This window comes from Betta splendens, chromosome 3 (genome assembly GCF_900634795.4).
Source record: "Betta splendens chromosome 3, fBetSpl5.4, whole genome shotgun sequence".
In the NCBI taxonomy this organism is placed as follows: domain Eukaryota; kingdom Metazoa; phylum Chordata; class Actinopteri; order Anabantiformes; family Osphronemidae; genus Betta; species Betta splendens.
This window is the reverse complement of record NC_040883.2, coordinates 6,573,844-6,859,051: the sequence shown is the minus strand read 5'-3', so window position 1 is coordinate 6,859,051 and position 285,208 is coordinate 6,573,844. Positions and strand designations below refer to the sequence as shown.

Genomic DNA, 285,208 nt, shown 5'->3' with positions numbered 1-285,208 from the left:
CACCGTTTTCCAAAGCGCGCGCTGCATGTTAAAATTAAATTTGTGTGACCCAAATGCCGTTCCCCTCTCTCTGATGACCGGCGTAATTGAAATCCCCTGTGCGCCTTTTTACGACAAGCTGTTAAAGTTGTAGCAAAAGCTGCGTGTCCCTCTGTGAGGATGATAGACGGCCTATTGAAACTCTTGCATATGTAGAGGATGATAATAGGTTCCTGTGGGACGTGTTGCTGTGGCCGTGCCCAAGATGGCTCTCGAGTCAAAAAAAGGAATACCAAATGATATGAAACAGTACGAGCCATTGTACAAACCGTGATGGCTGCTCCTCCATTAGGGACCCTCGCATGGGGGGGTGAGTAACAATTGTTTACTGATCCACGCATGCTAATTCATGATCTCTTTGATTTTTTTTTTTTAGTCTGCTAGTACTCAGTAAACTTTGGTACCCTTTTAATTTTCTGGTGTGATGATGAAATGAATGGACTGATCCAAATAGAATTTATTCCTCTCAGTTCTTCGTTTCACCCCCTGCTCCTGAATATACTTATAATTTACATGTTAGAACACAAAGACTCACTGTCCATGCACAAACTAGCCGAGTCCAATGCAAGTCGTCGACTCTTTGCGCGGCTTTCGGTGTCAGATGTGTTTTAGCCCCGTGTGTCCAAGTGCAGCTGTTTATTGCCTTTTACCGACGTACGCTGGACGTGTCTGATTGTCTTGAAATCTAATTTGTTCTATTTAATTATCGCGCATAAACCCGCGGCCCCTCCCTCGAATCCTGGCCCCGTATAAAGTGTACAGATGAATTGTGAAAAGAATGTGTGTTTTCACTCAGACACCCCGACCACCCCCCCCCCCCCCCCCCCCCCCCCCACCACCACCCCACCCCTCTATCTCATCAGCCACCGTGATTAAGGTTTGGCATTGGGGATTGTGCTGTCTTTTTGGAGAGATATTTCAGCTGCATTTCTGACACTCTGAAAGGAGAGGAAGATAAAGGAGGCGTCGGGGGGAAAAACTCCTTCCCGTTGTGTGAGTCCTAGAGAGGGCCTTGAACCCTGCCATTCACGCCTTTCTCTCCATCAGCTGAGTCTAATTGCCAGAGAGGACAGGAGACCCCGGACCCGATCGTTCCTTATCCTCTTTAGCGCTTTCAGGCGAGTGAAAGGCGAGCTTCTGCTTTTGATCTTTTCTCTGATTCGCTTTTTCTTCTCTGTCATCCCTACCATCCTCTCCTCAGGAGTGACACCAGCTCCTTTCAGCGCCTGCCCCCGTCTCCATCTGCCCAAAATAATGACCAAGGCCCAGGCATTATTAAACAGAGGTGGAGAAGGGAGGTCAGCGCTGGGAGAGGGAAAGGGAGGTCTGGACGGGGACTCCAAACCCGTCTAAGGAGGGGTGCCCCTATTCCAAATCTACTCCGTAGCCTCTCTGTGTTCCCCCAGATTCATCCCTTACAGTTTTCATGGCCTGAGCCTGGAGAAAGCCTTTTCTTCAACAGACCACAGACGTGAAGGCTCGTCCTTTCCCAGAGGGACTGCTACAATAAGACCTCAGGCTGCTTGAGACAATGGGGGCCTGTGTGATCTCTCAGTCAGGCTCAGGATGAGATGATGCCTTGCTTGCCAGTCCCATGGGAGGGTAGACCCAGTGGTCATTGTTGACAGCTAATGGACAGCAGCTTTCCACTGGCAGGCCCCCCTGCAGACTGTGTCACTTTAAGTTGCTTAATAACAACACTCAGGCGGCACCGGCACAGGAATTCTATCAAGAACAGCAGTTTGTTTGCGGATGAAAATCATTCCCCTCGCAAATCTCAAAAGCTAACACTGGGGGTGATCGAGTGAATGCAGCCTGTGAGCAGAGGCAGCATTATAACTGGCCGTATGTGTGAGACGAGCACAATCAAATACTTCATTCGGCCAAACAACAATTTGTTTTTGTTAAAATGGGACAGAATAATGATGCTGAAGCTCAAGGGTGAGGAAGAGAAGAACACACACACACACACACACACACACACACACACACACACACACACACACACACACACACAAAGGTGAGGATGCACATGTTGTGTCCTGAGTGGGTCCGAACAGTTTCAAAGATCCCAAGTCAATAAATAATTGCAGAACATATTTCATATTGATCATTATTCACACTGTATGAAGGATAATTGTAATGATAGTGAGGTCAGAGTGAGGTGCACAAACACCAGCAGACCCACGAATTGGGCCACTTGAACAGATGAGTGAAAAGGAGCAAGATGCTGCCTGTGATAAGGTCCCTCTCCAGATTTCCATACACCTCATGGCAACATACAGTAGTAGATAAATGCCTCCGCCAGTTAATCTGCTCAGATGCTCTGAATTCACCTTCAGGAAATGTCTCTGTGAAATGAGAGAGAGACCTGGGCTTATCTAAATTACAGCAAAGCCTGGCAGCGGTAAAGTGTTTATTCCATGGTGTATCTGATGGAGAGGAAAAACGCCGCATTTTCCTTTCTGTACGTTCTCTGCTTTCCCCCTCCTTTATTTTTTTATGTGTAGCAGTGAGTGGCTCAGGGCAGAGTGTGATGGATCCTGGAGTGCAGCAGAGGAGATGGAGGGTGGGAGGAAAAGGGCAGAGTGTTAGGTCAGGCTGATAGAGATGTCAGCATTGCTTCAGTAATCTTGTGACGCCTCGGAGAGCGGCGAAGGAGGAAAAAAAAGCATTTTAAAGGGAGGGAGGCGGGCGGAGAGGGGCGGGAGGCAGGACGGCTGAAAGACCAGCAGCTTGGTGACAGCAGCAGCGGAGAGCACCCCGACAGCAGCAGCGGGGGATGCTGGGAGGGGAGGGGAGGGGGGGGGGGGGCTGCTCCGTGTGGCAGAGGAGGAGGAGGAGGAGGAAGGGTGGAAGTGAGGAGTAGAGCCGGGAGGGAAAGATGATCTTCAGTTACACATTATAGCTGATAGTTAACCCTCCTCTTCTCAGCAGTGTGTGTGTGAGAGAGAGAGCGAGCGAGCGAGAGAGGGAGAGAGAGAGAGAGAGATGAGGCACTTGCCAACACAGCGGAGGACTTAGGCCCGGTCCACCTCATTTAACATCTCCAACAGGCCGGAGCGTTTTCCTGTTGTGCCAAATACAATGAAGCCTAATGATGAGCACCAGCACACACTGTCAGCAGCTCCGCGGGACCCTCCCCATAAATGAACCTACTACAGTAACACGCCGTTTGTTTCTAATAGCTCGGTTTTTCTAGAGATCACTTTAAAATGCGTGTATTAAACGACTGCATTGGCTCATGTCCACTCCAATAAACTCTGAAGCGAACCCTGCATGTTCTGTGGGCTGTTTGCAGTGTAGCATTGCATTTCACGGGTGACCCGGTAATGAAATGTGATTCAGGCGCAAGATTGGTATCTGCGGCGAAACGCCGCGCGCCGCCGCCCAGACGTCGCCGTCTGCGCGCTCCCGCGCCGAAGTGCGAGTCGCCGCCGCGCTCGGCCCTTTTTTGTCCGGGACAATTATGTTCACCATTAACACGCTCGCCTCTGTTGTTGCTCACGTCAATTAGAGGTGGCCGGTAATGTGAGCTGATGGCGGTGACGGCGCGGAGGGATCTAGTGGCGAGCGCGTGGGCGCGTGGGAGGCAGATTCGTGTCGCGGCCAAGTCCGGTTGTGATTGAAGCGTTTTGTGGCAACATGTGGTGTGAGGTAACTTTGCTCTTTATTTTATAGTTTGCACTTAATTGCCCTCGTGCCTCAAAAGCCGAGCATCTCTTGTGGTGATTTGTGAGAGCCGCGGAGGAGGCTGCTGGGTGCCCGTCGCCGGCACCGCCGGCACCGGGACGTACTGATGGGAGAGGCCGCTGATGGCGTGCGCCGCGTCTGCTGGCCGGACGCCGGCAGCGCTGCGTTGCCACCCAGGGCATCACTAATGCTATTACCTGGGGGCGCGCGCACGCCGCTCTGCTGTCCTGTCGTCTTACGTTACAGTCGCTACGGCTTAATCCTGCCGAGGCGCGAGGACGTCTCAGGGAATGTTTCCCTCACGAAAAACCAGCAGAGACGCAGCCGGTCGTTCATTGTTTTGCGTCTTTATCTGCGAGAAATATACATTTGAATTGAGACGAACGCTTGCGAACGCATCCCCCCACAGATCGAAATGAATACAACACGAAGCACGCGGGCCGGGCAGTGGAAACGTTCCACATGTTAACCAGCTGACGCCTCTTTACACCGAGATGAAAAACATTTTAAACTGGGCCAAAGAAATCTGTCGAATGGAGGGAGCTGGGGGAGAGTGGGGGAGGGGGGGGGGGTGTCCACATTCCCAGCGTGTCCAGATATGACAGGCCTTCGCCCAGGGCCGGGCGACGCAGCGACATTGTGCGCCTGTCATAGTTGCCCTTCAACGGCAGATGAAGCTGTCAGCGGGACGATGACTTTATTCTGACAGCCACTCCGCCCTCTCTCTTCGGCGCGTCGCGGATAAATATGTTGGGTTTCAAAGCTGCCAAGGCAGACGTTGGACAGTGGGTCACGGGGCCAAACGCGCAGCAAAAGCATTCCCTTCCCCTCGTAACCTGTTCTCAATGAGCCTGGTCACCTCGCCGGGGCACCCATTCAGCGTGAGCCATCCAAAGGGCCCCGGGGCCCCAGATCTCACACGCTGCCTCTCTCTCCCCGTGACAGCCATCACTCTCTCTCTCTCTCTCTCTCTCTCTCTGTGCTCTGTCTGTGTCGCACACGAGAGCCAAAAATACCCTGCGCGCAGACAAACTGCGATCCTACCAAAACGTTTAAGCCATTTATGACAGATTGTGATCGAGTCTGATGAGGATGAAATGACTTTTTCCCCCATCGCGTTTCCCTTGATGCCGAAATCAAATTTCACCACGCAGGTAACAGAGGAGCACTGTGGTTTTTTTTATTATTTTGCTGCGTGCATGGAGCTGACAGCCCGTCTGCAGTGCGAGCTCCTCTGAACTGTGCAATGCACACATCTTGACACTCTTTTCCGCTCAATTGATCTTAACTTTGTCAAATAATTAAACCTAATGTGAGAAAGCGACTGTGCTGCTGAACTGGGGGCTTTCATGTGACTAGTTTATACAAAGTTATTCCAGCAATAATCTGCAAAAAATAAAGCGTTAAACTCAGGATGTTTAATATGCAGATCATTGAAACCCTTGTCTGTGTGTGTGTCAGTATTGTTTTAAATAGGTTGTTTTAATAGTTAGAAAATTGATAGAAAACATACTGACAATTCCTATTATTGACACAAATCCTTTTTAAATAATACTGTACATAAAAACATCCACTAATATCTATCAAAACATGATTTTACCGAAATAAAGTCACACTGAATATCTTAGGACTTTTGTTCAACTAAAGCTGCTTTGTGACAAGCCGTTGCCATAGTAATTAACAAACTATTCATATTTACACAGAAGCCAAAATTCCCAATTGTCAGACTGGGTTCAGCTGAACTCCACGTTAAACAAGAGGCTTCAGCTGTCGCCACACGAGGTGCGTGTGTTCCGCAGTTACTGTCTCTGTAACAACGCTGTTTCCTAATTGATTTGGAAGCAGGTAAATTCAGAAAACGAGCTACAGTTTGAAACTGAATGGACGTGGGATCATTCTCTATGATAAGCACGAAGAGGAGAGACTAGTGATGTGGGAATAACTGATACCGTTAATGTACACATGGACATTAAATTACTGTTTAAAGGAACATAATAGATAGATTATCTGTCAACATTATATATGTCACATATACATATCATCATTGCAACACTTGATCAATTGACTTTATCCATCACTCACATGCTATGTCATATGCTATGTGTTTGTCAGTAGCATCAGTTGAATAGGCCTGTACACAGGACCACCACGAGAAACGGATGTCATAGAAAAAATCAGTCTCAGACAACAAGAGGGAAAAGAAAAACTTTGAAATTAGCTGCATACATCATAATGTTCACTTAATTCTGCATTATGACCCACTTGATTCAACATGGATGCAAAACAAAACAAACAAACAAACAAAAATCTGCATCATTTGCAGAGTTGACAACCATTTTGATGTGAGACCAATGTGCTTCATTACTTTCATTGGGTTCTGCAGTACGTGACCCATATCCCGAACCATCTGCTGCAGCTACAGACCAGAAGCCAAGAGAAACAGATTAATTTAACACAGCAGAAGAAATATAAAATGATTTACTTTTATTATTTTTTATTATATTACAGATGTCAAAAAGAAATATTCCTGTCGTGCTCCAGTTTAGGTACATTTCACTTACAGTACACTGTTATTATGTAACAGATGACAGCCTCCTATTATGTAACCCATCTAGATAGAGGGATTCTCCTTATATACAGGCAGCGGTTCTGGATTAAAGTCATTTTCCATTTATTCGACATCACATCATAGACTTAAACCAAAGACAAACCTACATTACACAGGATGATATTATGAACACATTTTTTAAACTGCCTGAACGATTGCAGTGCCTGTCGACTAATGGGGTCTGTGTACAATTCAGCAGCATGTTTAAATGCACACACACACACACGGACGTGCAAGGCACAGAGGGAAAGTAGGACTTTATAGCAAAAGTGTCCAAGTAAGAGACTGAAACCTGTTCTGTTTGCAAAGCAACGTCTTCATTTGCAATGTGCAAGTGCTCACTGAGTATTTTTTTACAAAAGTTTTTCATGTTGCCACAAGTTGCTCCTGATGTTAGATTTGTTCTTCAGTCCTTCGCGACCCAGTCGCAACACAGCCCATCCAGGCCGTAAAGCACACAAATGTTGAATTACAACAGGTTCCGTTTAAGGAATTCAGTCCACTTACTCATTCACTTTCATTCAATTTCCAGGCAGCTAACAAATAAGATTACAAACAAGCAGTAGTCGGAGAGATCAGGGGGTCAAAGGTCAAAGCACACAGACACTATTCCAGTGACCCATGAATGATCACCGATGATTAGCAAGTGCTGAGAAGTAAATCAAATCCGCTGCCTTTGTTGGGAACACCGTGACACTAAGCTACAGAAAACCCAGAGGAACACAACCCACAAACCCTCTTCTACAGATGTTCCTTCATGCGTTGCTGCCCACGCCTGAACCCTGTCCATGAGCCTCCGCTGCTCCCCACAGACGGCTAAAGGCTAACTGTGCAACTTTTACTCACCTCACAGAAAATCTGTTTTCAGTCCAATATAATAAAAAAGTTGCATGCATGAAAAAAATGCTTAGTGGAAATTCCGGTTCCCTTCGCACCTCACCTTTCGATGCGCACCAGACATTTCCATGAGATCAAACACTCAGCTCGCGTTGGTGTGACTTCACACTCGCAGCTGCTGGCTCATTAGATCAGATGAGATTAGACCTTCTGTAGCTCACACAGCAGCAACAACATTTTACTGAGATCATTTTGTGGATGTATCATATATTGAGGTGTTTTTATATTTTTAGTTGGTTCTCGCTGTTTTCCTAAAACATAAACAGAACATTATGTAAGATCAAATGCTGCGCTTAAATGTCTGTGCCCATAGTAAGCCATTTGTTTGGGCAGAAAGAAAAGACGGTGGAGCCACTGTAAGCCGTGACATACAGTACTGCTCTGTTTAATTCATTAGTACAGTAGCTGATATTGTGCATCAGCATTAATACGTTCACCTGTTTGTTTAGATGCAGTGAATACTGGCCTGCATGAGGAGACGCGTCATGATCAACAGGTGTCAGGACAATGTGTGAGACCTACTGTAACAGTGTGTGGCTGCAGACAGACCAGAGCTCTGAGCTCTGCCCCCCCCCCCCCACACACACACACATCTAGATCAGCTTAGATCAACAGACTTATAACATATTCTAAGAATGATAAATGCTTTGTTTAGAGACTGTTGTGAGACCTGCTGTAATGTTGTGATTAACTCTGTAGACCTCTGTAGTCTACAGACCAGACCGCACGCTGCAGCCTGGAGCTCTGAACAGTGAGCTAATAGGAGGACTGAACAAGAGCCCACTTCCAGTTTTCGTTTTCACGTTGACCTTGGAAACATTTGCATTATGAAAATGTGCTTCAGATAATGGCTGTGTTACATAACTAATGGTGTGTCCTGGAAGACGGAACGGAGAGCAAGGCAAAACTGTGAAGTTAGTGTTGCAGGGGCCTTTTCGAGATGCTTTTCCAAGGAATGTGGAGGCAGTTCAACATTCGGCCGTTTCCTTTAGATCTTTGATATCAACAGATCCCCAGTGAATCCACTGAAGTCAGTTTTTGTCTCTGCTCTCGTCCGACTCCGCCATACTGCCCCGTTTATTTATCGACCTCGTATGATTTTTTCCCCCCCTTTTGTTCCAGTTTCTCTTTCAGAGGAAAAACTACTTTCCCCCCCCAAAAAAAGAAGATTTGCATCTTAATAGATCTTAGCAACAGCAGAGGCCCTCTCAGCGCTGTGCTTTTCGGTGTCTGGGGTACGGCTGCAACACTGCATATTAAAAACAAACAAAAAAATACTATTCTGCGAGCACAGAAAAATCTATTGTGCCCTCTGCTAGATTAATACTGGTTCCAGGAAGCTTGTTTGGATTGTGGTGTAAAAACAGATCACTGATAGCAGTGTATTAGAGAGGGATTAACATGACTTTCGCCCTGCTTTCAGTGCACAATAAGCTTTAATCTAGGCTCTGACTGGGAGGCTGGACTGCAGAGGCTGGACCAATGGGGTGCTGCAGAGTCTGCAGCATATCCCCACCCATGCATGAGTGTGTCCTGTGCTGCTGGTGGTGGTGGTGGTGGTGGTGGTGGTGGTGGTGTGTCCAGGCCTGGCAGCAGACTGCAGTGACAGACGCACCCCTGGGATTCCACCTGTCAGCCGCAAACACGCTAATCGACAGGCCTCGTATAAGATGAACTCCCCGTCACCTCTCTGTCAAATCTTCATCTTCTCACTCGTCTGACAGATTCCCTCTGCACCCCCCCCCCCCCCCCCCCCCCCCCCCCCCCCCTCACCACCCTCCTGTCATCCAACCCAAACCCCGCCCAAGCGCCAGCCTGCACTCGGCGCACCAACATCGACGGCTGCACCCCGGCCGCGCTCATTCTCTCGCTTTTAAAACAGGGCCAAAGAAATCGGAATGGAAAAATGTATCTGCGCGGCTTCTTCCTGAAAGGAATCCCACCTCTTCACCACCTCTCTGCTTTTCAGCTTTAATGTGACAGAGGTGGGCTTTAATGTTCGGTAGTAATTGGGAGGAGACGGAGAGAGCGTTTGGGGAGAGGAGGAGGAGGAGGAGGAAGGGTCATGGTCAGGTTTCTCATGGAAGTTATTCTGCATCTGTCTCTTAGCAACGACAGTCCGCTCTTTGTACAGTCCTTGAGTTGATTGGTGCGTCTTCCCAAATGCCCCCCCCTCCCCTTCTCGGTTGCTGAAATGGTTTGCGAGGGGGCTCCTCGGCAGACAGTCTTCCTCTCATAGTCACTGCTTTTAAGATTTTGTTTCCAGATGGTCTCCTTGAGGCGTGGCGCAGTCGTCGGAGCCGCAGCGAGAGGAGAAAAAATAACAAACAAAAAACAATAAGACAAACAAAAGCCAAATTTAAAACAATGCTAAATATTGTCAGCGTGTATTTGAGTTGAATGCTCCCTTTAAAGACAGTCATTGTATAATTTATGACCTTTCAGTGCCATCAAACAGAGTTTGGTTTATTCATGTTACAGCTCATCATCCCAGAGCAACTCACCGATAACCAATCCCCCTTTTTGTGTGTCAGGAAAAGGTCAGCCCGGGGTCAAAGGTCACCTCGGGTAGCTGGGGGAACCTTCTCATTCACAACATCCACTTGAAGACATTAGATCACAGAAGCAGACGCAAAGCTGAGGACAATAATAAGCTAAAAAACAGACAGACAGACAGACAGACAGACAGACAGACAGACAGACAGACAGACAGACAGACAGACTTCATGATTTTTGAAGCTGTGCTCCTGAGTATGATCATTTTCAAACTGCTTCTTGCAGTTACATGGGCTGATGGTTTTTCCAGCGTTCCATTTGTCCCACATTTTCACTTTTGATCAGGTTTTCCTCACACAAAACGTGAAATTGCTTCTCACATGTATCCTGCTGCTGGTCTGTTTAAAGCCAGCCTCCGGACAAATGGAGCTTCATTTCAGCAGTAGATGTGCTTTTAATTCTCCGTAGCGCGCGGCAGCCTGCACATCGCGTTCAGATCCATCAAATCACACAGAGCCGCTATTACCGGACTGTGTTTAATGTGCTTGTTTTGGGTCACTCCTAGACTTTTGCTGTAGCTTCTCTCTGGTTTAAGGTACATCCGGGCGGAGAAATGAAGTTAAAACCGTGTACATTGCGTTGTATTGTAATTTACAACTGGTTCCTGGACGCCAACGTCCGCAGTAAAAGGGCAAAATAAAAAGAATGAAAAAAAGGATGTTATTTATATATAAGAACCAATAAACCACATATTACATTTTCCTACAGAAACGCTGCATTTAAAGCTGTGCAATTAATGAGTGGCTGATTTTGCTGTAACCTATTAATATCAGAAGGTTCGTAGATATAAATAGCTACGGTTTCCTCCGCGCTGACAGACTTTGAGCCACTGCAAAGACGTTAAAGTGGAACTTTTTTAATTAGTTTTATCGTATCTGAGACCAAAACTTCTTTCTGAAACCTTTTATAATTATTCAGCCTATTGATTTCATTTTAGATGATTTTTTTAATATATTGTTCGAGACATTGCTCTTCATAACACACGTTTAGACAATTTGAGAAGAACTTGCAGTCCATAAGAACATACAAAAACCTTGTTAGATTGATTGAAATTTAGACTCAGCAAAGTATTGAAAAACGCGGGGAAGAGAAATAAAACGGTATTTTAGGACGTTTATTAAAGCACGTTAAAAAACTTAAAATTTCTAAATAACACTATACAATGCATGCTAATAAATTGTCCTACAAATGTGCTGGCTCTGAGTTGACAATTTAATACATTTTAATACAACGAAATATTTCAATTGTTTATTGGAAAGCGTTTTCTTCTATTAATTATCAGTGCGGACGAATTATCAGGTTTCCCGTTAGATATACGTCGCACAGTAAGTCACACGAGACATGTGTTTTAAAGGCATAATGAAAAAAATATATATATTGGAAGAAAGAAAACGAGGACGTTGTTTTTAATATGGAGGCGTCACGTTACAAAGTAAAATAACAGCAACAACAAACGCCATTAGGACTTTTTAAATGTTTTTTCTTCCAAAGAATATTTTAATGACGAGCACAGTTGATTTCTTTGACTTAAACAATGACTCCAAAGTTGTTTCCACTGAAAATGCCCGAACTACAGATTTATTCCCACTACTATACCATTTATAAACACATCATAAGATATAAGCTTATGAGCAACATAAAGTGTTTAAATGAGACTTTGAGGAGGATTATGAATCAATTCTGCATCAATCCACATCTGAGAGTGATAATTACTGGTTTAACGAGGTCATTGAAGCGATTTCAAAAGCTCTAGTCAGCAGTTATTTCACACCACAAACTACTGTTGAGCAGCAGCGTCCCACTAACTAGACGGCATTTCATTTATTAAAATTAAATTATCATTTTAATAATTATACTAAATGGTTGATTTCAATCCACCACGCAACTGTAAATGCGAGAACAGAACAGAAAAAGACATTCAACGAGACTGTCTTATTTTCAGACAAGATGAATACGCATGCCCACAGTGAGATATCACCCAATAAAATAGAGCTACGGGGCGATATAACGTTCGTATTTTTGTGATTTTAATTATTTTTGAAAATACTTTTGTAAATTAGCTTTTTAAACACTCCTACCTGGTCAAAACGTTTGTTTATAAGTGTGGATTTACTTAAACACTAAAAAGGACATTTGAGTGGGGCGAATTTTAAAAATTCCGTGGCCTGAAGAGCTGATCCTCTCAGGACACGATAAATTTTTCAAAATTATAACATTTTAAATGAAAAAAAAAATATATATCGCAGCGCGATCTGATTGGCTACACGCTTTTACCCCTGAAAGCTGATTGGCTGAGACCGGAAGGGCTGCTCCGGCTCCGGCTCACAGACGGCACAGACGCGGCGCTCTCTTCCTAATGACTTGGACCAATCTTGGAGGAATGACGCAAGTGAAAACCTGCGAGAGCACCAGTTCAGATAGTTCACCTGAACGCAGGCGCCGACAGGAACAGATTTTCCACCACCAGAGCAGCTTAAACATTCCTTGGCATTTTCTTCTTTTGGACCTGTACGTGTGTGGGAAAATGCTGCATTGTTTTATGTTGGCCCTTTGGCCTGGAACACCCAGGGGCCGTCGAGCGCCCAGCTTCATCCTCCTCAGGGTAAACTATAGTGACAGAGCACTGAGGGGCCCCTCATTAGCTCTCTGTCCACTAAGACTCAAAGAAGCGGCTTTAGTCCTCTCTGTTCTCCTTAATCTGCCACCACAGACGCGATTATAACTCCATTTTCACCCTGCTCACTTCTCCTACGTCGTTTTCCACCTTAAATTAATAGAATCGCTAATAGCACACTGCTTGAAAACTGCTAAGAGGTGTTAAGTTATTGACTTTCATTAAATTATAGACTTATAAGGGACATTATTAAATTCTTCAGTATTATTATTATGTACAGCTCCTCTGTTTTGTATAAAGCACCCCAAGGATTAGCATTTTTTTAAAGCTAACGTGCATCATGCTAACATGGTCATTTGGTCTGCAAATTAGCTAAAAAATTATATGTCACAGTTTAAAGTTTCAGAATAAAACCAAAAAATAAACAGCAGAACGTGGAGAAATAAATACAATCTGCATGTAAGGTCAGCAGCTCTGTTTTGTTAAATGCTTCAGTTGGTTAACTGTCTGATCAAGCCCACCGTACAAGTACCACAGGAAAGTTAAATGTTTCGCTGCAGGAGGTCTTCAAACCAGGCCAGTTGAAATAAATACTGACGTACACACAAAGCCTGTCAATGGGAAGCAATTAGTTTGATTAAAATGACTGCTTAGAGACAATATTACTGTCAGAAACTGGCTCCAGAACAGCAGAAAGCTCTGCTCGGCTTTCATTTACTTACTCAGTTTCAATACGCGAACTCATGAACTCATGTGCTCACTCACCTACATGTAGGAACAGAGATACTTGGAGGGTGCCAGTCATAAAAAGCATTGAAGTGAAATGGTAAAATAAACCAAATACACTTTATTTATAAATCTTGAGTTATAATTTAATACGGTACCAATATGTTAACCAATATGCTTTCACAGTACATTAGAGTGGTTGTCAAAAAGAAGTAAACACAAATACACACTCATACATACAGTACATGTACACACCCACACACACACACACACACTCAGCATTACCCTGCAGCGGTCTCTTGTGCCATAAGCAGCCTGGGCTCATAAATGCATGATCATAATGAAACAGATTTGTTACCTGGGGGTTTATTCATCACATTAGGAAACTGCAGCTATACATCAGGCCCGGTGCTTTTCAAATCTCTCTGAGACAGCGTACAAAAACCGGAAATACAAATCAAATAGGAGTGCGGTGTAATGCATCTGTCATTAATCCGGAAAATCATCACTAGAATCTGTAACTTAAGAGCGTCAAAGAATTCGAAAAACTACGCAAACATCAGACTGATGTGAGCTGGTGGAGCTTCATCATCAATACAATTTCTAATTAGAAAGAATTATTGTCGTATTGACGTAATGAAACCACATAAACAGTGATTAACAACAAATGCATTACGACCTAAAACTGACAATCATATGTTCGACATGTTCCAAATGGTTTTTGCTCTATTTTGCAGTCTTTGTGTGACAATAATGCAAATACAAAAATATAACAGGGCAGTGATCTCACCTTTCTGTCAGTACACATTATCGCAAATCGGTCAGATGACATTGGGTTACACACACACACACACACACACACACACACACACACACACACACACACACACACACACACACACACACACACACACACACACCTACATACGCTTGTGTTAAATCTTTCTGAAATGTTGTTTAGTCCAAAGTGCCATGTCCAGAAAATATGAAAGAAACAAACTAAAGAAAGTAAAATGCAAAAACAGACCCACACCAGACAATCCCTGCAGTTGTCTCACTAGCTGGGGCAAAAATACATAGAACGTCTTAAAAACAGGAGCCAAAACATAATTTACAAGCACGATAAATATACACACAAGGTCCAATAAATATTGTTTGTTATTTCAAAACGATAGACCGGGAGTGTTTACCACACTGCAAAAAATGTCCGTCACAACCAGTCGACTCATCTGGTGAATATGGTTTTTCCTTGAACAATAAAAAAATTCCGCCAGTGGGTTCGACTCACGTCACCCACGAGAGCGTTGGAGCTTCTAGTCACACAGGAATGCAACTCAGAATGAGCGGAATCGTTCTGAAGATCAGGAAACTAAATATTGTTGAACTAAATTAACTGTAAATATTTTATCCCACTGGCAGTTTTTTTTGTCTTGTTCAAAGCATCGGAAAGTTTAAGCTGCAGCAGCTGAACTGATGTGAAGGGTGGGACTTTCCCTGACCTCAGTGGAACCACTGCAGCTTTCTCCACTATTGAATAGGCATGTAAGGCCAGTTGAAGCTGCTCCCAGACAGCAGCATGTCCCTTATCAGAGTCTCTATCGGCGTTTTCCCCACCAGACGGACGAAGAAAAGCTGCTCTATAACAGAAGAAGAGACAGTGCGAAGCGATGGCAAGCGCAGCAGCAGCTTCCCAAACCTGTTAGGCTGGTTGGGATACTGGCTCCTCACGTACTCCTCTAAAGCACACTGGGACTTCTCCTGCAGACCCTCCACGTGGGCCACGTCCGACAGCCCACAAGCATCTACGGACAGAGGGAGACGTGATCAGGACCCGTGGTTCTCAGCAAATTCACGAGTAGTTTAATATACAGGTAATTAATGAAGTTACGTCTAAATCATGCAGCATCAAAGGAACAATTAAATCAGTGAGTGAAAACAATCTGTGGAAGCAAACTGTCTGAAATTAGATATAAGGAAGCAGCATGGGTTTGTTACAGTCAGTGCTGTCAGTCTTTACTGTATGTGTAGTATCTTTAGGGAGGAGACCTCTGAGTTATACTGTAAAGCTGCAGGCTGGATGGTGGCTGGGGTTAAAGAGCGGTTACTGTGTCCCAGTTTAAGGACACGTGCTCAGATGTGCTCATGGGGACTAAAATAGATCCACACAGGAGACTTTTTTTTTTTCATTTTTTCACTCTGCACTTCCTCATCTTTTTGATCCTGATCCCAATTCAGCCATTAAACAGAGCGACTTCTGAGTACTACTACTGACTACTGAGACACTTTGAAATAACAGGAATAACTCTGCATCTAAAATGATACAACAAATACAAAATTTGTCCTGTATTTGTATAAGTAATGTTTACATCTGTTTAGAACAAGAGACAGAAAAAAGTAAATATTCCCTGTGATTTTATATTTAGCTATTTGAGAAATACATGAATGCAGAATGAAGAGCATAAAAATTTCAAACTAATCAAACTGATTGCTAATCAGGGTTTAAAATGAATTGTATATTAAATAGTCAGCTCTTTCTGCACTGAAACAATAGAATATTAAATGCATTGTGCTATTGTGTCAATTTAAATATTTTAAGTTCCATTTTAAAGGCTGTGAAATTCACCGTTTAAATGATACAGTACACACACGTTATTATTAAGAAATCAGGATTTGCCTCAAACAAACTTTTTTTCTTTATAAAAAAACAGGGAGATTTTTTTTTTTTAACCATAACTAACATCTCAAGTCAGACAAGCTCAGGCCCATATTGTTGATTTTAAGTATGGCGTTGGCATTTTACTTTTATTTGTTCACATTTAATAAAAATAGTGTTTATTACAATTTCTGGAAAACTGACTTTCATAATTTTAAAACCATGAAAATATTATTTATTTTCCTTTTATGCCAGGCCTCTACCACTGTTTGAATTAGCTTTTTGAAAATATCTTCCTCTGTTCTCTCCGTTTGGTCTCTGGTTTTAATGAAATATTTTTCATTTGCACTACACGCAGGCTACACGCCCGTCTACAGAGTGCGTTTCCGTCACGATGGACATGTTTTCTGGACATTTGCGCGTTTAAGGCGCTTGAAGGCTTGAGAGACGCTACCTGTGGTGAACAGTACGATGGCCTTGATGCAGCTGTATTCCGCCGAATCCACGTGCAGCACCTTGAGCTTCTCCACCTGCTCCTGGAAGACCCGGATGTGGTCCATGAAGGCCACCACCCGGTCCGCAGACATCGGGGAGGCGTGGAGTCCGGCGGCGGCGAGGAGCGGCGCGACGTGGACGGGCATGGAGCACTGAGCGGCGTTCAGAACGAACAGTTCGCTCCAGGTTAGGCGGAGCAGGGCCACCTGGTCCGGCACCTGCAGGTCCGGGAAGAAGGGGATGTTGCGGGCCCACTCCACGGCGCTGAAGAGCATCCGGGCCGCCAGCTCGCAGATGTTCTCTATGCCCATGATGTTGTTGTTCTGCAGGCACTGGGAGCCGAACCTGGAGGTCGGGTAGGGCTCGGCCCGCAGCAGCAGAGAGATGTATCCCGACAGGTAGGAGTGACACTGCAGGGGGTCCCCGTTAGTCAGGGCGAACTGGCCGTGGTACGACTGGGTCGGGATCCTGCCTCTTTGGACAGCTGCGACGAGAGACAGCACAAATGTCAAAGCAAAGCCCGGGGGCGAATGAAGCGACACATGTGGCATTTAAAATGAAAGCGAACGCGGCGTGCGTCTACATTAAACGCCCAATAAACGTTACGCACGCGCGTTTCCTTTGCACATCAGAGCCAGACGGACCCAATTAGCTGACTGCGCAGCCTCCCGGACGGGTGTCACCCGCAAAGGTGCTCTGAAATCCATTTCTAGGCCGCAACCTCTTTGCGTCATCGCGTGCTTGACATTTCGGTGCATCTGCGTTGCTTTAGAATTAAAAAGTGTATTTATTTCACGTTGTTTGACGTCAATACCCAAACTGTCAGGTTTACGCCTTTAACGTATTCCTCCACGAACTGCCACGATCTGGCGAGTAGCTTCGCGTGTACGCACTTTGACGGTAGCCTCGAACACTGCGCTTTGTATCTGCGCATTTTGTTGTGTTTTACTCACTCGCATTCATATTAAGCGGCTGTTTCGACCATTGGGCCTATAACTGTCACTCAGCTGCTCTCTAGGTGGTAATATTATGCTACTGCAGGCTACGGGCCTGGGGCGGCCAGCGAAATGACCAGGAGCACACACATAGTACACACACACACGCACACACAATTCGCATATAATCTACTAAAAGCACATTCTAAATATAAAATACATAAAGTAATAAATGCATGAATGGATGTAACTATACGCGTAAGTACAGTGCTGCTGTACACTTTTAATAAGTGGCATTCAAAGCGGCTTCGGACTGTTTGAGCAACACAATGGCCGACGTTAACCGACACATCTCCCAACACCAACACACTAAACATGCTGCAACATGCTAACTGGACCACACTAACCTCTAATACCACAAGCTACACAATGGGCTGCAGGTGGTGTAACTAGCACATACGGAACCACAACGGGGGGACTGCAATAGAAATATTCGCAGGCGGAGTAATAGTAACAGAATTAGACAAAGGCAACACGTGAATAATCAGGAGTCCAGTGTTTAAAATAAACGGTGCACTGTCTAGACTGCAGCCTGCAAACGTAGCATGCGCAGAACTGTTTCTGAATGTGCGACCAACAAGCATGGATAATATGAGTGGATAATACCGATAGCACCAACAGGGTGATTCCGGCCCGTACCTTCCCTCCTCATGCCCACTTTGAGGCATTTCTTGAGGCGACAGTACTGGCACTGGTTGCGGTGGTGCTGATCCACGGGGCAGTTCCGGTTGGCCCTGCAGGTGTAGGTCAGGTTCCTCCTGACGCTGCGCTTGAAGAAGCTCTTACATCCTTCGCACGTGAACTGTCCGTAGTGCTTCCCGCTGGATTTGTCCCCGCACACGATGCACTCGATGTGTTGGCTCTGCTGCTTGTCCATGGACGACGACGACGACGACGAGGACGTGTTGTTGATGCTGTTGGCGGTGGCGCCGGACGGGTTCGGCGGCTGGGGGCCCGGCGGTGCCGCCGCCGGGGGTGCTTCCAGGGAGGACGCGGGGTTCATGTGTCCCGAGAGCTCCCCGGGCAGCGACAGAGGCGCGACCTGGGACACCGGGGAGGAGAGGGTGCCCTGAGGGTCCCCGGCCCCCTCCGCGCTTCTCCACGCCACCATCGCCATATCGACCGTCTCCAAAACTTTGCGCGCCCAACTTTCCTATTTTACGCAAATAATTAACGCACACTAGCCGCTTGTCAGCGTGAACCGCTAATAGACATTCAGGCGAAACGTGGCATTGTTTGACGGACTGAAATGCAATATGCGCCTTAACATTTAAATAAAGCTCATAAGATGACGGAAATAAGATTATTACGCGCGACCTCACAAGTAAATAATGGGCAGTCACCCAGAAACAGCGTCGGCGCGGCGGAAATCCAAAAAGAAAGCTTCATTCAGACCGAGATAATGCACTATAACATCCACAGAGGAAAATATAAATACACACAACGTCGAGTCAAAATCCACAAGGGGAAGCAGCGTTATCCCAAAATATATAGAGAGAGTGTGCTCCTTTCAGTCCTGTGTGGGCAGCTTTAAAGAGATCTGATCCTTCATCAGAGATACAGTCGCCGGACCAGGCTTTCCAGACGCTCCCTGCTCTCCCGATCAGTCAGAAGTTACATTAAAAAGACAACGGAGGGGGAGCGAGAGAGGGAGAGAGAGATGGATGATGATTTTGATGATGCTTCGCTTCGGGACGGAGGAGGAGAGTGGTGCGTGCTCACGTCACGGGACCGTGGCTCCGTGACGTGTGTGCTTTGGGCGGAGTTAGCGTCAGGAAAAGCTGGTCTGGGAGCAGCGGCGCGTAGCTCCAGCTGGATTACCGCTGTTGGCTGTCGGTGCACCCCGCTGAGTGACGTGCGAGCTCGGACCTTCGCTCTCTCCCTCTGTCTCTCTCTCTCTCGCTCAGTCTGTCTGTCTCTCTGTGTTTGCGTGTGTGCTGCACCTGCCGTTTGACTAGAAGACTGAGGTCCGAGGCTGTAAGTGTGTGGGTCGTTTTTATTTTCAAACGTGACGACATAACGCACATTAACTCAGACCTCGTTAGTCTTGCATGCAGAGCGCCACAGACAGAAGTAGTAGATCCCAACTGCAGTAATTTGATGCCACCTAGTGTCATCAGTAAAATACAGAGTTACTTCACAGGACCATAGCTGACACTGGTTTACTCTAATTCTATTAAAAATAAATGTAAAAAATATAATGTTCATATAAATGTATTCTAATTTCATTATTTAATTGCATTTGCCTTGTGCACTTTTTTTACAGATGTAAATCCATATGTTCAATTCATGATGTTAATCCTCGCAATGAATATGAGCCACTGTGAAACCGCTTCTATTTGCTATAGATCTGAACAATCTTTTCAAGCCAGATTCACTATTTCCCAACGTCCTGTTCATATTTAGTGTCGTATTATGTTAATGAATACGAGGGCCCTCGATCACAAATCAGTGCCATGTGAAAATGTCTGCTTGGCCATTTCACTGTTGACTCATGCTTCATCACTCCTGAGGCCAAGCGTGCCGTCATGTTTGTCCAAATAGCCAGTGCTGCAGTCATCCAGTGACTGCTCACACACAAAAAACAAGCTAACAAAACACATGGCGGATGTCCAAGACCAATCAACAGTGGAAGGTCAATGCTAAAGTGTTTACAACATTGGATGGGGATGATGCATTCCTCCAGAGTGTAATTCACTGACCCACCCCCCCCCGCCCCCACCACCACCACCTCCCCACTCTCATCTTGTGACATGTCTAGTTAACAGATTTGGGTGTTTAAAGATAATAAATCTCACCCTGTCTTTAGTGAACTGCTGCCCTTTAAGAATTATCACCAGCCGGGAGCTGTAAGTGAGCTTATTGGGGGCAAAGTGAGAGAGAGTTTGGCCACGAGAAACCAGCTGTTTGTGCAGAACCACCAGGATGTGGTTGTTTACAGCTCAGTGGGAGGTGGTACCACCTTTCTGTTCGCAGATCTGCAGCATTCTTGTAGGCTTCAAGGTGGCTCTGGGAGGATATATTATTGAATTACAGTTCCTCACTAAGCTCTTTACCCCATCTAACAACCAGTGGCACCATATGGTTATCTGTTAATTCCACTCACTGTAAAAATATTGGGTCAAGTGGCGCATCAAGTCTGTATAAGGTGATAGAGGCTTTGTGCTAATTATCAATCCTGAAATTTCTAATAATGGTTTTAATTGACTGAGTTTAGGTAAGAATAACATCCAGATCATCTAATGTAACATTGTGATGGTAGGAATATATCACGGGGATCGTGGTTTAAGGTGTGCATACGTAGGACACGGGCTTCTAGGAATACGGGGTGCTATTCTTACAACTTCGATTGCATGGGTGTGGTGTAAGCTCATTGCGTTAATGAGATTAGCGGTTGTGATCTAAAACTGCACTGCCGCCTGTTGCTCATAGCTCCGTGGTGCTAGTATTTTGGCAGAGCCTCCGTGATCATGCAGACCCGAGAGTGTCACGAGTTGCTTGGAAGGCCATGACCGGTAAAATGTATGAAAGTTTGGGCCAAATGCACAAAAGGAGTGAAGTAGTAAAACTGGTTGTTCAGAAAGGAAATTAAAGGATTCTCGGAAGCTGAACAACATTTTACAGTATTTCTAAAGTTGTTTTCCAACTTTACAAATTATTGTAAAGCATAAAACACATGAGATGTTCATAGGTTCCCTCTCCATAGCATACTATAAAAAAAAATCTAATTTGATGAATAAGAACTCCATTAAGTAGTGTCCATATGTCCATGGCAATGAATGTTAGGCAGTAAACAGGTCTGGTAGGCTGTCTACTTGCTGGCAGCCATTGAAGCAAAGCTGGAATCTGTGAGACTCTAAGCAGGGTCAAATCTTGGCCAGAGAGCAGTAATAGTTTTCAGTTACTGTAGATTAGCGTAGTACAGCCTCTGCTTCACCTCTTAGCGCTGGTCCCTCAGTCACCTCTCGCTAACCCCAGAGCTCTGAGCTCGGACTCACACAGGCCACCTCTGCGTTTCTTATGGCACGCCATCCCAGTCTTCCCAGTTGTGAACATAGTCACACTGGTGAAATGTTAGGATCCTCATTAGGACTCACACAAAGTCCTACTTAACCTTTGACCTCATGCAGACTAGAACCTTATTATCTAGCACAAGATTAACCCACGTAGATCATTTAAGTTAATGATCAATTCCATATTAACTTGACTTATACCTGAGCTCACACCTTCATTTTAGATTTAACAGATTTGACTAATTATATTTATACTTTCTGAGACAAATCACCATCAGCATTTTGCTTGTTTTTCGTTCAGTGACAGATCAGAACCCCGGCCTGCCGGAGGCGCCGTGGGTTCTGTTCCAGTTTGGTCTTCTTTGTACTTGTGATGTCACTTCCTGTCTGTGTCTGGTCCAATCACTGTCATTCCTCACACCTGTTACAGGTTGGTTGGTTTGATCAGTTTCATCACATCTCTGTTACCCAGTCTGTGGCTCCGTGTCCCTCCATGTTGCCTGTTGCCATCTAACTTCTGGTTACTGGTTGGTAAGTGACTTTGTCTGTGTCCTGCTCTCCTGTACTTACAGTGCTACACCCTGGTTTGTTAGCCCCTGCTCCTGACTGTGATTTTGTTTATCCCAGTCCAGATTTTTTGGATTTGTTAGTCCCTGCACGTCCAGTCAGAGTCTGTGAACATCCGTTTGCTTTGTGTTCAGTACTCATTAAAGGCATCATTAATATCAGCCAGACTTGTGGGTCGTGCATGTGCGCTCTCCCCCTCCTGTCTGTCTGTCTGGCCTCTGCTTCTATTTATAGTACGCCTGGTAAGTTGGACTATATTTTCCTGGTATGGGGATTCTGTTGTTCTGGTCCGGCCTTAAGTAGAGCGGCTCTAGTAACTGTATTATTTCCCTGGGGGGAATCTGCTGGTCTGCTGACCTTTAGCAGCCATTTTTCAGTCTTATCCTGCTTGCAACGCTTTCATCATCTGCATTTGGTTTATGTGTTATACACCGTCTATGTGTATAAGTCATGTGGCTGAGATAGAGAGACAGGTCAATGTACAGTACATTGTGGCCATTTTTACTACCAGCTGTCAGTACAGGTTGAATGGATCTGATTCAAATATTGATTGTGGTGAGCTGAGGCATAAACCTTTATCTCAGGTACAGTGGAACATACTGTATATCATGATCAGTTCCACATCTAACACAGTTTTGCCTCCCGGGCTCTGGTGATCGTCAGTGACATACTCAAAGTAGTGTGACTGTGAGGAAGGTTGGATTCAGTCAGTCAAGGGCGAGTTGGTTCCTTGTCCTTGATCTGTGACCACTGCAGGGAAGAGCTGCTAGGATGTCATCGTGTACCGTGTCTAACATTAGTTCAGACGGCTTTGTGAAGGCCAGGAGGGACACGGGACAGTTGGACGCGTCGCAAAAAAACACTTCCCTGATGCTTTTCAAGGTCAGGTGGCCAGAAAAGACTGTAATTCAGAGAGAGCGCCGTCGTGGATCTGTGCGCATTCAGGAAAAAATGTTACGGCTTCATCCCAAGGACTGGAGACAGGTTGTGCATGAAGTCCTGTAAAACTGGAGACAGCGTGAGGGTTTTAATTTGGCATTTAAATGATGAGCTTTTCTCTGCACCGCCCACTTACCACCGACTCGCATCTACATTTCCACAGCACAAACACAACAAAGACACAAACCCTGCCTCCCTCTCTTCCACCAGAGGACCAAATGTCATTCAAAGCAAACACGCTTCCTTTGTCCTTCACAGCAGCACTTTTCCTCAGGCCGAGAACGCTGTCCGGTGTTTTGATTGATCACGTATTTGTATCTATTCATAGACGCCAGATTCATCATTCCAATTTGTCAAGTTGCAGCGAGTTAATTATGTGCAGGAGAGCCAGAAAGGAGGACAGCCTCCTATTTAGGCTCATCCGAGGTTCTCCCTACCTCAACTCGGCTCCAAACGAGCAGCCGCCGCTTCACCGGGCTCCAGGAGCAGCTTGGCACCATGGGTAATTAGTGTGATGAATGCTTTAGTGGAACAAACAGTGGCAGTCGGCTGTCTTGCTCATCGCGTGGCGGTGCTGTCATAGCTTAGGGGGCTGTGGGCTCATCAGGGTAATGGATGATTCTGCAACAGGGCCGTTCCTCAACCAGCAGTGTCACTGCTAAGCAGGAAATTCAAGAGTTTTACTGGGTTTGAGGTGATGCTTATGGATTATATAAAGGTTAGTGACAGCCAATAACAGTTTAGACTGAGAAAATACTATCGGGAAATAATTTGAAAGGCGTCGTCGATGCACAGGAAGTAGGCGCGACATTAATGTAAACATGTTTTTGTGATCACACAGCCACTCAGGTCTACATATGGATATGCAAGCATCTCAATACTAATCCTCTGTGGGATTCTTCTCCATGTTGGGGGTGTAGAGCTGTTGCTGCTGAAATGATGGATCACATTATTAGATCAGAGGAGAGCAAGGACAGCCTGCAACTGGATTTGCAATTCACATCCTCTTTTGCACATGGACCTTTTCTGCATGAAAGGGATAATTGGCCCGTTGTCACAGGCTCAGAGATTGTTTTTTAACAATGCGGGGATTCTCGCTATGAATCAGGTCAGCTGCCAGAGCCACGTCACAAGACGAGGCATTAGTCAAATACACAGAATAATGTTTGTGCATACGACATAAATAGGAATATGTCGTCATTTATGTCGTGTTGTGAGTCCAAATCTTGTAATTTTCCCAGCAAATGAAGGGCATATGGTGATTTTGTTTCCTGGATTGACCCGGGGGCAGAGGCAGCCTTGAAGCCGTTTGTGCTGTCATTTCACTACCAGCTAATGGCCTGTTTTTACGCCGTGCCTTGACTTTTCAACCCGGCGTGACAGTGAATAATGTGATGCACATAAGGCTGATTTCTCAGCCATGTCATCCATGTAGCGGAAGCTGAATCGGCCGCCGCAGACAGGTAACCCATAGCTATATCAGGATTCGTTTGTGTCAGTGAATTGTTTCGATAGCAGCCAGACCCTGGGCTAACAGAGCGTGAGAGACAGACGAGGTCGTGGAAAGGTTATAAGTGGGTTCAGGAGGTGAGACTTTGGGGATGTGGACACGTCAGTCCAAAAGAGTCCTCGGGTCAATGTGAAGACAAGTGGAAGACACATTTCTCTGTCAGCACGCAGAAAGCCCGCGCGGGTTCAGGCTTTTGTCGTGAAGTCCCAAGTCATTGAGTCAATAGCCAAGGAACATGACACAACCTCTCACAGTCACTCGGCATCAAGCGGAACAGGGAATGGCATGCTTTCCATTTCACTGCTCCGTGGCCCCGGCGAGACCCCGTCTGCACTCGAGAAACCGGAGAGCGCCCGGCCCCACCTCATGCATAGAAACAACGCCGTGACCTGGCCCCCAAAAAGCGTACGCCGCCCCCTCACGGCGGCGGCACAAGGTGATTCACCGGTCAATCCATAACCCCGGCTATTATCTCCGCTGGCTCTTGTAGCTCGGCGGGGAGGCTTGTGGATAACCAGAGGCCTGGGATGACAGGAAATTAGATCATGGCAGAGCACAAGCACATTTCGATTAAACTGATGTCAGGATTTATCTTATCTGTCAGTGCATTTAGATGGGGCCAAAGAATGTGACCCTGTCACCTTATCTGGACAAGCTCTTTACTACGTTCATGGCTCTACTGTACATGTCACTGAGCTTAATATGTCAAAATGCATGTGTAGGAAGAAATATATAATAAAAAAAGTAGGTATCTTGTGGTCACGAGGCAAAACCTGGAGGAGAAATAAACTTTCTTTTACAGAACTAAAGAAAAAGCTTAGAACTTACAAACCACCAACATATTCAGTTGTTTCCAGCCAACTACTAATAATTTGAATGTGTGCATTGTTGGTCTGTCGGTGAGTTTTTAGTCTAGACTGAAATGTAATGTAATGCCATGAATTTGAAGGACCAAAAACAACCATCAGCATAAAGAGGTCAGTCCATCCATGTAAATGATACATCGCCAATATCTTTTTCATAATTATCTACATCTGTGAAGATAAATGCTGTAAAAAAATGTAGTGATACCTAATAGAAGTGCTCCTGTAAGATGATTTACTGTAGGATTGACAGGAATGTTTTTTCACTGATAAGTAGGAAGAGGAGGTCATATTAAAAACAAAAAGGTATTTAATGTATTTACAGTAACCGTACAATCATAGAAGATCAAAATCTTTCGAGGACTATACATAACATAAAGCTTTTAAATAAAAATATTTGAATTAAATTAAAAGAAAAATAAACCCAAAGAAGCAATAGAGCATATCTAAAAATATTTAGTGATGCTTTGAAAATATAGGTGATATTATTTATGATTTCAGTGCCCTTTCTTTAAAAGGTCCCCTGCAAAGAGCCATGAAATTTACATATTGAATACACACCACTCTAAACCTGTCACTAACATAGTTAGCACATGGTTTCAGGGTAATTAAAGGCAACATGCAAGCAAAAGGCTCAAACCAAGACATTTCCTATTCGCATACGAAGAGTTTGCTTCCAAAACACCATGCGTCATCTACAAAGAGCGATAACCTGGGAAAAAAAACAACTATCAAACTAAGTGGGTAAAAAAAATATTTACAGCTTAACTCTCCCTCGCGAACGTTTTTTTTTTTTTAAACCACAAATGATGCATTTTGGCAGTAAACTCTTCATATGTCAGTACATCAGCCATTAAACACCCACTGTAAAGGTCAACCTGCCGTCACTGCAAGGCAAGATCAACGCATGAGAAGAGAGACACAAATGGATAAAAAAAAATAAAACAACCAAAAAGAAGTGTCTGTTCTAAAAGGTGTAATTTTTTTTTTTTTTAATCGCAAGGCAAAATATCACAAGGCAAAAACAGTCCCATTGCCACGGGCGGGCACAAGGTCAAGCAAGTGCTGCTCCACCTGCCAGCGCTTTAGTCAGACCTGGAACACGTGGCTTCCTCTTGCTCAGGAACTGGACTGCTTTAGCTGATCGAGTGACCAGTGTCAGGCTGGAGCTCAACGCGTGCGCCGTTGTTTTTATTCGAACCGAAGCAGCAAACACCTTTTCAACTAATGGAAAGACAGATTAATCTAAATTAGACAATATCTTCACTAGAAGGTTCTACGTATTAACAGAGCCTAAATAATGCTGTTTTTCTGTTCCAATATACAATATTTAGTAGGTAATGTGTTTCTGGGACACTCGCGTATGATGTGATATGGTGAAAGTAAGTGAAGGGATGTCACAGAAAGGCTACATACAGCTGGAAGAGCTCCGAGCTCCAGCTCATTGAGACAAAGTCATCTGCAGGATGTTACAGAACACTTCTATGGCACTTGAATGGCACAGTTATTTACAGAGAAGTCAGCGCACTGACACATCGGATTAAATGTTGAGCTATGGAAAACAGCACCTCTGTCACTGCTGTCCTAATAATTAGTATTTATACTCTTCATACTGTGCTAGTCTCTACTCGTTTGGCATGGCTCTATATTAAATGTACAGTAGGTCCATCGATCTCAAGCATTCTCTACAATGGTCTTCTCCATTTGATAAACACCTTCTTTATTATTTATGATGCTTAAACAGCATCGGCATACAGTTGGGTTCAACGAGCTGCTCAATACTGAGTCGAAGGAACAGTTTGTGGGGGACACACTAAGTAGCATTTTTACCAAGAGACAAGAAAATGATGTTTATGTGTTCAGTAAACATGAAGCTACAGGCAAGAGCTGGTTTATCATAATTATCACAAAGACAAAACCGTGGACCAGGAAACCCACTATGAGCACATCTAAAGCCAAACCTAACAATACATGAAGCTTATTAGTTTAACTCATACAAAGACCAACATTTATGGAGGGTGACGAGCGAGGCTACTACTTAGAGGCTCCTCCTGCACAGAGACGCTGCAGCGCTCTCTCTAAATTCTCAAAGGGATGAACATAAAGGAAGTGAAATCTATTGCGGTGGAGAGTAGCTGGACAAAGGTCCATGTTTTTGATACAAAACATATTGAATACTTACAAAGTAAGCCAGAAAGAAAACTCAATGTACATGTACTCTATGTAAACTGGTGCGAGAAATTAGAATCCCATCGAATTCCTTAACAAAAACGTAACTGTATAATAGCCGTAAAAGTATAATAACTGTAAAATAGGTCCAGATTAAGACAATCACTGCAGTGTGAGTGATTAGGAGTCATCCGTTTACAATGCAGTATGCATTATAGAGCGTTTTCATCAACAAATATAGAAGTAGAAGGCCATCTAGGTTAATGTATTTAACTATTGCCATGGCCCCCACAGCGACACACGGAGTTATTCTTAGTTTTATCTCTGCATGCACTATCAATAAGCTTTTAAATGGACTAATTCTGCCTGGACACCGTGCGTCATGCTATGCTGTGTCTGCTGACAGCTTGCCCACCGCAGTCATCACGTCTCTGCGTTGACTTCTGCCAGAAACGCGTTCGACACACACACACACACACACACACACACCTGAGCTTCGCCGTTGCCCCCCCCCCCCACCGTCTCCGCCGACGCTGCGCGTACTGTACTACATACGTGTACCCTGGAGAGTCATATCTGCAATGCGCTCTGCTTGTTATTTATCATGTTGCTACGTTTTCCATGCATTACAGCTGCAGGCTGCATCCCCGGCAGCAGATTTACACCATCAAGTCAGCCTGTATTTTTTTCTGGATTTGTCTCCATTTGCCCAGGATATGAGTGTTTTCTGGCAGAATCGTAACGGCGCTACGGTCAAATCAGGGGTTGGAGAGAGAGGCCTGCGACTGAAAGGTCACAGGTTCAGCTACTCACTCCACTCGTGTATCTGTGAGCAGATTGTTTGAAGTAACCCCTCCATCCATCCTCCCTCATGTTTGTTTTCTGGTAAATTGTGTTTGAATGGTTGCACTGAAAAAATGTTTTTATAATTATGTGAAAACTAATGGCTCTAAAACATAAAACTAGTAGCAGAACCTCAAACACTGTAATTTACTATTTGATTTAACGATCTTCAGCAAATATTTAAAAATACCATACAGAACAGGAGGAGACTAATTATTACAGTCAATATGAAAAGCCCCAATTATTTTGCAACATCTACACGAATTATTTGACTTTTGACTCAACTCTAATTTATTGAGTTTATACATGATTATTTTTATTAACTCTATCTGGGTTATTCAAAAGGATGAAACTAAAAAAACTTGACAGCTTTGGATGTTAAGCTTTAACATAAGGGGTTATTAGCGTTAATGACTAGTTACTAGCAAGCAAATGTGTTAATTAGACTTTTTTAGGGTTGCCAAGTAGTGTCACATTGTCCAAAAAGTTCCAATTAACTGAAGTGGTATGTTCTCCATTAAGGAGATGCAAATAAAACGTTATCTTACAGCAAACAACCATGGTAAATAGAAATCTTTCTATCTGACATCAGACCTGAGAATCACTTCCTTCTCACAACAACAAGCAAATTGATAAAGTTGAGTCCTGCTTTTTTTTTTTTTTTTACACAGCTGTGTTTCAAGTATACGTAAAGCTAATACTGTTTGTCCTAATGAAAACCAAAGCAGTGCGCATATGGAGCTTTTTGGGTAACGTTTGTTATTAATTTCATGTTCGACGTTTCGAATGAGGACGTTCTCCCGTACTGTTGCAACAACAAGCTACTTCAGATTTGAACCGCTACCGCGTGCAGTGTCAGTGCAGACCTTTATAAAACAGACTCCATGTTGTCACACATCTCCTGGTCCTCGAGGTTGTATATGAACTTTGTCCTGTTGGCTGGGTTTTGCGTGATCTCCTTGCCCAGATTGTCCAGAGTCACATTGGAGGCGAAGAGTTCAGTGGGCGTGAGGTAGCCCTCGCCGTTCTTGATGTATTTCTTGTAGTTCTTTCTCAGACACTGCCATGTGGTGGTGTACAAGACGAAGGCTGACGACTTGAGGACGATGGCGATGCTGACATACAGATGCCTGTAGGCCACGTTGTCGTACAGCATGCAGGCGCCCTTCTCGCCGCAGACCGAGCTCCAGAAGAGACAGGTGGAGTCGATGCCCGTGCCGAAGATCAGGGGGGGAGGGATGAAGCCTGGAGCGCGAGGGGATCGCGGACAAGACAGCGGGTCAGAGGGTCAAAAAGCCTACCGGCTTGAGTGGAGCTTTACTTTCCATGCACGCGGACAAACCGGTGAAGTTCATTTCAACATTTCAAGCCGAGGTGAGAAATTGCCGCGACGCTTAAGTCGCGGCACAAAACTGCCGGGCGACAGCGGCGGCGGCGGCGGCGGCGGCGGCGGCTCGCACCCACACGGCAACAAGGCGAGGAGTGTGAACGAGTAGAGAAGGGCAGACTAGTACCTGCTGTGAATTAAACTAATCAAATAGGTGGGTTTACGGTCTTACCAATCAGCCTCAGGAGCAGGAAGAGGACGCCCAGGGCGTAGGATTTAAGCTCGGGGCTCACGGTCCTGAAGCAGAAAATCACAATCAGTAAAGTAAAAGTAAAAAAAAAAAAAGATTTCACCACACGTCGGTTTTAGAATCTATTAGTTTTTATCACTGAAGTAGCTTCTAACAACTGGAAGGAGCCATTCGTTTAATCTTTACTAAACCTTACTCTTTAATTAGTTTGAAGCAGTAATTGAAATGGTAACTAATCGTACTGGTACCACACACCTTTACATCTTTTCTATCCTGTGTGTATAAAACATATCCTCATAATGCTATTGTCGCTGTGTGACATTAGATTCCCCTATGTTCCATAGGACAAATGGGAAATGCCAAGAGCTCCCTCCGGTGGAGCGTATGTGTAACAGCAGGTCTTGTGATAAGGTAGAATATAAATTTGTTTTTAAATAGACAAAAGTGTTCCTTAACTTGAAAATATTTGCACATTATCTGCAAAATGAGTTGTTTGTTCTAATGGCATGCTGGGATTGTGTATCGTTTACCAATTTAGGTCAACTGGTCATGCATCCTTTAGATACAGAGTTTCTGCATGAACCCAATTTTTTTATACTGTATTGGATATTTTTGTTGTATTATTTTAATATATTGCGCTTCATATTTTTCTCATACCTGATCAGGATGATAACGGAGGGGGTCTGGGCCATGGCTCCAATCATGCTGCACAAACAGATGACACACAGGAAGGTGAGGAAGGCCTGCTGACAGCCCGGCGTGGGACACTTTCCTGGTAAAGCCACTGCGTCCTCGCTGCTGCTGGACACGCACGAGCAGCCGGTCAGGTTCTGGTGCAAAGACAAGGAGCGGAGCAGAGTTGGGTCACTGCCGCGCCTCCGCTCAGTGGCCAGCCTGCAATGCGCTCTCCACCCACTCACTGGTGTGGTGCAGCCGGCGAAGCAGGCCGAGAGGTAGGTGACTCCGTTGGAACCGCAGACGGGGCTCACGGATGCCGTGTAGCAGTTGCAGTTGCTGATGCACGGCGACTCCGGCTGCCGCCACGACTGCAGCGTCCTGCGGGGCAGATTGACAATAATATGCCGCTTCTATGATGAGATGTCCAAATAGAATATTCAGTGGGTAAATATCTAATGCATATTATGGTAAATGTGCTCTTCATAGCTGCGTAGACCTGTTTGTTTTTACAAAGCTGGTTACATTGGTCGTTATAAATAATATATGCTCTCAGTTCCTTATTGAACATTTAACGGTAATGCCTCTGTCACATGACAGTGTTAAAACCAAGGTAGAAGTCACGTTTAAGCCACATTCCTCTCTCGCCACGTTGAGCCATTCTGTTTGAGTTACCGGCTTTTTTGGCTTCAGCACAGGGTTGAGTTCAGCTGTGCGGTAAATCTTAGCTTTTTCTTTTACAGAGGAAGGACCACCCACTCCAGCAGAGTCTCATCCCTGCAGCCACAGGAGTGACCCGGACAATCACTGGAGACAACCCATGTATGTTGTTCGGGTTCCACACGCTGGACCTTCTGTTTGGTTTGGACCCTGCTGCCGGTCCTCCCTCCGCCTGCCCAGTCTGGACTCACACTGGTGATTGCTGGGGACCGTCTGCATCCTGACTGAGTCTCTCCCCTCACCTGGGCCTTTGTACTTATACCCTACTTCATATCCTACTTCAAGACCCTGTGGTCATTGAATTCTTACTTGAATCCTTTTTTTTTGTTTTGTCCTTTCCATTCAGTGTGTTAACTGTGATCTGTGGTGGCTCAGTTAGTAGAGCGTTGTCTTAGGGAGTGGAAGGTGCCTGGTCCCTGAGTGGAAGGTCCACCAGAGCACTTGAGTAAGACACTGCACACGGGCGCCGCACTGTGGCTGCCCACTGCTCCCCTCAGTGGACGGGTAAAAATAAAAGAGAGTAAAAAGAGTCATTGTGGAATCAATAAAGTTCTATTATTATTATTATTTTTTATTATTATTAGCCACAAAAGCCACGTTAGAGAGAGTCATGTTAGAGGATTAGACAGTGCTAAAGTCATCTTCGAGCCATTAAGCCATGCTCTTTGAATAACCTTGTGTTTGTGAAGTCATGTTATGTGGGTCTTGAGTTGTAAATCTGTGACTTTTTTCATGTAGAGAAGTTCTTACTGTAATTTAATCTGGGTTTTTTGTTAGCGTGTATTAAAGTATTGTGTTTCCCCTCTACAACGTGGTTTTCCCTGGGTCCAAAAGAACTCTTAGAAACTAAGGTGTCATTTTATGAACTACAATCCTACATGACTTTTTTGACAACACACTATCCTGAGGAGTGTTTTTTGAGATCGTCCGTAGTTTACTTTTTTTTAACCACATACACAGTTGTTTTGGATTACGCACCCTGCTACATGACATTTTTGACAATATACTATAAGACATGGTTTAAAAACATACTATATTATGACACTTTTTTCAACACATACTACACTAAGTCATGTTTTAGATGAAACCCTATACTACAGGACAATTTTACTATAATACTGTACTAAGGTGTTTTTAACAACATTCATGACACATACTACTGTATATATACTAAGTACTTTTATAATAAAAAACATATACTAAGGCATTGTTTTAATGACACACTGTACTATTAAGTACTATATAGATATTTTTAGATATTTTTGTGTTTTGTGGAGTGTTATAAGTTAAATTACTATTATGACTTTTTTCCCTGACATATTATACTAAGAAATGTTTTTACCACATACTGCACTAACACACGTTTTTCACAGCATAATATACTATGACACTATTTTGACTACAAACTATACAAAGACATGTTTTTAACGACATACTAAACTATGACACTATTTTCATCACATACTCTACTATGAATCTTTTTTAACCACTTACAATCACATCAAAGGATATACTGTATATCGGACAGAGCCAAGATAGAGACATGTGTTGTGGCTCCATGGTGCCGGCTACTGAACTAGGAACTGACAGCCCTGGGATCAACTACTGGTTTGTGCATCTTTTATACAGTCATGTGTTTTAATGTAACACAACATATGAGGTTTGTTCAGATACAGGGACGCTGGAGAATGCTCCTGTTGCTCAATTGTGAGGCTACTGAAAAAGAAGCAACAGCCCTGGGTCCAAATCCTGGCTTGGCCATTTTTTTCTAAAGAATAATATATTTTATTATGACAGAAAAAATAGGTTTGATAGAGAATGATACTGTTGTTCAATGGTTAATCTAAGCTAAGAATCGAGAGCCTCAGGTTTGAACCCTGACTTCTGCATGTTTTTATACAATGACATGTTCTATTATCACAGAGAGTATTTCATCAAAAATATGCCTCAGGAACTGACAGCTCTAAAAAATGTCCAAGTACAGTATGTAACAAAAAAACATGCCTTAGCAAGATGTGTGATGAAAATAGTGCCATACTATACTACATTGGAAAAAACATGCCTTAGTATAGTATGTGATAAAAAGCCCCATAGTCTGTATGAGATAAAAAATCATGTCTTAGTACAGTTCAACATGTGATCAAAATAGTGTCATAGTACAATGCGATTCAACAAACTTTCAATAAAGTTTTTCTATTTTATCAAATTGGTTTCTCAAATAGAAACGACTCCTTGTCCTGAGGATATGACACTCACTCGTTGGTGTAGGCCACAGTAATCCCAGCGACAGGCCCGTTGTCACAGCCCAAGAAGAGAAAGGAGACGTAGCAGGCAGTGGAGACCAGGTTGACCAGCATGGCCATGCGGACTGCTCCCAGTGCAGACAGGTTCAGCTTCTTCACCAGCAGCCCCCCGAGGAAGATCCCCAGACAGGCGCAGGGTATAGCGGTCATACCTGGGTGGGGATGCACGAGCACGTTCACATTTCACAAGGATTTTACCTGCATTTTCTATGTAATGCTTGTTTAGTGCAAACTGGTTCTTCTGCTATCTCACAGTATTTCAAAGAATAAAACTCCATCAGTGTAAAACGCCAAAGAAAAAAAAGCCATAGAGACATAAAGCAGAGGTTATTGACCCGCCCACCTAGCAGCTGATTGGCCGAGGACGTGGTGAGGTTGAACTGCTGCTCCAGGTATTTTCCTAGAAAGGCAGCGAAACCAGCAACCACAGCGATCTCCATGCAGGCGGCCAGCGTGATGCAGCTAAATACCGGATTGGAGAGTAGGTGCCTGGTTACCCGAGGGATTACTGGGTGGAAAGAAAGGACAACACGGTAAATAGGTAGCTTGACTTCTCCACACTCCCGGACGCTCCCAGCACCCCTATTGCCCCTCACCTCTCAGATGCTCGCAGACCGAAAGTCCGCTGTTCATGTCAAAGCCGTGAACGGCGCCGTTGGCTTTAGTGTCCTGAAGGTCCAGGCTCAGGGAGGAAGGCAGCATGGACTGCTCACTCTCCGCCCCGCCGTCCATGTCCTGCTCGTCCAGGGCCTGGGGGAAGCCGAACATGAACAGGGCCGACAGGAAGAGTAAGGCACTGCAGAGGAGGAACCCGGCCCACCACGCCCCAATCCAGCGGGGGTCATCTGGGGTGATGTCCAGTTTACCTGACGACGGAGGGGAAGTCACACCTGTGAGCGTGTGGACACTGCAGAGTCCGTCAAAACACGGGGAACATACTCACTGGTGTCGATGAAAACAGCATCAACGTAGACTTTGGTACAGATAGAACCTAGGATGAAGCCACAGGCTGGGCCAAACACAAGTGTGGAAAATAAAATGCCTGCAAGACAAGGAGAAACACAACACAAGGTAATTCATCATGGCTGCAATATGTCAGTGTTAGCGGCATTTATTTGAAAGAGTTTAAAGGTTTTGCTGAGATGCTGCAGAATAAGATACACACGCACTGTATGTGGAGTATGTGCATTTCGCTGTATCTGCCACCAGAGGGCAGCAGAGTATAAGACTAAAGTGTGTAAAAATGAATACACATGAAGCTTTCTACCTCAGAATAGTCTGGTGTTTAAGTATGCAACTGATTTTATCAGATCGCTTACAGCAGTCAAAAATAATCAAGCAGCAGATAAACTCCTAAAGTAAGAACAGATAAAGCAGGAGTCACTGACAGCATCCCTGGTTGCCTTTCTGGCCAATGCCTGGTTTTTCCAATAGGCAGCAGACTGTTTGTTGTAGGAACGTCAGCCTTCCTTCACTGCTAAATAAAGCTGCTCCCTCCTGACAGGACAAAATGATTAGGGCCGTGATCATCACAACTAATTAATCTGACATTTGAATGATGCATTAATGTTTCATGTTGTGTCATGAATTATTCACATATAAAAATAATTAGAAACACAGAATTTTTTCTGACAATTTTAAACAAATTGGTTTTGTTTTAGTTAGTTTTCTTCAGGTAAACTGCAAGAAATAGGAGACTTTTTAGGCAAGAAAGCGTTTAATGAATTTAAACTGAAATTTCTTCTGTATGTTTTTTTTTAATGAGGCTATACTTAGTTAGTAGAAAGCTGCTTTTACCACACTATTAAAAATAAAGGAAGGGGAATTGGTACCACTTTGCAACAATGTGTAGCGAGGCTGGATGCATTATAATCATTTGGGCACAGTCACTGATCCCATTAAGGTTGAAGTCAGGTGACAAACAACTGAGCCATCACCAACAAAAAACACCTTCTGTTTCCTGCTCTGACTCCAATAAGGGTCAAATCACAGACAAACACAGAACAAGACAACTAATCTATAATGCATGTTGCACTGGCTGGCACGCGCGCACGCGCGCACACGCGCACGCACACACGCACACACGCACACACGCACACACACACACACACACACACACACACACACACACACACACACACACACACACACACACACACACACACGGCAGTGAACCTGCATAAAACACTGGGTTCCGGCCAAACCCATCTGCACTACACCGCAGCTCCACATTCTCTAAAGTTAGCTGTGCTCACTAAACACTAGAATGACAGAGTGGGGTGGCCTTCGCAGGGAAACAGCTGACGACAACAGCAGCAATAAGCAGTGAGGGAGGAGAAAACCTATAACAAAAAACAACATATACTATATACATAGCATATTTGTCTTCTGTTTTCTGAGAATAATCTAAAAATTAAGTTAATAGTTAATATTTAGTTTTGCAAATAGTGCAAATATCGTTATTGTAATTAAATGTATTTATTTGAACAGATGTAGTGTTAGACACTGTGGATAACTAGTAGGCAAGTGATTATTTTGACTGTATCATCACTTTATCCATAATTTCCAAATCCAAGCTGTGTAAATTTAAATGCTTATTGAACTTAATGCATATCAGGTGACGTGTATTGATTCTTTTCCTGTACAAAAAAGAGATTTCACTGACACTGAAAAGTCAGAAATTGTTTCACAGGGATTTCACAACGCGTGATCACAAAAACATCAAACGTTTTGTAGCAAATAGTCAACAGGGTCGCAAGAAACGTCCCGAGAAGCAAATTAACCGCCAAAGATCTGAGAAGAATCAAACATGAAGCTACAAGGAACCCATTATCCTCCATATTCCACAGCTGCAACCGACCGGAGTGTCAAGAAGCACGAGGTGTTCACTTCTGAGACGTGGCCAAGGTCATGAAGGCTGAAACCCTTTTTTACCTTCACTGTTTACCCTGAACAGTGTCTGGGAGGCTGTGGTTGCATAAAAGGTTGATTCTGACCCGATCATAATAATAATAATAATTCTGCACACTAATAGTTGCCTACTTGTAGATATTCCCCTAGAGTGTTCAGGTTTGAGGGTTTGTTAACAGTTTGGATTGACCAAGAGCACTCTAGAATAACCAAACCTAATGATTGTACACACAGTGTTTATATTTGCAGACTAATACAATATTAATAACAGGATACAAAAAAATATAATTCATCATTTCACGTTTTTTGTCATTTAAACGTTCTAACACAATTCTTTCTCATCTTCGGGGGTTTTTATGATGGTTTTCAGTCAGATAAGAAAAAAAAAGAATTTATTCGCAACAATACAACAGCAAAAAAACGATTCCAACGTATATTAAAGCAAAGGCGTGACAAACGTTATCTAAGGCCAACAAGTACACAGCTCAACTACAACAAATTACCGATAATTACAGAGCTCTGAAGTTGTTGTTTTTACATGTTCTTTCCTTCATTCCTTTCACACATTTTCACATCTGTCACATAAACTCTGGGTGCCAGACAACTGAGACATTGTCATGGGACGCAGACATGTGGAAGCAGAAAGCTCCATTCAGAGCTTGTGGATGATTTGATTTGTATCTAAAATTAACATGAAATGCATTAAAACCAGTATTAGCCATTATTAAGAATAAAAAAGCATTGATTATATTATAAATGCAGTACTACTGTACATGAATATGATTATAATGAAAATCAGATATAAATTTTGTCTCAAAATATATGATGTTACAATCAAACGCTCAGGCCCAAATAAAGACGCGTTCCCGTTGTCTGCAAGCAGCAATAATGAATGCGACAAAGCCAAGGTCATACGAGGCACCGCTCTCCTACCTGGCCACAGTGCCTGGATGTGAATAATGTCTCACTCAGCCTCACATTATAGCACGCTTTAATCACTGGCAGTGCATCCGTAGCCAAGACGCTCCTGAAAGGTGCACATATAAAACAACCTGGCCGGGTCTGAATGGACAGCGTGTGCTGAGTCAGTGTCCGTTCCTTCCTCCGCTGCCCAACGGCGGAAGAGTAATAACTCCGCTGGAGTAAAAACATTTTGGTGCAGTGGACTGCTGACTTTCAGCCTCACAGAGCTTCATTACACGCATGATAGTGATGAATAGAGGCGGCGATATAATGCGGGGAGGGAGACGCGTATCCAGTGGCAGCAGAGCTGGACCCCTGCGGCTCCAGAGGCTGCTCTTTTGCTGTTGCACTGTAGGTTCCTGTGCTGCCTGTGCAGCCCAACCATAGCGGGCCGCTCTTCCACCTTCCGCACCACCTTTTGCATGGGTGGATGCCTGGGTTGCCGCACCATAAGGGTCACAGAGGTGCTGGAGCCAATGGCAGCTGTCACTGACCCTGGACACGTCACCGCTCCATCATACAGAGAATCATACACAGCAGCCAAAGCACTCAGATACATGTAATACCAATTCAGGTCACGCTATCCATGAGCTACAGCTGCTTCCTGTACTGCACGAAGTCTAATCACGCTTTAAGGTATTGTTCCAGCGTTTCTAATAAAATAAGCCAATAATTATTGCATCCAACAATCCAGTGCCTAGATACAATTGTATCAAACGTTTATGGTCCTCAGATGATGAACCTTGAACTTCAAGGTCACGACTTCCCACTTATCCACGTACAGTACACTGTAGTATAAAGCGCAGACATGGTTCATATGAGATAAAACATGATTACTAAAGGTTAGTGATCGCACAACGTTTCATCTTCAATCACCAGGCGGCCAGAGGTGCCGGAGTGCGAACGCTGCGCACACACACACACACACACACACACACACACACACACACACACACACACACACACACACACACACACACACACACACACACACACACACACACACACACACACACGTATCTGTTAAAAGCAGCGTGTGTTGCAGCCCTTAGCTCAAAGCACAGCTGTGCCTGAGTACAGCCTCACAGAGCTGCTAAAGACCAGCCCCGAACACTCGGGGCCCGTTTCATCCTGCAGATCCCACACTTTACTGCTGGTGCTGCACTGCTGCATCACTGCAATTTCTGTTCCATTATCGTAGCTGTCATCAGACACAAGCGAGGATCAGAGGGACAGGTAGCGGTAAAAAGCCTTCGTTAATTGTGTCAGTCTGCAGTCTGACGTGTTGCTCAGAGTGAATGAGCGCATGCATACGCCCCCACACGCATCCTAGAAAGCCTATATGCTCCTATACTCTAGAAAGAACAGGACAGGACAGATGCATGCTGGGAGATGGTCATGACAACGTAAGTGTTTGTTCCCGAGTATCACCGGATTTTCAGCCTCTTATTCAGGCAGTGTTGATGTGGGGGGGGGGGGGCGATGGCTACAGTATAACACCTGCCTGTCCTTCTATCATGTGGTTTGTGAATGCATAAGGGCTCTTTGAATATTTAATCGTCCAGTTTGATCTTTGCAGAAACAACTGTGCACCGCCTGTTTGTCACGTTGCATTATTGAAGAGTTTTCGTCCAAATGCCATTGTTTATTCAGAGGTCGGCCTCATCAAACAACGTCAAGGAGAAAAAGGGAGGCGCAGCGGAGACGCTGCAGGCGCCACATAACATGTATGTTTAGTATTAAAAGAGAAAAAAAAAAAAAAAAAAAAAAAACGGGCTCCATTCAATTACCAAGCTACAACAGATGACCCAGCAGTAACACTGGAGGAGGTAACCATGGCGATCGACATTGAGCAAAAACAGAAAACAGAGAGGGGGCTGGGGAAGCGATTACCAGACTATGAAGAGGCACGGGCGAGGGTTGGAAAGAAACACGTAATGGACCAGAAGTAGGAATTCAGTCTAAAACACAGTACGACGCTAAAACAGCACCAAGCGAAAAAAAACAAATGACTCATTGTTGGAAAAATTCTGCTTTCCTCTTCTTCAAGGAATGTATTTAAGATGCAGTATGTCCTTGGTTGACTGACTAGACTGTCAGATCTCGTCCATCACTGGACTAACACAAACAGACAAACACAATCACAGTCATACTTACAGGCAAAAGTCTAAAATCACAGCTATTATAACTCTGGCAATCTGTTGGCTTAAAGTCAACCCCAACGCCAGGTCCACGTCTGTAGGTCTGAAGGAAACCTCTCAATAACTTAAAGTTCCCCATTCACAATGTTTACGTAGAAACTAGCACATCCCACAACGTCAGCCTGCTAGACAGTCAGTGTGAACCTGATAAACATGTTTCTCAAAAAAGTGTTTCTCAACACTTGTTGAGAAAATGACATGTTATACTGTATTTGAACCTTTGTGTGTATTTTCTTAAAATAGGGGAGAATATGTACATTTTCAAGGTAATCAAAAAGCAAATTCCACGTTCCAAGTATTCAAACTCAGGAAGAAGCAAAATTGTTTAAAAAATAATTTTATACCTTGTACTTTTACATACAGTACCTATAACAAAATATATTGTATAGGGTAACGTAAAGATAAATATATATGAAATTGCTATATCCAATTAGGCAAAATAAATAAACACTAAGTTAAGATAGAAATATCACTGACAGCAGTTGGTGTCTAGTGGAGCATGCGGTAGGGTGGGCTCCTGTTTGCAGAATTAGCCTCGTTTGTCCTCCTTTCTCTCCTCCATCCTCTGTCCATCTCTCCTCTCCTCCGCTCAGAGAGCTGCTAGCACACACTGTACAGATCAAAGCGTGTACAGAACAAACCGCAGGCCCTCTCACCATGCAAGAGGTCTGCACCGAAGCGCCAGCTCGGACGAGGACGGCCAGCCACACGCAGAGCGGGAGGCTCCGAGGAGGAGTGAGTGGAAAAAGGAGAAGAACGGAGGAGAAGCGTCTTTCAATCTCAACAAGCTGCACGTGTCTCCTGCATCCAGATAAACTGTAGCGCTGTTTAATGTAATTATGATCATCTCTTATTATGGTTCTGATCTGATGAAGAACTGTTACTAGCAGGTTGCTGATGAGACAAGCAGGAGTCTCCTGCATCCAATACTGTAGCAATGTAGATCATCTCTTATTATGGTTCTGATCTGATGAAGAACTGTTACTAGCAGGTTGCTGATGAGACAAGCAGGACAACACAACCATGAGTAAAGTCATAGGCATTTGAGTAATATCTGTTTCTGCCAGGCATAAATGAGCCACTGGACAGCGTGCAGTGTGAAAGGCAGTAGAGACCATTTATTGATTGAAATCTACTGTACATCCCATCACACACGACTAACATGCTTGACAGGCAGAGATGTTTCCATCCACTGTCCAAAACTCATTATCTGGTCGAGACAGGTCAATACTGTGCATCCCCCGGAAATATGGAATGGAAACACGCTGGAAGAGCTTTTACGGCGCAGGAGCGTTTGCCATCTTTGCTTCCAATCATAGTGTAAAACTGTCCTTCTACAGTCCTTCTACAGCAATAGAACGAAAAATGACGATTCATCATATATGTTGTTTGATGTGTAACTCAGTGACACCAGGATTTATTTAAACATTTTTATTCTATCTATTAAGGCAGCAACAATTTGACCACAACACACACGCACGCACACGCACACACTTTGACCAGGTCTGTGAATGAGATTCTTTACATAATCGCATGTTTTGCATTTGAAGCTATGCAGCGGCTGCGGTGGATAATGGCTCATCATCAGAAAGGCCATTTATAGTAAATCTACAAAGACATCTCATTCCCAGACTTGCTGACTAACGGCTGATTTCTGTGGAAGCACTTAGCTAACAGAAGGCAGACTTTTAAATTATAAATTACTCCGTATTGACTTGTTGTTCCACCTTTATGCTTTTCCAATTAGATCCATTCCTGCTGCATCCGAGCAACCTGCCGCAGCTTCCCGTCATCTCCCTGCACCTGCATCACGAGCATCGATGACCCTCCGTCCAACTAGTCACGACTAATTATGATTGGATGAAGATTATCTCCGTAATAAAGTTTCGTCTAATATAATACTGTATTCCTCGCTCGTTAGGGACAGATGATCATTTCCTGTAGCACACATGAAAGATTAATGTCACTGTCATGCTTCAATTATGGTTACATAATTGTCTCATTTTCTTTGATGGATATTGTAAGTGCCCAGGTTTTACTGTGCGCTCGACCTTTGTTTCTTATTACTTCCAGCTCGCTGCAATTACAAGTCCGTTAAATAATCAAACTGTGGCTGGTTTAGTTCAAGGACTCGTTTGTTGTTGGGACGGATTCAAGTGGTCGCAGCACTAAGGCGACGGTGCTGTTAGTCCTCAGTCCGGTCGATGACGCCGCTTCTTCTGCTGCTTCCTTCGTCCGTAATGTCAATAATTTAATAGCAAACCTCATTCATCACTAGATGAGTGGCGTGTGGCTTTTTGCGGCCTATTAACAAGCTTTTAACCCACGGGGAGCGTCCCGTGGGCCACGGCGGCGCGGCCAGCGGGGCTTTTGGCGGCAGTAAAACGCGCCCGGACGCCCGGCTGCTCCGGGGGACTTACCTATGTACAAGGAGGAGTCCTTTTTGTGGACATGGTCATCGATGTAGGACACGCCGAGAGGCTGCACAGGCGTGGCTCCGATGCCCAGAAGAACCTGGGCCCCGATCAGCAGAAGGTACATCATGTTGGTGTTGGCTCGGTTGCCACATTTAAACCCAGAGTCTAGCGTTTCTGACCTGGAGTTGTTGGAGCAGACATCCCTGACCTCGTCAGCGTGCCACGCCTCCCCCGCCTCATACTCGTACTGATGGGTCAGGAACTCCGGCAGCGCCGACAGCAGCGCCCCCAGCGCCATCACAATGCCGCCGAAGCCGATGAGGCGCGGCCTGTGCGCCCTGGCGCCGAAGTAGCTGACGAACAGGATGAGCGCCAGGTTGCCGATTTCGAAGCTGCTGGCGATGACGCCGACGTCGGCGCTCTGGAGGTTGAAGCGTCGCTCCAGCGTGGTCAGAACGCTCACCTGCGGGGGCAGAGACAGGGCCGCCGTCACCGGGGGCGCCGCAGGCTTCATCCAACGCCCCCCCCCCCCTCCTCCCAAAGCAGTGTGCGACGGGCACCTGAGGGAAACGCGACGTGTGCGCGGCTTCGGGCGAGAACGCTGCAGCTGCCGCTCGAATTGCTACGAAGAGCTACGAACCGGCCGGAGGATTAATAATAACCTTCATTAATTCTAACTCATCGGACGATTTAACCTTGAATATGGGCCTCATTCAAGGTTTGTTCGGGATTTGGCTCTGCTCTTGTAAATGACAATCATCAGCGTCCTGCTGTCGTGTTTATCACCAAACAAATGAATTGCTATGATTCTACAGTATTTCCTGTCCACTGCTCATCTAGAATTATTACAGCGCTTTAATTCATACAGTGTCTTGCTTTGTGGGTGCAGACGTGTGTCACCACATCCACAGTAGACGAGCCTGAGGATTTACAGTATAGATGGGCTTTAACTTCAGCCATTTTATACCACATTTACATTTTTGTATCCAACCTACTCCAGTAAAAGACAAATAAAATAATACAATCTACAAACAATAACTAATGTTATTGTAGAGTTTCAGGTAACAAGTGACCTTTAGCGTATCAGTGCTGAGCACAGACCAATTCAGGGTTCAGACGTCTCAGACGTCCGGTTACAAACGGTTTCATTTTAATGTGATGTTGTTGTGCGAATACTGTATCAGTGGCTGTGAACGAGAACCGAGACTAAAAGGATGAGGACAGAAAATGGACAACGCTAGAAAAGTGGATGTTAGAACTTTTTGTTTTGCAGTAGATTCTTATTTATATGTTAACGGCGATTAGTCCACGTCTAGTGTCAGATCATAAATAAAATATCAGCTGCTGTGGATAAAGGGCTCGGTCTCTGTACACAATCACTCCCTCCTCCCTACTTTAAGCTGATTCAACTCCCCACTGGGCTCAATGGGAGCGTTTCGTTTCTGTTGTGGTGATGGCGTCATTCTCCACCGGGCCCGTGTCCTCCGGTGTCAAAGGCCTCCTCCGTTACCGGCACAGAGCAGTCGTCTCCGTGATGGACGCGCATCCTGCTCTGCGGCCGACTATCAATACGTGCAACTGCGCGGCCCCAACAACACGTGGAGCTTCCGACCGCTGTGACGCGCGTCGTGTCACGCCGATGGTGCAAAGGCCCTAATGGGTGATACGCAGCGACTCATCGATCAGGGAGTGCACCGCGTCCACCGCGGTTACCGGAGGACGCGATTATCGCCGTTCGATCGGAGCCCATCGACCATGAGCCGCAGCGGCGCGGACGCCGCATTTGCCGGCGCTGCGCTAACGCGACGCGACCTGCGGTCTGTTTACCGACGTGCGGCGGTCAACGCGGTGCGCGTGCGCGGCGCGTGTGCGCGGAGACTCACCAGATAGGCGCCCACGGTGCCCTGTGCCAACATGAGCGCGCATTCCGACACCAGGAAGATCTTGATGTTGGAGAAGCACGACGTCTTCTTCTGGCTGTCGTCCTGCTCCTGCTCGTCGGCGCTGCTCGCCTCGGTGCAGATCTGGTTTTTAACCTGCATCCTTCGGCTCAGGCTCCGGTCGGCATGAAACTGAACGGGTTCGGCCCGGCGCGGAGCATCTGGTGACGGTGGGCGAGCTGCACTGCGGAGCGCGCGCGGGGCCCTGCGAGGCGACGGGCGGCCGGCGTTGCGATGTGCGGCGCGCGAGAGCTACCGCCGTCCACTCAGCGTTACGCACGGTCCGTCAGCGACCTCTCATCATCGCGTGTCCGGCCAGCGCGTATCAGCGACATCGCATTTAAATACGTAGGCTACGCACGTGCGATAGTGACGTTACCGGCGGACGAACTACGGCACGCCGTCCCTACGCATCCGCCGTGACGAGACACCGGTGCCGACTGGTTGCGGATCCTCAGCCCGGTTTCAGTCCGCAGCTCCGCGCCTGACGGACGGCGCTGCGTTTTACGCTCCTCCCATCACAAACGTGTCTTTTCTGCTTCTCTATTATTCCCCTTCTGTTTCGTCTGTGTAACTTACAGCTCGACTGGTGTCTATAGTTCAATAGACACACAATAACCTCTCGATTATTCCTAAATATTTTTATAAACAATAAAATAATACCTGTGTGTGAATGGAACATGTACGGAACCGAATCACGGTGGAGCAACGAGGCTGCTGAAAACAGACACTCACTGTGTTTTGAGTATGAGTCAGACTTGGCTAAGGAGCGTATTTCACAGTGAAAGGATGGTGTGATGCATTGTGTGGCTTTATTATCATGCCTTTAATGACTGGTTGGTAATAGCAGTATATACAGGTTCCTTTATTTTATTTTTTGCTGCAGCGTCTTGTCTTAGGTTTCTAATTTGTGACCGTCTCAAAACAGGTCCAAAACATGTTATTAATAATTCCTAATGTGCACTTCAGGCCTTTAACTGGGACTGGATGTCGAAGTGGCTCGTTCACAGTTTAGGCTTACACAGATATTTAGCACAGTGATGTTTTCTCAAATCCCAAGTCAAATCGTGGTGCAGTGCAAACGCTGCCTTGCTTCTCGTAAATGCAACCAATTCCCCATTGTGCTATTTAAAGTTGATGCCTCCTGGGACGCCAGTATGGAGGCGATGATTGAATTAGAGCACCAGGCGATTCAAAAGGGCACCGGTGTATGATGGCCCTCATTAGCTGCACTATAATCTTTGGTTTAACGTTATTAAAATTACCCGTAGCGACGACAAAAAAACATCAGAATCGGCAGTTTGGCTTGAGTCAGGGATCTGTTCATCCAGTCTGAGACCCACAGCATGAAAGGTGAGACAAAGCGCCGTGGAGACGGCAGTAAAAACACAAGGCAGGTCCCTCCGTCATCACTATAAAGAAAAGCCCACGGAGATCCAAGGTCGCGTAACACTAGGCCAGCGGCTCTTGGCTCACGGCCTCCCTCAGGCTCCCCGCTTGCTCCGGCCGATCCCATAGCATCCGAAGCAGCTCGATCCATCAGAAAAACTGTCAAGTCAGCGCGAGGGGCGAGCATTCTTCACGGCATCACTGCGAGCAGCCCAGGTGATTTAGCATCCGCCGCGGTGCCTGCCCATGCGCCGCCAGCCAGCTGCGGGAATGATTTGCCTCTTAATCACAGGTCCCACGGAATGAGTGAAGCTTTTATGATTTTAATCTCTACCAAACAAATAAATCAGACGAAATGCAGGATTTACCCGGACACCAAAAACCTTTGGGAATGGAAATGCCTGTTGAAAAGGAGACACATACAAAAAAGAAAAAACACAGAGCTTAAGAGAATCAAGTTTACTTTCCCTCTTGCTTCATGGATTTTACATTAACAACTTTAACGCAATCTGAACTCAAATAAAGGTCCAGCTCCCACTTATGACAAACTGTAGTGAAACAATAGTAAAACTTCCACATGCAACATTGTCTTTCAGGTTCTCTTCTTCTTTCCCTTCTTTTAGAACAGCGTGGCCCACAAGCCACAATCCCCCTTTTATGTTATAAAAACCCATCAAGTAGAGCTTAAAAACATGAGCGTTTTTTTTAAAAGACGTTTAGCCTCCAGCTGTTCATAGATTAGAATCATCTGGACTGATCTTCGGCTGCTAATTTTAGTATTAGTGTCACATGTAGAGGGAACTAAAATACCTGGTATCGGGTTATTTCAGGTTCCCCTTAACTCTTTCGCCATCAGTTACTGAAGTCATGAACTAAATGGAGCTCGCTGTCTAAAGTCTGTCTAATGAATGAACCATGTTCCATGTTCATCCATTTACTCCCAGAGGTTTCACGAGTATTAGCGCGAACATGCAAATCTATGCGAGCGCTCACTGCTCGAGACAGGAGCTGTGACAGCTGATACCCTTCCTCCCAGTGTGCACCGCTCCAGGGAAGGACTGGGAGCAGTAACAGTCTGTCAGGGCGCCGTCCAAAGAGCCCAAGCTTTTCCCCGCTCTCCAGCGAAACAGGTGCTCAGGCCCTATAGCCCGGTGGGGGTGTGATGTGAGCGGGTGGGTGAAGCGCAGGGCAGCCTCTCTGTGCTCGTTCCATCTGTTTTCGTGTCCCTCGCCTCGGCCGCCTGCCCGCCTGCAGGCTCCACGGGGCCGATGGTAAAGCCCTCCCCACACACAAAGCCCGAAAGCGTAAACTGGCGTTGGTGAGCGGCGTTCGGGACAGGTTGGGACCAGGCGTGCAGCAACAGAACTCCCACAGTCCCAGTGAGTCACATGCATGGACGGGAGCGCCGTGCAGGGAATTAATGGATATAGCGAAGTAATTAGCAGGTTCCTTCCGTCCTTACTGCAGCATCTCTGGAGCCAATCAACAGCTCGGAGGATGTTCAGTAGTCTCTGCTGGTCACTGATGTCAGTGTTAGGAAATATCTTAGTAAGAGGACAAACACAGAAAGGACAAACTCAAAATGGCACTTTGGTCAAAGTAGAATGTATTATGTAGTACTAATAGATTTGGACACGAGGCATCAGATGGTGCTTTATTTTTTAAGAACCTCTGGGCTTTATTCATACTACAGGGAAATATTCTGGTTAAACGTACTACAGAACCTACAGTATCATCAACAGTAAGTTAGACATGCAAACCAATTTAAAAATAAATTAATTAATTAATTAATGATGGCCGACTCCAAGGCTCCATGGACTGTGGCTCCAGAATGGCTGTTATGGATGTCAGGTGTTTGCACATTGCACCATCTGCTGGTCAGCAAACATCAAAGCTCACCCACACATCAAATGCAAATCTCTGTATCTGAGCCTTCTTCTGTATTGTCTTATTACTTGATCTGAAGTCTTAAAATAAAGCCTAAAATAATCTTTTCGCTGGATGCAATGGAGAAAACCCCTATGAGCAAGGCATTTTGCTTAACTGGTGTTTGACTGCTACAAACACATAATAAAAAGCTCTTAGAATTAGAACCAAGGGTTCTAACTCACAAAGCCATAGAGCAGCTGAGCATGTGTCCGAACCCGTCAACTCACTGCTCATCACTTCACATTCCGCGGTCTTCTCTCCGGGAATCAGGGACCTCTTTGCTGTGTTGACCACTACGACGCAATGATTTCAGCAGCAAATGACTTTGGAATATAAACAAGTCACATCAGAATTGTACTATTTTGAGTACTTTGTCTGAGGAATCTTGGATACAACAATGATACAGACTTTAAGCACTTTAAGGATCCATAAAACAGAAATGTGTCTACTTTTCTTGTCAGTGATAGAAATAGCAAGCTGTTTTTCTGGAATCCGTCGTCAAATTCACTTACAACTCACTTAAGACGACGACTCTGAACACAATCACGTTTTCACTGCAGAGTGCATCCAGCGTTTCCTAGTGTGAGATATTAAAAGATCCCAGTGAATGCGCTAAATGCCACTTTGACGTGACAGATCCAGTTACTAAGGATTGCAGATGCCGGTCTGGATAATGTGCCCTTTCATTTATCTCTGCACTTTATCTGCACCAGCGTTAGGCAGAGAAAATCACATTAGCCTGAAAAGTGGTTGGACTGCAGTGGAAACAACCAGCGACTCTTTATTAGCAGGAAGGATGTTGACCTTTAAAGCAAAAAAGATTTTCATCTCGGAGAGAAGGCGGCACCTTGGCTGGCACATGTCCGAAAAAAACGCAATTTCATCTTTTGTTTTGCTGCATTGGATTATATTAATCTGTACAGGTGTATAAATAAAGCATCCCGTGTCCTGTATGTGATAACGGTAGCGATATATAACTAGACCTTCAGAAAGTGAGCTTCATCTACAGTCCACCTATGTTTTGTGATTATAGCCCCGCCTTCTGGTAATAATCTGTCATTACATTATTGAGGCTTAAACGTTTGTTTACGCCCCCTGTCGGGCGACCGGAGAAGGAGGCAGCGGACGTCTATTGTTCACCACTGGCTGTAAACTGGCCGTTAACAACACTTCTGACACCACAGCATAGAAGCATAGAAAAGCACGGACATACCAACACTTTACTGTAGGTAGAAATGAAATAATCCCCGGCCTCCGTCTCACGCTGAGCCCAGATTATAATTTATGAGGAGAAACGAACTCCTCTGCCTGATTGCTTAAACATCAGCCCCGCGGCCAACAGAACTTGCTGATGTCAGCAAATGTTGTGTGAGCGACTCCCACAGACTCATCATGCGCCCTAGACGACCTAAAGTGAGGGAGGCGGACGGGCCTCGACCACGAAGCGGCGCGATGCAGCATAAGCCACGGTTCATACGCAGTCTGCGACACTGCACTTCCCTCATACGGTCGCACACTGCACGGCACACGCAGTTTGAGACTGGACCTGCACGAAGCTCAGTGTCCAATGTATCCAATACCGGTGACATGAATCCTGGCTTGTTGTCTCGTCTCTGGTTACAGCGGCAGCTTCAGGGTGTCTGCAGGATTCAGTGGGACCAATGGGTGACGATAAGATCAATTCAAAATGTTCTTGGGACATTATCATCCTGCTCGTGAACAGACCGTTACGTCTGAGCTTGTCTGAAAAGGAAACGTCCAGTTCAACAACAAACCTGCCGCGCACAGACATTTCCACGGCTTTAAGTTAAATAACTAGGTTTTCCAGACATCATGTTGTCCTCATCGTGATTTGATTCATGACCGTCTCGCTACTGTGGCTCAGGTTCATGGCACATTTAACAGCATTGAATCACAGGGAGTCACCTGAAGACAAGACACCAGTTAAAGTGATTGCATTGATTTGTGTCAATCAAAATAATAATTTCCAACTCCATAACCCATATTCTACTCGTATGTGGAGATTCAATCCCTGCGTGATAATAACCATCCTCTTGATGTTTTCGTTTTGGCTGAGACTTTTCAGTTTTAATTTGTAGCATGAGATGGTAAACCATTTAGGAAGTAGTGGTAGAATTACTATTAGCAAACATTTAGTGGCATTTTACAGAACAAACAATTAATTTTTACATAATTCTGTTAATATGCATGGGTTTGGAGAGTAAATGTGAAAGGAAATGTAGCATCTTTATGAAGGAAATTTCATTAGGAAGCACTAAAAACACTAAAACATTATATTTGTTAAATCATTTTTTTAATTAACAAATTAAACTTTTTGTTCTAAATATTCTGAAGTGGGGTTTATTTCTGAGACCGCTCCAAAGAGTTTGCCCCGAATACGTCGTAACCGAACGCGCCTCCATTCGCGTCGCGTGATCCCCGAGAGTGGCGCGCGCCTCTCGCGACCTAAACGGTGGCGCGCTCACGTGTCACAGTCTGAAAAGCGCAGGTGCACTTAATTGGCTGGTGTCACGCGCGGTTGGCGGATCACAGGCGTCCTCTGAATGTGACATCTGCCGCTTTCATGGCAACACGTTCGGTACCGTCGGCCGCTGACGTCACACGTCTGTCGGCGCGGTCGCTCGACCTGTTGACGTCACGCAGCTGAGACGCTGAGATTTCAGAGATTTTGACTATTTGTGGACTGGGACAAAGTTATGCAACAACAAAACCTTCACCCAAATATGTTTTACTGTGTCAACAATAATCATATACAACCCTGACGTAGGATTAACCAGCCTAGAAGCAGGACGCAATAAATACAAAGACCTTTCTATAAAACTCACATTACTTTACAAGTGTATAAGTGAATATCAACAAATACATATTTATGTTAGTTGTTATGAAATACATATATAAAAGTACAAGCCTGAAAAAAGTCACACATAAATGTTATTATATTGTGTTATCCTCAGCGCTGACGCACACATTCAAACCTCTTGTGAGTGGACTCTCCGTCCTTTCCACCGGCACTCGCACCGCGTGCTTCAGGGACGCCGTCGCGGCCGCGCTGGTCTCCCTGTCCGACAGGCGCGCGTCTCGGCGGCGGCGGCGGCCCTTCAGCCGCTCGCAGGAGCGCACGGTGAACAGGCCGTAGATGATGGGGTCCAGGCAGGCGTTGAAGAGCCCGAAGATGAAGAGGATGTGGGTGAGGGAGTGGGAGACTTTGCCCTCCAGGTGCTCCGGGAAGAACCAGTACCACAGGCCCAGCAGGTAGTAGGGGGTCCAGCAGAGCACGAAGCAGATCACTATCACGATGCTCATCTTCAGGGCTCTCATCCGCGCTTTGGGGATGTTGTTCTTTGAGCAGCGGAGACGTAGCTCATTGGACGACACTAGAAGATACAGAGAGAGAGAGAGAGAGAGAGAGAGAGCGTCGATCGGCCGAGGTGCAGGTATAAAAGGTGATGATGTCACAGTGTTCGAGCGCTGAACTCACAGCTCGTCCTCGTCATCTGCCTGGAGATCTGGATGAAGATCCTGGTGTAGCAGACGAGCATAATGACCAGCGGCAGCAGGAAGAGGCAGGAGAAGGTGAACATGTTGTAGGCCGTCTCCTGCCAGCGGGAGCCGAAGCTGCCCCTCGTGGTGCACTGGGTGAAGTTTGAGGGGTGGGTGATGGTGACGTTGTGGAAAATGAACATCTGCAGATGTGAAGGTCAAACAGAGGTCATGAATCCACATCCGAAACTGCCTGATACAGAGACTCATAGTCTGTGAGGCTGAGACAGAGGCCTTCCCTGACCTTTGACCCCACCTCCCTCTCTCAAGTCCTTACCTGAGGGACAGACAACAAGGCACTCATGGTCCAGGCCACCGTCAGCATGGCCTTGTTCCTCCTCGGGGCCATGCCGACGGCCAGAGGGCGGAGGACGGCCGACTGTCTGTCCAGACTGATCACCACGGTCACGAAGGCGCAGGAGTACATGGCCTGCAGCTTGAGGAACATCAGGACCCGGCAGGCCAGGTCCCCGGCCCGCCACTGGACCGTGATGTTCCACGCCGCGTCCACGGGCATCACGATGAAGGTGACCAGGAGATCGGCGGCGGTCAGGTTGACCATCAGCACCCGCACGCGGGACCGGGACCGGGACCGGGACCGGCGCCTGCGGCCGCTGGCGGCCCGCAGCACGGCCAGGTTGCACACGGCGGAGACGCCGCACAGGACCAGGGTGGCGATGACGCGGACTTTGGCCGCCGTGGAGAAGGTGGGCAGCTCCAGCTCCGGCGTCCGGCTGCCGTTGAGCTCGGAGCCGGAGCGTTGCCGGTACGCGATGAGCGCGCGCTCGCAGCACGAGGTCGCGTTCATCGTCGGAGCCGCAGGGAGACAAGATGCAGTGAATACGCGAGCGTGATGCGTGAAGACGGCGTAAAAGATGAATCTGCATGCGTTCACAAGACTAAACAGTGGTCCAGTGCGTGAAAAAGGGGCTGAAGGAGAGCGAGCGCTGAAGTGATGCTCAGCGGGTCGGAAAAGACACCAAGGTCATGTGCAACCAACAGAAACACCTGATCAACAAGATGAATTACACCTCAGTGACGGAGGAAAACAAATAATAATAAAAAAATAACCACGAGCTAAAATAAAATCTTCTAATACTACAAACATTAAATTTAAGATTTCAAACTCTATCTAATCTAAACAGCACCAAAAGCAGCTAAACTAAAATTATTTCATATTACACATTACTGTCAAATTAATGGGGGCTGTTAAAAGCATCAGCGCCGAACAGAAATAGAGCCCAGCGGCTTGTGGACTTACTCCTTCCGTCTGCGCTCCTCGGGTCACACAGTGATGGAAGGTGAAACCGTCCCTGCTCCGCGGCAGTGCTCCGTCGCTCCATCAGGACGGAGCCCGCTCTGTCAGTGCTCAGGAGGTCGGTGTGAGGAGCGTCCCGTCCCGCAGCAGCGTTCAGGCGCAGCGGGTGCCCCCCTCCCCCCTCCCCGGACTGTGCGCGCGTCCCAGGAGCGTCACTCTCGCTGATCCCTTCACTCCGACGGTTTCTAATTTCGTCTCAGGGTAAACGTCGCGAGACGCGCCGCAGCCCCCTATTTGCATAATTTAATCAAGAGCCTGCTCAAACCTGCTCTAATTAAGCGTGTTAATTACATCTGGGCGATGGTAATTTACAATTGAATGGACACAAAAATATACCTGTGAAAAATGTATTCATGTTGTTTCAGACTGTGCAGTCTATGCCTGCCTGATAATATTCCACCAGCAGACTGCATTATACTGTAAGTGTCTCCGGTGATTGACCTTTACATACAAGCACACACAGCACATGGTCAGATCCCCAGATGTGCTTGTTCACCTGCTCGTTTACCAGTAACTGATTCCAGACACAGGTCCTTGAAACCAGTTCCCTGCACCCAGGTTACCTCCGATTAAAGAGCTTAACTGTGTCTAGGCTGCACCTGTGAGACTTTAGGTGACTAAGTAGGCAATCGCTAGGCAACCGATGGCAAATCAAATCAAGCATGATTCAAGATGTAAAAATGGATGAGGAGGAAACTTCAAAGAGGGTGAATGTTTTTTACTGTAGATTGTGCTGTGTGATGGCTTTTCTGTTTAAAAAATTCAGATGCATCTGTCTTATTATTATTGGGATGATAATTTGCTATTGGATCTCTCCATCAAAGCAAATTAAATTGCTTCAGATGTTGTAATAAGCTTATGCATGAGTCCAGCTGGACCTTTGTATCAGAAGTGGTGAAATTTCATCCAACTGTTCACATATGGACTTTAATAAAAGTGGGACAGTTCACGTGACCTTTTTGCACCACGAGTGGGAGTTTGTTTCGCTTGGGGATCGGGAGGATGCACAGAGAACAACGTCCTGTACGGCTGAGCTGTCGCTGTGCACTTCACTTACAGGGCGGCACTTTTAACAACAAGCCATTTTAGCAGAAGAGCCAAAAGCATCAGTCCGTCCCCCTCTGACCGGGAAGTAGCACCTGAGCTCCATAACACAGGATAGAGTGGTGATGATGGAGGGGAGACCTACTTCAGCTGGAGTCTGTATTGACGTCTGCGTGAGCCCCGAGAGAGGAAACCGAGGAGAACGACATTTTAAACCGTGGGGTTTTAAAAGGAAGCAGGCGCGTTGCTGCTGATCGGCCTGAAGGCCTGAACTCATCAGCTGTGCACGGCGACGGAGCAGCTGATTGGAGGGAGCGTCTGCTTCGTGCAGATGCCAGACTCCGGGCTGCGGTCCAAACAGGCCACGACTTTGAGCCCAACAGACGTCCGGCTGCTTTTCATGTCAGTCCACAGTAATTGAGGTTGTTTCTCCACTCAATTCCTTTCCAACGCCAGGAAATATGACTGCAGCAGGATTATTATGTTCTGTTCCGTCAGAATAAACTGGTGCTTTTACAAGTCCTGAGGATAATAAAAGAAAGGTTGCATTTGGCAGATGAAATAACTGGAACAACAACAGAAATCCCAAAAACCTTTATATAAAATGACCAGCACTTCAGTCCATATTATAAATTGATGGAGGGATTTGTACACAGGAAGCTTGACATGTGTTTTCTTTGTATTTTGTTTTCATTTGGGGTGTAATATCGTGACAACTGTCAGAGTGAGGTTGCTATAGTAAAACCTTTACTAAAAGATAAAGTATTCTAAATCCATATATTTTAGCAAAGAGCAGGCCATAATCCAATCTGCCCTTTATCTCAAATCAAAATCAATCAATATTCACTGCAATGCAATTAGGAGTGTAACCTGTATGAAGATGTCCAGTCAGCATCTCACTGCTGCATTTGACGCAGCATTTCATTAGAGACTAGAAAATTAATTTAGCATTAAATAATCAGCACACAGTGTAACGTACAGGCTGAAATGGTAAAGAACACCAGACTGTTGGTTTGACAGCTAAGTTAATATAAATAAGCCTGGGTTGTAATGACCTTTACAAAGGCCAGATGGGACTTACTGTATGAGGCCGGAGGATGCTGCAGAGACGTCGGCCAATAACCTGAAACCTGATGCTGGATGTGCACAGGACATAAAGATGCTCAACAGACCAGCATGCACTTACTGTATGTGATATTAACAAAATAGGATTCTGCATACAGACGTCACCAAGTTGAATGAAATGTAAGTGTAGCATTGTTACTGTACCGTAGCTTGAAGACAGGCTTCCTCAAACCGGCATCAGGTGTCAGATCCACACAATCTGACTACTAAAACGGAACCACGTTCTGGTCAAACAGACAAAAGCGGTGAAGCTTTCTTTGTTAGTAGATGGGAGGATGCTGCCTTCAACCCAGCTGGAGCAGAGCTAACCTTGACAGGAATAGCTGACGCGCCACACTGAGAGCACGCTCAGCATAATACTGAGGATTTGCTGGCGATGGCAGGGTAATCACATTTAGGGCGATGAGTGGTCAGATCAAGGACACGTTTGTTGCCCCTTTTTTGTGGATGATAAGAGACATGTAGTTCCATGACCAGTTTTACCGTTTCAAAAACACCCACAGGTCAAATGTTTCCCTTGTGCTCTCTGACCCATCTGGGAAATCTGGGAATTTACCAACAATAAATGCTATCGGACGGTTTGAGAGGATGAGGACTTAAAATAAACACACAGGAATAAGATATAAAGTAAAACTTTATCGTGACATACAAGTTTAAAGCCCTGAGAACCATGTCTTTATATTACTAATATGAACAAAACTGAATGTGTGAAAACCACTTTGGAAAAGTGCTCCACTTAAATACAATCAGCACAAACCAGTTTTAACAAGCATTCATGTGTTTTGTCCCATTTTTAGTTTATCAAAGAAAAACTTATATTATCAGTAATATCATTATTATCATGTCTATAATAATAACAAACGACAACAACAGTACAAAAATATGCACAAACCCCACAGAATTAATATACGGAGCGTTGTACAGGCCAGAAAAAAAAAAACAAAAAAAACAAAACATAAAATTGATAAATGAGGTATTCAATAGCCACTTGCATATGCGCCTGTATTTACATAGTACAGGTTAGTTTTTTTTTTATTTCAAACTGAATTAAGTCCAAGATCATCTGAGAGACAAAAGGTTCTACAGACTTCCAGCTTCACAGCTTCCTGAGTGAGAAAACCTTATTTGCGGCTACTGACAATAAAAAAAAATAAAATAAAATCCAACAACGCAACACCAAGTCAAAGTAGCAAGCAGCAAAGTGACGGCACGGTCTCTCGATGATTCAGCATTACGCTCACTGCCCTGAGGTATTGTAGTATGATGAGACGGGATGAAGAAGGGTTCTGTGATACACACACACGCCACATGATATATGGCCTTTCACACTGCATGTCAGACACAGGTGTAGCCTGGAGGTTAGTGGAGTGACAGGACACAGACACAACACTCAGCAATTCCTATTATCACGGAAGCTCATGCTGTGGAGGACTCCTCCCACAGTGTACATGTACAGGTTGATGAATGTGACACTGCAGCGGCGCCACCTGCAGCATCCCCAATGTTATTACAACGGTGTACACACACACACACACACACACACACACACACACACACACACACACACACACACACACACACACACACACACACACACACACACACACACACACACACACACACACACAGGCAATGGAGCGAGCTGCCAAGGCCGAACAGATGAAACATGAGAAAGGGTTTTAGTAGCACAGCCTAAAGTTATCATCAACTGTCACTAAAACAAGGCCCACTAGGAAAATCAACACAAATAAATAGCAAAACTTTCTGTTGACAACTCATGTCTAACATCTGATTAAACTACCCCCCCCAAAAAAACTGATTGCTCTCCAATAGATTAAGCTCAAATAATAATTTTCCCAGTCAGCTGAGCAGGAAGCCTCCACTGACAGGATCTCACCAGCAACTACTTTAAGGCAGCATCTACAGTTCTCACCTTCATAAAGTACAGTTGTGTCATAAAGGGTTGTGAGGGGCTGAGAGCAGCAACCTGTGATCTCTACTGGCAAAGTCTGACACGTAATGGCTGTAATACAGTCCTGTAAAAGCGAGGAGGCCGCCCACTTCAGATCGCACTGGGCTTAGAGGATTCTAACGGTTCAAATGACCAACATTCAGCACAGATACACCTCATATTCATCCTTTATGATAGTTCACACTGCGAAATATTTAAAAGCAGAATAATACCATACAACCGTACGTGTACACTGTTCCGCGCATTCGTTAGGAGATTTGTGAGCCAGTTCAGACTGGCTGATAAGTACAATGTCCCAGTAGGGCTTAAAAAACACAGTGAGGGTTAAAAGACTGAATCGGAGTCACGGCCGAAGAAAGCGTCAGCTACTTATCTACTTATCTGTGTCTGCTTATATTCTAAAAAACATGTGTTGCTTGAGATTTGTTTCAAAATGTATGTATTGTAATTTGTAATGTAATTTTTCAATAAGCAAACCATGCCGTGAACTTCAAAAGCAGGGACTACACCTCAAATCAGCTTAAAAACATTTTACTTAATTTAGGGGGAAAACTCAAAAATCAGAATAAGTGAGATAAGATGCAACGTTTTTGCAATTAAAAAAAAAAAAAAAAAAAAAAACAAACAAACCGACGAACTACCAAAGCGTGCACTAGAACGGGTGTGAACAGGATTGTACAAGAGGAGAGCCCGGGGCAGTCTTTGGTGTCTAGCTGTGCAATAACCAGAGGTTTAGGGGTAGAAAGCCCCTGGTCACATGATTGTACACATGCATATCATTTTGCCACTGTGGTGGATAAAGACGTCAGCTGTGATTTAGGGGTTCCACAGCCAAAAAGGAGGTTAAATGTGGTCTTTTTTAATATTTCCTGGCCCCTGAAACCTGTTAACAAGCCTATAAATCTACACGCGTCAGCAAGAAACGTTTCCTCTTCCCTGATAAAAATCGGATATATTATTCTCAGATAAGAACTTTAGAAAGCCAAAAAGAAAGAAAATAGAAGCAAGCATAAAACTAGTTCTTGGAAGAGAGAGACAGCAAGCCCATCGCACATCTGCGTTTCCCTGAAAACCACCAGCAGTGTATCAGTCGCGTTTCAGGAGGGTTCCCATCACGGCTTCAAGGGGGCGTCAAGTCTTGATGGCTCTGCAGCCTTATGAGGTATGTAGTGTAGCTCTCCTTTTCCAGAGAGTCCGATGAGGTATTCTTGAGACAGTCATGTAGACTTGTGCATTCTTCACGTACAGTCCTTTGTTTAAACTAACGGTGACTTCTTGCAGTCGTCACACTGCTTCCTGAGAGAGTCGCCCTCCAGAGCAGAGGGGCAGGCGTGGGGCTGAGAGAGGTACGGGCCGACAAGGACGCCGTCAGCGTGAAATTCAGGTCCGCGGCGGCTGCAGCTCAAAGAAGCGCGAGCGAAGCCAGAGACAGACAGAGGAAGGCTGAGCACTGCCACTCACACACGGACAGGAGCGAGGAGGACAGATGAGCTCAGGGTCTCCTGCACGCGAGCAGGAGCAGATGCTCCCCCCCAACGGTGCGCGCCAATAGTTTTAAAGACAGCTTCTGCAAGAGATTCAGTTTAAAGTGTGAAGTTTCAAGCTATTTAAATGAACTTCCTTTGATCTAAACTAAGGCCAGAGTTATGAAAAAGAGGTATTTAATGTGCTGATCTACAGCATCTGATCATTCACCAGTATTAGTCCAGCGAGAGGCTACAGCGTGTTAGAAAAAGAAACCTGAGCGTCACTGTCAGGCTGGTGCTCTGTACACAAAGTTACCCGACATCCCCTGATTGCAAACAGAATTGTCAAAAAGAATACAAAAATAAAGTTGATTCAGGTTAAATATACTACAGCTCCTGAGGTAAAGACATCACTGCAGGTTACTTGATTTGAGGTATGTAAAAAGAGAGAGAGAGAGAGAGAAAAAGAAAATCAAAAACCCAACAAAATGGCAACAAACAAACAAAATATCCTAAAGATAAAACTTTTCAAGTTCAGTTGTGACTACACCTGTCAGTGGGTTTTGGCTGAGCTGATTGTGTTAGCATGTACACTATGATTAACAAGTGTATATGTGTGTGTATTTGAATGTATGATTGTGTGCGTTTGCAGTGTGTCTGTGTGTTAAGTTCTGAAAAAAAAAATGCATAGCTGTGCGTTTGGGCACGAGTTGTCAGGTAATATTCTCAGACTCTGCGTTCGTGATTAGACAGCCAAGAGGTCGACAGGGTTGATGAGGTATTTGTTGTGCAACAGTTCGTTATTCTTATTGGTTTCTCATTGTACTGTATATTCATGCTGGGGCCTCCCTGAAAGAGAGGCCTGGTACAAAGGGCCGGAGTTAGGGCGACCCGTTGGGAGCCGGCTCAGCTGAGCTGGGACCCTTGGAAGAGGTGGAGGAGGAGGAGGAGGACGCGGGGCTGAGGGTCTGGGCTTGTGGTGCAGAGAAGCCATAGCTAGAACTGGTTCCGGCGGGGGAGGCCGACGCAGCAGCAGCTGAAGCAGCAGACTTCTGGGCGAACAAGGTTCCTGCGAGAACATGGGAAACGTGATTACTGCTCTGAGATCAGATTGATTGACAGCGAAAGTTTCACCACACCAGCGCTCCCATGCGCACCTGAGTAAACTGTGCCATTGACCTCGACTGAGACGGTGATGCTGGCATTTCCATTGGTTGAGATGCTCAGAGACATGTCCTGCTGCTTCTCATCTAAGAAAAAAAAAAAAGACAATATTCCAGTTCATTTAATCGAAATATCACTCCATCGCTCTCCAGTTGCAAACTCGGTGGCACTGACCTCTGGTGGTGATAGGGGGCGCTCCTATGCGCAGGTTCATGGGCATCTGGGAAGCCATAGCCAGCAGGTTGTGCTGGAAGGCCTGCTGCATCAGGCGCTGCTGCTCTTCTGCCAAGCGTGCGATCTTTCTTTCAGGTCCCTCTCCTCCGCCGCTCGTTTCCAGCTTTTCCCTCAACTGTTCCAGCGTCGCAGCTCTGGCCAAACCAGCAACCTGCTGCTGACCTAGGGTCAGCGCCATGGAAGGTCTTGCTGCCATGATGGGTGGGGTGAGGTCATCTAGAATATTTAAAACTCCCAGTTAATTATTCAGACTACATAAAATCCTTTAAGTTTAACCTTCCTTTGGATAAAACAGTAACATCTAACAATATATTCTAATTTGTTCAGCTATGGGATACTTGCATAACAGTAAATCAAATGACTGTTACGTGTGAGTCAGAATTTAAAGTAACTGAAATACGAAAAACAAACAACAAAGAGCAAACTAAATTATGCTTAGACTTTTCATTTAGTCTTAATTATACTAAAAAATAAATATTTTTTTAGCCGTTAAACCCCCTGTGAAAGTCCTTTAAACAGCCAAATTAGTTTCTATGCTAGGCAAACACATAAAGCTAATGACGGTTGAAGTATAGGGTATTACACTAGTCAAACAGTTGATACTGTCAGGTCCCAGCGCATTCCAGTCCAGCCAAAGTCACTTGAAGGCAGTATAATGACAGTTATCAGCGCTACGCTGCTGATGCAGACGGAAAGCTTCAAAGTTCATGTGTCCCAACAGGGTGGGAGCCATGTTATTAATGAGTAATAAAGGTGGGGGCTCGCGGCAGCCTGAGGCAAAACCGGCTCACACATGAACTATTAAACACCTGGACGCAGCAGACACACACTCAGAGACTCTATGGTGTCATAGAGGGGAGGGCTGAGAGGTGAGTCATTGTGAGAAGGAATTACACACGTTCATGTTTATTGCTCCACCATCTAAGTTTATCTGTAATGTCTTTCAAAGGCATCAGTAATTCATTTAAACCACAACTTAATTTTTAACCAGATATTTTCCTGCTATGGACTGATGTAATATTTCAACCTTGCAGCAGAGGGCAGTCTTTCTCTGTGAATACTCTAAAGCCTGTCATAGGAAAGCTACATTCATCATGGCACTATTGACTTTAAAGCAAATGTTTGCCTATTTTTCTATAACCATCCATCCAGAAATGGGCTTCTGAGCAGACTAGACTGTTAAACACCCTTCATAGTTACACACACATTTATCCGAGCGCTGTTTGCTCGCTGCAGGCATGTTTTCGAGGCCAAACCCCACAAACTGACAGCCTATTTTTCCACATTTCTTACAGCTGGATACACAGAGGTTATCTCAAACCCTCAGAAGTCCCTGAAGGTCAGTGCCTGCCATGACATAAAGGCGCCTACCTTTCTTCAGAGAGGGTCCGGGCGAGGCCTGTAGGCCGTTGAGAGAAGCCGAGGCCCCGGCCCCCAGAGCTGAAAAGGGCCTCTTGGGAGGCGAGAGGATGTGGGGAGCCGTGCTGGGTGAGGGGGAGAATCTGAAGAGGCTGCTGCTGTAGCTGGGACGACGACCCTCGCGCCGGTTGCTGTCAATGGCAGCCTGAAGCTCACCGGGGGAGCTCAGGCCTTTCCTCTCGCACTCATACGGGTAAAGGTATTTCATGTACCTGTTAGGGGAAACACACGGATGATTTAAAGAATCACATTTAACTCCACAGCAAAACTGGAGGTTTATAGTAAAGGCAGACAACCGTGAAATGTGTTTACACGCACATTACCACAGAGAGTATGCAAACACATTTTCATATGTAAAGTTATTTCTGAAGTTTGGAATTGTTTTTTTTGGTTCTTGGCAGTTTCAGCTTTTCCGTGTTAGAATCCACAGTCACACAGAGCAGCTTGTTATTTTATCCGTGGCAATGCTGCCACAGTGACTATACTGTCCAAAGTCCCTCATGTTCATTCACACATGTAGAAGCTGGGCTTGACACTTGAAACCGTAGATACATACATAACACATGGCCAAACAACCTACGTCTAAAAAGACATTTAGCCACAAGAACTGTGTTTCCTCACTGAAACCAATTGCCTTGTTCACACTACATCTACACAATCAGTTTATTCCAGGCTGAGTTAGCTCAAGGAATTGCGCAAAACTCGTCAGTGCTGAGTATAATTGGATAAGCAGCTCTTCAAATATGTCCAGTCATGGCTCTGGATTGTTTTTCATCCCATAAGAACAGGCTATAACCCGAACATGCAATGTTATGTATGCTGACCGCATTGTGATGGAATAGCAGCACTGAGGATCAATACGAGGCTAAGAGCAAGCAGCGTCCATTAGAAAGAGCTAGTGGAGCAACACCTCACAACAGCCCACTAACATTAAAAATACATAAAGATTCAGTAAGGAGAAGTACTAGTGGACAGGATAGAGAGGAGTTACGTACACTTAATAGAGTTTCCATTGAGACAGCAAGAGAGTTTTAGTCAAGGGTTGGATGCAAGATGTCAGTCAAAGCCCACTTTAGTCATCGTGAACTCTGACCCAGATCACATCAATAAATCTATGAGAATCAATGGGGTCTGTGTGATGTAATTGACAGAAGGACTGAATGTGAGGAGGAAAGATGAGGAAAGATGGCCTGGGACAGGAAACCAACTGGCACATACATATATAAACACACAGGCACTGGTTAATATTGACTAATACCAACACACACACACGTGTGTGTGTGTGTGTGTGTGTGTGTGTGTGTGTGTGTGTGTGTGTGTGTGTGTGTGTGTGTGGTGCATTTCTGTGAGAAGGAGGGTGGTGCTTATTTTAACTCAGGAATCACAGTTTCTTTATTTAGTTCCAGCAAATTGAATTAAGGTGCTCGACACAGAACTGGGGGTAAACAGTCAAATTATAGCTGCTACAGTCAGTGAAATGTATTTTCGCTGGCTGTTACTTACTGTGTGCGCAGAGTGAAAGCAGCACTGGTGATAGAGGTAGGCAGGTTCAGTCCCTTCGTGATTTCTCTCCAGATCTTTTTGTTGATAACTTCCACCAGGCCGCCCTTCTCCGTCACCAGCTTGTACAGCATGTATAGATCCAGGACCTGCTTGGCCATGATGGGGATGCGATTGACTGGGGTTCCTGGGGACGACAGAAAAACCATAAACTGAATCAATACAGTTAAAATTATAGGTCTGAATAGGAAGCGCTTTAGTGATGCTTCAACGATTCATCACTGTGGGTGATATTATATCAAAAGCACATTTGTGTAAGCATTGTTGCTCAAGTGTGCATTTCTTCTAGAGACGTATTGGCAGAGAGAATACATTGATATCTACAGAAATGACAAAGGATAAATGCTACTTATCAGTATTTAAACACTGAATATGCTGTTCTGGTGGAACAAGACAAGGGTGGTAGGTCTGGTGCCTGCACGCCGGTTAAATTTGCCTTGAAAACATATTAGCCTAGTTAAAGCAGGCTGGCTTGACCTGGAAAAGGGGATTTGCAAACGACACAAAGCAAAGTGGCTCCGGCCTTTTGATACAGATACATTAATCTTGTCAGCGAGATTCAACTGCAGTGAAGCTTGCAGGAAGTGTGTGAAGAGGGAAGGGCAAGGCGGGAGGGAGCGGGGGGGGGGTGGGGCGACGTATACAACAGAATCAAAACAGTTCAATGTGCCAAAGTGTAAGGACACAGGGTGGGAGGAGGGGACGGGCGATTGTGAGGACCTGCTGATCCATGAGCAGTGGTGGGTGGAGAGTTTCTGAACAGGTCCGTATAATGAAGCTAATTTAAAGGATTGTATGAAGTAAATCCACACCCTTCTGATGTTTGCGCTGCCGGGCCCGTCTAAGGAGAGTCATACAGATTTGCACTCACAGTTAATGCCAGTCAATCCTTTAGCCCCTTCACAGGTGGCACTTAACCTCAAACTGGACTCATTAATGACCGTGTAGAATGGTAGCGTGATCAGGCCATGAAGATTAGCTCAGACTGATTTTCTTAAGTTAGCAACATGTCTTTAAGCCATTTGGAAGAGGCCTACATGAACACATGGACCTACGCAGCTGTGGGGATCAAGGGTGGAAGCATTGTAGGGACAACACAGGTCTGGAAGTTTACTGCACAACTTCAATATTGCTTGCCTTGGGCCTCTGCTTTCCTGTTAGGTGACAACCCTTCTTTATGATTTTAGTTAGGACTTGGTTCTTTTCACAAAGACAAACATGGGACCTGTGTTTGTGTAGGGTGGGAGAGAGTAAAAGCTTATAACCTGTTTACACGCTGCTATAGAGCAATGGCTGTCCAGGTGGGGGTTGGGAAACCAGCGAGGCTGAAACTTTAACAGTCATTGTTTAACACCACCGTTTCCTTATTCTGTGTGTTAACAATGTAACAGGGGGATGTGAATTAAGATTTATGGGTTGCAGACAGGAACCTGCACTAGACAAAATAGTTACATACACAATTTAGAGGAAAACAAGTTGACAAACCTAATTTAAATCAGTATTATGGTTACAATGTGTGCCAATAAATAAATTTAGTGTAAATCACAAATGTTTAAAGTAAGGTAGAAAAATCAAGAAAATACATTACAATTAAAAGTGTGTGAGGTGAAATAACAGTATGTACTAGTGTATGTGATTAATATTGTGTAGCTTGTTGAACCTGCAGAAAATGCTGTACTGGGAAAACAGCCATCTTAACTCCAGAGCCAATTAACAATTAGCAAAACAAAACCCAACTTCCGTTACAGGCAATTTGGATTAGCAGTGTAGAGAGTGAGAGGAGAAGAGTAACGGTTTAGTATTTATTGTCTGTTAAATATCAGGTTGTGGCGGTTTAATTAACCATAATCCAATCATTATGTTTTTCCACCAAGTGTAAGCGTCGCCCAATTTACAAACGAAGCACCAGAAATGCTGTGGAGCTAGTGCCCCATTAGTTGTTCGATGCAGCACTGGACATCAATCGTGCATCAAACAATTAGTACGACTAAAGGGGTCAGAGATCAGCCAGGAGTTGTTGATGTGTGAATTAAACTGCAGGTCAGCAGGAAGCCATGTTTTCATACTGGCTCTGCTAAGAACAATGAGAGCACAACAAATGAGAGCGAGCAGAACAGGCCCCACAGCGACAGGACAGCACTTTGTTTGGCTTTAATTCATGACGAGGCTTTTATTCAGCCCTTTATCAGCTCCAGCTGTCAAATCAAAGTCAAATTTATTTATTTATTCCCATGAGGCTCAGAGCAAAATGAACACAGAAACCCAAACTACATACAGTATGTGAACTTTATATATCTCAAACAAACCAGAGGTGTTTATGTATTATATAAAACAAAGACTTCATTTTGTGTGACATCAGTCAGGTTTGACATTTCAACTTTCAACAAGTGAAAGCGCCTTTGAGAACGATGTAACTAAAATCACATTAGTGACACTTGGTCAGGTACGCACAGTGTTCCTCAGTTTGAGGGAATCAATGTGCCGCCTGCCTTTGGTGTCCAACATCTGCTCCGTTTCAAACCCTGGAGACATTTAGCTCCAACAGGCTTAATTATCCCAATCCAAACATCTCTTTTGATCACAGCAGTGTAAGTCCTCAGCCTCACATTATATTATACACAATATGTGCTGCTTTAACGGTTTCCATTTCAACCTTGTTGATTACTTTTTATTTACAGAAGACTAGAGATAACATGAGATCCCTCTGGCACTGAGACACGCGGGACTGAAATAGGTAATATAATATTAATTCACATCTCTATGAAGCCTGATTTGTCTACACTGCTGCTCTGCGCCAATCTGTAATTGGCTGCAGGCTTCACCTCCCATCATCCTTTGCCCCAAACTGATTTTCCCCCAGAGACACGACCATCAGGAGCCTAGTGATTAATGGCACCAGGGGTCAGAGGTCATTCTGGTGGGAAGTGCTGTGGCTGAGGGCCTCCGAACCACTCCCTAAGCCCTTCCTCCGACTTCCACTGCACACAAAAATCAAACTGCTAGCTTTCAGTGATAAGAAATAAAGATAGCGGCCAGACAGAGGTGGAGAAAGGGTAACAAGTACAACTGAAAAAGGACAGTCCAAATCAACTGAAAGACACACTGACACAACGAGACAATGACACGAGGGATGGGAACAGCTGGGTGATACAGTTTTAGTTCCTGCGGAAAGGCAACTCATTATTATGTAATAAATTCCTGTATTTCTAAAAATGGTTACAATCAAATAAATTTAAATAAAATAAATACATTTTCGTAAAATAATACAATTTCTCTCAAAATAAATAAAACTTGAAGCAAACTGAATTCTGTGTGATCAAAAAACACATTTACTATTTCTAATCATTGATACCTGACTTGTGTCGAGCAAAGCAGAGATCGGATTTAAACATTTAGATTTTCTCCCCTCACATTACGATCCCAGCTTTATTTTATCTGCCCCCTGACCCGTTTTTAGCAGGAAACAGCTGTTCACATTAAAAGGGCCTTTATAATAAATCAATTAGGTGTTTCTGACGTCAGCAGTGGTAAATTAAAAATCACTGACCTCGCATGATAAGTATTTAAAAAAAAAAACAACCTAACCTAAAATACACAAGTAGGAGAGTGACAGCCTTCTAGTGTCTAAGACACAGGAAATGAATTTTTTACTGAATGAGCATTGGCTGGTGTGAGGTTTCACGGCCATCTACAGAGGGCGATAACGGCAACAGTGCATCATCCTATGGTGTTAGTTTGCTTTAAATCTGCCGATCAGCTTGTGGATCGGTTAGTTACGCTAGTTTATGGATTTGTGCCGTAGATGCAGAGGCAGCGCAAGATAAAAGCGAAGGCATGGCAGAAGCGTTTCGCTGCCTGTAGGAAGGAAGGACAGAAAAGGGGAAGGGGGGGGGGGGTGCAGTAGCCAGCCAGCTGGAGAAAGACTGGATTACTGCTGTAAGAAAGGTGTCAGCCAACAAAAACAGCCCCTGGCCTCCTGGCAGTGTCCTTTCAGAGCACCCACACCCCAGCTCGCACCTTTTTCTGCCTCCCTGTCCTCATTTCCGCAATCACCACATCCACACTCCAGCTCAAACCAAACCAGCAGCACGTCTCACTTACTGACCCCTCTGACTCCTTCCTCAGATGCATTCATTTCGCTTACTTAAATTACTGTTAGCGTGAAACACAAATCCCAAAGCAATATATAACTTGGCCACTGTCGACAACACCTCTTAGAAAATTCATAATTTTAAAGATACTCCGTTGAGAATTACTTCTGTTATTTCACTCTGGCTAATGTTCTGCAACTTGGAATTTATGTATATGCAACATGAGAAAGTGTTAAATATGTTGTTGCGTGTGTTTACACGTCTGACCTTTTCTTCTACTCTTGCTTGTTTTTTCAGAAGGAGCAAGAACAAATCCCGGAGTAATGAGCTTACCACCCCGCTCCCATTGTTATGAAATATTTAGCTTTTTCTTTTTGAGAATATCAACACAGAACAGCTCCAACTCTTCATCGGAAAGAAAGACACTGACAGGAGATACGAGTGTCTGGGCTTCACACGCCTGGAGTTTACATTATGCCGGGCGGGCCCTGGCCATTTAGTTTATACGTTCATACGTTGGGGCAGCGTGTTGTCAGGACCCTGCCATACGCCGGGGCATGTTTGCTTTATTTTTAATGCATGGCCAGGGACATAAAAGGTAAAAACCCTTGAGTGTATGGAACTTGCTATCTTTAGTCCAGACAGAGCCACCACTTGCATGACGGACCAATTCATATCGAGTGTTAAGATATGTTCCCTCCTCGTGAGGGACATTAAATGTAATGTTACACTATAGATACATTGCTATTCTAAGCATGAAGCTAAAAGCACAGCTGGTACGCACAGGGAGACAGAGAGGGAGGAACGGCCACCCAATAAAGTGTATTTGTCAGACATTGAGCTCCATAACACTGAGTCATGCTATATTAATGAAATGCAAATCAAATGAACTGACAAACAATAAAAAAAGGCAATAAAAGAAACAAATGAAGGAAGGTAAGCTTAACGACTTACATCTGCCTATCTTTACCTTCAACTAGAAATAAAAACAAAGTAAACTACTCTGTGGCCCTTATCTGCAATACAGCGATAAAATAACTGTACAATGACAAATCAGCTTTAAATTGTTACATTTCACATAGAAGGACCTAATCGCTTTATTGATTAGATAGCAAAAGTCCAGGTTAATGCCTTAATATTAAACTCCTCTGTTTTGGAGGGCTACCTGTGTTTGAATACAGACACATGGCAGACATTTTTCAGGTTGTTATTTTAAGTGGGTCAAATCTAACCAGATCCTTATGTCTACCTCTGTAGACATTAACCTATAAAACAGTAAAAAAATATTTATTTATATTAGAGCGCTCAACTAGGCAGTGGCCCTTTGCTGTATTCTATATTTAAGGCAGTTCAGTTAGTTAGGCAAAGGATAGGTCAGAAAACGTCATTGGGTCCTGCTCACATGATGAAGTGACCGAAACAATAGTAGGTTTATCAAAAGCGATACAGACATGAATCACTCCACTGACAACGAAGCAGAGTTCATCATTTCACCCTGTATTCAGAGTTTGACCGTCTCAGCAGTGACGCACCTCTGAACTGAATTACAGAAAAGAGCAGAAAGATAGAGAGAGAAACATGACTCCGGTTCCATGGGTCATGAAGATGGGTCACCTGGCAAAATAGAGGGGGAGGGGGATTGAAAAGGTTGGATGGCGCGAAAAGTGAGATGGCCTCTCCAACTGTAACCCAAGTCCCCTTGATCCCCAGAGACTCAGCAGATCAACTGACTAGACCCCAATCAACACGAGCTGATACAGAGCCGACAGAGATGGATGAAAAGATAGAAAGATAGTTATAGTGTCATATTTTACAAAGTGGTTCGGGACAACGGGTCATTCGAGCAGCTCAGAGTAGGGAAAAAATTAGAACTGATCTAAGAGTTGTCTATCAGACAGCAAATATACTGGGCCTGGATGGGTATTTTACAAATAGTCTGATTGGATGATTAAAGAGAAAGAAGATCTTCTGCATTCTTCTTCCCATGGACTTCATACAAGTAAAAACAGACCGCTCAGATTTCTGATTTACGTGCCTACACTGAATGTGTATTAATGCATCAAGCCAGTGGCGCCTCAGGCAGCCTTTGCTTGTCACAAAGCTGGTCAAGTTACTCCACCCAGCAGTCTTATTTGAGGGAAACCGACCATCAAGTCTGTTGTGCGTTAACACAAGTTGGTCAGGTAAATGGTGCAGGTGGCTGGTGAATTTGCATGCAGTTGAGTGTGTTATTGCAAGGCCAGGATACTCTGCATTTATTCTAGGATTAAGCATCAGATAATAAAATATACTGCACTGCAGAAACCAGCTGCAAGGCTTAAATTTTTTTTTTTTAAATAACTGTCTTCAGCGCTGCAGCTGGAAGTCACAATGAAACTACAGAGACCACTAACAGGTTTCACTGCTCATGAATGCGTATGTATTTACTGTGTGAACACTTCTCCACCCTTATTGCACAGTCTGGTGAATGAGTTTCTTAAACTTACTCTGCTGAATGTAATACATACATTACATACATACAATACATATTCCAATATAAACATATAAAGGCTACTTATATACATTATCTTGATCATACATCATTGAACAACTAAGTTGTGATTGGGCTTGATATATTTTAATTCATAACCAAGATAAAGAACAAGTGCAAACAGTGAATGACAGCAAATAGATTTACAGAGTGTAGCTGTTCGGAGAGGGTGAGGTAAAAGCCATTGTTGACATGGAGCACTTGAACACACAGGAAACAGGAAAAGGTCACTGAAATCGTGTGTTCACAATGTTCGCTATAGAATGAGCTAGTAGAAAACTGGTATACAATAAAATCTATTTTAACATGTACTACGAACATACATTTTTGTATTTAAGCAGCAGGGTGTGAACACATAACTAAAAAGAGCTATGACCCTTGTGAACCTTAGCCTCAAAAACATTCTGAGACAATATAATAGTTTGTGTGTGGTCAAATATAGTGGATGATGGATTATCTGCTCTATATTTACATCTGACTGGAGGATGAAATGAGAAAAGTAACCTGATAGCTTGGCCTTGTAAAAAGCCATCTCTGATCTTTGCAGGAATCTAAAGAATGCATGTGTCATAGCAACATGACAATGGTATGTTACGGACATAATGGAAGGGGGGGGGGGGGAGGGGGGGGGCATCCAGTCTATATGATTAAGCTTCAGAGGTTAGTGATGAAGTAATTGTAATGTGTAGCTGTACAAAAAAAGCTCCTGCAATTCTTAGAATGAATAAAAACGAAGGGGGTTAAAAGAGGAGAGAAGCTGAGGAAATAAAACTTAAATAGTAAGCTAACCGTCTAAACAAGTTAGATCATTTGTTGCCATGTATTCTCAGCCTCCTGGTCAAACTGGGTACTGCATGTTTAAAGGGTAAGTAGGTGACAGAGATGTCTTCACTGCCAGGTGCAGCATTGAGGGGCCTCCCTCTCCCTTCTAGTGGCCTTTATAACACAATCAATGGGCACCCAGATTGACAGATAAAGCCATCAGCCAACAGGCCCATTTGGGGCCCAGCACATTGATCTATAGTGGAGACATCAGCTGCTATAAAGAGGGATATACATGAGCTGAGGAGGAGATTGTGGGTGGTTGTGCACTCATCCAGATAATTTTAAGGCAGATCAATGCTAATTACTTTTAGCTTTTGGAATCTATGACAGTGGGATATACATTTCCCTTTCTGGGATTTCACTGATGTCCCTAATGCAAGGGGACTTAAAAATGAGGCCAACAGCAGAAGTCATATACCATAATAATATTAATTCTTTGAAAAAAAGAGAAGTAATTCCCACATAGGTTGCAAAGCTCACACGCACAGAAATGAAACCTATAGATCAGCACAATGCAAAGTCTAAGTCACGCCTGGTGGGTGACGATTTAGATACATGAACAATAACATCCCATTAATTCTCAACTGACCATTTCCATTATCTAACAGGCTTCCTGGAAAACAAACCACAGCAAAGAAGTGATAGTGTCGATGTATGTCACATCCCTTGTCTTAAATCACGCATCTTGCAGTTCTTTGTGCCCCTTTGCTCTCAGTTCTCAGTTTCTGCGTCTCATGCAACACCGGTGCAGAGCGGTTGTGGAAGTGAGCTCAGGGCTATTGTACTGGTGTAGGGCTCCTGTGGGGGCTGTAATATATTTCATACCATCCATCAGAGGGGTGTGGAAGACAGGAAACATTACTTTAAGAGCACACACAGGACGCAGATGGAGAAGCAAGACATAGATATGCAGAGATAGCAAGAGTTTAGGAAATTTGTTGTCCACACGAGAGTTTCATGTAACTGCTGCCAGAGTAGAAGAAAACTTTAAATATCTATAACGTGTAAAAATAAACACCCAGTCAATCAAATATAAGCATATTCAACAACATTATACCCTCATATCAGTGAAAATTACGTTGTATTTTGTAATTTCAAATAATTTCCAAACTATTCAAACTGAATATTGTGATTTAGTTCAGTGGGGTTGGTGAAACTACACAAATACCGCTGTAAAATGAGGTACAATTAAGCAGTACCACAGCCATTAATAATAAATGTTAGCCTATTATCAGAGCATTTGTTTGTGGGCTTGAATGCCTTTAGCCACATTTCATCTTTGAAATTCCAATACCCTCAACAGCTAATGCTTAAAGCTAATTACATCTGATGCACCCTGATTGTGTCTTGAAGTGTCATTCTCCTCTTGGATGATCTTTTCCAGTAAATGGATCCGATCGCCCGATTTGTTTTGCTCAGAATTTGCCGATGCACGGATGAGCTGAGCAGCCAGTTTTATTTTTACCCTCCGAGGCGACCTCTCTGCGAAGCACAAATCTTTCTGAGGCCTGCACTTGTCCTTGTCCCTGCTCAGTTACGTACAGGCATGGTGATTAAGAGTCTCCCAGCTCTGCAGCTTAGAGATTCAAATCCCAGTACAGTATGGTCGAGATTAAAGATGAACAAGTCGATGGCAATGGTGGACTTTGAGACAGCTAAATGAGAGAGAAAATAAAAGGAAGTGGTGCAGACGGGCACTTGAGATAAAAGGAGAGCAGAGGGAAGACACAAAGAAAAGCTAAAAAGCAAAACTAAATCGTGATAATAAAATTACTTAAATAGTTTAAATTGTACTTTAAAATAAAGAACCCCAAGATAACCGATGAAGAAATGTATAAGAAAAAAAACCACTCCCTGTTGTGTTAAAAGGTCCTTTTTTGTTCACTCCCCAAAACCTAAGCTGTAATTTGCCACCAGACGGGTGGAGTTTACCAAACGAAAGATTATCTCAGCCCTCAAATATATCAATATGGCAACCACAGCATCTTAGATTTTAGATGCTGAGGGGAAAAGTGTCCAATAAGAACAGAGAGTCAGACTTGGGGCAATGATTAGAAAGCAGTGGTTAGATTCTGTGTATCATTTGGGTTCCCACCCTTTCCTGACTGTAGGGGCCCCTCTTCTACCAACAAGAGTTTTCTTACAGTATGTTTGCCGATAATCTTTCCGGCTGGCTGGTCAGCTCAGTCTGCTTCAGCCCAATGACAAAGTGTTTTCAAAGGGAAATGAAAGAGCGTGGCCTTGTTACTGCACATGCTGGCCAACATCTCCCTTAGCCTCCCTTCAGTCACTCTGGCACCCGCCTGCCCTTGTCTCCTACTGTGGTTTCCATGTCTGCCCTTTTCATCCTTTATCCTCTTTTTTTTCCTCCCTTTTCACACATGCAGACACGCGACGGTCACTCCCTTGTCTTCTGTCTATCAGCACTGCCCTATCAAAAAGGTTGGCCCCCACTTATTTGGAGATCATTAATCATCCCATGTAGGACAGGAGGCCCCTTAATCCAACCCCTCCTCTCCTTGGTCTCACCAAGAAAGCCATGGCACAGACCTCCACCCCTATCCCCCACGGCCTTATCAAGTTTCAGTGGTTGTAACTGTAGCACAATAAATAGAGGGGGGAGGAGAGTAGGGTGGGTGCAGGGGGAGAAGGAGGACGGGAACACAACTGAAAGAAAAGCAAGAGGACAAAATGTATTTACGTATTCATCCTATGTAAATGTAAAACCTACCTGATGCATTTGTTATGAGTCAGGTTATAGAAATATGGCAAGTAGTTCGATAAAGTAATGGTTTGCCAATGTAACAGGTCAAAAGGTCAAACTCGCATGCAAATAATTTTACTCGCTATCCAACACTTCATAAAATGGACAAGTATGCTCACAATATGCAGTGTTACTGCTGTTCCACCAGCCAGGTGCTGCCACTTTCCAGAAGCTGTGGGGTGTTAACTAAAGAAAAATGGGGCCATATCAAAGAGTCAGAGAATGTTCCTATTGTAGTGCGGTGTTTGTACAGAGGGCCCGCCTGTTAAGAGGGCTGGTGTGAGGTTGGTCGGGGGAGTAATATAATGCATACATGGATCCCCTAGAGCCCATTCATGGTGTAATTGGTGTGGACAGAGATCTTGGTCTCAGGGTTACAGTTAGAGAACTTCCTCTCATGTCCTGCTGGGAGGCCACTTTTCCCACACCATAAAAGCAGTAAAAAAAAAAACACTTCTTGGTTTTCTTAATGTGGAAAAACTGGCAGATCCTAAATTGTTTTTTATGCAAATCGTTTTTGCGTGCGTGCTTTACCTTTTCATCTTGCCCTAACAAACTGAAAACTATAAGCATTGAAGGGCTAACAGAAGACTAAATTTAATTATAGCACTAGAAGAAGCAGTCAGACAACAAAAAGGCCTCATTAAAACCACTATAACCGAGGAGCACAGACAAGCCTATACAGGGATTTTGTTTTCACTAAAATAACTAATGCTGTGACACCATGTGGTTCCTCTTAGGCTGGACCCACCATTCCCATTAAAAATCTATCCTTTCCTGACCACAACGTGTGAGGTTTTCTGGCCCAAGCAGAAGGAGCTAAAACACTTGTCTTTACCCCCTACTACTCCCCCCCAATCCCCACTGGTAATTTCACTGAACAGGAGCCTCTCTCTCCCTTGCTCTCTGTCCATCACAGCCTCTGGCCATTAATCATCTCAAGTGGACAGCGCTGACAGGCAGTTGGCTGCATCACTCTTAAATTTTAAAGTTTATCTCACACCCGGAGCTCCCACAACTACACTTACTGCTCCACCATCAATTACCTCTTCACAAGCCCACCTCCTGCCCCAAACCCCTTCATCCCAAATGAAAAGTGTCTGGGTGTCAAGCCAAAACAGTCACCAAACAACCTAATTTAAACCTTTGAGGTGGTTAATAGCATCAAGCCAGTGTCGAAGCATTTCTTTGGATTCCCAGTGGGGGTTATACAACCAAACCTGTGGGCTGGAGGATGCAGCTTTGTTTTGTCAATGATGTGAAAATACAATAGTCATACATGACATCCAGTTATTTATATTGGGATACATTGCAATGTATCATACAAAAATTGGTAACTTTATCATCAAAAAAAAAAAAAGAATAGTATCACAACAAGAAACTGAAACATTGTATTTGTTTTTACCTCTACTAATGCGAGTGTTGAACAGCACTAATGAGGCAATAGACACAAATATCCAACACACTCACTCTTCAAACGTGAGCAGGACATTTACATTAAATTTACATATCCAACTGAAAAAAGGCTTAGCTCCTCATCTAAAATTACAAACAAGTTGTATAAAGGCTGGTGATGAAAGGCCCAATGATGCAGGGGAGAAATATTACAATGACCTTAAAAAGGTCTTATATGACAGACAAGTAGCCATAAGAGTTAAGGAGGTGAGGGTAAAGAGCGTATGTTTGTGTATCCTCTGCCATGTCTGTGATGCACAACCCATGAATGGGCCCCTTTACACAAACAGGATTTAGGACAGCTGCTAAAATTCCTCAACCATTAACGACGCCCGCGCGCGCACACACACACACACACACACGCACGTCTGTTTTTGAGCACAGAGGCAGGAAATGGGAATCCCTTGTAAGTTTTCCTTCTGCTGTTGCTTTCCTCTCAAGGCCTGGAGGCCCCACTATGAGGTGGCAAAACACTGCACCATTTGCCTAAAGACTTTCACAATATCAGGTAATATTTGTAAGGCTTGCATTTGTAATCCCAGTCACTGGCATTTTATCGTATCAGCAGGTTTTAGGCCCCTTTTTATAGCCAACATAATGACACTGGGGGAAACAAAGTCTAATCGTTCATTCAACAAAAGCAGTGCAATGTTCTACTTTTGTAGCTATGCAGTGAAGTAGAGCAAGGAGTAATTGGTCAATAATTAGAGGGTACCATCACAGAGAGCTTAGGTAGACTTGCTCTTTATCTCATAGACCCTTGGCACTAAAAGCGAAAAAAAGAGAATACAACCAAGCAATTTGTTCCCTGTGATTAAGACAGCAGAGGTCAGCCAAGTGTCTCCTGTCTTAGGGGAGGAGTGAAGAATCTACTGAAATAATATTTTACCCTCCTGTCCGGTAGCATCAACTCCCTGACATTAGCAGTGACATTCCTGTCAAATCCTGCATGTACATTTCACATGCCACACACTCATGTTGCTGGTCAGTTTAATATTCTTTTTTTCTGGAGCAATTTACTTGTCTTAAATGACAGCAGCAGAATACAGACCACTGTTGATTGCATTACTTACCATACACCTGTCCTTTGTCTTAGTCGTGTCTATTATAGATGAGCACTCTGGGGACACAGTAATATTTGTTACAACTGTTGTCAGGCACTGACCCTTGCACTTCCTTGCTGCTGGTCACTTGTACTGACGACGATACAGTAACTTGACCCATGCAAGTTGATTCCAGCTGCACTGTAATTCACTCTACAAATGTAATTCAGCCCCACAGGTTAAGCATAATGTAAATGACAACAGTGCTCTTACTAATTCAAATTCTTAAACTCAGTTCATGTTTTAGGGCAGGAAATTTATCCTAGCTACAACCTAATGCGTATTAGTTTCTAATGAGGTTTCACCTGATCTAAAAATAAATGTTACGTTAGATGTATTAAATTAAACCTATTTTTCCATGCCTTAAACAAGTGAAATTGTAGTGGCTGGCACAGCACAATGAGCTAATTACCGGCTGTCCAGTGGCCTTTTAGTCATGATGGATTTCTTCATCTGACCAGTGTGAGTAAAGGGTCAGCCCATCACTCCCAGCACTGGCCACTGCAAAGAGATGCTAACAGGGCCCTGACAGATCCTGTCCCTCCCTCTCTTAGACTCTGCTTAATTCATCACTCTCCAAACAAGGCCTTTGGATGCTACGACCAGACACTCGGAAGCTCCCGCTCTTGTGAGCTCACAACTGGAGTAAAAGTACACATGCACAATGATGCGCACAAAGCTAAGTACACAAATGTACACAACGTGTACATCATCTGTCACAGGCTGACAAAAGACACTATGCATGACCTTCACACGAACACTGTTTAACCCATCATAGTCTCTGAGAAAATACAACCAGGTATCAACCGCACGCACACTTGCAGGCGACTGTCACACATCAGGGCCCGCCAAAACATAATGTAAAGTATGCATCGCTGTAACAACTTAGTGATTCACCTTGGAAAGAGTAGCTCAAGCCACACAACTTGCTTGGCAACAGATTTGTATGATAAAAGCCTAAGTGCATTAGCCGCCCGTGTAAGTAAGGAGGGGTCAGTGTCAGAGCAGCACACAGTCAGCTGAGCCTCCCCGGCTGTTGGCAAACTAAATACGTTAGGTCACTTCCAGATCCTCTTGGCTCTGATAGTGCAGGACCACAGGATTAAAGGAAGCAGACCTCACCTGCTGACCCCTTAAGGCCTTTACTCTGGGGAAGGGAATTAGTAAGGGATTTCTTAGCCAGTGAGAGTTGCACCATGTTTTTGAGTTGATCAGTGACATTGTACACATGACACATTTACCAACATCTTTGAAAGACCACAGACGACGAGAACATAAATGTTATATTAGTATCTTTATTCTTATCCTAACCATTTTTAACTAAACCATGTGTGCTGCAGAACACTAATCAACTATAGTGAAATTCCAGATGCCTTGTAAAAAATAGCAACCGGAGAAGTGGAAGGTGTTTGGTACCCCCCCATCTCACATCTGTGCCCATTATAAACTAAATGCTTTTCACAGGATGCTTGATACGCTAAATAGCTTGTAATTACAAAAAGGATAGGGGGGAATCCATATAAATAATATAAACTGAACTCTAAAATGTATCAAAGAACCTTTCAAGAACCTAATACCACTATTAAATGTAATATCAAAGCTGCTGGACCTTGCATTAGTCAAAGCATGATATGGAGAATGTTAGTAATGGTGGGTTATAGGTTTACATAACTTGGTACTGGAGAATATGCTTACCTCTCTTCTGCATGAAGGTGAAGAGATCATCCAAAAACTCTTTCCTTTTGGGGTCATTATCCAGCTCATACAACTGAAAGAAAAAAAACAGGTTTATAACCTCCAGCAAGTTCAAGTTCATGGGCTGCCTTACTGTCCGCCTGGTCTGCAGCATGTGTCCACAGGGGAGTTCTGTCAGTTCTGTCTCCCTTCATGTTCACTCACACATTGGCCAAAACTCAGACTTGTAGGGTGTGTGTAAATAATATCATATGATTCTACCAGAGTCTCGTGGGCAGGTGTTGGCTAGATGTTCTTGGCCAAAACATATTGTATATTTGAATGCATTTGGCATACAATTGAATTGATGCATGTCTGGTTTATGCCTGCCAGACATGCATCAGTGGCTACAAAGTCTGAAACTATTAATAATTTACAAGTTTTTAAACTTTTGTAAGAATGTAATTAATAATTGAATTAGCGGCCTGGTGCAAAGGCTTCTACTTTAAGATTCTTCATAACTGAAATCTCACCTTGGCAAAGTCTCTGGAGGCTTCTCCTCTTCCTCTGCTACTGTCAGCATCATCTGCCCAGCCGGCAGTTCCATTCTATGACAAAGGAGACAAAACAGTAATAAAAAACAAAAAAAACAGCAAGTAGTTACAAATATGTAAACAATAATATGTCTGAGTCTCTGTGATAGGATATTATATACATATATATTTTTTTCAATTAAGAAATATGGAAAGAGAAAGAGGAGCAACATGTGGCTGTTTACTATTCTACTAATATAAAGATTTCAGTATGTAGTATTTATGTATGTTGACCTTAGTTATGTTTTATCAGCAAAAATGCCATCAGATAAACACTGACTCTAGGTCAGTGAGTTCACACAGTACCAGAAACACAAAGATAGTTACCATGACATCCTGCAATCTAAACAAACAGGATACAATATACAACTATAACACATTATTCCAGGGGTTGGAAAAGTAACCTCTAGAGTTATCGTGCCCCTGAGGTTCTTTGTCCCCCTCCCCCTTCATCCTCAAACATCTCCATTTGACCTAAACCATCTGCATCTGGGCCTGCCCTGCCCCCACTCCTGTCTTCCGACCCAGCTGGATACAAGGGCCCCCCATCCTTCAATCTTAACGCAGCTGTGACGGGTGGCCAAGTTCATGGAGTGTAACTGGCTGTCAGGAGGGGCCAGGGGAAGGTGGGCTGGTCAGTGGACCTAGAGCGCGCACACACATGTGCGAAGGCTATGTTTGTGAGTGCAGGTAGTGAAGGGGGGGGGGGGGGGGGGGGTAATGGCCCCACAAGAAGGGAAGGAAGGAAAATAGGGGCAGAGAGGGGTGCACGGTATGTGCCAAACAGGAATGTCTCCTAAAGACAAAACCTATAAAAGCATCAGGAATCAAAACAAGATCTGTTTTGGAGGGGAACGTTAATAGCTGCAGCCTAGGGTCTAGTTTCAACCAGGAGCCCATTGGTCAGTGGCAATTACGGGGCCTGAAACAAGAGCTGGGAGGGCAAAGGTTGTCAAGGCCCCTGAAAGCAAGCCAATTCTCCATCTCCACGGCTGCATGTGTGACGGTTGTCAACATTCAAGCTACCTAAACAAATACTCATCAGCCATCAACGCAAACAGTGTCTTTCAGGGTAGCGTTGAAAGAAAAAAAAAAACTTCTATAATTACCATACATTCGAGACTCTTTTGAATTATAAGAATTAATACGCACAAGAGTTTGATGTAATAAAAAAAGCCTCTGCGGGAATAAAAAATCTGTCATATCACGAGGGCAAAGTTACAGTTTAGCATATTTGTAGGCAGTCAAGCACAATTCAGACTATAGACACAGATAATATCTGTACGAGTAAGTGTGTTAGTTACTAATCCCACTAGTTATTATACTGTAGGATATACTGTAATTTCAAAACACAGGCAATCGCTTCTGGGTTTTTGTTCTTTATGGAGGACACACTAAAGACAAACTGCACTTAAAGCTCCCTACCTTCAGCTTACCCATCACCACTGCATGCCTGGACCCAGATAAACCCAATGGCAACCATCACCCTAAAAACCCACTGAAAAGGCAAGAGGAGCCATCATGCTGTCACTATGATTTCATTTGTCTACATTTTGTCTAAACCCACTCTCATTGTATGTAAGCACTGGGGTCAGGGTGTTAGTCAGTTCAACTGAAAACAAAAGTCCAAAGGTGCAGTCCCATTGCTTAAATGCAAACAGTTACTACTTTTGGACATTTTTAAAGGTAAGTATTAATTGATTCTTGCTCGTCTGTGTTGACTTTACGTTGACACTGTGTTTTCTCATGTGTCCTGCAACAATCTGTCGCATTCTACACTTCTACATGACAAAAATAAAAAATACACCATACACACGTGATTGATGCGTAACATTGCTTAAACTGAACTGCAGACAGTTTTCTAGACCTGAACACGAGAGCTGTTTCCTCTAAATGCAATGGCGGACAATAGGTTCAGAGGCGACAAATGTCACAAAATGCCCAGTAAACTACTGCTGTTATGCAAGCAGTAGAGTAGGAAACAGGGATGTGTTGTAGAAGTGAACATAAACTGTTTTAACAATCTTAACCATTTGCAAAATCCAAACAGGTGTCTGCACCACATGGCTGAGGACTAATGTCAATGATTTCCTGTGACCTGGATTTAAGCATATACGTTCACATGTCACGACACAAATAGGCTGAGCTGCATCTTTGCAAACCCTGCTGCTTCACTAACTGGTTAAAAGACGGCAGTAATGAGAACTTGGAAGTCGTTAACCATGAGTAGACATGTTGGCTCTTGAATTGGGACCTTGGTCAACTGAGGAATGTTAACACTATGTTCCTTTTTGTCAAGTTAAAGTGGATACTGATGTTGTGGGACTACTACTTATGATCAGTTACCTCAGGCCCTTCATCACGTATAGCACTCCGCCCAGTGAAGACTACTTAAAAAAGAAAAACATTCCCACAACCCGCCTACATTCAGGGCTGTGCAGGTCTTAGCTTTCATCATTGAATTTATAACTACTTAATAAATTAAAATTATGTATCATTGTTTATAAATTTTGGATTGATCACATTTTAACCACCATTCAGGAATCACAGAATAAACTACAACAATGCAAACTATTCAATAGGGTGAACTCAAAAAGCATGTTAAATCTGTGCTGATACCAATGTGTTTTGTGGGTAATTTCACCATGGCCACAGCTACAAACTGTAGCTCCCTTGAGTGAGTCGGAGATTCATCACCACCAACCTGACCCAGACCTTGTATTATCACATAATTTAAGAACAGCAAACATTAATTACCATGTTATTCGTGCAATTCTTTCTTAAATCACCCTAAAGACCTGCATAAAGGCTTTTCTAAAAATGGACCAACACTTCCTTCATTATATGCAAACACATACCAGCTCTCTGGAATCTGTGCTTTTGTATTGTGTATTGCTGCATTTCTGCCATACATAATGGCTCAACAACCCTCTTACTGGAACAGGCTGACATTCTTTGCATAACCTTATAGTGGACAAACTTTGCAATACACTCCCACTTGTGTGTCAATGTATAGCTTTGGGGGAATTCTACGCAGCCATTATAGAAAGATGCCTCTAGCTGAGCCACCATTTTATTGAGACCATGGAGGGAGCCCAGGAAAAAGAAGGGTTAATGGCTGCTGCTTAGGGAGTGGGGGGTGGATAGCATTGATTGTTCAGGATGTTGACAGCAGTTTCCCAATTTGATAGTGCTGGTCCTATTAGAACATAGAGGCTTGTTAATAAAGTAGTTACATGATTTACAACTAATCTGAAACCAAAAGTAGATCTGTAGTGAAAACGGAAACATTATTTTGCTGCCTGCTAGTGTGCGTTTATGGAGAATAAATAAAACTTAATGAAGAGTGGCATGCCTGTCTGCCATATTAGAGCTCATTTAGCCCTGAGTCATGCTCTAAAACCTTTTCCTTTTCCAGGTTACTGTCATTGCTCTCCGTGTCCTCGGCTGCACAGGTCCACGCTGCAGAAGTCCCCTGGGCTACGGTGGTTGAACAGGAGGTCCAAGTCAATAGCCCTGGATGTGCAAACACAGGGAAGTCCCCAGCCCCCATCCAACACAATCTTAAAGCGCACGTCGATAATCATCATCCTCAGTCATCTACTGCTGCACCAGGAAAACTGAGACGAGGGTAGAATCACAGCTCCCAGGGCGACCTAACCACTTCATCTCCAATAAGACGTACTGACTTTGGCTAACACGGGCAGGTTACCATTGGAGACCACGGCGCTTATTTATGAATGGTGTGAACAGCCACACCTAGGCTCAGAGTAAACAAAATACATGCACATACAAGCAAAATCCCTATAGCAGCCCCCAGGCAGTCAGTGGAGAATAGTGGAAATGTCACAATAGTTTGCAAGCTCAGCCAGAGGAGACACAGGAGGGAGGGTGACTTTAGTAAAATCCAACATTCCGCGCACCAGTAACAGGACCTCACAAAAACAGGAGAGCCCCTCTCATCCCACAGGTACTCTTAACATCTCATTCCCGGGCTAATCTCTTTTTTAGCCAAACTGCTGCCTGTCAAAACAGTTCAGTATAGAAAACCTTTTAACCAGACACAGCAGCAGTAATTTAATCAAAATTAAGGCCTGCAGCAGAAATCTGGATCACAGCCAAAAATAGTGATTAATGCCAAGTAGATTTGTTTAGTAGTTGAACTACTGCTTATTTTGTACATTTAAATTAATATTTTAATAAAAGTACTGAATGGGGTACAGGTTTCGCAAGTGATGATAGAGATAGAGAGACACATTTTACAGGACACCCTGGATCTTATTCACAGACTTTGCCAGAAGATCTGGATCAGTGATTACATTGTAAAGCTTGTCTTCATCTCCTCAAATAAAAAGAGCCATGATGCCTTTAGCTTAAGCCCATCTGCAAAGTTGTCTCCCCAAAGAAAGAGAATCCGCTTCCTCTCAGCATGCTTAAAATAACGACCGTAGTGGGGGAGCAGCAATCTCCAACACAAATCAAATAATTGGGTCTTAGTCCCTCTGCGGGACTCCAAGAATCATTTATATTTGCCAAGAGGAGAGGGTGATGGGTGAGGGGAGGGTGCATTAGCAGATAATATGGGGGGGTGCTGAGTGGATGGCATCCTTTATCTGCCAACTACAGTACAGAATCCCACGAACTGGCCACAATCTGCAGCCAACAAATGCTCTGGCTAATTGAGATTCCATGTGTGTCAAGAGAGGAATAAATCTGACTGCCACTTGGGAACACATGGTAAAGTTCATATTTAACAAACTGATCCCTTTCTTATTCTCTGTTCTCATTAAAAATTATTACAGGGCACCAAAAAGGTCACATATCAAATGAGAGCAGTCCGGCAGCGCAAAACAGGACCCAGGGGCATGCCTGTCTTTGAATGTCCGGTCATGTTTTGAGCTTGAAAAGATTTCTAGCTTTTGGTGGAACAGACAAAGTGGCGGAGACGAGGGGCTAAACGCCCAGGGGCTAAACGTGTTGCTACCTGCTCCAGCGCCTCTACACAGGGCTGAAAAACAGGGCTCCAGGCAAGACCACCTCTCCCTCCATTAATCACTCCGATTACAAAGCTGAAAAAGAGATGTAGAGAAAAAAAACAAGCGGGGTCACGATAGGAAAATGGCAGACTGACTTCTTTACCTCATGCCATATTACACCTAGAGATAGAGAGAGACAGAAGGACCACATAACGAACAGGAAAGACTTATGTCTCTAAGAAAGGGGTGGATCGGCATGTTTAGCTCCTAAGCAAACAATCCGTTGGTGACCAGCAAGTCTGGTTTGCCAAATAAACTGAATGCATTTGTTCAATTCCTGCTCTTTCACTAAGACACCACATTCCACAGGCAGAGGTCCCATCCCCCACTACACTAGTTGGCCCCTTTCGCTGCCTCACACAAATGCAATGTTTATAGGCTGGTGTGGCCAGAAGTTCACACTCATTGGTTCAAAGGCCCTTTTACAGGCAGAGCAAACATTTTAGTGAATCACATCTGTGCCAGCAAATACAGTATTCCATGTGTTAACCCGTTCCTGCAACGTTGTGGATCCTTAAGAACCTACAAGTCCCAACCAGGTATGAGTATGTTTACCAACGGGAATAAAAAGCAACGCTCCTACTTAGTAATCAACACTGCTTGAAAGGTCAAAGAAGCTATAATGCTTCATTCAGGTCAAAGAAGATACCAGGTTCTTCTGGGTTAAAAGCTTTTGCCTAAAAATACCTTGCATATCTCACATCTTTCAAAGAGCAAACAACCGCTACACCCCCATGCTAATGACAGCTGGAGACATCACACAGACCTGATAGGCCTTTATATACGTTGCCATTATACTGGCAGTCCTGGAAACTCGATACATTCACAACCAACCAAAAAAAAACCTTTACTGCCAGTAGGCTGCACCACAACTAATTACATATGAAATGACAAAGGTCATTATGCCTGCAGTCAGATGGGTAAATGGTGTCTTTATCTAGCATATGGCAGTGGGTCAGAGAAATATGAGGAAAGTAGACCCAGTCCCATTCCTCTTAGGGTTTCATTCATCAGTGAAACGAGTGTTATGATCATCTCTTGGAATCTGCAGTATCAAATATTCAAACCATAAGTGCAGTTCACAGCTTTCTGCCGAGTCTAATCGATAGGGCGCATTTCTTTCTGTTTAGAGCCAGAGGTATCTGTTTCTTTGCAGCCAGCGTCAAGTGTGCAGGGGCATTCCACTTCTGACAGGCCAGTGCCCCCCAGGGAACTGGGCTGGGATGGTGCGGCCCGTTACGCATCTGGAGCTCATCTCAGGGGGCCAACGCAGCACTACATCTCTACTGGATGCTTAAAAGACAGCAGCAACTCACAACGTAAACTTGAACACTCCATTTAGAGTGTCACTATGCAAATAGTATTAGTCAGCTGGCAACAGGTTCACAGATTTCCATTGCTAGATACGATATGCAATATTACCACGGAGCATTAGCTTCTGTTCTTTTTGTTCCTTTAGAGTTTGACTTAGTTTTTAGTAAATTTCAGATTAGTTGCGATACACAAATCGTGTTAAATACTGCGTGAGCCACCTTTTTAAATTACCTGGCTTAAGGAGGAATTACATTTGCTAGGCAAATCACGATGCTTAGCCAAACTAGAAATTTACATTGTTGTTCGGGTCCAACTACAAAACTCAATTAAAAGCTACTTTATAAACAGAGTTACAGTCGAAAGCTCCACCCCCCATGTACTGATTCCTACAGTATGCATGAGTAGATTAGAGGAGTTGTTGGAGCTGTAGGGAAGGTGACAGAGAATGAAGCAAACAGGCTGAAGGCAAAACAATAGTAGCAAAACTTTGAAATGCACACGTGACGTGTCAATAAGTGAGCAGACACTAACACTGCACATTTATCCTACAGTAGGTGCTAAAACTTGAGATTATAAAAAAGTTACTTAATAGTTCCTCATTTCCAGATATATTTATTTATACTCATTTTAAATTATTTATTTGAACTGGGTTTTCAAAAAAACAGACATACTGACCCCCAGATGCATTAGCTTTTGTTCCATGTGTTATCAGTCATTTATTCACTGTTGGCGCCACCTTTTTTCAACACCATTATCTAACCAACCATCAAGCCCTGTGCTGAAAGCATGGAGCTTCCTCAGGTTTTCTAATCACATTTATTCCGAGCAGGAAAACCCAAGATATCTTTGTTTGACCAGATGGCTGGCTAATCATGGCCGGCTCCACTGGGGGTTGGGGCTTCCCAAATCTGCCACAAACATTACTGAACAATGTACCACATATATAGTGGTGTCGGTTGGAAAATAGCATTATGATCTCACATATACAGGTTTAAACATTAAGAATGGCAATAAATACCTGCTTAAGACAAACACTGGCGATTGATGTCGTCAAATGAGCAAAGCACAAATTTTTGATGGTATTTACGAGTTTTACAAACCTCCATTTGCTGCATACTGCTGCTAACAATTTAAAGTTCCGTGACACTTTTTAATCATTTACTTATGTGACTTTTGAAATTACTGACAGCAGCTGACATTGCTCTAGTACTATTCAAGCTGTAATTGTCTATTAACTCAATCAGCTACGACTCAAATGCTTTTTATTTCAAATAATGTGATTAAGGTGATTCGACACAAATCTAGTTTAATAAAAGTTGTGAATTCAACAATATAAACATTAACTGCAAATATGATTGTGAAGGCAGATGATCCTGTTATATTTTTGTCAATGTTGTACTTTTATAAAGCTGAAGACAAACCATCATATCTGGAATGTATCAATATTTTACACAACATACTTATTCTGTCAAATAACCTGTGTAAATGAATCACCATTACAAACAGGACTTTGCTCCGGCCAGTGGGAATTCGTGTTTGCCCCCTATATATGTGCCTGTGTGAGCGCTCTAGCACAATATTCAGGATTACTAGAAAACGGCTTTGACACCACTACTTCTGGTTTCCTATGATGACGGTGATTCAGGAAGTGAGCAGCTTAGGGGTGTACAACCCCAAACGTAGAGTGTAAATGTTGGAAGCTGAGAACACAGCTTTCAGTGTAACGTGACGTTTCCTGGGCAGCAGCCAAGAGCTTTCGTTTTTTTTCATCCTTCCTCCACTGCTGTTGGCCTGCTCCTACAATCACATGATTAAGCTCAGCTTGTGGTTAAAGACTTGGCAGACAAATAGCCTAGCCACATGCTACTGTAAATTACAAGGGATTTTGGCAGGTTGTGAAATGATTGTGCTGACTGAAAAGCAGGAAGGTTTGTGCAGAAGAGAAAAAAAAAATCCCTGTGCACCTCTTTTTCCTGTGCATGGCTTCGTGCCAGGTCCCAGCCAGCTGCTGTGTTTACCCAAGGGCCTTGACACAGTGGCCCAGTTACACCTACAAGCCCCTGACACCGGCCTGGCACACATCCAAAGCAGTGGCAGAAGGTAGCCAAGAAAGCCACTAACAATAGATATGTTCCACGCGTTGTACAAAGAGCAACGCGGAGGCCACAACCTAAAAAGACCAGAGCTTCTCTGTGCAACAGTTGCAGGGGGTTGCAGCACGGGTTGCATAAGGTGGTGGCTGCAACAAATGCTTAGAAATGTTACGCGACAGTGGATCATGTTACCTCATAGCAAATCAACCTTCTAGTTTTAAAATATCTAGCCAAATATTAGCCCTATGACCACATTACTGACAAATCTAAAAATACTGCCCACAGGTTAAGAAATTTTTTAAGTTTACCCAATGTCATAGGACCTGACACTACTGGTCTGCAGCTGACAAGTGTTGGTGGATGTGTTTGTTTAATTTGGCTATTCCTTCTATTTTGCTTTCATTTGAGAGCAGGTGTTGAGATACGCTGACTGGGAGCAGTTATAAAAGACAAATGGAGCCAGCAATAGTGTGGGGAGGAGGGCTTGTGGTTTCACTACTACAGTAACTGATCAGATTACAGCAGGCATCAGTAGCTCCGTTTCCATTAGAATCAAGGAGTTAAACCTCCAGGGTCGATTTGGGGAAAAAAAGTGTGACAACTCTAATGGTCAAGTTCCATTTGCATTTAAATGCGGTAATGCCTCTCAATTAAATAGAAAAAAAGGGCATTTGCACGACGATAATGCAAGAGCAATTACTTCAGCTGTAAGGTTGTGTTCAGACAGACTTTCACTGCATGGAAGGAAAAAAAAACAACACATTTGCACAGTCGGAAGTGTGGGAATCTAAATGAGGTGAGAGGGTGGGGGGGATCGTCAGAAACGACAGCCTCATATGGCAAAAATTGCAGACTGTAGTTCAACACATTATAAAATTCGAGGAGGTGGTCTCGGCCAATAACGTTGACGCAAACGCATATTCCTGGTGGGTTACTTTCTGATGCGATTGTTGGTTTCTGCCGTTTACAAGGCAGGAACACTTGTGGCACTAAAGTCGTGTCTGTAAGAATTAGAAATAATGACTTCTTAAAACACAACCATCTATTCCTTCAACTGGACTATTTAGATCGTATTTCATTGTCTCGCCAGTACATGAAACGACTCGCCCCGCCTATGAAGCCCTTTGTGCTGTTTTTAATCCAGGGCAAATGTCTGTGTGAATACAGCCTAGGGCTGACACCTTTCATACAAAAGGCAAAAAAACCTTGTGCTCTGAACAGATACACGTAGCAAAGAAAAAGCAGGGAGGAGTACCACACAGTACTCGAGTAGCAATGAAGACAATGCAGTTTTTCAAGGAACTAGAAGACGAAAAGGGGAATCTGAAACAGAGCTTGGGGCAAGACAAATAGATTGACAGGTACTGATAATAAAACCCTATGCTTCAATATCTTTATATAAAAAGGTACAGTAGAGTGAGAAATGGCAAAAGCCCAAATCTATGTTAGAATTTCATCCGTGTTCTAAAAATGAGGGAACGTTTTAATCTGATGTCTAGAAGATATTACATTAAAAAGATCTATTTAAAATTAGAAGATCTTTTAAACTGTATTTAGTTGAAATGACAATGGTCTTTTGTGATTTTGTGAAGAAATTCTTCAAGTATAATGTTTCTGTGGTTTATATTTCACAAACATCGATGATGTGGGGTGAAAATGTAAACCATTCCTCACTTTGATGAGGAACACCACAGCATCCCCTCAGGGAGGTAGCCCCACACATCTAGTAGTGAAGAACACAACACAATCCGAATCCTGTAGTTTCTGTGCCCACAATCATCATGACAGACCAGAGAATGTAACTTAGTACTGTTTGTCCTGGCCACGATGTGAAGGGAGCAGATACACTTCAAGAAGCCCCCTCCTGACAACAGATGTCCCATTTGGGACCTAGACAAATAAAAAGAGTGTCTCTGCCTGCACCAGTGAGAACTCCTGTTTAGCTCCTCCCCTTCATGCACTTAGGCTTTTTTCTTTTACAGCCCCTGCAATATAGGGTGAAATGAAAGATCACCAATCAGGGTCCCCACCATAACATGGACACGCACCCATCTACACCCATCACTGCCCCCCCCCTCCCCTCCGTCTCTTGTTGGGAGCCCCAGTGGGAATGTTCACGTTTGAAGAGTTAACTCTTTAATTCCGTCTGGAATGTTTCCTCTGGGTGGGGCAATGTACTGTGTTGAGCCAGACCACTAACCCCTATTCCACACCATCCACCCCGCCTCCCCCCTTCATCTCTCTACTAAATTCAATACCTCTATTTCTGGGTAAGGGGAATCTTCCACACTTGGCTGTTAAAGGCAGGTCAGCACAAAATGAACCCTGCAGTATTACAGGATGAATACATCTTAAAAAATGATCCAATGAAATGCTAAACTTTAATTTTGATGATAAATATTTCCTTTATACAGTAGATTTTGTTTTATTAAAAAAAACCCTGAAAAGCACTGGTAAAATCCCAGTTTAACATGATTAGGCTGCCTGAGCCAAAAGGTTTATATTAGCCTGTTGCTGAAAATATCAGCTTAGTGGAGATGGAAAGTAGCAAAAATGTGCAAGTTTTAAAATGAATATCTCAGTGTGGTGTTCACATTATGAGCTTGGCAGCCTAGAGGAATATTGTGATGATGAATTTGACAGCCTGAAGATGTTTGACTTAACTTTCCACTAACACTTGATGTAATGTAACGTAAATACATTGAATCTTTCCTATATTGACACTAATATAAACGAGAACAGCAAAATGTAATTATGACTAATTGTGACGTTATACATCCATACAATTATATTAGGCATAGAGTAACAAATGTACTTTGCTTTAATAGCACTGCTTGGCTTAACTTTAGCTATGAGCCTTTTGAAATGCAAAGATTCAAAGATAAAGCTAAACACTCCATAAATGAAGAGTTAAACATTACATCTCACCTTGTTAAAAACATGAACTACATTTAAAAATGCTTTACAGTCAATAGGAACAACTAAAAACTAAATCGTACAAACCTCTTATTATACAACAACAAAGTGCTTTTGTCTCCTCATGACATTTTAATTTGCATAACAACACATCACATTCACTAAGATATTGTTCTGCTTGTGTGCAACAGAAAAAGGGGAACAGAGAAAGAAAAGGCAGGTCAAATGTTAAGTCAGATTTGCACCTTATTTGGTCATTGAGCCATAGAGACATTTATATAAAGGAATTGATGGGAAACATCGAAAAGCCCAATATTTTTTGTAAGTAATCAAGGAATTCAAAGAATTTATATTGATCCATTTAGATTATAATTGATCACTTCTTGGCCACATTTATGATGACTAGATTAAAATCAAATCAGAACATTTTAAAAAAAAATCCATGAATACTTAGAAAAAGCTGAATAGGCGAGTAAAACAAAAGAAATAATTTAATTAACACGCACCGATGCTGTCTGGATGTCCCACTCATCCTTTGCTGTAGCGTGTTTCAATATACTGTAATGACTTAACCAATGTATTTATACAGCTGTTATAGGAATGCACTGTTGTCTGTGGCAAGAGCTACAGTTACTGTTAAGAGCTTCGATTCCCTGCGCAACAAACCTCTGCTTCCTTCATTTTTCCTCATTGAATGAGCTCCATTTGTCGCACTAATAGGGGTCAGACTGTAATTCCAGTCTAATTACATCAACGTAACAGGAAGTCCAGCAAATAGAATAAGACAAGTACGCCATTTAAAATCAACTGACTTGTGGCAAGTGAGGCACTAATGTAACATCCGAAAGCAGAAACCAGGTCACAGTGGGGTTCGCAGCATGTGCACCACGCACTGCATCAGAGCGGGGAGATACGGCGATACTGTAGTACACTTCACACGTCCAGTGGCCTTCCCAACAGCAGGGTAGCGGTGGGCTGATGTTACAGGGTGCATTTGTTTCACTGTCAAGCTAAAGAATGCGAGTCCATCTGCTAAAGCCAATATCCTCTTCATTTATCATAAATGAACAATAAACGAGGCCGAGCGTTCCTGCCTCTAAAAGCTCACACGCGGCCTATCGATCTCGGTGCTGTAACCGTGCAGCTCCTCGCTTCCTGGCTGATGTGTTGCTGGGATGACAGCTAAATTATGCAACAGCGGTGGCTCAACGCACATGCTTCAGCCCACTGCTGCCTGAGCAAAACAAGCGGGCGCAACGGTGGCAAGTGAAGACAGGCATCAACTCCAAGAGCTGCTCAATTAGCTGAAAGCTAGATGTAAACCAGTGTCTTGTAGTGGCCACCAACTTTTCTGTACCTGCTGTAGCGGTTGGCAAAGAACACTTCTGCCTCCTTTTTTACCTTCTTACTGTGCTGAGTTAATTGTGCACCTCAGTTGCAATATATCAAAATGCCACCAGGACCTGATAGAAATGCCTGGTCAGCACCGTGAAGTACTTTCTGTTCTGAAGGTCTGCCATCACTCACACCCTTCCACAGCAATAATGTACACATGCTCCGCTCACAGCCTCCATTTTGTTTTATTTGTCAAAGGGCCGAGCGGCGCAGGAACAAAAACTATGTCCACATATGGACTTTTGAACAAGAGCCACAACGGTCACACATTACTAGTAAACCCCAGAACATCCCTCAGCGGCAGCGGCCAGCTGACCGAAGCAATATCATGTGATTCAATCATCTGCATGCAAGATTAAAACTGGATTCAAGGTGGAGGACGTCTTTTATGTCTGATACGTGTGTGTGTGTGTGTGTGTGTGTGTGTGTCCAGTGGGAGATGGGAGGGTAGTAAATACAGGGGTCACGCAGCTCCTTTCCTACAGAATGCTTGAGCAGGCTAGTTGCCCACCCCAGCTCTTCATCAGCGCCAGTGACGGCGTTGTCCATCGTCTTGTTTGACAATCATTTACCCTGCTGTTTAAGACAGAGCTGAGGTCACTACACATACTTCAGCAACATAAAAACACAAGCCAGCCATGTCTGTCCGCCCCACTCTGACCTGCAGACCCTCACCACTTATATTGCCTTATCATTACAGGACACAACCTAGACAAATGGCTGCTGAAGGTGACAGAGTGCACTCAGGGTATATACTGTATGTTCCACCCACTCTCTATGAGGGATGAATCATCACTTTTAGTTGTTTAACAAGTTGGTGGGCATTATTATCATGGTTGTGTCACGGTTGGCTGCTCTACATGAGATCGAAGCTTACACCTTCCATTACGAAATCAACAGCATTGCTGTCCCTTTGCCCCAGTAGCCGCAGCATATACACACTGGGTAAAAGTCTTCAACCACTATGACTAGCTACATGAAATGTAAATGTTAATGTAAATGGCCTTCTGTACACTTCAGCGAGTGGTGGCACCTCCCCTTTGTCAAAGCTTTTAGGACACAATAAACATGCTTCCCCCATTATTAGAGTGGGTCAGTATTTGCAGCATCTGCCAGACTCGACTCTGGCCTCTGGAAGACAATGACATAAAAAAAAAAAAAAATGTTCCTTTGGCTCCACTGTCCCCCTCCCCCTACAGTGGTGCAACCTGAAACTGCCTGAAGAGATGAGCCGTCATTAAATACTGCAGAGCTGACATAATGACAGGAAAGATAAAAGGGAGGAAACAAAAAAGGCCAGACCAATTCTTGTCCCATAATGCCTCCCCCAACCCCCAGACTCAGCCCACCTCTCCTCATAAAAGACACCAGGCCTGACCGGCACTGGTCAGCTACAACTGTGCTACTGGGATCCACACACTATAACCTTAGTACATGTAGAAACTCATAATAGTCAACTGACCAAAACAGAACAGAATATTATAATACATAATAAAAAACAACACGTGCTTTAAGTGTAATAGAATGCGCTGCAGTTTCCTGTAGTACTGTGTTGTGTTACTAGGTGGTCACTGTTTAAAGAGATGGAGTTACATGTGTTTGCTGACCTTTTGTAAGAAGCTCACCGATAATAAAACAAAAGCATCTCTGAGTCACCCAAGGAGGAATTAAGTGTCACGGTGACAGCTGTGGCGGTGAACATTGCGGCATACAGTTGTTGTCTGGCAACTGTCCAGTTTAACTCGCAATTTGAGCCTCGGCTAACGCCGGCCAGGAGCTAAGTGAGCTGCGGCCCAGAGGGCCACGGTAGCTGCGGCGCTCACACTGGGGATGAGCAGTAATCCGTTTAAATGCGTTCTGAAAACAAGCAAAACGGAAAAAAAAAGGTCACGCACACCTGCTTCAAATTAACCGATGCTTTTAATATTTAGTTTAAGAGTTATTTATATTTTCTCATACTGACAGTTACACTGAGTGTAACTATCTTTAGTTTAAAAAGTCCACAGACAAATGCGTCTTGTGCCGCTGCACTTATTTTAGTTTCACTGAACACACAAGTCCCTCCTACCAAAGATAAGATATGCAGAATCTTATATAAAACCAGTAAAACAAGTGTCCAAAGTGGGGGAACTGGGGGAACCTGTTTCAATCATCATTTACCGTTGAACACTACAGCTCGTCTGATAAAGGAAAACATGTTCAGAGCTTATTGTAATGCTTAGACACGTCCAGAATGCTGGTCTGAGCTAATGTATATACTCCAAGCCTGCCTGAAGGCTGCGTAGTGGTGTCTGCTGCGTTTAGGGTCAGACTAGTTTGAATTTCAAAAGAACTCTAAATGATTCTGATTACGAAAATCTGTGATCATGTAATATGTTTTTTTCAAAATCAGTAACTCTTAAATACAGTAATTTTTATTTTGTAACAAACATAGATGCTGCCAATACTTAACAGTACGGTAGTTCATAAGTTAACCAGTAACAGGTTATTGATCATCATTGTAGATTGATACTGTGAAAGAAAACCACTTAAAACTAAATCCAAGCCTCATATCTGTGGGTCGGCTCCCTGTTGGAGCACAATCTCTATGATAAAACCACATCTGCAGCTGCTCCTGGTCCCACATTTTTAACACTGCTCCCTCCACAGTACACGTCCACGCTCCACTACCAAGTTTGGAAGTGTGGTCAGCGGAAGCACCGCGCCGGCCGTGAATGAAGCGCCGCGGCCCGTCCTCATCAGGCACAGATACGTCCTCTCGACGCTGCCCGCTCTTGTGCAAGACGAGCTTTTTATATCACCCACAGCACACGCCGCTGAGCCGCCCTTAACCTGCCATGTCCCAAGATATGATGCTAACCCACACGCAGGTCGGCTGGGATCCCGCTTGGCATTCCAGCCGCCTGTCAGGGTGCGCTGAGGCAATATTTACGCTCAACAGAAAGTGCACTTGGCACACGGCCGAAGCTCCGGCAGCGCGGGTCGGGCGGGGAGCGCCTGCTCGCTACTGTGCGCTGCGTCCACCCCTTCCCGCCCATCCAAAGTCTTTGCGGTGACCCGGTCAACCACCCGCGGCTTCGCAGCACCGGCAGCAGCCGAGCCTCCGCTACCTGGACCGGAGCCAAACCAGAGCCGACGCAAAGTGCCAAGAGGGACACGGGAGGAGAGAGAAAGAGGAACACACACACACACACAAACACACACACACACACACACACACACACACACACACACACACACACACACACACACACACACACACCAAGAGCTTGAGGGGGTTGGGGGGGGTGCAGTGAGAGTTAACACACTGCGCCTTAGCCTGGCTCTCTGCCAGGAGTCAAGTAGGACAATTTTTAGCCACAAAAGCCAATTGGCGGTCAGCCCTCCACAGAGATTTTAAGCGTCTCATGAAGACTCTGCCGGCGTTGTTTGTCCTACAGTGACGATTAGGCAAGGGGCTGGACTGTGAAACCAAAACAGTGAAATGGAGAGCAATGACCAGTCTGTACAGCTCTTTAATAAACTCACAAAATGATCGGGAAGATGAAGCGAAACGTATTAGTAAAGGCTGCAAAAGCATCGCAGATGAAGAAATCCTAGTTCGGTGGCAACGGACTCAAGATGGCGTTTTGAAGAATTCTCTGGGGTGAAAGTGATGCATTTGAGGCACTAACCTGTCTGAAGTGATCGTCGAAGCCCCACTCGGCCTGTCCGTTGGGAGAGGTCGCCGAGTGAGGCCCCGCCGGGGACAGGCCCTCGTCGGACTCCTGCTTCACCCTGATCGGCGGCGACGCGGCGCTCTGGGGGGCCGAGGCGGCGTAGCTGACGAAGGGGCGGGCCTGGATGTGGGGGGCGCCGTGCTGCAGGGCGAACGTCTGCTTGCGCAGGTACTCCAGCCCGCTGGCGCTGCCCTCGTCGTCGTCGCTGCCCTCGTCCCCCTCCATCATCTCGTTGTCGTCCTCCTCGTCCCCGGAGTCCCGGCCCCGGTCGTTGTCGTCCTCCCGCTCCGAGTCCACGCTGCTCTGGTTGGAGACGCGGGGGGGCAGCGCGCCGCCGGGCATGCCCCCGGCCAGGCCCTTCCCCATGAAGCTGGCGCCGGAGGCCCGGGCGGCCGCTAGGATGGCCTGCTGTGCGGCCACCTGCTGGGCGTACAGGATGTGGGCCTCCCTCAGCTTCCGCTCCTTGCGCTCCATCTCCAGTCGGGCCTGCTGCTGGCGCTGGAGCTGCTCCATCACCGCCTCCAGCTTCATCCCCCCCGTGGAGGTGCTCTGAGGAAAGGCCACACCGGGCTCTTGAGACATGCTGGGCTGTAGGAGGAAGAGGAGTCAGGATGAAATCCCACCTTATCTCAATGTGTGGGACTGATTTACACACGCGCGCGCGCGCGCGCGCGCACGCGCACACACACACACACACACACACACACACACACACACACACACTAATTTGTAAGCTAATATGTGAAGGAGCCCTGCTACTGATTGAAAAAAATTAATATATCGATTAATAAATAGAAGAAAATTGTTGAAAATACTAATAATGTGTGGGAGTACAAACAATGCAGCAGCTTGTAGGTATTGCAACAAGGCTAATTACAAAACAGCCTGCCAACGTCATGCACTACGACGAGAAAACGTTTTACAAGCGTAGTCAACAAATCAGGGGCTGAATTCAGCAGCGTCGCGTTCGGCTCCAGCGGAAAACTCAGCGCCGGCGCCGTGAACTCACCTCCGCCGTCAGCGGCCGAGCGACGACGTCAGTTGCGCTCGGGCACTAAATGAAAAGCACCGTATCCTCCGAGGCGCCGTCAAGCACGCGAACACCCGCACCGGCAACAACTTACTGTGGCTTTCATATTCACGCAATGCGGTTTTTTTTCCCCCAGAGACGAAAGGCGGTAAAGCTCCGGGCACGAAAAAAAAGTAGCTACGCTTAAATATGTTCTCCTTTACTTCCCGAGAAATCAAACGTCAAACCGCTTCACTCTTCCCAGCGAGGCGCACGCGGACGAGCGGCGCCTCTTTTAGCTCGTTGACGCGCGAGGCAGGAGGGCAGGAGCACAACTCACCATTTGTGCCTTACTGCTGCCTGAGTTGTCCACCATCCCTGCTTCCTCGGCTTTATCCTGCTCCTATGCTCGTTTCTGGCACCCGTTCAAACACTTGTAAACACACACGCGCGCGCGCGCGCGCATGGAGCGAGCGGAGGGGGGGGGGGGGGTGAAATACCGTGCGTGCACCTCAGATTGCGACTGATCCGTGGAGCGAAGGGCGCTACGAGCTGCAGGCTTCTGGGCGACCTCTCCGAACGTGACCGCGGCTCTTCCTTCCGTTGCCCGGTGATTTGCCGTTGATTTTCGCGTTCAATACAAAAGGACGCCGACTGGAAAATGGCCAGATCTCATATCTCGGAAAGCGCTGAGGTAACTCCCTGCACTCGGGTTTTTTTTTCCTCCCCTTCAATTGACACCCCCTGCGTGGCGCACGACTGCACTAGTCCCGCCCCGCGACAGCAACAAGTCTCACGGCCTTTTCGGCTTCGTGACTCTCTTATCTAGTAGTTTTACACGAAGTGTATTCATTATTTGTATATGTATATGTTTATTTATCCGTGTATTAGCTCATTAAAAACTCTTAAATGTCTTAATCGTTTACGCCCGTTTATGTAATTACGCGGACGTCATTTGGTCCTGATTTACAAAAGCCAATGCGTATTTATTAAATGGCATTAAATACATTTATCAGTGCATTTTTGAATCTCTGCTTATGCACAGAAACGCAAAGCTAAATGTTTCTAAGCAAAATTGCCTCGATTGTCCCTTTCGTCTGGACTCACTACATGACGCCTTCAGAGCCACCTATGCTAACACATGCAACACATTTGTTTCTCATGGGCGGTATATGTTCAAGAATATGAGCTGTGATGGTGACATAAAGAAAACAAATGCAAAAGTGCAAATATGTGCGTCAGTGTCAACGCAACTGCTCGTAAGTGGCCTGCTGCAAAATGACCAATGACCAGTTTACAGTCACATTTTATAAAGGAACCCTAACATGAAAGCGTCATATAACATTTTATTAATACACATTTATTGATATGTGTAAACGATCCTAATTAAAAAAAAAATCTTTGCATTCTACAATAACAATCTTACTTTAATTCATCACAGCTCCACACCGCCCCCTTGTGGCCACAACTAAACTGTTCAGAATGCTATGGGGTTTGTACCTCTGCTCCAAGCATTCCAGAAAAAAACGACTTGCGATAATAACACAACATAAAATAAAATTTAATTATGTTAAATAATTATTACAATAAAATAAAAACAGACAGCATTCGCCATCACAAAATAATGTCAGTTCTGCATGTTTATTTAGAATGCAATAACACTATATTGTCACAATGTTGTATAACAAGCAGATTGTCCCAATAGTTGCATAGTACAGGTGAGTAAAGTGTGCTTGCTACTGACCACGGGTGTTAAGTGCAATATTTATGTACATACATCATTGTGCAGTGACAATGCCAGGGTCGATACACTTTAAATTCAGCTGTCATAGGTCCCACTTGCATTAAGCAACTCACACGTAGTCTAACAGGAGAATCAGCTTTTATTCCTAAATCACCTTCAATACAACCATAGAGTGCTGGGAGGAGATAGTGTACATGCTCTTTTCACTGCAAAGTGTTAAATAAAAAACACTTTGGGAGTTTGTAATTGGATGCAAAAGTTCTAATCATGGTTTCCTTTCCTGCACAAAATCTCTCATCGGTCCTTATCTGCTTCATGGTGCTAAGGATGTACATTGAGATGTAACAGTGAGGACTGCAGGTGGGTAAAACAGCAGATATCCAAACTTGAATCCTGTCCAGTTGGGTAAGTTGACAAATATGTAAAAAAAAAACCACATGCTCAAGAAGTGATCAATATGACTTTCTCCGGCAATGAACATCTTTTGTTAAAATGTAAAAATGAACTACAACCAGGCAAACAACTTGAACAGTGAGTAAACAGAAAATTAAAGCTATTTTCAGCACATCAGAGTGTCCACTGTGTAAAAAACACAATCAGAAATTAAACACAGAAAAATATTAATATTTGAAATGTTTAAATATGCTTCTACGGCTCACAACTCTACTAAACAATCATCGATCTAAACATCTCAATTTTAACGTGAATTTGGTTTACTGTTTTTTCCATCCTACTGGAAAATGTTTAGTGTTCCCAGCAAATGTATACAAATTAAATTAATAAAACTCCATTTGCTGTCAACACACATATCAAAAGGTAGCGTGCACTTTTAAATACTTATACCATATAGCTAGATAAGCTCATAATCCAAAAGGCTACAAATGGCAAAACATTTATAAATACGTATTGAATTGTTATATTTTGTTGTTTAAAGAATTCAAATAAAAAATGCAATCTCCACATACTGTAAATAGGTGCCTTAAGATGAGAAAACTACATATGTTCGTTTGTAATGTAGGTCGCTTTTACAATTAGATTGTAAAATCCAGTCTTATCAAATGTTGCTGGTTCTATTAAAGAAGTACTCCAGTAACACTTCTACATATATTCTGTCATAGTTATGTAACATTTCACGTAGGTAACTGTAGGTCTGAGTAGTAACAGTGGATCAGTAACTGAAGATTTTTCATTCTGCTAAGGACAAGTGAGTCCCAAAGTGTTTTGTTTTGTTCCAACTATTTCTTTTAAGTTCTAATTAATGTCAGAGCTGATATTTCTGTTGAAATGTGCAGCATATACCTTAAGTTGTGGCCCTGTCATACTGTATTGAGAAGAAAAAATGGAGAATAAAACAAAAACAGACACTAATGTGATGAAGAGTGACTGGGGAATGTAAATCATCAAGTTAGGTTCCTTTGTGTAGAATTCAGTTAATTATTGGGAATATTAAATTGTCAAACATGAGTACACAATACACCATACCTGGTTCCATGTCATGCTTACTGGGCCGCTGACCTAGAGGTGAAAAACAGCAACCAGTTTTGAACCAGCAAGATTTTGAATGATGGGTTACTTTCTCATTCTACTTAAAGCCGTAGTGTAGTAGCATTTTGTTTTGTTCTATAAAAAGAAAAGTTACAAAAATAGGTCAAGCTTTGGGGTCACAGTGGATAAGGCTTGTTCTTACGTCTATCTGTATGTCCTTGCATGTGGAACAATCCCAGTACACGCCGTACTGGAACAAACTGGGGTTCCGCTTCAGAAAGTCCTCAGGCCGCACAGCTGTGCAGCTGGGTTATAAAGAAGGCGTCTGACACCACTGACTTGAGTCAGTGATGGGATCTGAGCCTATATGCAGTTTGAGTGAAAGCACTGGTATCATTGCAAGGAGCAGGATGGACCCTCAAAGCAGCAGCACACAGAGGAGCCCATGGCTTTGGGCGGAATCAGGTCCAGGTCCTCATCATCAGGGACCTCATCCAGACGGTAGCCATCCTGCAGCAGCTGCCTGCTCAGATCTGGATGGACCTGGAGAGAGACCCACACCACAGAGTAATGTAGTTAAACCTGGTAAACCTCTCAGGAAGCGAGGGAGGGGTTCCAAAAACTTGCCTGCTTAGTTATTCTGCGAGTACAATCTGACGGTCCAATTATGCTACAACCAAACCCTGAATCTTTAGTAAAAAGACGTACAAGCTAAACCACTGCATTGCAGCCCACTGCTCCAATTGGTTAATTGATTGGTTAAATGCAGAGGACCAATTTCGTTGTGACACTGGAACAAAAATATGATAACGACAAATAAAAGCTGTCTTCTTTCTTCTAAAGGGCTCAAAAAAGCAATCACAATTAATAGTACAAGTAACACAGAAAAAACATACAAAAACCTAAAAAAAAATATAAAGAACCTTAAAAAAGTGCTCAAGAGTACTGTTCATTTTGAAAGGATCCTTCTTACAAGTTTAATGTGTAAAGCATTTGCATAGTATTGAATATGAATGTTTGCACACCAAGTTCAGTAAGGTCATATTCTGCAAAGCTAGCTCACCTCCGCTGAAGAGTATCCAGAAGAATAATGTTCAAAATCGATCTCTTCATCACTGGAAATACAAGCAGGACACATTCAGTTAATCTGTTGTCAACACCATCAACCTGTCACTAGGAATTGTGTTCAGTGACACACAGGAAAACTGTAGAAGTCCACCAAGATTCTCAGATACATATTTATATGATGAAGTTATCTGGACACATACGCTTCTGAAAATTACACAATTAAAATGACCTATTAAAGACAGACCTGACCTGGTGTAAACTGACCTGTCTGAGTCCAGTGCAACTAAAGTGTCCTCAGCGTGCTGACTCAAAGCAGCATAGCCCTTGTTATACTTCACTGTCCTAAAAGGAAAACCACAAACAAATTTTCCTTCTTCTTAATGCTGACATCTCAAAAAGTAGCTTCCTCCTTCATTGTCATGTTTCCTCTCTTTACCTCTTAGCTCCTTGTTTGGGCTGATGCATCACTGGAGGTCCTGGTGAGAGCGCCTTCTTCTTCAGTGCTTTCCTCGCCATCTCCCTGTGCTTCTCTGCAAACAATGAGACATTATTTGAACCTGAGATAATAACATAATGGAATATTCATTCATGCTGACAGCTAATGCATTTTTTAGATTATTGAAATCTGCAAAGCTGAGGTATTTTTACGACCCATCTCATTTATTCATTTATAAAAAGACCTTAGCTTTGCAGATATCTATCTATCTATCTATCTATCTATCTATCTATCTATCTATCTATCTATCTATCTATCTATCTATCTATCTATCTATCTATCTATCTATCTATCTATCTATGCCCAATTATCCTCTGCCTAACCAAATATGCATATTTCAAATATTTACATTGTTTAGAAATCACACTAAAAAATTGTGCTCTACATATCTAGATCATACAGTTACTTCTACCACACATTTTCTCATTTACCTCCTAAATGGCAACATCCTCATATAAGGACATCACAGCTTGCACTCACATAAAATGAACTGTTAACTTTTAAGTAAAATGTTAACTCTGTTTGCAAGACAAAACCAACTAAGTGTAGGCTTCATAGTTTTGAGTGCATGTTTGAAATCTAAAGCAATTAAAAGTCAGTGAAACCAAGTCTGTGAAATAAGTCATGTTTTACCACCAAACTCAAACAACATGAAGCCTTGGAAGGATAGGGTAAATGAAAATTGAAAAGCTGTAAAGCTTTTCGTGAACAGCCTCATTCACACTACGGGCATTTGGTCTCAGTGACATGTGATTCAGGCTCTGCTTCCATTAAGTCATTTAGTGTTGTTAAGCTGAACTCACAAAAACAACATTTACGAGAGGCCCTACATGTACTGTAGTAACAACAACAATAACAACCTGTTTTTGGTCAATAGTTTTAATGCTTACGTAGTTTGAGGTGGATGGCCGGAGCTCTGGACATGATGTAAGGTCCTCTTTTCTCCACCGGCCTGATGCCCCCATCTCCCGTCTTAGGTCTTGTGCCACTACTGGGTCCCTGTTAATGTAGGGATGGAAGACATCTGTACCATCTGTTATGCTTACATGACAGCCGAGGAAAAGACGACAATATAACAACGTTTCTATGTCTGTCATAAAGATTCTCTAAATTAACTTCCTTGTGTTTCTTTCACAATCGTAACGACACAAATCGGTGTCAACAGTTTTGAAAATCGAAAACTTCTCCAAATGTCCCCAATTGTCTCTGGTTTACTGATAGAAAGCTAAACAATGTACGATGTCTCGCTTCATTCCATTTACAGTCAAACTCAATAAACACACACACACACAAAGCGACCAACCCTATATCAATAAATTTCCAAGAATGTGTCATTTAACAACTGACCAAACCTCAGGCTAAGCTAACTAGCCTCCCAGTTTCTATTTACAAACTAGCCTTAGCCGGACTAGCTTTATCTGAAATTACCGAAAAAACTTGTGACTCCGTTTGCGTTTCCAGCAGCGTGTCTTTCTCCGGCTCCTCTATGATATCGTTCATCATCTTGGCGATAGTTGTCACAAATTATTCCACATCATAGCCATGATGACAACCCTTCCACCCGTGAGGGATTTGGCTGTATTATTCGCCAGCTGGTAGGTACTTTTGTTAGCCAGCTATGCTATCAGTAAGTGACAGGTTTACTTCCGGGCAAAGATTTCAAAATAAAGCCCCGCGTCACTTGTATAAACCAACCTATTTTTAAACTACGTTTATCACATATAGTTCGTGTAAAAATTAAAATGACATTTTAAAAAATCCTCTATTATATAATGACTGAAAATGATAATTTCATTGTCAAAAATGGCAATGCAAATTGTATCATACCACAATAGACTTTTTTTATATTTGTTAACAGACAAGCTTATGAAATTTTAGATTTAGTCTTGATAAGAGTTGGATAATGCAATATAACGTTTTGCATCAGTTTTAAAAGAAACATACACATTGTTCAAATATTGATTTATTTATTAAGTCCACCATTTTGTACACACCAGGACAGCATGGATTTAATCAACAATATAGACATTTCTGACAGCAGAGAATCAGGAGAGCTCATGTTGTTTTACATCAACTGACCTGAGGACAAAGAGAATATTTTAAGAGATATTTTAAACTGCATGTAGGTAGTATAACATGTGAAACATGATCTACTCTACATTAAAAAAGCAGACCAACAAAAAAACACAAATAACCATCACCTATAGTGATGATATATCAGTTTCACCTTGATTGTCTATAACTTGTCAAGGCCCAGCTCTTCTGGTGTTGGGATGCCAAGTTCTGACAAGGTGGGCGTCAGTTCTTGAATCACGTAGGGATAGATTTCTTTATAGGGGCCTGCTTTTTCCTGCAGAATAGAAAAATGTCACGTAAGAGCATTTTTGCCCAGATGGCAATATGTAAAATAATTAAGGAATAGTTTGTGATTACACTTCACTTATTGTTTGGTAATTCGCTTTAAATGCAGGTTCCGAATCTGCTAAAAGTTTAACCTTACATTACATGCTAATAGACATATAAAAGGGTTCAGACCCACCTTGACAGCCTCAAGAATGCGAATGGCACTCGCCAGGTCATTCAGTCTGCGACATGCTCGAAGTGCTGAATCTACGACCTTGGGCTCAGGTACCAGGTCATACTCCATTAGAGTGTTCATTCCTTTGAATCAAATTTATAGTCAGAATCCCATTACATTCCATCAAAAATAATTAACTGTAATCAATTGAAAATACAATCACCCTTTCTCAGCTCCCAGGCATCAATGTCAGGCCTGCTGAAGTACGTAACCCAACGGGCATCAAACTCCTCATCTGTCTCCACCTTTCCATGAGAGTAGCATCTGGAGGCCAATGGAGCTAAAAACACAATATATTATATCAAAATATTTATACAACACACTTTGTTTAAATTATTTATATTGCCTTATTTGTTCTGATGTTTACCGTATTTAATTTTTAATATGAATTTCACTTTAATCATTACTGTAGTACATGAATTTCCAACCATTTGTGATCAGTAAATTGCTACTTTACTACACGGTTTAAACTGGTAAAGTGATTCGTTTAAAAAAAAAGAAGAAGAACTATAATCGACAACAATAACTTTGATAATTACAGTCCAGTCAACATGTAAAACAATACAAACATTGTATGCCTGTTTAAGAAAATGGAAATGAGGTGGTTTAACAGGGCTTTATTTAGTTACCATAGTGCCATTTAAAAACACCAGTCTATATGGAATAATTCCTCATTCCATGATCAGACAAAATGAGACAACGCCTGTATCAAATACAGAACAAGTGCATCTCTGTGAGCACAAAGTGAAACAAAAACGTAACTAATCAGGTCGAGCAACAACGCTAAAGGTCATACGTGTTCTTTATCTAACTGATTGTCTCAAGCTGCCAGTTTTAAATGTGTCTTTTTATTTCAATAATTCCTGGGGGAAATTGCTTTTTGATTTTACAATCATTTTCAAATCCCAAGTAAATGGGGAAAAAACTAATTGGAAAGTAAAACAACTTTGCCATTCATTTAAAAGCATACATGTATCACAAGTCTATGAACGTGATTTAATGAGTCCGATTTCATTTTTATTAAGCTCGTTAAGTGATTAAAAGTCAAAGCATTTAAATAATACCAAAAATCTGAAATAACACAGTACCCTAATGCAAATAGTAATGGGACTAACAAAATAGATAAGTTAATCTCTTTATTAAATGTAATTCGAAATAAATTGTTGTTGGTGTAATTTGTTAAATACTATATTTTTAAAATGACAACACCAGGATCCTGGAGCCTGTGCTGCACAGACACCCACATGCATAACAAGCGACTCCACAATCAAAGCAATTCCGGACTGTATGAACGCAAGGAAACAGGTCACACAAAAAGCAATTACTTAAAAAACAATAGCAGCTTGTATGACGTCTACAATTATGATATTGATTAATTTTAGACATAACTGTCGAAATCAGCTGCGTCTAAACTGCGGCGAATGACTCTCTCCAACTAAGGACGGTCATCACAAGGTCGTGACTTTTACGTAAAAATGTATTTCGCGCCTCACAATTTAAATACGCTACAACGTGTGCAGACGAAGAAAATGTTTATTTACGCCAATAAAGACACGTAACGTTGCTCATAGAAACAATTCAGTCACCCTACATTATGCTAGCTATAACAGCAGTAGTTAAGCTAAGCTAAGCAGCTCGCCGGGTTAGCTTATTGTAGCCCCTCGCTGTCACACAGGATGTGAAAGTGACGGTACGTGTAAAGACAGGCCAACCTGAGTAGCAGGGTCGGGACAGAGCAACACTCCTGGCTCCTATGGATGACAGTCGGAACACGGCTCGGAACATGGTACCGCTGAGGTGCTAGGTTAACCGTCCTGTACTAAAGAGGGAGCCTGGACGGACACGAGCGTACGCGATGTGCGTCACGTGACTGACGGAGACAGCCGAACGTTTACGTTGAACGCGTGCTATTTATTTAATATGTCTGGATACTTTTTCTTGATCAACTACCGGAAAACAAATGAATACAGTTATGAGTGATGTTCTACTGAACATCTATGCAGTTGGTGGATGGCGTTTGCATAGTTCGAAACGATTGGGTCTGTTTGCATACATTTCAGAAATTACCTGCCGACATTATTATTGTCGTTATTATTAAAACTCAATTCCCACCCATTAAATTTGATCCCAGGCTGTATATTGTTCCTTGTAATGAGTGGAGAAAATCTCTTGTGAAATTGGTGGTGTGAAAATAGAACCACATTGAACACCAACAGAGGGAGCTGTTGATTAAAATATTAAGCCTTCAGCGAGCAGGTTGCTTTGATTCACTGGTAAATAAATACATTTCTATAAGGAACTACAGGTGAGGACCAGAGAAACTCACACATCTATTCCAAAGCACTGCATTGTCATTTCAGGAGGACATTTCGTATGTTACACAGAATAAATAACCACACACTTATTTAAATAATGGTATTAAAACCAACGGTAATACTAACATTCTTTATTTTATTCTGTGTAACTATATCCAACTGTGGCAGTAGCAATGTACTGTAATGGATGTGATACGGTACGGAGGATTAGCCTGTTGTGTGTATCTGTTGTTGATTCAAGAGTGTGTGTTCTTAGTGACGTGATAAACTCTAATCCGCCCAAAGCCCAGGGCACCACAGTAGATGTCCATTAGTGTAATGTGCTGCTGCACTTCTTCCCTCCTCTGCCTCTCAATGTTTGTTTCTTTTGAGGCCTGCCTTGTATGTTCTTCCATGCCTGACACACTTGGTGATTTAGCCCCAGGTTCTGAAGGCCTTAGCTAGGATAAGCTTTCTTACCTCTGTTCACCCCGAAGAACAGCAAATTGGATAAATGTGGTAGAACTTTGCACACGTTAAATATAGCTACTGTAATTTTAACATGCATTTTTTATAACGCGAAGTCTGTCTGTGTGGAGAATGAAGATATGATTTCTTGGAACGTTATTTGTCTGTATAGTCGTACTCATTTGATTCATATATTACCATGTATAAGTGAAAATAATTTATTCATTACCAGAACACATATAATGTTTCTAATGTCACAAATGCAGTTGTTACATCATACTGGAAATAAAACTTGTCAGGTCCCTCCCAATTTTGTTGCTTTTTGAGCTAACTCTATTTTAGAGTTATTAATAAGGATACTCAATACTAGCAACAAAGGAATAATATGTAAGTTCACAGCGCTCAAAATAACAATTGACTTAAATCAAAATTGCATCACACTGGATGATGCCGTGGTTATCACTGCATCACTGTTACCCAAACAGAGAGGGAACACAGTTTGGTCCTACAGTCATGTTGGTTTTATTGGCATTTTCCAATATATTATATTACAGTAATGGTCACAGTCTGGAAAGGTATGGAGACATGAAACAAAAAGAGTGGCACTATTGCAGGTAAAACGAGCCTTTCCTCTGCATATGGCATACAGAGGCTGCATGCAGTTGCCATGTTAGAATATTTTTTGCCTAGAGAAATGAAATATACAGTGTCTTCTAGCAGCAGATGGACATGCATAACACACACAATGCGCCACTTGGTATTGCTAGGGTTGAATCATGGGTAAAGCAGTGTGGCCTATATACGAAGAGGTTGTTGGCCGCTCTGTAACTCTGCCTCTGAGCAGGGCAGGTCATTGCTGTGACTCCACCTCCTTTCTTAATCACAATATGAGCTAATAGAGTCAACTAATAAGACATTTGTCCGATGGTTTAACAAGAGCTCCGCCGTAAATGCTGCTCAGACCACAGACAAATGCAAATTTTGACACACACATTTAGCTATATGTTACAAGTATGAATCAGGTTTTTATGAATTACAATTCAAATTTTTAACACTTGTCACTGAATGGTTGGATTTGGCTCCCTGAGGAAGACGTGTGCACTATACAATCCATGGCGTTCAACTGTTTCAATCCTGCTCCGTCAGTAAAGTTGGTGAAATACTGGCGCACCAGCAGCCGTGTGCCCAAAGCTCATAGTTTTAGCCAAACGACCCAGGCGCTGACATAGGCTTAACCGGGTATTCAAAAATTAATAAGACATGAGCAGGCAACAAAGTTGACGTTGAGAAGCACTGTGTTTAAACAGTAGCCTTAGTTTACAAGCAGTGAGGGCTTTATGTTCACTAGACTCACGGCAAATCACTGTGTAAGCATCACAACATCTTTACTCATGACTACACGCGGTGTTTCCTACATGGACAACAGCAGAGTTCTGTTAAGGGGAGAGGAGATCTTGAAACATCATGTGCATACAGTTTATATTACACAGACCTTTTAAAAAAAAAGAGCGATCGAGGGAAAAAGGACGCGTAATCTAAACCAATGCCATTTGAGAAACACTATGTACAGAGTGGAGAGTGGATGATGTGTACCGACCTATTAGTTCTTAACAAAAACAAATAGAGACAACACTGAACAACATAGACGATAAGGGGAGGAGAGGGGAGGTGGAAGTGATGGGGGGGGGGGCTCTCAGAGGAAAGTATGATATGTGCATGTGTGCAAACGTCGACACGTATCACAATAAAAGCATGAGTTTGCGGTGGCTGCTGTTGAGCAAAGGAAGCGGGTTCCGGGCCGGGTTTAGTTGGAGCTGTTATTTGCCGGGGTGCCTGGGGTTTCGCGGGGGATGAAAGCACTTCCTGCTGCAGTTTAGCCACTGCCCAACATCTTTGTGGCGCGCTGGTTGGCCTCGTCGATCCTGGTCTTGTTGGAATCAGCCTGTAAGAGAAAGGCGCAGACGGTAGATAGCAGGCGGCCGCTGCTCAGGAAACGTGGCATCCGGCCGCATTCAAGGCAGACCAGGCAAACGGCACAGTGTGAAAGCAGGACTTTAGCAAATAGATCATTTTTAATTCAGATTTATCATTTCGACCCAGGCGTAATGCTTCTTTCCTGTACAAACTCCCATGTCTTCATTTGCCAACCACCAGCTTCTTTTTTGTGGCGCTGTGCGTTAACTTCTGATATCTTGATTATCTGACAGATTTTGAATCTCTGTATAGTTGAATTCTGCCTCAGGGCCATTCCACTGTGAAGTATCTGTTTCTACTCAGACTGTATTTTCTCTGGTTTTCGAAGAATTCAGAGAGGCTGTTGCCTAGTAACAACTGGAGCCACCCTGATTCCATCACTCACTCACACATTTTCAGGCACTTTATTCTCATAAGAGTGGTTGGTACGCTGGAGCCTATCCTGTCATTTTGGTGAATGGTGGGCGACACCCTGGACATTTACCAGCCCAGCACAGGGCCACATACTCTCACACTCACACCTATGGGCAATATAGAGTCTCCAATTAACCCGAATGTGTGTTTTTGAGTGGATTCTATAATAAGTATGGATTCAGGATAAACAATGCAGTCCCAGGCACCTATTCAAACACTCGTCGTGACAGCAGTGATTGTACAGTACCTTCTCCATGATCCTGTCGATCTGGCGGTTCTGCGTGTCGATCTCCTGGCCCATGTCTAGGGCCATGTGACGCAGATTTCCAATGATGCTGCCCACCTGCTCCAGGTTCTCGTCCATCTCGTTCTCCCGAGCATCGTTTGTTACCCTGGAGCACACGGGAGCCCCATTATTACCCAAACCTTACGTGCGAGACGCAAAACTTTAACACACAGACGTTTACCTGCGGATGAAGCCCCCGCTGATGGCCATCTGTTCACGCTCGTCCACGACTCGAGCACCGGGCTGGCTGTTAACCACTCCGTCCTGGTTCCCTCCCCAGGCCTGGCCCCCGCCCTTAATCCTACCGCACACACATTTCAGTTAGGGCTTCTGCAACATTTTCTACTGGCTTACTTTGAAAATGTTTTGCATCATATCGTTTTAGGCCAATTCGCTAACTAATAGCAACATTATAGCCACGTATGATAACACTACAAACAGTACATGCATTTGCAGCCTGTTAGTGAGCAATTGATCCAACAAGCAGATCAATTGAATCAGAGGACAGTAAGCTCACATGTAGCTTGTGTTAGAAGATACTTAATAGTCAGAAAACTTCTCCCACAAGCACAAACAGAGAAGACACTGACCAGACATCGAACAGAGGAGACATGAACACACACACATACATGTAAACATGCAGAGTGAGAGAACTTGCAAGGTGGAAACACATTTGACGTGGGAAGGGAAACATGTAGGTGAAATAAGATCAGATACATGTAGCTAATAAAAGAAAGCCAGACAGTTTCATTGTGAAAACCCCAAAATAAAAAAACCCAAAAAGAAAAAGAAACAACCCAACAAAAACAACATGAATGGTGATCATTCTGCATGCCAAGCTTTCATTTCCTAGTGTGATCTGTGATCAGCCCTTCATTTCATGTGGATGGGTATATCTGTAGGATGATAGATCTGTGTACAGTCCAACCAGCAAATGTAACTCATTGCGTTTGCTTGGAGTATGTTACAGTTAGAGTAACATAGCATCGATGCTATTCCAGACAGACTCCAGACAGTTTAACAACAAGCAAGAATTATGTTTGTATGCTATTTGACCCAGAGCTGTCATGGAAACAGTCCAGATTAGATGATACACTCAACATAACACGGGATTACATAGTTGGAGGTTTATGACTGGGGGGAACAAAGAGCTATAGAATAGACAAGATCTGACCCCAAGAGGATCACATATGGAAACAGAGCCAAAATGGACCAAATAGAGTAAACATCTTTATACAGAAAACAAAAGGTTTACCCTAAAAATGCTACTATAACATGCTACTAGCACTGAAGTGAAGTGTCAACAAATAATTTACAATATTTTAAATTATAATAAAATTTTAAATAAATAACTTTTAACAACACAAAGTAAAAGTTCAAACTTTTCTAAGCAAAACCAAAGCTCATCCTGTACCAATGCATAATTTATGTCTGTGCTGTATTTGCTAATAATCAAGGCTTCACTTAAGTCATTCTCAGAGAATTACAATAAAAATAGATTAAAAACCAACACATGTGTCTTCAACTGTTAACCACTTGTGTTTTCTATAGCTCTGAGATAGACGCGTGTAGACTACATGTACAGGTCCCAGAGTATAGTATGCACAGACATGACTCAGTGGCCATAGTTTGGCTGTGGAAGAACATCACACAGGAGTTTGGCAAATGGGCTTTAGAAAGGCAAATATTAGATCAAACCTCACAAAGTACAAATATAGCACGTAGACGTTTCAGCATGTTAAAAGGTTTTTTATTCCGTGCAAAGTGTGGCCAAGGAAGAAATTTGCCTAACTCATGCATGATATTTATTTAGGACAGCCCTGAGGGAGGAGAGGGAAGAGCCAGCTGAGGCATCCTTAGTCACAATGTGACGTCATAGCTTCATGTGTCACAGTAGCTGTATATTTAAGTAACTCTCATTTCTTTAAATGCTTTCTTACTGTGTGTTTACAGGACCGGTCTGTTAATTGCACCTTGCTTCACCTTCACTACTATACAGAGAACAATGTAAAGTCTTCATGTATAATGTCTGGAAAAAGTTAAATAAAGTGCACAATGCATCCAAGTATAAAAGACCCAATCCATACGAAATACAAAACAAAGAAAATTTATATTATTATTATATTATTATTTATAGTTAGTTAGTTTAGCTGTGTTTAGCATAAGGACAGGAAACAGGGGAGGGGGGGGGGGCATCCAGCTCTGTTCAAAGGTAACAAAATGTACCAGTCTCTCAAGTTGACAGTAAACTATGAATTAGCTGGTTAGATGGGTTTTGTTTCTATGGAACAGAGCCACATGGAACCTACAGAGTCACACTGTATGTACTGTAAATCAGACCCCTCTCTGTGGAAGCAGGACCTTTACCAAGGTTCTGAATGGAAACAAAAATGTAAAACCAAGCTGATTTGGTTGCATTACACGCAGCATGGTGCATCATGCTGCAGGGTGTCGGGGGGGGGGGGGGGGTGTTGGAATGGGTTTAAAGGGGATGCTGGGCGGCTGGGGCCCCACATCTCAGCTGATGCTGCTACCTGCTGGAAAAGAAGCTCTCATCCAATGTGGAATGAAGGGCTCTAGATGACAGCGACAGCAGCGGCTTCGGCCTCGCTGTGTCCGCGTGCAGTCGCACACTCGCTCGGGCCTAACTTTAAGCACACACACATCCGCGCCGCATGCAGTGCGCGCGCCCCGGCTCGGAGTGTGTGATGGCGGCTACGGGCCGCACTGCTCACACCACAGTTCACCATGCTCTATACACCAGAAGCAGGCGGATGGAGAGAGAGAGAGGCAGGCAGGCACTGAAACACATGCAGTCAGGCGACACAGGCAGCACCTACTTGTTACAGGGACATGAACATAGACCACAGAACTGTCCTAGATTGTTCAAATTCTTTTCTGCATCCTTCATGTCCTTATTGATTTGGTCCATCCCCTCCTCGATGCGCTCCAGTTGCTCTGATTACCAACACATTGTCATTTTTCCCAGCAAAAGAACGAAAGCACATGAGAAGAGAAGAAAGGAGGAAGGGGTCGCGGGTGGGAGGAAGTGGAGGTGGGGAATGGGGGGGGGACAAAGGAGAAAGACAAAAAAGACATTGACTGTGACAAGAGAGACATCAGACATCACCACCATCACCAGCACTGGACAGGCAAGAGCACGGGGCTCCTGGCCGGTACCTACTTTTTAATACATGGGCATATCAGACCACAGCATTGTCCTAAATCTTTTAAATCTTTCTCGGCCTCCTTCAGGTCTGCGTTGACCTTGTTCATGCCCTCCTCCACACGATCAAGTTGCTCTGGTGAGGACAAAGGCATGAGAGCAGTGAAATAAAACTGAGTGGTTTTGGTTTTCTGGGGGCTGGCGCTCTACGCTACAGCACGAGAGCCGCAGAGGGCAAAGCAGGCAACAGACATCGGATTGAAATAGGGGTTTCTGCTTTTGCTGTCAATTTAAATTGGAACCACGGATGTTAGATTGTTTTAACAGTTTTATTTTACTACCTTCATCCAGAGGAACATTTCACCCGAGTGGCAGTACCTGTACCTGTAGCGTCTGCAGATGAGGACGCGAAGGCTGAACGCGGCTGCACGGCCGCACAGACAAGTGAAACGAAAGCCGGTCCACGTGAGATTTTAGAGGGACAACTCACACACAGGTCGACGCGAATCAGAAGCTAGCGCCGAGGGAAGCGAAGCGGGGGAGAGGCAGAAGACAGAGAATTACAGCACGTGGCTCAAAATGTGGCAGGCGGTGCAAAAGCAAGCGAATAATCAATGAAGTGATCATGTAATGAATGGGATGAAAAGCCCCATTTGGGCACGTGAAGTCGTGCATGCTGCCTCCGTCAGATGGGGAAAAGGACGCAGAGCCGCAAAAATCAAAGCTCTGATTCAAGGTCAGGTCCTCTCTGGTTAAAGGCTACTGGAGCAAACAGCAGCCGCTTCCATCAGAGGGGACATTTTGTCCACCAGGAAGAACGCTGAAGGCTTGATTGGTCACATTGTATATTTCAGAAGCCACTGATGCCCTGAACTCAGGTTGTGGGTCTATAGAAAAGTCCTTTCATATTTTCCCTTGATGTTTTTAATAAACCATAGTTTCTGCCATTTTATTCAGACACAAAGCCAAAAGGAAACTAGTGCAAAACACCAGAAAAACAACATGTTTCTTGCGAGAATTATTTTCCCTGCGATACTTCATTGTCAACTTAAGTCAATTAAGTAAAGTAATATGTCTTCTATGTCCATAACCAACATCCTAATCCTAACAAACCTTTCATCAACCGCATGTTCGTAACAAAGTCTCTGTATAAATACGAACTCTGCTCGCGGTTCACCAACACACGACACAGCACAACTAAGCGGCCTTCCGCCGTCATCCCACGCCCAATAAGGGGTTTAGTGGAGGAAGGAACGTGAGACCTGTAATCTTCCTTCTGAGGATTAATGTGTAGCCTCCGTTCCACTTTCTTGGATTCACAGGTTCCACTGGCTAGAAAGCAAAGGGAGGAGCGGTTACACCGCGAGGAGGTCGCTCATATTCACATGAGCATTGTTTTAGAGAGATTTTGATCTTCCTCCATCAGCCCTGGATGAGGCGTAAACTAGGTCAACATCCACATATGTAACAAGCAGTGAGACCTCCAGCTTATGTAATACATCACTGCAAGAAATGACAAATTCTCCCCTACTGACCTCTGTGTGTAAAGGGCAACATGCTGTAAGAACCGCAGACATGGAAACCTATGAAACATGTAAGAAAACGGCAGACAGACAGGACACAGAGCGCTTTTGCGAACAATGTGATCTCCGGGCGAAGGTATAGAAGAGGAGGAAAAATGGAGGATCACTAAAAAAAAACAGGAGCCGGCAGAATAAGAGAAAGCGCAGGAACCCGAGGACGACGCGGGAGGCGAGGGGGAAGACAGAAATGGAGAGAGACAGATGGGAGATCAGGTACAGAGGACATGGGCTGAAAGGCGGAGGTAATTTAAACCTGTGAATTGATTGGCGCCCGGCGCTAACGGCGGCGAGCTGTGCACCGCGGCGACCCGTCCTCTGGGGGGACGACAGGGCGAGAGCGATGGGGGAGGAGGGGGGGTGGGGGGCGCGAATCTGTTCCTCTGACAGGCCAATTAGGCCGTCCTTTCACGCATGGAGCCTTCGGTTAACACACATATGCACATCCCCCGCTGGGCCGTGAGCAGCGCTGCTCTGACTACAGTACGTGGACCTGCATGTAGCCGTGTGTGTGCATTTAGCGGGGCCTCGTGGAGCCGCGACCCGAGAGCGTGGTTTAGGGCTCGCGGAGGTGCTGGAGCCGATCACAGCTGTCACTGGCTCAGAAGCAGGGTTCTGGACAGGTCGCCGGCCCATCACAGGCCTGACGGACAGACACATTCACACCAGCATCACCAGCATCACCGCCCTGTTACTAAAATATTACATATAATTATTAATGATGTCAGTACCTCTGTTGCTAGGAGATATCTGTAGCTGAGTTCAATGAAACGTAAGTAATCACAGGCAGCTAACCAAGCTGTAGGATTTAATGAATCCACTAACGATATGCAAATTCTAATGACGACATTACTTAATCTGTAACAATGCACAAAGTAAAAAGGTGCTTTTAATTTTGTCTGTTACTCTTAAATACCTGTTATTGTAACAGGTTTTATTACTTTAGCACTTGTGTTGTACTGTATGTAATGAGCTTGTGTAGCTGAGCTCTAACAGTCGTCAGTTATTCTATCACAAGCTAAAAATGAAGGGTTTGTTGTTTATTTCCTCCTCAGAGGTCAAAGGCTGTAAATGTTGGCGACCACTAATTAAAAAAATGCCACTGGGTCCTTTTGTCTGATGTTAAAGATCTCCCTCAGTCTCATTATGTATTTATCTGAACAGTGTAGTGACAGGATGGCAAAAAGGGGGTTAGCTGAGTGGCTACATCCAGTATAATCATGCCAACCACAGCAGCTCCAGCAGTGGTTACTTGGCAGAAACTCTTAATTATAAACCATAGAGGTCGAGACACAGCTGACTGTGGCTCGACAGTGTTACACTGGATGCACTGACAGCGACTCGAGAGAGCGGCCGGAAGAAATGAAACGCCAAAGGGAAGCAGTGCTTCGTTTCGTGACCTCTCTCTGGGAACTTACCTCCCTGCTCATCCAACATGACCAGAGTCCTGATGCCGGCATCTTTGCTCTAACAGACAGAAGGAGAGAGGAGAAGAAGGAAGGAGGAACAGGGGAAACAATCGACAGATCAGTGGCGTTTAGCAGAGCAGAAAACAGAGGTTTCTGTGAAATCACCTTTTCAGCTGAGCAGAAGGAACACTTTAAAACTGCTGTAGTGAGTGTTCGCCTTCTGTCACACAGTGCATTCCTGCACAGACGTTACCTGTTAATGTGAGTGTTAGAACGCTGGTAGGTGAGACAACGCCCGGCTAAAGGTTCCAGAATCCATGCCCCGCTTAAGACTAGTCTGCTCTAGTACAATATTCAGAGTGTGTGCATTACAGACAAAAATGTGTTATGTGTCGCATTTGACCTCATTATATAACAAGAAACTTTGAAACAACACAAAGATAAAACCTAAGATGAAGTAAAACAACTGCACAAAACACTACAAACTCCTAAAACCTTTTGAATTAATAAGCTCATGTTTAAAGCAAATACCAAACTACCACACGATTATTCACTCCTCAATCTGCAAAGATCCTTGCGATAAACTCGTCCACCAAATGGCATTTGCTATATTTGTTCTGTTCACTGGACTCGTACCAGATATTTGTTGACAAAGCTCCGGTAATGTAGCATTGTGATCTGGCACAGAGTTGGCACACACACACACACGCACACACACGCACACACACACACACACACGCACGCACACGCACACACACGCTTTTTTTCATCTCATAATAACACACTTCAGTGGGCACACAATAACCACATTAACCACTATGCGTACACGCACACAGCAAAACAACAGCTTTGCGCTCTCCATGAGCCAGAGGCCTGCTCTGACAGATATTAAAGTCCAAAGGCCGTTCAGCGCACGCATCAGCTCCTTCAGATCAAACTGCGCTCTGATCCACTTGAATCAGTGACACGGAGAAACCGGCGCTGGAAGCCAGTTAGACACGCCGCTGATATTAGCGTTAATCAAACGGACTGTAAGAGAGACCGGCCCGCGGCCGCGGATCTGCGTCCGTGGGAGGGGGACGAGCTTTTTTTATGCCACAAGCATTAGCATATACACAGTTACACGTTTGCATATGTGCCTGATGCCAGCGAGGTAACTGCTTGTTCGCCCCCTATGAATGATGGGAAAGCGAGCAACCGGTCGGCGCCTGCGACCGACGGACAGGATGTCTGACCAGGCCAACTGGCGTACGCGGATGTGGTGACATCACTGCTTCCTGTGGGCTCCACAGGCACACGACACCATCATCTTTTTCACACTTCGCTGCGGCACACTGCGTCACAAAGTCTCAAATAAAGATCGGATCGGATGATGCTAGCGGTTTCTCCTCGAGTCGTACACTGCATAACAATGTAGGACCAATAAAGATTAGTATTTTAAATTACTTCACTTACATCATTAGAATGAATCACGATCATCGTGAGTTCATTCTAAGTATGTGACTTCGAAAAAGCTAAAAACAATGAAGACAAGAAATAGAATGTAAATTAAGTAACACAGACTCAGACAAAGAACAAAAACAAACGTCCGGCTGTAACACGGATCCTCGGCTATTGATTTTCCATTGAGGCATCTACTCTTGTCTCCTGTCTCCTGGAGTCTGTCGTGAAGATGCGTGACCAACATGTCGACCTGCTGCCGTGCTATTAGTCACCCAGAGGGGAGGTGACATCGCACACAAACACATAATATACTAAATCTAATCCAACACAGCCTGATTGATTAGAGGTTTCAACGTAATTGAATGAGGTCCGGGTAAAACACAGCTTCGTATGTGAAAATAGTTCCCGGCATCTTGAGCAACGTGTTGAGTAAATGCTAGATCAGAATCAGAATCAGAATCAGAATCAGAAAAGCTCAGCCTGAAGACTGTAAACATAAGAACGGATCAGTCCTGTGAAGGTCAGCGCGACCTTCAGAATAACATTTATCTCTTTTGGTCCAGATCCGTACTCGGCTGTGGTCCACACGTCCTCGTAGTTTGACAGCTGTCATCCTCCAGGAGCCAAACAGAAGCTGGTCCTCCTCTAATCATGACTGAATGCTAATTACAACGAGGCTGCTTGTATATTGCCATAATATAATGTGGGACTGAGAAAGCAGGGTCTTGCTATTATTTGTAAAGGTCAACAACTGAGCCGCCGTCGGTGGAGCTGCTCGTCTGTTGGGCCGGTGACCGATTCGTTTGGGCCTCAGGTCTCACCCTGTCGCTCACACAGTCACACTCATTAGAACACGGTGACCGGTCCCCGGGGATGAGGACGAGGCCACGTCTCTGAGGCCGGTGGGACAAACAGGAACTGGAGGCGCGCTAAACATCTTACTTAAAGCCAACGTAATGCTAACGTTTCCTGGCATCTGCACAGCGTCTCGCCTGAGACGACACCGGAGGCTGAAACGGGCCGCGGTTCAGCAGTAGCAGCTCTGGGAGCTGCTCATTAAGGACGAACCTAAGACGCCTGGTCCCTGAACCCACCGCTACACTGCAGGTGGTCACCTTGTTAACACCAAGGGCTCCTCTCACACAATTCAATAATTAGCATCTATAAAGGGAAAATCAAAGATCAAAGGGATGTGAAAGGTCTTCATGACTTATCTCATCTTGTGGGTTTCTTATGGGTTATTATTATTGCTTCCAGGGCTATTCATGCTACTGATGTGGGGTATGTGCTCCACTCACCTCCTCCACCAGCGCCAGCATGCGCCGAGTGCTCTCCAGAGACTGCGAGGAGACAGAAGGACACAAGTGATGAGCAGCGAACCAACAAGAGACAAATGCAAACACACAGTTAATTAATGTTGAGCATGTTTAATCTAACACAGTGTGAGGTGAAAGGTGAACCCGACTACGTGTACTGTAGTCCAAGATGCGCAGACAGAGGGAGAGATTCATCATACGTTCACTTGACTATTTTTCTAATCTGATTTTTGCGTTGTGTTTATTAAATTCCTCTGGATCTCATCCATTTCTCCAAAAAACGCCTTTTCATCCCTCACCCTTTATTCACAGTAATCTGCTCATCTCCTTCCATTCCCGCCTCCCTTCTTTCCGCCGCCCTTCCCTCCGCGCCGCATTCACGGAGGCTCTCGGCCTTGCGTTATCTCCTCATGAATGTTTAATAAGGCCATTCGAGCTCCGCCATTATTCTGCTGCGCAGAATTATCCGCGCTTCCTGAGCTCCTCTCAGCTCATTAAAAAGGGCAAAGTTCCCTCACTATCCAAAAAAAGCACGGTCTTGATGAAAGAGACATGTTAAAACAAGCGGAGGGTCACCGCAGAGCAGCTGTGTCTGCAGGCCCGGAGGCTTTACGGATAAATGTGTGCCTCCGTGAGAACAGGTCATTTGAAAATGCCAAACTATAATTATACTGTCGTGGAGCGAAAATCGCTTAGGACTAAAACCAGTGTGACTCGACTTTTACCTCCAAGTGCCTCTGAGTCACCTGTTTATTTTTATCTTCTCTGATGAATGAAGGCACAACAAGGTAATGTAACAAGGTGTTGTGCAAAACCTGAGTTAGAGTCTACACTCTCACATGCACATGATGATTTAAGATGCGCCTGACAAATAGTGTAATATAAGTAGATATCAGCAGTGCTTTATGTACATGAGTACTGTCGTACCTCATCAGCTATCTGATCTGCACGTGTCTGCAGGTCAGCCAGCTCATTACGCATGTCTGCTTCATCTGCCATGATGACTGCTGAACGTCCACTTCAGGCAAGACGGACTGAGGAGAGAGAGAGAGAGAGAGAGAGAGAGAAAGAGAGAGAGAAAGAGAGAGAGAGAGAGAGAGAGAGAGAGAGAGGTCAGTTCCAAGCATTTAAAGTAAAGTACGCGAAGTTTGGTTATCTGAAAAACAAAACAAAGAAAAACACACACACACACACTTTTCCTGGGGTTTCCAAAGAAAGCAGTTTAAGCAATGAGTCAGAACATAAAAGCACCATCAACACAGGAAGTCAAAGTGCAGGAGCATCAACGCTGTTGAACGCCATCACTGACCAGCTTCAGCTTTGCTTCACGCTCCCACCGACACCTACGATCACTTTGACCCACTGAGAGGGAAAAAAAAAACGCTTCCTCACTGTAACTGTAAAAAAAAACCCACTCGGGTCTATTTCTGGTCCTGTGATGCGCTGACAGGCAGCGTTTCACCCGGCGGGGCCAGAAGCGTGGCCCATGAAAAATGCATGCGGCTGTTAGTCTTCAGACTGAGGGAGCGGAGCGCTGCTGCGCCGTCGAAGGTGATGAGCGGTAAAGCTCAGCCTCCCTGGTTCCGTCACGCCTTTTTCACCTCCCCAGTAACTCGTCGGTGACGCTGCTGAAGCAGTGGTATTCTGAGCTGAGATGTGAAAAACCGTCCGAGGCGAACGGACGCAAGGTCGCCGAGCATCACAGCTCTGCCCTCTGCCAGTCTGTCTCCATCTGTCTCTGTCTCCATCGAGGCCGTTAATAATTAAACATGTGCCGGGAACGGAGACGGAGCGGGAGAAAGCGGCCTTTTCGGGGATCTGTGTGTTTTGTCTGCTGTGCTTGGTGCTCAAGTGCTTTCGAATCCGCGGCATGTTGACATTTAAGCTGCTTGGCTGACAGTGTAATCCAGGGCTGCATGCAGTTAGAGCGGAATCAATCCATAGATCAGCGACAGCACAGGTGAACTACACACCAAACAAGGCTTCTGTCCCGTTCTGCCGTTGGATTAACTAAAATGACTATAAATACACTCATGTGAGAGGCTCCAGAAAACAAAGGAGAAAAGAAGCCTTCACAAGGAGGTGAATGAGATGAACGTGAACCTGGTGAACTGGGGACTCGAATAAAACACAGACATCAAAGCTCAAAGACTATAGGTTTTTATTCAATTGTGAATGAGAAGAGCTCAATAAAAAATAAAGGAATAACTCAGAATGTAAATAAATAAATAAAAAAAAAAACAGGCACTAGAAACTGCAGGTTAACTCAAAGGACAGAGCCCAGAACTTGGAGATGACGGAGCTCTTTAAACTGCGCACCTCTGCTGACACACATGACACGAACTGCAGACTTTAATTATGTTCACACCCAACTTCAGCTAATCTGCTGATTGGACCTTGATTTTATCTCTCTGCTTGATTTGCGGCTCTTAAGTAGATCAGACCAAAACCGAAACCCGTCACATCCACGTCTGCGCTCACTTCTCGCCCACTTGTTGATGCCGTTGCTGTGGTGGTGATGTCATTAGCAGCGTCAATGCACGGCTCATTAAAATAAAAACAGCTCTTTAAAAACTGAATTAAACACGTCTCAGCTGCGTTGGCATCCTCTGCTTCTCTGCGTTCTTCATTTCATTGCAGCATCTGCTCTGGGTGACATCAACTCTTCACATTGCATTCACTATTTAGTGTACGGAAGCTGTGCGCTCGCACTGCTCATCTCTGTATCAGTCCATCGATCCCTCTGATTGGAGCATAATCGGGCACTTAACACACGTTGACCATCGACACAGAGAGTATTGGCTCCGTCTGTCGGCTCCGTCCTCATTTGAAACAGTAAAACACACTGGCAGTGAAAGGACAGCATCACTAATTTACCACTGCCCTAAGATCTGTCTATGTTCCTCCTCCTCCTCGTCTGTCTGTCTGTCTGTCTGTCTGTCTGTCTGTCTGTCTGTCTGTCTGTCTGTCTGTCTGTCTGTCTGTCTGTCTGTCCGTCCATCCTAATCTGGCATTCTGAAAGTCACTTCCTCTTTAACATACCTCACGTGTTGCTCACACACACACACACACACACACACACACACACACACACACACACACACACACACACACACACACACACACACACACACACACACACACACACTACAATGGACCTATGAGATGACACAAGGCCCAGCCGTCCCCCATCCCCCACTTGTGGCCCGGCTGCCTGTCACTTGTCTTACAGCGGTTGCTGTAAGGCCTGAACTGTCAGGCTCAGCCCATGGAGAGATTAAAGTCAGCGGGGAAAGAGGATTTACTCTCCTCTCCCTCCCCAACACACACTCACACTATGACACTCACTCCATCTACTCTTGCTTGGATTCTTATTTCACTTTATCTACTTCCTGTGTCCTCACTGCTCATCAATAAGTCGAGGAAACAGAAGGAGACATCCTGTATTAACATGATCATGTACTGTATCAACATGATAGGAGAATTATTACTAGAGTAATTTAAAAAAGTTTTATGAAAAAAAGGTTAGTGAAAAAGTTGTTATAGCTAAACTCTGGGAATCTGCTGAGTCGTGGAAACAGCAACAATAACTGATAGATGGAGAGGCAGAATAAAAACACCACAGCAATGGCTTAAGTGCAGCTGCTAAAAGGAAACTGATAAATAATTGATCAAAATATTATTAGCATTAATCCTGGGAAGCAGAATGAGGGAGGTGGAGAGCGAGGATGGGTTTAGGTTCTGGGGCAGGTTCTGGGGCAGGTTCTGGAGCAGGTTCTGGGGCAGGTTCTGGGGCAGGTTCTGGAGCGTTTTCACGTCACTGGGACAAAACGATGATGAAAACGTGCTGTTCTGTTCTCTGAGTGGACGACATCCCAGCCTGCGATGGGACGCTTCCCACACGGACCCTGCGTCTGTCTCTTCTGCTGGTTGCATTTCATGAACGTTGACCTGCTCCTGTCCGTCGCGTCCATCATCGCACCTTTTCTCAGCGCCTCCTGTCGCGAATCGAGCGCGACGGCCCGTCGTGCGCGTGCGAAGATGGCGCTGGAGCTTGGCGCGGGGGACTGGATTAGCTCCGTCACGGGCTCAGACGAGTTGCACACACTTCCACAGCCCCACTCGTGAAAAAGAAGCTAATGGAGAGCTATTTCAGGCGGCAAAAAGAAATCCTGTCAAAGCGTACGAACGTAAAGTGCCGCCGTGAGAACGGCAGCATCTTTTATATAAAACATCTGATCACAGGAAGGCGGTTTGAACTAATTCTGTCTTCAGTGTGACTGAGCCATTGCTAAAGATCAAACAGCGCTCAGACAGGAACATCGGCGTGACTACAGCCTCAGCAGCAGCAAGAGAAGAGGCCCAACTGTTTATTAGCGCCTCTGTGCATGCAGCGCGCGCCACATATAACATTACCTGCAGACAGACACGAAGCAGCAGATAAAGGGAATGAGCACATGCCCAATTCAGGGCAGGATTAAACATCTAAATAGACGCACATTTAGCATCCTCCTCTGTCGTGACAGTCTGCCTCCACTCCGAACCCACCAGTCTGCCGTCAATCAGGCGTCGTGCTCAGATAAACACGCGCAGGAAATGGGACATCGGGACACTGTGGCTGCACAAACCTCCCAGTCAGGGAAACCAGGTCAACGCGTCAGTTGTATGTTTCTCACGGGTTTACAGCGGCGCTAATCCAAATCTGGGGCATTTTCAGGATCGCTGATGCGTTTGTGCCGCGTCTGAGCAGGAAACGAGCGGGCGGGAAAATGCTCAGCTGAGAATCGGGGTTGTTGTTTCTCTATTTCGACGGGTGAGAAACACAGAGGTGAGACCTTCTGGGGGAGAGGTCAATCGGCCGTGCAGGAAGAAGACGCGTGAAGGAGCGGCAACGGAACTCACACTCAGACGCCCAAAGACGCACCATATCAATGAGTTTGACTTCATTCTGGACGGTAATGTCTTTAAGTGGCATTCAGCATATTCTCATTCAGGCATTTATGCTAACGGAGTCTGTGTATGTGTGAAGCCCCACAATGCCTTGCTGAGCTCCACCTCCTTCCACATCCACCTCCATGCCCAGGCTTACTGGCTATCTTTAACTGGGAGGAAACTGGCTCAAACTGGTCAGGTCGGCGTAACTAATGCATCTCTACCAGCATCTGAAGTCTTAATACAGCTGTCGGTATTTAGCTCCCAGCTCAACCTGGGACCAAGGGTAAATATTATAGCCTTTATTTTGGTCCAGTAACACATGGGTGTTTACATGTGCTGGGCTTTAAGCTTGGCTCCTCGCAGTCACTTTACTTTAGCACGCACCGCTACACATGCAGATCTTCCTCCTGCCCTAGAAAAACACTCGTCCCAGTGTCAGCAAGGCTCTCGTTAAAGCGGAGGGGCTGATACCCTTCAGTTACTCACACACAAATGCACGTAAACACACACGCTCAGATGCTCACATATTCACTGATGCCTCGTCCGCTGACGCTAACGTGCCTGGTCAGGACCAAGCGGAGCAATACATAGAATCAGAGTTGTTCTACAAACTCAGGGGGGAAAAATAACCACTGCCACTTCACATACAGCGTCACGCGTCCTCCGCCTCAGACAGCCTTCACATTACATCAAATACGTCAGCGCTACAGTGAAGGTCGACGCCTGAATCCTGTCATATAGCAAACATACCATACAATATATATTACTTTAAGGCAAACGTGAGCATTCTTTTACTGCGCAGGCTCAAACGAGACTACGGAACCACGACCCATCTTTAAACCGTGTAGAAATATTCATGAAACGGGCCGTTTGTTATTGGTCTACCGACAGAAAAGCACCTCCACAACCTAAAAGCTACGAACACATCCGCCAAGACGCGGCCGGGCCAGAGAGCATGCTGGGAGCCGGGGGGCTGAGCTATTCAGACAGTTCACGTACCACCGCATGGCTGACTGCTCATATACTGTGCCAATGGCCACACATACGTACACGCAGGCATGGACTTACACATACACTCCAGTCACACTTGGACACACAACTTGGATGTCCTGATGTTACTAATAGTAAACCAAGTCATTTTAATGTTATTGTTTTGATCACCAATGAAATAAATAAATATCACAGTATTCACATAACAACTTCATCTCTATATATTATAACTCTCTTGTGTTTTATATTATATTATCATTGCTCATTAATTCAGACTGACCTCATCTAGTGTCACGATCAAAACTCACCAAAAAGCTGGAAACAGAAACAAAGCTGGTCAAACAGACGTCAGATGCTTCATAATTGAGTCGCCTGATTTGTCTCCAGGTTGAACAAGGTGGAAAACTGCACACAGAGCTGATTTTTTCTTTTGCCCTCAGCAGCGCCTGCTGTGACAATATGGCCTCGCCGAATTAAAACACTCCCTATGGAGAGACAGGAGGGACACATAGGGAGAAATCTGCTGTGGAAAATCACTAAGGAAATCTGGGGGGATAAATGGCCGAGCGTCTGATTTGTGCTGCTTTCCCACAGTGGTTATTTGGCTTATTATCCTTTCTATTTGGACCATGACAATGCTCTTCTTTTATTTTTTTGTACGCTTTACAGGGAGATGTCTGGCTACAACCTAGACGCCACAGGAGAACAGCACGGAACTGCCACTCAGTGCCTGCGCAGGAGGTCGCGACCTGGCAGCGAGAGCAAAAACAAAGCATTTAAGACGCCCGCTCTGATTTTAGCACCTTCTCCGTGACAGAGGATTACGAGGCCCTGAAACACAACAGAGGGGGCAGGTTCCCAGCATCGGGCCACGCCGGCCCCGGCTGAGCAGGGATGATGGAGCAGATTGCGTTTCTGACGTTTACGCGTTATGTAATCAGAGGCAGGACGGACAGAATGGCAAGCGGGTCGAGACAGGAAGATTAACTAGAAAATGTAGGGACAGGGGGACGGGTGTGCAGAGGGGGTCAGTCAGAAAGGAGGAACACAGTGCACATTTAAACAGCTTTCTAAACCAGGTTGTTCTGGATCTGGAGGGTAATTACAGTAAATCCACCCCAAATTGCCACCTACAGACATCTCGAGCTTCGGGATCTGTCAGCATTAATTGTTGATCATAAATTAGGCAGACAGTGACGTGCGGGCAGACAGATCTGCAGGCAGGGCAACATGGTCGAGTGGGACATCCATGAGATCCAAAGCAATCATCTGTGGCCTGCAGGGATAATCACTGCAAAGCACCACTGTCCCATTCACTGAAGATAAAACCCACTGGATTAATCTGCAGGCCCACAGAAAGCACACACACACACGCACACACAGGAGCTCACGACACTTACATAACAAATGGACCACTCGCCCTCTCGCTGTCTTTTACTTTCCCTCCCTCATACATGCCTTCCCTTTCTTTTATTCGGGCATTCACAGCCTCCCTCCAAATCTAGAGTGCTCTCTCTCTCTCTCTCTCTCTCTCCCCCTCACTTCACCATCCCATGCTTTCCTCAGGTTTTCCTCCACGCACTCGCATTGAAACGGACACCTGTCAACAAGCTGCTCCGTCCGTGCTGTTCATTTATCCACGCTCACGTACTCTTTAACACAGCGATGACAGGAACATATAGTACAGTACACGCAGAAACACATACAGGTACAAATATACACATTCTGCAGATTGACATCTGAATCCATTTCATTTAATACATGAGTTACTATTAATTACTTATTTGTAGCCAGGCCTTTCTGAGAATTATTAAAAATAAAACCTAATCTCTTCTTAAGACAAACAAAGTGCACAGACTGGATGAGCATGGGCACAGTGTGTAGCTACAGGAACGGAGTCAGCGCAGATGCACCATGTCATCCTGATTAATGAGAGAGGAACAAGTGGCAATTTAGAAGTGAAATGATCTGTTCAGACAGCGTCAAAAACACAGACGGAGCCATGTTCAGGAGAAGCTATGTTTAGTCTAAATGACGGTTCACTACTCGGTTTTACACGTTGTCATGCAAATAAATGTGAATCATTCATTTCCTGCTTCATAAAACATTTGATCCTTTTAAAATATTTTAATTTTACATTCAAATTAAATTTTAGACTTACACTCTTGCTATTATTACCTGTCTGGTCTTTATTTTGTATTAAATCCTAATACTGTACAGAGAAGCTACTTTATGTGTGTAACTTCCTCTCCAGCTATATTCTGACTGACTCCTGCTTTTTAATTAAAACGTCCTAATCTTCAAGCCTTCTTCAAGTCACCGGTGTCACTTTAAAGTCTCTTGTGTGTCTGTCAGGTGCACAGATTTTTACGGTGAGACATGGGGTTTATTCTTTTAGACATCTGCATCTGACAGAAAAGACAAACGTGCTGTTTTGACAGAATGACGTGTCCTGGACACTGAACCTGGCCCCAGTGCATCCTGGGTAGGTGGAGCATCAGTCAGTCACCTGCGGGCAGACCCTGTTCTGAACAAAAGACCTGGCTCACATCACCTAACAATAGTTTACACTGTGTAAACAAAATGTAAGTTTGCTTTCATAGGATGGATGTGTAATATAGTCTACTAGTCAACTAGGCACTGAAAGTGAGCTCAGCACAAAAAGGAACAGCGCAACGTAAACGAAGGGAGTGCGTTAGTCTCGTCTTTATCAGATGCAGCTGGTGGTAATTTCTCACCTCTTGTGGCGAGCGATGGAGTGGTGGATGATGAGTGCTGTGAGGGGGAAGGAGGAGGAAGTGGAAGCCGAGCTCTGTCAGTCAGACAGGAACCATTTTCTCACCACCAACCTGATTATTTTTGCACCCTGGGCTCGGCGTTCTCCTGCTACTTCAGCTCCAGACAAGCGAACAATCAGCACTTTAACGTCAGCCTGCAACCTGAAATTGCTATTTCACTTGCTAAATTGTGACGACAGAGCACCTTTGCAGTGTTTACTTATATCTAAGTACATACAGTCCTCTGTCTTAGAATGAAACCAACCAAAAAAACAAACCCACGGCGCAAATGGCCAGTTCTGGAGCAGTGGATTAAAACAGCCAGAAACATAAAATGCAAGAGAAGTTACAACCTCCCAGGTCGCTAAGACAATGCTCCTCTCGCTCCCCGTCAAGACGACACGTGTGAACATATGCTGATCTGCTTAAGAAGTGGCCTGAGCTCTTTGTCCTTGCTGACATCAAATCAGGATGAGAAGCAGCGAGCGACAACGGTTTGCATAACCCTTCATTTCCTGGAGAAGCAATTGCACTGCTCACAAAATACCAATAATCGCAAGCCACCACAGTAAATGTCGCACAATATACTTGACTAATACTGTTTTAAAATGCCATTTTCCATCTAAAACCTGATTCTGTGGATGTAAAACCTGCTGATAGGTTAGTTTAGAGGTCCAATCGTCCAGCATCAATGTTTACTCAGTTTTATGAGCTTTAGCTGTAAAGAACTCTCTTTTTTTCGACGAAGAACGACCCGACCTGCCTCATTCCGCCTTGTTTCACAAACAGATGAAACTTCGGAGAAACTGAGAAGTGATTCTCCCACGCCAGATTTATCTGTAAAAGACGCAGCAGCGGCAGCATCCGTGCGGGCGGAAGGAGCCGGAGCTGTCCGCGGTGCTGAACACCAATCAACTCACCAACGGGCTTCCAACTCCGTTCAAAACCCCGCCGTTGTACGCGGTTTTACAACGTAAACAGATGCCACAAGCTGCGTTAGCTTTCAATTAATCAATTAATCCTAACAGCTACTTAAGACGGAAGCTCTTGTTTTAGGATAAAGAGAAAAAAACACTAATAAATCGAATAAATCCGAAATACTAAGCACCGTCACAGAAACATTAACGAGACGAGACCTTGAGCTTCTAACGGTTTAACTTTAAAACCACGCTTTATTCATTAGTCAACTTTAACTGATGTTGTTCGTCTCTGTTTAGTTGAGAGTCCGTCGGAGACGCGCGTCTGACCGAACGAACGCGTCCAACCTACCTCGTAAAGTTTTTGCGGCGCTTTGTCTTCTTTTTTATTTTACCGTGTTTCGATACGGGGTGAAAATGTCCGCGCTGTCGCTCCGGTAAACGGGACCGTCCCCGGTGGAAACACACCGCCCTCCCCCTCTCACGCGCGCGTAAAGCCCAGTGCTTTTACAGAGGGCGGACTTCCTGTGGCAGGATTCCACAATAAAACTTACAAATGGAGACAGACGATCGCTCACTCGCCCACGGACAATTTGAAGTCCCCAATGAACCGGACTGTATGGGCTTTGAACTGTTGGGGGACACTGGAGAACCCGGAGAAACCCAAGCAGACACAAAGAGAAGACGCAAACTCCACACAGAACAGCACCTGGCTGAGCCCTGGGATTTGAACCCAGGACCTTATTGCTGAGAGGTTCATTACGCCTCATGAAAGGTGGTATCTGACATTTGATGACAGGCTTCATGTGCAGATTTTAAGTTCTTACCCAAAATGTAACAAACGTGCACAATAAAATATTTTCTCTAGAGTTCAACAACAATAAAAAATAACAAATGTAGTTAAGAATAGATGTGTAATCATAATTTAATACAATGGTTTAGTTTAGCTTCTGATCGCTTTAAACTTGACGGATATGTAAACTCACTTCCTGCCTGATTGCCGTTAACTTTGAACGTGCTCACAAAATGGCCGCGCCCTCTGACGTCAGGGGCCGCGGATAAAAACTAGGCAGCTCTGCCCTCGTTAAAGCCATGTTGACGACCGGGCGGACTGCTGGTCCCCGGTAAGAGCTGCGGGATGAACTGTGTCAAACTGCACATCAGAGTACTGCCTATAAACTTCAACCCACTGCATCTGACTGAAGGAGTACAGATAAAGAATGACCTCAAGTTTTTATGAAAAAATAAAAAGCAGCTCTAAATGTGTCATTTCACTAAACAGATTCTGATGTTACGCAGAGACAGAGACAGAGCAAGACATAGATTGTTTTTTTGTCTTCACACATCCAACCTGTAATAATAATAATAAAAATAACCTGTTGGTACCTCATGCGTTGTCTTCACCACTGCACAGGAAAACAGCAACATCCTCCAAACAGTAAAGACTCACATGAGTGTGATACCATCTCACTGCACTGATTTCTCTTTTTTTTCAGACAATTTCTCGGTTCACCTAGCGGTTAAGCACTCGAGGATGATGAATCTGCAGCAGATGAACTTTGAAACAGGTGCAGCAATAAGGTATAAGTGATAAGTCTTCCTCACTACATCTGTTGTTTTTAGAGCCTCTTTTAACACACTGTGCTCGCTGAGGACAGACATGCAAATGTGGAATTCGCCTGTTCTTGGTGAAAACTGCGCTGCATGTATTATCAGACATCAAAGTGGTATAAATGTTCACACGCGTTAGAATTTGTCAGAGAGCGGAGCTCCAGGCCAGGAGACGGGAACGGACCATTAAAAACTGAAAGCAGAGACATTTTGTATTCATGAGGTGACATTTGTGCGTTATCTACACTGGGCTCAACAACACTCAAGTCAGTTAGTGCTTGGTCTATTAATCCTCCACTCCACCCATCTTCACACTCCACCTTGTCTGACTCACCACAGGAAATTACTTTGGTGTTTGCAGGATCCATCTAAATGCCAAACAGCCCCTCACATTATCAGCTCAACACAGTTCAACTGACATTTTAACAAAAAAATATTTAATATTTTATTAATTCAAATGAAAACAATCATTTCCCAGGAAGGGGTTAGTGTTACTACTGCTACTACTGTGTTAACTTGTAAGAAATACATAAAAAGCTAAATTGTCCTAAAATCAAAATGTGCTTATGTCCTTTTTTTCCTGCCCAAGGTTTCATATTAACACATAATATGAAGTATGAATGCGTTCTTCCATATATGCAGTCAGCAGATGTTTGATAGTCCCAGTGGGACGACAGAAAGCTGAAGCACCAGCAGGAGAAGATCATGGTCCTGCATTTGCCTGTACACTCCATCGATCCTGAGTAATGGAGCCGCTGAGCTTTCTGCTCCGACGTCCTCATCCCTGTATTGTAACACATCATACAGTATTTACTGCAGGCTTCAAGATGGCATTCATTTCCAAGGCACTATGAGAAAAACAGGATGGTGCATACAGACTCCATTTAACACGGGTTTTCTGTTAAATAGGAAGCTTGGGTGTCTCCATGACAGAAATTTGACTATGACTGGTCTTCCTACCGTAACAGTGTAAGTGCATCGTCGCACATACATGTAGGAGAAAACCTAGAACATTTAGAAAACAGATCCCGTAGGACAATGTACTTCAGCAGATGATTAGTAACGCAGTGTAAGAGACAGAAAAGAAGAAGGTTACACACAGCTATGACCGATGAAGACTGACTCAGGAGGGAAGCTCCCTGCCAACCTGACCCAGGGCTTTTTGACACAGCACGTTCCTGTTGCCAAGACGTTTCTATTCATTTGCCACATCACAGAAGACAAAGAACTTGACAACCTGACCGACTTCTGCTTTGAGTTGTAACAGTGACTGCAGTCACTGCTGCAGTAAAAGCAGTTCAAGTATACAGAAGGCGCTAATGCCGGTAATTGTAAGCTGCTGTTATCTGTGTATGGGTCACAGCGGATTTTTACCAGCTGTTGCATTTACACTTCAACATGCGTCCAAAGCAAACTCAGAGAAAATTAAACATCAGTAAACCTTTACTGCAACACAAACAAAGCTAATTATAAATTACAACTGTACAACACAGTAATAGAAACCTTTGTTTGAACTGATGCGTCTGTGGATGTTAAAGTATGTATGTGTTTCCTAATTGTGGTTTCCATTTCAAGCATCTGCTGCATGTGATTCTTTATGGAGACATGAAGGACATCCTCAAAGACATTATATCACAGAAAGCAGTTATAAATTGTACTGTATGTTCTTCAGTAATATGGGTAAAACCAAATGTTCATATTGTAAGATAAATCCATCATTATTGTAATGTGAGAAACATAAATGAAGATACACTAGTTTTACAAAACTCCACCATGCAGGTTTTGGTCTGTCTCTGTGTTCAAATGTTGCTTTGGAGCCACCTGTACATGTCCCATCACAAATCAGGTCAGCCCTGGAGGTTAAAGCTCCGGAGGCAGTGACTTGAGCAGCAATAAGCTACAAAACTCACAGTTGACCTAAGAAGAGAGGAAACAAGTTGGGAAGAATTACTATATAGTATATGCACAGAAATGTTTGAAAACAAATGCACCTTTCTCTAACCTGCGGTGCACTCCTGCCAATGCAGTGTCACGGAGTGGGAAGAGTTTGGGGTAGATGATGGTGAACATGGCTTGGCTGCAGCGGTGACAATGTCCCAGAGGGAACTGAAGCAGATCCAGTAAGCTTTTTGGGAGGGTGATGGGAGGCAGCAGGTTGAGATCTAAATACACAAAAGCATAGGAAATACTTGTAAAATTAGTTATTAAGTAGTTATTAAAGTTATTAAATAGTTTTCCCAGTTGGAAAAGAAGCCTCCATTAAGGTACAGTTCATACAATTAGGGTAAAGTCTCACCCGTTGGACAGTTGTGGTAAATGCGGTGTAAGGCCCTCATGGCGAGCTCCTCCAGGGGAACCACATTATCCTTCTCTGAGCCAACAGCCTTGACTTCAGCTGGAAGCCCAACCAGAGCCTCACTAAGCACCTCCCCAAGATCACCCTCAAGTACGTTAGATGACATGCCACATCTGTACAAGTAAGAATAAGAATAAGAAAAAACCTGCAATTGTCCCACAGTGGGGAAATTGTTTCACACAACAGCACAGAGTGGAGTAGAGAAATACAGCGACAGAATAAAAAGACAAGTTGTGTTGGCACAGTACAACAAATAAAACTCAAACAAAGTTTTCAGCAAAAGGAATAATAGATAAATAAATACATAATTTTACATCAGTCTCAGTTTTCCCAATACGGCCACTTAATACCCCATAATGACATTTACAAATATATATATATATATATATATATATATATATATATATATATATATATATATATATATATATATATATATATATATATATATATATATATATATATATATATATATATATTTATGAGTTTGGTTTTGAGATCCCAGACGCTGAAGCAGAGAAGCTGATGACTCCTGAGGAGATTGTACAGTACTTATATATATAAGTACTGTACAATATATATATATATATATATATATATATATATATATATATATATATATATATATATATATATATATATATATATATATATATATACATGTGAATATTAGCTGTCTGGGAAGCTGTTACCCGCTACAACCGATGACCTTGTTGTACAAATAGGAGGGGAGGCCTTTTAGATCCACGTTGTTGTCCACAAACACAAACTGCAGCTCCCGTGATCTGCCCAGATCTGAAACATACAGCATGCACAGACGCTCTTACCGCATTGCTCGAAACATCTACATCGCGATGGCAACACATAGATAAGAGGACATACTGACCAAGGGGCAAAAAGGTCAGTCTATTAGCAGCCATGGAGAGCTGGTTGAGGCGGTGAAGCCAGCACATCTGGCGAGGTACAAGGCTGAGCAGGTTGTGGTCCACTGTCAGGTTCTGAAGTGACAGACAGCGGTGCAGCCGATCAGGTAGAGACATCAACTGGTTCATAGACACGTCAAGAGTCTCCAGTTCCTGCAGGTCTCCAATCTCTAAAAGGCATAGTACAAACATTAGCTTTTACACATGATATTTCTATTATTTGAAAAAGACTTTTTGATTTAGCTATTTTTCCATTTAATTAGTCACAAAATTATTACAAAAAATTGGCTGTAAATTAATATATGATGCCAGCTAGGCTGAATATTTTTAGCTTTAGCTGTAACATAGATCCAGATCCAGAGTCTCAATGTCCATTTCTATTTAACGCTGTCTGTGCCCTCTGCTGGCAAACACAATAATTACAGCAAAAACATCTTGCTTTCTGTAAGACAAACAACCACGGCTACAGCTGAAGAGGTTCAGTTTTACCAGGAGGAAGGCATTTCAGGTGGTTGTTAGACAGTCGCAGGTGGCGTAGGGACCTCAATCGCCCAATCTCAGGACACAGGAGCTGGAGTGCATTATTGCTCAAGTCCAGAGACTGCAGCCTGGCCAGGTTTCCAATAGCTGAGGAACAAACAACAGTTAGGAGTATCACTGTAGGTCCTGCTAATGCTTCAGCTTTGCTAATGAGGAGTGACATTTTATTTCCTGCTGATGCTTCCAGTTTTGCTTATTTATTTTAATACCATGAAAAACGTATGATTTGTGATTTTGAGAGTTTTGCTAAACTTACCAGACACTAGCAAATTATGATGACAAAATAGAGAGCTTACCTTCTGGAATAATTACTATGTTGTTTGAGTGCAAATACCTTAAAAGGAAAAAATAGATCAGCATTTTGGAGACTTACTAGTCAAAACAGTAATGTTCTTTTGTTGGGTGACTAGTACCCTCCAATATATTGAATTGGCTAATTAGCCTTTAAATCTTTCCTCCATAAATGCTAAGATGTTCACAGAGAATAGTTTCATTTAATTATTTGATTTGCAAACATATGGTTTAGATGTATTACTTACAGCTCAATTAAATTCGGGAGCTTCTGAGCCAGATTGTCAGGCTGATGGAGAAAAAAGGAGAGTAAATAATTGGTGAGTCTAGCAGTAAATATAATATATTTTGTGAAAATGTCCTGGTTATGTTTTTTATACAAGACAACAATGAGAAGTTGCAGTTTTCTATTAATCATGTGATTAGGTTCAGAGTGGGTACCAGCGTAGTCAGTGAGTTCCTCTTCATGTACAGTCTCTCCAAAAACTGCAGGCCTTCGTCTTTTAACAGCTCCACAGGAAAAATATTCAGGTTTTTGTAGTTGAGAAACAGATTCTTGTGGCGCTCCTGCTTGGCCATGAATATGGTTTCATGGAGTTCTGTTGCCATTTCTGATGCGAACCTTCCTCCCCGGTGGAGGGAAATGTCTATTTGCTTTATGGCATTTCAGTTTCCTGGAAGAAAACAGTTGAATAAAAGCATTTCGAGAGATCAAGGGAGAGGTGGAACAGCAGGCAATGTAAATATTTTAATAATCATGTGGAACTGTTATTATGCATCTGCACTGGGTAATGTGCAGCTGATAGGTGACAGGAGGTAATAGCAAATATCTAAATAAGAAAATATGCTATCCGGTCAATAGCAGTGCAACGCGAAAACACTGTGCAGCCTGTAGTTGTAGTTGTGTTGCTGAAGTCTGACATGGTGTCGCTAATGTGGTCTCTCATTTCAGTGTTCTTGTGTTATTGTTAGCAATGTTAGCATGCTAACCAAAGCTGCTACTAGCATGAATGATATGCAACAGAGAGCAATTATTTACCTCAATTGCGCAGGACTATTTCATTCAACTGTAATTCCTCCATTCGCCCGTAAGTGTTTCTAACCGTTAGACGGAAAAAATCCCACCAAGTACCTAGTGGGCTGTTCAACGGGAGCAGGCATCTGTCGTAAACAGCGTATGACGTCAGTGCCGTCGTCAGTCCCCGCCCAGCTTCTTCTTCGGCTATTGACCTGACACGACCAGACACCAGCGGCGCTTTGCTTCCACCTGCTGTTAAGTTGCTAAACTGCATAACATATAACGCAATTGATATTTATTACAGTGGCAAAGAGGGGTGAACATACTGTACCAAGGAAATTAAGATGAGAAATGTTGAGGAAAGCAAGTTACTATTTTATTACCAAGGGGCTGAGTATGAATAAAGATAACTTTGAAAGATATTTTGGGTAGTTGGGTATTTTATCATATTAAAATTCTAACAGTACAAATTTGATTAAAACAAAATGTATAAATGATTTTACATATACCTGAATTGAAAACCTTGCATAAATTACAGTATATAAAGACAAGCAGCGAGAGAGTTTGCATACATTTTTATTCATCTTAAATCTTGTGTAGAAAAAAAAAGAATCAGAAAACACATTCTATTTTCCTTAAGCCAATCAGTTTCGCCAGTAGTCAGAATATATTGATAAGAAAAAAAAATCTTACAACAGCATGTACAAAAGAAAGCCAAATGAAACCTCAGTCTAGAAGATCATTCCAATAGAAACGCAGGAGCTGGAAGGCTATGAATAATTTATACACTCTGTAAAAAAAACTCTAACAAATTGACCACCAATGTAACAAAAAGAGAAAAACAACTGGTTTGATTTTATGTCCGCTCTGTGAGGTGTTACAGTGGGGGAAAAAAATGAGGCAAACATCAAACCACAAACACGGAAATAACCATCCTGACCTCATTACATCAGTACAAAGGGATTAGTTTGCTGTAGGAAGAGGACTTTGAACCAGAAGATCACCAAGGAAAAAATACTCAAAGGATGCTATTTACTGGGATTATGATCACCATGGCACCAAAGTCTTGTAACGGCAGTGAAGAACCTCAATATTCTGTCATGCACCACATCAAGAGGAAATAATATATATAAACACATTACTTCAGTTACTAGAGGTGTTTCCATAGCAACTAGACCAGGTCATTAGTTAGCTCTCGGGTCCCAATTAAAGTGCCTGAATGAAACCAGATGTTGTCTACATGTGAATGGCTTCCTTTCTACCTGGTACATTAGGAAGGGAACCGCTTCAGGCGAATGTAACAAACCATGAGAGTGCGTAAGGAACGCCTATTAGCCTGCCAGGTAACCGGACAAGTTATTAACAGCGCAGCAACGGTTTTGAATCTTAATTCTTGCTAGAACACAGCAGCTGTACTCTGGTTGACAGATGTACACTAGACACACAAAAACATCTTTGTTTGAACTTTCCATTTACAGACAGCTTGATCCCACCAATTATCCTCTTATAACATCACCTTTACACAGGTAGCGCTTTTCTCATATTGTATTCTAGACACAAAGCTAAGGATCCACTCCAACCACTTGGAAGTCGAGGGAACATCTTGGTGGCAGGATATGTAGAAGGGCTTTTAATGTGTTTCTGTGACTGAAATGTAATGCATCACACAAGAGGCACAAACTGGGGCTGTCGAATAGAGAAGGGAAAGGTGTGGAGGTCAGGAGGTTTAACAAGAGAGAAACACATCACCGGCCTGTCACAGCATGACTCTACTTCCTTCCTTTTATCCATGGTCATACAAGCTCCTCACACACCAGCTAAGAAATAAACCACACAACAGCCGCCTGAATGACTTGTTATTGAACTCACTACTGAGCCCCATGAACTCCCCTCCCCACACAGGATGGTTTGGTTTGTGGTTTGAGTTCGACCATATTAAAAGCAGTCAGCAAGACCATCAAAACAGCGGGACAACTGAGATGACAATTTTTGTTTATCGGTACACATATACAGATTTTAAAAAACAAAAAAAAAACAACAAAAAAAAAACTAAAACTAAACAAAAAAAAAAACAAAAACAAAAAAAACAGTGAGGTAGATGGATGGATTAGAGAAATAAAATCTCCCCTAAAATAGCAAAGCGACATCAAAATGTCGGGGGGGGTGGGGGTTGTGGGGAATTTGTACAGTGATATACACTTCACAAAAAATTATATAAATAACCAGGAAACATCTGGGATCCAAATGCAACACTTTGAGGTGAATGAGCCTATAAGATCTAATGGTCCTCTGATCATATTCATAGTTTGTTGGGTTTATTCTGGGTGCAGTAGAGAAGTCTCGCAAAGAACATATTCAGGAGAAGACATGGGGTTGCATGGTCATATTTCTTAAAGCATTAAAATCATACCTTAGTGCTTTAGGATGTCGCTCCATTTGTTTCAACAGAACTTCCTTTCAGGGATCTTACATGATATGTAGGGTGGTAGGGGTGGATCACTTCAAAAGCTTACACAAAAAACCCTTTTGATTAAAGAAAGACATAAGCAGAAAGTGAAATTCTCCTAAGTGGGTTTTGCATCTTCCCATTGCTAGGACCTGCTGCTACATTAAATCAATTCTACTTTGCATTTGCCTTGTACCTTAAACCCAGTGTTTTTACACACAACATATGGAGCCATGAAATTGACAAAATGTAATAAACGGTTTTTAGACAAGTCAAAAAAATATACACAATGCATCAAAAAAACTTAATACTAATAATTCCTACAACATATTTTATTTAAACCTATTTCTTTAATCCTCATTTTTCCTTTTTAAATGTTTTGCCTTTACTCACATCTTTCATGTCAACACAGCACAGGCAGCTATGTTAGTCAGTAGCCATGTCTAGTTGCAGCAATTTAGAGCCTGATGCAAAAGTATGCAGCACAGATTACAAATAATATAACATGAATGGTTGAGAAATATAGCCTTAGCTAGATAGCCAGCTAAAATACCAAACATAAAATATTAAAAATAATAACTTAATATAATTTAATGCAATATTACAATATTAAATTAAATTATTATTCCATCAATTTCATCATGACCTTTGTAATATTTTTGAATTGACTTAACCAGCCAACTACATTTTGTCAGTGATGAGCCTCCACAGAAAAGTGCAAGATCCCAATAAAACCTGTTAAACCCCATTCCGGTTTCAGACTGGTGTAATGTAAAGGCTAAAGGAAGCGCAATACCAGAGTTAGAGAAGGACATGGTGTGAGCCACACTGAAAAGATGCCTCTTTGCACAAAAAAGGAAAGTAGAAAAGGATTTAACTTTCTCTTTGACCTGAGATTGAGTTGGGACTCCACAGTGACACTGGGCCTCACCCTAGAGTGACAGAAGTTGAATTTGAACATCAATGGTCACTGGCGCCATCATAGTCGTGTAGTCAGATGGGAGGGAAATGCAAAGCATACTGTTTTACCCTTAATGAAGAAAACCAGCTCACATACATTTTACACTATTACAAGCATTAAAAATGGACTATAGTGGAAACATTTTAGAGCCAACCTGAAGCATTTCTTCTCTTTTTATATATAGATATTACCTATATTACAACCACAAAAGAAATAAAGAATAGCAGCTTCTTTCTGTACATAATGAATGTCTCCAACAGTATAAAAGTTAGAAAAGTGGCATAAACAACTGGTGTGTACATAAATGCTCTGCCCACATACAGATGTTGGAAACACTGGAGACTAATGACTAGTCTAAAAAAAATACTTGTTTGTTCAAAACAAACCTTTCGTGATAGAGAGCCAGTTGTCATATTCGCTTCTTTATGCTCCTCCCTCCGCTCCCTCCCTTTGAAGTTGACCTTTTAACAGTTAACCCGTCACAGAACAGCACACTGTGACTAGATGTAGCTCATGTACACATAGAGCCACATAAGCAAGATCTACAATGTTAGTAAAATAGCTGTCGAGATCAAAAAAGCAGTAGGAGCGTGGTTCTGGACTATGGAGGGAAATTAAAATCCCTTCGATCAGGTTTAAAGAACTCCACTAACTGGTCAAAGGGCTGTTTTTGGTTGCATTTTCATTGTGATGTGTTTTATTAACAGGAAGGAACTGTAGAAAACAAAACTGAAAAGGTAATATTTTGGCAACAAATTTGGCAGATTTGATCTTTTTCCCTCTGGCTGTTTATTTTAGCAGACGGGCCGTTGAACCGATATAATGCTGACTCCCAGTCTGCAGCCAATGGAGACGCTGACTCCTCCGAAGTGCTTTTTCTTTCCCATTAGCTATGCTCGACAGTTACACCATAATGCCCCCCAAAAACGCCTCATCTGAAAACATGAACGAACATGAACAAACAATTTATAAAGTAAGCCCAGCCATAAAGAAGGAGAAAGATCTCCCGCAAATGATATTCAATTTCCTTTATGTTTTGTTTTTGGTCTTCCTACTTAGCTTACCTAACAGCAAAGGCAGAGTGACGTCTGACAGCCAGCTGGTATAAACCATAAAGTAGTAAAATACCAGTAGAATAATGAAAAAAAAAGTGTGAGGACTTACAGCAGAACATGGACCAACAGACATGTTCATTTGACAGTCTCCTTTCTGAAGAGCCACATCCCGGTGGGTGGACATAGTTTCACTGTGTTTCATTAATAACAATAAAAAAAAAAAAGAAAGAGATCCCACTAATTGTGACATCAGGTTCTGCAGAGCAGCAGGTGGCAGGGTTTGCAGTCCAGTCTAGTGGGTGTCGCTGTGCCATCAGCAGGCAGAGGACTGTGGGAGGGGCATGGCACGTTCGTTTTTGCGTCCTCCGTTCATGTGCGCATACGGCGGTAATTCCTCCAGAGACGACCGCACTGTGGCACCCGTGCCTGTCCCCATACCTGAACCTGCCACGGGACCTGGCCCCGACAGCCCGTTGGCGGCCTGGTGGCCGGACGGCTGCTTGTCCACACCAGCTGTCGAAGTACAGGGAGAGGACGGGGAGCTGGGGGCTAGCGACGGGGCAGGTGGAGTGTCTGAGGAGGGGGAGGGAGGGTTCTGTAGGGGGACTGGGTTTTGCTGGGTCTGTGTGGATGAAGGGGGATCCAGGGGAACGCCATCGATGTTGTCCATCTTGTCCAGGTGGAGCTGCGGCACATCGGCGGGCTTGTTATCAGCACTGTAGAAAAAACTGACCTCTTTGAAAGACGCGTCCAGCTCATCCTTTATGCTGCTGATGATCTCCACGAAGGATGGACGTATTTTAGGATTGTACTGCCAACACATTCGCATCAGCTCGAACCTGCACACACAACAGATGGGTCCACAACATCAACATGTCCTCTTACCAGTAAATCAATTCTTACTTTGCCTAATGTTTGCTTTCTGAAACTAAAACAGTAAAGAAATGGCTCCCTTGGCCTGAGCTGTACTTCAAACAAGATGTTTATGAAGCACAAGCCAAGGCAGCAATTAAGTAACTAATGCTGCTTTCATCAAGGTCCACCAGCTGGAACACGGTACGTTCCCTCAGACTGAAATTAAAATCAGTTACTTTGGAAAGGTGCTGATGAGTTGAATTGTCAGTACATTTTGTGCAATATGCAAAGCTTAAAGTACAGTATGTTGCAGGAGATTCAAAGAAAGTGTATCACTGTGTCCTCATTGGAAAGTTGAGCTGATAAAACAAAATCTGATAAAAACTTTACAGTTTTGAAACTGTTCTGTAATTTATACTCTCTGTTTTCCGGAATTCTGAACATTTAAAGCTATGTGTAAATGTTTTGCTGTGCTCAGTGACTGCTCAGCAACTACAGTAGGAGAAAATATGCTGTACCTGCAGCTATCAGAACTCTGTCAAGTTATTATAATGTTTACATCCATAAAGATGATGTACACTTAACAACACATACATAGTGAAGAACAGAAGAGCTCAGAGAGAAACACGCGGGTTGTCAATGTAATTAGCACGGCGGTGTAGAATTCCCAGTGAAGCAGGCAGCACTTTAGTCAGCAAAGCAGGAGAAAATAAGGTAAACAGACGGACAACAGGGCGAGAGCTTGTCGTTGCTGGATGGTAGATAGTTCTGCAGGAGAGGATGGTTGCGTTTGTCTCTTACAGCATGTCGGGACAGTTCTGCGGTTTCTCCAGCAGGCCTCCTTCCATGACGAAGCGCAGCACCTGCTCATTGGAGAGACCCTGGTACGGCTGCTCGGCCAGAGTAGCAATCTCCCACAACACAACCCCGAAGGACCTACGCAGAAGGACAGGGAAGGGCCTCAGGATGTCTGCCTTTCATCAACTGTAGAACCAGACATTTAGCACAGAACGAAGCCAAAAGGTGCTTTTATTTGTGGGTTCCAGCTCACCAGACATCAGAGTTTGTGGTGAAGACTCCGTCCTTCAGTGACTCGGGTGACATCCAGCGGACTGGCAGCAAACCCTTCCCACCTTTGCGGTAGTAATCGGTCTCATAGATGTCTCTGGTCATGCCAAAATCTACCAACACACAAAACAACACAGCGCTCTGAAAAGGTAATATTTAAAAGCTGAAAGCAACACAAAAGCAAACTTATATAAGGGTAACTATAGGTGTCAGAACAGCACTAATAATAAACGGTTCAGTTTGCACTTTTACACCAGAGAGGATCAGCAACTTTAAACACCCAGTTACACTCCTGTTCTAAAAGGGGTCTGTTTACAGAGACCGCTGCTTCTTGTGGACTTCCACATTTTTAGCTGGTTCACAGAATGTGTGGCTGCCTCATGAAGTAAGCATTTTGCAGCTGCACCAGCTTCAAGCAGATCCTTCCTGATGATTAGCTTAACGGTGCAAACCGGAATCCATATTCACTTCTTTCCAAAATACACAAACAATAACTTGTCCAACCAACAACTCAGAAGATCATTAAAAGCCACTATAAGCCGGTATGCATGGTGTTCACAAGACAGCAACTGTAAGTATATCACAGAAACTGTCTGAGCATAATGAAACGTCTGAACTCCCTCCCATCTCTGCTCCGTAGCTGATGACAATCTCTTCTGCTTTACCTCCTATCTTAACAGTGAAGTCCTCAGCCACCATGCAGTTCCTGGCTGCCAGATCTCTGTGGACGAACTTGTTGGAGTTGAGGTAAGCCATGCCGTCGGCGATCTGTCCAGCCATCTGTAGCATCTTTTTCAGAGGCGGGAGAGACAGACTCGACCACTGCTGCTGGAAACGGAAAGAGCAAAGACACGTGAATAAGGGGACTAAAAACCACAAACGTTTAGAAGAAGACAGCAACTCACTGCACCAGAGCATTTCTGACATTCAGTACAGACACAGGACAATACCTCTTTCGGGCGGAGGGAGCGCAAGTAACTCTTCAGGTCTCCCCGCGTCATCAGCTCCATGATGACTAAAGTGGGCTGGCCCTGCGAGACCACTCCCAGAAGTCGAACCTAAAAGAACATTTCAACAGTTTGACTCCAAGCGGTTTAGTCTTTCAGGCAAGACCGTGACAAATATACTTAGGATAAAAAAAAGACACGCGTGTGTTTGTGTTCATGTACCACATGGTGACAGTTAAACTCCTTCATGACGGAAGCTTCATTCAGGAACTCTATTCTCTCCCTCATGCTGGCCGACTCATTGACAGTCTTGATGGCAACACGAGTCTCTGGTTCATCTTTGACCACGCCCTTCGCCAGGCCTTCATAAACCATGCCGAACGAGCCCTGGCCAAGCTCGCGGTTCAAGGCGATCTTCTCCCGTGCCACCTCCCATTCATCTGGAACATACACTGCACAACGAATACAGTATATGTATTAATGCAGATCTTTACACGGTGGATGTTGAACTGTGCACCGAATAACTCACTTTCCGCGGCGCTGAAGTACTCTGGGTTGACTGAGGCATAAAGGACGCCATTTCCAAGCCGGTCACTGTTCCTGACGAAAGCAGAAACAAAAACGTGTTTACACGAACGCCACATGAATGCAGATGTCTGAATTCTCAAGGACTTTACAATGGAAAGGCACGACCTTCCTGAATACGACAATACTATTATATAACATTAAGAACAACAACTCACAATCACACAAGTTTAGAAAAATAAAAAGGACTGAACTGCATCAAGTGCAGGTGTCTGACGCACATTTACATGGAGGTCAATGCTTCTCATTTACTTGATTTTTCTTGTTAGTTAGGCTGTTTCATTATTCTGCTGCATGAAATTCTGTATCTTGACTTATATTTTGTATGTTTTTATTGTTTATGGTCTCTATATAATTGCATATATTCAAACCTTTTTGACTACAGCACCCTGAATCTTACCTTTTCTTGTTAAGGATCACCAGCAGTGCAATAAAAAAGCAGATGAGGAGGACAATGCAGACCGGAATAAAGATCATGGCGTAGAGGGCGTTTTCATATCCTGTTGAGTCACAGTAATTGCAGTGTTTGTTAAGTGTGCAGTGTAAATAAAATTGCAAATGCACTTAGATCATGCGGCAGGTTGAGTGTCTTACGCTCAGGCACATAAAGATCCAAACTCTGTGTCCATGAGCCGTTGCCAGCCAGTGACGTGGCTCTCACTCTGACCGAGTAGTTTCCTGGACTGAGGTTGGACAGACGAACACCACGCAGGGAGTGGTACGTCTGACCAGAGACACACTCGTGCTTCTCAGTCTGACAATGAGATAGAGGAAAGGTGTAATAAAAAGTTATATTGGGCAGAATTTCATAGGTCAAGATCCCTTTGTAGTTGCTGTCAAAATCAGTGAGTTGCTAGCAGCTGGAGCTGCAGATGTTGTCTTACCTCAGCAGCCTGTTTAAATTTGATCTCGTACATCAGGATGAGACCGTTCGGGTGCTGTGGCTCTAGCCAGCGCAGAAACACCCAGTCCTCGTGACCCTCCCAGGTCACTGAGCCTGGTATGTCGTCAGCCTTTTCTGATGAGGCACAGGGAGACGGGGTTACCATGGTGACAACATAGAGTCAGACGTTTAAATAGCGACAACAAACATCAACAGCAAACACCTGCATCCTAGAAATAGTGATTCAACAAACTGTGACAACGCTAAAGCCTCTATGATGACCGTTGCTCCTCTAACCTGCTGGCTTGGTTCTGGAGAAGACAAACTCCGCAGCGCTGCAGCGTTGGACCTGACGATTGCAGGCATGGATGTCGATCCGGTAAACCGTGAACGGCTGCAGGTTGGAGATCTGCAGCTCGCGCTCCGTCACCGATTGCTCCACAAACTCAAACTCTCTGACCACAGGCTCCAGGCCAGCCGCGCCGCTGCTGCTGTTGTTGTTGTTGTTGTTGTTGCCAGCCGCTTGGAGAGGGGGCACAGTGCTGCTGTTTGTGCGCAGCCGATTGCGCCGGGAGTGAGTGGAATTGGCAACCCCAAACAGATCCCTACGGCGACGATCTGGTGGCCTGGAAAGGATGGAAAAAGAAAACGTGTTTGTGAGTTTACAGACAGTCTTTTGACAATTATACTTGTATTTTTATAGTATATAAAATAAGAGGTTGTTCACACAGTTAATGTACATCAACACATTTTAACGCTGTTTGAAAAGGGAATGAAGGAAGGTTTGTGTGTAGATGTGGGTAAAGCACAAAAGGTCTGTTTTTAAATCCTGGGTCTGAGTTTTGTCATTTGATGATGCGGCCATATTGATGCCAGAGCTGCTGGAAATCCTTCCTCTTCTAACCTTGAGTCTATGACTGATTTGCTTGTTTTCACCGACATGTGGTTTTCATTTTACCTGCTGGAATGAAGCATATTCTAAACAAAATTACCGAACAGTTGACTTGTTGCGATTGAACATTTGAGGGCAAAGTACTGTATGTTACAAAGTGAATTTTTGAGCGTCCTCACCTGCTTTTAATTTTATGACGAGAGAGGAGAAGAGCTATGGTTGTATTGTACCTCAGTATCACAAAGGTTTTCTATGTATAAAGATTCATTCTTTCAAGGGCTTTAGAATTTAAGCTTCAGCTATTTTCACCAATCAGGGCACATAAATGTTTTCCATCCCTGGTTGATGACAGTTCCACCAAATGTGGAAAAGTCTCTGCTGTGCATGTTACGAATGTTACAAATCACATCAGTATAGCCTCTGAAAGTGACATGCATGGATAATACACAGTTGTGGCCTGAGTTGTTGCAAGCCAAACGAAAAATGCACAAAATCTGATGACAAATGTTGTTTATCTCTGAAACTAAGCACGTTTATTCATTTCCTTCTGCATCTGCCAAACATCCTGAGAAGCAATAACCAAATGCACTGAGATGTGTGCATGTATACGTGTGCGTGCGTGCGTGTGTGTGTGTGTCAGAGTGTAAAGACACAGAGAGATAATGTGATGCAGCTGTCTAAAGCAAAAGGAAGCAGTCTTGGTCTTCAAATCAGACTGAAGCAGAAATGTAATTTTGTGACAAATTAGATAAAAAGAACTGTAACCTCCCATTACCTCCTTCCTGGAATATTTAAGAAAATATATATACAAACCATAAATGAACTGTGGTTATAAACTTAGGACTATAAACTGTAGACAGCTAATGATCTGAACTCAGCCTACCTCGGTGTAAATATTGAGTTGTGCAGGAAGTTTTCAAAGACTTTTCGGTAGGAGGCATCTGCAGCCTCAGCTTCCAGATCCTCCACTGACTTGGGGCATGGGCAACAAGGGCCTTTATCTGCCCCCTCAGGGTCTGGCTTCGTGGGTTTGGTGTCCTCTTCCTGGTCTCCCACACCTATGGCAGCTATCCTTATGGGAATCTTCAGCTCTGCAGGAGGGAGAAAAGGATGTGTAGTCAACAACTAGGAGGTGAGTTGTGTGGAGTTTGCACTTGTGTATGTATGTACCCTTTGAGCAGTAGTTGTGCTGGTACAGCTCCCTGTCTTCTGCTTGTTGCTGCCATCTGACCAAGTAGTAAGTCTGATTTCCATTTGGTGAGACAGGAGGTGACCAACGCACCACCAACTGTGTAGACGAGTTGGAGTACGCTCGCACATCTTGAGGCATGGATGGAGCTGAGAGAAGGAGACACACACACACACACAAAAGATTATCCTTATCCGAGATGCCGATCACCATGTGCTGCTTCGTAAACCTTGATTTCTAAGAACTTTTGGGGAAACGTCTCTCCTCCGGGCTGCGTTGCAGAGTCAGTGCAGATGTGATTCACTGACCTCCTGCTATGTCTTTACAGTGCAGCTGGATTTGTTTAAAGCCATCTTTCATTACATCTAATTGTATTATAGCTTTTGTAAATCAGTTTTGATCCAGCTTTTGAGCTGCAGCTGTGTTTATTTCCTCTCCATTTCCTCACGGTATATTTGGATTAAAACCAGAAATGTCTTCACACTGTCATCATAAAACAGTCAATCATTCATCTGAAATGAGCACAAATGTGAACTGAACATTGGCCGTCAGTAAGCGTGTTCTGGTGAGAGCGCATGTCACAGAGATGAAAGCGTAGTTCAGTTTTCAGCTTCTAGCTTTGACACAACCACTGACTGATGCTGTGGACACTACTATTCACTGTGGCCTGATTCAGCAACGTGCTCACTCTCACACTAGCAGCCTCCCAAGGCTCACAGAAATGTTCATTTTTCACCAATGCCAGTGAATAGATACCGCATATTAACATCTGAAATGTTTACCTGAAGGGGTTGTGCGGATGTAGACCACCTTGCTCTTAGCACTGGGCATATGTCTGTCCTCCACCATGAGTGTTATAGCTTTGACAAAGATGGCGTACTGTGTCCAGGGCTTCAGGCCAGACAGGAGAACTCCGGGGTCTGAGTCCTTGTCCGGCCTCAACTCCACATCCACCATATTCCAGCTGTTGGAGCCACAACCGTCCTGCCCCTCAAACTCTGTGATGTTTTGAAATGGCCTGGAAGAAGAAGTTGCAGCTTAGTAGCAAGTATTTTAGTAGTACCCTTAAGTATTAAGTTTAGTGATCACAGCTATAACTTCACAAACTCAAATCTGCATTAGTAAACCAGTGTATTTCTACACATTTCATGCTTTAGGACGTCACCCCCTCCTTTAAACTAATATATTTCATTAAGCTTTCTACCTGCCTTTGCCATTACTTTGATATAAAGCATTTCTCACTGTGCTTATCTTAAAATATGTTGCACTAAATATGAATAAAACTTGTCATTCGTTAGATTTCTTTGCTGCTCAGTGGATTTACTGTCCTGCTAATCAACCTGATTGTAGGGTTTGGTGAATCACTGACTCTTGAATCAATCTAAAAGGCTGAATAGAGTTGAATTCATTATCAGCGCTGCAATCAAGCTTGGGAGAGGAAGCAGCTAATGACTAGGAATAGTGAAAAGACATACGCCTCCTTGTAGTAGACAATAAAGCTGATAAGGTCTCTGTAGTCTGGGGGTCGGTAGCGTTGCCAGATCAGTTTGATCCTTGTACTGCTGGTGGTATTGGACTTGAACTCCAGGATGGTGCTTTCACCTAGGACAGAGTCGGAGCGGAGGGGTAATATTTAAGTGCTTCAGCATGTTTCTGTTAAAATGCGGAACAATTAGTCTTACTGACAGAGCAACGCAGTAAACACTGTCACATGATTCACAACACCAGGCTCACAGGCGGTGTTTGCAAACTGCTAGTGAACTAGAGTAAGTGCAGCACATGTAGTAGAGGTAGCAATTAAAATTTTTGTGGTTTTCAGCCCAAAGCTTATTTGACCCTTACAGCTGGCTCTGTCGCCGTTATTTCGGAAATCGCTCTCATCAAAGTGGCCCTGGATGCCCGTCTTGTCCCACATTTTGCGGATCTCGGACGTGCAGAGCTTCGGGTTGGCTCTGAAAAACAGCTTTCCTGTTTTGATAGTGAGGTTGTGCTGCTTCCAGTCCCAAAGATACTGGAGTTGCTGGTTGTCGAATGCAGAGAAGGCGTACGTGCTACAGGACAGAAAAAGGAGGGATGAATAAAAACTGGAAAGTCCAAAAGAGTGTGTGAAAGAAAGTTTAATTAAAGATGAAAACTGCAATACACATTTTTTCCTTTTCCATAACAGAAAGCTTAACCGAAGAAAAGGTAGCAGCAGATTTAATACTCTGTCACATGCAAGTGTGAAAGTAGAGGCAAATCACTAACACAGATTGAACCTTTTTTTTTTATATATATATTTTCGGAAACAAGTTTAAGAGTCACTGAGTAACACCCAGACATTCAGGAATGATTGCAATGTGGGCCTTCGGACAGTGAGAGTGAACTCAAGGAGAAACAGATGAAGTGAAGGCTTTTCCATGACCCTGAGGGAACCTTTCCTTGGACTGTTAGCAGTTATGCTGCCTTCAAGGTCTTAGGAGAAAACGCTAGGGCTCTGCTGTTTGCTTTATTTACTTTTTTTCCACATTTCCAGTTAAAACCAAATGAGTTTTTAAAACTTAGGAATTGGCATTACTGTAAACCAGCCCAATACAAGGAAGCCTGGTGTACATAAAAAAAAAACTTTCCAATCTGCCTGGACACAGTCAAAACATTGTTTGCTTTTCTTTTCCTGCTGTCAACATTTCAGTGATGACCCTGACTAAACCCACAACACTACATGTCTACGCTTCACATTTTACACATTTACCGCTACTTATGTTTACGTACTACAAAAGCTGCATGTGTGTGTGTGTGTGTGTGTGTGTGTGTGTGTGTGTGTGTGTGTGTGCGAGGGGTCCTACTCGTCCAGCAGTTCTTCTCCATCGATGTATCTGAGGCTGCGGAGGAAGGCCAGGGAGCTCAGCGTGTGGGAGTGCCTGATTCGCACATAACCAGTGACCCTCTGGATCAGACCTGTGAAACTCTCCAGCTCGGCCACCATGTTGTCTGAACACAAACAAACATCATCTGTATATATCCACCGTTCACTAGAAGAAACAGAGTCTTTTACAAAATGCACATTTCCATCTACGCTGGAATATTCAACACTATTATCCATCAGTGTCATTACTTGCAGTTGGCTTTTGTGAATCCCGTTGGATGAAGCAAAAATCTGCATTAACTATACAGAATTATGCAAAAACAGAGACAGAGTACTTACATCCTCTGCGGATGTTGATGTGCAGGTTGCCTCTGATAACAGTGCAGCCTTTCAGAGACTGAGCGGCGTCCATTGAGTCAATCACTTTCTCCTCACATACTTTATCACACAGACCATCACAGGCTGTACAGAACATACTGAAGACAGAGATTTAGAGAGAGATTATAGTAAAGGCCCAGCATGTCTCAAAAACACTCTAAAATCTGAGAGTAAAATAAAAGCTGATGGGAGAATATAATGTACTGAACGTAAATGCAAATCTGTGTGTAATTTAACAAATGCACTTTGTTATGGTCAGAGTTTGTGCAGACTTCCTTTGAACACAATGGAAGCATCACTCCATGACATCTAGGAGACACTCCTGGATCTAATCAGAACCTAAACCGCCCCCCGTGGCGACCGCGGCTCACCTGTTTGGCGCAGTGCGCGTGTACCCCGACGGGCACTCGGGCATGCACTCCCCACCGTGGATGACGAAGCTGTCGAACTCGGGAAGGTGGACTCTGGAGCAAAGCTCGGCACTGATGCAGCGCCAGCCCTCAAACTTGTAGGTGCCAGGAGGACAGACGGCCACACACCGCCCTTGGTGGTAGTAATGCACACACGCGGCGCATGCTGTGTCACTGTCAGGGACTGTGCAGCTACCCAGACACTGAGGGTGGCAGCACTCGCCATCAGCTGTACACGCTCGGCGCACACACTTCTCAGGGCATTCTGGTAGGGAGACGCATAGAGAGAGGGGAACATTACGGACATCTATTCTATTTTCTACTTTTTCATCCACCCCCGCAAAGACATAATCAAGTCATCAGTAAAATCAGACCCAAAGCTCATCTAGAAATCAACAAACAATGTTCTCTTTCGTTAAAAGAAGTGTTCCTATTTTGGCAAATATGAGAACGTAACGCCTTAGATTAGGCAGACTAGAACTCTGAACAAATTATTCTTGTACAGCATTTTACAGATGTTGCGTTTCCTCTATCAGCAGTCCAATTAGTCCAATCAGCATGTTTTAAAGAGCTACAGAAGTCAAAATCATAAATGTTCATGTTTTTCTGTGCGCACCACACTTACTTAAATGTTCTTTTTTGTGTTCTCCACTCTCAAAATATTGGTTTCTATAGCATGTTAGTCTTTATGGTCTTTTTTTCTTGAAGTAACCTAATGCATTTGAGGCCTTTACAAATATCTTTTCACCTTAACTTTGAGGTTTACATTTCCCCTATTTTGGGCTGTTTGTCTGATTTCCATTGCTCCTCCAGGTGCAGTGTGTCTCAGATATCTTAAACTTAGCACCTATGATTTACTATGTGTTTTTCTACTGACAAGATTGATGTAAACCTTGTGATTCTCTCATACTCAAGCGTCCAGGCTGTGCATCTCTCTTCACTTCCTTAAAGCTCTTTGCACTGGACCGTTAGACATCCTATGAACTCCCTCTCTCTATCTCTCTCTGACCATTTGTACCTTATTCAAGATGTTCTGGATCTGTATCTTAGTCCTCCAAATGGCAAAACCTCCTCCTGCTCTTTCTCTCTCTTTCATGTTCATGTTATCCTTCTTACTCTTTTTTTTTGAATATTTACTTCTGGGAAGGTAAATTATGTAATTGGGGTTTGGGTTTTGGGCTTTTCTGTGTTGTCCGTTGACCTAAAATGGCTTCACACTGGTTTTTCAACTGCTGTTCTGTACAGTACACATGCAACCGCATCGGCTCCGTGAGGTTGCCTCTGTTTTCGTCATTCATACATTTTTTGGATTTCTATCATATGTTTCTACATATCCAGAAGGGAATAATGGGCTATAAAAAATAAGCTGTGTTATATTTAGCACATAACTTACATACAGTAACTAACTACAAAAGGGAAAAACTTCTTCACACTTTAACATCCACCCTGAACCCAACCATGGCAGAAGCTGCTCCACAGGGAGAAACATTCTGGACCTTCAAAGCACTTACAATGTCGGCCTCATAAACAAACACCAGTTGCTATGGAAACTGCATGAAATGATTTGTGTCTGTTAGTCACTGTGTGTTCTGCAAAGCGTAAACAAATGGGCAAAGATAAAACAAGCAGATGAACAGAAAAACTGTAATTTGGATTATGTCATCCACCTAGGTTAGCCAGGGGCTGTGTGTAAACAAACTAAACAAAGGGAACGTTATGGGAAACTCGGTCCTGTTTATAGGATGCTGAGTGATGAAACACTGGAACACGTTTCAATACGTTGCCTCCATTTGCTCTGTCAAACACGCTGAAGAAAGGAGGTCAGAAGAGTCGCCCTTCTGCTAATCTCTTCTATTTATACTACAGTAGATTTCGGTGATTTACCTAGAATGACACCGGAGTCAATATCGCACTCGCCAGCTTGTACTTGTTTTATCACTGTTTAAAATAAGCAAAACAAAAGGACCTGAACCAGACGAGAAGATTTAAAACAAACCAAAACAATCAAAAAACAAAAACAGATGTTCAATTGAAGGAAGTAATTTTCACAGGACCTAAAATGCACCACAAGGATTCCAGTCTGTCAACTGCACAAGTTTAAGTCTATTACAGTAGTTTAAGCTTAAATCTTGAGAAGTTAAATTAACAGATGAAAACAATGCTGAAATATAAATATTATAAATTAGAAACATTCTAACCCTTAAAAAGGAAAAAGTTATGTTAACCAAAACTTAATACTGTATCTGGACTGAGGAAAAAGAATCCAATGCTTCCCATAGAAAAGCAATTAACCAGTGACCATGAGATGACCTTCAAACCTGCCTCCTGACTGACACAAAGGCCAATCAGAACCTTCAGACTGTGTGGTCCCACCAGCCATTCAGCAGGCTGTTTGTGCTCAGCAGGAGGAAAAACACTTCTCTGGCACACAGTGTTCCCTCTCTGCTGAGCCCCCGCTACCCTTTGACTCAATCCTGTCCTCTGACCTCTGCAATGCTGTGATGGAAGCTGTACAGGAAAGGTGTAATTTTGCAAGGTGAAAATGTACAGCCTTTAACATGTACACAGCCAAAGGGGAGAGGAAGGAGATAATAGCTGCCTGAAGTTTAGCCCAGGCTGCAGCTGCTAGTCTGCAGCCTCCTAAACGCTCGCATAGAGACTGATTGGTATAGACTGGACAGAGGTGGAAGGGTTCATAGTGCATAACAGCATTCCACTGGACAGCTGCAGCATAATAGATCCCAGCTTTTATCCCCGTCTCCTCCTTACCGCATTTACAGAGGCAGGCTCATGCAGAACTGCAGCACAAGGGGAGGAGGTCACAGAGTAGGTAGTGGGGGTTGAAGAATGACGAGTGTAGCGGATGGATGAGGAAACCACAGAGTAAGCAGAGAGGAAGAAAGCAACATCTAAACTATCATGACTGAAAGAAGGCGCACACACTTAAACAGACATACTAGCTGTAAAGGCTGCCAGCTGGGGGAGCCAGACAACATAACTAACACAGACAGAAACAGGTGACCGACAGGAAAGTGGACCATTTCAAGACAAGCCAAACTGAATCTCAGACTCATATGTACATGATCTTATTCAGGAGCATAAAAAGAGATTAATCAATTGATTACATTAGATTAACATTTTCTAGCTAGAGTCATTTTAAGCTTTTACATAGTTTTCTTTTAAATCAACCATATAACAAATGTATTGCTACATGATATATATTTTTTCTTTCAGTTACTGTAGCTTGATGGCCTAAAAATAAATAAATAAATAAAAAAATCCAGCAGCTACTTCTATATGTTACAAACACATGTACACTCAAACCTAACATCGGTCAGTGCAGAGAAGCTGTAGGTGTTTAATCAGCTGATTCATTCAAAATTAAAAGCCCTTTTCATTGCTAATCCTTGTTTTCAACCCCCTTGCAGGGGTGACAGCAACAGGATATCCAACACAGACACGCATACCACTACACTCAGGGCTCAAAAACTCTTCTGAGTCATAAATAAAACTGCAAACATAAAATATAGCTTAGTTTCTCAGCCTGAGCTCAATGATTAGTTTGGGCCTCGCCTAGCTGTAATTTCTTTTTTTAACCTCTCTTTTCTATTCCCGAACTTGTCACAGAATCATCATATTACCAGCTGAGCAGGTGCACTCTCTTTTATTAACTTTCATGGGCCCCTAAAGTGTCCTGAAGTGACAGATGTTTCCACAGTCATGTTTTCCCCCTTGTCTGAAAGTTAAAGTTGTGTTTGAACGTCTGTGTCAATTGAGAGTGTGGAAGTAAAGCAGCCCCATTTCCAGCCTGCACACACTCCATGCCTTCCAGTGTATGCCCTACTACTTATGTCTAATTTAGAAAATAAAAAGAACCAGCAGAGTTCCCTCAGGCAACAACTGGATAATGGACAGAAAACAACAATATTCCGGTTCAGTTTCGTACAAAGCGTGTTGTCACAGAGCACACAGTCTGTCACTGTTTAGGTTTGAACAGTGAATCAGTCAGTGAGTCGAGTGTGTCGGGTCCACGGGCAGATTTACATCAGAAGAACAAGGATATCAATTCATTCAGTCCATTCACACACTGGCCATAAAGTCCATTCAGACGACAGCTGGGTTTGGACTGCCTAAAGTCTGTGAATAATCACTCACAACATTCTAACTAAATAAACAGGATAGAGTTTTGGAGTAATCACTGGCATTATTTCAGCTTTGCAATCAAAAAATTTCATAGGCCAACAGAAGTTTCACATTGTACTTTGGTGGATGTTTTAATAATTTGCCTAAATCCTTCAGCGTTGGATGGAAAAATTTACTAGAAACAAGACAGAGCTGTTCTATTTTATGGGCTGCTGCAGAGTAAGATTCTTTGAAGCAAATTAGATGACTCAGGCACCCTTTCATAATTTGCTGAATTGTGAAAGGTTTAATTTCATGTGGAATGAGACACATCTTTGTAAATTTTAGGAAGAAATGGGGTTGACAGTATTCATGGTTCGTGATACAGGTGAAGATTTCTTATAAAACTCTTCCACCGCCTCTATTGCTCCTCCCATTGTGAATGTGTGTCCTAAAGAAGATTTGTGGTCTGAAGCTTCCTGCTAATAATTACAGTGTTCCCAAAGAGGCAAAACTAAGCAATGCAGTGCTCCAAGAACATGATCGGTGTTGGTAATGAAAAGTTGGACAGGTTTCTTTTCTGACTTATTCCTGAGGGAACCAGTACTTGGTCCTTAAACAGTTGCTTGGGGATATGTGAAAAGAGTTAGAGTTAATAAACTGATGACGACTGGATTTAAAACCTAAATCCACATATTGAATATTAGGCCCTCACACACACCATCAGACACCATCAGTAGAGAAGGATCAGCTGATCATCTCTTTCTGGGGCAGTAACATAAAATTGACCACAGAAAAAACTGAGGAGTGTCACAGAGTGGCGGCATCTGCATGTAAAACCCTCTTTGAGCTGTCGTCATCATCATCATCATCATCATCATCAAAGGAAACGTTAGGTAGGATGAAAAAAGTTTGTAGGAAAAAAAAAGGACGAGTGTTGATACAGTTGTTGCTGCAAATTAATTTTCTAATTACGTTATAATGGGAAAGGAATATGTTACAACATAAGAAAAAGGATCCTATTCAAGCTAGTCTAAGCAGAGGCAACAGTTAACCTTGTGAACAAGCATCTGTCAGATCAGCTGACACTATAAGATAACTACAGACAAAAGGAATTCCTGGCATCCCCCTGCTGACTGACCTGGAAAAGACAAGACAAATCAAATACTGTGGTCCCCAGAGGCTCCAGAGGCCAGACAATAACAGGCCGGACGGGGGTTTACGAGGAGGCATCGCATTAGCAGCTTCCCGTTACCTGCTGTTGAGATTAGAGCAGATAGTCCCAAATTGAGTCAGAAAGGTTATGTGCATGTCAAGCAACAGTCGGTGAAATCCTAGCCCACAACCTACATGCCACACACATGACCAATAACAAAAATACACAACCTCTGAGTCATTCTTTACTGTCAACGTTCTCAGCAGATGCACACAGGGCTTATTTTTAAAGCAGGAATACAAGTCATCAACACAAGACAGTGTTGTAGTAGCTCACTCAGTATGGGTTGAACTGCTTAAACTTTGTTCTGCAACTGTCAAAATTACTTTCAAATCAGTCTAATTTGTTTGCATGAAACGAGAGATTCAAAATCTCTTATCTTGCTAGTAAACGTCTTGACTCCACACACACACACACACACACACACACACACACACACACACACACACACACACACACACACACACACACACACACACACACACACACACACACACACACACACACACACACACACACACACACACACACACACACACACACACACACACACACACACAGGGAAGGGATTATCTACATTCCTTAGTCTTTGTGTTTGTGTTTACTTGACACACAAAGCCAAAAATATTCCTGGAATTTCAGGGAAAGGATGAAGGCGGCAAAGCATAAGATTCCCTTTCACCTTGTGGCAGCCATGGCCTGTTGGCTGTCATGATGACTATCTGTCAGCCTTGGAAGGTGGTGTGCAACTTATCATGGCCAGGATTCAAGGCCTGGATGTTTTTCCACATTCACTTAGCTTCCTTTGATAAGCAGGAATCCTTAAACTATGCTGTCCTGATAATAGTGGCAATGTCCTTCAGACCAAACTAAACCACAATTTACAGTATGACCAGAGGGCAACAGCCTGAAAGTCCATAAATCAATACTTTTGTTTGAAATACTTCTAAATGGTCTTAATTACAAATTACAGTAGCCAAATCCTTGAGACAATTTGGCCTAGTCCATGCCCCTTCTCTCTATCGCCAAAAAAAATGAAAATAAATTTGTAAAGAAATTTTTCTAAAAACTGCAGAAGTTTTAATATATAAAGCTTGTTCTTTCCCTGAAAGATAAAAAAATGCAGTCTATTGTCAAATCTATTGCATGTAAACAAACCACAGACACAAAACTCAAACTCCACGGGCTAAAGCATTCCAGAATTTACACTTTTATTTTCATTGCTTCTTCTTCTCTTTTGTGATCACACTGGAGCAACATCATGAAACATGAACTTTAATACCAAAACATCAATTTCAGAACTAATCCAAGCCGCCTCAAATCCACAAGCAACGGGCTAATCTCAGTGCCCGGTCACAGTTCATCCCAATCCAACGGTGTTAACGGAGCACAATTAAAGGCCACATAATTACAGTAGGCACTTTAACACAGCCAAACCAGTAATGTTCTCTTCCAGGAATACCAGGGATGGGTGTGACTGTTCACTAAAAGTAGTCAGAGATGTGCCTGGTTTACAAAACAATCCCTATAATTACCAGTCCTGACAGCCTTCGGGTTCTTGGTCAGGGTAAGGGGTGCACGGCTAGCTGTGCATCATTATGGACTGTCATTTTAGATGCGATGATCAATTCTGCTTTTAGATTGGATGATATAAATAAACACTATAAAGTGGTTTTTACGATCACTAAGTAACAAATCCATAATTTATAATTATGACATTTAACCGAACAGTTTGTCTGAATACAGCTCCACACAGCTCATTATATGATGATTTTATTTTAACTTTTACCGGAGATCATAGTTGCTCTAAAGTCAGATCTCTATAACTCAATTGGAATTTTTATGGAAATCTAATTTGCTTAAAGTAAGTTGTGGCCTCACCGTTTCCAATCATCCTAGAAGTTTACTTTTAATTGTCTTGCAATGCATGTTTAGATCCATAGGATCTTCTGGTTAGAAAAATATAACATGTAACATATATTTTATCATAGATTTATATATTCAATGTCATGCAAGCATGAAACCAAACCAAACCATCATTGAAAAACAATTGCTTCTAGTGTACCAAAATTAATACATTGGCTACACAGGTGAACAATATGTCCATTGTTAGATCAAATTATAGTGCAGGTAATTTTTTTTATGTTTGCCTCATCATCATCAACTATCACCATTATTGGTTGATGAGGATTGAATGAAAGCAATGAAAGATTGACATACAGCCAGTCTGAGAACTCTTACGTTATAACTTCTGGGTCCAACAAATGCATTCAAAGATCTTTAAGCACATCTTTTAGATAGCTTTAAAAAAATCTGGCTTGAGAACAGAATCTGGGGGAGTGAAGCTGTGAAGCCCCCCCGACACGCACACGGTTTCCCTTATCTCAAGATGAACCAACCTTATGTACCTTTGCCCTCTCCCAGATGCTCAAGAGTCTCACATTTACTGTTATGTTGTTTCACATTTGAAAGACTCCTCTCACTAACATATGGGCAGCCAACGGACTAGATTAAACACAATAAACTACACGCCAACACGTTTAATGTGAATGAATGTATTTTAAAAAAAGGCTCATGTCCATTGTTTTAATACTTGTCAGTGTTTTTTCTCTTTTTTTAATTGGTATCAAACAACCAGTGACACAATGCCCATAGGCTTTGCCAGCAAATTAGGCATCTTGAATCTCTGAAGCATGTAGCAGTCTGGCTGCAGGGAGGTTTACACTTTTAGGGAGCTGCTTAAAATGCATTAACGTACTTGACTAAAACTCAAAACACGAGCGCCGGATTTATAACAAAACACAAATTAGACAATTGAATGCAACATAGTTATCGTTTTACCCTTTTATCCCATAACCACTGCAGTGAAATGCACTTTAACTTGATTCCGCAAACCATGAAAGACGTTTTGCGTCACTAACACGATAGTAGCATACACGGGAGCTGTTCAGAAGAAAAACACAATTTATATTTACTTCAATCAACAGGCATTGACACTGTCCGAGGAAGGCTTCACCAAACCCCAGAATAGCAGCTGCATCAAGTAAGTGGGTGTCCTTACCCGCTACATGTTGTGAAGCTAATCATAGAAGAGATTAAATAGAGATCAGCCGGAGGAACTAGTAGTCACCAAGATTCCCTAAGCCCTAAGCATCGGGTCACACAAGTCAGACAAGACAATCAACAAAACCTTTGCTCAAGCAGAGCTTCTCTCACTTCACTTACTCTAATCAAACGTTTTTCAGACTCTGAAATGACTACATTAAAAATTTAAATCGTTGTCTAAAAGAAAATTAGCCACCTCAACTCCTAGAACAACACCTTGCACTGTTTTGTTCCTAGGAGGCTCTTGTCACCGAAGCAATGCACTTGCATATCACCTGTAGCAGGTTTCTTATTATTATGGTTAGTCATTATAGACTCAGTGTTGTATTTTGTTACTCATCCAGTACATTTTCTGTTTTCTGCCCGAGTTGAGAGTTGCAAGTTAAATCAAAGAATCAACAGAACATCTCGAAGAACTGCAGCAAACTAAGCAAAACTAAACATTTTATAGCATAAATCAGCACCTTGAAACAGGCCATGCTTACCCAAGATACCTCAACTAGAACACAGAGAGGGCAAAATCTTTCAAGGTCAAGTGAAGCAGAGATGGTTCACTGCTGAAGACAACAGGAATACTGAAACTCTTAAAAAGCCCATCAATTCTTTAAAATGTCCTCACAAACAACTTCTATATTCAAAACCAACGGGAAAACAGGACTGGAGGAGGAAATAAGACACAACACACACAACACTCTCCTCTTTCTGCCTCGCTCACACACAAGAATGTGTTTTCCACAACTGATGCGTTTCCTGCTAACCCACAGTTTCACAGACGCTGCAGCAGTATACTCAGCATTTACATTAGCATGTTACCGTGAAGCCATCCAAACAGAAAATCATGTGACATCTATAGTTATGTATATAAAACACACATGCACAATACACAGAACATATTTACACTAATAATACTACTGCATGAGGTTCACTGACTCATCTGGAACATGTTAAGGAAATAACCAAACATCGGCACGTCAAGTATAGTAAATGACTTTGTAGTGGGCTGAACAACCACCTTTCAGGCAACCTTAGTTTAATGTGTAACCCCTTCAACCAGGGGTTAACAAAAGACAAAAATCCTTCCAGTAAATCCCAAAAGACCTACTTTGTACTTTAATGATGTGCTTTCATCTCTTCAGACCATACAAAGCACCGGAAAAACATCCCCCATGCTGTTCAATGTGTGAGCTTGTGTGCAGGTTTGTGTTTGGAAGAGAGAGGGAGCACAAAAATGTGTGTGTCTGTGTGTGGGTGTTTGTTTCCCAGCATGTATAGACATGGCTCTTCTTTAGAGGAAGCTTATGAGTTATGAACAGGACAAAACACCCAAACCAGATTCCAAAAAACAAATGAGGGAAGTAAACATGGGAGAATGCAGCCCCCACCACTGTGACTAAAAACACTCCACTTTCCCAAAGAAGAAAACAAGCTTTGAGCCCTTTTTCCCCTGTAACCGTTTTATGAATGAATACAGACTAAAAGTCTGTATTTTCTATTAACTCAACATAAACAGGGCTAGCACTTTTCCCTTCCATCATTTACTGATTTGATGAATGATTGGGTCAGAAAATAATACCTTCTACCAAAAATACCTCACCTTTGCATACAAAGTTGTCACTGACAGTGCAGCATAAGGGTTGTGAGCAAAGCACACACTCAAATAATAGAGCCCAGATACAATTACTGAAGCTTTATACAGGGCGTTATCAGTAGGGACAAATGATAATCCTCATAATATGCTCCTCTATGGTCGCAGTGTTTCCTGCCGCTTGTACAAAAATAAGTAAAGAGACAAGCAGCCTAATATAGCATGAGCAGCTTTGTGTTATTCTTTTTATTGCTACACGTGACTAACACAGAGGATTGCATATCGAACATATAGACCTCTTCTGAAGTGCAGGTACTACAGCTGGCAGAATTGAGGGAAAAGTCCAAGTACTCCAGCTATCAGTCTTTCCCGCTGTAATGATGCCCAGCTTTACTACCACCAGACCTCTCCAATGAAGTACTTAATAAATAGCACAACAATGCAGCCTCTGCAGAGAGAGCAGCAGAGCTCATGTTGTTAGAGATCAATTCTGTTTTAAGGCAGCAGCACAGCGGCAACTGATGGGCCATTTGCCCTGGCTGGCACACTCCCTCTGGAGCCTGGTAGACTGCTTATGCATCTTCACGGGGTCATCCTCCGTTTCATCTAAATTTAGTCTAAACCTAAACTGTCTCAACAACAAAAAAACAAACAAACAAAAGAAACGTCAATGTCTCACGTACAAAACACAAACACACTGATCATTACTGAAAGTGTCCCAGGTATCTAGTTACCGGTAGTCATGTTCTGAAAACGGCAACTGACGCTTCAGGGCAAACATTATTAATAAAAAAGGTCTAGACCCAAATATTTAAATTTTTATTTTGAGTTCCCATTTAAATCTGTGTGTTTCTTTTGTAATATAAACCAGTGCAGTACATAACTGCACTGGCATCAGTTAGTCAATAATATTTTAGCAATAAGAGAAGTAGTAAACTTTAGTAAAACTAAAAAAAAAAGCATTCAACATTATGTTATTAGCTATTTTAAAATAATATTTAAATCTTCTTCCCGTCCTTCATGCTCTGCAATCTCTAGAAAAAGAATGTTATTTTTAGAGTCCACAAGGTGGAAACAAACAAATGACCTTATATTGAGATGTTGTACTGACTTTTACATGGGCCCTCCACCTTCACTTCCTCATGTAAGCATCAATCAAAAAAACAACAGGCTCACGCAATAAAAAAATAAGCTAGCGATAAACTTTAGCTCCAAGTTCTAGTACAGTTGAATTATTCACACACAGACGCACAAACACCAGCTGCCAGTTGTCAGTTTCTGGTGTGTCAGAAGAGAAGATGGGTGGCCTTCCTTTATGTGAAGACAAAACTTTAGATTTCATGGGCACTAGGGTACGATCGGACTGCTGACTGGTCGCGTAGTTAGGTGATCTAGGCTGATACCGTGTCCTTTTCAGTGAACCCTTGGCTTTTTTTCCCTCCAAGTCTAATGTAAACACAGACAAGGACAAGAGGAGAGGTCTAGACTTTATTGTGGGCTGTCTATGGAAGAGAAAAATTACAAATTCAACAGCTCCTTCACCTCCATCAATCCTATATATTCTACCTCCTGAGTTATTTTCCAGCATATCCACACTCCAAACACCCACGAGGCAGGCTGAGTGCATGTGTGTGTGTGCCGCCATCTCTGCCTGTGTGTGTGTGTGCTCCAAGTGTATTTGATGCTGCTGACTCCTGCAACAGTTTCATGTCACAAGACTGAAAACATCAACATGCTGAGTCTGCAGCGAGGCGCCAGTCACCAGAGAAAGAATTCAGCCGCGCACACACACACACACACACACACACACACACACACACACACACACACACACACACACACACACACACACACACACACACACACACACACACACACACACACACACACACACACACACACACACACACACACACACACACACACACACACACACACACACACACACACTAAAGCGCAAAGGCAAAACAGCAACACAATATTAAAAGGTGAGTTCACATTAATCGTGCTTAAAGTAGCTCAATTAAACTCTGGAACCTTTACGTTGTTTGTTTGGGCAGCTGAGATCATTTAATTTACCACTAGGCACCTGAATAAATGACCTTCTGCCTCGTCGAGACACAGACTAAATCGTTCCAACAGGTAACCACCCAAAAACAGAAGGCCGTGCTGTATATACGTAACACAGATTTTGACATTTGACAGCCAGTAGTTGCTTGTCTTGAGAAAACCAAAATTGCAAACTAAACTCGTAATTATCTTTTTTTAAATAAATGTTGCTCACTGGACTAAACACCTGAGATATATTCCAGTAAAGATTTGCACAAAGTTCAATCATGCATACCAACACCCCACTGCTTCCCCCCCTTTCCTGCAACCAAAACACAGCAGTTAAAGTAACAAGTGGCAGGCCACAGCTGTAGGTGCAGGGTTGTTCATTTCACTCCCAAATCTAAATCTACACAAATCAGGCCAAAGGCTCAACTGTCTGCACAATCTATTTGCAAGTTAAATCCCCAACGAGCCATCATGCGTGACCGTCAACTCACCTTTCTGACAGTGATTGGAGTTCCAGCAGCGGTAGTTGTAGTTGTTCTCGAATATGGTCTTCCTGCACTGAGGGCTTTTCTCCATGATGCCTGGACAAACATCGCTGCACTCCTTGGACTGCTTGTTCCCCGCTATGTAGTTGTTGAACTCAGCATCCATGATGAGGGACCAGTCGATCGAGTCCAGGTAGCAGAGCTCAGGGTTCTTCTCAATGCGAATCGCGCCACGAGTGATGTTCCTCAGGTTGTACAGGCCGATGTCTTTCAGGCTGGTCATCTCAAAGATCACCAAGGCGTAGTTGTAGAGCAGGTTACGTCCGCGGATGACAGTGAGGTTGGGGAAGAGTGTGCTCAGGCTGTCCAAGCCGGACACCCGGAACAGCAGCAGGTAATCCGTGATCATGGTCAGTTTAGGGAAACTGAGAGAGCGGAAGATTTCCTGGTTAGCGTTATTATTGTTTTTGTCATTAATGAGAAGGATCTGCAAGTAGCCCTCCACCACTGTGCAGTTCTCCAGTTGCCTAAATTCACTGATATCATTGCCAATGTCAATGCTGGGGCCACAGACTGTAGAGAAAAAGAGAAACAAGAGACAGTGAGAAGAGGTACCGACATTGAACTGTTGTGTTACTGACATGTTCATATTTTAGTGTGAACTTTAAACAATGTAAATAATACAAACAGGTTCTGTTCCGGCTATGGTTAACAGGGCAATAAAGTTTAGACTGCTGTGCCTTCGGGCTATTTTTGTATTAAGATACACAACTACAACAAGTTTGTTGTTTCACTGTCTCCTTTTATAAAGCTTTCATAACACGATCACATCAAAAGACCCAGAAGCTGTTCTTATATAAAATACAGACTATAAAACATGGACAGACCATAATAACCAAAAAATATATATATCTCCTATAGAACTAGAACTACAGACGTAGCACTACATCACATCATGCTTCATTAAAAAACACATCACATAGCAGTTTGGTGTTTAATGCCATATTAAACTTGCAATGATGTTTCTAATGTACTGGTGGAACAAATGGCACCAAGTCAAAGAATTGCCCCAGTCAAGTCCTTACTGTTAAAGCACAAGGCCCATCTTGTTTCTATATTGTTGTATTATTTTATAAGAAATCCTGAAGTTAAACCAACACCTTATTTCCTGTAATCACAGTGTCGTCAGTGAATTCGTAACCCGGTACAGATTATTTGTCTGTGCCAAAGAGCGTTGTTGTTGTTAAACTATTAAAAACTGTGAGTCACACTTCTGTGCTAAGTGTCATGTTTCCTTCACACAAAGAAACGAGGAGTCCATCTTTCATTTCGACCAAATTCCAAAGCCAAAGAACAACAAGCGTTATTTAGTTTCCAACGTAAGAATGGTGCGTTTTATATGGCAACCCCGCCTCGTTGCTGAGAAGGCGGCGTCCTCGCTGTTTTACACAGGTGTCAGCATCTGGGTTTTAACAGCATGACGTGTAAAGTACAAGTCTGATACACATCACTTTCAGAACATTACTTGTGGCTGAACTCTGATGTGCTTCTGATTGGTTTGCACATTTAGGTCATGATTTGGACTCAATTGACACACATTAGTTAAAACTAGGTTTCATTTATTATAAGCACATTAAATTACGTTCTTGTATTATGGTCAATCATTTTACGACGTAAATGTAATTTTTCAACCACATTTGCTTTGTTCATTTGCTGTGCTAACTACTTCTAGGACAAACCAATGTTTTTAGACAAAAACTCAACGATTCATTCTTAGGAAGAAACATGTCATCTAGTAGAACATAGTTTTAGCAACATATGTGGTTTTTTTTTTTCCCCACAGATGAACAAGTTTAAACCCACAGATGTTACAGTGAGTAGGTGATAGACAAAGGTTCTGAAACTTAAAAAAAAACTGTTAGGAATCATCTGCTCTTATCCTTTAACATGAAAAGAAAACGTATGACATAGGGAATTGAAGAAGTATGTATTGTATGGTAAAAATTAAATGTCTGGGCTTTGGATCAAAGGACAGACAACAAAGAATCATCCATTACCCTCTGATGTGTACAAATTCTAACATACACACATTGCACAGTTTTATGTTGAGCATAAAACAGATTTGTTGACATGTGTCCTGTTTTAACCTCTCTAACTAACACTATTATTCACAGACATGCAACAAACTCAAATGCTACTTCAACAAAGAAACCAAAACAAGTTGAGGGACAAGCTCCGAACAATGCAGGTACTCGGGATTCCGTGGGGCCTTTGAATAATCTAAATCTCCTTCATGAAAAGTTTGGTAAACCATGCTGGTGATGATAGGTGGAGTGTTTGCCTTTCTAACTTCTCCTCCCACCCATGTGCTACACTCTAAACAATACTTAGCCCAGAGCCACAGCAGCACCCACAGAAACATGGAGACCATTATCACACATCACTGTGAGGAGGACTTAGGCTTCAAAAGCTGGAGGGCAGTGAGTCATGGAAAACTCACACCAACCACCTAACAGGTTGTCACACTGCTACTTTAATGCCGGCCTATAAAGTTTTACTGTATGTATGTGACGCAGAAAGGTTTGGGCAAGACTGCGCTTTCTCAGCAAGCAATAAATTGTTCTCTATTTACAGCACTTTATAAATAAAAAGTCACTGTGGTGTTGCAGAATTGATAAGTACATGCAGGCACAGTACATTTCCTGTGAAGCTGTGTAATTAAGCGGGGTAATAGTGTCATATGCGTTCAAATAGTTCTCCTTAATGTTTTTAACATACTACACTAAAGGTGGTGAAATAATAATCATAATCACTTAGTCTGATACTTTCTAAAAAAAAAGTAGAAAGGCAAGTTGACTTACTGTCCAAACTGATGTTTAATGCAAATATGCAGAATTGCTCAAACTCTTTAAGCTAAACTAAATTAAATCCGTAACACACTTTACTGCCGATAGCAAAAACCACATATATCTCCAGAACATGGTATTCTTCACAAACTATAAATAATGATTCATTTCAAAAAGAACACCATGAACTTTCTTTGCTCTCACTGGATTAAACTAAAGTTCGGCTCAGGCAAAGTTGACGACGGCTGGTAACGTTCCCAAACCCGTTTCATATCTACGCACCAAACCAGCATGGTTTGAAACGGTGTGTTAAATTTCCTGATGCGACAGCAATCTTACAGCTCTAAGCAAAAAGGTAACGCGCCAACATCCTCCGCGGCTGTGAACATGACTGTGCCCTGTGCAAATAAGTCTCCTTTAACACGTTACTCCACCAAGCGCCACGCACGGAGCCACATTTTGATTTTTTTGGTTCACCAGTTCAAGACTTAGTAAATCTACCTGTCACTGCACATTATCTGGGGAAGTCAACAAGCTGCAGACCTGTTACTGCACACCCAACACTACGGCATGCAAAAGGATGCACTGTCACCACAGTCTATAGCCTCACTGCGAAGTCAAAACTGTCAATTTTCACAAGCTCGTGTCCTGACCACTAAGAATCCGAACCAAGATTTCCTGACTTGTGCTGCAGTGTGCAATGGAAATAGCGATAGCAGGTGTAGGAGCTTAATAACTCCCCCTTCCTCTCCTCCCACACAGACACGTTTTGAATAGCTGAATACACAAGCCTATCTCTGCAGCTTTGATGAGCCTCCTGGTCACATATTTACTTCCGATAACCTTTTCCGATCTGGCCGAAGCACCAAGACTGTCCACACACAATCAGCGGAAGCCCAATAGAAGCACTTGACGCCCCGTAAGACATGAAATAGGAAGGACTACACCCTCTAAGCCTTTGCGTTACATGCTACACCTAAACTGCAGCAAGTCTGTTTACTACTCCTTTCCATCCTGTTGGTGACACATTGCCTGAGGGGGAACATATTCAGAAGTACTTTTCCACATGAAAGGGAAGGTGAGAAGAAATGTGCACAGAAGCATTAACAAAAGATTGCTCTTGACAGATAAAACCTGTTTGGCTGATCTGAAAAGCTATGTCCACAGCCGCAGAGCTGAAACTTGGTTAACCCAAAGCCGTCATCTTCCCCCCAGTCCTAACTGAGACAGTAAACCAGCAAGAATGCTAAGAGCCTAGCCACACAAGGAACCTTAAGACGGCTCCACAGCAGAGCGAGAATAAATGTAGGATTCCGATGGGAGAACCTCTCTGCTGCTCCTGGGTTTGTCCTGTAACCACTGGGGCTAACAGTAAACCCCATAACACACAGTTCACAAGCTCCTCACTCTTTCCAATCAACAGAACTTAGTCTGTTTTGCTTGCGAATGTGCTTTGGCTTGTTCTATTTTAAAACCCAGACCCTGGTTCAACCCTCTAACCCTGCCCTCCCCAACCATGTCACGATGAATCGGATGAATCAGGACGCCTAGTTTACAGTTTAGCTGGAAACATGGAAAATTTTCCACATGGCAACACATAAAAATAGAAGTTAAAATTTAATTCAAGTTACTTATGAGCAGACAGAAGCTGTGAACGTGTTGGCAAAGTTTGTCCCTAGAAATTCCCTAGTCATCTGCGTGGTATTGGACGATTGAAAGTTCAAAAGCTCCACTGAAGAATAGTCATTTTAATGGCTGGACTACAGTTTATAGTCTTAAGCCATGTGGTTCCCATTGTTTGCCTGAAAGGAGGATGTTGCTGCGCGGCAGCCTGGTATTCATTTAAGTATTTCCAAGGTCAAGGTATGTCCAGGTTTGTTTACCCAAAAGGACAATAAATCGCTGTGTACATAAAAACAGCACTTGGACAAACTGTGAGTCCAGTCATTGCTGTTGATGTTGAGGGGGTTTTAAAAAAATGCTGGGCCTTTCGTACAGAACATCTACACAAACATCAAGAGTCCATTTGAACTTAGTAGTCTGGAAAACTTTTCACATGCACGTATGCTGCCGATGCCATGTGAACCTAAATGAGACGTTTGCTCGCACGGACTGTTTACAGCGGTTCCCTCTCTCCGGTATGAAAACAATACACAGGAAATCACATTTCTGGACGTAGGGGAGGACAATCCCAACCACCTTTTCATCTCTCCAATCCTAGTTCCGCTTTGCGTAGCTTTGATCACAGATATGGTTTATTTGTTTCCACCCCATTGTGACTCACAGTTGCGGACTGTATATTTAGCTTGAGTTTCTCCATCAGCTGGGACGTGATAATGTATTTCACACACTTAAACAATGTGGTATTTTTCCTTGATCCTGATTACAACCAGACGCAGTACATTTTACCATCAAAGCCATAGTAAAACCACGTTTTTAACATAAAAACAAGCTTTTCTAATAACTATACAGTGGACTTTTAATATGTCAATCTGACCTTAAAAAAGCAGGATCTAGTAGCTAAACTGACAATAAACTAATATTGTTTCTGTTATCGCACTGCTGTATTGTGCGCATGGTGCCGAGAGATCAACACTGTAACGACTCCCTGCCCCGGTTCTCACACTTGAGCAGTAGTGAAGCGTGACAACAAACCGTTCCCCGCGTGTAGTGGCGTGGAGCGGCGTTAGCGTTACTTACTCTCTGCGGTGGCGGGCCGGAGGCAGGACGACAGACCCAGCATCAGCCCCCAAAACAAGGTCAAGCGGCTGCTTCCCGCTCGAGACTTCATTCCTGGAGACGTGGATCCTGCCCAAAACCCTGCAAATAAATACGTTGCGGGGGGAGAAGGTCGGCGGAGCCCGGTTTGAATTGTCACAACGCTTTTTAATCTCCAGCCAGTAAACGCAGCCTCGTAGCCGTTAGCCGGCTAATGGAGCTAATAGCTACCGCAAACAGGCTAGCGGGGTAGCTCTCGCTCACGTTTGCTAATGAGCCCCCCCGAAAAAAATCACCGATTTACTCCTCTGGCCAGATAACGCGCATTCATAGTTCTGTTTATTCCTGCCAAAAACGGCCGCGCGTGGACGTGTGTGGCGAGAGCAATGCGGCAACACTGGCGGCGGGGATTCCTCTGTAATCCACATCTTCACGCTCCATAACTGGAGGAAAAACGCTCAACGTCCCGCTGCCGAAGGATCCTCGGGAGGCGGACGACGCGTCCAACCCGCTCACAACTGAGATGGAAAGAGGCGGCGGGAAACGCACAGAGGCATGTTAGCGTGATACACAACCGCCGCGTGTGGAGGACGCGAGGTGTGTTTCGAAATTTCAGGATAAAATCTGGCTTTAGACTGCAGCCTCCTTCTCCTCCTCCTCCTCCACCTCAGCCGCTCATCATGCACACGCACACACCGCGTTGTTGTGGTGGCCGTAATTCACCTTCCATCAACGGAAAAAAGCAGACTATGCGCCTTCTACTGGTCCGGTTCGGGTCAATTCCACTTGTAGCCTAATGCCTTCCGTCGATGATGGTCGTTCAGGTAGCGATAGCGTGGGCAGACAGATTAATGTGCAGGTACACACACATACAGTCTCCCTCGCGCAGTCTGCCGCGTTCGCTGTAAACACGGCGCCGTGTACAGAGATCGTCTCTATTTAAAAAGATGAACCACTCGGGCTTCTGTCCCGCCTTTCAGTCTGTGGAGGTGGGCGTCGCTCTTACGCAGCCCAGGCGCCACAAAAGAGTAGTTACCATAGTGACTAGTCTGGCACTAATCATAAAAGAGTAGATTTTATCTTTGCATGGTTATAACATTGTGAACCGAGTAACCCTTAAGCGATATTTACAGCAGCACACTGCTTCTGCCGCCGATGGCAACAGAGCAAGTCTCCACTGACTCATCCCTTTTCTACACTCACGTCAGTGGGGTTATTGTGGTGAGCGGCCACTGATCCAACTAAAGTCCGTGTACAATATTTTGACATTTGCAATAGTTTATGCTATTGTTTGTAGATGTTTAAATGATGGCCACAAGAAATCGAATTTGTAGAGAGAGTGAGACCTCTGTCTAGTTTATGCTCTTTGATCACCGTAGCGACTGCGTTCACGAAGCGGTGTGATGGAAATCCGGGATGTTGATCCAGGATCAGGGTTGTTTTGCTGCTCAGACGTACACAGCGGAGGGTTGTCTGTCTGCAGCACCTGTAATTACTCTAAAATAAATGGACGCAGTCACAGACGTTTCTTCTGTGTATATGTCGTTGCAGGCCTGTTTTACACAATGCAAATATTGTTAATATCACCCTGGTCATGTATTGGCTTATATCAATAAACACTGTCGTCTGTGTCATGTCTGTCTTGTCATCGACATAAAATAACGTGACAGTAGTCGCGTCTGAATTATATTATAAATCTAGTAGTAATTCTATTGAATGCATTAAGAGATTTCCACCGGTAGAGAAGCAAATACATGGAACCAAACAAATTTTTTCACATTGGCCATTCTGGTCAAAATTACCTGCTGAAATAAATTCCATGTATAAATCCTGTCGTGTGGAGCTTGGTAACAACTCAGGTAACCCTGGAGCCTGGGTTTCCCCTAAAAACACACAGAAATGCTGCCATCCTGAGGTGATGGAAATCAACTGCATAGTTCCAATCCGCAGTCAAATAAATAACAGTGGGGTTACACTAACTGTTAAAGAAATGTAAATTATACAGACCTTTAAATGGTTAACAGGTTAAAGGTTTAATTAAATATTTACACAGACACAGACAGGTAAAGTTCACGATCTTTTGGGTCCTAAGGGCCGAGCTTTGGAAAGTGGAGGGACAGCAGCCTGTGGTGGTATGAAAAGCAGAGAGTAAACAAAACTGCCCATAAAGAGCCCCTGACAATTTTGATTATTCCTGTAATTACAGGCTGCTTTCCTCACTTCACATCACAGAACACAGATGCATTATTGGAACACCACACATTACCTCAGCTCTGGCAAGCAGCACTCAGCATCCGTCACAATCCAACAATTACCAATGAGAGGAAAAATATACACATTAAAAAAATGAAGTGAATATCAGTGGCCACCCAAGAGTCCAAATACAGTGAGTCACCCACTAACAAGTACACACTGTACCAACATGACCCCCCCATGCCAGAGAATGTTGTGCCTGTCCACTTGCATTTGTTAAGTCCCTATTCAAGTCCCCATGAAGGCAGCCGGCGGGCCCACCTACCTCGACTGTCCCGGTGGAGTCCATTCTCGTACTGCACTCATGTGGAAATAAGCCTGTTTACCACCAACGGGTCACACATGCTAATGAGCGTCTGTTTGTTTTCCACTGTGCTCATGCAGGAGGAAGGGAATTTAGCGAGGAAATAATGGATGATATGCAGACAACGGTCCGGGTGGCATTGCCACACTAATGATGAGACATTTATAACAGAGAACCAATGGACATGAAATCAGAACAGGAAATGTGGTCAAAAAAAAAATTGTCTGGCCTTGTTTGAATATTGTAGTGTAGTTATGGATCAAGGATCCACAGACAGTCATACAGTAAGGCAACAGTAACTCCAATGTTACCCTACAGGTTAAATATGATAACGAATAAAAAATATATTTGGCACTACTCCATTGAAACGTTTCAGTTTGTCAATAAAAACAAATATTTTGGGCACATTCATCATTCCTGACTGTTTTCCTCATAACCATTATCTCTGCAGGTGCCCTTGAACAAAGAACTGAACCTTCAGTTGCAGAGAAGCAGCTCAGAACAGCACATTCCTGATAAAGATCACCCATGTTTATCCTTCATAACTCACTCACTCCTTAGTAGGTGTATGTTAAAAATGCTGTGTCATTCTATGACTGCTGTACATTCATCACAATCACAAAGCCTCAAAAACTGTGTAGGAGGTAAAACTTACTAAACTAAAACTTTCATGGATTTCATTCCAAGCATTCGTATTTGAATAAACCAGATGAAGAGCAAGATGCCACTCTGCTTCTCTGCCCATCTCTAGTTGTGTTAGATTAGACTCTAGCTCTTTTATGAACTGTTTCTTTTATTTAATTAACATTTTATATCTATTTATATAACTTTAGCCAATTTAATTAAAAATTATAATCAGGCAGAATAATTTTCTAATATAATAGAATGTTAAAATCCTGCATTGGTTTCTTTGGCAAACACACTATATTTCTATACAGTAGTATTTCTTTCTGATTTTTGAGACCTTGCGTTATTGCATTGCATAATCTTTCTTTTCATCAGAGTTTTCAATTTAGTCAGCATCTACAGTAGATCACAAAGAGAGTTGCAGCTGATGTGACATAGCTTTTTCATGGCAGCATCGCGCAGTTGACAAAGATACAAAGAGGTCACTAATTATGGGCCGCCTCAGTTGCTGGTGCTTCATTCACAAAGATGGCAAAGTTATGTAATCATGGCAGTTAAAATGTATCAGAAATTTTGAAGACACTTGGAAAACAGAATGTTCACAACACAAATAAAATCTAAATACATCGCAAAATTGCTACGCCACAGTTCATATTTCATTCCAGACACTGAATTATGTAAAATTAATTTTGGTAATCATTACTGACAGCATAAACACAGCACAATTTCTTTATGTATCATAGCTGCTGTTTTTATGAATATTTTTAAACCAAAGCACATAATTCATTCAGACCAGTTAGGTCGTGGATATCTATTAAATTAAATCTATTAAAAAACGCGACACGGGAGGTTTTTGCTACATTTTTACCAAGCTATACTTCGGCGGAACATAATATGTGACGGTTGTTAGACGTCGGATGCTTAATATAGTGACCCAACCGGATGCAGTCAAGAAAGTCTTCCGGCAGGCCGTCTAAGCCCAACAGCTGTTGTCATTTCAATATTATTCTGTTTTTCGTTTCGTCGTTTGAATAACTTCAAGGAATAGCAATGATTAAAGCAATTTTAATATTCAACAACCACGGGAAACCGCGGCTTATCAGGTTCTACCAGTATTTTGTAAGTGTTGCCTCTCCAAATGTTTTCATTCCTGTAGTGATGCCTTCTTCACTATCTGAACCCAAAATGTGATGTTCTGTTGATGTGGATGATGATAAACGTCGCTTAGATGGTAAAACATTTACCACAGCTCATGATGTCGCTTCTGAAAACGTTGGACACGTTCGTGCTGTTTGGAGCTTAGCTTCTTGCTCGTCGCAGTTCTAATTTGTCCTACTACTATTTGCTACTAATTTGTCAGCTTTCTAAACATATTACTCTCACTAGTTACGTTGACACCTGTTTACAAAAACATTGCGATAACAAATATTACTAATTTTCTATGTAAACATACCCATTTTTTGTCTGTGGGTAATTCTGAATGTACTGTATTGTTCCCTTTTTTGCTGCTGCTGAGTACTTGTGGAATTTTTACTACCTTATCAGCCAACTAGAGGTTAAAGTAAAACGATGTTTCAGCACTGGTGGATTTCCTGACCAGAAGGATAGATGGATTAGCACTTGTGGAGATGCTGTAACGTGTATTTTCTTGCAGGCCGAGGACATGCAGCAGCAGATAATTCGAGAGACTTTCCATTTGGTTTCTAAGAGAGATGACAATGTCTGCAACTTCCTGGAGGGTGGAAGGCAAGTACCCGTTTCTACACTGATTCTGAAATATTACATTTTGACACATAAAGCTCAAAGCTGGAATTTGTATTGCATGTAAATGCACCACTTAAATCTAGATGAAAAGTTTTGCTGCCAAATAATGGAAGGCAAACCAGCCTAATTTAAGTTATATTGTGTTTTATCATCCTAGTATATTTAGTTACTTCTATAAATTATTTTTCTTTTTTGATATTGCCACATTAGATCGAAAAGATTATCCAGCAGATGCAGTAACCCAACTTTAACCCATAGGTGGAGGCAAATGCACAAAACTAACTGACCTCAGTCACTCGTACAACTAGTTGTCATAGTTTGCAATTTTTATAACACATCATCTGAAGTTTTAATTCTTTACAGTCTCATTGGTGGCTCTGACTACAAGCTGATTTATCGGCATTATGCGACCCTCTACTTTGTCTTCTGTGTGGACTCGTCTGAAAGTGAGCTTGGCATTCTGGATCTGATCCAGGTCAGCTGTTTTTTGAATTGCATATTATTTAATTTTTGAACAGTTTAAAAACTGTGAGGTCGATCAAAATATGTCTTTTTCCACCACCAGTTATAAAAAAGATCCCCTGGGTTTCTCTGAGGATTGTGAGATCTTATACCAAATCAAAAAACAGGACTCGATTGTGACTTTTTACCTTCTATCTTTGTAATGTAGGAATTCATGCATTCATTGTTCTTGTCAGGGATGTTTTCACCAGTAACAATGTAAATAAAAATTCTGTTTGTGTTACATTCAGTTACATGCTGTCCACAAACAACACTGTATAACATTTAGAGATGAATAGATACCAGGGCTTTGCACTGACATCAAACAAAAGGTCATCATTATGCCACATGCACTGAAATTGTGAGGAAACAATAATATGACAAATGCAGTTTGTGCAACTGCTTGTTGAAAGAGAGGTCTTCAATCCAAGAGCAGGAAAGTGGTCTGATTAAAGGAAAGCTGGAATCATCATTATTAATAATCGTAATAAGAACAATCATTATCATTTACTGTTAAGCTGTCAATAATAGCTGAAATTTATCTTTACATCTTTACTATGCATGTCACATTGCAAATGTATGTCTATAATAAATTGACTTATTTAATGTACATGTACTTCATGAAGTACAGTACAGTATTATAAACCACATTGTTTATGTTTAATTCTCTTCATTGTAGGTGTTTGTGGAAACACTGGATAAATGCTTTGAAAACGTTTGTGAACTGGATCTTATATTCCACATGGACAAGGTGAGTGGCGAGTATGGGAATGTTTTTTTTGGTGGCCTTCTCTAAGTGTTTCGTCAGCAGTAGTTTTTTCTAATTGGGTTATTTAACTTCACTGACTACTTTTAGCCTCTCGGTAGGATTTTCTGCTCTCCTTTTGTCTGTGTGACAAACAACAACCATTGGTCGACAAAGACCATCAGGTGGTTATTCACCACTAGTTATTACTTACAAAAAGCCATGAATCAGAAATGAAAACTCGTTGTCACCCTTGTTTTGTGCGTGAGCCACAAGTTGAGCTCAGAAGCCTTGAAATAGCTTTGACATGGGTGTAATTAAGCAGCAAACAGCACCCTGGTAAGTACCCTTTGCAGTGTCAGAACAACCTGCACTGTTGTTACTCATATGGACGCCAACTCTCCACAATATGCATGTTAAGTTACTGTGACCCATTAAAAACACATGAGCTCGTTCACCGCTTCATATTTGCATGCACCCGATGTTGCAAATTTTTGCTCATAAAAACACTTAGCAGGATTCTGATGAAAACAGCCTCATATTTTCTCCATTATGTCTCCGGTGCCAACTCCAAAATGGAACAGATTATTATAAATGTTTTGTTTTTCATATGCAGTAAAAGGTTAAAATGAGGGGAAAGTAATGAAGGATCTGTGAAGAGGCCTGACCTTGAGATAACGTGCAGTGCACTCATGTGTCTCTGTTATGCTGCCAGATGCTTTTCAGGGCCCAGTGCATTGCATTAATTGGTCCACTTGTCTTTGGTGTGTGGGCCAAGAATTTCTACCAACACTGTATATTAAACTGGAGTCCTGACAATAAGTACATCTTGAAAAAGTCATTTTCAGCTCAGAAATTCTTTATACCCCTGACTTTTTCACATCTGAACCAAGATTTGGCTGCAGTTTGTTTTAATGCAAGAAAAAACATTGGTCAAGGTTTAATTTATCTGTGTGCCGATGCCTCTGCTCAGACTACTATAAGGCCTCTTTTCTTTTCCTGAATCTGAACTACAAGTGTTATTGAAGGCTAATCAGACACACTTCAGCCATCTTGTTTGAATTTTCCCAGCAGGAAATTGATGTCATGTGGTGCAACGGGGTTTGGCCAGAGGAATGTTCCCAAGATGAAACCTGGAAATGTTTCTACTAGGGAGAAAACTTTGACGCACAGCATCAACCTGTGTGGCGAGAAATACAGTAATTTAAACGCAGGCATGGGTTTAAAACAGGCTGAATATCACTGTTTCGCCACGCACATATGCAGATTTAGACCATTTCACAAGAGCTGTATTATGGATGACTGTCTTTCTTCCCTCAAATTATCTTTAACCTCAAAAAGCGTTTGCCATGGAAGACTGTCATGTCTTTTGAACTCCTCCTGCCCACAGGAATTCCCAAATCTAAATGCAAGAGTGAAATAAAAACCATCTTCCAATGAGCTATGAGCTTGAGCCCTTTTCCAGAGTGACCTCTCCCAGCATTGTTCGTCTCTCATCCTTTCATTTAACAGAATGGGTTGCTAAACAAGACAGGATTGTAAATTGTTGAGCTCCACAAAATTTCAAGCAGTTACATCTGGCTGCCATTACCAGCAGTCAGTCTGTGTTTTCAGAATCCAGTTTTTCTTATTGAATTTTCCACATGACATAATTCACAATTTCCTGTTGCATTTGTGGTTTCTTCTGTGAATTGCTGAAGCTGGCGAAATGAGCTGTTTGAATGGCTGTCATTTAATTGACGCGCATATTTGCTGCCTTGTTTGTCTGTCTGCAGGTCCATTATATCTTGCAGGAGGTGGTGATGGGAGGCATGGTGCTCGAGACCAACATGAATGAGATCGTGGCTCAAGTGGAGGTGCAGAACCGCATGGAGAAGTCAGAGGTCAGCCTGTCAGTCACAGTGAAGCGCCGTCGCACTATTAGTTTTTGAGTGTTTAGTCCATAAAGGGCACATGTTTTCATTTGTGGTGACTATTTTCCAAAGGAATGTGTTTCTTTTCCTTCCCTTGGCAGCCATGCCAGTTACCATTCATTTCAATAATAACTTGACTCTAACAGCCCTTGTTTGCCTTGTCCCGGACTGAGAGTTTTAGCCCTCATCTCAAATGTGCTCATCAATCAGCCACATGTGTTAAAGAAACAACTGTACAACCGTGCTGAGGTTACCAAGCTAGCAAGCCGCCCTTCCACACTGAAGGGAAGGCAAAGATTTAAGACTTTTTCTTCCTTATCAAATGAAACCCAGGCTACTACCTCCAGATAGAGGGGAGATGATCATTTTGAAATCAATATTTCAGTAAATTAAACTTTGCTGTCGACTTCAAATGACGACCGATGCACTACATTAAGACAGGTGTCAGTCACCGGTGAGTTACTTTGGGCAACTAAGCTTCCTCCACATATACACAGATGGGAAGTCAGACTGAATAAAGTGACAGAAATGACAGTTTGGTATTAATCTATGTCAGTTTTGCTTTAATGTAAAAACAATCTCTATTGGGACTATTAGATTAGTTATGCGGCCTGGTATTCTTTTGAAGGCAACCAAGTAAATGAAAGAATTATGAGCTACTTCTTCTTCCTGTTCCTGACTTATATTGAAGCTATAGATTTTTTATTGTAGTTCCTTATAGTAATTAATGTGGTGGCACCAATCTTCTGACTTATCTTTAAATGTCAAACTGTTAAAATCCTCCTTTTGTCTCACATCCCTAAATTTGGTATTTTTTGTCATACTACTGTAACAGTGTGATAGTATGAGTGCACTCGAACTGGCTCTAACTCCTCATGTACTCCCTCTGTTCTCTTTGAGCAGGGAGGTCTGTCAGCGGCCCCTGCCCGCGCCGTCTCCGCTGTCAAGAACATGAACCTGCCAGAGATCCCCCGCAACATCAACATCGGAGACATCAATATCAAAGTGCCGAGCCTCTCCCCGTTCTGAGCAGCCTCCCAGCTGAGCTCCGCAGGGCCGACGAGCTACTGATACCTCCATGTCCTCGTAGTCCTCCTCTGCCCAGCCCTGTTTTATAATCGAGAGAAAACATTTTAGATGTGCGCTACAGAACCACAGCAGCTTCCACTCAGCTCAGTGCTCGTCGCTCTGCTTATTCCTACTGAGTTCTTCTGTGCATAAACTACGGATGATTTCAAAGAAACTAATTGCACAATAATGTAAAGTTTGATATGCGTTTGCCCCGACACAAACCACGATACACAGCTCATCCAAATCTCTGCTCAACGGTGGTCCTTCCTGTCCAGGGAGAGTGCTTGGACTGAACACATTCATCAGAATATGATCCTTCAGTGTCAGATTGTAATATTTACTATTTTTTTCCTACTGACCAAGGTTATTGTATTGTATCAGCTTGACTCTTGTCAAGCTGTTGTCTCTTTGGCATTATGTATTGTAAATGACTGTAGTTCTTCCCCTGGGTACAAAATTCTGCAATGCAGTACAGCAAATAGGAATAAAGAGCTGTATTTGTAGCCAGGTTTTAATGGGCTGTCATAGGATCTTGCCAACATCTGTTGAGAAAGTCAACAGATGAATGTTGTTGTTTTTTTTTTCTTTTTGGTTTTGGTTTGTACAGTTGTTGTTTGTAAAGCTTGTTTTTGTCTCATTGTCTGCATTTAGTGGTCTGATGGGATCCTTCTGTTACATTGGTAGAGTTCTTCAGTGACGTCCTGTCGAGCTTCTCCAGGAAGGAAATGCGTGTCTTTGTCTTGAGGTTTCTCACCATGAAATAAAATAACTACACATACCTGCTGCTGTGTTGTTGTTGTGTGCGGTATGTACAAAACTCACTCAGCGCCGACCTGTCGGTAATCTGAGTCACCGTGGCTGTGATCAGCTGTCACCAGAAGCCAGCGTTGCAGCGGTCAGGGCAGCAAACCTCACATCAGACGTTCCTGTCAAACCATTTTTTTTTCTGCTCAGCCACAATATTTGCAGACATGCTGATAGAGCTGCATTCTTTCAGCCTGCCATCCCATTCATTTGTTTCTTTTTTTGTGTTGGGGAACTAGAGGAGTTCTTCCCCACCTACATCCCCAGAAAACAAAAAAAAAAAGAAAAATTGGTAGCTCTCACCACCTCCTTCCTCCACCCTCACAGATGCAGACAGAGTGTTTTACGAGCCAGGATCATTCCAGCTCAACTTCTGTGTCAGACCTGAGTGAGGGCTTTCTGTGAGTGGACACCCAGCTACACAGGCTCTGGTAGGTGCTGTTTTCCCAACCTTGACTTGTTCATTTGTCTCGCGTGCTGCGTGCCAAGTCAGTTTTCTTCCGTCTGCTTTTTGTTTGTGTGTTTCTCTGTGTGTATACTGTACAGCTGTGGGAATCTGGTGCATTGCAACGCTGCTTCCTGTACTGCGAAGAAGTGTTTCTCAGAACTGCTCCGTGACAGGAAAGGGGTGCATGTACAGACACTGGATATATAGAATGAGAAATCCAGTTTGTGAAGCCGTTAAGCCACAAGTCTGTCTCGCTCACACACACATTCCTGCTGTAGTCATCTCTATTCATTAAGTCTCATCTCTTAAAGTTCACTGTTTTTATTCAAAACAAAAAGTTGACTTACAGTAAGTTGATTTAAACCGTAGGAAGACTGTCTCAGTGCTATGCAATCTGTAGATGGGTGAGATTTGGGAGATATTTATTGCTTTAAATGGGGAATGATTTATCTGCTGCTGCTGAAGTTCTACAGGATTTACAGGCTGCCTGTTAACACTCAGCGTAGGCTGTGGACCTTAACTCTGGGGCCCCTATAGCTGGAGCTGGTGTGGAGCTGAGAGCAGCTGATTAGTTCAGGTCACAAGTTCTGCATGTGTGTGTGTGAGTGAGAGAGAGATAAAGAATAATTTATTGATCTCAAACAGAAATTGGTGAAAAGCCAGCGTGAGAGACGAAAACACAAACACAGCTGGTGATGATGATGATGCTGCTCAGATTATCAGTATAAGGAAAGACCAGTCCTCCACAGATGTCTCCGGTCCTGCGGACAAAACATGACACGGTTTCACACTGCTTGCAGGGAGGGAAGGAGGGAGAATCACACCATGAAACAGGTGGTCGCATCTTTGCTGTCAGTTCTTACTGTACGAAGCAGGACAAACATTACATAAGAACACAAGACTGTCCTGCTGTCTGCTGGCGTGGCGGCGGTGCGAAGGATTTGTTTGGATTATGTTATTTCTTGGCGTGCATTGATCTAACGTCACATTGACTGATTTGATGTTAGACTGTTGTGTTAATTAATACTTAACACAAAGTGATTATGGGTCGCTCTGAAAGGAAATCATTTGATTTACCACCAACACCTTAGACAATATGAGGATCTAATATTCTAGACGTACCCAGTACATTAAAGCATATTATACACACACCTATATTATACATTCATACGCACATATTATACACACATATTATACACATATAGGTCTCCTGCCTGTTGTTGTCTGCTTGGTGCTTGTTGCTGTGTTTGTTACTCAGACTTACGATCCTCTGGTTTCCATCACCGCTGTTCCTGTCTTTTATTGTTTTGTTTAGGTCTCAGGTTGTTTCAGTACAAAGGACTTAGATTTCTGTTTTAGTGATTAGGAATGTCTGTTAATGGTTTTTCTCTTCAGTTTTGTTAGTTATCTTCATTACTCTGTTTGGGTTCCCTATTTGTGTCTCATTGCCTTTCATTTCATTTAATAACTTATTTGTGTTTGGGTTTTCCATTTTGTCAGTCAGGTTGGCCACTGGCTCAGAGTTGAGCAGGCCCAGTACTCTTTCTTGTTAATTCCTAGTAAAGCATTCCAGTCAGTCTGTCGGCCATTAACAGCCGCCCTTCTTTGTAATTTGTAACATGTGTGGGCTGTGCACTCGAAGCCCTCTCTCCACCAGCTCAGATGGTTTAGTTCTCTTCATGCAAAGCAAATCTGTTGTAAGTCCAGTCAATATTCAAGATTCAAGATTCAGAAGATTCTAAAATCTTTCTGTGGAGCACTTAATACTGATCAGCCTCTGGTTGAAGGTGCTCCTCTGTCCAGCCAGCACACTGTGCAGGGGTGGGACTTGTCTGGGATATCGAGGAATCAACACAATTTTTTAAAATCATTTGAAGTTTTGTTATGACTCACACAGAGAAATAAGGCCCACATATGTTGGTAAATCAGTGAATATGCTGACACTGCTGTAGTTAATGACTAGATGGTGACAGCTGAAAAGGAAACATCTGCCCATGAGGTCATAGAAAGGAAAAGAAGGATTAATAAAAAATCATCTTCCAATGTTATCTTCGTTGACGTTATCCCTCAGCTGCTGCATTGACTTTCTATTACAACTGTCAGCTTCTCTACAGCTTCATTAGCATTTATGGTCTGAGGGCTACAGTAAATAAGGTACAGTAGTACTACTACTGCCAGACTACCCGGAGCGTCAAGGGCGTCTTATCGATTCCTTATCATTGAAACAGTCCACCGCTACCTGGTTTATGTGGCAACTCTTGATCTTTGTTCTGATGAAACAGTTCTGATTGTGATGAACTGATCTCCTGCACAGTTGCAGTTGTGAAGTCCCACAAACAGCCGAGTACCTGGGTAAAACACAGTAGGTTTTAGGGAGAGATGAAAAATAAAATATTGCTACCGCAAGACATCAGTAAACCACAGTAATAACCCTCATATTGGAACAGTGTCCAGTTTGTTGATGTTTATGTACTTTGCAGCTGTTTAGGCTTTCCATATTTCCACTTACTGTCAGGTTTCATGTAAATGTCTCCTTTGCCATGTTAATAGCTCAACTATTAGGAGGGGGAGGCACCTGCTGTCGTGGACACAGACTGGGATCACTCTCACGCTGAGCTCCTGAATCAAGCATGGGGAAAGTCTACTACATCAGCAAAAACGTCGGCTTCGGGCTGCTGGTTCTGGCCGGCATCGCTCTGGTTACGATCATAGCGCTGTCCATCGCCTACGATAAGGAGAAGGCCAAGAACCAGGGCAGTGGTGGAGACGAGGGCGCGGACGGCACGGGCACGCCCTCGCCCACCACCACTCCGCTGACCCCGGAGCAGCCTTGGGACCGCTACAGGCTCCCGGGCTCCCTCGCCCCCGTCTTCTACGACGTGACCCTGTGGCCCCGGCTGACGCCCGACGCAAACGGCCTGTACGTCTTCACGGGGAACTCGACGGTGGTCTTCAGATGTGTGAAGGAGACAGACCTCATCATCATTCACTCCAGGCAGCTGAACCTCACCACCTTCGGCGGGCACCACGCTAGGCTGAGAGGCCGGGGCCGGGCCCCGGCTCCTTCTATACAGAGGTCCTGGTTTGTGGCAAAGACCGAGTACCTGGTTCTTCAGCTGAGCAGCAGCCTCGCTGGAGGAGCCACGTATGAGCTCTACACGGAATTCCGGGGCGAGCTGGCAGACGACCTGGAAGGCTTCTACCGGAGTGAATACAGTGAGGATGGTGTGACGAAGTAAGTCCTGACATTCAGCTCAGTGTCCTGCTGCTCCAAGGCCCGTGTCGTGTTGCTGTTATGACCATTTGCTCGCCTGATTTTAATCAAGTGCTAATGTCCAATTGAAACATTTTACAGAGTTGTTGCTACCTCACAGATGCAAGCGACGTACGCCAGGAAAACCTTCCCCTGCTTTGACGAGCCGGCCATGAAGGCTGTCTTCAATGTCATCCTCATCCACAGTCGAGACACGGTGGCTTTGTCCAACGGGATGGAAATCGGTTCGTTTAACAATGGCAGAGGATGTTATTGTTATGTACTCATCTGTGTTAATGTGTGATGCTGTTTCATGGTAAATTATTTATAGTTTTGGTAAGAAAAAAGAAAATCAGCAACTAGATGTTGATTCTAAAACCGTGCCAAGGTTCAGCTCCGTCTCCGTCTGCACAGACTCTGCAGACGCTGTCATCGAAGGCGCCCTCGTCAGAGTAACTACGTTTGAGCCCACGAAGAGGATGTCCACGTATCTGCTGGCATTTATAGTCAGCTACTTCGTCAGCATTCAGTCAAACCACAACAACCTGTTGGTGAGTGCACAAAAGGACAGAGGTCACGGAGGTCACTAACTAACCTTAGGACAGATGTTCACATGGAGCTTTGCAAAATTCTTGGCAGATCAGGATCTGGGCCAGGAAAAAGGCCATAGACGACAGACAGGGAGACTACGCCCTCAACGTCACAGGACCCATCCTTCAGTTCTTCGAGCGCTACTACAACGCAGCGTACCCGCTCTCCAAGTCAGGTTGGATCCATCCCTCCATCGAGATCAGGCTGTCTGATGACGGTGATGTTCAACGTCCTGCTGTCCTCCTTCCTGCAGATCAGGTCGCTTTGCCCGACTTCGACGCCGGGGCCATGGAGAACTGGGGTCTGGTCACGTACAGGGAGACGGCCCTGCTCTACGACCCCATCTTATCCTCCACTGGAAACAAAGAGAGGGTTATAACCGTCATCTCCCACGAACTTGCACACATGGTAGGCCGCCTTTAAAGCGATGCTTCACTGCTGAAAAGCAAGTTGTGTTATAAATATTTTACATTTTATCAGCAAAAAAGTGCAACAACATTTAACAGGAAAAACAGAAGTAATGTGTGTTGTGGCTGAAAATGGTCATAAGACCCAGAATGCATTGCGCTCTGACAAATCAGCTGAGCTGCAGTGATTGGACTTACCTGTCGTTTAGCCCCGCCCCTTCTCAGCTCAACCATACAGATACAGAAAAATAACAGGAAGCCCGAGTTATAGTCTGTGAGCACATGGCAAACAATCCCATGAGATGTCTCAGAGGAATAAATTATTATTTGTCTGCATAGAAAATAAGGAGGAATCAGAGTGTCCCTTCTTTCTTAAATACTACCTGCCATCGTTTGGGTCAACCCCCATTGAAAATTGGCGAAGTTTTCCTTTAATATGTCCATTCAGTCCAAGAGAAGAAGCTGGGGTAACGGAGAATTGGAAGTCAGACATCTGTGACGTCTTCCCCCCAAACAACCTCCGCCTCTCTCTGCAGGACGGGATGGCAGATCATCAATTAGGGACAAGTCAACCTCTCTGCTGTTTGAATATATATATATATATATATATATATATATATATATATATATATATATATATATATATATATATAGGATCTGCCTTTACAGCGTGTGTGCATGTTGATCTCAGAGTCAGACACCATGTTTTCGCACAAAGAAAAGTTCCCTGGGAATGTGCTGAAACGACTGCGGTCACCGCGGCAGCGCTCTTCATCTCTCTCCCATGTGTGCGCTGTGCTTTTTAGTGGTTTGGCAACCTGGTGACCCTGCGGTGGTGGAACGACCTGTGGCTCAACGAGGGCTTCGCGTCGTACGTGGAGTACCTCGGCGTGGACCACGGGGAGCCCGGCTGGAACATGGCATGTGTGACACTCTCTCTCTCTCTCTCTCTCTCTCTCTCTCTCTCTCTCTCTCGCTCGCCCGCTCGCTCGCTCGCTCTGAGCGCCCTAGTGACGCCCTCCGCTCTCTGCTCGGCCGCAGGGGGACCGGTTCATTCTGTACGAGGTGCAGAAGGTGTTCGCCGTGGACGCCCTGGCCTCATCCCACCCGCTGAGCTGCCGGGAGGAGGAGGTCAACACGCCGGCCGAGATCAGCGAGATGTTCAGCACCATCTCCTACAGCAAGGTCTGCTCCTCCCAGATCACCTGGAGATTATGTCCGGATTCATTACTTCTCTCGGTTCTTTAAAGATCAGGGCAACACCAGCACAAAGCTGCTGTGCTTTGTTGTTTTCAGGGAGCGGCGGTGATCAAGATGCTGTCAGAATTCCTCACCGAGCCTGTTTTCGCCAGAGGACTCAGTGTGAGTATCCACTCTGTCAGTCACTGTGACTGTGTTGGAGCAGAGGTGGGTGTGATGAATAAAGCCAACTTTGGCTTCTGTTCCTGTGACTGGGGTGTAAATCAACCAAGTTGCTCCACATACAATTTTTTTTTATTCCTCATTTTGTGTTGTCGTTTTCCTTTCCTGTCTCTGCAGTCGTACCTGAACACCTTCGCCTTTAACAACACAGTGTACACGGACCTGTGGGACCATCTCCAACAGGTCTGTCCACTCCCAAAGCTTCACACTCATATGTGGTTTCACATTTTTGATTCCTTCTACCTGCCGCTTCCTGTCAGGCGGTTGAAAACACACCAGGTATGAATATTCCAGACACCGTCCACAACATCATGAACCGCTGGACTCTCCAGATGGGCTTCCCGGTCGTCACCCTCGACACCAGAACAGGAACCCTCACCCAACAGCACTTCCTGTTGGACCCAGAATCCGTGGTGGATCGAGCATCTCAGTTCAAGTACAGTATGAATCCGTTTTGCCTTAAACTGGGTTCATGTTAGGCAGGTGTTCTGTTACCAAGGCCTCACTTCCTCCACGTTTCTGTCCAGCTACACGTGGTTTGTGCCCATCAAATGGGTAAAGACAGGCGTGGAGCAGCAGCAGCACTGGCTCCTTCACAAGTCAGGTACAGTCACAGCGACACACACACACACACACACACACACACACACACACACACACACACACACACACACACACACACACACACACACACAAACACACACACACACACACACACACACACACACACGCTGCTTTTCCTGGATGATTTGCAGCCTTGACTTCTCTTCATATTCTTGCTTGAGCAGACACCAACGTTCTGATGAAAGCCACAGCAGCTGAGTGGGTGGTGCTCAACACAAACATGTCTGGATACTTCAGGGTGAACTACGACCCCAGCAACTGGAATCGACTCCTTAGGGTGCTAAGCACCAACCATAAGGCGAGTGGCGTGCTGGTTTAGGTGTCACACATCCTTCAAGTTGAGACTTATTGCATATTCTACCCTCCGTTTGTCATAAGGGGAAAGTCTGGAGAAAAGGAACTAGTTCTCCTTGTTAACTTGTTTAAGTTTCACTCTCTTACAATTATTTATCACCTCATTTACGTTTGTGCACAGTTACTGACTCATCAGAAACATGCCGATACTTGGACTTTTCATTTTTGACCTTCAGGCACCACCGCTTTTTTATTTATTAATTTTTTTTGCTTTTCACATAAACTGCAGCTGTTCTGACTTTCCCTTCCAGGCTATATCAGTGATCAACAGGGCACAGATCATAGACGACGCATTCAACTTAGCCAGGTACAAAAAGTGTCCGAATGAACTGAACGCTTTGGGAAATGCATGTAAAGCATTTGTTCCTCTCGTGCAGAGCTAAGATCATAAGGTCATCAACACTGGCGCTGAGAACCACTAAATATCTGTCCAATGAGAGAGAATACACTCCGTGGGAGGCCGCGATCAGGAACCTCGACTACTACATCCTCATGTTCGACCGCACTGAGGTCTACGGAGCTTTACAGGTTGGTGTTCACCATGAATACCGACACGCCAGTGGCACTCGCATAAACAGGATGCTGTATTTTTATTCTAGGCTTACCTCAAAAAGCAAATACAGCCCCTTTTTGAGCACTTCAAGAATATTACAGACAACTGGTCAAAAATACCTCCGGGACACACTGATCAGTAAGAGTTCCCAAAACAGCCGACGCATTTCAGAGCATCCAGACGACACAACGCGGTGTCTTTATCCACGTCTCCCAACCGTCTTCGCCTTCAGGTATAATCAGATAAATGCTATCGGGTTGGCCTGCAACGTGGGTGTGGAGGGCTGCATGGATCTGATCAAACGCTGGTACCGGCAGTGGATGGAAAATCCAGCCCATAACCCGTGAGTACGGAGCGCTTTACATTTTACGTGGGTTTGATGTTCTGTATTCTCTAACCCGCTTCATTGTTCTTTGTGTTTAAACCAGGATCGCACCCAACTTAAAGAGCACCGTTTACTGCAGGGCCATAGCGTTTGGTGGCGTGGAGGAGTGGGAGTTCGCCTGGAGGATGTTTAAATACTCCACTCTGGCTTCGGAGGCCTCCCGGCTCAGGGAGGCCATGGCCTGCACCAAAATACCCTGGCTCCTGAACAGGTGCGTACAGAGGGTCCTGGGGTCTGCGGTCTGCATGAGGCGGCTCTCAGGGCTCCGCGTGCAGGACAGGAGCTGCACTCTGTTCTCACGAGCACAACACGCACTCATGTGATCGCAACTTGGCTACATTTTAACAGGGCAAATACCAAGTACAGAATAACAACCAAGTTACTCAACAATGTCAGTTCCACAGCAAGATCTGTCCAACATTCAACAACACACTAATAGTGCCAAGTAAAGCCTGTGTTTATTCATTTTTGGTTGAAGTGACTAAGGCGGATGCGGCTGTGGGTCAGCAGTGGATACTGTGAGCCTTGCTTCCCACCGATCCTTCATGTTTTTACCTCTATACAGCTGATGCCCTAGCGTTTCGTCTGTCCCTGTCACGGACGCAGGTATCTGGAGTACACCCTGGACCCGACCAAGATCCGCAAGCAGGACGCGACCTCCACCATCCAGAGTGTGGCGCTGAACGTGGTGGGGATGCCGCTGGCGTGGAACTTCGTCAGGGCGAGATGGAGTTACATTTTCCAGCAGTAAGAGCCTCGCTTCCCGCAGGAAGTGATGTTTAGGAAATTGTCAAATAAGCATTTTATTCACACTATGCTCATTACTCTTCTGCTCTACAGTGACCTTCTTTGTGTTCCAGGTATGGAACGGGCTCATTCTCCATTTCTAGTCTAGTCACCGGGGTCGCGAAGCGACTGTCCACAGAGTTCGAGTTGCAGGAGGTTCGCAAAAAAAACACAACCACACTGAAACACATGCTTCATTTCCCTGAAGGCGCTCCGAGGAAAAAATGAAACACAACAAATGTAGAAATGTATTTTATTTCTTTGCGCTGTTTTTATTTGTCTTTCTTTCGTTCCAGTTGAAGAAATTCAAGGAAGACAATGTGCACGTTGGCTTTGGCTCCGCCACGTTAGCGCTGGAGCAGGCCATCGAGAAGACCAGAGCCAACATCAAATGGGTGGCGGAGAACAAGGCCCTGGTGCTGCAGTGGTTGACCGACGAGTCCACGTGAGAGCGCGGAGGAAGCCCACGACATCTGGGCTTCTTCCAGTCTGCAGTCAGCGATGACCGATCGGTTACAATCACCACAATCATAACAAGCGCTTGTGCATTGCATCAGTTGAGCGGAGATTGATGTGATTGTTTGAGGATTGTGACTGATTGCAATAAAAACAATGTGACTTCCATAAGGCTTCTTTTGGTTTGAACATGCGCTCACGCCTTTTGCGCCTCCACCCTGACAGTGCAGTTCAAGCAGCAGCGATGCTGATTCTATGCTGTGCTTCCCACAGAATATGATTTTATAGTTCAGGCCTATAAACATATGCAGCTTTATCCTCAACCTGAATCGATCTTCTAAATATGTTTTTTTCTAACAAATGACTTTTCCACTTCACTTTCATCTTTTATGTCAAAATGAATCTCTTCTACACGTTAACGTGCAGTGGTGCCACTCGCATCAAATCAAAGTTTAGAGGCACCGCTCTTCACGTGTAATAGTCTGAGCTCAGAACAGTTATGCAATAAAAATTGCCTTTCGTATTTCAACTGACTGGATCTACCGTCATACTGTACGTAGACACTGTATGATTTAGTAAACAGGTTTGAAACATAACAATAAATATTAGTTTTAAAATACACAATAGTTAGACATTTTCTAAATTATAATATTTGACAGTTATTTTAGATGTTTGTGTTTTAATTTGAAGTTTTCTTTTTTATATAATTTATTGTTTTATGTTGCACTGTCATTCAGAATGAAGGGCCTTTAGCGTTCCTGTATGAATCTAATGCATATGTGTGTAAATGAACCAGGAATAAACCTGCATCTGAACCCAAACTCATGACTCCCAGGACTCATGATCACTCATTAGCCCCTCAACTCACCGTTACTTGCTTTTTTAACAGCTATTTTACTTATCCACCTTGAACTGAGTGAGTTTTGTCTCATAGCTACATTTGTATCAGTAGAGACTTGTCTTGACATCGTCCACTTCCATAAACAAAGGTGACAGATCTGTCACGTGAACTGAAAACCTGCTACAAAGTTGCTTTAATAAAACCAACAGGTTAAGAGTCTGATCACTCAGCAGCACACAGAATGTGTTTAAAACACACTGTAGATGGCCAACACCTGGGTGAGACTTAAAATTAAACTGGGGACAAGCCTAAAATAGGAGCCAGACTAATGCAGCATGTGGACGTTTCTCCATGGGGAAAATATTCTGTTCTATAACCTTTAGCAACTTGTGAAAAAAAGTAGGATAATGGAGGAGCTATAAAGTAAACAGCATAGAAATGAAAGGAGAAGAAAATCCAAAAGTGTTGGAATGACTAACATGTTTAACCGAGGAGGGAAGTCTGGGGCAGAAGTGGGAAAAGGAACTATAAATTATTATTATTATATTATTATTATCATCATTATGGGCTATGGTGCCTGGGGTTTAAAGGCGGTGGAGAGGATGATAAAAGCTGTGTGTGTGTGTGTGTGTGTGTGTGTGTGTGCGTGCGTGCGTGCGTGCATGCGTGCGTGCGCGTGTGTGTGTGTGTGTGTGCGTGTGTGTGTGTGTGCGCGTGTGTGTGTGTGTGTGTGTGGGCCCATTTCTGAGGGTAGAGGTACAGCAGCTTCTCTACACATACGTGACATAAGTGAGGCTTTTCTGCAGAAGAAGAACCAACATCACACACAAAGGCTGCTTCCAAACGGCAGCATAAAAAGTTGGCGCTGGCGTCTTTCCTAACGATGCTTGACATTATCTCCACTTCCACTCCACGTGCAGCACTGACTAATCAGAGACAACATGTCATCTTCCACCAAAGGTCATTATGTGAGTATGAAGTCCAAACATGACACTCTTATCTCAAGGACGTTTTACAACTGAATGTTTTGTGCTCGCAGCTTCTGTTCCGGCCTCGGAGATCAACCATTAACTCCAGGCAGCACATAAATAGCAGTCGCTTCCCCGTCCTCTCTTCTTCTTCTTCTCTGGTGGCACCATGGGGAGAGGCGTCTACATCAGCAGAGCGGTGGCTCTGACCTGTGGGGTCGTAGCGGCCGGGGCGGTCGCTGCCATCGTGGCCCTGTCTGTGCTTTACTCTCAGGAGAAGTGGAGGAACGGCTCCGCGCCCACGGCCGCCCCCTCCCCCTCCACCCCCTCCTCCACCTCGCCCCCCGCCCCCCAGCGGCCCTGGCAGCGCCACAGGCTCCCAGACTCCCTGGCTCCCGTCTCCTACAACGTGAGCCTGTGGCCCCGGCTGGAGCCGGACGCGCGCGGCCTGTACGTCTTCAGCGGCAGCTCCACGGTGACGTTCAGGTGCGTGAAGGCGACGGACCTCATCCTCATCCACGCCAGCGAGCTGAACCTCACCGCCTATGACGGAAAACACGCCAGGCTGAGCGGCGTGGCCGGAGCCACCGCGCCGGCGCTGGAGAAGACCTGGCTGGAGGCTCCCACCCAGTACCTGGTGATCCAGCTCAGCGGCCCGCTGCGGCCCGGCAGCTCCTACCAGCTCTCCACCGAGTTCACTGGAGAGCTGTCCGACGATCTGGGAGGATTCTACAGGAGCGAATACTGGGAGGATGGGGTGAAGAGGTACGCTGCGGCTTCCAACGCCAGTTTAAATGCTTTGTATTTATTTAATTGCATTTCTCGTCTTGGCACGAGCTGCACTTGCTGAATTATGGGGCCTGCTGTTGTCAGAGTTCTGGCAACGACTCAGATGCAGCCGACAGACGCCAGAAAAGCCTTCCCCTGCTTCGATGAGCCGGCCATGAAAGCTGTTTTCCATATGACTCTCACACACCCCACCGATACAGTGGCTCTGTCCAATTCCATGAACTACGGTATGTTTCAGTCAAGTGCATGTGTAACAGCTGTACACTCAACTCAGGTCCTCTGTTTTATTTAACTTGCTGCACCTTGGTCTCCACCAGACCCGGTGAAGGTCACTGTGGACGGCCACAGTCTGATCCAGACCAGCTTTGAGCCCACAGAGCTCATGTCCACCTACTTGCTGGCTTTCATTGTATGTGATTTTGCATACATTGGATCAGAACCTGGTGATAAAGTTTTGGTAACTATCATTATTATTTGTATTTACAGTAAACACAATGCAGGACTTTATTTAAAGTATATCTATGACACCCAGAAGTTTAATATTGTTCAACACTGTCCAGTTAATGTTTAGTTAATAATAATTTAAAGTTTAATCATTATTTTTAGTTTAGTCATACAATCTTGTGTCAGACAAATGGTTAACTAATAATCCAGCGCAGCTTCAGTTTGCTGCTCTGACCCGTTCTCAGTGCTGCCCCCTGCTGGCCACCAGCTCAAGCTCCCGGTTTCATACTAATAACCCGTGAATAATGAACTTTGCTCAGATCAGGATCTGGGCCCGTAAGAAGGCCATAGACGAGGGCCAGGGAGCGTATGCCCTGGAGAAGACTGGACCGGTCCTGGCGTTCTTTGAGGCCTACTACAAATCTCCCTACCCCCTGACCAAATCAGGTACGAAGCACATCCTCACTGACCAGCACAGGAAACGGTAACGTTTGATACGGCTTAAAAACAACCTGTACCGTGTGACTGCTTTCAGACCAGATCGCTCTGCCTGACTTCAGCGCTGGAGCCATGGAGAACTGGGGCTTGATCACTTACAGAGAGACCTCACTCTTGTACAACCCAGCCATGTCGTCCAATAAGGACAAGGAGTGGGTGATGACAGTGATCTCCCATGAACTCGCCCACATGGTACCAAGTGTAACGACTGTAAATCAAAGGTTAGGTAGTCATTGTTGAAGCCTAACGGTAACATGAAGCTGTCCCGTCAGTGGTTTGGGAACCTGGTGACCACGAGATGGTGGAACGACCTGTGGCTCAATGAAGGCTTCGCCACCTACGTCTCCTACCTCGGGGCCAATTATGCCGAGCCGGCGTGGAACATGGTGAGGACGTCACTCGAAAGGTTATCGGAGCCTTCGTCGCCCTGAGGCGTGACCCGTTGTTTCTTATCTCTCAGAAAGATTTGATAGTTTTACGCGAGATCATGGACGTGATGGCCGTGGACGCCTTGGCCTCCTCCCACCCGCTCTCGTCCAAAGAGGAGGACGTCCTGACGCCGGAGCAGATCAACGAGCTCTTTGACTCCATCACTTACAGCAAGGTCAGCTCCGGTCGACTGTTGACCTTTGGTGACCTTTATCAGGAGAACAGAGTGAATTAATTACAGGATATGATAATTCCATTATAAGTGATGTGTCTGATTTCTACCACAGGGAGCAGCCGTCCTCAGGATGCTTTCAGAGTTTATTACTGAGGCCGTCTTTTCCCAAGGACTTCATGTAAGACGTCCATTGTTTTCCACCGTTGTTTATCCCACTAGTATAAAACGGAAAGATGAGCATTGTACTGTTTCTTTCAGACTTACTTAGAGGAGTTTAAGTACAAGAACACGGTCTACACAGACCTCTGGAAGCACCTGCAAATGGTACGAGAAGACGGAGTGCACTCAATTAGTGTTAAAATAGACACAGACACAGAGTCTAAATGTAAATGTTCCTCTCCACAGGCGGTGGACGGCGCTGGAATAGAGCTTCCCCAGTCGGTGGAGGACATCATGAACAGGTGGATCCTGCAGATGGGGTTCCCACTGGTCACCATCGACACCCAGACTGGAAGCGTCACCCAGCGACACTTCCTGTTAAACCCAGACTCCGTAGTGAGCACATCTTCCGAGTTCAAGTAGGAGCCGCCGTTTGATGAGTTCTGTCCGTATTCCACCTGTGAGAAGGAAGCGCTAACATTACTCTGCTCCCTGGTCTGTGTTTATGCACACGTGGCTCCAGTTATGAATGGTTTGTGCCCATAACCTGGATTAAGAACGGTGGAGCTAAGCAGCAGCACTGGCTTCTTGAAAAAGAGGGTACGGACCTACTTTGAGTTGGACTTTTAGTACAGTGTAAAGGATGAAGACACTTATAAAACCCTTGTCTTTTTAAACAGCTGTAAACAAGGACATGGCGCTTGGTGCCAGCGACTGGTTGTTGGCAAACATCGACATGAAGGGCTTCTACAGAGTCAACTACGACGTAGGCAACTGGGAGCGTCTACTGGCCAAACTGGGCTCCCAGCACGAGGTGCCGCGTCGGGAAAACGCTGCCGTCCAACGTGTGCGGCGTTTCTACGGAACCCGCTAACGCTCGCTCGCTGTTTCCACTTTCAGGACATTCCGGTGATCAACCGGGCTCAAATCATCGACGATGCGTTCAACCTGGCGAGGTGCGGTCGCGCTCTCACAGACGGCGGGTGAGCGCGGGGCGCTTCGGTGCGATTCAGACGCTTTCTGTTTTCAGGGCGGAGGTGGTGGACACGACTCTGGCTCTGAGGACGACCAGGTTCCTTGACAGAGAAGTGGAATACCTGCCGTGGCAGGCGGCCTCGTCAAACCTCCACTACTTCTTCCTCATGTTCGACCGCAGCGAAGTGTATGGACCCATGCAGGTGTGTTCGTGAAAGAATTCCACAGCTGGTTCTCAAACGTGGACGGGCATTTTTCTTGTTCAAACAAAAGTAAAAATGAAACTTCCTTCCCCAGGCTTATATCAAGAAACAAGTCACACCTCTGTTTAACTACTACAAAGATCTCACGCTCAACTGGACCAAGACCCCTGAGAACCACACCGACCAGTAAGAACGACCAGTTTGTCCCTTTGGAGCCGTCACTGTAACGGCACCAGGTTGATTTGTGAGGAGACGATTCACAAAAACTCCACAACAGGCCTGTTGTGATTGTGGACACACATTCCTCTGAGCTGAGTGAAACAATATTGACCAGCTGACACCATCTGCACGGGAAAATCGATCCATTCAAATAGTCTGTGAACTGTAAATCTCTCCAAACCTTCAGTCCACACTGTGTCCCTGTTTCGAGTATCTCTCTAATGTGTTTACTGCAATTTGCTCTACATTTCATTGATTGATGAAACATGACAGCCTTTTTAATTAAGGCCCGACTTAGAAGCCCTTAGAGGCTGCAGGACTGGTGCTGATGCTGACGATCATCTCCTGACTCCTGTTGTGCAGGTTCAATCAGGTGAATGCGATCTCTCTGGCGTGCGGTGCTGGAGTTGAGGAGTGCACCAATCTGACCTCTGCTTGGTTCAAGGAGTGGATGGAAAACCCAGAAACCAACACGTATGTTCACGGCCCCCACGCCCAGCGTTCTGTGCTTCCTCGTATCCCCTGCTGCTGTCGGCACCTTCACTCACCTCCTCCCCATCGCTCCCCGTCCTCCCAGCATCAGCCCCAACCTGCGGTCCACCGTCTACTGCAGCGCTATCGCAGCAGGAGGAGAGGAGCAGTGGGATTTCGCCTGGTCCACGTACCAAAACGCCACCATCGCTTCGGAGGCCGAGAAGCTGATGGGGGCCCTGTCCTGCACCAGGGAGCCGTGGCTGCTCAACAGGTCGGTGGCGCTTAAATGGGGGCCGACTGGGATGTGTAGCGTCGCCCTCACTGTGAGTGTGGTTCAGGTACCTGGAGTACTCGCTGGATCCCACGAAGATCCGTAAGCAGGACGCCAGCTTCACCATTACCGCCATAGCCAGTAACCCCGTCGGCCAGCCTCTGGCCTGGGACTTCATCAGGGCCAAGTGGGACTTCATATTCAATGAGTGCGTGTTGTCATTTTATTGTATGCGTCACTAATTACAAAGTGTAGTGATTAAAGCGTTCCTACTCCTCAGCTACGGCGGTGAAGGTCTGTCCTTTGGAAGACTCATCGATGGAGTGACCAGACGCTTCTCTACAGAGTTCGAGTACAAGCAGGTACGAGAACCAACCACGACGCCGCAGCCCCTGAATATGCAGCATATTGTCTTAATTAAGCGAAATGAACAGTGTGAATGAGTGAAACAGTTGCCCTGTGCCTCGAGTCTGAGCTTCACCCGTTTCCCTTTAGCTGCTGCAGTTTAAGGAGGACCACGCGGCCCAGCTGGGTTCTGCCACCGCGGCTCTGGAGCAGGCGCTGGAGAGAGCTCGGACCAACATGCACTGGGTCAATATGAACAGGGAACCAGTGCTGGAGTGGTTCACCGGCGAAGCCTCCTCCCTGTAGACGCCTTATATTTAAACCTGCAGACAGACGTTTTTATGAATGAATCATTTTTAATGTCTACATTTTGTAAGTTTTAAGAAATATAAAGTAAATTTCTTTTGACTTTGAAATGACTGACTGCAAATTAATATTCACATAGTCTCCAGGAGTGAACTAAACTCTTTTAACCAGCACTTTAGGTCAAAGCTCTATGATCCAGTTGTGGATTATTTAATGGTTGCTTGTTTTCTTTCCCACCAACCACCTGTCACTTCAACACAACACAGAGAAGGTGCCAATTAGGCGGGCTTGGTTCAGCTGTCACCTCCCCAGCAGGGGTCCTTCCTTAAAGACTTTAGAGTGGATGTGCCCCCTGTTTAGCGCCTCGCTGTCATGCTGACAGCTGCAGTGTTTGTGTAGGGAAGTGCAGACGCGCTGAAGTCGAACCACAAAACAGGCTCGCGGACTCGATTAGTGATAAATAAAGTTTATTCCACACAATAAATAAACAGTTCTATGTACAAAAACAACATGAAGGGACAGGACGTTCTTGTTCAAAATAACAAAAATGTGATTCCGTGAATCTTGTTAGAGGTCATTGCTGCAATGAATATAGTTCATGTGAGTGGCTGCCGTGTCGCTCAGCACTGTCCGCGAAAGATGGCGCCGAGGGCCGGTTGCTGCGGCAACCAATGCTGCTCGCTGCCGAAGCAAACGTCGCTTGACACCTGATGACACAGGACAGATATTGATTAGAAATGTATTCAGCGCAACCTCTATTCATTTCAGTGCCAACTACTGTTGGCTGGTTGGAACCTACCTGGTATAAATGCTGCTGAGGGGGAAGCTGGGTGCTACAGCTTGACTCCTGGAGGCTGTAGCCCACGGTCGGCTGACCCAGGAACTGGTTGAGCGTCTGAGGCGGCCGAGCGAGGCCCGAGGACCTCCTCTGCTCCAGCGCCTCCTCGCTGAGGCCCAGCTGCTCCGACAGGCAGGAGATGTAGCGGATGGCGAGGCGCAGCGTGTCGATCTTGGTCAGAGTCTGTCCCGCGGGCGCCACAGATGGCGGCAGGTAGGTCCTCAGGTGATGCAGCGCCTTGGTCAGATCCCTCATCCTCAGCTTTTCCCTCTCACTGGCCGTCTGGCGCTTCTTCCCCGGATACCTGGAGCGGGACTTCTTTGGAGCGGAGGATCTGGAGCAGGAACCGCTCTGGACCTGCGTGTCGGCGCCGGGGAGAGACGCGGCGGCGCCGTCGAAAATGAAACTCTCCAAGGCGTCCTGTTCGCCTCCAGCAGAGTGGAGGGAGACGGGGGAGAAGCAGAAGGAGTCCACGGAGGAGGTGGGAGACAGGCTGCTGGCGGCGCTGAAGTAGCCGGGGTCCGAGGCCGGGTCGCGGGCCTTCTCCAGGAGGGAGTGGAGGAGGAAGGCGTCGTCCTGGAGCTGGAGGGGACGGCTGTAGGTGGCTTCCATAGCTGCTGCTGGAGGGCTGGTCCGTGAGCGGCGCTGCTGGCTGGGCAGTCCAAGGGGAGTGAGGAGGACCTGGGAGGCTGCTCCATATATGCGGTGGGAGGTGTGAGGTTGCACCTCCAGCAGCCCCCTCGGGTCCTGAGGAGCTCTGGGACCGGGCCCGACACCTAGAGCAGGGGGTCTCGTGGGAAACGGCGCAGCTGCGGGGAAAGGTGCGACTTGGCGTCAGAAAGCAGACAATTCACACGACGCGCTCCTGCTGCCCGGGAACGGGTCTCTGCCAGTCATTGGCTGTGCTGGGACGCAGCCATGACATCCAACACGCTCCGGCCCCTCAAACACTGGGAAACACACACTGCACATCCTCACGACATCATCTCTAGCTGCTGTTGCTACGGCGCTGATGAGCCCAGCACAGGTTCGTCATCCATGCGTCGCGTCATGAGACGCTGCAGCTGATGTTGCAGTTGTTTAGCTCCTGCTACTCTTCCTTCCTGATGTCGGGTCTGATCCCCTGCTGTGCTGCTGCAGAAGTGTGCCGGGCAGCTGTGAGGCGCGAGGACTTTACACCTCGTCCTGTTTGGACAGCAGCACACCTCACTGGCCTGGGAACCGGGATCTTTATGCAGAAGAATGCGTGGTGTCAACAACTATTCTCCTGAGTTCATGTCCTAACAACTTGTTAATGTTCAGCATCTTTTGTGAAATATAATTTCTCCATTTTGTCTCATAAAGAAGACCTTTCTTTCTGTAACACTGCAAACTTCAAACTGAACTTCATCTCTATATTACAGATAACCTTAAGGTATTATTTGGATTCAGTTCCATAATTAGAACAGAATAAATCAGATTACTGCATACACATTGGGTCCGTGGATTGAATGTCAGGTGTTTGGGGTCTGTGACTGTGGATCTGAGCCCCGGGCAGCGTTCCCACAAACCACCGCGTCGCATTTGACCCCTGCTCTGCAGCGAAGCCCGAGCCCATGAGCTGGAAGTGTGAAGTCTCATTAATAAAAACAACAATACCTGGAGGAGAAAATGAACGGTGCCAGAGATATTTTAAAGTAATTAGAACAAGAGGAGAAACAGCAAAAGAACACGAGTGAAGCTAATTTCATCAGAGCAGTGATTATTCCATTACTCGCACTGTAAAGCGTGTGAGGTCACACCAGAGCTGACAGCTGACCCACGGACTGGTCCCCACAGTGACCTCGCTCCATCATCTGCTATGTTAATCTGTCATTTCCACTAATACTACATCTGGTTACAGTGATTTGCCTTCAGTTGACCCTTAACCCCACTGGTGTATTAACTTAAGGATTTTAAGAACTAATGAATTGACCCCGCTGTCAACTTCCTTCCCCCTCAGGCTGATGATAGACAGGATCTTCCTTCCCCTAATCCACATTAGCTCTGACGGTGTTTACTCACATGTAATGAGGGAATAATCGGCACGGCGGCACGAACCCTTTCATCCTGAGCCCCTCCAGCCCCGACAGCGTATTAGCCTCACCGCCATGAAAACTCAAGCGAGTGTATTAGACTTTGTGTGAGGTGCGCTCTTTGCACATCAAATAAACAGCGCGTATGTGGCAAGCTAAACACGCGGGCCTAATTCTCCAGCCTGATTTGCAGATCCACGCTTCCCTATGAATATTAAAGGCCCCGCGCGTCGGCTTTAGCAAGCAATTAGAGCTGGGAGTGAGAGAAAGGGGAAAGGAGAAGGAAGGATCTTCTGCGTGAGTCTAGACTTGGCGGCACCAAGGAGATCTCCGTGTTTGCTGAGCCTCATTAACAAAGGTACACTAAAGAAACTAGATAGAGAGTGTGAGCAGCTGATCTGTGGTCTGCTCAGCTGGAAACACTAATATGTCACTTACTTCAGACTTGAGAGGTAATCACTTGTTTCTTGATTCCATGTTGAGGTGTTTATAAAAGCATACTTAATATATTATATAAGATAATAGAGTAGAATTGTGTGCATCATATATTACTATTATAAACTAAGTGAAATTTCTTAGGGTGTAGGAATGTGTTTTGTTTAATCCTGCACTTTGTTTTGGCTTTAGTTGTTTTTATAGGGCAATGTTTTTTGTGTTTGATAACTGTATCACCATTCAATATTTAATATTCACAGTCTTTCAGGATCAGATTTCTTATTTTCGTTTCTCTGGACAGTAAAAGTTATTACAGGTAAGTGGAGAAAAAAAAGACTGAAAACGGTTACGCACATATAAGAGTTATGAGTCCAGGACTACACATCTGTGAGTAATCAGATTCTATAATTTATATGATAAAATAATATATTAATAATTACTCATGACTACTGGCTGCATGGAAATTTAACAAGCTAATGAAAACAGGGTTTGACGCCGTTTGTTTAGTTTGTGTGGCGACATTGTGTCTGTTTAACCAGGAGAGGGCGCTGTAGAGCAAGAACCACGTTCACCAAGTCCTTGTACAACTGTGTTTAAATACACATTAAATACAAATCAGTCTGTCTGAATCACAAACGATCACACCTCATGATGGCAGTTTTATATTTTATTATAAATAGTGGTATAAAGAAATATAAAAATAATCGTTAGACATATGAATATTTACATGTATAAAATAAATAGGAAGTGGGATAGCATATAGATTTCAAATAAATTAGTAGATTCACAGTGAGGCAGTAAAGACAGTGAAGCTTGTGTCTGTTGTTGGATGATGATCACGCGGCGGTGGAGCGTTTAACCCCAGTACTCTGTTGGAACCAGCGGGATGCAGAAGTCGCTGCCACACATCTGCATTGAAAGGAAAGACACATTTATTAGCGTTTTGTTGTTTTGTTCCTCATTGTGAAACCTGTGCGTGTGCAAATACAGTACATGGAGATGATCGGTACCTGACAGGAGGGCGCCGACGACGCTGGCGACTGCAGGATGACGTCCACGCTGACGTCGCCCTGCGGAGCTCCGCCGCGCTGTCTGCCGTACTGCTCCGCCCCAAAATTGCAGCTCCCAGGATGCACCGGGGCACTCTGGCCGTGGCGCGGGGCCGCGTACGGGCTCGGGGCCTGCAGCGCCGCCTCCCGGCCTCCCAGGGGGCCGTGCTGGAAGTAGCCGAGGATGTCGGGCGAGGAGGCGTCGCTGGCCGACGTGTCCCCCCGCTCCTTCCGGTGAAACAGCGCCTCCTCGCTGAGCCCCAGCTGGGCCGACAGGTAGGAGATGTAGCGGATGGTGAGGCGGAGCGTCTCGATCTTGGTCAGAGTCTGCCCAGCGGGAGCCACGGACGGTGGGAGGTAGGACCTGAGGTGATGCAGAGCCTTGGTCAAGTCCCTCATCCTCAGTTTCTCCTTCTCACTGGCACTCTCCCTCTGCTTGCTGCGGATCCGGGTCGCCTGACCCGACCTCCGGCCACGTCTGGAGAGGGAATAGGGGGAGGCTTTGAGGTTCTGGGAATATCCGGCCTTGGGAGCCTTAGCGGCGGACTGTGGAGGCCGCTGGTCAGAAGGAGACAGGCTGGAGTCCATGGAGTGAACGGGGGAGAGGGTTTCCGGAGAGGAGATGCTGGAGAGGTCCGAGTCGGAGCACCACTGGTACTGAAGCCCGTAGTCGAGGAGAGCGACCGAGGAGGTATCCATGCTGTGAGGGCAGACTCTGCGCTGTGACCGAAGAGACTGGAAGGTTGTGAGTGCTGCTCAGCTCTGTTGCACCGGTTTATAAGTCGAGGCCAAGCCACAGAGGTGTGAAGTGACACCTCTGCAGCTTCTCACAGTGCCCCTGAACACACACACACACACACACACACACACTGGGACCCTGCCTCTGGACCATCCCACTGCTCCTGTCTCTGCCTCTCCTGCAAAGTCTGGGAAAGTCCAGCTACATGAGTGGAAGTGTGAATTTTGACTCCTTCTCAAAACAATAAACAGTTTTTTGCTTGTTGGGCTTTTTGTCCCTGAAGCAACACAGGTGGATTTTGGACATTTAAAAGTAAAGGTCAAGCCTATGAAGCCACTGTGTTTTTCCCACAAGGAGAACAAAGTAACCTACGCCGAGTAGTTCTTTATCTCACCACTGACTTCCATAAATCAGCAAGTCTGAGTTGTTGCAGATGATGCAGATGCATCTATGACCCATTGTCCTGAAAACCATTTTTGTTCAGTGTGTGAGTATCACACCATCACCGTCTGCTATGATATTTATTAAAAGGGAGTGTGACTAAAATGATCAAGACTTTGTTAGAGGATGTGTGATTTATTTATATTTAACAGTGTGATACAGTAGGAAAGTGATGATCCCGTCATCAGGGGACCTGAGCTCCTATTCCGTTCCGACCTCACTCCAACCTTGAACGTGACAGCAGCCCTTCGCTTCACGTCCCCCGTCGCCATCATTTCACAGTGACAGCGACGCAGGCGTGAGCGCCGGTCGCTGACCCGTCACTCTGGCTTTTCCCCACGGAGCGAGCGGAGCTCCTGTTCTCTGCGGCTCCTGTGTCCTGTGTAAATGTGAAACCCATCGCGGCTCTAATGAAGGATAATCACTTACATTATCCGGTTGAAGCGGAGGAGTGATGCTTTCACACTTATGAGAACTGATGAGCCCGGAGGTGTCGCTTCACACCTCAGCTGTGAGAACCGGGAACGGCACGAAACGCTGCTGCTGCTGCCGCCCCTGGCCGTCCCCGTGTCCCCCCCCCCCCCCCCCCCCCCCCTCTCTCCGCTCTCCTCAGCTCGCTCTGTGTGGAACAGTAGGTAAGTTGGCCGTTCATCAGCTGACGAAGGAAGAAAGTCCAAGTAAAATGAGTCTACAGTGTTTTGATGCTGAAAAAATTTTAAATAAATATTTAATTGTATGAAAATCGACATGTCCATAAATGCTGAGTAAGCACATTTACTGTGTGATTATAGTTTGTACATAACATATAACATAAGCTCCTTTTATCAGTTATGAGAGGATTGCTTGTTGTCTAGTTCCAACCTGACTCATGGTTGTGTTTGACTTAGTGTAAGATTTCAGCCTCTCTCATGAAGAGACTCCAACTAAAAGATGCTAAAGCGAAAAGGATTGACAGAGTGAGGGCGGTGTGTGCATCAGATGGACCGTCTCCCTTCCTTCTGCTCCCGGAGCTGCTCCTGTGTCAGGCTGAGGACAGGGTGAACCGGGCTTGAACCCGCGGGCCGACCCTGCCACTCACCCTGGCCGAGGTGAGGCTGTGGGAGCCGGGCCGGGAGTTTGGCACCTCTGGGCGGACGCCCACCCACCCACAGCAGGCTCAGGCTCTGGGCTGCCTGCCACCTGTCCCCCCCCCCCCCCCCCCCCCCCCCCTCGGCGACCTCCTCTGCCTGGAACCCAGGCAAAATGTGATGTGGTTGTAATTATGATTTAAGGGATTTTTGTTCAGAAATGGGATTTATCCAATCAGCTCCTGTGTCTTCATCCACCTTAAATGCTTAAATGTTTTGCAGCACTTGCTGAAGTGGCTGCTTTTGCCTACATCAACCATCAGACGGCCGCCAACACAACTACGGTTGTACTAATGACCTTTTTGCCGGACGACATTCTCTTGGCGCCATTAGCCTCAAACAGAGGCTGCAAGCTCATTTTCTGTCAAACTCCTCTCTCACAGACTGGTTCGGTTTTCAGACGTGCACCATTTTCTCATATGTGGCTCAACCGACGTCCGGAGAATCTGGTCCAGATGCTGGCTGTCCATTAACTGCTCTGCTCACACACAGGCTCAATTACACACACCAATAATGGCCGGTCCAACTCATTCAGCATTGGTCAGACTCCTTGCATTTCTCTCTGGTGCTGGAAAATGTATCTTTGCCATTTTATATGTAAATAAAAGGATGAACACAAACATTACAGACTAGACAATTCAGTTAGAATAAGCTAAATACGCTCTCAGAGGCTGATGCTTATTATTATTAAGTTTGTTGCCTTTGCTTGAATTCAAGACAAACATAAAAAAAGATTTAGTTTGTGTGTGTGTGTGTGTGTGTGTGTGTGTGTGTGGAAGGTGACGGGGCTACATTCTACACCCAAGGTGTGAATAGCTGGGCCTGCAGGGGTCAGCCAGGGGTGGACAGTAAATCTGAAGTAATTGTTGAGAATGACGGACGTGCAAAAAAATCCCACAGAACAGTTTAAATGAGAGAGAAACATTTAACTGGAGTAGGATATTAAATCTAACAAAAGTTAGTGGGAGTAACAACTGTACAACCAAAACCAACACTAACGCTGAAACATCACTCTCCACAGAACTAAACGGATAAAAGTGAAGTAATATTAAGTCTCATCATCAGTGTCCTCTTTTCACAGCCCTGCGCTGTCGGACCTCCAGATAAAGCTGCTGGACAGAGCAGCAGAACCAGTCCTTCACACGTCTGCCAGTGTAAACACATCCTCCTACTACTGGCACTTGCTCACACTTGTATGCTGCCATGTTTTCACAAGGCCTTCCTAGTTACACACAGACACACACACATACACACACACATAGGGCTAATAAATGAACCTTAGACATTTTTCCACACAAACACATTTGAAATCGAGTGGTCAGTTCCAGATTCTGCTCCTTGATTAACCAGGACACCAGAACATGAGCCCTCAGCTTTATTCAAGTCATGATGGAGCCACTATACAACTAATGTACACAGGTCTACAATATATACAACAAAAAATACAGTATTGATAGTTCCAACTACTTTGTTTCAGTAAAATCACAGGCATGTGGACGACAAATCACACGCACACAGTTCAGTCACTCAAAGACATGAAACATGAAACATGCTCTTGACACATTGTCAGAAATGCAGCGAGTTCTGTAAAACAGTTCTTCATCAGAACATTAAAACGAGAGCATCATATCAAAACATCTAGTCTCACAGTTTTGCATCAACACCTTTTTTCAGATAAAAGAAAAAAAAACAAGCAAATAAACATAATTTCTCACGTTGTCATGGCAAGATGTGACAGATTAAACCGCGGTTCTACGTGATCACCACCTACAGAACAGAACACACAGCTCTACGGGTGAGGACAGGCGGGACTCGGACTCACAGAGACGACGACGAGCAGCAGGAGAAGCCAGTCGGCTGTTTGGATCAGACGGGAATAAATCACTTTTCATAAAAATAATACAATTCTCAATCCAGGTTTATGTCTACAGGAAACAAACCGAGCAATAATAACTTCACTAAGGCTATAGACACCACGGGACAGTGCAGAATAAATAAATACTGGACCACAGCACCAGGTCACATGCTGCTGCTGTGCCTCTGCAGCTAATACTGCAGGATTCCAATCCAATTCCAGCTATGACTACCAGTGTCTTCATCTTCCCTGTTTTTCTTTCCTCCAGCAGTGAATCAAATCAAAGCACAACATGGTAACATGAACTACATCACCTTTCAAGTACAGACACGTTTTCATGTTTAACATAAACCTCAAACAAAGCGAATGCTGCTGGACACGGTGCGTGTGTGTGAGTAGACGCTGGGCAGGAAGTGATAAAGAGGAAACGGTGGGACTGCAGGCAACCAGACAAGCTTCCAGCGTTTTAATGTTTCTTCCTTGCGTCTCCGTCTCAGTTGGAGTTGATGCTTTCCACTTGGCTGGAGCGTGTCTGGGACCCGGAGGCGGCAGTTTGGCTTTGTTAGGACAGGATTTTCTCGCGGGTTTCGGGCAGCTTCAGAGCCACCAGACCTCCGCAGACCAGGGCGGCGAAGGCCAGCAGGATGGGGATGATCTTAGTGATGCCGATGAAGGCGGCGAAGACGAAGCTGGCCACAATGGCGGCCAACTTACAGATCCCGTTGAGGATGCCGAACGCCGTCCCTCTGTGGAGACAGAGACAGCGGCGGCGCCTTTTTAGTCGCTCCACAGCTAAAAGCACGGCGACACATAGAAGAAAAAGGTCAAAGGTCAAGTGGACGCCCAAGCGTTCGAGTTACCTCTTGGAGGAAGGGTAGAGCTCCACGGAAATGACCTCCAGGCCGTTCCAGGCCGCCACGCTGACGCCGTAGAAGAGACACTGCCAACAGATGACGGCTCCTTGACTGAAACTCAGCAGCAGCAGGAAGGAACACGCCGACGACGCCAGCATGGAACCGCCTGGAAAACAGAGGAGCCCGCGCTGAAGCGGAGCCCAGAACACCTGCTGCGCTGGCTCTGGGGGGCGCGTTCTGCGAACCTCACCTATGATTCGGATCCTGCCTATCTTGTCCATGAAGAGCGCTGAAATGATGTTGCCGGGCAACACGGCCAGGCTGCCCAGGAAGCTGACCATGTAGATGACTATGTCGTTCTCCTCCTTGAAGTTCAAATGGCAGCCTTTCTTCGGGTGGAGGAAGGTGGTGTTCTCCATGCGACAGTCTTTGAACTTTTCCTGCCAGAGGTCTGGAGAGGAGACAAGGCTAAACAGGCTGCTAGGAGGACAGCACAGCGCCAACGCTTGGCAAACAGCGGGTCAGTACCTGTGTTAAAGAAGACGGTGTTCTTGATGGTGCAGTTCTCAAAGTAGGTGTTGGTGGACTTGACGTCCTCAAAGTAGCAGTTCTCGAACAGTGAATCCTCGAACTTCACAGATTTGATCTCGATGTTTGCAAATCTGCATAGAAAGAAATCACAGGAAGCAGTTACGCAGGGAGCTGCTCTAATCACAGACTGGAGCGGTGGTGGTGCGGGTCAAACCTACTTGTCGTGGATGTACTCTCCTTCCTTGTGGATCTGGTTGACCAGAGAGAAGTTAAAGTGGAAACGCTCCACTCGCTCTCGATGGAAGACTCGGACCTTGGACTCGTATTCCTCGTACTGCATGTACTTGATCATGTCGGGGAACCACACCCCCAGCCCGTGATAGCTGAAGCATCAGAGCAGCATAACAGTCTTATAGTTGACTGAACTGGCCCAAAAGGGTTTTACACAACAGCTACAGCTCATACATTTTCCTGGAGTGAATATTATGTCTAATACATTCTGGCCTCTGGCTGCTTTAGGAGGTTAATTAGCCTGGTCTCCATTGGTGGCAATATTTCAACAACGCATGATTTTCTTATCTTTCACCAGTAGAAAGTTTCCCACCCGCTGCTTCACATTTAGTGTTTTTACCTGAAGGCCAGGCAGAACCAGACAATGACCAGGAGGAGGCCCTGCAGCCTCAGCTCTGGCGCCGATAGCGACATCACGTTGGCCATCACCTGAAAGACAGACGCGAGCTTAACATCTGCAGAGGCGGCGCAGGCGGAGAGGAGCCACTCGGCATCTGTTTCTACTGGTTACCTGCTGCAGCATGGTCATGTGTCTGACCGTCCAGCGCTGGAAGGCCGTGCCCGTTTCGCTCTGGATCTCAATGAACTCGTCCTCCTGAGTCTGTGGGGTCTTAATGTTGGTGACCTTCACGAAGAGAAGGAGAAAAGGCGTTAAAAACACGCATGATGCTTTGTAATAGTGTTAAAACTGCCTGGATCTGTGAAGCCTATCACTGCGCATGGACTGTGCATGACTTACTGTACGCAAATACAGTTTCCTATGTGGTATTTGTAGCATTTATGTAACATCCCGCTCTGCTGAGTTAAACTGGGGGCTGCATGGTGTGTGTGTGTGCTGTCGGGTCGGACCCTGTCTAGCAGCTTACAGTGAACACCCTCTCCGGCTCCCCCTTGGCCTTCCAGTTGGTGTCATGAACCCTGCGCAGGACCATCCACGCCTCGTCATGTCTCGCACTCTGAAAAAAAGCAGAAGCCAATCAGTACAACAGACACGCACACTGTTGAACCTGTGAAGATCCAGAGAAGCTGAGTGCTTTTGGCAACTGTTTTCGTGTGTTTTGTGCAAAGGACACAGTGCATTAAAACTTGCTGAAATCAAAACGTTTTGACGGGAGGGCGCTGTGGCTCAGTAGCGTTGGGGGGATTATTTGGGTGTGCGTGATATGATCATGTTGGAGCAGTAACATACAAACTCAACACCACATGTGGTCACAGGTCTGACAATGTGCCGGTGGGTGGCGTTCTGGGGACGGGTTAGCAGCCTGACGCTACCTTCCCACAGCAGTGAGACGTCGCTGTGGCGGCTGATGACTCAACGCTCAAACCGACGCTAGCAAGGCTGCAACCCAGCGCGTGTTAGCATCCGGCATGACATTATTCGTGTATGTCTCCGCTGGTTTTCAGGTATCTGACCTCCAGCAGGAAACGCGGGCTCTCCGGCATGAAGACGACCCCGACGAGCGCAGCCAGAGCAGGGAACAGACACACGAATATGAACAGCCTCCAGCTGTGAATCTGGAACTCGGTGCCAATGGCGAAGCCCCAGCCTGAAGACGGTCCAGTAAAGAGCAAGTTAATATTTCATTTATATTTAGGGAGTAATCACGGTAAATATAAGATAAATAACTCAAGATGAGGCATTTTAAAAAGCACAAAAGAGGAGCTGAGAAACATCAGTACAGCTATTTTTTTAATCAGAGCGACGTGATAGAAAAACTCAAGATGCATTGCTAAAATTGCTTCCGCAGCAAGCGTCTGAGTTAAAGTACATTAGGCCTGGACGTGTGTGTGCTCGGGCACGTGTTACCGTAGTGAGGGATGATTCCCCAGGCAGTGAAGGAGGCATACAGGCCTCCCAGCATCCAGAACATGCAGAGCCAGCTCAGGTGTTCTCCACGTTTATCCATCTGCAGGAACTCCGTGAAATAGGTGTAGACTATCGGGATGGAGCCACCGATTCTGGGGGAGAATTTAGATTCTGGTTTACTACATTAGTAAATATGTACCCTCTGTAGTAGCTTTTTCAGGTTGTGTGCTGGGCCTTTGTGAAGGCTCCTCTGCTGTGTGTGCTAATGACTGCCGTGGCGTCCATTATCTCCGTGACCCCGTATTTTTGCTCAAAAAGCTCAAACATAAGCTAAAAATCGCAGCTCTGATTGCATTCAAGCTGCAGAGATTATCAAAAGAAATGTGTTTTTGAAAGTTCTGTGCACAGTAACAGCTTCACCCCCAGGAGCTGCAGACAGCAGGAAAAAAGCAGTAAAACCCAAACTCCAAACAGGCACAGAGCGTTATTTACTCGTTTTAATTAGTGTAATAAAAATGCTCTGTCAAAGCAAAGAAACAGATTTCTCCTGGAGTGCAAAGTATATTTAGGGCACTCTGTGATGCTGCGTGTCAATATGGAGCCTATTATAACACGTTGAGAAAAACATGTGCTTTGATGTACAGCATAGGATGGGGCAGGATCCCAGCAGGCACACAACTGATCTCCAATGTTAAAATGTGCTTAAAGTAATGTCAGTTATTGTTGTGATGTTAACGTTAGGTTGAAACAACATTTAATGCTAATGTCTGTGAAAAGGTTTGTACCACAACCACAACTACAAATCAACATTAAAATAAGATTTGTTAAAATGACAAAGTTTTGGCAGTTGAAGACAAATTTTGATGTTACGTTGAGAGTAAGACGTTGAAATAATCAACGCTGATTCATCTTTTACAATCAAAACATTATCCAATGGTCATTCAATCATGATCCATGACGTTTATTCAACTGTGGCTCACCAGTGAAATGCCTGCTGGGATGTGACGGGTTCATCATACTTACATACAAATACAAACATACAATTACATACAAACATGACAAACAAAGTAAAGTGTGACATGACTTTATAAACAATTCCCTCAAAGTGACTTTTGTCCAGGCAACTCTAATAAATGTGAACGAGAGAGTAAATGCGAGTGCATCTCACCCGAAGCCTGAGCAGAACCTAAAGAAAAGGAAGAAGCCGTAACCCTGAGCGAAGCAGGACAGGAAGGAGAACAGCAGGTCGATGCTCAGCACGTAGATCAGGCACCTCCGCCGCCCCATCTTATCACACAGACCCCCCCAGACCAGCGCTCCCACCATCATGGCCACGTACACCAGCAAACCTGGAAACCCACACACAACAAACAGTAAGACACTTGGAGGCGCTGGGCACGTGCAGTTCAGCTGTTTAGCTCAGTAGTGCATGTTTGATGTCCTCCACAAGGGGGCTCCCTTTACCCTTACAAGAACATGCAGGTCGTCAAAAAACAGACCCTATTTGAAATTTCCTGTAGGCACTAGATGAAGAAAAGGAAGAAGCCGTGACCCTTAGAGAAGCAGGACAGGAGGGAGAACAGCAGTTCGATGCTCAGGAGGTACATCAAAAACTTCTGCCGCCCCGTCTTACTGCACAGACCCCCCCAGACCAGTGCTCCCACCAACAGGGCCACATACACCAGCAAACCTGCAAATCCACACAACAAACGTTAGGCCGCTCATGAGCAAGTCGCCCGTCCTCCACAAGGGGGCTCCCTTTACCCTCATATGAACACGGGGATCCTCGTCCGGAATTCGGTGGCACGTCAGCGTTGTGCGTTCTGATCAGCATTTGTGAATATTTATAATGACATATCAAGAAAATAAAGACTTTATCAGAAATAAAGGTCAACGTGATTTCAATGCATCTAAAGCGAGCGCTCCACTTCCACCGCGCTCGCCTCGCGTCCCGCTAAACGTGCTTTTGGCTTCGCTTCAAATGTCACGAGCAGCTGTTTTCGCCGGCCTCCGAATGTTCCTCCTCGACAGCTTCTGGTGCTCTGATTGCTTGTTGCGTCAGCCGGAGTTCCATTTCCCCGTTACCTGCGCTCCCCCCTTTGGAGACGCAGCGGTCTGAAGCCCAAGCCAGCGCGCGCCCAGCAGGTGGTCCAGGCGGCTGTGTCTTTTAGCTGCGAGGCAGCGGCTCTTAACACACGACCAACTGTGCTCCCAATCATAGCCCCCAAAGCCCAATAAAGATTATGCACCTCCTTTCATGTCTCTGGAGAGAGAGCCGTCTGTGTCGGGACTCGTGCCGACAACCCCAGCCATCCTTTTCACTGTGTTGTTTAAACCTTGGGGCCCATACCTCCTGCCTGCTCCGTGGTTTTACTACACACAGCCCTAATTACAGTGGGATAAGCAGCTTAATGGCACGTGGAGTCATAGTGTGCACCTTCCCTGTGGATTACTAGTCTAACCAAAGGTCCCCATGTCACGCTGCGCATCCCTAACTCATTCAGCAAGAGACTTTTCAGGCCGCTGGGAGTTAAAGTCTCAGAGCTGAGGTGCCATCAACATTCTTTGACCTTTTTGACCAACTCGCCCAAAATGTGTAAGCCGCAGATAACGACGCGTAGGCGCTGACAGAGCGGAGCTGTGATTAGCAAGTCTGAGCTTTAGATGGAGGCCTAGGATCAGCCCCTGCAGCAACGCGCTCCTGTCTGCCTGCCAGGGTGCCCTTGAGCACGGCACGCCTCCCCATCGCAGACTTTAACATCAAGGAGTTAACCTTGAGTTAAAGAGTTGACCTCAAAGACGGGGCAAAATGTGTCAAATGCTACTCTGTGTGCACAGTTTAACCTGATCAGCTGTAAGTCGACATCACACAGTATCAGAAACAGAGTAAGTGATTTCATTTATAACAAATAACAGTCTTGAACAGTTTAGTGAACTATAAAAATTTTACTTACAATACCTGCTAAGAATGAAGGCTGAACGAGACACTTGAAGTGACTGGAATGTTTAAAATTGCATTTTACTAAAGCAACACAGGAAAACCCCACAAATGTTTCTTTGCGTGCGATCTGAACGTCTCCATCATCTTTTGGAAGAAAGATTTGGAGGAAAATGAGAAAAAAACTTTCTATTTTGTGCAGGAGCAACAGGTTATGTTTAGCATAACAAGCCAAAGCGATGTTGTGTTCAGCTCCTGCATCAAGGCTTTTCCTCAACACCATCCCAGTTGACAGCAAGCGCATCGTCCTCCTTTTGCTAAAAACATTCAGCTGTGTCATCTGAGAGATGAACATACTGAAGCGCAATGCATGAATGAAGCAGATCTGCTTCAGATTCCCAGCCAACCACCGGCGCCCTCTCTCGCCCCACACAAACAGATGCTGTGATTCCATTTTGGCCGAGGCCTCCCTCCCCGTCAGCGGCCCCGAGCGTATCTGACAGCCCAGCACCGGGCGCCGCGGGCCGCCAGGGTCTCTGACTGCTGCAACATGCTCCACATTAGCCTGGGAACACACACTGAATGCAACGGCCACTGGGCTCTTCATCAATCTCGCGCAATGCCTCGTCCCCGGAGCCCGTTGCTAAGACGGAATGAGCGATGCACAATCTGCCACGCTGCCCGGCTGCACACGAGGTCTGGGAAATAAGGTGAGGCGCTCTAATTTGCAGTTTAGTGGTCTGCACCGAATCTAAGGAAACAGACGTCGCTAAGTTATTCTGGGTAAACAAAATATAATTGGTTCTGAGCTGCATAGAAATTCAGCTTTCAGTGTGTGTGATTACTTTTGTGGTACAATACTTAAAAGGAGTTAGAGTTTGCAGATGTTAATCAAACAGAAACACAAATAAGCCATTGTTGTGGCTGTGTGTGTTTTTATTGTGGGATATTAATAAAGGAATCTTGAAGCTCATGTTCCTGACAGAGATAAATTATACACTAGTGCTGCATCCAGACAGCTGCAGTGCTAATGCTGAAGACTCAGTGAAGCTAATGTTCTGGTTTCACACTCCTTTATGACACACGCCGTCAGTTATGCTCTTTAATTTTGCATTAGTCTAAAAGAATTCCAGCCTCTCCCCCTTTTATTTGTGCCAGTGGCTGCGAGGTGTTTCTGTCTGACACGCTGCTCTGCTGGAACCACGGGGCCTCAAAAGCGTTGTCACAGCCGAGCGCGGCAACAGTTTGTTTCACTGATGAGGCTTTTTTATTTATTTATTTATTTTTTGCTCTTTGTTAAAATTGCAACTCACTGAAAGATGATAGTAATTAGTTGGTCTTCCCCCAAAGGCTGCGTGCCCATTTTGAATAAATGCGCCGCTGCACGCGCTGAGGGACAAGCGCGTGGTCTAGTTACTGAATTTATTCACCCATTATTGGTCCAAAATGTTGTTTATGAGCCTGATACCTAAAATACAGATGTGTGCGTTGTAAACATTGTAAACATCATACCTTATACTTAAATGCCACTCTGTTGGGAAACACTGTGGAAGACGTGGAAAATGGTCTCTTCCTTCCACACCAGTGACCTGTCGCCCCCCCCCCGCCTTTTACTGCCACTTACCCAGCAGACCCTTGTCAGCGTTGGATATGCACATGTCCTTCTCCGCGCTGGGCAGGACGAAGCCCACCACGAAGCCGTCCACCCCGTCGGCCATCAGGGCCAGGCCCAGCACCGCGAACAGTGTCCACTGGAAGCGCCCGTGGCCGCAGTCCTCCATGATGGACTCGTACTGCTCCGGCAGGTTCTCCTCCTCCTCCTGCTGCTGCTGGGCGGCCAGGCGGGCTTTCCTCCGGGCCTCCATCCGGGCGGCCCGCCGGGCCTCCTTGATCTCATCCGGGTGGGGGATGCCCTGGTACTCCCCTTCGTACATCTGCTCGTCCTCGTCCGCCCCCTCGGTGGCGTCGCTGGCGGCGTCCTCGTCCTGCGGGGGGTACTCGCTCTGGTAGGGGTATCCGTCCCTCCCGTCCTGAGTGTACGCGTACTCCCCGCCCTCCGTCATCTGCTGGGTCACGTTGTTGTGGTAGGGGTCATCCATGGTTCCGGCCTGGTTCAAGGGGGGGGGTCTGGCTCGGCCTTCTGGCTGCGGTTCGCTGAGGAAGCGGTCGGCTACAATGGCATCATCCGGCAGCAACAGGTTGCTCGCAGTGTCTCAAGTGTCAAAGGGGAAATGGTTTTGCAGGTTTTTCGGCGGAGTTCGGAGGTGAAGGCCTCGGCGCCCGCGTCGAGTTACCTCGCTTGATCTGCAGACGGCCGCATGCTGAACCTAAAGGAAAACAATTAACGGCAGACGTCACGGGCTGTCAGCGACGCGGCGAAGAGCGGCGCACTGGAGGAGCAGAGTTCATTGTTATACGGCGCTGCCCTTTGGAAAGCTTCTAACCTGCCAAGTCAAGTCACAATTACAGTGTCAAAGGACTCCACAGCGCTGGTTTTATGAAACATAAAGGGCACGCTGTCACTGCGGTTCTCTCAACTGAGGAAAGTCCCCGAGAAATCTGTAAACACTTAACAGCACTGTTTAATTATGGAAGAGAAAGAAAGCTTGATTTTTGCTCACTGTTTTGTAAATATGCCTCCTTCCAATTAATCCATTTGTGTGTAATTTATTGCTACATATCTAAATTTAAATTACTAATATGGTGAGAAATGAAAAGGGCCATTAGACAGTAGTGACCAGTTGAGTTCTCCGGTCCCCGCGCAGCCACATAATCCCGTCGCCTCCTCGCGCAAACGCTCTGACGCCATTTTGATCCGTCACACGGCACCGCCGCGGGGACGACGCGTTCAAATGGGCTCGGATTTTGTCGCGCTCATCGCCGCGCCGCTGCGCAGCGAGGTGTTCCCAGCTGGACCCCCCGGGGTTCCGGCTCCTCTGCAACGTGGAGATAAGTGATAAATGGTGACGCATTGGGTCGCACAGCCGAGTTTGAGCCGCGCAGTCGAACGCCGAATACGAGGAACTGAACGGTCACACTGTCGAGCTGTAAAGTAAAAGGGCTCAAATCCTGATTGAGCTTTCATCTGGTTCACGTTTGGGGTTTTTAGTTTCTGCTGAGGTTTTCATTCCTGCTTAACGTTCACCCTGTGAGGCTAGAAGGAGATCCACGGGACCCCGTGGTGTGTTCAAGGCCACGAACCAAATGCTTTTATGAATACAGTAAACGCTGAGTATTTTAAAATATGCTTTTAATCCAAAGTCCACCAGTTTAAGGTGCCACTTTGTACTTATTTTACCAGGATACAGACACTGGTTGGTGAGAGTGGGTCTGTTCTGGTTTGAAGCCAGAATCACGAACACTGTAATTTAATCCAGATTAAGACTGTAGATTCTTTTTTTTTGTTGTTGCCTCAAATCACTGTTTCAGCATGAAAACCACAGCGGCGGCTCAGATTATAGAGTCTGGACTGTATGTGGTGCTTTTGGATGCGGCGTGTAATACTTAAACCGTGTTATCAGTGTTGTGCTCGAGTCGTTTTTGCTGTAGAGGGAATTACAGTACTGTGATGTGCCTCCTTTTTATTTTGTTGGTTGCCTCAGTAATGTGAATAAAACATGAAGAATTCCGGGGGGAAAAGAGAAGCTGTACGTATGATGAGGCCGCCTGCTTTCATCACCCTGCTGCGGCGCTTTACTCACACAGCTGGCATTTACGTAACAGCTGTCTGTGCTCACTACCCCCCCCCCCCCCCCCCCCCCCCCCCCACACACACACACACACTCGCGACTACATCAACTCCTTAACACACACACACTAATTCACACGTCACTCCAGGGTTTGGCGAGGGGCGACGGTCTGCCTCCACCGAGGACGTCCCCGTGTTGAGAAGTCAAGGATCCTGCTTTGAATTATGAAATCAGCGTGAGTCTGAGCTTTAACAGGAAGCGGAGGGGTCGCAGCGTAATTTACAGCAAAGTATTTCAATTTACCATGTGACCTTTTACCGCTCAGATCGTCCATTAGTCTTTCACTTCATCAGAGCGTGCGGCTCAGTCTACAGAGAATGAATGAAGTTGGAGAGAACTGGTGTCTAACAACAAATGTACGCACGCACGCACGCACGCACACACACACACATACACACACACTGGAGAGACTGGTTGAGCTGCTCAATAGCCAGAAGCTTTGGGACAAGGCTTTCATACTTTTTTCAAGATTCAATCAACAACTTTTTCCTTTTCCTTCTGTTTTGTCAGGGGTCTGTTAATTATTATTAGTTTTCTCCAGGTGTCGTTTTCCATTGTTTTTATATTAGTCCTCAAGGTTTTGCAAGAACAGATTGAGTCTGTTATGAAATAGAGTTTTGCATCTGGACCTTAACTATTGTGCCGCCTAAGACTTAGTGTTCATACATTCAAATATCAATGTTTTATTTAGTATTTTAGGCTAATAGACCAGACAGACTCCTCCTCTATGCAATGGGCCATATTTAATCAAGTATTCCTACCAGTCTTTATACACAGGCTTTGAACCAAAAACCCAATAAAAGCTATTTTTAAAGCCGAACTGTTGCTCTGTGCTGGTGTTTTTGGAAGTACTACAACTGAATTGTGAGTATATTATTCAACTGTTATATTTATTTTTGCCACGTAATTCATCGATTCGTCTTTATCGCTCACTCTTGCACTCCGTTAACCCGACAGAACAAACTACATAGCACTACACAGCAAAAAAGGAAAAGAACAGTCGTCTTACCAGAGTTGTTTCTCCCTTAATTTAAAAGTGACCCTTAAGCAAAATAAACATAGATAAAAAACTCACAAAGCCCAAATAGCATTTTCAAATGTCCAAAGCCTACATGTCAGTTTATCCTAACGATGTGCTGCAGCCAAGGCTGAGGGATTAGGATCCAACCTCACGATCAACCCCCCCATCTCTACACACACACACACACACACACACACACACACACACACACACACACACACACACACACACACACACACACACACACCCCTCTCCAGGGCTCATCCCCACAGGAAATTCCCTCGGAACTACACATCCCACCACCACCCCACCTCTGGGGCGCGATGGTACAGTCCCAAAGGTTCAAATAGCAGCGGGTTCCAGTGACACTGACTGACAATTGTGCGGCCGCTATACAGGATGCTACTTTATCTCCAATAAAGACCTTCTGCACTGACGTCAGCCACCAGAACAGCAGCCCGGGTTGACACTTTGGCCACTCTTGCTCAAGGACGCTTCAGCAGGGCAGATGCTTGTTTGTCATGGAGACTTGCATCTTGAGGATAATAATCAAGATGATGGAGTGGACTGAACTTTGAATTGAAGAATCAGTGGCGTCCCAGCGGCCCCCGGGAAACACAGGGGCGCGTCACTGCAATGTGTGAAAGTCTCGCCGAAGTGTCCTTGAGTGAGACGTTGAATCTCCACAGTTGCTCGTCATCCGTCCCTAATCACGCCACATAAGCATAGCGGCAAAAATGAGAAATACACTGGTGTTCCCTTGAAGTAGGAGGGAAGGTCTGCAGATTTTCATCTTCTTGGGTGTGGATGAGTGCTGAGGTGATTATGGATGTGTCTGAGTGGCACCTACTGCTGGAAACAGATAATCATAGCTTCAGATATCCCACATGTGGGTTACGTATAGAAAATATAGGACTGTGAATAAAGGTGAGGACAGACGCCACAAACAGCAGTTACCGCCGGATAATATGGTGGAGCGGTAGCAGCATTTGCACAATAATTGCATATTATATGATATATTAAGCTTTTAATATGTGGAACTTAGACCGCGGCTTCAAAAGGCTTTCACTGTTTTCTCCAGCTACATGATCAATGCAGGTTTAGGGTTGGATTTGAGGCAAAAGATGCATCCAAATTATCAAGATACAGTACAAGCTTTTAGATCAGAGGAGCTAGTGTTGTATCACAGTAAGCGCTGAATATGATGTTACATAAGTACTTACAACCTTATCTGATGATGTTTTTCATACATCATATTCCATTAATGTGTGTCTAAAATGTACTAAAAGTCAATCATATACAGTATTAACCTCACAACTTCAATGCTTTTAATTAAAAGCATTAAAATAATATTCCAAGAGTAATATGTTACTCCTTCTTACTCATTCAGCTTGTTGCACATTTCATCCACCAGTAAATTATTATAATTGATTCTAAATGTAGTACACAATATATCAAGTAGTAAATGATTTCTGCCCATTAAACAAAGTCTGTATTCATTACGGGGGCACCGTCTGCCAACTAACCCATCTCCGTGAGAAGACATGGTACGACCTGCTATGGGACATCATTACAGAGAGTGGATGTCTTGCATAGAGCCAAAGCTCTCTAATCCGAAGGCCAGATAATTCGAGAGCAAAGAGGATTAGCTCCACCCCAGCAGAGCCATTGGCTAAATTTAGTCCCTATACGCTCTGTCTTCACCGGCTCCATTTAACCCTCTTTAAGCTCCGCCTCCTCCCTTCATCCAGTACCCGCCCCCGCCTCCCCGGCGTGGCGTTCACCAATCACACCACTGTTCATCATTACCCATGATGACACGTTTGGACAGCTCAAGTCAAAAGATCCAGGATCGAGGTCCAACAGTGGGCCCTGCATCAATAAAGCCATCACACCATGGCGAGGCCATTTTAGCGCGATCCTGTAGGTCATGAGGGTCATCCTGAGAGCCAACGCTAGATGCTAACACGCTAGTCTCTCCTAAACCTCGCCTCATCTGCACAGCTCTGTGTGTTAACGGTGCCGCCCAGCACCAGCGCTCCGACGGCGAGCGAGCTGCATTGCAGAGAAGTCTGTTGCGAGCTACCAAGAAATTAATAGCTTCCAGAGGGAGGGTGCTGGGAACGAGTGATAAACCCACTGCCTGTGTCTCTTTCATCCTTGTTTAACTTGAAACTATTGTCTCGCTGCTTAAATCACCATTTCCCTCCAGCAAGCTCCATCATGACTCCAGGGTCGTGAGTGTTTCATTTGACCCCTGACATGTTCGGCGTTGAACAAGTATTTGCAACTTTTTGCCTCGCATTCAGCAAAATGCGCATAATTTAAAATAGCAGTGCAACTGCTATGACTTGCGCTAGGAAACAACAGCACTTGTTAAACGTTGGTTGTTTGCTTTCAGTTAGATTTGGGTAAAATCTTTTGTCCCTCAGCACAAACTACTACTACGATCGCAGATCTGTTCTGTTTGGTAAGTGTGTGTTTTATGTGTTTGTACGTATTGTTACATATATGCACCACAGGGTGAGGTAAAGTTCAAAATGTTATGTCTCATTTTTCATCTTCCTACTCTTTATCTGTCTTTGATTGTACACAAGGCGAAAAGGTCCACGCTCCACAATGTCTATAAAAATCTATAAAGGGATGCCTTTACATGTAAATATTCCTATAAAGAGATAGGATGTAGGCTCATCTATCAACATACCAGGTCCTCCATGTTTCTTTCTGTAACTGTGCTCCTTTTAAAGGATCTGTATGGAGTCATTGTGCCTCCCCTCCTCCTGTTTGGCTCCTAATTAAAGAGGAGAGATCTGACAGAGATAATCTGCTGGGCTTTAGTGAATAGAGGTGGGACGTGGAGCTGGGTGGGAGACAGCATGAGTCCGACACTCACATCCGGTTGGAGGTGCCAGTTCAGCTTAAGTCAGCTGACCTGGATCCAGGACACACACACACACACACACACACACACACACACACACACACACACACACACACACACACACACACACACACACACACACACACACACACACACACACACACACACACAGTGTGTTTGTGACAGTGATTTGCATTGTAGTGTTCAGACAGTAAATCCCAGCTGATGGGATCAACTGGATTTACTGGCCTGCAGGGTCTCAGACACTGACATCTCGTGGACATCGATGGCTCAAACGCACGACTGCATCCGCTCGAACGAACGAGAAATCATCATCACATAATGTCAACGTGTTCCCATAGTTTTGTAATTGCAGACAAATATCTGTCTGACCAAAGCCTCTGGAAACCAACAGTGCGGCATTGTGGTCGACTGATGTGATTTTAGTAGTTCAACAATAGAAGGCTTGTTTCAGAGAACAATAAACTATATCAGGCTTTGGTTACACATGGTCTAGTTAACAATAAGAAAGCAAAGAGTATCACCAGATGTGCTTGTTAAAGCATTACAGGTTGGATGTGGGATGACAGCGTTAGCAGCTGAAAGCCAACAGCGTTAATGGTTCAGTCATCAGTGGAAATACAAGACATGGTATCAGGATAATTCCCAGGTACGTTCTGATGCTTTGAACCATTTGTACAAGCTAAGGTAAAAACCTTATGAAGCGGAGGAAGAAATCAGATCCAGAGTTGACAGTTACAGAAGATGGCTTTGAAGCATCCTGGGAATTGTTGTACCTGTAGGTTTAAACATGTAAGACGCGCCGCTAAAACAAATGGTGGGTGGCAGCTGAATGAACTGTGTTGCCAAAAAGACAGACAGCTTCAGCCCAGAGGAGGCCCTCACAGATCTGTATGGTGTCAGAGCTTTATATGCTGAGCATGTGTCAAATTTGCTAAAAACGCAATGATCAGATGTTTGGAAAAAAAAATGCTGCTGCGTTTTGTGTTGTTATTATTTTTTAGACTAGTCAAATATACAATTGTCTCAACTTAAAGCTGAACCTAAAGCAAAACCTTGGTTTCAATTTCAAATTAAAAACTGTTATGAAGCTCACAATATTTAGTGACATGCTGTTTTCCAAAACACAAACGACCTTCACCATGTTTTCCGTGACAAACACTGATTTCTGAGTGACGGGTCATTTTGCCGCCTTCCTGGCTGCGTTTGTGTCAAACAGCACGGTAGCAGAACACCGTGGATGCTCTCAGGAAAGCGTTAGCGGAAAGCAACGTGCAGCCGCTGCAGCTTCTGGCTTGGAATGCTAATGCTGCTCTCTGCCTGCTGGCTGTGAGCTGAAATTGATTAAGAATATGTGGAGTGATTAAAATCTCCAAATCTGATACTAAATTGAACACAATGTGAAAGATGTAACGAGGTTGAACCACAAATTCAACCCAACATGGATCAGAGGTTCCTGAACTGTTACTGTGTAGTTTTACACCCATCATCTGAACCCTTTGTCCTTATTAAGGTCACGGGGTGAAACCTATCCCAGATGTCTTTTGGACAGAGGACAAGAACATGAACTCCACACAGAAAGACACCTGACCCCAGGAATGGATCCTGCGAACCACCTCGTCACATCAGCCTCCGACCAAATGCTTCATGACTTTCAAATCATTTGGTAAGCTGGTTTTAATGAGCGAAGTCCCAGTTTAAACGGCAGAGAATGCTAAGTGATTGCTGACTGAGATGCAGCTTTTTAACAAACGTTAGATAGTTTGCGTGGCGAAACTCAAACAGCTTTAAGCATTTCCCCCTTTACAGCTAGAACTACAAAAGCGCCACTGTGCCGATAAAGAAAGCAAAGTCCTCGTGGCCTAAACAGAGTGAGATGAAACGTGCTCGTAAGGAGCCTTCTCGTGAATGGTGAGACAGCGAATGCAGCACTCTAGTGGCACTCCAGCCAAATGATATGCCTCTCACTCCCCCTTTCTCTCTCCCCCATCCCTACTCTTGCTACTAGTATGTTTTTGTCTCTTTATCCAAGTGTTTATTCTGGCCGGGGTTTTTGGTGCTATCTCTTCCATCCAAGTCCTCCTACTTACAAAACCTCCTTTTAGCAGCACATAAAGGCAGCTATGTACTTCTTTGTGTCATGCTTGTTTCCCCGTCCTGCTTATGTTCTGGCAGCCTGCAGACCGCCCAGCTTTAACATTCCTCCCACGTTCCTCCACTCCTCCTCCAGACTGCAATAATGTGTCTAAGTGCAACTCAGCATGGCGGTGAATGGGGGCACTTCTCAATACCACCTGCCATTTATCTAACCCTTGGTTAGTTACAGGTGGAGACGAGTGCTCCGAGCTCAGATGCTTGTGATGGGAGAAAGGCACGGGTGCCTGCTGGGCCCCTGAAACAACCCTTCTGTGCTTCAATTTCACATACAGTGATGGAAACTGTACACCTAGTGTGTTTGTAACACTATACATATGTTTGATGAGGTGCCAGATACCAGGTTGTTTTGCAGCAACTGAGCTTTAAAAAAGTAATACGGTTGTGCTATATAGTACATCTGTATAGCATAGTACAATGAATTTTATTCATTTTATAAGCATTTGCATTTTCATTTTTATACAAGCACAACAAAATGAAAACGTAATGACTGTTCCACGAATAGGCCCTGCATTTCATTTTTCTAAGATTTATTTAATGCCTCTCTATCCACGAGGCTTTCCGCAAGTCTCTGTGTTCTTGCTGCTGCAGCTGAAGCACTCCATGGCAGAAGATGATGCATTTATTGTGCTGTTCTCTTTCCGGGAAAACAGGCATTTATTCGGAAAAAGCCAGCAGACAGTAGTGTGATTCATTCATGATATTGTTGTCCCCATTGCAGTCAAACACTCCAGACAAATTGTGGTCAAAGTGGAGGAAGTGAGGAAAGAAGCTCATAATCTTATGGTGATAAAGCATCACTCTAAACTTCAACTTTAACCATAAAATTAGCTAATCATTATACTGTACAAAACCCCTGGTCTGCATCATACAACCATCACACATGGTACTGTACTAAATATCAGTTCAAAACTATTTTCACACACATTATAAAATCCCTGTTCAGTTATGGCACTTAAAAGGTGTTAAACCTGCTAAATCTGGAGATGCACAGTATGGTTTTAAACTAACCTTTTTCTTATGTTCTGTTCAGGTTGAACACAGTAAAAGGTTTTATTGCCGTCAGAAGGTTAAACCACCTCCATGTCAACTAAAACCACACCGTGAATACTCCTTCTCAGAACCAGTGTGACCTTTGCACTCGCTCACACCCTAAAGCTTTAATACAAAACGTGTTGCTGCTCTCAGAGATCAATGCAGAAGATCTTTGAACCAGCAGAGGGCAGTTCAAACCACAAGTGCTCTTTAGAGACAGTAATACAAAGCGCTGACAACTGTCTGTGGAGTATTAGAAACACTGTATGAGTGTAAGTGTCACTGGACATGAATGTGAAACGTTTATTAAACAAACGGGCCCAAAAACTGCAAGAATAAACTAAAAAAAAGACAGCCTATAATGACCTTTATCATAGTGTGTGACATGCAGTTTTACTAATACTACACACAGAGCAGAACCACAGCTGTGAGTTTGTGTGATCGCGCGTGAATGCACTTTAAAGCTGTAAAGTTTATTATAGGAAATGATGCAACGTTGCTCTTTACATTATGTTATGATCAGCCACAGCTGGCAGCAGGATTATTACATGTCAGAAAAAGAATTAACAAAACATAAACCTTTAATTACTTGCAGCTCACAGTATGTCTTACAAGAACACTCAGAACCAACAGAGATCAGGTTGCGGAAAGAAACATACGAAACGACAAAGAATCGCCTGGAGCAGCAAAATGTGACGCTTGTGTTTATGGGAAGCAGTGTGTTTTTAAAACCATGTGGCAAAAAGACATAATTTAAACCAAGTCGTACTCGGCTGTACCTTATGTTTTAGGATCATCATTTGATCGTCCCCCACTTATGTCAGTGTTCAGGGACTGACCGTTACCGCTTTTATTGTGAAGAAGGAACAGGAAGTTAAGATCATCCCTTTAACGCCTTCGACCCCTCACACCTTCTCTCCGGGTAAAGTCGCAACTAACGAAGCGTGAGGGGTCACGTGAAACGCGACCCTCTCCCGGAGTGCGCGGAGGCGCTGCGGCGTTAAAGTGCACTTCCGATGCGCACGGAGTTTTGCAGCGGGGATCCCGTGGACTCCTCCCACCGAGTTGTCCTGGGAAACACTAACAACTGGCAGAGAGTGACCCGGGAGGTTGTGGTGGGAGAAGCTCGCCGCCGCCGCGCACCCTTTAAAGGACACTCGGGCCCAGCGCCGCAACGCAGCGCGTCCTTCCTCCAGTCGACTTATTATGCGTCTCCAAACCGCCGCTTTCTACTCCCGCCGAGCTTGAGGTAAGAGCCGCCGCGTGGCTCGGCGCTAGCTCGTGAACCGCACACTAATAGGCTCGTGCGGGGCGTTCGGCTAATGGCTGCGGGAACCTGGCGTTGTAACTTGTTGCTCGGTAGCCATGACGTCCCCATTCAGAGCCCGCACGGCGGCCGCGGGAGAGTGTCACGTTTCTGCGCGCTCGGCCGTGGAAGTGGGGAGAAACTGTGCCAAACAAAGAGACACGGCGAAGTATGAGCGACGCGTTCCAAGTGCGTGCGAAAGAAATTGCGTGCTAGCGATGTGCGCGAGCTAACGGCCCCAAACGGTAAAACATTTAAGTTCTGTCCAGACTTAACAAAACTTTAAAAAACTTAAAATCACATGATTTATCATGAGAAGAAATGTTGAAATAACTCTGCATGAAACATCAATAGGACCAAAGAAGAGAAAACTATTTGATGCTTTAAAATGTATAATGTAATCCCCGTTTTCTATAGTGAAGTCAGTCTTGAAATTAGTTCTTTGTTTAATTTTATTAGGGGTTTTATTGCAAGTGCATCACAGTTCATCATAATATGTATAAACAAAACACCACTTACAGGTATAGTGAATGACAGTAAACCAGATAAACACAAGACTACAAAGAGAATTTCTATCCACTATTTCCACCCTGATTCTGATTTATTATGCCTCCATAATCTTTATGGTCCTGTGGGTGGCTCGTCATGACTGTAAGAGAAAATAGTCGCTCACTAATTAATTTGCATACGCTTGACCTCACCCACTTAAACATGTTCAAAGGAGCGGGCACATAAACATGGCCGCCTTCTCCTTTCCCATACAGTAACACACCCATGTTGTAGGTTTTCCTCAGAAGTCGTATCGTGGACCGAGTCTTCGCTTTGAAGGTTGCTTGAACTTCCCATACTGTTGGCGCCTGGGTACGAATTGCTCCCATGAAGATGCTCAGTAGCTGAGCTGAATGGAAAGACAGGTTTGCTTAAAGACAGTGAGAAAACAAGTAGATATACCAGGAGTCTTTGGGTTGTAAATAGAATTTCAGCTTCTTGTTCTGGTTTTGACCTATAGCTAAAAGGGTACTAAATAAGCACATAATGTGAAAGTAGAGCTAAAAGGACTGTACTAAGATTTTTTATAGACCATTTTTCAAGACCTACCTGTCAGAAATGCTTAATTACTCTCCGAGTAGCTCATAAAGAATGCTGTGGCTATTATGCCCCTACTTCTACCATAGTGACATAACCTTTATAATCATTGGGATTTATTTTGTGACAAGCATCATTAACCTTGTAAACCTCCTTTTCTGTGTCTCCCTGCGGATGCTTCTCATTGTGGGTCAGGCCGGAATACAGTATGTGAGTCAGTACCTGCGACTGTAGGCCAAGTCTTCATCCCTGTATTACAATGTGGATATTAGAGTACCTGACAGTGTAAAAAAACAACTAAGTACACCTATTCTGACTCATTTCTGGTCTGATTTGCAAGACCACTTGAAATGGTTTGAAGCATTTAAAATGTAATGTAACTTAATATGTACGATTTCCTGCTACAGAGTTTTGGAGAGTAAGTGCAACACTAGGACCAAGCTGCAGTTGCTGTTCAAACATTCATATTACACGTTCTATTTTTAATAGGACTATCTGGAACAACTGCGCCATTCTACCCCAAAACAAAGACAGCCTATTAGACAGCACTCTATGCCTTACAGCAAACTTTTACGAGGCTGTCCTAGTTAGAAATATGTTTTTAGCTTCAGTAAAGACAAATGAAAGAGGAGTTGCCCTCCTATTTAAAGTACTGTAAATTACCATGAGGATTCTGCTGGCTCCAAGCTGAACCCAGCCAATTTCTCATCTTCATATACCCCCTAATTTAATGGTGATGGAGGATACACACGGTGTCAACCTTGTAATTACACTGCATTTATCATAGAATGGAAGCATTTGTGGAAATCTTACAGGTACTGTACTTCATAATGTACTGCTGTCTCAGTGATGGGTTATGTATACCGGGGATGGTGACTGTTGATATTCACAATAAAGCTTAGACTTAGTTTTTGTTAAGGCTTGAGTTGCCGGAATGCTCTCAGCATGCCAAACAGCAGTTGCACTCCCTGTTCCAAAACAACATATTGTCCAAATCCTCTGCCCTGGAGTAATGTTTCCTTTCTACTAAAAATGATCAATCAGACTTCAGTTCATTGTTTCTGTGCCTGTAGAGATGCGATGGTTTGCCAAAATATGCTGGTACTAACTTTCCACAAAAGTGGCAAATTATCCAACCTGCTGTTTTGCTCGAAGTGGTTTACAAGTGATTTGAATGGTGTATGGCTGGAAGTCCTGTGTAATACTACTAATGGTGCGACAATACTGAATTTCAACACAAAGCATGCCAAAAGGTTTAAATTACAGAAAATATTTAGTGAATGTAAAAATGTTTCATAATATTAATTAAATGTTCTGTGGACAGAAATAAATTTGTGTCAGACCTTTTAAGAAACAAATGCAAAACAAACAAATGACAGGGTGGCCTAAATAAAATAAAACCAGCATGTGTATAGGAAAAACTGGATTATCAGAATGGATAGTGTACAAACCAGTCATGGTGTTTACTTTGGATTTTAAGGCTGCCCTTGTTATATGACTATGCTCACTATGGCATGCCATTTATTGTAGGGGTGGGCCTTCGTGTTCACTAAGGGGTTTTGTGCTACAGAGCAGTTAGAGTAATTTTTTTTAAACCAACAGTAATGTGATCACATTGTCTTAGAGTTCAAGGTGACCTGAATAGAGTTTGAACTTGAATTTATAACTTGGCTTTTACCTTTTTTATAATGGTCATATTTTTCCTGTTTTTTCTTTTTAAATAAAAATCCTCAGCAGCACTTAGTAGAATATGTGTGCTGTGTCTGCCTGTCATTAGAAAAGCAGCATGATCATATTTAGAGCTTGCCTTTAAAGAAATGGTTGATGTTGACAACCTGTTGATCATGGTTTTATTAACCTTGAATTATTTAAACACAATGCTCTTACATCTGTTGCTTAATTGAAAGATAGTCGTGCTGGGAATATGTCCAATACAACATTCATTAGAGGGACAAAACAGAGGCAGCGTATTTGCAGCAGACACCTGACCCGTGGCCTGTAGTCTCCACCTCTCTCCTTCTGACATCACGGCTTTGATCAGCCTACTGTCTGTGTTAGCACAAAGCCATATTTAGCTCAGCGTAATCAGTGTGGTGAGAGCTTGCATGCCTGCTGCTAAGGATCCCATCCTAGTATAAACACACCTGCTCTCTGATGGAGTTAAAATGAATGCAACACGCACCTGAAGAAGTCCACTCGCAGCCGTCTTCCTCACACAGACCGTGGGTAAGGTTACTGTTGATGAGCTCATGACGTTTGTTAGTTGACAAATGTGCTTTTGGACTTCTGAGATGGGAGAATTAAGCTTGGGTTAAAACTGTAGTTGGTCATGCATTAGTATGTATTTATGATGTCACACTGAAATTGCAGGTTTTTTCTTTCTTGTTTTTGTTTTGATGACATTCCTCAGGGGCAAAGTCTGACGTTGATTCACCTACAGTGCCTAGCAACCAAGAGATAACGCTTAGTTTCAGTGGCATGTGTGTAAAATTTAATATGAATAGTACAAGTAACATACTGTAATATCTTGAGAGAATTAAAAGAGGGTCAAATGAAAGATTGGGATTTTGACTTCTGGTACAGAGACCCACAACAGTGGATGTTTATGTCACGATTTCAGTCCTAGGCTCAGAAGAATTGCACCCCTACTATTTTGTGATGGCATTAACACGTCTTAAGCCAAAGCCAAGATAATGCTGATGCTATCAGCAGAGTCATTTTCTGAGTCTTCTTTGGAAAAGACTGAGCAACTGTCAGTTGTGGAGAGATACCTGCAGTTTAATCCTATATATATTGGTTTCATAACCAAGCTGATTTGAATTGACTGGGAAATAACCATGTAAGCAGTGTTGGGAGTAATGCAGCTGCCAATTCACTTCCAATAACCACTGATGGTTAACCAAGATTGACCTGGTTTAAACAAACTGTGTTTAAGGTTATGGTTTTAGTGTAACTTGTTGGAAACACCCTGGAGAACTCACTAGTGTGTCACAGGTTAAACATTCACAAGCATATATTCGATTGACTCAACTTGCAGGCCTCACATTCACGCACCGAAGGAGCCAGGGCTACGGTTTAACCAAGGTTGTTTAACTTGATGTAGGTTTGTTCATTTCAATGATGCAAACTGTAGAAATACATTGTGCGGATAAGGTCTGCTGTGAGTCAGAGGTTAACGGTCCTTAGGATTCTTCTGACTTTCCCATCACACATAACGTTAACACCAAATTCAGTATTGATCAAAGATCTTGGTGTGTACCAGTGATGCTTCTATGTGGAAGATAAAATGTTCAGAGGGTATTTAGCTGCATGAATGGCCCATGATTGTCCAGGACCAATATGTTGTCATTCAGCAGTTCAACAAGCATTGCATTGTGTTAATTTGTAAGCTTTACAGCTACCAGTAGGTTGAATTGTCAGTTTCAAACCGACTCAGGTTAGCCATTTCTCTGTCCAATCTCCATGCTAATTAAAGCTAAGTAAACACTAAGTCTATCGGTTTGTTTTTTTTCCATTCATACATGATATATTTGCCAACTTTCAGTAATGAAGAGAATCAATTGATTTCTCAATGTGGAATTTCTTTATTAAAATGTCCACCGAGAACCTCTCAACCTTTAAATGGTGGAACCTGAGGGGAGGGTCGGGGTATGGCATCAAGCATTGGGAGGAGCACTGGTGAAGACTCTAGCTGTGATTACAGGCCAGCCCCCAGTGTGCCTCACAATAAGATAATGCTATCTGGGCCCACAGGTATTTGGTTTCAGTGTAGAGGGTAATAACTGTCACCAAACACCGAGAAGACCTTTCATCCTCTGGCCTTGTGTTGTCAGCCAGCGTTTGTGTGCAGTCTCTGCACAGAGGCGGCTTTTGTGTGGCAGAGTGGGGTCGCGTCACTACGAAGGCCTCATATCTGTCCATATAGACAATACCTAGGCTGATTAAATCAAACAACCGTGACTATCTAAACAGTAGTCAACATGGTGTGTCCAAGTTACTGTGGTGGCGTTGTTGAGAATGTGACGCAGCTTCGACTAATTTAGCCATGGCCCAGAAGAGCATAGCTGATAGGGAAGCGTGAAAAATAATAAGACAAGTGTTCCATGCAAAGCAGAAGCACTTTCGTCTCGCCTGCGCTTTGTGTCAAGGGAGAGCACACAAAATTAAGGTTAACCAGGAGGAGAAAGCAGCAGAGGTTAAATAAATGTGAGTTAAACATCAAACCCCAATGAAACACACACAGCCTTAATTCAAGCTTCTGAATACTGTAGATTTGTACTATTTATTCAGGAAACTAGCAGCTGACAGAATGCAGTGAATTCAGTTTGATTGATACGGCTGTCTGGAGTGTTAGGACTCTGGCAGTATAGTTAATAAATATTTTAATTTCTGTTTATTTAAAAGTCAAACTACATGAGTTGCCTAATATGTAGAACTCCATCCTGTCTTGTAGTTTGACAGCAGCAATAATGTGTAAAATGTCATTGAACTAACACACTTTCAATTCCAAGTGGCAGGTGGATAATAACAGAATAAAAGGAAGTGAAGAGCCTGACAAGGTTGGTGAACTCTCACTGACTTTTAAACCAGCCTGAAAGCTCTTCCTGGCAGTCCTATCTGCCATTTGGTGAAGGTTTTTATCCAAAGCTTCTTAGTACACCAAGAGGCCAAACATCTAAAGTAACGGTAGCACAAGTGAGCCCCTAAAATAGAAGCAGAATGATAGGAGTTGGACTAAACAGTCATTTATGAATTGCTCAGTAGCGGTTAAGATAAATACTCAAATTGCTTTTCTGTTATTTATATTTTCCTACTTCCGAAATAAAATTTCCCTTCCCTTACGTGAATATATTTGCACAACAGATAGAACAGCTGGGCTAGTTATCAGTGTTTTGTTCTATGAATGACATCCCAATTATGCAGTGTCCTGGAATAAGAAGATACATGGATACATAAAAAATGATCTTAAGTGCACCAAGTGCAGAGACATGGTGTAAAACATAACTGCCCTGAACTTTACTTTTCAACACTGATTTCAGTTTGTTGAAAAGATTAGTAGCTAGATTGTGTAAATGTAATAAAACCGCTTAAAATGATTAAAGGTCAAGCACTTCATAATTGTGGGATGCAGCTAGATTGGACTATGCATAGAACTATAATGGTTTTATCTATTTATTTGCAAGTATTTTGAATGTGAAATGTTTAGTTTTTTTTTAGTTTCCCAGCAACTGCCAGAACTTTGACCTGTACCTGACGTGTGAGTTTGCTTTAATGGTTTCGAGAGGCAGATAGTCCCTGAGGGAGTGGTGCTGACAGTAAAGGTTATGTTGAAACCATCACAAGTATGTAATAATCATCTTGGAATGAAATGTGGCCTTTTGCTGCAAATTTAAATCAGTAACAAATTTTATAGAGCTCCGTTTGTGTAGAAGGGTATGAAAAAGGCAGACCTTTTAAAAGATGATATTACCAAGATATAAACACTATGGCACAGCTGTGTGGTTTCACACAAGCTTGTAGTGTCTTCTAAGTAATTGTTTTAGCTTGATTTATTTTTTGTTGAATCCCACCTCTCTCATCAACATCCCCCGAAAATGTCAAGGCAGAAGGGCCCAAACAACTAACTGATAAAAATAACTGGATTGGAGGGAAATATTCTCTAACATTCTACTGTAAATATGAATAATATAATATAAATCTTTTTATGTTGTTGATTTATATATATACTATATGTTAGCTTGATTACACGGGGCTACTTGGTTGGAAGCTACGTTTGCCTCCTTGGTGAATTAGCTTAGCTTGACGGTCACACTGAGTATGTTGGAATTGTTACCCTCCATGAGTCCATAACAACCAATGGAGCAATTGTTCTGGGTACTGTATGTTCCATTGGTAGGATTAACGTAATTAAGATCTGAATGTATTGTTTAATGAACTAAATTACTGATTAGTTTAAAGACCAATCACCCTACCCAACCACAGTGTCATGTCTAAATTGTGTACGAGTTGCAGATATTTAAGTTTTTATATATGTAAATGAGCTGTCTGTAATGTCTGGAGAATCAAGTCCAGATATTGCCTATAGTTGCCACATATGTTTTATACAAGAGTAGAATGTCCATATCAGATCGATAGAAATACCTTGCTGTGTATTTTTTTTACATCATACAGGGGTAGTGATAGTCACATGATGAAAACATTGTCAGCACGACCACTTGCTGTGAATTCTCTGTGAACTTACCTCTGTTCTCGCACACAAATTGGACAGTAGACAGACTTTCAACTGGTGTATTTTATGTCCAGACCCACTGTGCACTCTTAGGTTGTCCCATGGCTTTATATTAAAAAAAATAAACATTGGTTACAAAAAAATTTGTAAAAATGTATATGCAGGTGTCATAGCTCTTGATTTATTGGAAGAATCATGGTGTCCTTATCCACTGAGGCGCTCTTAAAATTTGATTTTAGCAGGAGAAGTTTGAGGTATTGTGCACAGCTACCAGTTATGAATGAATGGAGAATTTAAAGCAAGGTGGAACTGATAACGGGTGTGGAAACTTTTCTTAGAAGAATAAATGTTATCAGCTCTGTCCTTGACAATGAAAACTGCAGTAACACACCTTTCTACTGAATTTTTTCTTGCAATACGTTTGGCCGTGTCACATGAGATGTCACATGAGTGACATGCCAAACGCCGCCACTTGCCACAGTCAACAATGATGTCTATCTGGCCTGTCATACTTTAATATGAGCCTGATCAGTCCTGCTCATATGCCGGTCATAATAAAAACATTGTCATATTATGATAAATGTCCAAAAATATCCAACTACAAAAGAACTAGTAAGCCTGTTGAAGATATTGTGTGAAAATCTTCTCAAAGTCCTGCATGTGGTGAGGAAGCTAGTCCCTGGCCCAGTGCACTTAAGGGAAGAGGATTAGACTTCAGAGTATTATTAGAGCTACTGATTATCCCCTTACCTGATCCGCCTAATTCAAGCTTGAGCCTATTTATTTAGCAGAAAAGTGGAAAAATGTTTGGATTGGGTTGCAGAAAGTGAATTGGCCTTGCTGCGCTTCAGCGCTCTGTCGAGTCCAACATTGACTCTTCTGGTGTTCTCTGCTGAACTCATTAGGTCCTGGCCTTTTGTCGCCGCCTCCCCCGCTGGTGTTCATGTGATTAATGCAGTGCTGACCACTGCGAATGGCAGCAAGGACTTGTTTTAGTGCCAGGGAACAGCAAACAAAAGAAAATTGTCTCTCCACATAACTGAGAATAATATAGGCCCTCTAAACCAACCAGTCCCTTGATTCACTGGTAAATGCAAGTGGGCCAATATCTCTTCTCCAGCAAGTAAATAATAAAGGTTCCAATCCATTTGTCCTCTATAAGTCTATAGCTTTTATGTTTCTTTGGATGTAATTACACACCCACTGCTTCTGACCTTGTGCCCAGAAAACAGCTTTGAGGTCTACGTCCCAGACTGGGAGAAGGGAATCAAATGTGAACATGAGCTGGTAAATCCTGCTAACTGATCTTCCCAGCATAAACCCACGTAGAGGGAGCGGAGCAGCTTGTTTCAGTGCTTGTCATTACAGTTGTAATGGTGTGAAGACTTATTTAGTGATCAAAAGTGGCATAAGCCCTAGGGCTTACCATACATTTGTCAACATTACTGCTATATCTTTTTATAACGGAGTACAGAGAGCGCTGTGAGTTTTGGTTAGATGAGCTTTTCTCTTGTGTGCTTATGCTCTGTTACCTCCCAGAGAGCGTCGGACTATCGCCAGGGCCAGGCTTAACTGTCACCTTGTTGACAACGACGTTTTGAGCCTTGGAATAAGGGAACTGAAATGACTGATGGCACTGCAGTAATCCACAACTTGGCTTAGCTAGACTAGAAATGAGATAATGATCTCAAAAGGTTGCTTTTTTCCACATGGTTCTGACCCATCTTGACTCAACTCCATTCTCCCCCGCTCAGGTTCTAGGATTTCCACCGTACATTCTACCCTTCGTTGTAGCTGATTCTTAAAGTGAGGCCAGAGGCTACTGTTATGAGCTCCAATGATGCTGCCAACAAACACATGAACAATGAAGAGTATAGAATCAATGACCATACTTGTTTATGGGCTACGTGGCCTTTTATTAATGCAGGAAGGTGAATGTATTTACAAATCTGTAGTTCCGTTCACAAAGTAGGTTAACCATATGTATTTGCTGTGCAAGTGTATAAATGTATGGTTTGCAAAGTTTCAAGCTTGTTGTCCTGGCCATTAAAACCAGTGCATTAATATATTTTAATATTTTGTTTTCTTGCAGTTTCCAGGGACATGAAACTCAATCCACAGCAAGCGCCACTGTATGTAAGTATTGCTATTTATACTTGCGTTAAGGTGTAAACAACACAGGTTTCACTTTTCTTGCTATGCCTTGTCACAGGACTATATGGGTGTGATGTTACCATTATTATTATTATTACCATTAGTAGAGAATGCGCTTTGATGACCTCATGCAATTCCTAAAAGAGACAGTCTAGTGGTGTAATAACTATGCATATGAACCACAGAATACTTACCGCAAGTTTACTCATCATAATTTGACTTGCATTTTTTTCTGCCACTGCCAAGAGTTTAGAGACATACAACTTAAGGAGTCATCAAGCCCCCCACATATTTTAATACAATGTTATTGTTCTTACCAATTACTAAGACTAAAGGCATGAGTGCTGTTTAAAGATAAACTAAAAACTGATGTTTTCAGAAGCATCTCAAGAAAATAGGGTCAAATTGATTTATATGGTTTCCTGGGAACAGAATGACTTGGGGAAGATCAGTAAAAAATACAATACAATTCAATAACAGCTGCTGCTGTTCATGTGAACAACTGCCCTTCTGTACAAGTAAACACGCTATTTGCATTCTTGGCATTTAGCAGGCAATGTTTTCTAGAGCAGATGGTAATAAAATAAGCAGGTAGGGTTTCAGTGTCAACAAAGGGCACGTGACTTTGGGCAAGGCAGTAGCGGTGACGTAACATGTAGCAGTACTTTGCGATGCTCTCACTTTTAGCTGCTGCCGGGATGAAGGATGGCCTGAACATCCAGTCTTTTTAAGTTGAAGCTATGTGTATTAGTATTTTTTTTTATAAATTTCATATTAGCCGGGATAAAGAAGTTACATTTTCCTATTAATATGCTTCCAAGACAGCTCTGTCATGAGGTTAGTGTCACTTGCTGATTTACAACGATATATGTACAGTAAATGCCAGAATAGATGAGTCTGGCTGTTGCAAGTAGCAATAAACCTTTAGGTTTTTGTCAGGCCTGACAATAAGCCTTCAAAAACCAGCCTTCATAAAGATTTGAGAAGGCTTTGTTGCTGTAATGTTGGGTGAGATTCAGCTTTTTAATTTTTATCATAATGTAAACAGACGATATTCATGTTGCAGTGCATGGTGAAGGTTTGTCAGAACACAGCCTCAAACGCTGCCTTGCCTGAATAGCTGAACCTGATACAGTTGCAGGTGGTAGAAACACTACCACACATGCATATTTAAAAAGAGGGGGTTGGGTTCATAGCTTCCAGCTGTTCTTTTGATGTTGCTTAAAAGCTGCCTGTTCCCTGTTGAAGCTCCATGATTAGCAGGTCAATACCCCAGCAGGTCACTTTGTTAAGTAGCTATTACCAGCAGAGAGCACTGTCACACTGTGTGGCTGAAAGACATTTGTGCACGTCAGACAGTTTAAAAAAGCGTTGGGTTGTTTTTCTTTGTTTCTAAGATTTGTTCTGTTATGGGTTTTAGTTATTACTATTATTAGACTTACGGTCAGTACTTGGTTTGTGTGCACACAGCTTAGCGTGTTTTGCAAAGTTTACTGTGTGCAGCTGGTGGCCCCAGCAGATGTTTCACATCTGTCTCTCCACCTCCACCCCCTGCCACCATTTGCCTCTAAAAAGACAATGATCTTATTCAGTTGATGTATTAATGTGCTTTTTACTCTTGCAGCGTATGAAAGAAGCACAATATAAACAAAGATTAATTAGAAGGGAAACTAACAGAGGGAAAACATCCATATATAATTTTATGAATTGTTATTTAATCAAATTTCAGGTATTTCTTACTGCCCTTATTTCTCATTTCTCATTGAAGACTGTTAATTTAGTCGGAGTACAGTGCTGTGGGTTTTGGCATTTTAGAGCAGCTATTGTGTAAACATTGAGCAGGTTGTGAGATTCCTTTCCATTTTTCTTCAAGGGTAGAGAGAAAACCTTTGATTCTTTTGTTTCTCTTTTGTTTGTGGTGAAGATGTGGAACTTTTTATACCCTCATGCATTTTCATTTTCACATGGAGTGCAAACTTGCAAATCCTACTCCAATCCATTCTGTAGCACCAAATACTAATTTCCAATCTGGTCCCAGGATAAGAGATGGGTTTTTAATGAAGAGAATGTCATGCCTGCTGGCTTTCACCCATCTATAACTCATTTATGCCAAGGCCTCTGCTCTGCTTGTTAGAGATGAGACTCTTGGTGCATAGCAAAGCCTGAATCCTTCATGCTTCAACTCAATGTATTCAGTCCTGGCTCTCAGATGGTTACTGCTGGCTGTTTCTCTTCCTTTAGCCACTGGGTATTGTGGCCGTCTTCGAGCACATTTTTCCCCTTCACATTGCTCAGCAGCAGCAGTGTCTTGCCAAACTGGGACTTGTCAATCCCACGGCTGCTGGTTAGCTTTGTTGCTGTCACCCTGCTGATCCCACTGTAGGAAACAAGGCTCTGGGGCTACCACTTTATAGAAGATAGAGGAAGCACCTTTGACTCTGTTAAGTTCTTTCTCACATTGGGCTAGATGTTGCAGTAGTAAAAGAAAATTGCTAAGTGGGATAAATGTCCCATTATGCCTCCTCCAGTATTTTTGAGCTGCAGTACTCCCAGTGGAAAACAGCTAACTTTGAACAATATGCCTATTTTTCTTGTCCTCCTTCCTCAGATGACACCACATCATACCACACAATACTCCGCCATAACACATCCAGTTGTCACTTTAGAAAAAAACAAACTGCACAATGAACAAAACTCACAAATGTATTTGGGAAGGTTTCCACAGCAACAGGCTTTTACAGAGGGGAGATTGTATTAGTGACCAGCAGTTATTTATTTATCTCCAACCCTGATTCTTTCTGTCCTGCTTGGTTTCCATCTATCCCTGCCCAATCTGCTGCTAAATACCTGTATCAGGTGTGTTCCACCACTCTGAGTGGCACCAGAATTTTTTAACCCACGAACTTTTGCAACAACACATCATCAGTAGGGTAAAACTAACCTGTCTCACCTCGGTATAATCCCAGCTCACGTTACCTCTGAGTGCGGAGCTACCTGTGAAAACAAGCAGGACAGTAGCTCTTGAGGACCAGGGTTGACTGCCACTGTACTTTATTGCAACCCACAGCCTATTACTCATGTTGTAGTCTAGTGCACATTCAAAAATTTTAGTTTGAGCGCGGCATCAAAATCAGTCTTAATAATAAATTGATACATAGAGCACATTATTGAACACTACCTAATGTAGTTTGGTAAATCACATTCAAATTCAGAGTGTTGCAGAGTAATTTAATGTTACATATGTTTCCCCCCTTGATTACCAAAGTCATCAGACATTAGTAACCCATTTCTAATTTTTAAATACATAAGACAAATATAAATACCTGCATCTGAATTGCATACATATTGTTTTGTTTTCCTCTCTGTTGAGCTTGCTTTGTTTGCCTATTTTCTCTACTATCTTGCTTCCTGTGACTGTATGCCTATCTCTTCAGGGACAGTGTGTTATCACAGTGCAGCTCGCTGATGAAGAGCTAGCAGCAGAAGAGCAGGGCGTGGACTACTTCCTGCTGTTTGCTGGCAGCACACAAAGACACCTGACCAGCACCCTAAGGAGCAGTCATGACACCTTGCAGGCACTGTGTCCTGGTAAGGCACCCCACCCACAAAGCCTTGCAGCTTCCCCGTCATCACTAGTGGACCTGTGGGAATGCAGCTCCACCTTTAACATTTAGGTTCAGCCTATTTTTAATTGGGCCACATGTTTGCCACTGGTAACTGGTGTCTTTGTTGGAGATGCTCTTTACTCGTTTTAGTTTGGCTAAAGCTAAACTCAAAAGACAAAATGCAATCCCACAAAATGCAATCAAGATTTACTTACTAAATATTAAGATTTGCTGCAATGGTTAATCACCTACTACTTGCAAGTAAACAGGCTAAAAATAATAACTCATTGTATTGTAGCCTGGATAATGTACTACCCTTAAACCTCAGAAAGCACTGATGCTATTATAGCCCCTGAAGAAAGTAGTAAAAACTGATGAATTATCCACCACCCTTGTCCTAATTCTTGTGTAATTTTTGCATGTACGAGAAAGCACCTTGCTATAGGATATCTGGAGCCTGGCCCATTCATCATTTCTCTTGGGGCATATCCCATTTATTTTACAAAATTTTGAATGTATTTCCAAGATACAGTGATTCCTCTTAGGTGAAAGCCCAGTAACAGGCAACACAGAGATCTTAGATTAAAGGTCACTGTGCATAGAAAATATTAAAAACAGAATACTGACCTTGTAATAAATATAGATGGAAGAAAGCCACAATATAATAGAACAAATAAAAAGGATGTTAACTGATTTATATGTCTTCCAGACAGGAAAGTAAAGGCAGACAATGATAAACTATTATCTTGTTAAGAGCTTGACTGAATTACAGCCGTCTGGGAGGGGGAGGGTTACCCTACTAACAGATTAGCTCTGCTTCATTGCTTTTTACATCAGGACTCACAAGGCTCAGTGCTTTAAAGGACCTGTCCAGTGTCCAAAGAAACTCGTGGGATAGGATGCCCAGGTGGACCTGGGAAAATTGCATCCGATACGCTGGATCATTACTTAAGCTTGGATTTGAAAACAAGGCCTAGTCAAATCTTAGTATTTCATGAGCTGTTCTGTGACCAGCAATGTTTCTTAGAGAGTTTAAACATTAAATGACACAAGGTTTCATTTGGTAGAAAATATATTGTCCCAGATGCAAATGTGGACTGTAATTCTTTTGTTTTGACAAATAAAAACCAAATATCATGGAGTTATCATTTGTCTAATCTAGTATTAATTCATAGTACTGCCTCTTTTGCAGTTGGATTGAGATACCATCAGTTTTTGCCCTGTAGGTTTCTGGCCAAGTTAGGCGACTGAAAAACTATAAACTGGCTATGAAGACTCATACTGTTGCTGCATACTATAACTTCAGGGTAGCTAAAGTCACCTTGCTTGCCTGGACTAGTCAACCCATTATAAACCTATAGTGCTTTGCAATATTTTTTATGTCTCGTTGATTTACACTTTTCCTTCTTGGCCTTTTCTTCTTCTAGCTCATGACTGCTGTGAGGTGGTGGTGGTTACCTTGTGTTCAGTTAGCCAACGTGTTCCTGACTCCGCTGAAGACCTCAAGCCTTCTCAGGGTCATGTGACTCCTTTGTCTGAGCAGCGATTTAACTTTGTCCAGGATTTGGCTTTTGACATGGCCCAGTTCTTGGTGAGGAAAATTGTTATCGGTTTCTATATATTCTGTTTACAATGCTTTTCACAGAACCATTGGTAATTACTTTCTTCTATTATAAGTGAGTATAGTGACAATACCATACCATGGACCCTAAAGATTTCCATGGTATGCCCCCCCCCCATTATATGCCCTAATATTTCCCAGTCTTTGATATTTAATCCATGGATTCTATTTAGTGAAAAACTTTACCAAATAGAAATGTAACAATTTGCTTTGCCACAGAGAAGAACCAAATAAAACCACAGTCCTAAGCAGTCAAGCTTGAGGCTTTTTTGGGAACATTTATGTCAACAGTGTAGACCCAGTCTGAGCTTAGTGCTGATAAATGCATTTGAAAGTGTCTTCCTACATTTTCATCTTACGCCTAAGCAGTTATTTAATGCTCTTATGATTAGCTTCTTAAATTGAGTGCTTCTACTAGATTAAGCCTCAACCCCTCCTTTTGTAAATGTGACTCCGTTTTGTAATCACCCCTCGCACAGGTGAGCACAGCGGGCAGGCCTCACGGCCTCGATGGGGCACTGCTGCTGGATGAGTGTCAGATTCCCTTGCAGGAGTGTGAACGTTTGGATGAGAGCCTGGCGCTGGCCCTCCATCACCTCATATTGCCTCCAGGATGGAGCTTACTGGGAAACAAACTATCCAACAGCTTAGGTGAGCTACTGTGGACACTGCTGCCTGTGACATGTAATATTTTTTGCATAGTGTGGATGCATGCTGACATTTTCATTGTAACACAGGGGAAAAAAAAGAATGTAGTGTAAAAAACATCTGCTCCTAACGTTTCCAATTGCAGTAGAGATTGTTGATTATGGAAATGACATAACTAAGTTGAAGAAATTAACGTTTATCAGACCCTGGTGTTAATATAAGCTGAGTATCTTTGTGCTGCCAGGCAGTCGGCTTGTAACTACAGCTATGTCAGTCCAAACAAAATAAAAAATAAAATGGCTTCAATGAGTTAAAGGAAGCCCACTCAACTGATGGACATGATTACTCTGTAGAGTAATTACTTTCTGAAGCAGGATAAACAAGACATTTGGGACTAGTTGTACTTCTGCCTCTGGCTGTTGTTAGTTATCGCTTATTTCACAGTTGGACATTAGAATAAACCAGAAGAACTAGCAGGGTTTTGGACATAACTGTCAAGAAATTAACTGGGAAATGTTTGGAGTGATGACAGAAAGGACAAAGACTCCATGTTTTATTCAGTTTTTGTTTGGAGCCCGAGAAGAAAACTCATCAAATCAAATTTCCAGTAATGACCTCCACCTGATAAGATAACATTCACATGTTACTGTTGTGAAAGGTGACAAGTATTATGGCTTTCCACCGATACGAGTGCACATACACAGGTTACTTTGCATTGAAGTTAGTTGTCATGTTGATGTGAAAGGCGGCTTCCAGCTGCGGTGAGTGATGTGTGCTGTAATAGGCTCTGCCTCACAATATGTCACCACTTCAATACAAGACACTCGGCTGCAGTGAACTGTGGGGAGGGAAGAGGAGTGCAACTCTGTTCCCCATTTATCAAATCTGTCAGATGATGGATAGTAGCAGACTATAGGTGGAGGTGATGGTGGTTTATCTCATTCATCGTTCACACTGCGGACACGTAGCAGTCACTGATCTGACCATAGCAAGGCTTGTTGTCCTCTGGGCCATTTCATATCATTAAACAATGTACAAAAACATTTAATTTAATAATCTATGTTTTGGGAAAATCTCACCATTGTCATGTGTTACCTGTACTAGTAAATTATATACCGGTAATAGTAAATATCTTTTACTTCATCCAAGCTAAACCTAATAAAAAGATGATGATAAAAAGATAATGACCTAATAAAAAGATGTTATAATGTTTATATCACCCTGTCCCAGGCAACCAGCCTCGATCTAGCAACAGAGGTTTTCCTGCTACTTACTGTGTGGTACCCTACATTCCAGTCCAGCACAGCTTTGTTAAGTGGGGCGTTAAATGTGACCAATTCGCCCAAAGTTCATTAGGACAGGCTGGTTCACACTGGCCCACAGTAAACGGAGTAAAACGTTTGTTAGCACACAACCAGCTTTGAAAACCTTTCCTGGTACTTATATACTGATAACAGTAGCTGTAATATGTTCTTTTTTATTTTCTGAGGTTTTTATTATACTGAGATCTGCAGGAGACATGCTTTAAAAGTCATGGAAAATATCAGAGAGACTTTTTCCCTAGGTGCTTTATGGTGAAAAGTTCAGCGCATCTGCATCAGTCTGGAAAAGAAATGTTTTGTGTAAAGACACTGAAGGAAAACAAATAGCAGTCGAGAGACACATTGAAGTTCTGTAGTTGTTTTCTCTCTCATGTTATAAATAACTACAAACCTGCATTTTCATCCCAGAAGTTAGGATAATTTAAATAGTGCACTGATTCAACTCCCCCTCTCAGTAGCATGTACTGTAAACCTATTTTATACACTCAGTGATCTGTTTCTACTACTTTATGTTAAAATTAATGTTTGGCGGGATACAGCTTTTACTTTCCAACTTTTATCTCGGAGCAGCCTTTCAAAGTATCCAGTGCTTGTATAGTAATAGACACTAACATAAACATTCCTGGGTCAGCGCTCAAGTAATCATACTCATAACTCAATAAGTTTTTTTTCAAAACGATTCCCTAAAAGTTTGTGTGTGTCCATTACTGTGTTTGCTGATCTGTTGAGAGACACTTCCAGTGTTCGTGTTCTTTAGGGTTTGATGTGTAGGGCTAGTATTGGACTGTTAAAAGTGTTTGTCGGCCATGTCTGCTCAATTGAAATTGACATGCATCATTGTTGTTGTTTTGATTTGTTTTTGTTTACCACATTTATAGTGCAATGCAAAAAAATGACTAGTTTTAAAAACACTCTCACTTGTTGGCTTTACAATAAAACAATGAAATCAGTGTGTATTGATTCATTGTCACAGGAAAAACACAAGCAGCGGTTTTATCATTCTGTAAATTTGTAAAGGTTCATTGTTGACATGGTCGCTGTGGACCCTGTACCGGTTTCATTAGGTGACATAGTGGTGTTGCCAAGTGATGGTATGTCCGCTACTGCGCCATAAATTGGCTGCCTGGACTGTTGGGTTTTCTCTCAATTTGCTTCTGTCTGTTTTTTCCCTCTTTCTATATTTATTTTTTTTTTATTTCTCATGCTCTGCTCCTCAGACCTAAATCCTCAGGAGACTCTGCTGCATTTTTCAGCTCGTCGAGGCCTGCTTCGGGTTACGCGCTTCTTGCTGCGGCAGTCAGGAGCCAGAGAAGCCCTGCAACTAACCAACAGTCAAGGCCATACACCGTCGGCCATCGCAGCTTCACGAGGACACGAACGCCTCCACGAGCTTCTCACAAAGTAAGCACAGATCATGTTGTGATGCTGGACCACTATCTAAGCATATATCCAGCAAAGTAGTAAGAATATAAATTTGATTCAATAAACTACACAAGAAAATACAAACCATTAATTTCATGAAAGGTTTACCTGAGAAGCGATCTGGCTTTAGGACATTGATATTTGTATATTATGGCATTTTCTTTTCTCAGCTTCACTTGAAAGGATTATTTCTCCACAACACAGGCCTCCTAAACTGTGTACACACTGTTGAACGGAGACATTACCTCTGCATGAACATTGCCCTCTTTCTGCACAAACACTTCTGTGTCAACAACCAGCCAGCCTGATTCCTCCAGGCACATCAGGGCAATGTTGTTTGTCTATTGTATTCATGAAACAATAGAATCCAAAGAATACTGCCATGGAGCCCCAATGCAGCCCAGTTTAGCACTTTAGTATAGCGTCCACAAATACTAACTGGTACCGTCATATTATCATGAAAGAGTGTCTCTGTTATTATTGTGAAAAATTAAACTGCTGGTAAATTGTCATTTTGGGACTTTATCTACTTGCCGCTGAATAAATTCCGCCCAATTCAAAATAAGGTTGCCACAAGCATAAAGACAGACACTGCTTAATGAGCTTGCTCATTGTGAGGCTTGCACTGAGGTGGTTAACAACTTGCGTTGCCGTTATGTTCTGGTAATTACACTTCCCTCACGAGAAGTGAAGTCACTCACCGCCTTGTTGGTGACCTCAGCTGCTGGGCCTTGCAGCTAAAGCAGTCCACCCAGGATTACGCAAACAGATCTGCCTGACTGGGAGGTGTCTGCCTTTTAGAACACTATGTTTATGTACTAAGATACTACACGTAGCTTTAACTTCAGCTTAGAGCAAACGCAGTAAGGGTAAGTGACATTTTCTTTAAGTGGTCTTGAGCTATAGAACTGTTGGCTACATTTTACTTCTGGGCGGTAGAAAACAATTTAATTGAATTACAGCATTTGTAATGTAACAATTATTAACAACTATATTACTTGACAATGTCTGACTACCTGCTAGAATTCTATGAGAAACTCACTGTCTTAACTAACAGCAGTTAAGTGTTGGCTTTTCCTGCTGATTTAAACCCTGAAAACAGTTATTCTGTGTCAGCCAATTACATTACAGACCCTGTGGGATGATCAAAGTGTTTATCTTATGACAGGGCGGACCTGGACGCAGACAAAGTGAGTGAGAGCGTCCAGCTGGTCTCTTCAGATGCCTGGGTAGTTTGCCATCTCCCCAGTTTGAACACACACACTCTGACGCTGAGAATTCACCCTGGTCACGAACCTCCAACCCTTGAAGCGAATGTGGAGCAGCTGCTGCACTTGATATACCATCTCCATGCCAAGGTGAGTCACACTACCCTGCCCTTTTAGCACACTCTCTCTGCTCATGTTGCCTTCATCCAAAGGTCTAATGCTGCCACACATTGTCTGATTGTTTGTTCTTTCACTGCCCTTTTTTTACCTTGCACGCTCGGTTTGTAAAACTAGTGAAACACCTTATGCAATCACAGAGTTGGAGATTGATAAGAAGTAAATAGCAGTTCTGTTGATATCTGTGAGAAGCTGCTAACATCTATGCTTCTTATTTCTGTGTTCCATAGGGAGTTTCTCTACTGGAGCTGCAGTTTGATGCCCTGCACACAGCTGCTGAATGTTGTGAAACAGAGATAACCTGTCTCAAAAATATCCAGCTGCCTGCCACACAGTGCCTGGGCTCTGACGGGAACTGGGTAGAAAAATGCCCAGTGGAAAGCTGCAGTGTTGTTGAACCTGGACATGGTGAAACTAGAAATTCAGAGAAAGACCAGAGTTTGCCTATGAGTACTCCAACAAACGAAGTACACCCCCAGGAGCATGGCTTCAATCCCCAAGAGGAGCGGGTGTGTCTCAGTTCAAACACTGGGAGAGATTACTGTCAAACAGAGGGGGAGGCAATGGAGCCGCCTGCTGTTTCCACCCAGGGTTTGAGTTTGTGTGACAACAGTGAAGAAGCGTGGAGTGAGACTGAAGGGACTGACCTCACTGAGGGAATTCTACCACCAGCAGTCTGCGGTAAACAGGCCGAGGAAACTGATAGAGAAGAGGCTGTGATCTGGGAAGGACAAGAGGCCACAAAGGGAGAGAAGGGATCTGAGCAGGAAACAGAGGAAAGTACAGCCAAGGAGGAGGAGACATACCCAGAATCAGCAGTTCTAACACCCAGTGGAGATACGAAAGCGTTAGTTATGGGCCAGACTTCATCATCAGAGGGCTCCGAGATTTCAGACGCTTCTGATTCTGAAATGAAGGACTGCTCCCAGGAAGGCGAGAATGTCAGGAAAGAAGATATAAACCTCTGCCAGGAGCTCTGTGGTGTACTCTCTTTGGACAAGGAGAATGCAGAAAGTGAAGGGTTAACCCCAGGGGCCCTCTCTAACCCATTACCCATAGGCTCCGGTGACGTAATTGAAGAGCGTGAACCTGCGCTCCCACACCTCTTGATAGAAGGCCTCCACGAGGGGGAACCTCCACCAGACATAAACAGCCTAGAACAAAACCAGGAAACAGCTGGGAGGGATTACAGCACAGAGCAGGAGAAGAGCTTGGCTACAGAAACTGGCTGTCATTCTGAGGACTGGACTGCAACGGCAAGTCATAAAGAGCTAGATGATGAAGGCCTGACTGAACCATCTGGATACAACATTGACAAATCCGATAATACAGCTGATTTTCACACTACTAGTAACTCTATGGAAGATACACAGACTGGTCAACTCATCTGTGATTCATCACCTGAAATTCTTCGGAGCTCTGGGATTATACACACTGGACAACAGTCGGTTATGACTCGGAGTCTCTCTAGTGATGACGATGGCAGTTTCAAGTCAGTTGGAAGCCCTACAATAGAAATATATAACCCAACTCAGGACAATGTCATTGTAGAGGACCAGCTTAATAGTGCAGCAGCTGACGGGTTGCTGGACACTGTCGGTGCACCTATGGATTGCTATCAAACAGGCTCCAAGCCTGAATCAGAGCTGTTACAGACCCCTCAGACAATGAAGGGTCTCAATCCAGAACTTTGCCAATGGGATCAGTCGTTGGGTCTAGAACTGTCAGAGAGTGGGCATGCGTCAACAGTGGTGGCCTATGAAAGTGAGCGTGGACTTGACAATGCACCTGAAATTGAGCCTTCAGCTTCAGAGGTCTTCAGTAGTTCTCTATTTGAATCTTACACGCCTGTTGTAGATGACAACAAAGTGACTGCCCCAGTTAGAGACAATCAATTTTCTGAGACAGGGGTGAGTGGGAATGGGTTAATTGTGTTACAGCAAGAGATACTGGACAGTTTAGACATGGCAACAGACGAAGGGCTGCCTGCTAAAGGACACTCCGAGAACCAGATCAGGGATTCCTCAATACAAATCATTGCTCCACTATCAGAACCATCATCTCTAGAATCTGAAGAATTCAGTGAACATACTGAGAAGGAGATGACTAAAACTTTAAAGACTCTGGACAGAGTGGATGGAGCCTCAGAAAGCCACAACGGTAGGCAATCTCACGATGTCACAGGACGATGGGTTTGTCAAAAATGCCAAACCTGCATCTTCACATAATTGTGTTCACTTTTGTGTAGTATCTTGTGACACTTGATAAACACATTTTCTATGCATACATTTATTATTTTGGGTTTATCTTTAGGTTTTCTTTGATTATTTTAGATCACATAGTGACATACTGTAAAACAGATCCATTATTACTGAGTGGTTTTATGTTTTGGGTACTTCGGGCAATGTGTAGTTTGACAAAACTTTGTTATACTTGTGTTCTGTGTTACTCAATGTTCTATGCACATGTCCACACTACAGGGAACTATAGTGTATGTCGGCACAGTCACATTACCAGTGCATGTGACCAAGTCTCAGACACACATCTCAAAGGATAGCTTCTTCAAATCAAACTCACACATGGCAGTATGACTCTTTCCAGTGAACTTCCAGCACTCCTTCTGGCAAATGTCACTCATCAGAAATACAGTATATACCAGCTACCATAAATACTCTTCTAAATGGGCAGTCTGATTTACAGTTACATACGTTTGCTGGAACTGAGCCAAATAAAGCATACTGAATGGAGAGGGTAGCCCTTATCTATGAGGAGATATTGCTGACGATAAGGCCTCAGACGGCATGATCAGTCCTTTATGATGAAGAAAATAAATAATTAATTTACATTCAATGGGTTATTTACCTTCTAATAAAGTTGACAAACTTTAAAAATGAGTTAAAGTACTACATATTCAGGCTGCTGCATCATTAGTGCACATGGATAATCCTTGTGTATCTACAGTGGGGATAGTCTTAGTTCCTTATTCATTCCTGCTTTATTTGAGGAGGATTTTCTGTTGGACTGATTGAATGTTGTTATGCATTTCTCCAGAGGTGGAAGTCATCAAGTCTGACAACAATTTAATTGGTGCTGGGGAGGAAGAAAATGGCCCAGACGAGGAAACTGACTTCTCCCCAGTAAGTGTCTATGGTGGTTTTCAGCTATCAACCTCTGCCCTATTGTAGATGTAAGTTTGATTACCAAATCTGCATTGAAGATGACTCATTGTTTACCAAGGTCTTAAAAAACGCCCTTATGAAATGTAACACTGATATGACTGTGTAGAGAACAAATAGGCAGCTACATAATGTATAACACAGAGCGGAAAAGGCATTTTCTTCATAATGTTTACCATCGCTAATTGCTGCAACGTTGCCAGTTTCGGCTGTGCTTTTCTTGCTATTTTTATTTATCAGCTTGAGATAAGTTTTGATCTGCTACTAACAATTATCAGGTAGAGAAATTAAGATGGGCAGATTTTTAACAGGAGACATGCCAATAAAATGAAGTATGACAAATTTCCTCATTTCCTGGTAATACATTGATAATTTGTGTAGAGGAGCAGTGTTGAGTACAATGTCTGACAAGTACAATCCAGTTTAGAGCATTGTAAACCTTTAAACAGTTATTACCCACTATATCAATAAATCTGCATATCACTCGAAGCATTTCAAAATAGTGGGTTTTTTATTATACCTATTTACTACCTGTAGTGGGATTTTCCGTTTTAGTCACCTTTATGTCAAGAACATGTCAGTTATGGAATTTACTCTCTTCTGCTTGAACAGTGACAGGTAGACCAATATTCATGTTTACCAGGTATAGCCAGAATTATTAAAAAAAATATATAGGGTGAGAATGAAAGGCAAAGTTAGCTTAAAAGCAGTTTATTGTGCCAGCTAGAGTTTTGTTGGGAGTTCAGGAAGAAAACTTTCTGGAGAGTTTGAGGCTTGCAGCATAATATGCACTTTTTTTTGTACCGAGCAGGTTTTTGTTTGAGCAGTCATTCAGCAAAGAATGTATTGCCAATTAAAGTGTCCTTAAGTATGACCTCTACATTTGCTTTATTATAAAATCCATCCTGTGGGAGCAATGTTATGCAGTTAATTTGCACACAGCTCGGTGACGGAGCAGAGCACACTAGAAGAGACTTCACTCTGAATTGTTGCTGACTGACAGATTCCTTAGCAGCCGTAGACTGGAGTGGCTTTGCTTATTCCTGGGTTGTGGTCTGGGTTGATGGCTTGTTCTGAATGCCAGATGTTTCACATACACACGGTGTGCAGGACAGGTGCTTGCCAGCAGAGGGGGATGTAGCATCAGTTCCGTCTCTGGTTCTTGAGAGAACATTTTAATGACCTGTCAGTTGATCCTCCCAGTGCTCAAATTCTCCTGTAATTTCTGTGATGAGCCTGGGAATTTGAAGGCATGCTGATAAATTATCATTGCATTTGAATTAAGGTAAAGAATAGCCTGATTGCATAGTGGAGAATAATATTAAAAGTTCATTTTTATGCGTTTTAGGACACACTGTTTGAGTTGCATTAGTGTTTAGACACAAACTATGTATGGAAATATTTCTTCATATCATATTGGCAGTTCATTATAGGGCAGTCACATTGTTTAAATAACTTAAGATGTAAATCAACAAATCCAAAAGGTAATTAAAGGTGGACTATATATAAAGTAGGGGGGAGAGAAAAAACAGCACAGAATAAAGCTGACTGGTTAATAGATTCAAAATGACAGGGGCAATAACTAGCTGCATAAATGAGATGTAAGGTTAATGAAGTAATTAAAATCAAAGTGCATGTGTCAATGTTTTGACAAGAGGAATGCTATTTGAACAGTAGATGGTTTAGTCCACACCGATTCAGCATGTATGACATCCTCTGCATTTCATATTTAATAATATTGTGGGAGCACTTTGACCCATCTCGTTCAGAGTGCTCTTTAGAGTTCTCTACATTACCAGATTAGTGCAGCGTTTGGATCAGCAATATTGACTCCTGTTCGTGCCAAGTATGTAAAACAAATGATATGAAGGCATATCATGCAAAACATATTCCGTACTTAAAGTGCTAAAGTCACACCTACACCACTGTTAGTGGAGAACGGAAGCATTAACTTCCATCCACTTATCAGTACAGAAAGTATTTATAAAAACAATGTGGTATTTTTTTATATAGTTCTGCTTAGTTTCTACTTGCTCCTTGATCAGAGAGTTACAGTGAGCATGTGGAGGAGTTATGGTAAGTTTTTATGAATATGACTCCTGGTCATTTGAGGTATGTGTGACTGGAGGGAAAATGCCCCCTGATCATTACTACAGATAACAGCATTGTACAGGCTTGTCTGACTCTGTTGATGCGTGCTGACAGAGGTGAAGTAATGCCCCATCCACCACCAGCTGTTTATATTTAAAGTTTAGATTTCCTCTGCAAAATCTGCGGTTCGTCTACTCCACAGATTGCTGCAGTTTCCTGGAGTCTTCACTGAGCTGATTTGTTTGTGGCTGTTGATTCACACCTGGGTGCTATTGACCAACTCAGGCTAGATCCTAAGGTCAAAGCAAATTCACATGGCAGGAATAACCCACAAACTGCAGGTGCTGCCTCTGCCAGTTTTATTACAGTGGCTCCATATGTAAAAACAACAAAAAAAATGAATTACCTACTACTGCATGTGATCCTAATACAGCAGGGGGCGTTGAATCTTAACAGCATCTTAAAGTAACATTAACTGAAGTAACAATGTAGTACTTTGTGACAGCTTCTGATTCTGTAAAGCAGCCATTCAATCTCGTTGAGAGAGGGAGAAAATGCACAGACCGAGCGAGGGTGTGAGTCTGCCAGAGTAAGGAGAGAAGTTGAGAGGCGACAGAGGAAAAGGGAGGGAAGACGAGAAGGAGGGAGGGAGCTGGAGTCTGGTAGAAGGTTGCTACTGTGGCCAGATGTGGAGCTCAGCAGACAGCTTCCCCTCTACGGTATTTCTCCTGGACTTTAACCTCTGCTTGACTGACTCTGCTCTGGATACTTAGAGGGAAATGTATGAACGACACAAACGGCGGTACAGTCTCTGTGCCAAAGGAGAACGGGCTGTAGACGTGGTTTTAATAAAGGTAGGCTACCTACAGTGTAATCTGTGCTTTTAGACAAAGTTAGCTGGTGTGACGCCACTACTGCTACCGTAGCAGGTTTAAACTGAAGCTTTGAACAAGCATTTGTTAAGTGCTTAAGATAGATCGAAAGTAATGATGGAGCGGTGCTAAAAGGTAATTACTGGCATTAAATGAAGTTCATCAAACATAATTTTATGTGATGGTGGCATAAGTGGCATAAGCTTCTCAGATTGTGTTTTTCTTTAATGCATGATCACATTTTCCTGAAAAAAGCATTACTGAAACTTTAGCTGCATGCTTTGGCAGACCTGTAGTTGTCTGCCAGGGGTGCTGTGACATGTTTTTGCTGTGTTGCACGCTGGGAGATGATTGCATGGTTGCTCATAGTAGCCCTAAAGTCATAGAATGCTGGTTATTTAGCGGTGGCGTGTGGTTTCCGGATGTGCTCTTCATGCTGTACATAACAGCAAGACAGATGCCCACAGTCTCCCTGGAATAACTGTATATGACCCTCAGTGAAGGTCTATGGGGGAATTATTTGGACAGGATAGTGGTGTCATATGAACTGTGAAACTAAATGTCAAAGCAATGTTTAGATGTTGTTAAACTAATTGAGGTACACAAAAATGTCACAACCTGGCAGTATAACAAAGCTCAAGTCCCTGTACTGCATTTGACTCCATTTTAACTGGGCAGGAGTGAGGATGAAATATTTCTAAATGGGATCTTTGTAGTGTTGTAATTTTTATTAAGTAATCGATTTTGTTGATTGTCACTATTTGAAGACCATTTTATTTATTTTTATCATTAAGTAAAGAAATCGACAGAATTAAATTGTTTATTTCACTTGTAGATTGAGTTGTTGCATAATACATTGAACAGTTTGACAGAGATAATAGTTATGAAAATATTCTATACATTCTGGTAGGAATGTTGAATCTCTAATTTATAAATTATCTGTTCTCATTTTTATCTGAGCATTGTATTCCATCAAAACAATTGATAGCTGTAATTTTGATTAATAACCCCCAACATAATTTTCGTTTAATTAATTTCATGCAAGTTTGACTATGATTTTGAATATATGTATAGAAGTCCTATGTAGTTTTGTCCATCATACTTTCTGCAGAGACCAATATCTAGAAGCACAGACTGGGAAATACCGGTAGGAAAACATCTATGAAGTGGGCTGCTCTGGTGTATGTAACACCTCTCTAGACTATTGTCACTTTCTAAACTTGTCCTTGATGTCAGCTCCTCTTTTTACCCGAGGGGTGAACTAGCAACGGTGTGTGTGTGCGCGTGTGTGTTTGCGCGTGTGAGTCAAAGTATGAGAAGAACAAGCGAGCTGTGATAGTGTGGGAAAAGGCAGCATCGGACTAACGGTTTCCTCTGGCCTGAGATGGAAACGGGCATTGGGCCAAATGACTTCATTCCAACCAGCGTTTCACATCCCAGCATCTCTTCTGGCCTGGAGTCACAAAATACATCATCACCCCTCTTAGTACAGTACAGTTCACCAGAATAAGTCTTTATACTAACTGAGACTGTACTATACGCACTACAAGTAATTTGACAGAAAATAGCACATCTTGAAATGGCTTGTCGTTTTAAGGCCTTTACTTTGATAGTCCTAGTGTTCCAACCTTTGACTTTTTGCTTGTAGTATTGGGGATCCATAAGGAGATTTTTCTCACTCCAGCCTCTTTTCAGTGCCTCAAAAGACAGCCTTTCACACATGACCCAGGTTGAATTCTTCACCATGCTGAAATGTTTTACGTCAAAGCATCCTGTTCTTAAGATGTACTGGCAGGTGACATCTGATTCCTCTGCAAATGAAAGTTAGAGGAATGGTTTTCCGGAGAGACATGGAACTTTATATTTGGTCTTAAAGTGTAAAATAAAACCCAAAATAAATCATATGCAGCTGTTGGATGTTGTAATACAGGTGATATGTATGGTTTCTTTCTGTCTGCAAAGTCAAACCCAGGGCACCTCGAGGGGCAACGTAGAATAGCCCTCCCCTCAGGTTTGCTGCCAGGCGTCCTCAGGGATCAAACAGTATGTGGATACCTGGCTGGAAACAGTCATTCAGTAAGCCATGGCATCCTTGAATGCTGTAAAACCTCCGTGGCCGAATGCCTGAAACCGGGCAGCGGTCCAAGTCCTGCCTGCCCCTGCATTCTCTCACACACACACACACACACACACAAACTAAACTGGCTTTTTATTTTTAAACCAGATGTGTTTTTACTGGGTACCGTTTAGGTTCCCTCGACACTACAAATATGCGCTGGGCTGTTCTGATTCCAGGACACAAGCTTTCAGAGGGGAGATCAGTTCCAGTTGTAGGCCTGCTAAGTGGCTGGAACACTAGTTTGATGAATGTGTGCAATGACTGGGTGAATGACAGGCTGCCTTGCACCTTAGGCTTCTTGGTTTGTATTGGGGGGGGCGACACATTTACCACCTCGTCTCTAGTGATCCAACTTCACCTCTCTAACCCTGCTCGTTTCCGTTCCAACCAGTGTCTTTTTTTAGTAAGAAGCATTGTCTCTCTCTCTCTCACGATTTTCAGACTAGTGGAAGAACGCTTATTAGATTGTGCGTGCAAGCATGGTGGGGAGGGGGGGGGGAGGGGTTCTGGCCCACAGACTGCATATGCACTGGAAACAGGTCACTGACGTGAAAGGAAACGGTGACGCAGCTGTTCCCAGCCTAGTCAGTCATCACCATTCATCCTTTCATGAAATCACATGAATGACGTGAATACCAAGAGGAAATGCATAACGTACCGCATATGTCCACTCACTAGAAGTTGAATCCACCTAATATTCCATTATGGATAAGGGTTCAGTCTATTGTATAATCATTGCTGAACACACTGAAGTTCTGGTGGCTCACAGGTAAACAGTCTAATAAACCTATTAAGCAGCTGTTGCCTTTACTTTGGCTTTAATCTGTATTTTATTCAGGAAGCGGTGTTCAGTGAAGGTCTGCTCTCAGTGTTCTAAGGTCATGCCATGTAGCCTTTTGGAAATCACCGCAATCATTTCACTGAACAGAACCTGTACATGCATTAATGTGCTTCTGTGTGTGTGTCAGTGTGTGTACTGGCGCCCTCTGTGACCAACTAATCTTTCCTCGTCAGCGTGTTTGTTCTCTCTCACCGGGCACTGTTTGATATCTGAACACAGCTGTGAGAAAAGGGAAAAGAAAAAGCCTGTGTGTGTGTGTGTGTGTGTGTGTGTGTGTGTGTCATTTTGTTGTGTACCTGTGAAGCTTGATGAGTGGGGACAAAAAGGAGCATAGTGCGCGCACACATGTGATGCTGTTGGCTGACGGAGGTGCATGCACACGATTTGCCAGTTGGTTTGAGAGTTCGTTGTCGGTGTGTTTGTAGGAATGCAGAAGTGTGAAGTCACACTTCTGCTGTTCCCCAGTGTGGACAACGGGGTTCGGTGTTTGGCTGGATCTCAGCAAGCTTAGGAGGAGTGTTTTCTGTGATGATTGGGGGTTGGATGTCAGGAAAAGTAAGCCAGGATGCCTGATTGATTTAACTTTTACAATCGGAAAGTACATACATATTATAAGTGTTGCACAAACAAGGTTAGTTATTCTTATCACTAAATAAGAAAGGAAATGTAACCTTCTAAATTAGTAATAGCTTCATGTTCTGACAACAGACAACATTGTTGTCCTGTGACTGAAAGTAAAGAAGAAACACTTTTGCTATTGGTGGAACCTGATCCTTGTTTTGTTTCTCAGATTCCCTTTTCAGATTACAAGTGGCATTTAAGGAACCTGCTAATAGATCTAAGCTTTAAGAACCAACCTAAAGCGTGCTGATCTTATCCATACTTGGCCAATGTTTTCTGAGCTTGGGAATTAAATAGGATGGAATTAGGGTGAAGGAAGGAGCAGAATTTAAAATGGGACCTTACATCGTAAATGGGATATCTTATCCAGCCTAGTTCAGGAAATACTCGACCTCATAAGTCAACTGTGCAGCCAACAAGGGTTTTGTAGATGGGGTCTGTGATGTAGCGCTTGTTCTTGCTTATCAAGAGTCGTTAATAGATTATTACTCTTTTTAGTTTACTTTGGTTTGTATGAGGAGCACATTCAAAGTCAGAGCTCATCATCTTTATCAGCATGTCTATGATGGGGTTCATTAAAACACAATGAGCTTTCTCTTTGAGCCCCTGTTAACTTTACATTCAGAGCTGTCAGTCAAGTCTGCACAGCTTCAGGGCAAACTGTTGCTTTTGTGTTGCCTGCGAAGAGGGGGAGTGCCTCTGGCCTTTAGCTAAGCCCAGCTAACTCTCTTGCTTGCGCACACACGCTCTCTCACTTACACCACACGCACACGCACACGCACACACACACACACACACACACACACACACACACACACACACACACACACACACACACACACACACACACACACACACACACACACACACACACACACACAGCTGTTTTATAGAAGTTCAGACCACAGAGGAAGCAGAGCCCCAGTGCTGTGTGTGTTTGCAGTCAACCTCAGATCTCCGACGGGCATGGGGTGGGGGTGTGTCTGAGCGTATTTGTGTCAGTGTGTTCGACTTGGTGCCAGTGTGAGTGTGAGTTCTGAAGGCTGCAAACAGCATAAAGTTAGATCTTTCCAAACAGCACCTCTAGGAGATGGAGCCACAGCATAGCCATTAAATCCAGTGAATACTCTTAGACCTGCCTTTTTATAAAGTGCGTCTTATCACTACCTCCCATCCTGTGTTCCGAGCACCACTTCCTAACAGACATGCTGGTCTGCATCATTATTTCTTTGTGGGTGACAGTCACATGTTGCTGAGGCTGATTTAGTGTCTTCCTGTTTCTTTGTAGATTCACCGAGACAGAGAGGCGTCGTTCCATCAGCCCTGCAGCACTCTGCACTCAGGTAAGAGTCATCGCTAGCCGCTAATCCAAACCACTCATCCAGTGTTACTAACTTTAAATGGCTGGGCTATATTTGTTTAATTTGAGATGATCTATCTGTGTTTCTATCAAATGCAGAGCAAGGGTGCTTTGTAAATGGCTCAAAGATGATATAACTTATAAATAATATGCTGGTTTAAGAAGCCCGATGATTTATGACTTTTTAAACTCTGCTTAAAGTTTGGCTGAAACAAAACAAAGGTGCTGCATTGGGAAAACAGCCTTTCCTAGTTTGATATACTGCACCTTTACATCTGTCTGCCTGTTTTTCTGCTCCAAAAGAGGAAGCTGAGGCTGAAATTTGTTTTTGTCTAAGTGCTTGGTGGCCTTAATGCTATTGAGTGACATTGAAAACGTTATATTCTTACTACTAAAAATTTGTAGTACAATTTACATTAGAAATTAGATCTGTCTACTTTTAGGATTTAAAGGCAGTATATTTTGAAATTAGAACTTGCGCTTGTGCAAGTCTGCTTTAATATGGTTTGTCTAGAAGTGCTTGAACATTAACATGTGGACACAGAGCAAAGTGATATATGCGTGATTGGTGATGCTAAGCTGATTGCCTATTGTTCTTGAACCTTCTTCTTGAACTGTGTACTGTATGTTGAGATAAAAGTAAAGACTGAACAAAACGTATAAGCAAGTGGCTGTAGAGCCCATGTGGATGATTGCCAGAGACATGCTTGTGCCAACTGCACAACTGTGCACAGTTGGTAGTGTTACATCTGACCCTCTGGAGATTTTGGAAGTGACCCAGTGCATAAAACTGAGCTAATTAATGACAGTGATGATTTAGAGAAACAGCAGGATGCACAGTGGAAGCCTGGTGGTAAAACATGTGATATTAACTTTGTGGCGCTAGTCTCAGCCACCTTTTATTTACTCAGGTTTTTTTTTTAATCATTTGACTATTGTTATTTCCATCTGTCCTACTGTTAATTACACTGCTCACCACTTAACACTCTCATAGTTTTATAGTATCCAGCATTTCCACTTACAGACCCACCTACAACAGGCAATATACATATGTCCATCTGGTACCGGAGGCTGTTGCATAGGTTTTGAAGTATGCCAAGGGTCATGTCACTTACTGTAACTTGAGTGACATGTTCTTGCATCATGTTCTACTCAAAGTATGTGATTTGTCCTGTTGGGGGGTTTCCTTGTCCATTTTTAACTACTGTACCTCATGACAGAAAAACCGTAAAAACTCCAGGGATGCAGTTCTAACTGCTGCATTATAATAATTATTTTAAACAAAATACTCAAACAACTGACCAATCAATCGACATGCCAACAGTAGACGTATGGTCCTAGTGTGAACAAGCAACGGATCATCTCAAGGAAATCTTACTCCAAAAAAAAATGTTTGATGTTGACACATTTATTTTTATGTCGGGGCAGCAGCCACAGCAAAATGAGAAAAAAGGATTTGTTGACCTCCACAAAAAGCATCTGTCTGCTGAGACCAGTTTCAATAAAAATGAACAACAGATCGATGAGCAGGATGAGGCTGAGAACAAACTGCCTCTTATCTGTCAGATGTAGAGGGGGAGAATAAAGATATCCACATAGAATAAAAATGGAATCAATCCAGTGAATGAAAGGAAGTAGAAAGATGAAGAGAGGACAATAAATAAAAAAAGCCAAGCGTGTCAAAGAGAAGTAAGGTGGCATTGTGGCTAAGGGTGGGATTTCCTCTGCAGTAGTTGGGACAAGCTGACATCACTTCCTTTGGTGGAAATATCTGTCTCACTGACAGCCAGCTTTCTTAGCCCCTGTCTCTCTGGTGAGCAATCTATTGTGTTTGGCAGTAGAGGCTATCACAATTAGCAAGAAAACTCTTCACGTCAACAATTTGGTCAGTAATAAATATTAAGTCTTGAGTTGCTGTTGTCAATTAATGATAAAAAACATGTTATTTTATTATAATGTCTACAGGTGTGTGACCTGATTTAGATCAGCCACTTGCAGACTAATCGGTGCCCTTTGCTCATTCTGTGTGCGTGTGTGCGTGTGTGTGGAGAGACACAGCTGTCATAGATCACAGTTTCCTGCTAGCTTTGGTCAACCGGGCGTGAGCCAGAGGAACAAACTCCCAGAATTCACTTCTCTCACCACAAGAGCACTAGATCAAAGGGCCACAGTTTCTGTTTGATGTCACTTTTGTCATTAATAGGTACAGCAGTATATTGAACTGGAGGCATAAATGGTTGACTTTCTACTTCTGTAAACTGTGACGTCCATAACGTCTATTATGTCTGACAGTCTGATAATTTTGATACTTCCCCGCAGAGGAGAAAAGAAAAACAACCTATGCCTCTCATATTGTGACCATACGTATGAGACATTAATTTCTTAAAGACTTGAACCTCTCATTAAAATAGAAAATCTCATTACAATAAAAAATCAGGTCAAGTGTTGAATTAAAATGATTGATGTGTTATAGTGCAATTGTGCTGCAAGTTTTCAATCTACTCAATCATTAAAATATCGGAAACGCATTCTCTTAAGCAAAAGCTTATGTTAATTAGTGAAATTAACTATTGAGTATCTGATAATATGTGGAAATGTACCAAATTTACAGGGTAAATACCTGAAAATGTGATTAAGGTGATATCACATGCTTCCATAGTGCTTTTACAGTAGAATGCATTTTGTTGCTGCTTTACTTTGTATGTGCCAGTCATTAGGCACCCTCCATGCCAAATGACTGGCCACCCGTCTCTTTCTTAAAGCACCTAACTGGAGTTAGATGTTGTGGCTTTATGTCTCTATCTGCCTCAGTTTCCCTGTCATTTAGTGTTGGCTGTTTGTGCTGATGTTCGCACTCTAACTCCTTTATTTACCAGCAAATGTGGACACTTTTACTAATTACTGCCATGGGTGCTATTAGTGAGAACTCCACACCTGGCCCTGGAAGGTTTACTGCCACATTCTGCCCACTTAGTGCCCAAGATTTAGCTTCTTCACATAAACACGCACATATAGAACTTCCTCTTGCTCACATGAGTTCAGGGAATTCAAAATGTTCCCTAGGGATGAAGAATAACTTCCTTGTTTTGGGCAGAAATAGACTTAAGAAATGATGCAAAAAAACACACTTGGTGCATGATCTCATGCGTTTGTACTTGGCAGCCGGCTAAAGTAAGCCTGCTGGTGTATATCCGTGGCTGGGTATAATCTTCCTCTTAGTTCGGACTGGGTATTTTCTCTACTGCATATGTCCTTACATGTACAAAGACTGCAGCGGCAAGGCCTCGTTGCATCAGGATTGGTATACTGGGCACAGAGTTTAGGTTCTACTCTCTTGATAAGGGAGCTTGAATCTTGTTTGCACCTTAAAGCGGTTCATGGTGGCTTACCAGTGAATACTGTAGCTGCTATTGTCAAGAAGCATTGGGAATTCAAAGGCTTACTGTTGCTTTTGTGTTGTAAAATGTGTTAAACATGGCTGTGAAATTACGACTTGTTCACCGCTATGCTTGTATCTGTAACTGCTGACTAAACTCTTAACACAAGTGAAAGGTACTTCTGGCTATTTCTTTCTTGACACTAGAGTGAGTGAGTGATGTAATTTGTAGATAAGTACTTCAGTTCAGTTTTGCCCTGACATTATGCTATTAAACACACAAACAGTAATTGTTTTCCTCTGCATGTCAGAACAGATACTCATTGATCTACCAGCCTTTTCACACCTTCTAGATTCCCAGAAATCTTTTCTCAGATGTTTATTAGACCTGCTTGTGTCTTTAGAGCCAATTAAATGTGTTGCATATGAATATGCTTATTGTGTAAAGAATAAAGTGGAATTTTGCTTCAGCATTTGTCAGCATTTTATTTTTTACCTACCCTGCTTTATTTATTGTTTAACATTATGGTTGTGTTTTTCAGGATCACCACAATCGTCAGCCTTTGCCTGTTTACCCAGTAGGATCAGCAGCACCAGCAGTTGCCCCCCCATAGCTCACAGTGATTCTGGCAGTGACATTGAAAGCTTTGTGAGCGCGGAGCCGGGCTATGACAACATCTTCACAAAGGTCTGACCCACTGCTTGTGGATCTTTTTCTTCTTTTTGTTCCTAGGGCTGCATATAAAAGTTCCACTTTTAGGAGATACATGTTACTGTAGTCTCCATAAAATACAGAAATGGCTGGTTTAAATATATGACCACTGATGTACTGTAGCAGTATTACCTTTGGATTCTGTTGGCTGCAGTTCAGACATGCTGTTCGATGTGAGTGTACTGCAAGAGTTTACTGCAGTTTGTGCTTCCTGTGGGGATTTTATAGCCTATATGAAGTTTTGTCAGTCTGTGCTTGGGTTTTTATTTATCACCGCCCCGATGTTGAGATGCCAAACATCTATTAAGCATCTTTTTAAGCCTGCAGCTTTTCTCTGCTGCTGGGGAAGTGCAAGCCGTGGTCCCCGCTGTCACTCTGCTGGTGTTGAAAGTCTGTTTGAAGCCAATCGCCCTTTGGTTAAAGTTGAAATACTTTTATCTTCTCTTCTGTTCTGCTGACCACTTGAAACACGCTCATGGTAACATGCACCATATGTCCTGTTGTGTTGTAAACAACAATGGAAGGAAACAACAATGGAACACAGACGATATCAGCTACCTGGAAGTATGGAACAGAGGGTCAGGACACTGGTGTGAGACAGAAGCTGCATATGATAGCAGCAAATAAATGAATGTTCAGTAAAAGAGGATTATATCCAGTCTGGAAACTGCTGTATACTGAAAATCATGGGATTGATTCCAGTTACATGGCATTTGGCATTCAATGTAAAGTGATTAAATAGTAGTATGTATGGAAATTAGCATGTTCTAAAAGCCCAGCAAACAATACAGTTTAAAACTAATTGAACCTCTCATCTAGCTGAGTGCTCTAAAGCTGAAGTCATGTGACTCATCAACATACACTGGCGCTAGAAAGAAACACACACTCTCTCTCATGCATTCTCTTATTCCCAGAGGAAGTTCTGTCTGCAGCATAAAGCAGATCTTTCATTCCCAGCTCTGCAACAGAAGTAGCTCTATGCTCCAATCGTGCACTGCAGCTGGCAGCTCAATAGACCCAGTTAAAGCTCACACCTACAAAGTAGCTTTGTATGGACCGTTCCAAACTGTGCAGCTTGTTTTCTCACAACACCCAGGAGTTGACCAGTCCACTATTGTTTGTCTTTATGGCATCATTCATTACTCTTATAAGACAGGCAAAACTGGTGCCTTTGCAAAGATGTAAATAAGTTGCAACTAACAGCTATTTAAGTTATGTTTATATATGGTAACAGTGAGTATATACATTTTCCTGGGAAAGGTTTGTTTTTACAGGGTTCACAGACATTATTTATTACTGTTTGTTTTAATGTCCGTGTTGCTATAAAGTGTTTCTGGCTCATTATCCCTGAGCCCTTCCATTTGGTCCTCATTATATCCCATTCCTGTGGGTTAAACAGCTCTTCAAGCATTTTGTTAATTCATCTCACGGTTCAGTACAGAAAAGCTGAAGGATTTACAGTGATTGGTTAGGTAGTTAATTAATATACAATACTGTGTGTTTTGTCTCTCTGTAGAACAATGAGCAAGTGACCGGAGGAGACAGTGCCAGCGAGGTTTCCGTGTCCTGCTCCTCCACGGACGACACCGCTAGCGTCGGCCCATCCAGCTCCAGTCCCGAGGGCAGCCAGGGACTGGTCTGCGGCTGGAGCGCAGAAGAGGGTCTCCAGACTGGAGCTACTACCACTGCAGGACTGGAAAGTGGCGGAGGAGCCGGGGAAGTTGAAGAAGAAGCAAAGGACAGAGTGGCAGAGGTGCCACGTCGCTCCTGTCTCCTCCGGAACAGCATCCGTGACCTGTCACCTCTGCGCCGCCATAGCTGGGGTCCTGGAAAGAACAACGGAGGGGACGCAGAGATGAACCAAAGGAGGTGAGGGTGGAAATGGGATCCAGAATATGTTCCATTCTTTATGAAGGGTTTCTGATTAGTGTGGATGGGGTTGATGTGAAAGCAGTGCTAGTCAGTAGATGTGTGCAGATGTCTGTATTATTAGAGCTTGTTGATGTCACGCCTTCTGTTCCATGTTGACTGTTTCTTTTCCCTGCTGTGAGCAGCTGTGTTGCCATTTGTCTAGTGTTGGCAATCAAACATGTAACCACAAAGACGCAGAGATACATAGTTTGGCTTGAACACATGTACATACACGTACATTCACAGCAGTCATAAGTTAACACAAATTACTTCACACTCGCAGAAACACCAATAACATGAATACAGAGCACAATATGTCCTGGACAGAAATTTAATCTGATGTGCTAAAACAACAGCCTGTCAGCCCCTTGGACTGTTTGTAGAGTAGGTAAATAGCAATAGAATGCACATGCTGCAATGTTGGAGAAAAACTGAGAAACGGCTTCCTACGCTCTTCTCTGAAATTCAGTTAACGACAGACACAACCACGAGATATATTTCTAATAACATGACTTGTAAGACTTTTGAGCAGTATTAATAGGAACAAAGAAGGTTTAGAGGCAGCAGCCAGCCCTGTTACAGTCGCTTGGTCATGTTTAATGATAACACACACCAACCTCACCAAGCCTCTTAGCCATTATCTGGTTGATCTCCACAGTGAGCTGTTTGTTTTCAAGTCATTACTCTGGTGGTATAGATATTACTTCTCCAACATGGTGGTGTGTGCCTTAAACATTTGTACACAGACTAGAATGTCAATAGATATTTACAGTGGTGGAAAAAGATAATGGACCCACCTTTTTAATAATAAAGTTCATTCTTTCATTCATGCCTTTATATTGACCTGTCATCCTTCATGTCGCAACTCATCTGCCCTCTTCAACTTCTTCCTTCTTCGTCTCATCCACCACTTCACCAGTTCCATCTATAATTCGGGTGAGGGGAAGTCGACCCTTCACAGACGAAGGTACTAATCAATTATATATACAAGCTTATGTACAGTAGTGCTCAGATTGACCTGTTGCCATGTGACAGATGGACGCACATTTTTTTGCTTGCTGAACTGCATCATGCTTCACCCGCCTAGGGCTGATAAATGCAAGTCTATTCTCTATTAATATGTGCAAGAATATGCCAAAAGCTGGTGAAGGTACACTTGCTTTTGTAGTAATAACACGCAGAAACACGGGCAGATTGGAGGCTCAGAGACCTACATTGGCTCAAGATCGATAACAGGTGATCTCTTTGTGTAATAACTTCCTATAGGGAGTATTTTGAAGAAGTTTTGTGTAAAGACATCAGAGGAGGTTTGAATACAGCCCCGGTGGAGACAGAGAAGGATCCACTGTCTTCAGGACGAGTTGATGCACAGTTTTTTTTTTTGTTTTTTTTTGGGGGGTGAGATTGCAGAAGCACTGGTTTCAACAGTACTGTAGCTGCAATAGCGCACACATATCTAGACTATTTCCTGTCTGCTGCAGATATCACACAACAGGGAAAAAAATCTTCTTTCACAGTTAATGATTTACTATGTGAAATAGTATATTGTACATACACTCAGCAATAGTTCAGTTATACCATGACCTTGTAAAAATCCTCCTTGTCCCTGTCCTCTTAAAGACTGTATCTACTGTACTTCACTGTTATTCCAACACTTTTTTTAATCTCCATTATTATTCTGCTCACTAATGCCTTCACCTCACCCTCTGTTATAACATCTGCTGGCACTCTCCTGACGCTCTCCGCAGCCGTGACGTGGAAGTAGTTGTCATTTCTCTTAGGTGCTGCGCGTTTGAGCATGTGACCCTATTTACATGTTGCTCAATTTGCATTTGTCGTTGTTGTGGGTGTATACTTCTTTGTGTCAGTCAGTAATTTTCTACAGCGCAGAGCGTCTGGCGTTAGTCGTGTATTAGTACTCGGAACGTTCTATCTCCATAGGATGTTATGGAATAATACCTAAAGGAAGGAGGCTTTATTATGACGAATGTAGTCATCTGCATTCACAGCCCTGAGGAGAGGTGAGTGCTGTTCCATGCTGGTCACTGATAATCACCAAGATTCTCTCAGTCCGTTTGAGGTTACTGATGTGTGAATGTGTTGCACTGATGATTTGCTGGATAATGGACTGCCACACAAACCCGAGGGGTGGAGATAGAAGAGATTTACTGCCGCAGCTTTAAGTATCACCAAGTCCTCCCTTGAGCGAGTATAGAGCGGCAGCCATGTAGCTCAGGCTGAGGAGTGGCTGTAGTTTCCCTCCCCATAATCATTGCATTGGCTTTTCTAGGCCTCTTCTTTTCAGTCATAGATCGATGTGATTGGTTTTGTAAATCACAGCTGCGGAGCCTTCTATGCTGATGCCGATGTTGGACGTCATCGGCCACTGATTCATGTGTAGATGTGCTCCAGAGCTCGGTGATAACTCAGCTGCTAAACACTGTGCGGGACCAGCTGTGTGTACATGTCTGTCAACAGGTGCATGTGTGCACATCTCCCTGTGTGTTGAATAGAGGGGCTGTTGCATGTCTTCTGTGTCTACAGTTCAGTCGTTTCTCTTTCACCAAGGTCACCGGTCCTGTGTTTGTCTCTGCAGCTATAGCTTGGAGGGCCTCAGTGGAGGCCTGAGGGAGCTGAGGGGGCCCACCGCCCAGGGGCCCCAAATCCTGGAGCCTGTAAGGATGCAACAACACGACTTTGACAGAGGCTCCCTGATTTCTCTGACAGAGGAGCAAGAGGGGCTGGTGGAACATGACAGACATTGTGACCTGGTCAGCGCACACACACACACACACACACACACACACACACACACACACACACACACACAGTAAACCTCATAGTAGCTGTCATACAGCTGGAAAAAATTAAGACTTGTCAGTTTTTGGGATTAATGATAATTAATCTGTTTATCTTAACATATTTTAAACATTGTTCACATACCATCATTTAGTTTCCCTTTTTAGCTTATTGTTCCCATTTCCTGTTAATGACTGGTGCTTTGCTGACTTTCATCTCTGTTTTTCTCTTTTGCAACGCCAACCTCAAATTAAACATTGTGTCTGGTTATGCAGAAATCAAGACGGTATCGTCCTCTTCGAAACTGCCCCCCCATGACACTGCCCCTCACCAAGTCTGTATCCATGCTTGCCATCAGCCAGAGAGACACAGATGGTGAGTGACAAGTTTTGAGTTCTTCAGGTTTTATTTCACGACTTTACTGTAACCAAACCAAAACCACCAACACGCCTTCCTGATCATTAGATCAATATCCATTCAATTACGAAGTAATCTCAATAAATGAGTGAATCAGATTTGCTATCAAGTATTCTTCAGATGTCTCTGAAGTTGGTACACTTAATTCTCAGACCATATAAAAACCCACTCAGAAGAAGGAGCTCAGTAGTTTAAAAAAATAAATAATTGATATAAAATATATATATATATATATATATATATATATATATATATATATATATATATATATATATATATATATATATATATATATATATAAAATTAATATAATTAAAACAGTTCCTCTTGACTCAGGTGTAACTGTCAGGTATAACTTACACTGTATATGTATTTTACATATCTAAAATATATATTGCTACTGTAGTTCCACGTGACATTACCATTGTTACTGTGAAGTTACTTTCCTTTCCTAAATAGTCTGTCTCTGCTGTGGTTCTTTCCTTTCTGCCTTCACTAGCAATCAGTCGTCTGAGACGTAAGAGGCGAATTTCCTTCTCTTTTAGCCTTTCCCCAATCCTCACCAAATCTAAGTCTCAGTTCATTTATGGGGATTCTTCGTCTAGTGATGAAGATATCTTAAGTGAGTACTGTACACGTAGCTGCAGTTGGAAGTAGCAGTGGTGTCACATTCCAAAAAGTAGCTGGTTTTTTTGGCAGCCTTCCTTTTTTTTAATCAGTAACCCAAATCCCCATGTGAGATTTATAATAGTTTAACCTGCAGAAAATAGTTCAATTTACATGGTGACAAGCACTGTAGCCAAATGTTCACAAACTGTTGGCTAACACCCGGTATCCAGCTTTTTTGTACTTAGATGTTCACCTGGGAAACCGTGCGCCCTCTCCTGTGGGGAAAAAAGATAAAAACCATTCAGTCAGATTGTAAAATATTGTACTTAAATAAATCCTCTCATGTGAACACAGCTACAGTAAATGTTGAAGGTCGCTTTTAAATGTTTAGGTGCAAAAGGTACAAACTTGTCATAAGGAAATTATAAATTCCTACTGATACTAAGCTGCTTGTGGTGCGGATGTACAATTAGAAAAGTCATGTAGTAAAAGTGTTGGTTTATCACCCTCACTGAGGCAAGAGGCTTTGTCCTGAATAGATCTGGCCTTCTCCTGTCACCCACCCAGCCCTTGCTTTACTTTAGTTAGAATCAGCTTTGTTTTGTGAAAAAAGTAGTGAGTACTTTGAAGTGAGTATGCACTTTCCTTCCACCAAATAAATGTGAGTCTGTCACCTTTAGTCTGTGACAGTGAGTTATTTCTTTCCTTTACCATTCATATTTCTATTACTGGTCTCTGTCCCCTATGGTCATGTTGCTAGCAAAACAGGCAGGCTTTGTCCTCATTATCACATTCAATATAGACATTTTTTACATGGACCAGGCAAGCCGTGCTTTGCATGCGTCTGCGTATTCGTAATAAAAACAATAACAATTAGTATTTTTTTGTTGTCCTGCTTCTTACTTCCCTGAATTCCTTCTAGGTACAAGGTCGTTTTCCAGCGCCTCTGGTTCTCTAGCGTACAGGTGAGTCAACTATTTATTTTCAAAGACTCCTTTATAGTGCTGTTCTTTTCATAATATAATAATAATATATAATAAAAATATTAACAATACAGTATAAACAGGTACAGCTCTTAGAATTGTGTGTGTTTGCGCTGCAGTATATCTGAGGAGGAACCTGGGCCTCTGCGCAGTGACACTGAGGGAAAGAGTGTGACAAAAGTCAGCCGCACCTTCAGCTACCTCAAGAACAAGATGTACAAAAAGAACAAGGTAAGGAAACAAAAAAATATCTTGCTTATAAAAAAGACAATTTGAAGATATTTATATATATTATTCTTCACCCTATGCTTTTTTTATGCTGCTCTCAGAGGTCAGAGTCTCTGTGTGTATGGTTATGATGCCATTTCTTTTCAAAGCCTTCTCACCTTCTTAAATATTTATTCTTCAAGCCACAGTAAAGCGATTGAACATCAGGCAGCTGTTCAGCTTCACACTGCTCCACATTCATGCGTTGCACATATGCACACAGGGAGCTGCCCTGTGCCTTTTCTGTCAGCCTTTGAACGACCGCAGTCCAGCAGTTGGAGGTTACATGTCTTGCTTCAGGGCAAGTCAGTGTTATCCATTCAGATTACCTTAGGAGGTTTGGAGCTCACTTTTTTATGGCCACAGACCTGTATCTCCAGGGCACGATGCAAAGTCATGTTTGGTGATTTACTTTAAATTGCTAACATCTTGTCAGAGTACAGTATCACTGCATTGGTGAGTGTGAATTGTATTTACCAGGTAAAAGGATTTAAAGCACATGATGTCATGTTGCTGCATGGAGAATGGTGACAAATATAGAAACTGAAAGAGTGTTTTCTCTGAGTGTGCAGCCTTGCACAGACACACTAAGGGGTGAACAGGAAGTAAAACAGGAAGACAGAGTTAGATGTGGTTATTTTTTTAATCTGTTCTCTACCCTCCGTCATCGCTTTGCTTTTAAAGTAACAGAATTCTAAAGGCGCTCGCCACAGCCTGCGGCTGCTTGCTCCCTGTAAGGGGTCAGGATTATTGATCTCTGTGTTGCAAACTTCAAAGCAGTTACCATAAACCTGATGTTAAAATTGGATGTGTTTTGGCTGCAGTAGTCCTTGTCTGGATTATTGGATTGCATCCACTATTGACAAATGTATTTTCGAAAAAATGCCTCTTCTTTAACCACAGTCTCACACCATAATAAAACTAATTTCTTCACTGAACTAATCTAAACAAACCTATGAGAACTATCACTCTTCTTCTATAGCACTACACTTTGCTTTTTCTTTTGAAATACCTTATCTGTTACCTAGATACATAGTTTTGTCAAGGACTGAAAGGCTGTAATTTTCTGGATGTGGATCTGGTTTATGCAATATTGTCACAAAGTCTGTATCAGACTGAGGGGCCATTGCAGAAATAGCACCTCCCGTAGCGAGACGGTCACTTCCTCATTGTAGCTTATAGCCTGATGGAGCCTCATCGCTGGTAGTAGCTCCAGCCGCTCAGCCGCAGACAGAGATGTTGTACAGGAGACTCACAGGGAGCCATGGCTTCTCACTGAGACGGAAAGATTGGCTGGAGGTAGGCTAACAGGGTGCTCTGGCGTCTCAGTCGGACTCTCGTGAACGCTGTCATAATATCTGGGTAAAGTGACACATTTGATACCAAAAGAAATGTGCCTCGATGTCGTCTTATCCATTTTTAGATAGGAATGAGAAGGAAATTCCAGATGTCTGGTTCATGTCAGTGTGTTTCACCGTTGATTAGACTGCTGTTGTTGCAGGAAATGAGAATTAATTAAAAAAGTGTTGTACTGTCCAAAACATCTAGAGTTTACTCTTGCCCAGTCAATCTTATGGTATCTTGCATCAAATGAACCAAATGAACTGTAGTAAGTCGGTGCTTTGTGGTCCCCACAAACCAACAGCTCAGGGCTGGCCATTAAAATGAGCTGGAAACTCCATTTTCTCCATTTCCTCTGGGTTTGGGTGGAGGCACTGTGATGTAAGTCAAAGAGAATAGGAGCTCTGTTCTTCTCTGCACACTTCATGGGATTGTGATCCAGCTCAATGTACAGAGATGACCAACAGCTGACGAATGCCATGTCCATTAGTGAAGAGGCAGTAGAAAGACCACTGTCTTGTGAAAAAGGTCAGCGAGTGGATTCCCAGACAGCAAGTCTCTGTCAGGAGTCATGTGTGCGTTCCTCTGCTGTCATAAAAAATTTTTTAATAAGAACTTTACAGTAGTTGAAGGCATTATGACCCATGATTTTAACGGTCACTGAGCGGTTATTGTTTGCATTGTTAACCATAATCCTGTGAAATGACCAGAGACCCAAGAGCCAAGAGATAAACGGAAAGACATGCATTAAATAACTTAAGTGGGACAGTGTGTTGTTGGCATAAACCAGTCATTACTTAATGTGCAAAGTTCCCTGCTGAGTAGTGCATTAGAGTAATGATGTTGTGATGATGTCAGTGCATAGGTACATTAGTCTAATCTACAGGTACTCACGCACGAGGCAACTTTCCCTTCATTCTAAACATCTATTGGCTTGGTAAAATGAGTTCATAGTTTGTTAACTCAACTATGATTATTCCCTCAATGCAGGAAAAGGAGCGCGACAAGAAGGAAAAAGACAAAGAGTGCAAGGAGAAGGACAAGAAGAATGTGAACGGCCATATATTTACACCTGTCAGCTCTGGCCAGGCAGCCCAGTGCTCCCAGTGCAATAAGACTTTCACTAACAAAGAGGCTTACCAATGCACATGTGAGTAATCCTTTCCTTATTTTTTTTTTTTATTCCTTATATAGATTTACTTACTTCTTACTGGTGTGAATAATCAGTTCCATTTTTTTTTTAATTCCTTATATAGATTTACTTACTTCTTACTGGTGTGAATAATCAGTTCCATTATTGTTTTAAGTCTAATCAAAGCTCACTGCTGTGATGATTATGGAAACATTTAATCATTATCTAGTATTCTTACAGTATGTGTAATTACAAACCCACATTTATAGATGATATTATATATGTTTTAGTTGATCATAGCTGTAACAAATTATACCCATACTGAGGTAAGCAAGTATCTGTATTGTAATTTCTGATTATTTCATTATTTTGTCTGTGTACATCTGTTCTCTATTTGGTGTGGCTGTAATCTGCCAGTTTTACTGGAAATAGCTTCGTAATCTGTATGAAGTAGTGAAACTTCTATGTGCTGTGTACACATGTCCCAGTCTGACTTTCAGTACACACGTACATGTAACAAACCAGTTTTTGCGTTGTGCAAAGAGGATGTAGTTTGTTGCACAAGACTTTAGTACAACCCCAGTAAAGGCCTAAAAGGAGAAACTACCTCCGTAGTTGATCACATTGACACACGGACCCTCTGAATGACCACGGCGCGGCTCCGATTCTGGAGACTGGCAAAAACAGCTTCTGTTGTGCTCACCCATTCTGGTTGGAACTGTTGGAGCCACAGACATTTGTGAGGGTGTTTTTTAGGAGGTTTACACTCGCAGATGTCTGGCTGGTGTCCATTCAGCAGACAAATACACTAAAGCCTTGTCTGAGATTATCTGGAGTTAGTTGGACATTAACAACAGTCAACAGTAATATTGAACACATTTTAGGGAAGAAAAGTGCTCCAGGAATTTACAGTAAAGTGGTTTCGAAGTTGTGATTTGATTTTTTAAATGGAGGTGTTTGTGGAAGTGAAAACTGAGCCTGACTACAGTAGCCTTTTACTGTAAGTGTGTTTGATTTTGCACGTTTTTTAGTTGAACACCTTCATTCTACTGTACTAGCTTCACACTGCTTTTAATTTACTCATTTCCACACACAACAACACACACCATGCAGCTGGCCTGAGCCACTGGTCGCAATTTTAGGTTCAGCATCTTGCCCAAGCACACTTTTACACATGACAGGAGAACCCAGGAATTCAACCACTGACACCACAGTTGGTGGCCGACTGTTTTGCCTCTTGATGTACAGCTGCCCACCATTTTGGTGACTGTGGGCCTGGCTGTTTCACTGGTTCAGCATATGTGTGTGTAACTGTGCCTGTTTAAAATAAACATGCATCTGAGTGTTGCCGTCTTGTGAAGATTCTGGCAAACCAGACATGGGTGTTATCTTTACCATCACTTCTTGATTAACCACTTCATTGACTTGGCATTTTACATGTTATAAACATGACAGTTTCTTCTTCAAAATCTGATTTCAGAAATGATTGTTAATATTATGCTGTAAATTCTGAAGGAAACACTAGCAAGTTTGACTCCTTGTCTGGCTAAAGGAAACATTGTATTTGCACAATCTTTAATGATGACCCTTGTTCCAAAAGGGTTTTGAGAATGTTTACAACATAGAACATTTTCCCATCCGATTCAATGTTGTTTGCATGTGTTTTTTTGTGTTATTCCTCAACTTCCTTGATCTTCGAGCAGTATTACCCCTCTATTGCATCACATACTCTGCTCCAGTCTGGCTTTCATTAGTGGGCTGGTGGAGTTTCCTGGCCAGCTATGAACACCAGTCTGAATTTCTAGCCCCCACTTTTCCACACACCCTCTACACTCCCACCTCTGCCATCACTTCCACTTCTAGACGCTTTGTATTCAATAACCATTCTGTTGCTTTTTTTCCAGTCTGTAATGCATCTGTCCACAAGAGCTGCAAGGACACCCTCCCTATTTGTGCCAAGGTAAAGATGAAGGTAACAGTTCCTTCAGACTTACTCGGACACTAATTTTGTAGTAGTATATTGTCCTGGAGTCAGCACTGACTTGAACCCTTCCTCCATGCTTTTGTACTGTTTTTCTGACTAGTTGCCCAAGCACCAGTTTGTGGTACCAGATTCAAGTTCTTTTCCAACGGTCACAATGAGGAACAAATGTAGGTATCTTGCTGGGAATTCATAGATCATAATGGAATCATAATGGCCAGTAATGATTCGCAGATTCATTTCCTAAACCCCTTGAAGCTGTTAAAGGAAAATATACAGTAGATAGTGGGAGAAAGGTTTGTTTACATATTTTGTCATTCGTCAGCCGGTATTATTAAGTTAGCAATGAGCACATTTCCTTTCCTGGGAATTCTGTTCACATAATACTGTTCCCACCTGTTGTTCACTAATCCACAGTAAAGAGAAAATATATTTGTACGTCTCTAAAGATTAAAATCGATCCTCTAAGGATTGAATAAATCTGATATTCTGGACTCAAAGCTTACTGGATTATTTCACAAGGATTTGATGAAGAAACTAAACCAAAAGTCAATGTTTTATAATAAAAAGAATCACAATTGAACTTTATGTCTTGAAAATTAATACAGTAAAGACTATACAGTAGTTACACCAATTAGGAAGTGTAAAATAACGATTCTAAGATTTGCTATGGTTGTTGAAGGGGTTTTAGGCCTACTTGACTATGTTATACTGTATGTCTGTATTTGAACTAGCTGTTGGGACGAGGGAGCGCCCCTGGTCTGCCATCTTGTGCCCAGAAGACCATTCTTCTCTGGTGACACCAATGCCGCGGAGACACACAAGCATCATGCCTTTCCATGGCAACAATCTGTCCAAGAGTCTCTCTATAAGCAACATTGCAGGGTAAGTAGGTGCGCAATTTGTGAATGTTGACATCTATACATACTGTAACTAAAATGAAATGTCAAATGGTAGCGAATAGTGAATAGTTTTATTTGTCTCTTTTTTATTAAAAACTACAACTGCTTCTGTGCAGTGTTTCGTAGTAATGATTTAATATGGAAACACTGTTATACAGTACATACCACTTACTAATTATTTTCTGTTTATTTCTGTGATCAGTCCAGTGTTTGACGAGATGCCTATTAAAGGCCTGCGGTATCTCTCGCAGTCTACGGATTCCCTCAACCGAAGCAACCAGGTCACCGAATCCATGGAATCACTCACCGATGAAGGTCGGTTCACACAATCACGCACCTGTTCAAGTGAACCTTTGTGAGAAAAGAGCACTGTCTGTTTTTAGGAACTACATTAGCACTGGTTCAACAAATACTGACTCATTTAATTTAGCTAATTCAGTGCTGATGAAAAAAGGAAAGGGCATCCAAAATATGGATGTGTCTTAAATGACATACAACAAAACATTACATAAAGTATCCAATATATTGAAAATCACAGAAGAAATGTATAACCTTCATATAGTCAATTGTTTCTGGGATGTTGGTGCAGGGACAGAGATGATGGATGCGCAGCTGATGGGAGAGTTTGACTCCGAGGCCAAGGACCTGGAAGCAGATTCATGGAGTTTAGGTGTGGAGCCACAGTACCTGCAGCAGCTGGACAGGGACCTGGTGAAGAGACAAGATGTCATTTATGGTACAGTATATCCAACCACCACACATTATGCAAAATCTCTTTGAAATATTGTAAAATATCATTGTGTAAAGTCATCCACTTCTGGTTTACATCAGTCTTATATCAGACTAATTCTGTCCATTATTGCTGTCTCGCGTCTCATAGAGCTGATGCAGACAGAGATGCATCACATCCGAACACTGCGAATCATGTCCGAAGTCTACAGCAAAGGTCTGCAAAAGGAGCTGCAGCTAGAGCAGCAGACGTTAGACAAGCTGTTTCCCACTCTAGACGACCTCCTGGAGCTGCACACGCAGAACCTCTTGCGCCTCCTGGAGAGGAAGAGGGAATGCCAGCTGGAGGGGGCCAACTTGGAGGGAGGGTTCATTATCAACAGGATAGGAGACCTACTGGTTAGGCAGGTCAGTGAATGCAAGGCTTGTGTGATGTGGAGATAGTACATGCAATGTATTACAACTTGTGCCAAAAGGCTTAGCTTTCAGGTCTATGTCTGCTTTAGTTCTCAGGATCCATTGGTGAAAGTATGAAGCGAGTTTATGGGAGATTCTGCAGTCGACACAATGAAGCAGTCAACTTTTACAAGGACCTTCTGACCAAAGACAAACGCTTTAAAGCCTTCATCAAAGTAAGGCCTTCATCTCAGCCCCTCATGTATTATTACATGTCCATCCTACAGAAGACTTTTTTAGCAGAATCTCTTTTCATGTTTTTCTCATTTGTTTTACCTTTTTGCCACTTGTGAGCGGAATGAAAAATTCTGGCCATCCAGGCCTGATTGTATTTCCTCAGCAGAGTCCTGTTAAATCTTACTTTCTGCTGTGTAATGAGCTTGCTGTTGTTTTCACCAGTGAGCTACTGTGGCCGTCATCCTGTCTGGCTTTTCTTTTGTTTTTAATAGTTTTGCATCTGTGCTTTCTTTCATTTAGTGATTGTACTGGGAAAAAAATCATAAAAGCCACATCACCCTTGAGACACTTTTGTTCTAGTTATAGACACATTACTGCTCCCGACGTGTCTTTGTCAAATTCATAATAACGACAACCACCTTCTCAAATGTGATTACCTTTGTCCTGTTGTGTGGGCATGCTGCTAACGCACCTCTTGTTGATCCCTGCAGAAAAAGATGAGTTGCAGCATTGTGCGAAGGCTTGGTATCCCAGAATGCATTTTGCTCGTGACCCAGAGGATAACAAAGTACCCAGTACTGATTCAGAGAATGCTGCAGCACACTAAAGGTTAGCTTTTTGTCAACTTTTTCTGTGTGCGCACAGTTTTTGAGGATCATGTTTGCTACTGTATTTGAAGGCAAAAGTAGTTAACTTTGTTAATACGGACCACTAACAACAACAGTGTACAGTACAGTCTCTCTGAACAGTGGCAAGTTATCATTACTATGACATCCTGTGAAAGCTTTATATCTACAATCAGGGTTAAGGCTGAACCTGGATTTAAACTGACTACAGTGCTAATCCACTACCACCCATGAAGCCTTGTGTGATTTCTGTTTTTCTATATAAATGAAGTTTATTTATTGCAGCTAAATTGCATAATAACTTTTCTGAAGACTGGAAAAGTAAGATAATAATTAAATTGATATGGCGACAGACGTCTGCTGAAGTCACAATAAACACAGGGTTATGGCAGCAAATAGGTGCCAGTGTGGCCTACCAAAAACGCTATTGTGATGACTTCCACACACAGTAATAATAATAGTTTACAGTATCCTTAATTCTGACCTAAGAATTAGTAATATGCTGAGTGTAAGGCCAGTGCCACCTACAGGCGTTATGTGTTTCAGCAAAACGCAACATGAGTATTTGCCGCACAAGCCAACACTTGATGCGGCCGTCTGTACAGGCTTAAACCATTTCTGCTGTCAAAGGCAAGTAATGAAGCAATGAAAAACACACTCACGTCAGTTTTACCTTGAACTTTCTCGCAGTAATTCTACTTTTGTCTAAAGGATTTTTCTTTATACAAGTGACAGACAACAACACAGAATAAGGTCAATCGCTGCTTTGCTGTCTGACGTAGCCAGAATAAAACAACAGTTTAAATGGTAGAGCTTTGTTAAGAAACTAAAGCGTAAGAAGAGGGAAGCCTTAAATAGTTTAATAACACATTGGGGAAATTTCGTAAAGCACTTTGAGCTTTGACTCTCTGTACGTTGACGTCCTCGTTTAGCTGATACAAAGGCGTATGAGGAAATGTGTTTATATTCAAACTGAAATGAAATTAAAAAGGGAATTAGATGTTTCAAATTGTTAAATATTAACACTGTGAATACACGTTTTATTTCTCTGTAGTTAAATATGGTTACAGCATGTTTCAGCATCTTTTACATCTTGTATGCCTCCACTTAATCATAGTACATTCATAAAACCTCTTTCAGTTATAATACTCAAACAGCACACATCACAGTGTCACTTGCTTTAAAAATGTGTTTTCTACAAGGCTTTTATTTATTTTCAGAATGTGCATGTGTTGGAAGGTGTGTGTGTTTCAGATAATGGATCAGGCATTCTTTCAGCAACTCAAATATTCTAAATGATATTCCTATCTGATTTAGAGCAGCTCATGTCAGTTGGCCTCCCACTGTGTACGTTCTCTCTAATCTTTCCCAAAAGCCTGTTTATAGTTCTATGTGGGAGGGGGAGCATCGATTTAATCCCCAAGGTGCTTTAACAAGACGCTCTCCTACTAACTTTGACATATACTGAGTGGAAATGAAACACTCAGAGTTAGTTGTTTTTTTGTTAGAGAATCCCACTGAGCTGCAGGAAAATGTTATATTTATTTATGTTATATATATATATATATATATATATATATATATATATATATATATATATATATATATATATATATATATATATATATATATATATATATATATATATTTAAAGTCTTTACACCACGGTCAGTGTCTGATTAACCAGTGAGGAAAAGATTGAGCCTGACATGTGCTCTCAACACCCATATACAGAGGCAGTATGTTGTACTGATGTCATACTGATGCCACTGATGATAAGAAGTACTTAATCGTCTGCTGTGCATAAAACCCCACTCAGCTGTACCCAGTGTTTGTCTGGAGCCAACAAGCTACCAAATGGACGTGACTCAGTGGCTTTGCTTGTTTCTTCACATTCACCTGCTTAGAAATGAAGCTTTTGAAATTTAGACTTGAGACATAAAGTTATTTGCGAATCTTGAATGTTCTGTGTAGTAAAACCGACTTTGGGTTTTGGGGTTTTCATTCTCAGGTTTTAACTCGAAACTCTTTTTATTGGTGCCAACTGCTTCTTTTCTAACCTCTCTCTCGTCAAATGTCCAATGCAGAAAGTGAGGAAGACTATGATGACCTGATGGATGCTGTTCGCCTGGTGAAGGAGGTGATTGCCGCAGTTGATAACCGGGTGAACGAGCACGAGAAAAAGCGCCGTCTGAAAGAATTCTACAGCCGCATGGACAGCAAGACTGTTATAAAGGGTGGTCAGACCTTTGGAAGGGAAGATCTGCTGAGGAGGAGGCTGATCCATGATGGAGCTCTGCAGCTGAAGAGCAGTCAGGGGAGGTTAAAGGGTGAGGACATGCTTTGTTTTACTTTAGAAAACAGCGGCAGCATGTTAATGTTTTAACTCATTTCTATGCTTTTCTCTTGTTTGTCCTGCAGACGTCCATGCTCTCCTCCTTTCAGATGTCTTTGTTTTTCTCCAAGAGAAAGATCAGAAATATGTCTTTGCCATGCTGGTAGGTTCATGATGTCATCTCTTCACTCCCTCTGTTTTTGTCCCTCCAGCTGCTGTTCTTTGCATGTTGCCTTCCCACCTCCTGTTCCCTCACTAATAGGGAACTTATGAGCTCTCCCAGAGATGCTGCTGTCATATTTTCCCATTCTTCTGTTGCTGTTAGCATTAGCTGTTATACTTAGCTCTCCCATTGTGTCATATTGTGTGCCTGAGAATCATTTCTTAACAGGATTTTAGATTGGGTTACAATTTATTACATGAAGCCAGCAAAAGCTAGAGAATGTTTATTGTTTTGAAACCTCACGCAGATTTTAGAAAACATCTGCTGTGGTGGTTAAAATTTCAGAATTTGATCAAACACAGCGAAAAAGAAAGTGGTTTGTGGTGTGCTTTACATCATTTGCATCACTGAGGATATAGGCAGTGTAGATGATTTCATCTCCCTATTCATTCAGATTTCCTCTCTGTGATTCTTTGCTTCTGTCTTGCTGTTCTCTACTCTTCTTTCTGCCTGTTTCATCCTCCCTTCATCATCTCCTCTCTCCTCCCCTTTTCTTCCCTGACCCTCCCACTGTTGTGTTGTTTTCGTCTGTCCTCCCTTCTTCCCTTTATCAATTGCTCCCCCTCTTCCCCTCTCTCCTCTCCCTGTAGGACCAGCGCTCCACCGTCATCTCCCTGCAGAAGTTGATCGTCCGGGAGGTTGCCAACGAAGAGCGTGGCCTCTTCCTCATCACAGCAGGCATACAGAATCCAGAGATGATGGAGGTTCTGGCCTGCTCCAAGGACGACCGGAACAACTGGATGCAGCTGATCCAAGAAGCCATGCAGTCTATGTGAGTAGGCAGTGTTCCTGTTTTAATGCAGCTCCTGAGTCCAACCTGACCATAACTCAACTATACTGAATCTTTACATGTAATGCTGGCCTTTAAAAGCTGACCCAGTGTACATCTGTGCTTTAACCTAGGACTTAGACCCAGGCCAGACTTCTACACAGTAATATACGTTAAGCTGTGACAGAGCACTGTGCTGTCAGGAGGATTAGCACTAGTCTACCTGGGGATGGGATATAGTCAGGGACAGTCAAACGCTGGCTTGGCTTCAAGGGCAACTCGCTATAAGCAGAGGATTATTTGACTGCAGCCAGCGGGAAGGACACTGATTTAGCGCCGTCTGTCTCTCTCCCTGGCTTTCATTAAAAAACTAAATAGAAATCAAGCTATTGATTGCTACTTTTGGGGTTTTCTGTTTAGTGGTTTCAGTGTTTTATAAGCAGTTGTAAATGCATGCAGATTTGTGCAAACGATTATTTTCATTAGCAGCAATTTTTTAAGCATTGTTTACTTTATAAATGCACACGCTAAAAGATAAAAGCACCTAGTTTCCTGTTAGGTAACTTACGGTATTATTGATAATGCTACTTTGTATTTGCATTGTGACACTTTATTATGCTGTGTAAATTGTACAAGTGGTTTGTTAAATAAAATAGCTAATATTTGTACTATATCTAGATGTCACAAACCATTGCATGTACACACAAATATTATGATGAGTTGAAATTTTACCTTTTTTTTGTTGTTTTTGCCTTTTCTTTGTGGGATAGGGAGAAGGATGAAGACGAAGGAATTCCCAGTGAGACTGAAGACGATAAGAAACAACTGGAGACTAAAGCCAAAGAGATGAGAGGTGAGAAAAACATGTTTACAGTGCAACAAATGAAATACACATTTGCTCCAAATGTCACAAAATGTTTGTCTCACTGCCTCTCTGATCAGACTTGTTGAAACAAAAGGATACAGAGATCATGTCTCTGCTGGAGGAGAAGGTGCGGCTGTTCAGGGGCATGTGGGACGGCCTGAGCACGGGTGAGGAGGCCTGCCGGCAGGCCGAGCCCTACTTCAGGTCGACCTGCAGCATTGATGTACCTAGAGGTGCCTCCATCATGAAGGATGCTCTGGAGGAAGGTAAGGCAGAACAGACTGCACTGTGTGTGCTGTTGATGTGGTGTTTATAAAGCAGTTTTTGATCTGTAGTGAATAAAATGGGTCCATGTAGTCAGTGTACATCCCTGTTTGTGTTCCCCAGTCATCAGATTCCCCTCAAATTTAGTGGAGTAACCTGCAAAGACTTCCTGTTCCTTTTAAAACAGCTTTCCTAATTCATTTCTTATTACAGCTGGGAAATTTTCCATAGCAGTTTTATATCATGCCTATCACAAAACATTAGTTAATCAGTTATAAGTGTTAGAAATTAAGCCAAGAGTAGGGTACATTGTGTGAATGTTTTTACCACCAGAACCATTTTGTCTGGTCATAGTAGGAAACATGTTCACTTCTTGCATAAAATGGCTCTATTCTGTATGAAGTATCCCATAAAAGCTGTCAATTGATCATGAACAATCATGAATAGTTGGCCTTACCGCTGGAGCTAGAACAGTGAGCAGAGATCACTTTTATCTACAGTTCATCTACAGTAGCTATTGTCAAGGTATTACAAGACAAGCTGCATGTAAATAAGTGTCACTTACACTTATACATATTTAATAGAAAATAAATAAAGCATTGCAATTTGTACATCATTTAGTGCTGACAATGTACAAAGTTGTATTAGTACAACATCTGTGAAATGTTTTCTGTTTTCTACATTTGAACTAAACAAATAGAATAGAATAAATATGTTGCCCTCCAAAAATCTGTGGTGATCAGAGTTGTGAGTTATGTAAAGACGACTGAGGAACTGCACAAGGATGCAGCCAGCTCTGTCAGATTTCTAAGTACTGCTGCAAGCAATGAGTGTTCCATGAGAAGACCTAGTGGGGTATTAAAAAAAAAAAAAAACAAGGACTTGTTTTTGGCAACTGTGCAAGTGTTAAGAACAATTTTCTGCAGCTCTAACTCGGAAAATATGAAGGATACAGAAGAAATCCCAAGTGATTTTTCACTTTTTGTAATATCTAGTAGTTTTGAATGTATTTTTCACGTCCACCCTCTGAAGCCTCGAGCAAAATACGTGTGTGTTTCATATGTGGATTGGCAGCATTAATGTCATCTCTGCTGCTGCATTACGCCACATGTTCCATTGATTTCAAAGGAAAGGTCATAGTACTGCAATATAGTACATACTGTAGATTTGTCTGTGTATTACAGAACGAAACATCCATCTATGGATCCAGAGTTCATATTTATATAAATGTTTAAATGGTTCAGATGAAAACATTTAAGGCTTTTGGTAGAAGAGCTTTCTGATCCAAACAAGTTAATAGTTGCTTAGCAACAGGAGCCAGTAGCAGGTTGAAAGCAATGATCCCTTGTTAAGATTAATGCGTGTAGAGCTGAACCATAACACAGTTAGCTGGGATAATTCATTTACTGACCAGTGATGTGTGTGTGTGTGTGTGTGTGTGTGTGTGATAGTTGAGACGTTACAGGCTCTGGTTAATGGCAGTCTGGGTGGAGCAATGGCCGGCATCCAAGAGGGAGGAGGTGTAGGACCCGTGTGTCTGCCCCGTCGGGCTGAGACCTTCGGAGGTTTCGACAGTCACCAGATGCACTGCAGTAAAAGTACGTCTGTACAACCTGAGAACATGTTACACATACCAGCTTGATGAATAAAAACAAAATCAGCATTTGCATAATTTTTTTTCATTCTGCTTTTACATTAAACATGTATTTTTATTAATTCATTTTTTAAGGCAATACTTCAGTGGGTACTATTCTTTCATTCTCATTTTCTCTGGCATCACACTTGTTCTTTAACATGAATGCTTTGCTGCCCGTTTCATCTCTTCTCATCAGGTGGTGACAGAGACGAGAGCGAGGATACGATGGGAGACCTGCGCAGGACAGAGTCCGACAGTGTTTTAAAAAAGGTCAGCATCTCAGAAGCCAGCTCTTCTTCTTGTGTTGCTGCTACACCCCCACGCCTCAATGAGAACCTCAGGCCGTAGGGGTGCATTTGTCCTCCGACATTAACAAAGCCATTAAGATATATTTAGCTGCCTCCTGTCCCTTCAGTGAATTAGCCTCCCGTCTCTTCTTGTCAGATCTGGTTGCTAATAGCAACCATTAGTTTAAGAATTGAGCAGCGGATGGAAATGAATGAGCTGCATAGGTGCTTTTTTAGGTTTACAATGAATTCCAACCTTTTGTAGTAATTTATCCTGAGTCCATCATCTTGTTCTGGTTTCAATGTACTGATTGTGTGTTTGTGTGCAGGGAGGAAACGCCAACCTGTTACTGTTGCTGCTGAAGAGGAACAGTGAGGTATTGCTCTCTTCCTGCCTCTAACTCAGTTAGAGCTGCTGTTTACATGGAAACTGTCAAAACGCTGTCCCAGCATCAGGCTATTTATGAGCTGAGGCAGTGGCAACAGCAGAATGTTTTTATTACTACTTTTGTGCGATGGTGCAATGCTGAATTAATCTAAACACCTTTTTTAAAGAAATAAAAGCCTGGTTGTAATGAATGCCACATAATGTAACAATTGCATTACTGAATATTGTTAGAATGAGTAACTTGTTTGTTGTTGTTGTCATAATACAGTACCATAACTCCTCTCATAAGATGTGTTATCTGAAAAATGAAAAAAAGGTTTGTGCCCAGTCATTAACTGGAGAATCGTGTCTTTGTTGGTACCAGTTACAAACTCCAGGCTTAGAAAGGAAGGTGCCATCAATCAAAATGAACAGGATGTTTCTGGCAACTTAGTATACATTACAAGTGATGTTTTGGGCCTGTGTGATGATCAGTGGTTTCTCTCTTACAGCAGGTCCTACACAGTGTCTCCAATCTACATCTGTTGCTCAGCACTCTGCAGGTAGGACACAGTCTGAAAATCTCATCCATGTGCTCAGTGTCAGAATTGGAATGATGCAATTCTGTGATGCTTTTTACTTCCCTTGTTCTGAAATTCAACTTTTGAAGAAAAAAAAAAAGAACTGAGTCATACTATGGTTCTGGGTCCATTTGGCCACATAGAAACGCATTTAAAACAAGACCAAATGTCACTAAACAGCAGGAGGCATGTGTCTGAACCAAACTCTGGACTCCACAGGCGGTGGTGGTCCAGCAAGACAGTTTCATAGAGGACCAGCGGCAGGCCCTCAGCGAGCGCTCCTCTTCGTGTACATCTTTATCTCGGCCATCCTCGCGGCCCGGCTCCCTCATTGAACAGGAGAAGCAGCGGAGCCTGGAGAAGCAGCGGCAGGAGCTGGCCTCCTTCCAGAGACAGCAGGCCGCGCATGCTGAGGAGAAGAGGAGGAGGGAGAAGGACTGGGAGCTCAGGGAACAGCAGCTGACTGAAAGGGAGCTGGTGGTGCACATACAGGTAGCTATACATTTGTAGTAATAAATATAATGTTGCTGCTTTGCTCTGCAATTTTTAGATGCCGTTGATTTGATTTTACAAGGAGTTTTGCTGCTGGGACACCTACATTTCTTCTATGTGAAATCAATAGCGTAACCCAACATTATCTGCGTAACGTATTATATATTTCTATGCAGCTGTGTTTACTGCTGCTTCTGCCAGTTTTAATAGAACGCCCGGACAGTAATTTTCCTTGTACTGCATTTTTCTGATAAATTACACCGTGGCCTTGTGCCAGGAACTCTGTGCCCTGCAGTGATTTCAGGCTGGCTTCAAAAATGAACCTTTGGCTAAAAAACCTTGTATTTTAAAGTATACTGACATCAAAGCTGCATCATAAACCTACACCAACTGTAAAGTTAATTTAAATGATACTGAAGATATGGAGCAAATGCTAACGGACTCGATTTATGAGGTTTTGAGTGCATTTATTTTCCTGTGAAACCCAAAAGGTATATTTTTAGTTTGCATTCATTAGTTTTATTGTCTGCAAAATTGTGTCAATGTAATGATGCAGATACGTATCACATTTTTCACCCATATCGTTTCAATAAATCTATCAATGCACCTTCAAACCACTGCAGGAGGAGGAGATTCTGAAGCAACAAAAGGAACTGGAAGAAGAAAAGCACAGGCTGCAGATTAGGAAAGAGGAGTACCAGAAAGACCTGGAGAGGCTGAGAGATGCTCAGAGGAAGTTGGAGAGAGACAGAGAGGCTGTGCAGCGCCAGTTCAACAAGATGGAGGAGCTCCGTTCAGATGAGGTGAGCAGGGACACTTGAAATCATAACAGTAATGATCCCTGCAGGAGAACAGCCTCTTCTGTTGCCCCTCGGATAAAGAGGCAGGAAGTCAGGTTTCACTTAACGCTACTTCAGCAAGGTTGATGTTGAGGGATGCATTCATTGGAGACTCAAACCAGGGTCCACTTGAAAGTTAATTTTAAAAGCTCTTCATGGTGTATTAATTAGCAAACAGTTTACATAAATACATTTCATATACCACCTACTTTTCAATAAAGTACTGTATAATAATATGGTTTGAAACATTTGTCTGTTTTCCGCTCAAGTTAATATTGTCACTGTCCATACATTTGTACAGTACAGGTATAGACGACATTTGTTCATCTGTCTGTTCTCCTTTCTCACGTACTTCCAGAGAACGTCCTCTACGACGTCTGATGAATCTCAGTTCCCTGGCACCTCCCACTCTCTGGAGCTGGACCCACAGGAGCTCTCCTCTTCCTCGTCCTCGCTGCCCCAGCGATTCAAGCCCAAAGGGAAAGGCCTCAATCCCTTTACCTCATCCTCCACCAACACCAGCATCAAGGCCAGCGAAACCAACCACCAGATCTCAAAGAGCCTGCTGCAGCTGGCGAAGAGCAAGAGCAAAGAGGGCAAGGATAAAAAGAAGAAGAAGGGCAAAAGTGGGAGCTCACAGCCAACAGGTAAACAGTGGGGAGCAGGCTGATTAGCATTTACAGCAGGTTAAAACAGCATTATTGCTTTCAGAAGGTCATCTATAGCAAGAATGAGCCATTTCTAGGTGATTATCAACAATAAGCAGCACCCGTCATGGCGTGTTGAGCTTGTCATGACAGTGTGACGGCTTCAAAGTCATCCTGCACGATGCTGCTTCTGCATCTCCGTGACTCCTCGTACACGTAGCTACAGTCACTCCGCTCTGTATTTCTCTCAGGTCATTGTAACGTGCAGCAGTTCTGCTGGGTCCTAGCACCAGCCATGCTCATGTCATTGATTCCGGATTCTGGTCCCCACTACATGCTAATTATGTTCAGAGGACTAGTTGACTGCACTGCTGTGCACTGTTGTTGTTATGATCCAGGTACAAGAAAGCAACAGCTTTAGGGTTTGTTTGGGTTTTTTTACATCAAAAGTTTACGTTTATTTACAAAGTGTATTCAGCAAAAGCAGAACGATTTTTTTTAGCATGGTGTGTGTTATTTTTTCATTTTGCCAGTTTCTGCACTCTGAAAACTTGCCTCGTGTGCGTGCACCAAAAGGCACTGTCTGGATTAAAAATGTAATACATTTGCGGTTTGATGAATCCTCTGACTTCACATGGATCTGGCTTTATGATCAGTCCGAGTGGGGAAACACGAGTTCATCTCTAGATGTGGAACGCTGCTCTGACACAACGGCACATTACGCTGCTCACTGAGGCGGCCGTTGTCAATTCTTTAATGGATCTCAATGACAGCTCACTGCACTGGGCTGAGGGTTTGATCAATGTGGAGCTAAACCCACATGTGAACTGAATGATCCAACACACCAGCTGCTTGGTGAGGTGACTCACTGATTCCTCTCTTCTATTTCTTCCAGACCCCCATCACCTCCCAGAGCCTCCTGTGGATGGAGAGATCTTCTTCTGCTGAGAGAAGTGGCTCTACTCGTAAACCTTCTCCTCATCGTTGACCCGCCTTGCCTTTCTAACTTATATAGGATAATGTGTCGCTGCCAAGTAGCAACACATTCCGACTCAAATGTAACATTGGGAAAGATTTAGTTTTACATACGAGCTGTGTAACAGAATTTACAGGAAACAAGACGCAGTATGTGTTTTCTTACTTTTAAAAATCAAATACCACTTATTTTCTAATTTCCGGAAATGAAAATATTTTATTCATTGTATGCAATTAAGCATACAAATGCAGCACATTTAGCAGTAAACATGCATTGGTGGTGCACTTTTCACTTTTTTGATGTGTCTCTTTATCAAAACTGATGTTGGTGCCTCTAAATGCCACATACACCATGTCTGAGTCTGTCAACTTAGACATAGATACAGTTTGAATGTCAACACGCAGACTCACTGCTAATCTCCTCTGATAACTACATACGTTTTGCTCTAGACACGATGCATGTTGGAAAAACAGTTTGCATATTTTATTTTACAGTAGTTTGTTTCAGTGTTCCATTTTTTAATCCTTATGTACAAATACACATTGAAAGAAGATGGCAGACAGTACTTTAGTTAATTTAAAAAACGTGTGTGATTACATTCACAAACTTTGTCAGTCGTCTCATGAATTAAGGCTATTGTTCATTTTGAAGTGAAAATGCACGTGTCTGTTCAATTCATCTTCATCAGGATTGATACACGTGTCCAATGGCTCCATTTCTGTCCTTTAGTCTGTGTTAGAGCTTAATCCTGATTCATCTGTCTGTCAGTGGGCTTCATGCCGCCCTCATCCTTTGTGTTTTTACTTGCATGTAACTCTGCAGGTAGCCTATTAATGGCTCGCGTCTGTTAAAGAGTTGAACTTACTTTTTCAGCGTCCGTCTTTGAGCTCTGATAATAAACTCTGTGGACATGGATGACTGGAAGACTGCTAATTTAGAGACAGAGGAGCTGGTTTGACAAAATGAGAAAGGGCATTAGCTCAAAACACCAAATGACGTTCAGTGGCTAATCAGCCTGAGCCTCTGATCATTTCTAATCGACACACATCACTGTTGTTCAGCACCTTGGTCTGAACACGTTGATGCTTCTTTTGAAAGATCTTTATATTTCCTTTTTTCTTTTTTTTTTATCAAGGGCACTGATGCTAATGGAAAGTGAGAATGATCCAAAGATGCTTTGGTTCAGTTCTGCTTGGGGGCTAGCAGCTGTTCTGTACAGTGCTGATTCCCAGGTGACCTGTCAGACCTGTGTTATTTGTTTTGTGTTTTAGCGCCACTAAAACCCAGATAGCTGGCAACACAACTACCTGCAGGACAGGTAGGAAGTAAAAAAAATAAAAGGGTCGCCATCCAGTGCATAACAGAGCAGTGTCACTGCACCGCTTCATCGCTGCCTGTTTTGTGTCGTGTTTAAGTGCTTGTTCAGTAACTCAGTGTCTGTGTTAAGGGTTTGACTTCAGTCCAGGCTGGTTTCTAAAGGAGTCTCCTCTAAGAAGCTTACAGGCCCAGCCAATTAGCTGCTTCATGTCATTGTTTATGTCTTTGGTGTAATCCTGTCAAAGTAACAGACATTGGCTTAGTTGTTTTTCCCAGACTCGGTGTGTTTTGACCACTAGGGAGCACTGCACCGATGACTAAAGTTCCCTTCCTCAGAAAGTTTGAAGCTATTCATTTTAAATGTTGCTTTTTCCTATATATTCTCCCTGCTGTGCAAAATTGGCATATTTTTCTCAGCAGGTCACTGCCATACGGAGATAATAATGTGATGAGCGTGGGCTCTCACACTCTAACATTTTTCCCTACGGCATTTGTAACCGAATGCACGCGCAAATAAGTTGTCAAAGATCGTAATTGGTTATTCAGTGAAAGCAGTCAGCAGCGGCTTTAATATTGAGATAAAAGGTCTAGCATTTGGAGACCACGGGCCTTCCTGTGTAAGAGACAATCAGACGCGAGTCACAAAACAATGACGGGCCTATCCACGAGAAGAGCGTGTCCATCAGGTGAACCCTGCTTAGCCTTATACTCGGTGCACAAAGAGTAGAACCCTGCATCTTCTCAGGGCAGAGAGGAGAACTTTATACAGTACCTCTGCTTGGAAGCAAAGGCTGTTTGTACTATATGAATGGTACACTGTTGATTCTCAACATTATTATAAAAAGGGCAAATTTGTAAATATGATTCATGTACAAAACAAATCATATGTAAAAAGAAAAATTGTTTTACTTGTGATTTATTGCAATGTTTTGTAAGAATGTTTTATTTATGTTTATTCTCACCTCTCTGGTGACAAGTCATATTCTCCTATAATTAAAAAAAATCATATTAGACCTTATAGAGTCTTTGTTGTCCTTTGTCTCAATTTGCTGCAATTTACAAAACGGTGCTTGTTTGTTTGATGTGATGTTTGTAGATTTGTGATCAAAGTTCATGCGCATGTGCATGGTTGTGTCCACAGATGAGACATGAACTCATTATGAAGCCACCAGATCAAGTAAGCAGCGTTTTTCTGTTTAAAGGCCATTTAAGATCAATTGTTACTGTCCAGAGCCATGACGCAACCACATTTTTCTAACTACAGAAATAAAATGCGTATATGTATCTATATATATATATGTCTATCTATATATAGAGAGAGATATATATCTCACATCAGAGTTCTCAACATTGTAGAAGCATCGTTGCTGGAGGAAAAGCAGGCAGCCATCTTGACAGATTGACACTGGTGCGTGCACACACATACACACACAGATCAGCATTTTTACCTGCTGATAAATAGAGAGTAGCTGTAATCGCTCTCTGCGCTGCAGACACTTCTGCTGGTGCAGCCCTGCAGTGTTTTGACTCTGGAAAGTGAAGTTTGGTCTCTAACTGTGGGGTCTTTCGCGTCTCGCCTGTGTTCGTCGGCATCTCTGTACGTGTCCTGAGCCAGTGCAGTGTAAGTTTGGTGTATTGGAGCAAATTACTACAAAGGTTGTTTCATGTTTTTCTGTATGTTCCCACCACGAGTGTAGAGCAGCAATCAACTGATACCCAGTGGCAGAAGGCTGATGGTCCCATCGGCTTCTGGTTGTCATGGCGACGTGGGGTAAAGCCGAGGATGAAATCCCGAAAAAGGTGAGAGACAGAAAAGATCACAAGAAAAGCAACTATGTAATTATTGCAAATTAAATTGTTGTATCGTAGAAGACTTACAGTAAATAATTATTTGGCTCTGGCAGATAAGTCTGTGCAGCTCCAGTGGCTAACGACAAACAGTTGAGGTTTCATGGCGCGCTCCCACATATTTAAATGATCTGCCACAGATGAGATAAGTTTGACACTGTCGAGCTAATTATTGTTGCATCACAATCGACCAAATCTGCCTAATTGATAGTTTTAAAGCAGCTTTGCGCCGAGCTGAGCTGGATAAAGAGACGGCGGCTGACACAATACTTTAATGTGATCAAAGTGTCAGCCTCTCCCAGTCAGCTGATCTGTCGCAGCATTTCACTTACAGATGGAGTCTGTACAGCAGCTCATTCCACTCAGAGGGGTCAGAGGTCAGAGCAGCTCAGGGACCTTTAGTAGTAGGGAAGCGTTACCGGCTCAGATCACTGGTTATTAGGAGGTGGGAGAAGCATTTAGAGTCTGTAGAGTAAGTAAAAGTAGGAATATTATATGCTAAAAGTTGAGCTAAAAGTCATTTTTACATACAGTAAATTTGATCTGGTCTTCATCAAGGTACCAATAAGCTAATGACACATGAAAATCAACAGTCATTTTCTTATGTCTTTGTTGAACACATGCAGGTTCTGCACAAGTGAGTATTCGGTTTGACCATTGATTTAACAGCATTATCTTTGGATTCTGTTGGCTGTGGTTCAGACACACATTACAATCACACTGATCAGCAGGAATTCACTGCAGTTTGTGCTTCCTGTGGGGATTTTACAGGCTATATGAAGTTTTGTCCGACTGTTCTTGGCTTTTCTTTATCAGTGTCCTGACAGTGAGATGCCAAACATCTATTAAGCATCTCTTCAAGCCTGCAGCTTCCAGCTACAAGCCGTGGTCCCTGCTGTCACTCTGCTGGTGTTGAAAGTCCGTTTGAAGCCAATCGCCCTTTGGTTAAAGTTGAAATACTTTTATCTCACTTTCTGCTGTGCTGACCACTCGAAACGCGCTCATGGTAATATGCACCATATGTCCTGTTACAGCAACGTTTCTAAAACGCTCTCAAGTCGTGGGATTGACACGGCACTTGGCATCACTGTATAATGTGAGGAGATAATTATAGTATGCGAGGGAATTGGCATATTTTAAAAGCTTAAAGCATAAAATGAAGTTGAACCTAATTGAATCCTTTTCCAGCTGAATGCTCTGAAGCTGAAGTCATGTGACTCATCAACACACACCGACGCTGGAGTCGCACGCTCGCACGAGCTTGTGTTCCCTCGTTCCCAGAGGGAGCGAGGCAGATCTCTCATTCCCAGCTCTGCAACAAAAGCAGCTCTATGCTCCCATCGCACACTGCAGCTGGCGGCTCAATGGACCCAGTTAAAGCTCACACCTACAAAGTAGCTGTATTTTCACACTCCGCCCAGGCTGAGGACTTTTTTATGAGCATTGTGCTCATAAATGGAACTCTTGGTATGCAGGAATGTGCTAAAACATTGGATGAGACACACTGAGGTGAGATCACTTAGTACTAGTGGACAGATGGGAGGCTCACAGCACTCTACAATCCATGATTCTACAGGAAACCTCTTGCCATTAAAGACATCAGGTGTTTTAAATTACACTTTGGTGGAGATAGAAATAGCAGCAGTCCTCTTCAGTGTTGTCTGACAGTAACATGTGTTTTGTAGTTCTACCCTAAGATATTATGGAATAATACCTAAAGGAAGGAGGCTTTATTATGACGAATGTAGTCATCTGCATTCACAGCCCTGAGGAGAGGTGAGTGCTGTTCCATGCTGGTCACTGATAATCACCAAGATTCTCTCAGTCCGTTTGAGGTTACTGATGTGTGAATGTGTTGCACTGATGATTTGCTGGATAATGGACTGCCACACAAACCCGAGGGGTGGAGATAGAAGAGATTTACTGCCGCAGCTTTAAGTATCACCAAGTCCTCCCTTGAGCGAGTATAGAGCGGCAGCCATGTAGCTCAGGCCGAAGAGTGGCTGTAGTTTCCCTCCCCATAATCATTGCATTGGCTTTTCTAGGCCTCTTATTTCCAGTCATAGATCGATGTGATTGGTTTTGTAAATCACAGCTGCGGAGCCTTCTATGCTGATGCCGATGTTGGACGTCATCGGCCACTGATTCATGTGTAGATGTGCTCCAGAGCTCGGTGATAACTCAGCTGCTAAACACTGTGCGGGACCAGCTGTGTGTACATGTCTGTCAACAGGTGCATGTGTGCACATCTCCCCGTGTGTTGAATAGAGAATAGAGGCTGTTGCATGTCTTCTGTGTCTACTTATTAAGTAGGTTTTAATCGATCCTCAGCCTAATTCACACAGGAGGAAAAAATGATTTGTTGAGCTTCTGCACAGACTTAGATTAAGTCCAGGGAAAATTGAGACTTGTAGATTTTGGGATTAATGATCCTGCTTTGCTCTGGTGGCGTCTGTCCTCTCTGACTAAATATTAATCTTTGTTCACATATCTTTAACCATTTAGTTTCCTTTTTTTGGTTATTGTTTTTTTTCACTCTTCTCTCACTCTTCATCTAGTATTTGGATTTTGTTCAGAATTGATGAGGACTGACACAGTGAGGCCTTCATCAAAGTAAGGCCTTCAACTCTGCCCCTCATGTATTTATTATTACATGTCCATTCTACAGAAGACTTTTTGGCAGAATCTCTTTTCATGCTGTGTGTGCTTTCTTGTATTTCCTCAGCAGAGTCCTGTTAAATCCCACTTTCTGCTGTGTAATGAGCTTGCTGTTGTTTTCACCAGTGAGCTACTGTGGCCGTCATCCTGTCTGGCTTTTCTTTTGTTTTTAATAGTTTTGCATCTGTGCTTTCTTTCATTTAGTGATTGTACTGGGAAAAAAAATCATAAAAGCCACATCACCCTTGAGACACTTTTGTTCTAGCTATAGACACATTACTGCTCCCGACGTGTCTTTGTCAAATTCATAATAACGGCAACCACCTTCTCAAATGTGATTACCTTTGTCCTGTTGTGTGGGCATGCTGCTAACGCACCTCTTGTTGATCCCTGCAGAAAAAGATGAGTTGCAGCATTGTGCGAAGGCTTGGTATCCCAGAATGCATTTTGCTTGTGACCCAGAGGATAACAAAGTACCCAGTACTGATTCAGAGAATGCTAAAGATTCAAGGCCAAGAACACTCCATGTGTGACATCAGACAGATGTGTTGCCAATATTGTATCCAGAAGTCAGAGGAATTACCTAAAGTGCCTTTATGTTTTTTGACTGTTTTTATGAATCTAAATAGAATTCATAACTTTGGTGAATGGATTTTCTTTCTTTTACCACGAGAAATAATAATACTTTGTTTAAGCAGATGTATAGGCTCTTAGGAGAAACATCCATCATGCCTGTGAACTTGTGCCAACCTCCCTTCATGCATTTACTAACCTTTTCTTTATTTACTGAGATGTTGGCGTGAGTGTTTCCACACTGATTTAATTCTGTCCATCTGCCATCTAAACTGGTGAATATGTTAAAGATCCTGTGGAGATTTCCTCAACATCCTTCATGTTTCACCTTTTGCATACAGTATAAGTGTTTGATGTATGGAAACAAGACAGAGGTTTAAAATATCACATGAACAAAGCAGCTTCTTCTGTTGTTGCTTCAAGGGAAACACTGTGCAGTGGTTGACTGGGTTTGTTTAATACTGTTCAAGCTTTTGTGTTACTGCGATGTTTCCTATACAGTACAAAATCATTTATAACCAGGAGGAGCCCTAAGCCAACTTTCTTGCAGTAATTATACAATACCTTCACCTACTGGAACATGTGACAGAAAACAAGACAAAAAAGTCAAATCAAATAAGTTTAAAAACACTTTCACTTCGACTTAATATCCTTTCTGTCATTTGTCGGAGCATTTTGACACTAGGAATAAAATAACTGTCAGTTCCACCCGTTTCAGTAATAATACTCTAAAGCAACACACATCAGTGTCACTTGCTTTAAAAAA

General features: G+C 43.6%; 15 protein-coding genes and 2 long non-coding RNA genes across 41 annotated transcripts; 6 read left to right on the top strand and 11 right to left on the bottom strand.

The window, feature by feature from the left end:
* Window positions 1-13,234: 13,234 nt before the first annotated feature.
* On the bottom strand, window positions 13,235-19,965 carry LOC114852602 (COUP transcription factor 2-like). Of its 2 annotated transcripts, none has more exons than XM_029145118.3 (3): window positions 17,916-19,965; window positions 16,241-16,765; window positions 13,235-14,935 (listed from the first exon to the last, which is right to left on the bottom strand). In XM_029145118.3, the coding sequence occupies exons 1-3, from the start codon at window positions 18,391-18,393 to the stop codon at window positions 14,661-14,663; spliced, it is 1,278 nt and encodes a 425-aa protein (XP_029000951.1). In that variant the 5' UTR covers window positions 18,394-19,965; the 3' UTR covers window positions 13,235-14,660. The 2 variants fall into 2 exon arrangements, with proteins under 2 accessions (XP_029000951.1, XP_055363261.1); XM_055507286.1 differs by lacking the exon at window positions 17,916-19,965 and adding an exon at window positions 16,892-17,615.
* Window positions 19,966-21,617: 1,652 nt separating this feature from the next.
* Window positions 21,618-31,729, top strand: LOC121202112 (uncharacterized). 2 transcript variants are annotated; one of them, XR_008694152.1, is made up of 4 exons: window positions 21,618-21,820; window positions 30,102-30,168; window positions 30,423-30,710; window positions 31,176-31,729. It is a non-coding gene; the product is annotated as an uncharacterized LOC121202112 (long non-coding RNA). The 2 variants fall into 2 exon arrangements; XR_008694151.1 differs by lacking the exon at window positions 30,102-30,168 and having other exon boundaries at window positions 21,628-21,820.
* LOC114852045 (solute carrier organic anion transporter family member 3A1-like) lies at window positions 25,461-44,392 on the bottom strand. 2 transcript variants are annotated; one of them, XM_029144080.3, is made up of 10 exons: window positions 43,830-44,389; window positions 41,950-42,409; window positions 34,399-34,497; window positions 34,052-34,321; window positions 33,799-33,963; window positions 33,409-33,607; window positions 30,678-30,813; window positions 30,415-30,587; window positions 29,740-29,804; window positions 25,461-29,425 (listed from the first exon to the last, which is right to left on the bottom strand). In XM_029144080.3, the coding sequence occupies exons 1-10, from the start codon at window positions 43,986-43,988 to the stop codon at window positions 29,049-29,051; spliced, it is 2,103 nt and encodes a 700-aa protein (XP_028999913.1). In that variant the 5' UTR covers window positions 43,989-44,389; the 3' UTR covers window positions 25,461-29,048. The 2 variants fall into 2 exon arrangements, with proteins under 2 accessions (XP_028999913.1, XP_028999912.1); XM_029144079.3 differs by having other exon boundaries at window positions 30,415-30,813; window positions 43,830-44,392.
* A 5,545-nt stretch (window positions 44,393-49,937) lies between these two features.
* Window positions 49,938-54,735, bottom strand: LOC114852047 (putative gonadotropin-releasing hormone II receptor). The gene is made up of 5 exons (XM_029144081.3): window positions 54,397-54,735; window positions 54,209-54,263; window positions 51,043-53,649; window positions 50,704-50,908; window positions 49,938-50,599 (listed from the first exon to the last, which is right to left on the bottom strand). Exons 3-5 carry the CDS (start codon window positions 51,571-51,573, stop codon window positions 50,160-50,162), a joined length of 1,176 nt encoding a protein of 391 aa, XP_028999914.1. The 5' UTR covers window positions 51,574-53,649; window positions 54,209-54,263; window positions 54,397-54,735; the 3' UTR covers window positions 49,938-50,159.
* A 133-nt stretch (window positions 54,736-54,868) lies between these two features.
* Window positions 54,869-95,398, bottom strand: LOC114852506 (AT-rich interactive domain-containing protein 3B-like). Of its 4 annotated transcripts, none has more exons than XM_055507285.1 (9): window positions 95,085-95,398; window positions 93,531-94,163; window positions 77,043-77,117; window positions 76,531-76,603; window positions 62,011-62,194; window positions 60,460-60,719; window positions 59,029-59,304; window positions 58,848-58,940; window positions 54,869-58,759 (listed from the first exon to the last, which is right to left on the bottom strand). In XM_055507285.1, exons 2-9 carry the CDS (start codon window positions 94,155-94,157, stop codon window positions 58,572-58,574), a joined length of 1,776 nt encoding a protein of 591 aa, XP_055363260.1. In that variant the 5' UTR covers window positions 94,158-94,163; window positions 95,085-95,398; the 3' UTR covers window positions 54,869-58,571. The 4 variants fall into 4 exon arrangements, with proteins under 4 accessions (XP_055363260.1, XP_029000799.1, XP_029000798.1 ...); XM_029144966.3 differs by having other exon boundaries at window positions 95,096-95,397; XM_029144965.3 differs by lacking the exon at window positions 95,085-95,398 and adding an exon at window positions 94,925-95,078.
* A 730-nt stretch (window positions 95,399-96,128) lies between these two features.
* On the bottom strand, window positions 96,129-101,023 carry fam219b (family with sequence similarity 219 member B). 2 transcript variants are annotated; one of them, XR_005897487.2, is made up of 7 exons: window positions 100,806-101,023; window positions 100,268-100,376; window positions 99,318-99,411; window positions 99,146-99,223; window positions 98,877-98,928; window positions 98,016-98,356; window positions 96,129-97,843 (listed from the first exon to the last, which is right to left on the bottom strand). XR_005897487.2 is itself a non-coding variant. In XM_029145168.3 (6 exons), exons 1-6 carry the CDS (start codon window positions 100,878-100,880, stop codon window positions 98,207-98,209), a joined length of 558 nt encoding a protein of 185 aa, XP_029001001.1. In that variant the 5' UTR covers window positions 100,881-101,023; the 3' UTR covers window positions 96,129-98,206. The 2 variants fall into 2 exon arrangements, 1 of the variants encoding a protein (XP_029001001.1); XM_029145168.3 differs by having other exon boundaries at window positions 96,129-98,356.
* Window positions 101,024-101,324: 301 nt separating this feature from the next.
* LOC114852099 (cytochrome c oxidase subunit 5A, mitochondrial-like) lies at window positions 101,325-103,829 on the bottom strand. Its single transcript, XM_029144196.3, has 5 exons — window positions 103,668-103,829; window positions 102,119-102,235; window positions 101,917-102,038; window positions 101,605-101,727; window positions 101,325-101,456 (listed from the first exon to the last, which is right to left on the bottom strand). Exons 1-4 carry the CDS (start codon window positions 103,738-103,740, stop codon window positions 101,614-101,616), a joined length of 426 nt encoding a protein of 141 aa, XP_029000029.1. The 5' UTR covers window positions 103,741-103,829; the 3' UTR covers window positions 101,325-101,456; window positions 101,605-101,613.
* A 1,386-nt stretch (window positions 103,830-105,215) lies between these two features.
* Window positions 105,216-126,437, bottom strand: LOC114852098 (synaptosomal-associated protein 25-B). 3 transcript variants are annotated; one of them, XM_055507171.1, is made up of 8 exons: window positions 126,277-126,437; window positions 117,233-117,339; window positions 116,288-116,329; window positions 113,556-113,604; window positions 110,576-110,693; window positions 107,573-107,692; window positions 107,353-107,497; window positions 105,216-106,659 (listed from the first exon to the last, which is right to left on the bottom strand). In XM_055507171.1, exons 2-8 carry the CDS (start codon window positions 117,302-117,304, stop codon window positions 106,591-106,593), a joined length of 615 nt encoding a protein of 204 aa, XP_055363146.1. In that variant the 5' UTR covers window positions 117,305-117,339; window positions 126,277-126,437; the 3' UTR covers window positions 105,216-106,590. The 3 variants fall into 3 exon arrangements, with proteins under 3 accessions (XP_055363146.1, XP_029000028.1, XP_055363145.1); XM_029144195.3 differs by lacking the exon at window positions 110,576-110,693 and adding an exon at window positions 110,232-110,349 and having other exon boundaries at window positions 126,277-126,436; XM_055507170.1 differs by lacking the exons at window positions 110,576-110,693; window positions 126,277-126,437 and adding exons at window positions 110,232-110,349; window positions 117,615-117,636.
* Window positions 126,438-128,960: 2,523 nt separating this feature from the next.
* On the bottom strand, window positions 128,961-132,845 carry lrrc28 (leucine rich repeat containing 28). The gene is made up of 10 exons (XM_029145226.3): window positions 132,685-132,845; window positions 132,087-132,319; window positions 131,894-131,934; window positions 131,651-131,688; window positions 131,304-131,441; window positions 130,778-130,984; window positions 130,584-130,686; window positions 129,832-130,004; window positions 129,538-129,697; window positions 128,961-129,452 (listed from the first exon to the last, which is right to left on the bottom strand). Exons 2-10 carry the CDS (start codon window positions 132,252-132,254, stop codon window positions 129,383-129,385), a joined length of 1,098 nt encoding a protein of 365 aa, XP_029001059.1. The 5' UTR covers window positions 132,255-132,319; window positions 132,685-132,845; the 3' UTR covers window positions 128,961-129,382.
* Window positions 132,846-133,222: 377 nt separating this feature from the next.
* On the bottom strand, window positions 133,223-167,782 carry igf1rb (insulin-like growth factor 1b receptor). 2 transcript variants are annotated; one of them, XM_029144044.3, is made up of 21 exons: window positions 165,295-167,782; window positions 159,755-160,321; window positions 147,139-147,442; window positions 146,729-146,865; window positions 146,370-146,514; window positions 145,387-145,595; window positions 145,020-145,146; window positions 144,327-144,562; window positions 143,526-143,693; window positions 143,239-143,446; window positions 141,761-142,089; window positions 141,465-141,598; window positions 141,175-141,334; window positions 140,981-141,080; window positions 140,525-140,595; window positions 140,218-140,447; window positions 139,999-140,106; window positions 139,714-139,873; window positions 139,032-139,161; window positions 138,782-138,916; window positions 133,223-137,964 (listed from the first exon to the last, which is right to left on the bottom strand). In XM_029144044.3, the coding sequence occupies exons 1-21, from the start codon at window positions 165,383-165,385 to the stop codon at window positions 137,439-137,441; spliced, it is 4,275 nt and encodes a 1,424-aa protein (XP_028999877.2). In that variant the 5' UTR covers window positions 165,386-167,782; the 3' UTR covers window positions 133,223-137,438. The 2 variants fall into 2 exon arrangements, with proteins under 2 accessions (XP_028999877.2, XP_028999876.2); XM_029144043.3 differs by having other exon boundaries at window positions 139,714-139,876; window positions 165,295-167,135.
* Window positions 141,983-144,333, top strand: LOC129603859 (uncharacterized). Its single transcript, XR_008694095.1, has 3 exons — window positions 141,983-142,119; window positions 143,369-143,487; window positions 143,622-144,333. It is a non-coding gene; the product is annotated as an uncharacterized LOC129603859 (long non-coding RNA).
* A 1,639-nt stretch (window positions 167,783-169,421) lies between the features above and the next one.
* ap3s2 (adaptor related protein complex 3 subunit sigma 2) lies at window positions 169,422-175,268 on the top strand. Its single transcript, XM_029144606.3, has 6 exons — window positions 169,422-169,615; window positions 170,151-170,242; window positions 170,624-170,735; window positions 171,441-171,512; window positions 173,282-173,389; window positions 174,323-175,268. The coding sequence occupies exons 1-6, from the start codon at window positions 169,547-169,549 to the stop codon at window positions 174,446-174,448; spliced, it is 579 nt and encodes a 192-aa protein (XP_029000439.1). The 5' UTR covers window positions 169,422-169,546; the 3' UTR covers window positions 174,449-175,268.
* A 150-nt stretch (window positions 175,269-175,418) lies between these two features.
* anpepa (alanyl (membrane) aminopeptidase a) lies at window positions 175,419-185,394 on the top strand. Of its 3 annotated transcripts, none has more exons than XM_029144604.3 (21): window positions 175,419-175,725; window positions 178,293-178,977; window positions 179,098-179,240; window positions 179,410-179,546; window positions 179,635-179,761; window positions 179,840-179,994; window positions 180,800-180,913; window positions 181,035-181,178; window positions 181,290-181,355; window positions 181,533-181,598; window positions 181,676-181,851; window positions 181,943-182,019; window positions 182,204-182,337; window positions 182,645-182,700; window positions 182,771-182,921; window positions 182,993-183,084; window positions 183,179-183,289; window positions 183,375-183,542; window positions 183,938-184,078; window positions 184,192-184,273; window positions 184,414-185,394. In XM_029144604.3, the coding sequence occupies exons 2-21, from the start codon at window positions 178,373-178,375 to the stop codon at window positions 184,564-184,566; spliced, it is 2,898 nt and encodes a 965-aa protein (XP_029000437.1). In that variant the 5' UTR covers window positions 175,419-175,725; window positions 178,293-178,372; the 3' UTR covers window positions 184,567-185,394. The 3 variants fall into 3 exon arrangements, with proteins under 3 accessions (XP_029000437.1, XP_055363412.1, XP_040925994.1); XM_055507437.1 differs by having other exon boundaries at window positions 175,841-178,977; XM_041070060.2 differs by lacking the exon at window positions 175,419-175,725 and having other exon boundaries at window positions 178,835-178,977; window positions 179,117-179,240.
* Window positions 185,395-186,527: 1,133 nt separating this feature from the next.
* LOC114852738 (aminopeptidase Ey-like) lies at window positions 186,528-191,779 on the top strand. The gene is made up of 20 exons (XM_029145357.3): window positions 186,528-187,147; window positions 187,256-187,398; window positions 187,489-187,628; window positions 187,936-188,062; window positions 188,151-188,305; window positions 188,386-188,499; window positions 188,574-188,717; window positions 188,830-188,895; window positions 188,976-189,041; window positions 189,123-189,295; window positions 189,400-189,476; window positions 189,557-189,690; window positions 189,777-189,832; window positions 189,907-190,054; window positions 190,149-190,240; window positions 190,637-190,747; window positions 190,851-191,018; window positions 191,086-191,226; window positions 191,299-191,380; window positions 191,514-191,779. The coding sequence occupies exons 1-20, from the start codon at window positions 186,552-186,554 to the stop codon at window positions 191,667-191,669; spliced, it is 2,889 nt and encodes a 962-aa protein (XP_029001190.1). The 5' UTR covers window positions 186,528-186,551; the 3' UTR covers window positions 191,670-191,779.
* A 510-nt stretch (window positions 191,780-192,289) lies between these two features.
* Window positions 192,290-193,804, bottom strand: mespaa (mesoderm posterior aa). Its single transcript, XM_055507543.1, has 2 exons — window positions 192,448-193,804; window positions 192,290-192,376 (listed from the first exon to the last, which is right to left on the bottom strand). The coding sequence occupies exons 1-2, from the start codon at window positions 193,117-193,119 to the stop codon at window positions 192,290-192,292; spliced, it is 759 nt and encodes a 252-aa protein (XP_055363518.1). The 5' UTR covers window positions 193,120-193,804.
* A 5,908-nt stretch (window positions 193,805-199,712) lies between these two features.
* sv2ba (synaptic vesicle glycoprotein 2Ba) lies at window positions 199,713-211,550 on the bottom strand. 4 transcript variants are annotated; one of them, XM_029145316.3, is made up of 13 exons: window positions 211,387-211,550; window positions 208,253-208,955; window positions 204,859-205,039; window positions 203,691-203,842; window positions 203,297-203,430; window positions 202,750-202,839; window positions 202,395-202,508; window positions 202,224-202,312; window positions 201,811-201,975; window positions 201,590-201,723; window positions 201,312-201,512; window positions 201,068-201,227; window positions 199,713-200,953 (listed from the first exon to the last, which is right to left on the bottom strand). In XM_029145316.3, the coding sequence occupies exons 2-13, from the start codon at window positions 208,725-208,727 to the stop codon at window positions 200,770-200,772; spliced, it is 2,079 nt and encodes a 692-aa protein (XP_029001149.1). In that variant the 5' UTR covers window positions 208,728-208,955; window positions 211,387-211,550; the 3' UTR covers window positions 199,713-200,769. The 4 variants fall into 4 exon arrangements, with proteins under 4 accessions (XP_029001149.1, XP_029001147.1, XP_029001148.1 ...); XM_029145314.3 differs by lacking the exon at window positions 211,387-211,550 and adding an exon at window positions 209,250-209,832; XM_029145315.3 differs by lacking the exon at window positions 211,387-211,550 and adding an exon at window positions 209,367-209,832.
* Window positions 211,551-218,402: 6,852 nt separating this feature from the next.
* LOC114852000 (A-kinase anchor protein 13) lies at window positions 218,403-280,381 on the top strand. 10 transcript variants are annotated; one of them, XM_041069993.2, is made up of 40 exons: window positions 218,403-218,738; window positions 228,203-228,246; window positions 231,699-231,852; window positions 233,297-233,460; window positions 233,970-234,141; window positions 236,678-236,861; window positions 238,051-238,240; window positions 238,498-240,427; window positions 241,319-241,404; window positions 249,276-249,330; window positions 253,266-253,411; window positions 254,952-255,304; window positions 256,266-256,313; window positions 257,943-258,117; window positions 258,421-258,520; window positions 259,062-259,184; window positions 260,094-260,136; window positions 260,274-260,385; window positions 262,753-262,912; window positions 264,799-264,866; window positions 264,979-265,045; window positions 265,610-265,760; window positions 265,980-266,092; window positions 266,367-266,513; window positions 266,658-266,914; window positions 267,013-267,138; window positions 267,631-267,748; window positions 269,853-270,095; window positions 270,187-270,263; window positions 270,914-271,095; window positions 271,863-271,945; window positions 272,035-272,223; window positions 273,673-273,819; window positions 274,054-274,127; window positions 274,474-274,521; window positions 275,027-275,074; window positions 275,312-275,584; window positions 276,205-276,387; window positions 276,782-277,070; window positions 277,966-280,381. In XM_041069993.2, exons 2-40 carry the CDS (start codon window positions 228,214-228,216, stop codon window positions 278,016-278,018), a joined length of 7,164 nt encoding a protein of 2,387 aa, XP_040925927.1. In that variant the 5' UTR covers window positions 218,403-218,738; window positions 228,203-228,213; the 3' UTR covers window positions 278,019-280,381. The 10 variants fall into 10 exon arrangements, with proteins under 10 accessions (XP_040925927.1, XP_040925929.1, XP_040925928.1 ...); XM_041069995.2 differs by having other exon boundaries at window positions 218,404-218,738; window positions 236,714-236,861; window positions 275,024-275,074; XM_041069994.2 differs by having other exon boundaries at window positions 218,404-218,738; window positions 264,799-264,854; window positions 275,024-275,074.
* The last annotated feature ends 4,827 nt before the right edge of the window (window positions 280,382-285,208 follow it).

Excerpts from the sequence above, each read along its gene's own strand:
- LOC114852000 (XM_041069990.2), top strand. The coding sequence starts at position 228,214 with ATGAAACTCAATCCACAGCAAGCGCCACTGTAT. Across the intron at positions 258,118-258,420 it reads ATGACAGACATTGTGACCTG|AAATCAAGACGGTATCGTCC; the intron begins GTCAGCGCACAC and ends CTGGTTATGCAG. Across the intron at positions 273,820-274,053 it reads CCAGATGCACTGCAGTAAAA|GTGGTGACAGAGACGAGAGC; the intron begins GTACGTCTGTAC and ends TCTTCTCATCAG.
- ap3s2 (XM_029144606.3), top strand. The coding sequence starts at position 169,547 with ATGATTAAAGCAATTTTAATATTCAACAACCACGGGAAACCGCGGCTT. Across the intron at positions 170,736-171,440 it reads GCATTCTGGATCTGATCCAG|GTGTTTGTGGAAACACTGGA; the intron begins GTCAGCTGTTTT and ends TCTTCATTGTAG. Across the intron at positions 173,390-174,322 it reads ACCGCATGGAGAAGTCAGAG|GGAGGTCTGTCAGCGGCCCC; the intron begins GTCAGCCTGTCA and ends CTCTTTGAGCAG.
- sv2ba (XM_029145316.3), bottom strand. The coding sequence starts at position 208,727 with ATGGATGACCCCTACCACAACAACGTGACCCAGCAGATGACGGAGGGC. Across the intron at positions 202,509-202,749 it reads AGCCGGAGAGGGTGTTCACT|GTCACCAACATTAAGACCCC; the intron begins GTAAGCTGCTAG and ends CTCTTCGTGAAG. Across the intron at positions 201,228-201,311 it reads AGGCAGGATCCGAATCATAG|GCGGTTCCATGCTGGCGTCG; the intron begins GTGAGGTTCGCA and ends TCTGTTTTCCAG.
- anpepa (XM_029144604.3), top strand. The coding sequence starts at position 178,373 with ATGGGGAAAGTCTACTACATCAGCAAAAACGTCGGCTTCGGGCTGCTG. Across the intron at positions 182,922-182,992 it reads AGGTCTACGGAGCTTTACAG|GCTTACCTCAAAAAGCAAAT; the intron begins GTTGGTGTTCAC and ends TTTTTATTCTAG. Across the intron at positions 183,543-183,937 it reads ATACCCTGGCTCCTGAACAG|GTATCTGGAGTACACCCTGG; the intron begins GTGCGTACAGAG and ends TCACGGACGCAG.
- fam219b (XM_029145168.3), bottom strand. The coding sequence starts at position 100,880 with ATGATGAACGATATCATAGAGGAGCCGGAGAAAGACACGCTGCTGGAA. Across the intron at positions 100,377-100,805 it reads CGGAGTCACAAGTTTTTTCG|GGACCCAGTAGTGGCACAAG; the intron begins GTAATTTCAGAT and ends CTACATTAACAG. Across the intron at positions 98,929-99,145 it reads GTTGCACTGGACTCAGACAG|TGATGAAGAGATCGATTTTG; the intron begins GTCAGTTTACAC and ends TTGTATTTCCAG.
- LOC114852506 (XM_029144965.3), bottom strand. The coding sequence starts at position 94,960 with ATGGTGGACAACTCAGGCAGCAGTAAGGCACAAATG. Across the intron at positions 62,195-76,530 it reads CACCTTCATGCAGAAGAGAG|GAACCCCAGTCAATCGCATC; the intron begins GTAAGCATATTC and ends TGTCGTCCCCAG. Across the intron at positions 58,941-59,028 it reads GCCCCCTATCACCACCAGAG|ATGAGAAGCAGCAGGACATG; the intron begins GTCAGTGCCACC and ends TTTTTTTCTTAG.
- mespaa (XM_055507543.1), bottom strand. The coding sequence starts at position 193,119 with ATGGAAGCCACCTACAGCCGTCCCCTCCAGCTCCAGGACGACGCCTTC. Across the intron at positions 192,377-192,447 it reads TAGGTTCCAACCAGCCAACA|GTGTCAAGCGACGTTTGCTT; the intron begins GTAGTTGGCACT and ends CTGTGTCATCAG.
- LOC114852045 (XM_029144079.3), bottom strand. The coding sequence starts at position 43,988 with ATGCAGGTTAAAAACCAGATCTGCACCGAGGCGAGCAGCGCCGACGAG. Across the intron at positions 34,498-41,949 it reads GGACTCCTCCTTGTACATAG|GCATTTTATTTTCCACACTT; the intron begins GTAAGTCCCCCG and ends CTTGTCTTGCAG. Across the intron at positions 34,322-34,398 it reads TGCTGTTTTCATCGACACCA|GTAAACTGGACATCACCCCA; the intron begins GTGAGTATGTTC and ends CTCCGTCGTCAG.
- LOC114852602 (XM_029145118.3), bottom strand. The coding sequence starts at position 18,393 with ATGGCGATGGTGGCGTGGAGAAGCGCGGAGGGGGCCGGGGACCCTCAG. Across the intron at positions 16,766-17,915 it reads AGTGGGCATGAGGAGGGAAG|CTGTCCAAAGAGGCAGGATC; the intron begins GTACGGGCCGGA and ends CTCTCGTCGCAG. Across the intron at positions 14,936-16,240 it reads CATCGTACTGTTCACCACAG|ATGCTTGTGGGCTGTCGGAC; the intron begins GTAGCGTCTCTC and ends CTCTGTCCGTAG.
- LOC114852047 (XM_029144081.3), bottom strand. The coding sequence starts at position 51,573 with ATGAACGCGACCTCGTGCTGCGAGCGCGCGCTCATCGCGTACCGGCAA. Across the intron at positions 50,909-51,042 it reads CCTTGTTGTCTGTCCCTCAG|ATGTTCATTTTCCACAACGT; the intron begins GTAAGGACTTGA and ends TCACATCTGCAG. Across the intron at positions 50,600-50,703 it reads GCAGATGACGAGGACGAGCT|TGTCGTCCAATGAGCTACGT; the intron begins GTGAGTTCAGCG and ends TGTATCTTCTAG.
- igf1rb (XM_029144043.3), bottom strand. The coding sequence starts at position 165,385 with ATGAAGTCTCGAGCGGGAAGCAGCCGCTTGACCTTGTTTTGGGGGCTG. Across the intron at positions 145,596-146,369 it reads GGAGAAGAACTGCTGGACGA|CACGTACGCCTTCTCTGCAT; the intron begins GTAGGACCCCTC and ends TCTGTCCTGTAG. Across the intron at positions 140,596-140,980 it reads GTGATCCTTAACAAGAAAAG|GAACAGTGACCGGCTTGGAA; the intron begins GTAAGATTCAGG and ends TGCTTTCGTCAG.
- LOC114852099 (XM_029144196.3), bottom strand. The coding sequence starts at position 103,740 with ATGTTCCGAGCCGTGTTCCGACTGTCATCCATAGGAGCCAGGAGTGTT. Across the intron at positions 102,236-103,667 it reads GTCCCGACCCTGCTACTCAG|CTCCATTGGCCTCCAGATGC; the intron begins GTTGGCCTGTCT and ends TTGTGTTTTTAG. Across the intron at positions 102,039-102,118 it reads TGCCTGGGAGCTGAGAAAGG|GAATGAACACTCTAATGGAG; the intron begins GTGATTGTATTT and ends TTTGATTCAAAG.
- lrrc28 (XM_029145226.3), bottom strand. The coding sequence starts at position 132,254 with ATGGCAACAGAACTCCATGAAACCATATTCATGGCCAAGCAGGAGCGC. Across the intron at positions 131,442-131,650 it reads CATAGTAATTATTCCAGAAG|CTATTGGAAACCTGGCCAGG; the intron begins GTAAGCTCTCTA and ends TTTGTTCCTCAG. Across the intron at positions 129,698-129,831 it reads TTACCACAACTGTCCAACGG|ATCTCAACCTGCTGCCTCCC; the intron begins GTGAGACTTTAC and ends TTGTGTATTTAG.
- LOC114852098 (XM_055507171.1), bottom strand. The coding sequence starts at position 117,304 with ATGGCAGATGAAGCAGACATGCGTAATGAGCTGGCTGACCTGCAGACA. Across the intron at positions 107,498-107,572 it reads AGCGGGGGCTTCATCCGCAG|GGTAACAAACGATGCTCGGG; the intron begins GTAAACGTCTGT and ends CGTGTGCTCCAG. Across the intron at positions 106,660-107,352 it reads TCGACAGGATCATGGAGAAG|GCTGATTCCAACAAGACCAG; the intron begins GTACTGTACAAT and ends TTTCTCTTACAG.
- LOC114852738 (XM_029145357.3), top strand. The coding sequence starts at position 186,552 with ATGGGGAGAGGCGTCTACATCAGCAGAGCGGTGGCTCTGACCTGTGGG. Across the intron at positions 189,477-189,556 it reads CTGGCTTCTTGAAAAAGAGG|CTGTAAACAAGGACATGGCG; the intron begins GTACGGACCTAC and ends CTTTTTAAACAG. Across the intron at positions 189,691-189,776 it reads AACTGGGCTCCCAGCACGAG|GACATTCCGGTGATCAACCG; the intron begins GTGCCGCGTCGG and ends TTCCACTTTCAG.